Source organism: Lynx rufus, unplaced genomic scaffold, assembly GCF_022079265.1.
Source record: "Lynx rufus isolate CCGP_SWC_20201006 ecotype Redwood Valley unplaced genomic scaffold, mLynRuf1.p SCAF_1, whole genome shotgun sequence".
Lineage (NCBI taxonomy): Eukaryota > Metazoa > Chordata > Mammalia > Carnivora > Felidae > Lynx > Lynx rufus.
The window spans coordinates 12,565,990-12,854,347 of record NW_025814823.1 but is presented as its reverse complement, the minus strand read 5'-3'; the positions used below and the strand labels follow the sequence as shown (position 1 = coordinate 12,854,347).

Sequence of the window (288,358 nt, the reverse complement as noted above, 5' to 3'; positions counted from 1 at the left end):
CTAATCCAAAACTCAGACTATCTGTTCTATTTCTATGATCAAACTTTTATGGTCATTTTTGAGACTACTTACCTTTGTGGAGTCTGCTGACTGACAATAGCATTAGCAGTCTCTCTCAGATACACCTCCCAATCTGTTTCAGGGATTTCTTGATCTGCAGTAAAAGGATATCTACATGATAAAAAGAGAACACGATAAATTATATGGAAGCTTGTGCCCCAAAATGTTTCCTGTGGTAACTGCCCCTTTCACTCACTGTTGCACTCTGCAAGCTTCACACATAAGTAGGGCTTTTCGAAGATTCCTGCAGGACTTCTCTGCAAGTCTATGAGCCAGTTGTGAAGGAAGATTCAGACCTTCCTTCTTACACACAGTAGATAAAACGTGACAAATCTACAAAAAAGACAATTAACAAAAACGGGCAATCTATCAGCACACTGAAGCAATTTCTGTTGATAACACCTTTATAGACCCTTGTTATTTATTTTTGTCACTCCCAACCCTAACCCACAGGCTCCTTTAGCAGAAAGCCAGGGGTCAGTCAAGTTGTCAGGAAGAGGCAGCAACTGGTCCTGCCAACTACAGAAAGAGCTGGTTTGAGCTCCAAGTCCTGCCAGCCATCTTGGGGGGCTGGGTGTGTGTGTGGGGGGGGGGTGCTGTGAAAAAACACACAAGGCCTCAGGTCTTTGACAAGGACACCGATCAGAGGGCTGCCAAGCAGAGTCTCATAGGCTGAATTCTGCGTGACTCGGGGGGTGTTACTTGCATGCCCTAAGAAGCGAATAGTGCCCACAGGAGGGTGTAACCTGGTGGTCCCTTTTAACTATATTACTCTCAAAATTTTTATAAGTGAAACTTCTAATAAAGTTACTTCACCACTTTGCAACTAACACAAGGTGACATATTATCCCTACTTTGCATAAAATCACCCCAAATCTATTAATAGCAGGGAAGCTGCTTATTGTGAGAAATTTGCATTTTTACTTTATAAGTGTTAAGAAATCTATCTCAAGTCTCCTCCAAAGCCAATTAAATCAGCTTGAGGTAGAATAACTAAATAACTAGAATAACTAAATAACTAGCCCTTAACTAGTTTAGTGAAATTCATACCTACTTAAGGTAAAAAATGACTTAAAAGAACTTCTTAAATATTGATGGCATATATGCAATATTATTCTTAATAAGAGTTTATAATCATATTTTCTATGTATTGGTGATATCTGGTATTTAATACTATACATATTCATTTATATATCTACTACAGGTTAGTATCCAGGCCATAGCTGTTCCTGAATCACTAATACATTTCACTATGTTTTTACAAAACAAACATGACAAAGATATACACACAGTACTCAGAGAATCTGAAATGAATGACTTCTGAAAAGTTTCACTTGACTTACATCTTCAATGCTGGGAGCAGGCACACGAACCGCCAGGCACCTACTACGAATAGGTGGTATCACTTTAGATGTAGAATTGCAACACAAGATCAATCTGCAAGTGGACATATACTTTTCCATGGTTCTACGCAAAGCATGTTGAGCGTCTTTGGTGAGTTTGTCAACCTCTGTCAGTAATACCACTAGTCAAGGAAAAAGAAAACAAATTTTAACTTGAGAATCTATCTCCTTCTCTTCCTTCTCATTATTTGGAGTGAAATTCTAACTAAGAAGTCTGATATACTACTCTTCCCTTTGGCAAGGACATATAAAAGTCTCAGGTATGGTGAGAATAATTTATTTTATTTATTTATTTTTAAGTTTATTTTGAGAGAGAGGCAGACTTCATAAACGCAGAAGGGCATAGAGAGAGGGAAAGACTCCCAAGAAGGCTCTGCACTGACACAGGGCTCAATCCCACAAACTGTGAGATCATGACCTGAGCTGAAATCAAGAATCAGGCGCTAACAGCATGGAATCTACTTGGAATCCTCTCTCCCTCTCCCTCTGCTCCTCCCTTGCTTGTGTTCACTCTCTCCCAAAATAAAAAAATAAACATTTAAAGAAAAGATGTTAAAAGAAAATTCCAATCACACTTAAGAAACACTAGGCTAGGGGCGCCTGGGTGGCGCAGTCGGTTAAGCGTCCGACTTCAGCCAGGTCACGATCTCGCGGTCCGTGAGTTCGAGCCCCGCGTCGGACTCTGGGCTGATGGCTCAGAGCCTGGAGCCTGCTTCTGATTCTGTGTCTCCCTCTCTCTGCCCCTCCCCCGTTCATGCTCTGTCTCTCTCTGTCGCAAAAATAAATAAACGTTGAAAAAAAAAAAAATTAAAAAAAAAAAAAAAAAGAAACACTAGGCTAAAATGAAGTTAAAGATGTTACTTTTTTGTAGAATTCACTGCAGTCTTTATTATATTTATATGAACCAAAACTCACCAAGACAGAGAGGTACTAGGCTGTACTTCCCCAAAATATGTTATCTCAGAAGAACATTTCTGGGAACACTTTAAATCTTATCATGCCTAAGAATATACTTTGGAAAATACTGATGCAAGAAACAGAGCCAAAAAGAATAAAGACAGCTGGTCACATGTACTGTGAGATTCCACCGAGCCATAATAAAGGATTGACTTTAAAGCGTTTCAGGAATACTATGCAGCTAGACCTGAATGCAACTATTTATTGTATTTTTCATCATATTAAGTTATTTCTAGAAGATGGAAGTGGTAGCAGTGTAGATTTGAATCTCTCCCACAAAAGTAGAAAGATTCCAAGACCAAAGACTCATGGACAACATTTATATCAAAACAAAGTGATAGGTTTTACCTGAGAACTCCCCAATATGAGCAAATGAGAACAAGCAACTATGTGTGGGAGGGTGGCAAGAATGTACCATGTTTCTGACAGCCTTTGGTACAGAACCCAAATCCAGGTACCTGTAAGAACACACTGTGAAGTATAATGGGACAATTTGAGAACAGCACCCACAGGGTTCAATTTATGGGTTAAAGCAAAGGAACCTGGATGCAACAAGGTTTGACAAGAACAGAACACTGAAAACAAAATGAAGCTCCCTTCCAAGACAATCCTTCACAGTGAGGAGAAATTCTAGAGCTAGAATCCAAATGGAATAGAACAGGAAAAATAGAAACAAGGAGACTGATCCCAAAATCTAACAAATAGCACCTAACATAAAGTACTACAGACCAAATGATACAAAAATAAGTCCTTGGTAGGCAGAAAACAGCAGCATATTTTAAAAATTAACACATCATGACCAAGTGAGGTTTACTCTAGAAATAGAGAGCAATTTCACTAGAAGAGCCAATAATATAATCTACTTGACCAACAGAGCTAAAAAGAAAAATCTTAATACCACATTCACGGATGCAGAAACAGCATTTGAAAAAATTTAATACACATTCACATTAGGAACACTCAATAAAATACAAACTGATGCTTACTTTCTTATTTCTTACTATGATCAAATAGATACAGGGACGCCTGAGTGGCTCAGTACGGGTAAGTGTCCAATTCTTGATTTCGGCTCAAGTCATGATCTCATGGTTCGTGAGTTAGAGCCCTATGTTGGGCTCTGTGCTTACAGTGCGGAGCCGGCTTGGGATCCTTCCTCTTCTCTCTCTGCCCCTTCTCCACTCGAGTATGCGTGTGCACATGCATGAGTGTGCTCTCTCCCTTTCTCTCCCTCTCAAAAATAAATAAATAAGCTTAAAAAAAAAAAATAGATACACCTCAGGCCAAAATCTAGCAACTAAATGGGGAAACCCTAAGGCTCTCCTTCCAAAGTCATGACAAGGATGTCCACTATCTTTAGTACTATTAAACACTATACTGGAGGTATTGGTAAACATAATTAGATAAGAAAGAATGTTGAAAGCCATACAAATTGGAAAGGGAAAAAATTATCTCTATTCAGAGATGATATAAATATGTATCTGAAAACTCAAAAGAAACCATGGAAAGGCTATTACAAACAATACAACAATGAATATAGTAAAACATAAAATTAAGATATAAACATCATAGCTATCACACATAACAAAAGTTAGAAAATGTAAGACTCCATTTACAGTAGCAAAAAATAGATAAATGTAAATTTATTCTGAAATACAGTGAACTAAGGAAGATAAAAACCAGCTGAAATATGCATAGGCAATTCACAAAACAGTAAAATGAGCAACAAACAAAAGAAAAAAATTATCATACTAACTTAAAGAAAAAACAAACACAATTTATTTTCTCCATTCAAACTGATAAAGATTAAAAATAATTGACCACAATGGTGATAAATGTCAAGGAATGGCACTCCCAAACACTTCAGATGGTAGTATAAATCGACCTTTTGAATGAAGAATTTAGCAAAATTGTATCAAAGGCATTAAATTCTGGCATATTTATTATCACAAAATCTTCTATGAGAACGTACACATACATGTGCATACAGGTAATACCGGAAGGTAATGACAAAAATGTTAACAGTAATTGTCTCTGGATGGCAAAATTATACCTGATTTTGTTTAATATTTGATAATAAACATGTAATTTTGGTCCTAGGAACAGTTATGCTTTTTTTTTTAAATGTTTATTTTTGAGAAAGAGAAAGACAGTGTGAGCAGGGGAGGGGCAAAGAGAGAAGAAGACACAGAATCTGAAGCAGGCTCCAGGTCTGAACTGTCAGCACAGAGCCCGATGCGGGGCTCAAACTCATGAACCGCGAGATCATGACCTGAGCCGAAGTCAGACGCTTAACCAATTGAGCCACCCAGGTGCCCCAGAATAGTTCTGCTTAAATCATGTTATTTCTTATTTTAAATAAAGTGTTTTCATTACTCATCTAGTTCTAAAATAACAAATGAGTGGCATAAATTGTCCTCTTTCCACCAAAATTCAATTCCATTAGGCTACAATCTCCCACGAGCAGAGAGATCATGCCTGTCTTACTCACTTTTATGTCCAAAACTAAGAGAGCATTAATGCTCAGTATACAACAAGTTAATAAATATTCGCTACATAGATGGAATTTATGTTTCCCCACTACATTTTCCCTTATACTCACTATGTACCAGGTCAGTGTTCACCTTAAAAGAAATATGTTTATCACATACCTTTAAAATCTCTTTGAGAGTTTGTTTCAAGTTGCTGTGATTGTGCCACTGTTTTCAACATCTCTTGAATTACTACCCGGTCACTATTTCCAGCATCACTATATAATACAAAAATAATGGTAAATATAGACTTAGGTATTTAGAAAGTATTATCCCTTTAATCTGTTATTATAAGAAAAACATTGAAGATTTTAAGTGGTTAAAATATTAATCAAAATTATTCACACCTAATTACATTCACAAAACTTTCAAAGTGAAATAGTTCAGGGTCATTAAAATAACAATATTCCAATATTCAATTACAATATGATAGATAACACTGAAAACGGTAAACATGTTCTTATATTAAGTTTATTATTACTTAAAAAAAAGAGCAACAACTGGGGCACCTAGGTGGCTCAGTGGGTTGTGTGTCCAACTTCAGCTCAGGTCATGATCTCACGTTCACAAGTTCAAGCCCCGTGCTGACAGCTCAGAACCTAGAGCCTGCTGCAGATTGTCTCTTTCTCTCTCTCTCTCTCTCTGTCCCTCCGCCACTCGTGCTCTGTCTCCCTCTCAAAAATAAACATTAAAAAACAAAAAGCAATAACTAATACCTAAGTTTATCAAATACTTTAATACTTCTGTACTGACTATAGTTAGTATCTAGTTATAGCTAATTTCTCAATCATCTGTAGTCAACTCAAAATGTAAAAATAACTCTGAAACAAAAAAATTTTTTTTTAAATTTTTTTAAACGTTTATTTATTTTGGAGACAGGGAGAGACAGAGCATGAACAGGGGAGGGTCAGAGAGAGGGAGACACAGAATATGAAGCAGGCTCCAGGCTCTGAGCTGTGAGCACAGAGCCTGACGCAGGGCTAGAACTCACGGACCACAAGATCATGACCTGAGCCGAAGTCGGCCGCCTAACCGACTGAGCCACCCAGGCGCCCCTGAAACAAAAATTTAACCTCCATGCCTCTTCTCCACCCAAATAGTAAAGGTCTGAGAAAGAACAAGCTTAGACAAGTCTGCTCCCAGCACTAGCATGGAGCTGATTCAGGGTCTTGGCAAGATGATGAGACAAGCAAATGGAATTTAAGATAGTCAGAACTCTGTAAACTACTGACTTATGATAAGCATTATCTGTCATTTACACCTACATTATTGCTTTAGCACCTAAGTCCTGCACCTCACAAACCAACATAAAGTCACCTAGTTAATTTAGGCTGTCAATTTCAAACACGTGAAAAACAATCAGCTCAATCTCTAATGGACTACTCTTGCCACAGAAGAACTAACTCGAGATGAGAAACAGGGCAAAAAAATCAGCTTTAGTTTATTTTCCCAAACAGCCATCAAATCTTTCTTAATTCACTAATATTGTATCAATATGCCTCAAGTGTCTCTTATGATCATTTCCTAGTCAAGAATCAAAAACATTTCCCTCTGTCTATGAAATTACCATTTTTCCCTACTTTTCTAACCAGTCATATTTCTCTTAATTTTCTTGGACACATATAAGGAAAGTAATAATGCCTAAGCTGTTTTGAAAACTACATATAATTATCCATGTAAAGTAACAGTGCCTGTTACTGAATACGTATTAGCTTATAACTATATTCCTCCTGCTCCATTCAATCTTGATATAGATGTTCATCCTCATCTTTGTGCCACTGCCAAAAAGGTTGCCTTTGCCTGAAGATGTCCTTGATTTTCTTCTCCTTCAAGAACATACCAGGCCCCAGACAAAACTGAAGCTTTACTCAACTTTGCTCCCAAGACAATCACTTCTACACTATTAAGCAGTACTACACTGCCATGGCATGAGTTTTCAATGTGTCTCCCAACAGGAGCCTAATCTTTGATTAAGTCATGATAAATAATATAGACATTGGTTGGTGGACTATTATGACACACTTTAATCAAGAAACTGAAACAAAGGAGAGACAAAAAAAAAAAAAAAGATTTGGTAATCCAAAATATATCCTGAAATATTCACTCCAGACATTACAAACTTTTTAGCCATACTTTATTTTGCTATCAGTTCTGCTTGAGCCAACAGAACAAAAATTTAATGACTATGAAATGTACTTTGTATAAAACACTGAGTTCTATAGAGCAAGAAAACTTAATTATTAAACTTATTTGACTCAGAAGTCAGAGAAAAGGGGAAATGGGAAGATTCTAGTCTCCCTATTTCACAGTGGGCATCTTTACTTTTACCTATTGTACATACGGTGTTTCCACACATGATTCTATTTCAAGAATGGGTTTAATTCTTAAAAAAAAAAAAAAAAGAAGAAGAAAAGACTTGTTTCTATATAGTAGAAACCTACCTGGGATTAACTTCAAGGTGATAATTGCTCGCAATAGTGCTAATTTCAATTTTCTTTTTAGATGGAGTCTGTGGACAAAGAAAATAAATGTTCTGAATGTGTAATTACTGGCTATTTCTCCTCTTTTCTCTGTTTCACTGTTTGTTTTCAAAACAATTTATTCTTAATAAAAAAAACTTCAGATAACCACCAAGAATATTTTAACTTCATTAACCCCATTTTTTTCTCTATGTGCAGATGAACGTATTTCTATATAAATTGGGTCATATCACACATCCTGGTTTCTACTTTTCCCTCTATCTCCAGAAATCTACAAACCATCTCATTATGAGTGATCATCCCTGTAAACAGTCTGCATATGTCCTTGCATAGACTTTTCCATAACACACAAAAATAAACACATAGATATGTATCTATTTATATATATATTTAATATATTTCTATAGTGTGTTTCTTGTAAAAAAGTTATAAAAAAAAGAGTCAATCATACCCATTTCTCTGTGTTTTACTTTTCCTGGTTAACAATGCATCTACACAATTCCCCTCAGATACTGGTGTAGGTTAGTTGCATATGACCTATAACATGGATGTCCCAAAGCCAATCATACTGATGGGCATTTTTCTTCTTGCTTTTTGACATCCCAAACTATCCCATAATTATCATCATTCTCCATACATCTATCATGTACTGACTTCATTTCTATGCAATAGACTCCCAATAAAGGATTTGCTGGATTGAAGGGGACACATTTTCTAAATTTTTATATGTATGCATGTATGTATGTATGTATAATCAGCCTATCTCCCCCCAAAAAAATCTAACAATTCAGTTTTCCACTAGCAACAAATACTCTTGCCCAACATTCCCTTCTGGATATATCATGCCTTTAAGTTCTGCCAATTTGATAACAGACTCACTGCTTCTCTTTAACTATCAAAAATGACAAACATCTTTACAAAAATTTATTGGTCATTTATATTTCTCTCTTATGACTCTTTTATTCAGTTTTTTACCAAGTTGTCTTTCATTGTCAATTTGTAAAATCTTTTATCTAACACATTCCTTTCAACTATTTTTTGACAATCATTTGTTTTTCTACTGATTCTATGTACGTTATATTCTATAATAGGAACATAAATTTATATACATCCAAGTACATATTTCTTTTTTTCTATCACTTCCTTATTTAAAAACTTTTTTTGGGGCGCCTGAGTGGCTCTGTCAGTTAAGCATCTGACTTCATCTCGGGTCATGCTCTCAAGGTCCATGAGTTCGAGCCCCGCATCAGGCTCTGTGTTGACAGCTCGGAGCCTGGAGCCTGCTTCAGATTCTGTGTCTCCCTCTCTCTCAGCCCCTCCCCCGCTCCTGCTGTGTCTCAAAAATAAATAAAAAAATTTAAAAAAACAAACTTTTTTTAACGTCTATTTTTGAGAGAAAGAGACAGAGTGCAAGCAGGGGAAGGTCAGACAGAGAAGAAGACACAGAATCCGAAGCAGGCTCCAGGTTCCAAGCTGTCAGCATGGAGCCCGTTACGGCTCGAACTCACAAACCGTAGGATCATCACCCAAACCAAAGTCACTTAACCAACTGAGCCATCCAGGTGCCCCTGCCCCTTCCATGTTTTCTATTAAAAGGTATTCTCGACCTACAGGCTGCTCATATAGTCTAAGAAATTTAGTGCTTCATTTTAAGTTTTTAATTCGTCTGGAACTCATCTCTGTAAATTATGAATCATAGGGATTCAACTTTATTTTCTTCAGAGTAGATAACTAGTTATGCTAGCACATCTTGCTAACTCAGGTTTTTAATACTGATTTGAAATAGATTTTCCATCATATTTCTGGGCTCTCTAATAAGTTCCACTGATCAAATTCTCTATTCCCATGCCAATATACTATTGTTTTGGTTAAAACAGCCTTACAATATGATTTAATATCTCATAACACAAGTCCCACTTCAGAAATCTTTTTTGTATGGTCTCAGAAAGGTATTCTTTCATATGTACTTTCAGATCATTTCATGAAATTAAAAAAACAAGTTGGATTTTAATTCTAATTTCACTGAAATTTACACTGTAACTTGGGGAAAACAGATATTTTAAAATATTAAGCCTCCTACCTGAGAACTTGCTGGATCTTTCCATTTGATCAGCTTTTTTTTCCCTTTTATAAGGTATTACAGTTTTCTTCCTACAGATCCCACACCTTTCTTGTTAAATTTGTCCCTGAATATTTTATAAGAGTTCCCACCAGGATGTACCATAAGCCACCTTAAACTCAATGTGTCTAACATAAGCTCATCAATATTAGCTCAAAATCGATTTATCTTCCTAAAGATTCTATTAATAGCACTACTTACCATCCAGTCACTCAGCATTCATTTTTTCAGTGCCTAATATGTACAAGATGCTACACCATGGGCTATGAAGGATATAAAAATGAGTAGGACATGTTCCCTGCATAACTTCAAAACAAATACAATCTTCTCAAAAAAAAAAAAAATGTATGATAAACTATAATGAAGGCAAAACAAAGTAAGTACTAAAAAGTATAAGTTATGGGTAAAAAAAGGAAAAACTAGGGGTGCGTGGGTGGCTCAGTCAGTCAAGCATCAGACTCTTGATTTCGGCTCAGGTCATGATCTCATGATTCATGGCTTCAAGCCCCGTACTGGGCTCTGCGCTGACAGTGCAGAGCCTGCTTGGAATTCTCTCTCTCTTGCCACTCCCCTGATCGCGCTTTCTTTCTCTCTCAAAATAAATAAATAAGCTTAAAAAAAAAAAACTTAACAACAAAAAAAAGGAAAAACTAATTCTAATGGGGTTGGAGAGGGGCACACCAAGAGAAGGTAATTTCAACTAAATCTCAACCACCGTCTATAAGAAGAGTATGAAAATGCACTGCATGGTACAGGCTGGAAAGCTCAGCCAAGATTAATCATAGGAATTCTCTGAACATCCCAGAGCTTCATGCTTCCTTGTCTAATCAGTCAGCTGTCTAATCTTTACCAAGTTGCCTGATTCCACATTTAAAATTTTTCTCAAAATCATTGTTTTTCCAAATCCATTATTGCTCTCAGAATAATGAACTGTAGAGACTTGAGTTCCAGTTTCAGCTGAGGTACTGATTTGCTAGATAATCTAAAATAAATTCCATTGCCTACATTTTACCCCAAATCTCTGGTTGCTCATATTTCCTCTCAAACATAACTGACTTTGTTCTGGTTTTAACAGTTAGGTCTATAAATCAGTAGCTCTCAATCCTGTGCATCTGGGTTATCTGTGAAATTCTTACTTAAATCACATTGGGCAGCAATGGACAGGGCCATGGGAATATATATGATAGGACTGGAAATCCCTCCTATAAATATTTGCAGGCCTCAAAGCAAAATGCTTACTGTGATGGTCTGATGTTCAATTCTCAATTTTTCCACTCCAACACCATAAAGTTCACGTAGAATACACATAATCCTTGTCTTTTTTCCAGCACCTGATGGTCCATACACTAAGAGATGAGGAAAATCACCACATTGCACCTGGGGGGAGGAAAAAAAAGAGGCATTTTCCCTAGTCAAACAACTGCTCTAGAGAGAATTAAACTACTTTTTTAGGTATCAAATATTTTGTGTCTCCACTTATGAAACTTCAAAAATATGTATGTATGAGCCTATATAGAGACTTTTATATTTATTTTCATTTATTTCCTTTTTTCTGAGAGAGAGAGAGACAGAGCACAAGTGGGGGAGGGTCAGAGAGAGAGGGAGACACAGAATCTGAAGCAGGCTCCAGGCTTTCAAAAACTCCTAGAAAACTTTTTAAAATAAAAAACTGATTATTGGACCCCATCCATGAGATTAAGATTCAGTAACTAAGAAATGATGCCTGACTTAGTTTGGGCTATAGTCTCTTTTTTAAGAATTGAATGTATGTAGTTTATTTGAAAAATAAAGGAAAACTTTGTAGGGGAATAAGGAAGCAAAGCAAGGAAAGGAAGGCAGCCAATGAATGCACTATCTGCTTAACCACTGCGGGCATCTGCGGTTTAATCCTGCTGGGGATACTCTTGAAGCCAGTGTAAAAAAAAACACCACAATAGGGGCGCCTGGGTGGCTCAGTCAGTTAAGCGTCTGACTCAGGTCATGATGTCACCGCTCGTGGGTTTGAGCCCACATCAGGCTCTATGCTAACAGCTCAGAGCCTGGAGCCTGCTTAGGATTCTGTGTCTCCCTCTCTCTCAGCCCCTCCCTAGCTCTCTTTCTCTCAAAAATAAACAAACATTGAAAAAAAAAATTTTTTTAAAGAAAAAACACACCACAACCTTAACCCACCCAAGAGGTGGGGAAGCTGGAGTACAATACGCTCTCTCTCATCAATCCTTTGATGCAACTTGCTTGGGAAAGTGGTTCAGATTAAGGAAGAGCAGCAATTACCAGGCATTTCAAGTCTGCTTAGGAGTGTCAGCAAAAGAAAGCCTTCAAGAAGCACAGATCCTGGAAGCTGGAAGTCAATCTGTGTGCATTTATAAGTCAAGAGCAATGGGATGGAGTAGGGCACTGACAGTGCTGCAACAGAGTACGAGACTGTGCTTTTAAAAAACTTCCCAGGTGACCCTGGTGATCAGTCACGTTTGGGACTCAGTGCTATGAAGGCTAAAAAAACAAAAAACAAAACAAAAAAAAAAAAACACAACACTGAGAACACAGGTCTTAACCTCAGGGGCATAAAATCTTGTGACAGAAGTTTCTAAGTAAGCATTATAGAAAAAAATGAAGTAAGTATCTTAACAGAAAAGCTTATTGGGGTGAATTTTAGTACTTTGGAAACTCATCTATGTCTCGCACTGAAAAAAAAAGTATCAAGGAAAGGAACTATTCACCTGAAACAGTGCCTGGAAAATAGCAGGTGCTTCACAAATACCTGTTGCCTTTGCTTTTTAAACTCCATCTAGCCAAAAATTAAGGGTATGCTTTAAATGTTCCAGTTTTACTAAATTGTAGATTCAACAGTAAAACAGTTGAACAGTTTTTAAAAGCAAATCTATAAACATCTGAGAGCAGTATATTAAATTTTTGTCCAAAATATTTACTCCAAATTCTGTATAACAAAAAGACAGCCATAGAAAATAAAAGGTGTCGTTTGCCTAAGAAAATCAAAGTGAAAGCTATGGTGAGAAAATGCAATTTGTCTAGAAATGGAAGTATAGGGCTGTATACAGCTGTAATAGAGCTTAAACTACCATAGATGGAATACCAATAATTTAAAAAAGGAAAAAAAAAACCCTTCAATCTCACAACACTATCAACTTTTCCAATGACTCTTGAATAAGGATAGAGTTCTTTTTTTTTCATTATTTCTCATTTTTTTAAAGTACTTACCAAATAATACCTGTAACAGAAAAAAGGTGGGTACTGGAGAACCTGAGAGCTGAGCAAAACACTTCCATTAGCATATGGTACTACTTGGTTCTAAAAAGGAGTAAATAAATAGCTTACACAGACACTAGATTTTTCTCAAGACCCTTCTCCCCTCTCCATTTCCTAAAATATTCAGTTTGTTTCTCAGAAAACATTGCCATTCGACACTTATACCAACCACAACACGAAAATACACATCAGGATGGAGAAAAGAAAAAAAATCTTCTATTAGGAATTACACTCAAGGATAATACAACCTTTTAAAATTAGAAATGACCTCTGAAATTAATAAATCAAACACCCTCCTTTTTATAAATAAGGGAAATGACACCAAGAAATTTTAAGTTACCCTGTTAAAAAGTAAAGTCAGATGATGTCACTTCTCTGCCCTAAACCTTCCATGGCTTCCAATCTCACCCTATTAAGAACTTACTGGATCTGCACCTCCCCCCGCCCCTCCCTCTGCCCACTATTATCCAGCTACACTGGCCTTCTTGAGGTTCCTAGAATAGGCCGGACACACTCCTGCCTCAAGGAATTTGCATTTGCTGTTGCAAGTGCACTCTTCCCTCACTGTCCTCTATTTCAATGCTTTCTCACTTCAGGGCCTACCACTCCTTAGGGGCTTGAAACTCCCGAGATGGGGGCCTACCCTCTCCCCGCTCTCCCTGCCCCGTTACGCGGACTCACCAGGTTGCGCAGCTGGGCCGCCTGCTCCTTGTGATAGTCCAGCCGTCCCAAAGAGCAGGGACGGTACTTGTCCACCCAGAGGCTCATGCCAGCTCGAATTCCCGGGGTCGGCCGCTTGAAAATCCCGCGCGCGGGCGCTCTCTCGGTCCGCACGCAGAGAGAAGTTCTCCCGCGAACTCCAAATCTCGCGACGTCACTTCCGGCCCTGGTCGCTTACGCGACCAAAGAACTAACGACTACGGAAGCTGGGTCGGGACAGTACTAGCCGCAGTGTTGGTGCCGTCTGGTCAATGATGTTCATTGTCTTATTAATCATTTTTTTGTGTTGTTTTTACCCTCTATGATAGTCCAAAAATTACCAAACAAAATTGGAAATTCGGCTCCGGGCTTCAAATACAGATACTCAGAGGAGCCATGTTCCCTGATTAATTTCTTTCGTTCGTCCACTCATTCGTTTTACAGAAACCTGAAGAATAAATACTGCTTTGGGCCCTGTTCCCGGTACTAGAATATATAAGACCTTGGTCAGTTCTCACTGGGTAGGCTCTCAATAAAGCTGTTTAAGACAAATTGCTAAAATTAAAATCTAATCTTCACTACCTTTCCTTACTTCGATTCCTCAAGAGTCTTACTGGGTTGAAAGCAAGAGAATCAAAATGTCACAAAAAACTACAGAAGTGTGGCCTGTAGAAGAGACAATATGACATTAGTATGTTATTTTAAGTCCAGAATGTTTGTAGAACCTTCTGATTAAAATGAGAATAACGGGTGCCCAGGTGGCTCAGTAGGTTAAGCCAGTGGACTCCCCATCTGGTCATGATCTTGCAGTCTGTGGGTTCCAGCCCCACGTGGGACTCTGTGCTGACGGCTCCAGAGCCTGAAGCCTGCTTCTGATTCTGTGTCTCCCTCTCTCTCTGCCCCTCCCCTGCTTGCACTCTCTCTCCCTCTCTCTCTCTCTCTCTTAAAAACAAACATTTAAAAAAAATTTTTTTTAAATGAGAATAATGTGAAACCCTTGGGAAAATATTCTGCAGAGCAAGCCTATGTAAAACTTTCATTGTGCCTCTCAAACTGCACTCTCAAATGCACCCTTCTAGTTGTACATAAAATTCGTTGTTTAATTTATGCTTTTATTTTATATATTGTTATAAATATTTGCTGTCATTCGGTTGCAAGTTCTTACAAGACAGGTATTGATTTCCAAATATGTCTTATAACCTATCAAAGTACCCCCCTCATTCACTTATTAAACAAGAATTTATTGTGGTCTATGAGTCATCATATTTACTGAGTTATTTCTATGGGCAAGACATTATTGGGCACAATCAGTAGTACAACCAACTATAAGATATAGTCCCTATTCTAAAGAAACTTTCTGAAACAAGCTCCAGGGGGCTTCTACCTCAGGGCCTTTGAACTTACTATTTCCTCTTCGTGGACCACTTTTGTCTAAGTCTCAACAGAGATGGGTCTCTCACCTCTCTCAGGGTATTTGCTCAAAGTCATCTCTTCAGTGAGGCCTCCTTGGCCATTCTATTTAATACTATGAAACTTTCCATATTCCCTATGTTACTATGTTGAATCAGAATGGAGGGGGGAAAAATGTTTGAAATTAGAAAGTAAAAGAACTCGGAAGCAAAGATATTGAATTGTCATCTATGTGGGTAATATAATCCTCAAAAAATAATAATGGAAATAATTACTCAGAGGAAGAAGGTGAACCAGGTGGTGAAATGATCAGTAAACTGATAAGAATGACCCTGAGCATGACAGACAACTTCAAATACAAGGAAGGGTAATAGTGGAGTTTGAAGACATGTAGACACATGTTTCAAAGTTGCCAGAGGTTATAAGGAAGGAGAAATGGTGTGAAGAGAACAATACATAAGAAAGACACTTAGCTCACTTAGGATTGTCAGATTTCATAACTTAAAAATACACAAAGCCCAGTTAAATTTGAATTTCAGGTAATTGTCACTAAATATCACTGCAAATAATATTTAGTACTACTAAATATTACATAAATATTTCATAAGCATACGTATACAAAAAATATTCATTGTTTATCTGAAATTACAATCTAATTGTGTGTCCTGTATTTTATCTGGCAATCCTAGACTCTTGAATATATGGGAAGTGAGGGAGGGCTGGGAGGAAATAGGATCCTCAGGGGAGAGCCAGAAAATGAAAAATATGTTCAGAGAAGAGGTTATACATATTAATCAGTGGCCGGCAAACAATAGCTTCAACAGCTCAATGACTCAGCTTCCTCAGCCCTAAAATAGGGTTGATGAAACCTGCTTTATTTACATGGTTCATCTGAGGATTAAGTGAGGTAATGTAAGCAGCAACCACATCAAAGGTACTCAATAAATAGAGGTTATATTTTATTGAGAAAAGACATTTACGGTGATACAGGGTAAGGGGGCTTGAATACAGAGATGGTTAAGAACACACCAAGTTTAAATTTGCACTGAGCTCATCCAAATGAAAATGATAAAGCAGTCATCTTTTACCTGTAACTAAGGGCTAGGCAAAACCAAACTAAACTTGTAGAGATGCTCAAGATGAAGGAATGAGTTACCTGGGCTTTTCTGCCCCTAACCCTTGGCAGTTTATCCCAATGCACCTCTCTGGAGCAAACTTATACTTGGATGTTGCCAGAATCAGAAGTAAGGTATTTTTATAGGCTGGATCTAATTTTGTTTCTTTAAAAATAAGTAATGAAGCAGATATGTCATGATCTCAAGAGGTCTAGAGAGGAGTCAAGGAGTGTGTGTAATTTTACTTCCTCTAAAGATATCACTTTGACTTCACATGTTTGTGAGTTTTCTCTTTCATATATCTGAACAGATCTGGATCTTCCTTTGCAGAGGGCATACCCAGCAAATTTTGCTGGCAGCCTTGCCCCTATCTTAAAGTGAGAGTGTTCTGGTCCTTTATACTTATAATGTATTCTTTGAAATTGTCACCGATAGTGTCCAGTTATAATTCCATTTCAACATTTGAGGAAGGGCCAATGGGCAAATCCCTCTCTACACTTTAGAAATAACATGACAGGGGCGCCTGGGTGGCTCAGTTGGTTGAGCGTCCAACTTCGGCTCAGGTCATGATCTCACAGTCTGTGAGTTCGAGTCCCACATCGGACTCTGTGCTGATGGCTCGGAGCCTGGAGCCTGCTTCCGATTCTGTGTCTCCCTCTCTCTCTGCCCCTTCCCTGCTCATGCTCTGTCTCTGTCTCAAAAATAAATAAAAACATTAAGGAAAAAAAATAACATGACATAGTAAGGTGGAAAGAATTTTGAACAGAGGTTTCTCAGAGCAGCTTTACATAACGTCACGTTCTTTGATAGCAATAATATGAAATTTAACATTCTGAAATAAGTGAGCATAGATTTTGCTGCAAATAGCTTGGGAATAATTTAAAACTCCCAAAGAGAGAGGGGAGAGGTAAAATTCATTTTAAAATTGTGGCAGAGTCAATGCTCTGTGTTCACCGTAGCTCCTGATTTTCCTGGATACACAGGTGCTTTCCCCAGCTTTCTCTGTAATTAGTGGAATCACGTGACTGAATTCTGGCCAATGGCAAGTAGGCGGCATCGATGGGCACCATTTCCGCTCCTGTCCCATTAAAACTCCCGGGTGCTCCTCCACGCTTTCACCACTTTTGGTCAGTTTGTTGCAGAGAATCTAGTGGAGGGCTCTGAGGTTCTAGGAGACACCTGAAGCACTGGAGGGAGGGGACCTAGATGCCCGTGTCTTAGCCCCAGTTACTCTCCACACAGCTGCAAAGCAAAGCAGGTAATTTATTTGGGATGTGGTTACACATATCAGCAGAGATGGACTTAGGAAAGAGAAATAGGGGAGAAGTAAAGCCAAAGCAAGAATGAGTTATCAAGGTCACCTCTGTGGGAAACTGGGGCTAGATCACTATCTGAGAAGTGCGCAGATTTCTTTCAGTAGTCTTCTGAGAGGATTAGGGAGAAATGTTTATCCAGCAGCTCCCATACTCTATTGGTTGAAGGCATTCCTTGAAGATGCTAATCCCCAACAACCACACACACATTTCTGTGGCACTAGGCCTGCATGCTCAGCAGAATCCTGCTGGTGCCGTGCCATCAAAGTCCAACAATCCTACCATTTCTTTTTCTTACTCATTATCCATCTTTTTATCCACTTATTCTCCCAAGAAAACAGATAATAATGATTTTGTACTTTTCATATTAAATTGCCATACAGTACCAAAATATCCCAAGATAATAAAGACAATTTTTACAAAAATAATTACAATATAAATGATAGCTTTGATTTATCAGAGAGCAGACAAGTACTTTTCACATAAAAAGCAAAATGGCGCCTCATTAAAATGGCAGGGATTCTGCGGTTAAGTGGGGATGCAGACAGTTCCTTGACTGGGGCCCCTCTGCCCCTTTTCAGTTGGCACATGCAGTGTTTCAAAAAGTAAATCTAGGAATTCAAACTCTATAGGTCCATTGTATGTTCAAGGGCTGCTCCAGCCAATTGTCACCAGTCAAGAATATGTGCTTGCTGAATGCGCTCTATTACCAGAGTAAATTTTGTTCTAATTTTAGTTTGATTTTAATATGAAAATTGTTTCCCTTCTAAATGTATATTTTTTCTTATGATAAATCTAAAAATTACATAGTATTAAAAAGAGGAGGGTCTCTGAAATAATGTATTGCAAAAACGAAGACAAAGTACAATTGTGGGGCACTGCAACACAGGTTTTTTTGTCTGTTTTGTTGTTGAGGGGGATGGGGGGGTCCGTCATGTGAGGCACTTTGGCTCATGACCTAAGTATCTCAAGTAGACTTCTGTGTCTTTTGGGTGTGAACTGGCATTGCTGGTATCCCTGGCTCTTAGGGTCTTAGGATGACAGGTATTGGTTGTAGACAATGGAAATGTCAGTGCCATGAATCAAAGAGCATGAAGGGTCTTAATCCAATGTTGTCTGAGCCATAGGACCCTGTAACACCTCCCATCCAAACAAGAGTCAGAGCACAAGATTCAGATCTGTACTGGGTGAAAAGGACCTGAAGGTATAGGCAGCTGATACCATGTGGTGCTTTTATATTCAATCTGACAAGTATTGTTACTTATGCTTTTATATACGTTTATATCTGTGAATCCACAATCTATATCAAGATATAGAACATTTCCACCACCCTAGATGGCTTTCTCATGCGTCTCTCCATTCAATACATTCCCCAGGGCAGCCACAATTCTAAATTCTATCATCATGCATTATTTTCTCTGTTCTTAATCTTCCTGTAAACGACATCATATAGTATAGTTTCTCTTGTGCATGAGTTCTTTTGCTTATTGTATATCTGCAAAACTCATCCATTTGTTATATGCAGTGATAGGTTGTTCCTCTCTTACTGCTCTGTAGTATTCCATTGTATCACTATCAGGACAGGGGGAATCACGTGTGCAAAGCAACACAGGCTCCTGTTTGGTTTAATGCTCTGTTGTTGACATCTTGAAATTGTTAATAATTCCTTAACAAGGCACCTGTATTTTCATTTTGCACTGTAAAATTATCCTGTGTCAAAACTGTGTCACCAGACCTGACCAATATATAGCTCAATTTATTATTTATTGTACCATTGATGGACATTTGGGATATTTCCATGTTTTGTCTAGTATGCATAATTTTCTTGAATATTCTTATACATTTTTTGAGACATGTACTAATTTCTATTGGACATATGCATCTAGGAATGAGATTCCTGGGCAATGATGGTAGGCATGTATTTAGCCTTAGTAAATACTAACGAGAGCTTTCCAAAATACTTGTACCAGTTTACCTACCTGTCAGCAAAAACTCAAAGACATTTCACATCCTCCTCAACAAATTTCTTTTTTATTATGGTAAAATATTCATAACATGCCATTTATCATTTGAGCAATTTTTAAGTGTATAGCTCATTATCATTAGTACATTCATGCCGTCGTGCAACCATCACCACCATCCACTTCCAGAACTTTCCCATCATGCCAAACTAGGACTCTGTACCTATTAAACAGTAACTCCCCATGATGGTAACCCCCAGGCCCTAGAAACCATCATTCTACTTCCTCTTCTTTAGGAATTTGACAATTGTAGGTACCTTAACGAAGTGGAATCATATAATATTTGTCCTTTTGTGTCTGGTTTATTTCACTCACCATGTTGTCTTTAAGGTTCATCTACATTGTAGCACATAATATACTTTTATTCCTTTTTAAGGCTGAATAATATTCCAGTGTAAGTTTATACTTTGTTCATCCATATCTGTTGATAGATATTTGAGTTATTTCCATCTTTTGGCTTTTGTGAATAAAACTGCTAGGAACATTTTTGTACAAATATCTGTGTAAGCTCCTGGTTTCACTTCTTTGGGGCATATACCCAGAAGGGGAATTGTATCACATGGTGGTTCTATGTTTAATTTTTTGAGTAACAACCATACTGTTTTCTATGGCAGCTGCACAATTTTACATTCCCACCAACAATTCATAAGGGTTACAGTTTCTCCGCATCCTTACCAACCAGCAAGCCTTTTAATTTTAGCCATTCTGGTAGGTTTGTAGAGAAATCTCATCATGGTTTTAATTGCCCTAATCATTAATGATGTTAGGAATCTTATGTGTGTGTATCAGTGATCAGAATATTCTCTTGTAAAGTGCGTATTCAAATCTTTTTGCCACTTTTTTTATTTGTCTCTTATTGATTTTTCTTTTCTTTTTTTTTTAATTTTTTTAACGTTTATTTATTTTTGAGACAGGGAGAGACAGCATGAATGGGGCAGGATCAGAGAGAGAGGGAGACACAGAATTTGAAACAGGCTCCGGGCTCTGAGCTGTCAGGACAGAGCCCAATGCGGGGCTCGAACTCACTGACCGCGAGATCATGACCCGAGCCGAAGTCGGATGCTTAACCCACTGAGCCACCCAGGCGCCCCTCTTACTGATTTTTCAACCACATGTATTGTAAATATCTCTTTCCTATGTGTGGTTTTGGCTTTGAACTCTCTTAATGGTTTTTCTTTTCTTTTTTTTTTTTTGCTGATTTCTTTTTTATTTTATTTTATTTTTTTAATTTACATCCAAGTTAGTTAGCATATAGTGCAACAATGATTTCAGGAGTAGATTCCTTACTGCCCCTTACCCATTTAGCCCATCCCCCCTCCCAAAACCCCTACAGTAACCCTCTGTTTGTTCTCCATATTTAAGAGTCTCTTAGGTTTTGTCCCCCTCCCTGTTTTTATGTTTTTGCTTCCCTTCCCTGTGTTCATCTGTTCTGTGTCTTAAAGTCTCATATGAGTGAAGTCATATGATATTTGTCTTTTTCTGACTAATTTCGCTTAGCGTAATATTCTCTAGTTCCTTGATGAACAGAAATTCTTTTGATGAACAGAAATTCTTAATTTGAATGTGTAGACCATTTTTTAAAAAATTTTTGCCAACTCCAAAGTCATCAAAACGTTCTTGTGTTTTTTTTAAAGCTTTATTGTTTCATTCTCACATATAGATTTTAAATCCACTGAAAATTTTTTGTATGGTGTATGACATAAACATCAAGATATATTTTTTTCCCATGTGGATATTCAGTTACACCAGTATTATTTATTGAAGAGAACTTTCTCCACTCTACTGTAGGATCACCTTGTCATAAAACAGGTGACCATATATGTGTGGATTTGTTTCTGAACTCTGTATTCTGGTCCATTGGCCTATTTGTCTATCCAGGCACAGAAACACACTGTTTTGATTACTATAGTTTTGTAATAGGTCTTGGTTTCTGGTGGTTGGGCTCTTTTTGTTCTTTTTAATCAAGGTTGCCTTTGCCAGTTTTGTCCTCTGCATTTTCACATAAATTTTAGAGTCAGCTGTCAATTTTACAAAAATCTTGTTTAGTATTCCTTTGGGGATTGCTAGTTACAAGCATTTAAATCTATATTTGAACACTGTGGATTTCATCTTCTTGGTCTTGGAAATCGTAAAATGGATTTTTTTCCACCTCAGCACATTACAATCCTTTCACCCATTTTACTCAAGCCTTTATATACGCAAAAAATTTCAAAAGCAAAAAAAGCACTTTCTTCTGCATGATTTAACCGTGATATATATTTAACACCTCTTCAATTGCCCTTGCTACCTTTTTGAAAGGTAATATATTAAAACTGAAAATAGTTACTTGCAGATGTTAAAAGGAGACATTTATTTTACATGAAATGGCATAGAAAACCAATTAGAAATGTAAAAACACAAAATGTCGTTAAATGTCTGATATAAAAAGAAGAAAAGGCCTTTAGTCCTTTGAGGTTCTGTGGCTCTTGTCACTGATATTACTTCATCTCAATGTTTTAAAAATGATCAGTCTGTGGCCTCTGAGAGAGGGATCCTGAGAACAGGAGATCCCATAGTGGAGCAGAGCAAGAGGACATTCCAGGGCAGCAGTGCAGGAAAGGTCCAGGCAATAGTGATGGACAAAGCTTGGAAAACGACTACTTTAGGCTGAAGCAGGAGGAAAACTGTCTGCAGAAGATGAAATTAATATCTGACGTTCTCACACATACTCAAATGAGATTTACACCTATGCGAGAGAATCTGAGGGTAAGTTAGCAATAGGTACGTTAAAATCTAAGCCAAAGAGAAAACAAGACAATTAGTAATAGCAAGAAACCTAAAAATTATATAGAAGGGCATTTAGTATCTAAGAAACGAAATGTTATAACATTATAGCATGTGGCTGAGCTGTAAATAGTACATATATAATCAAAATTAACATAAATACCATATATTTACCTGACCAGAAACTATGATATCAATGCACTGGGAATTGCATCTTGGTAGGAGGGGGGACTGGTGTAAGACAGATAAGACCTCATTTTCCTTAGTAGGGAATCAATAGCTAATTTTTCAAAATCAAGAAAAAAGCAGGATACGTGTTATCCAGAAATATGGAGTTAATACTAATACACACACACACACACACACACACACACACACACACACACACTCCCCTATGCATACACACACACTAAAAGAGTTGAAAGTGTTTTCTCCAGGAAGCCTAAATCAAGTCGTGGGGCAGAGACCAGGGATGTGGGAATGCCATTTTTCATACCAACCTTTGTGGAATCTTTTGGCTTTTCTTACCATATCCTCCAATAAAAGTAAAAATTAAGTGAACAATACAATGATTAATACAAAGTGAACCCAAGAATATACTGGCCTCTATTGCCACACATATTAAATTTATTTATTTCAGTACTAGCTTTAATCAGGATTTCTAGGGGGACTCACCTAAACAGGTTGGTCAGGAAAGGTTTCTTTCGAAGAGTAACACTTAGAATGAAGTTACAGTTAGAATCAGCCAGAAAGGGAGGAAAGTGTATTTCAGGATACAGGACCCAAAATGGCATAGATCCTGAATGGGGAAGTGTCAGGGCTCCTGCTGAAAGACTTGTTGGCCTGAGAGGAGTAAACACAAAGGAGAAAGTCAGGAGATGTGGCAGGCTAGGCCAGTGAAGAGACTGTGCTAGGCTTTTAATAAGGATTTTTTTTAATTTTTAAAAATATTTATTTATTTTTGAGAGATAGAGCATGAGTAGGGGAGGGGCAGAGAGACAGGGAGAGACAGAATCTGAAGCAGGCTCCGGGCTCTGAGCTGTCAGCACAGAGCCCAATGCGGGGCTCAAACTCACAAGCTGTGAGATCACCACCTGAGCCGAAGTCGGATGCTTAACCGACTGAGCCACCCAGGCATCCCAATAAGGATTTTTTTTTATGTATCCTGAGTTTCCTCTAGTTACCTCACAGGTATGTAACAGGGTTAAGCTGGTCCTTCCCGATTGCAACATTCTGCAATTCTAAAACCCTGAGCTGTTTTCCCAGGGATTTTGCTCAGCGATGGACAACTTTCTGCTGGGGATCAGGGCACAGCTCAGCCTGGCCCTGCACTGGCCCTGGCTTCTTGTTTGACTTTGGGCAAGTCACTTTGTTTAGGCCTGAATGGACTTGTCCACAAAGTGAAAGGCTGCACCAGGTAACACCTCCGTGCCCTGCCACCCCTAACACTGTAGCTCCTTTCACTACTCTGTGCTTTTGCCAGAAGGAAGAATACCCAATTCTTACAAGTATTCACACTTTGGCGTGAAACTCCTTTTTTTTGACATGATATTCAGCAATTCTTTGACTTCGTAATTTTTGAGATGTTTCTACGAAGTGGAATAGAGATATCAGTGGATGTTGGTTTTAGCAAATGTGATGCAGAGATGATGACCTAGGATTGATGGCAGCATATTATTAGACCATTTCATTGCAATATTGTTTTCAAAACTACAGTTTGATTTTTTTCCTTAGAAATTAATCATTATTATATACATGTTTATTAACTAGATAACTTGAGTGACGTTCTAAGCTTTCCCTGTAATCGCAGCAGCTCACTACCCTGTTATTTGATGATTTTTTCGGTTCCCATCTATCTTCTGCAGCAGGAGCCTCTATGCACCACCTCCCCCCCAGCAACAAGACAATCCCCTCATCTGCCTGATCCACCTGACTCCCGCCCAGCAGCATTTTGTGGGGGGAAATGGAACGTCATGAGTGGGGAACAGCAGGGCAGAGCTTTCTCCTATTTAGTTTCTCACTTACACGACCACAATGATCAAAGGCTTGATGGTTACTTTCCTTTTGGCTTACTGTCTTAATGGAGAGCCCTAACACCTGACAGCTCAGATCCCACCAACTTGGCCCAGTCTTGGCAACACCCTGTCACCAACATGAGATACAGCACATTTCAAGCTCTAAAACAGCCAGGTGTATGGGATGTAGAAAAGGGACTCTGTGAAACATCGCAGTTCTTGGAGGCAAGACAGTGGCATCTGAGCAATGAGTGTATGTCATGAATGTATTAACATTAACAGGGTGATATTTGGTGTCCCAACTCTCACATTCCTCCTTTGAGGAAGACCCCGCAGGGCAATGCAGCTCAGTCCTAGAGAGAGAAAAGGCCTCATTTTGGATCCTCCAGAACATTGATGCACAAAAAACAAAGCTATGGCTTTATTCAGGCTGAAAAGGACCCTGCTCTGCACTCTAGAACAGCTAGGTTGAGCAGAATCAGTTTGCCTTTTAGTTGAAATGTCCATGTCTTGCCACCCAGGCTGCTGTCATGAACTGCTCCAGTCTAGTCAAGGTGCAGCTTGCTTTCAGTGTAGCAAGGCTTCTGCAGGGCAGAGGTAGGGAGAATAATGAACAGGTGGGAATAATACAGGGCCTCTTTTTAATACTTTGTTTCAACCTCCTTGAAATAGCAACATTTATTATTTAAAAAAGTTTTTTTTTTTTATTTTAGAAAGTGAGAGAGAGCAGTGTGTGGGCAAGTAAGAGTGGAAGCAGGGGAGGGGCAGAAGAAACGGGAGAGAGAATCTTAAGCCTCCCTAATGTGGGGCTCGATCCCATGACCCTGGGATCATGGCTGGAGCCGAAATGAAGAGTGGGAAGCTCAACCTACTGAGCCTCGCAGGTACGCTGAATGAGCAACATTTAAATCATGAAGGTATTGTTCCCTTTTCCACCTCTTGTCCTTCCTCTGTAGCAATAAACTGTGCAAGTGAGTTCTACAGCTGTCTGTGTCCCTCTCCCCTGATGGGTGATAGGGAGCAGTGAGCAGCCCACGTCTCACAGCTTTGGCATGCATGTTGTATACGCTCTCTGTTCTTAGATTCCTACCTTTGCTACCTCATTTTCACCGGTTTTAAGATTTATTTTGCTCACAGTTATGTGTCTAACCACCTTCGATCTTTTCGAATAGGACAGGGTGTGCATAAGTAAATACACAAATGATAGATACATTGGCAATTTAGAAAAACAGCAAACAACTGGACAGAACAATTGGAAAGGTCAAGCTGTGGCTAATTTACCATCTTGGTGATTCTCTTTGAAAAAATGGGAAGGAATCGCTACTTCTGCTAGGAGGGGCTGATAGGAGGGGGCTGATTCTGATGTGGAGTTTTCAAAGGCCGCAGTAGTCTGAAATTTCCGCGAATCAAACCAGATTTCAGGAACGCAGTCATGACCAGGCCCTGACTAGAGCCTCAAGAGTCTAGGGTTGGAAAGGCCACACTGAAGTCATGGTTGCTGTTTTGTATTGTTTGGGGTTTTGTTTTGTTTTTCTTTTGAAATACACTAATGGTAAGAGCAAGAGGAAAAACTTTTATGTAGAAAAAGCGAAGAAATTTATAAAAGTCTCATCCTCCTTTTTTATATTTAAAAGTGTGCCTTTTATATTTAAAAGGGCCAATCACATTTGTCCTACGATATCAAAATACGGGTTTTGCTTTTTTTAAGGTGTTGTGGTCCTGTTGATGCAAAATGAACAAACCTTTTAGAATTTCTAAAAAAAAAAAAGGAAGAGAGTTTTGTTTGAGCCCAAGTTAGGACAGCTGTCTGGGATATACAAGCTTCACCAGAATAGAGTGCTCGGGTAAGGGAACATTTGGTGTAAAGGTATACACATTTTTTACATAAAAAGTTACAAAGTATTAGACAAAGACCATTTCAGAAAGTTGCAGACCTTAAGTTTCTATTATATGCAGGGCTGTATGACTTTAATTTTATGGGAACCAGGGAAGTTTCTTACTTTTTCTTATCCTCTGTGTTCAGAACGCTCCTTTTTGGTTATTTTCTTTATCAAAGCAGATGTACAATGTGTGCTCCAGGCAGAAATAGAACCCATACTTTGAAGTTTTGCTGAGTCATTTTGACCTTGGGAAATGTTAGAGTACTGCTTCCCTGAGAGCCCAGGAGCAAAGCCCATAAACATGAAAAGTTGCAAATTTCCTTTTTGGGTTCCCAGTTGTTCTTAGATGGTCACAGTTTAAGGAAATAACATGAAATATGCAGTACCTATGTATTCTGCAACCATGCCTTAGCTTTCATTTGAAAGACTTTATTTTTTTATTCTGCTTGGGGCTGCCACACTATCATTTTAAGAAACACTAGATGCAGTGCCATTAACAAAAACCGAGAAATACGAAGAGGACAGAGTAAATGATGCCAAATATGTGAAATGTAAACCTAAATGCAGCTATTTTGACTTTAAGAATTACAAAGAGTTTAGAGAGGTCATAAGCCTTTTGGGTTACTTATTCTCTACGATTTCTACATTTTATTTAAAAACTTTGAAATTTGTCACGAAAACTTCAAATTCATTAATTCAACGATGGAGGTATACTTTTTCTGATCAAGACAGGAAGACCCCAACACATAATGTAGGTAGAAAGAAAAACAAATATATTTAACCTAAATTAACAGTTGTTATTTCTTTGTTTCAGTATCAGCTCATTGAAAGAGAACTAGAGGGCGCCTGGGTGGCTCAGTCTGTTAGGCTTCCAACTTTGGCTTAGGTAATTATCTCGGGGTTTGTGAGTTCGAGCCCCACTTAGGGCTCTGCGCTGACAGCTCAGAGCCTGGAGCCTGCTTCCGACTGATTCTTTGTCTCCTCTCTGTGCCCTTCCCCTGCTCGCGCTGTGTCTCCCTCTCTCTCAAGAATAAATAAGCATTAAAAAAAAAAAAAAGAAAACCAAAAAAAAGGCAGGTATTTGTCAAGGAAGTTTTTTTTTTAATATTTTTGTTCAGCTGCTGTGAAGGATCCAATCCATTATAATAAATACATTTGTGTTGAGGTGTTACTAGCACCAGCAATTCCCATTTTTTCTCCTGAATAAAGATTTAAGTTGTGGAGTTTTTAAACCTTTCTCTGTTTCTTCATATCATGGCCCCTCCACCCCCATTCCTCTACACAGAAGTTACAAATAGAAATGCCAACAGGGGCCAGACAAATACTTGGTCCAAGCTTTGGGAGAACAAGACAGGGGGAGAACACAGGAAGTTTGTCTTCAGCTTCACTTGATCCCCACCCCCCACCCCAAACAGGATGCCAGTCACTGGTGATAGAATTTCAAATGTTTTGAGAAAAGCCCTAATGCAGATTTCCCCCCTCAATCTCCTGAGACAAACAATGCCACTGTGCAGGCTTACAGAGCACATCTGCTGGCCAGATTCAGCCTGCACGCCTTGGCTTGCAAACTTTGCTTACACCTTGTAACATTTTGCTCAGATATTCGCAGAAAGAAACAAAACCAAAACACAAACCAAGCACTATTTGATTTATTTCCCCTTGAACTTAGTGATTTATTACCCGTTGTTTGATATACCCCAGCTAAATTTTCTAGTATAAGAGAAAAGGGGCTTAAAGAACACATAGCCTCTGCCTCACCAAGTATCTGTGGCTGCATAGATTGTATAATCCTTGTTTGATACTGGAGGGAAACCTTTGGGGCAAGCAAAAGCTGAAACAATGGACTGAACCGGGAAGTGAGGACTGCATTCTCACTGTCATTGATGCAAACCTTCCCTGCCCCCTACTATTGTGGATTGCCAGCAGCTGATATGTTATCTGAAGGCTATCATTTTGGTTTAATAAGCTCAAGGAGATCTGCCTGTTTTCATTCATAAATATGTTTAATATAAGAAAGTACATTTATTTATATTTTCTGCATTTGAAGACTAATCACATTTACCTACAAATAATAGCTTGCCCACAAATGATACTCAGAGAGGGACAGCAAAGCAAATCTGACCAGTTAGTAATTTCTTTACACAGTAATCTGTTACATGGAAATCAATTCTCTGTTTCATTCCTGGAATGAAAAGGCTCGGAAATTCCTTTAGTTTCATTTATTTTAAGTGATGGGCAATATATGTTACAGCCAATAGTTATCATCTTATGAAATATAAATAGCTTTTATTATAAACAACTGAAAAAAATGCAAGGATTAGTAATGACTTCTAATAGAACCCTGTTGATTTTCCTTATATTTCTTATACTTCTTTTATGTCTCTGATGCCTTCTGGCCAAATATTCTGTTAAATTCCTTATCCTCTTACCTTCCAATTTAGGAAAGATTTTATAGGAACTTCTTACCCGTAAAGGGAATTTTGAATTAATATGTCTTTCCTTTGGTATTCTTTAGCAATAGATTTTCAAAAAGCAGTTCTGTTTATTCATGTGGTGTGTGTGTGTGTGTGTGTGTGTGTGTGTGTGTGGTTTATTTATTTAAGAGAGAGAGTGCATGCATGCAGGGGAGGGACAGAGGGAAAGGGAGAGAGAGAGAATCCCAAGCAGGCTCCACATGCAGAGCAGAGCCTGACCTCAAGACCCTCAAGGCCCTCACAACTGGGAGGTCATGACCTGATCTGAAATCAAGGGTCTGACACTTAACTGACTGAGCCACCCAGGCACCCCATGTTTATTCACAGTTTTGAAGACATTTGTAGATTTAGATATTTTCCTAATTTATTTGATATCTTAAATTTATTTATACTTTTTTTTCTTAACTATTATAACAAAAAAATTTTCATGCAATTTCCGTGCTGCATTTCATTGGTGAAACCAGACACATTCTAAAGAATGTGATTTTTTAAAATTCTAAATAAAACAGCAACTATTCAAATTAGAACATGTTTTTATGGCATATAATCAGCCTCATTCATCCACCTGTGACTGTGGGTGTATATATATATATATATATATATATATATATATATATACACACACACACACACACACACACATATAAGTATATACATATAAAAAAACTTAGTTTAACAGTAATGTATATTTATAAACACCCCCCCCCACTGAAAACCTTAGCCAGTCCCAAAAATACCAATCCTGCACTAATATTGTGGTATGTTTTCACCAAATTACAAAATTACCACTGCTTTAAGTAGGGAGGAAATTTACTGTAAAAATAGACCCCCAAATGTAGAATTGCTCAAAAATTATACAACTTTATTTCTCACTATGTAAGCTCAAGACTGAGTAATCCTAGAATAGTAGGTGGCTCTTCCAAGAACCAACATGGGGTCACATGCTCCTTCCATCTTTTGTCTCTGCTACCTTCACCAGCTGGCTTTCAAGGTCACCATGCTTGTTTGAATCAAGCCAATGAAAAGGGAAAGACACGTAGGATCACATATGAAAGTGTGTCGGGGCCAGAACTGGGAGCAGGACATAGCACATCCCATTGGCTAGACTTAGTGACATGGCCATATGTAGCTTAAGTAGAAGCTGGGAAAAATATCCCACCTGTATGTTCCAGTATGAGACACAAGGGGCTTAAAGAACACACAGTCAACCTCTGCCTTGCCAAATATTTGTAACTGTGCATAGATTGCATAATCCAAAAAAATGAAGTAGAAGAGGACCATACCTGTATCAAGATAGGGGCATTTTCCTACAATACAGGTAGCTTAAGGCTTCACTCAGTCCTTGCCACTCAAAGGGTGGTACCTAAACCAGCAGCATCTGCAACATTTGGGAATTGTTAGAAATACAGACTCACAGGCCCCACCTTGCTGCTTCTGGTCTAGATGTTGATGAGATACCCAGAGAATTTTCATACACATTAAAGTCTGAGAAACACTGACATATATCTCAATTAAGACATCTTATGTTAGTTCAGAATTATTGTTCCATTTGTACAGAATTTATATTTTTGTGTGTGCAGAGTTACATATTTCATGCACTTACATAGACACATCACATATGCCATGTGTTCAGATGTGTGTATATTCATGTGCATTTACATATATATACATATATATATATGCTTGTTCTAACTTAACTGTATATACCATATTAATTTGTTTATATAAAAGTCCTATTTAAAAATATTATTTCTTTTTTTGACTTTATAAACTATGAGTTAAAAATTTTTTCAGACTTTGCTAAGGAAAGAGCACTTAAGTCAGGTGGACGCACTGACAATTTCAAGTAAGGTTTATATTCCAGACAGTGCTATGAGGGAAGCAGCATGTCTCAAAGAATGATGCCTGAATATTGCCTATTCATTTTAGGGTATGCCTCCAACAGGTAGGGAGACTGAGGTAGAATAGTAATTGGGATGCAAGTTGTGAAATGCATCTATGAGGTGGTACCACTTGAATTGGATCCTAAATGATAAATAGGAATTTTCCAGACCATGAGAGAAATCTACTAAGACATAGAGGCTTGATAGCAAAGATTTATTCAAAAAAGATGAATGATATGTTGTCAATGGCTATGTCTCTTAGGATTGCATTTGGTTATATGTCAAAGTGGCCTGAGTTAGTGGCATAACCAAATAGAGATTGATTTTTTTCACACACACCCACACCCATAGAAGAAGAAGAAGGAGGAGGACGAGGAGGAGGAGGAGGAGGAGGAGGAGGAGGAGGAGGGGAAGGAGGGGGAGAAGGAGAGGGAGAGGGAGGAGGAGGAGGGGGAGAAGAAAGAAAAAAGAAGGAGAAGAAGATGATGATCAGAGGCAGGCGACCCAGTACTGGTGCAGCAACTCCATGCTATCTTCCATATCCTAGGTTCATTCAATCTCTGCACCCCCTCCAATCTGTAGCTAGTAGCTGTTCTTATCTGCTGTTCTACTTCCAGGCTTCTGTCCACTTAGCCAGGCAAAAAGAAGAAGAAATAAAAGCAAACAAAAACGGGGGCACTATTTCAAGAAACCAGGGGCATCTGGGTGGCCCAGTCAGTTAATCGTGCTGTCAGTGCAGAGCCTGCTTGGTATTTTCTCTCTCCCTCCCTCTGCCCCTCCCCTGCTCTCTCTCTCTCAAAATAAATAAACTTAAAAAAAGAAACCAAACTCTTCCCATGGCTTTCCGACAGGCAATTGCTTACATCTCTCTGGCCAAAAGTGTGTCAGATGATGACTCCCGGCTGAAACGAAGATAAGAAATGTCGTGTGTGTGTGTGTGTGTGTGTGTGTGTGTGTGTGTGTGTGTTTTAAACTGGGCATATTGATGCCTTAAAAGAAACTGGAGTTCTAAGAATAGGGAAAAAGGAGAGATTAGATTTTCAGTAGGCAACTACCAGCATCTGCCAAAACACGCACAGTGCGAAGATCGGGGAATAGGGAGAAATGATGAGGAACTAGGCAAGTGCCAGATAAGGAAAGCTCTTTTGTATCATGCTGAAGAATTTGTATTCACGTGTGATTTAACTCATGTGATTTGTTTCAAATACATATGTAACTCTAGGAGCAGCGTAGATGGTGGATTAGAAAGCATAGACAATAGGACAGATTTTCATATGACACTTTAAAATCAAAATATCACAGAACAGCTGAGCACAGAACAGCTCTGCTAAGCAACCATTTCAAAGAAAATTTGCTTTTACTTTGGGAACTAGTTACTAAATCATTATTTTCCCCCAAGAGTGTTAAGTGTTATACAATGAAAAAGCAGAGTTTTCCATTGGCCCCAGGGTGGTTGAGATTCTTTTACCTGAGTCTTGAATTTGTCACTGTTGTTCCCCAAAGGAAACTCTCTGTTCCCACAGAGCCTACCAAAGCTTTAATTAAAGACCATTCAAAGTCGGCTTCCCAAAGACACAGATTATAGTGCCCCACAGTGGTCTGCAAAGGAACAAGACATTGTGTTTGGCATTTTTTTTTTAAGCAATCTTTTTTTTTTTTTTTAATTTAATTTTTGTGTAATCTCTACACCCAACATGGGGCTCAAACTCAACCTGAGATCAAGAGTCGCATGCTCTTGCAACTGAGCCAGCTGGGCTCCCATGTTTAGCAAACATCAAAACACAGTCATGGGTTTGGGGGGCACCTGGGTGGATCAGGTGGTTAAGCATCCCACTTTGGCTCAGGTCACCATCTCACGGCTTGTGAGTTCGAGCCCCACGTCGGGCTCTGTGCTGACAGCTCAGAGCCTGGAGCCTGTTTTGGATTCTGTGTCTCCCTCTCTCTCTGCCCCTCCCCTGCTCACTTTCTGTCTCTCTCTCTCTCAAAAATAAATAAACATTAAAAAAATTTTTAAATAAGTCATGGAGATGAAAAGTACAGCATAAGGAATATAGTCAATAATACTGTAATCATGGTGGGCATTTCATAATGTATATAATTGTTGAATCACTGTGTCATATACCTGAAACTAATTTAGTATTATATATCAACTATACATCAGTTAAAAATAAAAAAAATAAAAGCTATTTCAAACATTATACAACTATGTTTGTTTCCTGTTATTCCCTTAACAGATTACCACAAATTTGGTGGCTTAAAATGACAGAAATGTATTCTCTCATAGTTCTGGATGCCAGAGGTCTGAAATCTGGTTGTCCGCAGGATTGGTTATTTCTGGAGGCTCTGAGGGAGAATTCATTCTGGTGCACTCTCCCACCTACTCTTTTCCTACTTTGCCCATAATCCTTTGCATTCCTTGATTTATAGACACATCATTCCGGTCTCTGCCTCTGTCTCACATGTCTTCTCTTTGGTTCTTCTCTGTGTCTGGATGTCTCAAACCTGATGCATGTTGCTTATTAGAATACTAATCATTGTATTTGAGGCTCACCCCAAATCCAGTATCATCTCATTTTGAGATATTTAACTTAGTTTAATGTACAAACTAAGACCCTATTTAGGAAATAGGGAAAGAACCTATTTCCAAATAAGGTCACATTCACAGGTAATGGGGGTTAAGACGTGGATATAATTTGGAAGGACATAATTCTACCCACTAGAACTACCTCAGGTAGAACACCAAGATTTTGTGATGTCGGGGATGGGGGGCTGTGCACAGACAATGAGACCCAAACTTTAGTTGATTGATTGAACCCATGAACCTAAGAGGAGACTCTATTGAAAATAAATGATCTCATGGTACTCTATTCACACTTCTTTTTTAAGCTGATGGAGACAGAGAATCTTGTTTTTACATTTTTCTACATGCTGCATTTTTCTGCTATAAAAATGTGTTTTTTCATTAGTTTAAAATGACAAACGTTTTTGGAATTGTTGAGTCATTATAGCTTTTTCTTTCCCTTATGGTAATAAATCCAAGAAAGACAGAAGACTGCCTACCTTGCTTGTACACCTTTTTCTCTCTATACTGCAATTTTATTCACTAGATGACTTTACCCTGAATATCTTCATATTTCAGTTAACTTTTATTTACAGTTTTGAAATAGGAACCTCTGAACCATGAAAAGGGCAAAAAAAAATCAACTGAAGTTCTTTGATGCCTACATAAATATGTATATCTGCTTCATAGCTAAATAGTATTAAATACATCTATTGAGACTAAACTTTAGCTTTACTTTAAGAATTTAAAAGAACTCTTAAAGGGAATTAAAGTTTTGAAAAATGCAGTTTGCATTTCGGCGACTTTTGCTTACAGATCTCTCATCAGTAGGTGGCAAATAGCATGGAATATAATTTTATATTTAAACAAATTTTTTAATGTTTATTTATTTTTGAGAGAGAGACAGAGTACAAGAGGGGGAGGGGCAGAGAAAGAGGGAGACACAGAATCCCAAGCGGGCTCCAGGCACTGAGCTGTCAGCACAGAGCCCGACATGGGGCTCGAACTCACGGACCGGACCATGAGACCATGACCTGAGCTGAAGTCGGACACTCAACCGACTGAGCTAGCCAGGCGCCCCTACAATTTTATATTTTAAATGATTTTCCTCATCAACACTGTGAATAGAGGTGTTTGAAAGAATTTAAATGTAGATTCTACGTAACTTTTGTAAAATTTCTCTCTGAATTTCATAGTTAAGTTCACTCTGAAATATTCATTGACTGCCTGCTCTGAGCTGAGCACTGTTTTGTTGTCATTGTTTGTTTTTGTTTTTTTTAAAGTAAACTTTTTAAATGTTTATTTATTTATTTTGTGGTGGGGGGGGGGAAGGGCAGAGAGGAGAGAGAGAATCCCAAGCAGGCTCTGCACTGTCAGCACAGAGTCCGACTCAAGGGTTGTAACTGTGAAATCATGACCTGAGCTGAAAGCAAGAGTCAGTCACTTAACTGAGCCACCCGGGTGCACTGAGCTGAGCACGCTTTAAGGATCCCATGAACAGGTAGACTAAGTCCCTTTTTTCACTGGGATCATTCCAGTGGGAGGAGGCAGATAAAAAATAAGCACCAGGATAATTTCATATATTGATCAGTGTAATGAAGACGATAATGTAGGGTAACGTGATTGTATGTCACATGGTGGTATGGGATGAGGAGTGTCTGCTTTGGGTACCATACTCAGGGAAGCCCTCCCCAAAGAGATGATTCTGGAATCGAAGCTAAAGGATGAAAAGGTACTTTTAATACTGCAGACGTGGCTGACATTGTATTAGCAAGGCCACATCTATTCACGTTCACACTAAGCACAAGCAATCTGAAGAAAGAAGAAATGATGTCAAATAGCTTCAGGATAAGATTTGAAGCCAGAAAATTTATTTCCAAGCTGATGACTCATAATAGAGCTGGTGTATAGGGCCAGAAACCATCTTATACATATGGCCAGAAACTAACTGGGAGCATTCCAGACCTAGGCCTGTGGTCCTGTGCCCAGAAGCAATTTTATTCTATTGATTCTGGGTATGACAGCAGCAAGATCTCAGCAGCAAGTAGCTGCAGCTAAGGGCCTAAACTGAAATCCTGGGGAATCTTTCCTCCAACCTGCCAGAATTCCCTTTTCGTGACACACAGTCATCACATGGTTTCATGATACTACATTTGTGGGTTTTTTTTTTTAACGTTTTTATTTATTTTTGGGACAGAGAGAGACAGAGCATGAACGGGGGAGGGGCAGAGAGAGAGGGAGACACAGAACTGGAAGCAGGCTCCAGGCTCTGAGCCATCAGCCCAGAGCCCAACGCGGGGCTCGAACTCACGGACGGTGAGATCGTGACCTGAGCTGAAGTCGGACGCTTAACTGACTGAGCCACCCAGGCGCCCCTAAATTTGTGGTTTCTAAGGCTTGGAGGGGTCAATCTAGAAAAGCTTGGAGGGAGGAGGACTTAAGACAGAACCTAATTTTTGGTAAAGAAGCCAAAAAAAAAAAAGTTTATTATCTCAGTCTGTCAATGCTGCATAATGGTTGCCCGTATACAAGAATCCAGCAGAACACCTACCTTAAAGTTATGGTCATATTTTTATTTTGCAAGGAAACCAAAGTTTGGATTCCATTCACTATAAAACCAGTGGTCACCATTACTATTTTTGCTTTGGTCCCCATTTTTCTTTCTAAAAATTCAACTACATTGAGATAAGATTTATATATCATAAAATGTTTACAGGTCCATGTTGACATATGTAAACATCTGTGTAAATGTCCCACACGAAGAAATCAAGTACTGCCATCACCCCAAGGGTTTCCTTGTGATCCTTCCCATCCCATTCCCAACCCCTACTCTCAGTCCCAAGAACACTTGTCTACTTTCTATCACTATAGATTTGTGTTTCCTAGAGGTTTATATAAATGGAATCAGAGTATGTGGCCTTTTGTGTCTGGCTTTTTCCATTTAGCATAATACTTGGAGGTTCATCTCTGTTGCTCCATGTCTCAGTAGTTTCTAGTTTTTTATTTTTAGAGAGAGTGTGAGGGGGCGAGGGGCAGAGGGAGAGAGGGAATCTTAAGTAGGCTTCACACTCAGCACAGAGCCCAACATGGGGCTCGATCCCAGGACCCTGGGATCATGACCTGAGTCGAAATCAAGAGTCAGATGCTCAACTGACTGAGCCACGCAGGCACCCAGTAGTTTTTACTTTTAATAGCTGAGAAATAATCCATTGTATGGATGTAACACAATTTATCCATTCACCTGTTGATGGACATTTGGATTGTTTCCAGGTTTTTGCCAAAATGCATAAAGATGTTATTAACACTCAGGTACAAGACTTTTGTGGACATATGTTTTCATTTTTCTTGAGTAAATATCTGAGTCAAATTGCTGGGTTATAAGGTTAAGGGTATATTCAGCTTTTCAGAAAACTGCCAAATAGTTTTCCAGCGTGGTTGTAATATTTTACATTCCCACCAGCAATGTATATGTGTTCCAGGTGCTCCTAACTTTGCCAATATTTGACGTCTTGCTTCTTTGTGTGTTTGTTTTCAGTCATTAATTGATTGTATAAGTGGTAACTCGTTGTGGCTTTTTTGTTTTTCCTATAATTAATGATATTAAGTATGTTTTCATGTGCTTATTAACCATTCACATATCTTTGTGAAGTGTTTACTCAAATATTTTGCCCATTTTTAATTGAGTTGATCTATTTTATTGAACTATAAGAATTATTCACGTATTGTGGACATAGTCCTTTGTGAGATATGTGTGTTGTGCATTATTGCCTCCCAGTATGTGGCTTGCCTTTTCATTTTATTAATGGTAATTTTCAAAAAGTAGAATAGTCTCCTTTTATTTTTCCTATTAGGATGCTGATCTTTTGCTTGTTTTTCCTTCTTGTCATACCCCTGAATTATGTATGTTCAGAAACTAAGATTATAATTTGCAATAATATATATTGCTAAATATCAAATGGGTAGAAAATTATGCTGTTATAAAAGTGAAAAAATGATCTATAATTACAACTGCGTGTACTAGTTTTCTAGTGACCACAAATGGAGCAGCCTAAGAGACACCTATTTATTACCCCATAGTTCTGTATGTCCGAAATCTGGTCACATACAGCCCAGGTGGTTCTCCGCTTCCAGTTTCAGAAGGCTAAAATCAATCAGTTTCATTCAGGGTGTTGGCAGTATTCAGTTCCTTGTGCTTGTAGGACTCAGACCCCGGTTGCTTGCTGCCTGTCAGCAGGGGATTATTCTCAAGGCTGTCTTTGTGCCCTGGAGCATGACCCCTTCACAGCCCCCACGGGCAGTTGAGTCTTTCTCAAGGTCCCTGTGTCCTTTTGCCTCATTTCTCCTGTCTTCCTCTTCTGCATTTCTCTAGCTGACTTCTTGTGCCTTCCTATTCTACTTGCTAAGGGTTCACATGATTAGATGGGGCCCGCCAAGATAATCCTGAACAATCTCCTTATTTTAGCTTAGCTGATTAGTAACCTTAATCATATCTGTTAAAATGCCTTTACAGAAGTAGCTAGATTAGTCTTTGATTGGGTAACTAGGGGATGGGAATGTCAAGAGAACATCTTTAAAAATCTACCGAACACACTGCCAAACTAATGTCTATATTATGTGTGGGAAAAAACAAAACAAAACAAGTTAAAATTAGATTCAGCAAGAGGTTGCAACTAGGAATGCTAAGGAGATATTTTAATCGGAAATAGTCATGCAAATGTTAAATATTAGCTTAGAAATTAGAGATAGTAAAGTAAAATTCACAGCTATTCTGCATAAGCATTTTATTCAAATTGTCAGTTTTCACCTCTAATCACTATCACATTGAGTATGCAAAGAAAAGGAAAACTTTGTCATTTTGCTTTTCTTCTCTTTGCTTAGCAACTGATTTGACTGACACCTTTAAACAACTAATAATTTGTATCTGAAAATCTATAGGTCTAGTAAATACAAGATTTTTTGAGAAATTGTCAACAGTAGAAAAATGAAAAAAAAGAAATCATAACTGTAACACATTGTTAAAAGACTGCAACTTGTTCCTCCGCTTTTACCCTCTTTCCTTGCTCTGTCCTTTTTCAACTCGAACTGCTTCTTCAAGTTCGAAGAGGAAGGTAAGCTATGTGAAATGTATAAGAAAACAAACATGGTGTTTTCCTTGTTAAGTTTCCATACTGGTCTGCTAGAGCTGTCTTAACAAAACGCCACAAACCAGGCGCTTTAATTGTGGTAAAAAACACATAACATGAGATCTACCCTCTTGACAAATCTTTTAGATTTTCAGACAAATCTTTCAGTACTGTATAGAACAGTACTGTTAACTATAGGTACAATATTGTACAGTAGGTCTCTAGAAATTCTTCATCTTGCATGACTAAAACTTTATACCTACCGAACAGGAACGTCTAATTTTCCCCTCCTCCCAATCTCTGGCAACCACTGTTCTACCTTCTGCTTCAATGATTTTGCCTACTTTAGATACCTTATATCAATGGAAGCATGCAGTATTTGTCTTTCTGTGACACCCTTCCACTTGGCATAACATCCTCTAGATTCATCCATGTTATAGTATATGACAGGTGTGACGGTTAATTTATGTGTCACCTTGACTGTGTGTATCTGTGAGGGTGTTTCTGGATGCAATTAATATTTGAACCAATAGACTGAGTAAAGCAGAGCGTCCTCCCTAATACAGTGAGCCAATCAAGTCAGTTGAAGACTTGAACAGAAAGGCTGAATGAGAGGGAACTCTTCTGGCCTGGCTGCTTCATCTGGGAGATCAATCTTTTCGTGCCTTCAGACTCCAACTGAAAAATTTGCTCTTCTCGGATCTTGAGGCTTCCAGCTTTCTGACTGGAATTTACAACATCAGCTCTCCTGGTTCTCAGGCCTTAGGATTTGGACTGGAACTATATCATTGGCTCTTCTGGATGTCTAGCTTGCTGGATGCATATCTTAGGACTTCTTAGCCTACAACATTGTGTGAGCCAATTCCTTATAGTAAGTCTCTTTGGTTCTATTTCTCTGAAGAACTCTGACTAATACGACAAGATTTCATTCTTTTTGTGGATGAATAATATTTCACTCTGTGTATACACCACATTTTCTTTATCCATTCTTTCATCAATGGGTATTTAAATTGTTTCCGCATCTTGGCTATTGTGAATAGTGCTGTATTAAACACGAGAGTACTGACATCTGTTCAAGATCCTGATTTCAATTATATTTGATAAATTCCCAGATATAGGATTGCTGGATCATATGGTATTTCTGTTTTTCATTTTTTGAGAAAACTGATTTCCGCAGTGGTTTCACAATTTTGTATTCCACCAACAGTGCACAGATGTTCAAATTTCTCCATATCCTCATCAATACTTGCTAACTTCTGGGTGCTTTTGTTTTTGTTTTTCATAGTGGCCATCTTAACAGGTATGAGGTGATATCTCAATGTAATCTGGATTTTCATTTTACAGAGAAGCAAAAATGTCAAGCATCTTTTCATATGTCTATTGATGATCTGTATGTCTTCTTTGGAGAAATGCTTATTCAAGTCTTTTTTTTTTTTTTGAGATAACTTAGTGTTTTGCAATTGAATTGTAGCATATCTTACACATTTTGAGTATCAACCCCTATTGGATAATATGGTTTGCAAATATTGTCTCTTATTCCATGCCTTTTCACTCTGTTGTTACCTTTGCTGCACAGAAGCTATTTGTTTGATATAGTCCCAAATGTCTATTATTGCTTTTCAGATTGGGTATCCATTACCATATTTATAGTTATAGTTACTTTTATACTTTTGACTTTTACCTCCTAAAGTGATGTATACACTTCTGTTACAGTATTACAGTATTCTATTTTTGTCTGTATTATTATTGTCTTCGTTAGTTTTATAGTTTCATGTTGTTGTTTGGCATCTTTTGTTTCACTTTGAAGGACTTCTTTCAGTTTTTCTTTTAAGACAGGTCTAATGGTGAAAAAAATCCTTTAGCTTTTGTTTATTTGGGAAAGTCTTTATCTCTCCTTTGCTTTTGAAGAACAGTTTACCAGATATAATTCTTGGTTGACAGTTTGTTTGTTTGTTTGTTTGTTTGTTTGTTTGTTTTTCTTCCAGCACTCTAACTATATCATCATAGTCCCTCTGGCCTGCAAAATTTTGGCTGAGAAATGCACTTAGTCTTATAGGGGTTCCTTTGTATGTGATGAGTCACTTTTCTCTTGCTGATTTCCAAATTCTTTCTTCGTGACTTTTGATGATTTGAGTGTGTGAGGTTTCTTTTCTACCATCTTTCTGATGTCACTCCCTGGGTCTTTGCAGATTTGACCAAGTTGAGATCATTATGATAGTGGGTCCTAATCCAATATGATTTATAAAAAAGGTGTTCTTATAGAATGGGGAAATTTGGATCCAGACGTACACAAAGGGAAGACAATGTAAAGACACACAGGAAGATAGCCATGTGATTACAGTGATGCCAAGGAAGGCCAAGGATTGCTGGGCAACACCATAAGCTAGAAGAAGCTAGGAAAGATGTTCCCCTGGTGTTGCCAGAGAGAGCATCATTTGCTTGCTGACAGTTTGATTTCAGACTTCTGGCCTCTAGAACTGTGAGACAATAAATTCCTGTTATTAAAGCCACCCAATTGTTGGTTTGGTATTTTGTAACACAACAACCCTAGGAAACTAATACAAGAGCTTTATTAATAAAGCTTTAATAGACTTAGTTTCACTAAGGATTCCCTTCTACCAAGAGATATGCATAGACACAACCACTTTTGAGTGATTCTTATTCTCTCCAAGAGAACAACTAAGGGACTGGGGGAGGGGAATAAAAAAAATACATCAGGGTTTATTGAGCTAAAATGAATGGTTCTTTTGAGAAATTTGTTGAGGTATCCAAAGTTTAACTTCATAGTGTAATATCAAAAGCAAAATGTATTGCAGCAGACAGTTGCTTATTGCTTCTTTACACCCTCAATAAGTGTCACTAACGCATCTCTTTACCTAGGTGATCTACCCTCTGAGGAATTGTTTAAGCCCTTTTACCTTATGATTCTTTTTATTTAAATAAACATGCATGCAAGAAAAATAAAACAAGAATTAAACAAATTACAAAATTACGTAGAGTAGGGTCATGACATTTAAGCAAAATATGTTCAAAAAATCCAAATGTGTGAATACCACTATAGCATAAAATAGAGTGAAATACAACTGAAATATTGAAATGACCAATCAGCACTGAAGTTATTCATATAGCGTTTAAAATGTTTCTCCTTCTAAAATGAATATCATATTTATTTTCTGTTTTCTTTTATTGTACAGTGTACTAGTGGACACTAGTTTTTGTGACAGAACTAAGCCAATACGGAACTCAACACGTCACTTTTTACTTTATGCAAAACATAAATTGTAAATAAAACTTCTTTACTTTCTTTCTCCTTGCATGTCCAGGAGCAGCAGCAGTTGGCTTTCCTTTGGTGTCTCTTTATTTCACAAAGGAAAAAAGTTTGTCATTTCACAAGAGTGGAGAATAACAAACCAAAAATGTGGTTGCCAGGCCAATGCAAGGTGCACTCAAGAGCCAAGTGACATATTCCCATACATCAGCCTCAGGCATAATGTATGCAAATCTCTACATGTCATCAACCTTTGAGGTCAAAACCATAATGGCAAATGGTAAATCCACAAATGCCTACGGGCTACTGTAATTAAAGGTAAGCCCTGACTGACAGTAAACAGGGATGATGTGTCTCTGTCCAAATCATACCAAGTAACAGATATCAGGGGAATTTGTGAGATAGCCTTCCAAATTACTTCCATCAAATATTGATGGGCTCCTGCAGGATAAACACCACCCTGAACAATACTTGGAACATACCAACACTAAATATCATGCATTAATACTAATTTAAAATTTTTAAAAATGAAACTAAGAAAAATAAGAGTACTGAAGAAGAATACATTTATTACTAAGGAAATCTTTTAATTTATAGAGCAGTTGGAAAACATATTAGTTAAAAGTGCATTAGAACATAAAAGCAATAACTTCTGCCCCAGTCAGATCTCTTTAAGAAAAGCGTTATTTCTGTGTGTGTTCTTTATTAAGAACATTCATCTTCATGCCAATCAGTGCCACCGGTTGGTTTTAAACTCCATGGTAACAACATTAACTACCAGGAATACCAAGAGTAGCAATAAAAATAATAATTATAATAAATGCCTACTTGGGGGAAATTTTCAGCTCCTTCAGGAGTTTGATTTCTCCTTTGTCTCATGGAGGAAAATTATAATAATTGTTTTGTCAGTTGCCACTGGAGATCTTTTAACTTCATATCACATCAGTTCAGAGATCCCAAGTCTAACTGTCACTCAGAGAATGTTAAATAACTGTTTGGGACACTGCAGGAAGCCGCTGCTTTCTGATTCATCCCACTGAGTTGTAAGGAATAAAATAGCATTCCCTTGATGCAGCACTTCTCCAGTCCCACAATGCCTCGGGGTTATTTTCACTCAGATACATTGAAAGGATAACAGGTTTTACAACAACAATGTGCTGGGAAACTGCATATGTGAATTTAAGAGATTGGAGGAGTCTTCAGTAGTGATTTCCCATTCAACAATAACTGACAATTCTTATGTAATTGAGAATTAAATTTTATCAATAAACAGGATTCATGGGGAATAATGAATGAGTTGTTTTAGTAATTAAAAAAAACCCTGTTGTAATGTACCCTTTAGGCCAAAGAATAGCTGTGTAGAAGCATGAATAAATAATATATGGGGAGCCTGGGTGGCTCAGTTGGTTAAGCGTCCGACTCTGGATTTCAGCTCAGCTCATGATCTCACGGTTCAGTTAGTGAGATAGAGCCTGTGTTCAGGCTCTGGGCTTACAGCATGAGCCTGCTAGGGATTCTCTCTCTCTCTCTCTCTCTCTCTCTCTCTCTCTCTTTCCACCCCTTCCCCATTCTCACACACATGCATACTCTCTCTCTCTCTCTCCAAGAAAACCTTAAAAAATGTGTTGGTGTAAGTATGCTTCATGAAATATGTGGGACGTACATATATACTAAAACACTTATTTTTCTATTCCCTGCAAATGAGCACAGGGGATGTTTTGGGGGTGATGAAAATGTTCTAAAATTGGATTTTGGTGGTTTCACAACTGTAAATTTACTAAAAACCATTGAATTTCACACATAAAATGGGTGAATTGTACGGTGTGCAAATTATACCTTTAAAAAGCTGTTAGGAGATGTCCATGTTTTATTTTAGATGACTCAAGACTAACATATTTTTTATTTGATGGCTGAGCTCCTTATTTCTTGTGGCATTATTGTGATGAGCAGATGGGGTGATAATAAATGGAGGGATTTTGTAAATGCTAGAGTACTGTATAAGCACAAGGTAGCATACTAATATTTCTTTTGTTAATTGTAGTGTGTATATTTCATTATTTTATGTTGTTATTAAGATTACTTCTATCTATAATAAACTCTTGCTAGATGTTATTCTTGGATTTTGACTAGTTCAAAGTCACATCACGACAGAGGTAGGGTCATCCCACCAGAAGTCATCTGACCCCTGGCACAGTGTTGTTCTAAAACACCACGGGTAATTAATGGAGAAAAGAGTTATACTTACCCTTTTCTACCCATCTTTTCATTTTGGACTGTAATAAAAATGTACAGATGGAAAAAAAACACCAAGATAAAATTTGTCAAAGTAACTGCATATAGGTCTTTTATGATAGTCACCATGCCTTTCCTTCAACTTTCAACAGTTATTTATCGCATGCTGACTGCATGTTGAGTAATACGTTAAAGATGCAGTGGTCATGAACGGGGAGAACACTGCCCTTGTTCTGATAGAATTCCCAATGGGAGGGGGATCTCTAGAATTTCTGTTTTTTCCATTTTGACCTATATTATTTAGTCTTTTTTAAAAAGTCTATTTATTTATTTATTTTTGAGAGAGACAAAGAGAGCGAGAGAGACAAAGAGAGCGAGAGAGACAGAGAAAGAGTACAAGTGTGCCAGCAGGGTTGGGCGGGGAGGGCAAAGAGAGAGAGAGAGGGAGAGAGAGAATCCTAAGCAGGCTATACCAAAACATTTCTTACCATTTATTTGAAATTCATGTTTAACCAGAGACTATATTTTATCTGTTTACCCTACCAAAACAGGGACTTTTAAAACTTATTTTTTTAGTATTGTTGATGGATTTACACATGCTTATTCACAATCTCTTCATTAGTAACAAAATATGCTTTTGTAAGATGCCTGACCAAGGACTTATGTTTTACAATTCTTTATACATAAATTACTACTAGAATAACTAAGGAGTTCTAAGTGTTTCTTTTTTTTAACAATTTTTTAAATATTTATTTATTTTTGAGAGAGACAGAAACAGAGTGTGAGCAGGGAAGGGGTAGAGAGAGAGGGAGACACAGAATCCGAAGCAGGCTCCAGGCTCTGGGCTGGCAGCACAGAGCCTGATGTGGGGCTCAAACTCACAAACCAGGAGATCGTGACCTAAGCCAAAGTCAGACGCTTAGCCTACTGAGCCACCCAGGTGCCCCAGGAGTTCTAAGTATTTCTAAGGAAACCAATCCCCATGTCCCTTTCACACGTGAGTGCAGTCACCAGAGGACTTCAGGCAGAAGGCCAGGCTTGGCGCTGCTCTGGGATGTTGTGTTTATGATTCTATCTGATGTGTCCTGAGGCAGTACACTTGCACCTCTGGCATTCTTTAAGGCAGTTGTGCATTTTAAAATTAGCTACACTACGCAGTACACCTGCCATATGCAGTGAAGGCACAACCCACTACACACACCGCCTCTAGTACAGAATCTAGCAGAGAATGGAAAGCCAAGCAACGTGGAAACCACAAAGAAAAGATAGCCCCACTCTATTCATATTCTCATTGCATCGGAGACCAGAACCTCAAGGCTTGGACTGTTTAGTTGCCAGAGACTTTTTTTTTTTTAATCAAATAGAAGCTTCCACTGAAGCATGGATGGTAGGTTTTTCACAAGGTGAGGCTAAACAACTGTTAGGTAGAAAATATTCTAAATGACCTCCTCTGGTCTCTGTGGTACGGTTCCTATTTGTTTTCCTCATTCTGTAACCTTGATTTAGTCATTCAATCAATCTGTCAACAAATGCTTCCTGAGGGTATCCGTTTGAACACTAGATACCGTTGTGGGATCTAGAAGTTCAGGATAGGGTTTGGTTTTTGTTTGTCATTTTGGTCCTGGTGCCAAGCTCAGTGCCTCGGTGGGTCAGCACCCATATTCATGTGCCAAATGAGTGTGTTCAGCAGTGAATACGACAGAAACAGTTCTTGTCCACCACGAGTTTACAGCCTGTCTTCCTGACCTTTCTCAGAGAGGTTCTGAAGCTCAGCAGAGAAAATCAGGCTGCCACAGTCACTGCTGTTCTAGTTTTCCTCTACTTTAGCCTTTGCTTGAATCTTGAAAATCTTTTGATTTCCTATTTTAGCCCTCTGACCTGAAATGGGAAGCAAAAACACCACATGCTTTTTCCATGGCTCACTTCATGGGGTATCATCAGTCAACCTCACCCCCAGAACCTCTTGTCTGATTTTCCTTAGATTGAGGAAACCACCTGGAAATGGCAGTTTCCCTTATTTCCTTGGATTACAATTTTCCTTGGACTACATTAGATCAATTTGTGGTAGAGTTTGGATTGTTCTGACAATCCAAAACCCTGAATCAAAACAAAACAAAAACTAGGCAGCCCCAAAATGGCACATTACTAAATTTACTGCTTGAAACTAATGCAAACTACTGAAAGCTCAGTTATATGATAGTCCAGTAATCTTGTATTATTGGCATTTTATTAGTATTTAATAATTACTAATATCACTCAATATTTAGTTAATATCATCTGTCATAAAAAGGACAATAGTTTGGTGGAAATTTAAAATGGTATAACCCAAGCAAAGGAAACAATCAACAAAACTAAAAAGCAACTGACAGAATGAGGAACAATATTTGCAAACGACATATTGGATAAAGGATTAGTATCCAAAATCTATACAGAATTTACCAAACTCAACACCCAAAAAACAAATAATCCAGTAAAGAAATGGGCAGAAGACACGAATAGACACTTTTCCAAAGAAGACATCCAGATGGCCAACAGACACATGGAAAGATGCTCAACTTCACTCATCATCAGAGAAATACAAATTAAAGCCACACTGAGATACCACCTCACACCGGTCAGAGTGGCTAAAATTAGCAACTCAGGAAACAACAAATGTTGGCGAGGATGTGGAGAAACAGGAACCCTCTTGCACTGTTGGTGGGAATACAAACCGGTGCAGCCACTCTGGAAAACAGTGTGGAGGTTCCTCAAAAAAATTAAAACTAGAATTACCCTACGACCCAGCAAGAGCACTACCAGGAATTTATCCAAAGAATATAGGAGTGCTGATTCATAGGGGCACATGATAGCAGCGCTATCAACAATGGATTACTACATACAATGGATTACTACCGGGCAATGAGAAAGAATGAAATCTTGCCATCTGCAACAACATGAATGGAACTGGAGGGTATTACGCTAAGGGAAATAAGTCAGTCAGAGAAAGACAGATATCATATGTTTTCACTCATATGTGGAATTTGAGAAACTTAACAGAAGACCACGAGGGAAGGAAGGGAGGCAAACCATGAGACTCTTGAATACAGAGAACAAACTGAGGGTTGATGGCGGGTGGGGGAGAGGGGGAAAATGGGCGATGGGCATTGAGGAGGGTACTTGTTAGGATGAGCACTGGGTGTTGTATGTAAGTGATGAATCTACTCCTGAAGCCAAGAGCACACTGTATACAGTGTATGTTAGCTAACTTGACAATAAATTATATTTAAAAAAATGGTGCAGCCTCTATGGAAAACAGTATGGAGGTTCCCCCAAAAGTTAAAATAGAATTATCGTATGATTTAGCAATCCCACTTCTGGTTATATAGCCAAAGGAACTGAAAGTAGGATCTTGAAGACAGGCTTGCACATGCATGTTCATTACAGCACTACTCACAATAACCAAGAGATAGAAGCAACCCAAATGTCCATTGACATATGAATGAATAAATAAAATGGTATATATATACAGCATAATATTATTCAGCCTTAAGAGAAGAAAGAAATCCTGCCTTATGCTATCAACCCTCTCATGAATCTTGAGGACATTATGCTAAGTGAAAAAAGTCAGTCACAAAAAAAACAAATATTGTATAATTTCACTTATACGGTGTATCTAAAGTAGTCAAAATCAAAGAAACCAAAAGAAGAATGGTGATCTCCAGGGGCAGGGGAAGAGGAAAATGGGGACCTTTTGTTGAATGGATATAGAAATTCACTTTCATAAGATAAAAAAGTTATAGAGATCTGTTGCACAATAATGTGAAAACACCTAGCAGTAATAAGCCACACACTTAAAAGTGGTTAAGATAGTAAATTTTATGTTATGTGTTTTCTAATTTTTAAACACAATTTTCAAAAGAGGACAACACTAGTTATGCTGAGACCCGATATTTTCTTAGTTATAAGAAAAAGGATTGAAGGTTCAGCTTTTAAACCCTGTAATCTCCATATAAAACGAATTTTGTTGTAGACTGGACAGAGATTATTTCCAAATTTGCATTGGAGATTGATGCTAAACATGCATCACTGTGTGTGAATCTAAAAGGGAGAGTTATTTAAAATAGATTAAATGATGTGGAATAAAACTTCCAAAAGCTGTAATTGAAAGTGTCAGAAACATTAGCTTTGAAACAAGTAACATTTAATCACATAGATTATACACAAGCATAAATTTTTGTAGGTTGTTTTCTTCAATCAAATTTACATTTTAATCTGCTGAGACTATTCATCACTTTTGGCTGTCTGGTACCAAGCAACTTGTCAGAACTTATAAATGCAAACCGCCTACATTGGGAATAGGACTTTTCCTTTAAGCACAAAGATGATGAAAGTTTAATTAGAATACTTCAAGATAGCAGGTGTCTGAGAGTGGTGAGATTAAAATAAAGGGTATTTTGTTTATCTGTATTTCTTCAGCTACTAAATGGTAAAAATTATAATCATTCATGCCTATAAGACTGCTTTAAGGGCCAATAAAATTTAAACTTTTAAAAAATAGACACTTGCCATAGGACAGAATTTGACAAGATATATACTGCGGTTGGCAGAGGGAAGCCATGAGACAGACAGACCCTCTCTTCAAGGGTTGGGCTGGAAGAGGACAGTTATTGGTCATTTTGGAGGACTTGCTAAGATAGGAGGGTTCCAAGGATAAAGAACCTCCACATGGCTGCAGATTTTGGCAGTTTTCTTAGGTAAGTATTAAATTCCAACTGTTTTTCACTGTTGTCTAGGGGATTTGTTTTCCATATTATCAGGTTCTGGAGCAACTCTTCATTTTACTGGCATTACAGAGGACTGCTGCTGTACTCTCGATACAGCCCAACTATGTGTGGTTGCTGAGGTCACGGTAACAAACTGTAGTTTGTTGTGTGTATCTTTATTTGTATTCTTTTCCAGGACACAAGTGCCACCAGGTACAAATGTCATAAGGTAGAACAGTTGAAAAATGTGGGTGAATCTATACAAAGGCAGAACTTTCTCAGAACGTGCACCTTTGGCTAGCAATGACAGTAGGAAGGATTTAAATGTTACAGTGATTAAACATTTTACCAAACTATGGTAGTTATACATTTCCCCCCAAAAAAATTTATAATGGATTTGAGCCTGTTGAGGAGTCAAAGCCCAGAAGACCTGGCATAATTTGCTACCATTGCATTTAGTAGCAGTTCCTTGGGCATGGCCAATGAGGAGACCATAATATCACCAACAAGCATGTACTGCAAATTTACTTATGAAGCATTATGCTACTACCCAAGTGATCCAACCTGAAGGAAATCATCCCTGTTCTCCACAGATATAGATAGATATAGGTATAGATATAGATACAGGTATAGATATAGATATAGATACAGATATAGATATATAGATATATACCTAAAGAACTAGAGAATAAGCATCATGAAGACTCAAAGAAAGAATAAATTATTTCAGTTAGAAATTATTTATATAGAGTTCCTGTGTTATCCTCTTTTTCTTTCTTCCTTCCTCTTTCTTTCTTTCTTTCTTTCTTTCTTTCTTTCTTTCTTTCTTTCTTTCTACTGGGACTCTATCTGAAGAGGGTCAAAAATATGACACTTATATTTTATGAACATAAGAAAAGTAATTAATAGCGTCTTGGTTCCATGATACTAACAGTAAACTGCAAAATCTATTTACTTTAGCATCAGGATAGGATAAATGTTACCATAAGTCTAGTACTGAGTAGTAATTGTAAGGGAGATCTGGGAAGCACAATTAGAAAGTAGAATTCTTTGCTTATTATTCCTTCTTTATTAATATCGTTCCTCTATTCCCTGTACTCAAACAATTCCTTACAGCCCAGTGAGAATTATTTTACCAGACAGCTTCTCTCAGTAACAGTAGGAATCAGCATAGACAATGGCAGGCTGGGGGAAGGGTGTTGGAGTGGTTTAAGATGAGCTCAGTCTTGCCTTCCTTGAGTCTGAGATGTTCATGGACCATCCAAGTGGAAGTGTAAAGGAAAAGCTTGCACATTCACACCCAGAGTTCACAATGGATGTCCAGACAAAAGACAGACTTGTTGTACAGAGGGTGAGTGATGTTGGTACACTGGATGAGATCACCAAGGGAAACCTGCAGTGTGACAAGACAGGAGGTAAAGAATGGAGCCATGTATGCTAGACTTTGAGTTTCTCAGGGAGCAGCCTCTGACAGAGCTTTGTGTTCAGGGTGTTTATTGGAGTGCACTTGGAATCCACACCTACAGAAAGGGTGTGAAGGAAGCAGGATTAGGCAGAGGGAGAAGGTGAGCTGCAATGCCACCCCTAAGAGGCTCTCTCCAGATGGAATGACCTGTCAGAGTTGTCCTATATTTGTCCCAAATAATGAGGCCTTTATGCTCTGCCTTTATCAACTAGCCATTGGATATGTGTCCTTGGAACAGTGTGGACCTTCCACGAAAGCCCTCTTTGCAGCTGAAGTCACAACAGGCTGAGCTGGAGGCAGCCTTGTCTATACTCTAAGCAGTTATGGTAGGAAGTCCCTTCCTATAGAGGGACCTGGGAAGCATGTCCCCAGGTCACCCACACTGTGAAATGCATAAATGTCAGGGATGGGCAGAGAAAAAAAGCCTACAGTTCAGAATTTATGAACAGCAGGTAGAGTAGGACCATAAATAGATTTACTATGTTGGAAGTGCTGGAGGCCAGAGGAAGGAGGGAGTGGACAACAATGTCAAGTGCTACTTTTAAAACACAAGTAAAATAAGGACCATCAAGTATAGATAGATGTCAAGAGTTGACAGCTACCAGTAGAGGTACAGGCTTCAAGGAGTCACAGCTTTTACATGAAGATGAAGCACTCACGATCCAAAAATGGCATGGAGTATAAAAAGTTGCTGAGGTTAAATCTTAGCCCAAATCTATGTGTGGTTGGAATAATAAGCCAAATCCACTTAAAAGGGCCAGTTCATATCCAGTGTCTTCAAGGTTCATATCCAGTATCTGTCAGGTGTCAATCAAGGCAAGAGGTGCAAATGGTTTCCAATAAAGAAGCGAAGCATATGAAAGATTTGGTTTACCACATTAAATATTCCAAAGCACAATAGGAAAGCTTAGGAGGCAGAAAGGGGAAGGAAATGAAGAGAAAAAGAAGGGAGAGGTAGGGCAATGGGTAATATGATCTTGACCCAGGTGAAAGTGTTCACCCAGCAGTTTGGGGGGGAGTAAAATTATAGGAAAGGAGGGATGCTCAAAGGGGCTTCTAACACTTTGGATGGGAATGTGAATCATGGGAGGACTCTCTAGCCTCAAGATTGCTAAAATAACCTGTCCCAGAAGGCTCAGTCTAAGAAAGATACAGACGTCTAGGGAAGGAGTGAAAATTTTGCTTGATTAAAGATGTTTCAAGGGATTTCTCAGGTGAACTACAATAAGGCCGACTTTGTTTTCAGGAATCCTTAAATTCAGCAGAAGCCATCAGTGGATGGGAGAGTTCTTGGAAGCCATCAAAGAGTGTATTAAAGGACTATCACAATGGCAGTGTTCCTTTTCCCCTTTTTTCCTCCTCTGTTTTGTTATATGTATTAAACAACAAATATTTGTTGAGAATTTATAGTTACAAGTAGCTGTCCTAGAGCTTGGAGATACCGAGATAAATAAAGCACACCATCATCCTCCAGATACTCAGAGCACAATAATTCTAGCATAGTTATAACTGTCAAGAAAAATGCTGTGTGACAGTCATGCAAACAAGCACTCACAACCTGGAATAAATCAGAGCCAGTCAGATATCAAGCTGTTGATAATTAAAGATTGTAATAAAAGTTGAGACATATCCCTTGGCGCCATTCTCCACACATTCCTACTTCTGCACACTGCTGTCAGGTGCAACATTGTAAAGACATTACACGAGGAAAGGACAGTGAAAGTAGAGTTGGTGACAGATTTTTAGAGAAAATACATGCGTAATTATTATTCCACTCATTGAAACATCAGTCTGGAAGAACAGGTCAACTGTCTTAGCCACCTACCTTCTGGTCAAGCGTCCCCGCTCACTAGGCAAGGAGGGATCCCTTGTCTTTCAGAGAGGCCATATCCTTCTCTGCCTGTCATGGATCATGACTCATCTTCTTGTTCCATCCTCCACTTCCTCTCTTCTTGTCAGCTTGCAAGTGTTGGTAGAACAGTCTGCACTAAGGGCTGATGTGGGACCAACCCCAAGAGCTCAGCCTTCCCCTCTCCCCATGACCCCGGTCATCTGTCACCAAAACTAGGTTCTCACTAGTGTATAATTATTCTGGCCTCACATCTTAACAAGGAGTTTTAGCCCTCATTACCAAAGCAAATATTAAATTGTGATAATTTATCCATGAGACATTTGTTGAGTGCTCGCTAGGGCCTCAGAAGTCAAGACAAATAAGACATGGTCCCTTCACTAAAGAGTCAAGGAGGAGAAAACAACAAAATATTCTCAGAGAGAAACATGGATTGCTTAGGGAGCAACTTACTTCTTCCATGGAATAATAAAAGCCTGTAAATTGGTAACACTAACAATAAGGAATAGGTTTATTCCTTATCATCACTGACAGGATCCTGGTGCTAAAAATCAAACCTTATTTGCATGATCATACAGGTATTTAACATATGTGAACATATATCATTCATTCATATAGTAATCATACACATAAAGATGTTCAATTCTGAAAATTAAGTGTGTCATGTCTACATTTCACCTATTAATATTTTTTAGGCCTCAATTCTGTGCAAAGGTCTATTAGACGCTAAGAGTGATACAAAGATGAATCAGACACAAAGTCTCTTTTAAAAATATTTCATTTAAAAAATCAATATTAGCTTTCTTATGGATAGTTTTCACCAAATTTGGAAAGCATATTTGGGATTTACTGAGTTAAAATATATACTATGTGGCATACTGGAAATTCACTCAGGGGAACCTTAGAGAACCCCTCAACCAGATGGGCTATCTTCCCAGATATTAGGTATTTGGAGCCACGCAGCATCTAACAGTACCTTGTTTTTTGAGAGAGGCATTACTTTTCTTTGCATGCAATCTTAGCAAGATGGTAAATCAATGTGTCTAGCCCTCTCGCAACAGATGCTGAAGGGCCTCCTATGAGTGCCCCCCATCTCTGAGAATAGCCAGAGGCAGACAGGTGAACTAAGACTGACCAGACAGCCTCTCTCCCAAGACTTAGAATCCTGAACAGAATAATACAAAAAAGAAATAAATTACTGGAGTTGACTCACCCTGTGGTGGATTCTGAGTGAGACTGTCTTCCCCTGGCAATGAAATCTGTAGCAGTTTCGGGTCTCTGTTTTATGCCTGGTTCTTCAGTCTTCCATGGGATTCTGTAAGTTTTCTTACGGTCTTTTAATAAATTACCTTTTTAAAAAATCCATCCAGGGGCGCCTGGGTGACTCAGTCAGTTGAGTGTCCGACTCTTGATTTCTGCTCAGGTCGTTATCCCAGGGTTGTGGGATCCAGCCCCATGTCAGGCTTTGTGCTGAGCATGAAGCCTGCTCAAGATTCTCTGTCTCTCCCTCTGCCCACATGGATGCTAATGGGAAGAGAAATACAAAAATCACTCACACGCAGAGATTTCAAATTTGAGCCCCACAGTGTAATTTGTCAGACGTTCCAAACTGCCAGCACGGGTTTGTGACAGAGCCACTTCTCACTTGGACTCGTTGAGGTAGAAACAAGGACTTATTTAATTAATGATGGCTAACATCCTGAAAATGTGGGACTTAGATACAACATGATTAAAATTCAAAAGGAAACAAGGTCATTGTTATAGGAGGACAGGTAAAGTGTTATAGAATGCCAAATAAAGAAACTGTGAAGAGGCCAAGGAGACATCTCAAAGGAGACAACATTGAGCTAGGTGATCAAAGGAATAAGGTGGGGAATAAGATTAGCAAGTAAATCATAGAGGCATGAAATTATGGACGTTCAGTAGTTAAGCTTTGCTAAAGCTTAGGGTCAGTGATGAGGAGCAGTGGAACGTCAAGGTTGGAATAGCAGTTTGTTGATACAACTAGGTGACACATTAAGTTTCATATCTATATCTATTCTAATCAGCAGTGTGTGTGTGTGTGTGTGTGTGTGTGTGTGTTACATGAAAGCAAGCATTGAACTTCATGTACCATTCTATGTGTTGAATTGTCCAGTTTTCAGTTGCATCTACTGAGTTTAGGTATCTAGCTTTAACAAATTGTGGAGAGGTTCTTTTTCTCATGACTTGCTATGAGCCTTTGAGCAGTTTTAAGGAAACCTGGCAAGGTTAATATTGTGCTTGTGTTGTGCTTGTATATACCCCAGTCATAAATTCAGGATGCAAAAGATGTAATCTTTTATTTTCTAAAATTCACCTTAAGTTTTAACCCTCATTCCATCAGTCCCTGGCATGTGGTAAATACCCAACATCTGTTTGTGGAATTAATCAATCAATAAATGAATAAATGAATTTGTTAGAACAAAACTTGAGTCAGCAAGTCTGATTCCCTACCTGTTGCATTAATTCTTTCTGACAATGAGGCATACAGTTTTTCAAATCATTCTAGTTTTTGCTACTATCTTTAAAAAATATACTGACATTTTACAATAATTGTAACCAATAAGAAAACCATGTGTGCTAGTCTTCTAAGCTAGTTTGGATTTTAAATATTCTATCCTCATGTCAGATCACAAATACAATTTTTGTTTCAGGAAATATGATCCCTGTATACGATTTTTATTTTTACTTTCATACTTAGCTAATTCTCATCACGTTTGGTTTTCTTCCTTCCTTTTTTATTCTCTAAAGCATTCAAAGAGAGTCAGGAGAGATGACCAGCTGCCATGAATGAATGGAGCAGAGGGCGGGACAAAGAGATGCTCTAAAGCTACCATGAAAGGCAGTTTGACAAAAAGCCTGAACACATCCTGGCTGTGCAAGGTGGGGGGGGGCTGGCAGGGAGCAGAATGGGGCCAACCACCTGGGTAGCTGTGGGTCAGAAGGGGGGAGTGGTCCAACAACAAGAGTCAGAGTCAGCACAGGCCACTGAGCTGTTACTGACCTAAGTAATAAATGCTGTGCCTTCAAGTCATGGGCCCTTAGTGGGCAATTGTAAATTGATGGCTACATGCTGTGACATCCCATGACTTAAGTGTGTGGCCTTTGGCAGCCTTTCATTTGGAGATATCCAGTAATAGGGGTAATCAAGGCCTCACTTAAGCTGAAAGTATTGAACCAAAGAAAACCACCTATGGGGCGCCTGGGTGGCGCAGTCGCTTAAGCCTCCGACTTCAGCCAGGTCACGATCTCGCGGTCCGTGAGTTTGAGCCCCGTGTCAGGCTCTGGGCTGATGGCTCGGAGCCTGGAGCCTGTTTCCAATTCTGTGTCTCCCTCTCTCTCTGCCCCTCCCCCGTTCATGCTCTGTCTCTCTGTCCCAAAAATAAATAAAAAACGTTGAAAAAAAATTAAAAAAAAAAAAGAAAACCACCTAACTTGGGGTATAGTTTTAAATAGACTCCTTTTTACTTTTTATTATATTTTTAATTAATTAATTAATTTATTTTTATTTTTTTCCAATATATGAAGTTTATTGTCAAATTGGTTTCCATACAACACCCAGTGCTCATCTCAAAAGGTGCCCTCCTCAATACCCATCACCCACCCTCCCCTCCCTCCCACCCCCCATCAACCCTCAGTTTGTTCTCAGTTTTTAACAGTCTCTTATGCTTTGGCTCTCTCCCACTCTACCCTCTTTTATTTTTTTTTTCCTTCCCCTCCCCCATGGGTTCTGTTAAGTTTCTCAGGATTCACATAAGAGTGAAAACATATGGTATCTGTCTTTCTCTATATGGCTTATTTCACTTAGCATCACACACTCCACTTCCATCCACGTTGCTACAAAGGGCCATATTTCATTCTTTCTCATTGCCACATAGTACTCCATTGTGTATATAAACCACAATTTCTTTATCCATTCATCAGTTGGTGGACATTTATGCTCTTTCCATAATTTGGCTATTGTTGAGAGTGCTGCTATAAACATTGGGGTACAAGTGCCCCTATGCATCAGTACTCCTGTATCTCTTGGGTAAATTCCTAGCAGTGCTATTGCTGGGTCATAGGGTAGGTCTATTTTTAATTTTTTGAGGAACCTCCACACTGTTTTCCAGAGCGGCTGCACCAATTTGCATTCCCCCAACAGTGCAAGAGGGTTCCCGTTTCTCCACATCCTCTCCAGCATCTATAGTCTCCTGATTTGTTCATTTTGGCCACTCTGACTGGCGTGAGATGATATCTGAGTGTGGTTTTGATTTGCATTTCCCCGATAAGGAGTGATGTTGACCATCTTTTCATGTGGCTGTTGGCCATCCGGATGTCTTCTTTAGAGAAGTGTCTATTCATGTGTTCTGCCCATTTCTTCACTGGGTTATTTGTTTTTCGGGTGTGGAGTTTGGGGAGCTCTTTATAGATTCTGGATACTAGCCCTTTGTCCAATATGTCATTTGCAAATATCTTTTCCCATTCCGTTGGCTGCCTTTTAGTTTTGTTGGTTGTTTCCTTTGCTGTGCAGAAGCTTTTTATCTTCATAAGGTCCCAGTATTTCATTTTTGCTTTTAATTCCCTTGCCTTTGGGGATGTGTCAAGTAAGAGATTGCTACGGCTGAGGTCTTTTCCTGTTTTCTCCTCTAGGGTTTTGATGGTTTCCTGCCTCACATTCAGGTCCTTTATCCATTTTGAGTTTATTTTTGTGAATGGTGTGAGAAAGTGGTCTAGTTTCAACCTTCTGCATGTTGCTGTCCAGTTCTCCCAGCACCATTTGTTAAAGAGACTGTCTTTCTTCCATTGGATATTCTTTCCTGCTTTGTCAAAGATTAGTTGGCCATACGTCTGTGGGTCTAGTTCTGGGGTTTCTATTCTATTCCATTGGTCTATGTGTCTTTTTGTGCCAATACCATGCTGTCTTGATGATTACAGCTTTGTAGTAGAGGCTACAGTCTGGAATTGTGATGCCTCCTGCTTTGGTCTTCTTCTTCAAAATTACTTTGGCTATTCAGGGCCTTTTGTAGATCCATTCACAATTGCACCAAGAAGCATAAAATACCTAGGAATAAATCTAACCAAAGATGTAAAAGATCTGTATGCTGAAAACTATAGAAAGCTTATGAAGGAAATTGAAGAAGATATAAAGAAATGGAAAAACATTCCGTGCTCATGGGTTGGAAGAATAAATATTGTCAAAATGTCAATACTACCCAAAGCTATCTACACATTCAATGCAATCCCAATCAAAATTGCACCAGCATTCTTCTCGAAGCTAGAACAAGCAATCCTAAAATTTGTATGGAATCAATTCTTTTTTAATATAATCACTCTGCCTTGTGTTTCAGTTCCATGCTTTTTAAATACGTGTGAATTGCAAATGGGTTTGCATAGACCTCTTCACTTTGACTCAGGGGGAGATAAGCATTCTTCTCAGGCTCTTCTGGTTCATTCCGAAGAGTCTGGGAGCAAAGGTCTCAGATCTCAAGTGTCAAAAGTTAAATTTGCAACCTGCTTAGGACCTCAAGGTCACACTCCTCAGAAACTCATTTTTCATTGAGATATAATCAGGACACATATTAGCCCCAAATTACAACTGTGGACAGAGATTCCAAGAAGTGATGGTAATTGCCCAATGTCACTGAGGGCGGTAAAGTGCACAAACTCTACCAACACTTGCTGGCAATGTTAGCAGTTCTCCCTACATTTCTGAACTCAAACTTGTTTTCTGTGACTCCTGTCGTCTCTAAAAAAAGGGTTGCAAAGATAAGGGCAAATAGGGAAAGAATATAATTCAGAATTTCTCATTTACAGGCAAGAATTTCCTCAAATTTGGAAGTATCTAGCCCCTGTCTTGCACTAAATATCCAAATTCTGGAATTCCAAATTCTGTGAACTTTCTCTTCAAGACAATCTGCAAAGTAGGTAGTCGAGGATTTACAAACATCAGAGGGCTCTGAGCAGATTCTGCCAAGGTATTATTCTTTTTAAACCACCTATTTCCTGGTTTGTAGCACAGTGTTAAAATGATTGATGAACAAATAAGTTCATAGTAGTTGAAGCAAACAGTGTTTACCCAGCTGAACCACTACAAATCATACATCATCTTGCAGCATTAAATCCTTTGCGTGTTGCAAAAAAATAAAAAATAAAAAGCCACACACCCACAATTCTTAACGACAACACATAGGGAAACGGGTGATTTTTGCATCAATCAAATGCTGCTGTTATTCTTAGAAACAGTTCCCAACCCGAAGGCCTCTGTAATGGTGAGCTGTGGGCTAGATATCTTATTCCTTCTTTCTGGGCTACTTCCAGAAACATGTGCAGTAGTACAAGCACATCTTTCATCTTTAATACACTTACAACTGAAGATGAACAAAGCACAATGCACTGCTATCAAGATACTAACCTCATTCATCTTGCAATGCTATTGAAGTAGCTCATGGCTTTAGTATAGAACAGTTTTCAAGTCAACTCTATACACATTTGTGAAGCACCTGTATTTTCAGATTGTGCAGCAGAGATAGAAAGAGGAATAAAACTTGACACGGCCCCTGTGCATTTTGGTTAGGGATATATGAGAGATAAAGAAGGAAGAGGTGACCACACGGTGTGATAAATGCAATGACAAGTGTGCATAAGAGAGACGAAAAGAGTCCTGGAGGGGGCACTTGTCACCCGCTCGGAGTGGTCAGTGGAGACTGCCCAGAGGAGATGAGGTCGGAACTAGACTCCAAAGAATCCGCAGTAACTCTCATTGTCAAGAACATGGGTGTGCACTCTGGGGACAGAGGGTAACAAGTGCAGAGCTATGACCAGCAGCATCTGGAGGCTGCTGAAATACAAAGAAAGGGGGTGCGGAGATCTGTCAGAATACTGTGGAAGGGGAGACAGGAGGCAGCATTTCTGGCCTGAGGACCAAGAGACCTTTGCTTATTCAAATCTTCCCCTCTCTCTTTTAAAAACTCTTTTGGGCTGTGCCTGCTGGATAGAAAAGTGTACTGAATATTAAAAGCAGAATTATTTTTTCCAAATAAATAGATTTCTTCCTCTCAAACAAGGCTTTCTAACAAAACTCAATGTCACAACTGTCTAGTGGTTGGAGCACTGGCTTTTGAGTTAGGCGGGTCTGAGCATGATTCTGTGTCTACCATATATATCCTGAAAAGTTATTTAAACCTTTAAACTTATGTTTCCCTACCTGTATTATGGCTGCTATGAGAATTAAATAATATGTACTTACCACAGTGTCTAGAGTATAATAAGTATCAGAACACAATACCTGCTGCCATTATCATTATTTTTTTTACTGGCAGTTTCCTAGCATAACATTGCTTTAGTGTCAGGTGGATAAATAAAATGTCTCACTATAAATCCCTCTAACTAAGCTCAATGGCAAATAGACTGGATATCCAGGAGCAAAGCTCCACCCCTGGGGGCTTTAAAATGTGCTAAGGAAAGAAACCACAAGGGTCCTAAAGACAGGACACCATTCCCAACTTACCCTGTCACTTGCCTCCAGTGGGAACTCTCTCAGGTCTCTGAATGATGAAGTGAAAATGCCCAGAATTTAGACAGATGTTTTCATAAAATCCTGATTGTACATGTAAGGAAATCATGGCACCTCCCATCCCAGTGGTATGCTTGCGATGGGAACCTGGAGCCAGGTTTTTATGCTACTCCCTCATTCTATACTCTGCAGAGGCATTTGGTAAAGCCATACAACGAAAATAGCTTTATTAGCAAGCTCTGAGAATATTTATTCCCTCCACAAACAGTTTCTTAAACAACCTAAACTAGTCATGCAATCTTGAACATCAGAAGAAAATCAGGAGTTGGGGTGAAAGTAGTGGGACAATCACAGCTGATCAACAAAGAGTGAAGAATTCCTTCAGAGTAGAGAAAAGGAAGTGGGTCAGGCCCTGTTCCAATAGGAGAATCACATGTTCGTTTGTGGATGAAAATCTGTTATGTAGGAGATTACTCTGGAGTTTTTCAGTGGTTAACTTCCATAATTTCTATTTTCAAACACATGCCAGTCTTATTAACAAGATGATATCTGTCACAGAAATGAAACTGCCTTATGATTTCTGAAGTATATTCTGCATTGCCAAAATGCCTATCTGGTGCCACCCCCGCCAGCCCTCCCTCACCACGTTCTAGGGCAGGCCTTTGTTTCCCATGCATTCCCTGGGGGCATGAGGTCACTGGAAAAGCTGAGCTCCAACACCAAACTTCATGAGAGTCAATTTATGAATTAAACTTCACTGCCTAGCCACCAGATCTCTACCATCCTGGCCATAAACAATCAACAAATGTGTGTGTCTGTAGGGGGGAGGTGGTGTGTAGTTTTATGTACAAAACTGTGCTGAGCACCATGCAGAAATGCCAAAGTATAAATCATGCTCTTTGAGATTAGGAATTTGTAATGTCGTGAGGGGAAGAAGGTCACAGAAATTAGTATGCAAACCCAAGGGCAAACAACAGAAGCAAAGCAATGTAGTGTTATTGAAAAAGCTGAATATTGGGGCGCCTGGGTGGCTCGGTCGGTTAAGCGTCCGACTTCGGCTCAGGTCATGATCTCGCAGTCCGTGAGTTCGAGCCCCGCGTCGGGCTCTGTGCTGACCGCTCAGAGCCTGGAGCCTGTTTCAGATTCTGTGTCTCCCTCTCCCTCTGCCCCTCCCCTGTTCACGCTCTGTCTCTCTCTGTCTCAAAAATAAATAAACGTTAAAAAAAATAAAAAAAAAGAAAAAGCTGAATATTTAAAACAGAGTAGGTTTGAAATCTTGTTATGTAACTTTGTACTTGTGAAATCACAGCATTAATTTTATTTTGCTAAGTTTCAGTTTTCTCAACTCTAAAATGGGGGTTAGATTTATGGGAGTGTTGGAGGATCAAGCACAATAATCTATGTAAAAAAGTGATTTTGTAAGCTTCAAAGTCCCATACAACCATTGGATATTATTGTAAGTACCAAATCCTATGGTATATACTTTACATTCTCTTTATTTTATTTTATTTTATTTTAATTTAATTTTATTTTATTTCTTAATGTTTTTATTATTGAGAGCGACAGAAAATGAGCAGAGAAGGGGCAGAGAGAGACAGGGAGACACAAAATCCAAAGCAGGCTCCAGGCTCTGAACTGTCAGCACAGAGCCTGACATGGGGCCCAAACTCACAAACCACGAGATGGTGACCTGGGCCGAAGTCAGGTGCTTAACCCAACTGAGCCACCAGGAGCCCCCTTTAACATTCTCTCTTAAGTTTTCCTAACAGCGACCACTGAGTGATTTGTAATAGCTAGCTTAACAAGTTAGCATACTACAACAACAGCAAAGTTCTAAGAAATCTAGAAAATGCAAATTGGATTTCTCACTGCATTCAATGATTTTCTTTTATTTATTTATTTATTTATTTATTTTTTTCCAACGTTTATTTATTTTTGGGACAGAGAGAGACAGAGCATGAACGGGGGAGGGGCAGAGAGAGAGGGAGACACAGAATCGGAAACAGGCTCCAGGCTCTGAGCCATCAGCCCAGAGCCTGACGCGGGGCTCGAACTCACGGACCGCGAGATCGTGACCTGAGCTGAAGTCGGACGCTCAACCGACTGAGCCACCCAGGCGCCCCTGGAAACAGGCATGATTTTAACATGATCTTGCCCATATAGATTTTACTTTTTGTTTCTGGAACTATTTTTGAAAACCTGATTTTTCAAGCATGGAAAAATTAAGGATCATGACGAAGTTTCAAAAGACGCCCTAGTACCACTCATGCAGATTTGCACCTGCGTGCATTTACACGCAAACGATTTCATTTGCATGTACAAATTGACTAATTAGGCCGCTAACTATAAGATCAGCAAATGTAAATGCTTATTAGCCCATCAACAAATTTGTGCTCATAAAAAATTTCCAATCATAGCTTATAGTCCAATTTCTTTTCACCTTTTCAATATTGGCAATATTCTTGTATGTTCTTTAAATTTCCAAGTATTGGGGGATATTTTCCAAATAAACTTACTCTCTGAAGTGTTAATCCTCCATAAACTTTTCAGTTTCAAACAAAGATAGAAAGATGCTCTATTATTAGCAAAAATGATACATTTCCCACAAAATCCAATGTTGTATATGTGTGTATGTGTAGGTATATATGTATGCATATATATATATGTATATATATATTTATATATGTACAAATACACACACACACACACACACATATATATACTCCTTATTTACAGATACATTTTTTAAATTGAATTTTATTACTGAAATGAATCTTACTACTTTGTTTTTCAGACCATAAAACTAAGAAGTAGAATAAACAAATACCTCTAGTTAGTTGCACAGCTGGGGATTTGATTCTAGGTCTCCTGATTTATCCTAACATATTAGCACATTCCCTCAGCGTCCTCTTAGGAAAGACAGAATATCCAAATAAGGCAGAAAGTTAAAATAAACGTATGCAAAACTTCTGATATTATTCAAATGAACTTTTTCTTCTTATCTTTTAACAAGATAACTTGGAAAATGTGACATAATTTGACAGTTGGAGCAGAGTTTGACAGAAAAACTGGAATTCTTAGGCTTTATGAAAGTTTGGGCCTATGAAACTTCACATTATGTGTTTTATGTTGCCAAGGACACTGAAAACAACGACTACAATTCGGTCACAGTGTAATTCATAAAAGGGAGAAGATTCTAGTACCAGAGAAATTGAAAAGATATCATCATAGAATAAAGGAGTATCTTATGTATCAAATGAATTTAGTTTTATGTAAAACTATGTAAACGAAATTTATTTAAACACATTTTTCTCAGTCTGTTGCAGGCAAGTTAGGAAGTTCTTCCATATGTTGGGTCGAAATTGACCTCCTCATACTTTCACTCATGACTTTCACTCATACAACCAGTATGGGTACTAGTGCTCCTTCCAGAACACACAAACAAGTTCAATGTCAGATCGCTGGATACTTAGGCAAGCACTGCATATGGGGCAGAGACAACCGATGTTAAAATAAAGAACCCACGTCTTAAAGGGCAGACAGAATGATCTAATCTTAAGGGCAGACAAAAAGATCTAGAAGACGTTACTTAGGATTTCAGGAAATATCTAACAAAATTCCATGCCAAAGACCATTTGAATAATTGTGTCACTATCATTTTTACAGCAATGACCAAACCAGAACTACTTGAGCACCGTGTCACTTGAAGGTAATTTTACATCTGTTATTTTATATTTGCATTACTATAATGGTTACATATATATTTGATAACTATTCTGTGTTTGAAGGCATATCAGAACTTTTTTTTTTAATTTTTTTTAACGTTTATTTATTTTTGAGACAGAGAGAGACAGAGCATGAACGGGGGAGGATCAGAGAGAGGGAGACACATAATGTAAAACAGGCTCCAGGCTCTGAGCTGTCAGCACAGAGCCTGACGTGGGGCTCGAACTCATGGACCGTGAGATCACGACCTGAGCTGAAGTCAGACGCTTAACCGACTGAGCCACCCAGGCACCCCAGAACTTTTTTTTTCTAATGAAAAATTATAGGATACAATGAGTAAAAGTGAGCACACCTTGGGATAAAGTGAAAGGCATGAGTGTCTGATATCATAGATTTTAACCTGGGTACCTTTGTTCTTGTTGCTTTTTCTACCTAAAATGACCTTGATCTTATGATCTTGGGAAAGATTCATTATCTTGATTTATTACAAGGCTTTCCACCCGATCAGGTCTCATTGCTTTTCCATACTCTTCTCATTTGTACTTTATACCTAAAAGCATTATTGCATCTACTGTTGGGTTTGGCTTGCATCCTTTTCCTTGGTGTACCAGAATAGCCTCAAGGACAAAAACTGAATCTTACTATTTTTTATCTTTTTATCATATCTCAGGTTAAATGTCACCTTCTTCAAAAAATCTGTCTGCATGATAGGGTAAATTTTGGCTCATGGTTGGGTGTTAGGTCAGCACTAGCACTGTGCTCATTAGAACCCTTGCCAAACTATGAAACTGCATCGCCTCTTGCCCATCTCACCCACTAGAGAACATCCACCACAGTGCATGGCACATAGGGAAACCTCTGAAATATTTTTGCCTAGCAAAGCGACCCACACAATAGTCATTACTCAATGAACTTTTTATGTGGAATATAGTTGATAGAAGTTCAATATTTTCAATATTATTATTAAAATATTATTCAACATTTTATTAATTTCCTGCAATTTTCTAGATTTCCTGGAGGGTAGCTAAATAGGGACAATTCAATGGTTACCCCAAGTATAACACTGAATTGCAAAACGCATCATCACCTTCCAAAACAATTTTCTCTACATCTGTAAGGAAGGTGATCCTTCTCCATGCCACTCGAGTTTCCTTAAAGGAAGAGAAGTGTACTGATGCATCTCCAAAGACTAGTAGGAAGATCTGCAAATAACAGGCATTCAAAAAGTAATTGTTGAATAAAGAAAAGTTTTAAAACTTTGGGGAATTATTCAAAGGCTACAATTGTATTGGTAACATTTACATTTCTGGATGAAGAGTACCCAATGTTTGCAATGTAATTTTAATTTATTTTTTGTAAGTCTGAACTATTTCAGACTATAGTTATTTTTATTGTGTGAAAAAACACATAACATAAAATTTACCATCTTAACCCTTTTTTTTAGTAAAAGGTGAAAGATATATTTGATCTTATCCTAAACATTTTCAAGGATACAGTACAGTAGTGTTTACTGTATGAACCTTATTGTACAAAAGATCTCGAGAACTTTTTCATCTCATAAAACTGAGATTCTATACCCAGTGGACAACTCCCCTTTTCCCCCCTCTCCCAGCTCCTGGCAACCACAATTCTACTTTTTTCCCTAAGCATTTGACTACTCTAGGTAATTCATGTAAGTAGAATCATGGGGTATTCGTCCTTTTGTGACTGGCTCATTTCACTTAGTAATGTACTCAAGGTCCATCCGCTTTGTAGCCTGGGTCAGAATCTCCCTCCTTTTTAAGGCTGGGTAATATCCCATTGTATGTATATACCACATTTGGTTTATCCATCCCTCCATTAATGGATATTCAGGTTGCTTCTATCTCTTAGCTATTGTGAATAATGCTGCAATAAACAGGAGTGTGTCAGAAGAAGGTTTTTAAAAACTTGGGATCATCTCTGACTCACATGTTACCAAGTTCTTAACGCTTTTCTCAATCTCTCTTCTGTCTCCGCCTTCCTCTCTAATTGATGTTTCTTTCAATCTTGTTCAGGCACTCACCAATTCATACCTGGAGTGCCAGAACAGTGCCTTAATTTTTCTTCCACTCTTCAATTTCTTCCTACTTAGCTATTTTATACAATGTCATCCATCCGTCAACTTTCCTAAAACTACCACATTAATCATTTTCACATAGTGTGAAAAACCTTTACTGAATTTTCACTGTCTGTAGTAAGTGGGGCCTGACTTAAGAGATCCTCTTTCCCTTCCGACTTTATCACCTTTCCCCCTAGTCTAGGTTTTGCCAGTTGCCAGCCTGCTTCCAGGCACAGTGGTAGCAGAAAGGTGGCAGAGGGAAGGCCCTGGAGAAAGGACCAGGTGAACCATGTCCCCAAGGAAGATGCCATAAGACTTAGGGGCCCCAGGACAAAGCCAGTTAGACACATTTGGGGGCAAAAGTTAAGCCAAACAGGAGGAGGAGACAGAGGAGTCACATGCATGCACAGACACATACACAGACACACTGCAGCTACACCATAGACTCACCGAGACACAGATATCGGCATACACATGACACATACATATGCAATGACAAAGCTGTGAGTCACTAGACAGGGATTTGAGCATGAAGCCACATCTATCTTAGTGAGTCAGTCCTCCCACAAGACCAGGGCAGCTGACCCAGCTGTCAGGAACAAGGAGTTCAGATAACTCAGAGAGGAGAGCAGTGGGTGGCTAGTTGACTTGTTCCACCTTCCCATGCCCATCTGATTTTACTTAGTTTTAAGTGATATTTAAAGTTTAAATTGTATTATATGTTCATGTGGACAATTTTGCAAAGATAAACAGGAAAATAAATAATGTACATGTATATAGGCACATATACATGTATATACAACACCCCTACATTATTTTTTAACGTTTATTTTTGAGAGACAGAGAGAGACAGAGAACGAGCAGGGAAAGAACAGAGAGGGAGACACAGAATCTGAAGCAGGCTCCAGGCTCTGAGCTGTCAGCACAGAGCCCGACGTGGGGCTCAAACTCACGAACCATGAGATCATGACCTGAGCTGAAGTCAGTTGCTTAACCAACTGAGTCACCCAGGTGCCCCCAATCCTACATTATTTTTTTAATGTTTATTTGTTATTTATTGTGTGTGAGAGAGTGTGTATGCATGTGACGGGGAGAGAGAGAGAGAGAGAAAGAGAGAGAGATTCCCAAGCAGGCCCTGCACTGTCAGCACAGAGCCCCATGTGAGACTTGATCCTACGAACTGTGAGATCATGACCTGAGCCAAAATCAAGAGTCGGACTCTTAATCAACTAAGCCACCCAGGTGCCTTTAACATTCTTATATTATTAAGAATTTATCCTATGCATCAACTTTAAAACTGCATAATATTCCACAGATGTATTTATTTATTTATTTATTTTTTTTTTAATTTTTTTCAACGTTTATTTATTTTTGGGACAGAGAGAGACAGAGCATGAACGGGGGAGGGGCAGAGAGAGAGGGAGACACAGAATCGGAAACAGGCTCCAGGCTCCGAGCCATCAGCCCAGAGCCCGACGCGGGGCTCGAACTCACGGACCGCGAGATCATGACCTGGCCGAAGTCGGACGCTCAACCGACTGCGCCACCCAGGCGCCCCTCCACAGATGTATTTAATCAGTCTTCTATTCATTTACATTTCTGTGAATATATTTTGCAGGATCTGGCCATTTCTGAAAGGTGGATTCCTAGAAGTTTGAATATGTTAATGGGTATAAGCAACTTTAAGATTGCTGATAGATATTGTTCAACTTCCCTCAGTAAGTCCATACCAGTGTATGAGAACTCTGCCTTACTACTTTTCCCAACACTAAATATTTTAAGCCACTGCTATATAAACCAGGCTGCCCTTCATTCACAAATAACATCAGACAAAAAAAGAATCAGCAGATATTTGAGAGAGTTTATTTGCACAAATGGAAAGAACCAAGATGAGTAAGTAGAACATCCAACTCCAGTGAAAACATATAATTCAAGAGATATAAGGGAGTTTAAAATTTCTTTTTTCATATCCTCAGAGAAATATGAGAAGATATTGAAACCATAAAACAAATGACAGTATAGGATGCTATGAAAAGGAACAATCACAGAAAAAAGATATTTCTTGGTAATTAAAAAAAATAGGATTCCCAAAATGAAAAAAAAAAAATCAATAGAAGTGCTATGAGATGACCTTGCAGAAACCTCCCAAAATACAGAGCAAGATAAAGAAGGTAAAAAACCTGAGTGACTAGTTGTCTGGACTGGCCGGTCTTCCCACAGAAAATAAAAACATAGAAGTAACAAGAGGGTGGGGAGAAGTACAAGGATTAGAAATATCCACATTTTAATTTATTTTAATGTTTATTTTTAAGAGAGTGAGAAACAGACAGACAGACGAACACGAGCAGGGGAGGGGCAGAAAGAGAGGGAGACAGGATCTGAAGCAGGCTCCAGGCTCCGAGCTGTCAGCACAGAGCCTGATGTGGGGCTCGAACCCATGAACCATGAGTTCATGACCTGAGCCAAAGTTGGAAGCTAAACTGACTGAGCCACCTAGGCGTCCCAAAATACCCACATTAAAAAAAAAATTTTTTTTTAATGTTTATTATTTTTGAGACAGAGCCAGAGAGAGAGCTCAAGCTGGGGCAGGGGCAGAGAGAGAGGGAGACACAGAATCTGAAGCAGGCTCCAGGCTCTGAGCTGTCGGCACAGAGCCCCACTCGATGCTCGAACCCACAGGCAGTGAGATCATGACCTGAGCCGAAGTTGGATGCTCAACCTACTGAGCCACCCAGGCGCCCCATAAAATACCCACATTTTAAATCAGCAAGTTAGAGTTTGGCAAATCAAGAAAGAGAGGTTTACATGTACTGCTCCAGAGTCAGACAAGTAACCACCAGAAGAATCGAAACTTCCAGAGTCCATCAGAACTAAGGGGTGCCAGAGTTAATTCTCCTTTCATATCAGTGAGACAAGAGATGCTGCTGATAACTTTTTAATCAAAAATTAAAGAAGTCTCCATATTATTCGGTGTCACAGAGGTAATTGCCAAAATTGCTGCAAGCTAAAATGATTAATTTTAATTTAAAATTATTACTTGTTAATTTGTACTTTTCCATGTTATAGTCTTCTTTGCTGTTGGAATTTTTTTCACTAGGTGCATATAATTATTTTTTTACTAGGTGCATATAAAAAATTACATTTCACCAAGATGGGATGATTCACCAAGCTTTTTCAAACACGCAAATGTACGTTTACACAGTGCAGAAGCGATGCATTGGGTGTAGTTTATTTACGAGGCAGCATGTGGGGAGGACGTTGGGGGCTAGCCCTGGAAACCTTTCCTCTCTAATTACTCGCAAGAGACCATTCAGGGAGCTTGGGAGGGCATGACTCGGTTCTGAGTATGAGGTTCTTCCATGGTGTATTCCACTGCTATACAGGTAGGACTTGCAGTTAGGAAACATATATTTGGAGAAGGGGACAGAGAATCCTTTACATTCGGGGGAGTTAGTTGCAAGGGACAAGAGGAAAGAAGAACAGATAATAGAGCAGCAGATTAGGCTAGAGCTGGTAGGTAAAGGATCTTGAAGATGACAAGAAGGTAAAGATTTCAGTGGCAGGCTCACTTGTCAAAAATTATTGAAAAGAACTAGTAGCCAAATTCAACAGATAAACCACTTTCAGAAAGTTTTCTGGTTTTCTCCTAGCACTTTATGTATTCATCATAGCCTTGTGATGATGACCAAAAAAATAAAAAAATAAAACATCATTCTTTTTTCTAAGGTATAATGGCCCATAAAATTACTCCATCCCTACAGCACTGAGATACACACATATACCCTGTGAATTACTCTTCTTCAGGAAGAATAATCTTTGCCTGAAGCAAACATCTGTTGCCTGCCCCTGCAAACACTATTCTACCTGTAGTTCAATTTACTGGGATCACACACATAGGAACCCTTTTTTTTTTTTTTTAATTTTTTTTTTCAACGTTTATTTATTTTTGGGACAGAGAGAGACAGAGCATGAACGGGGGAGGGGCAGAGAGAGAGGGAGACACAGAATCGGAAACAGGCTCCAGGCTCTGAGCCATCAGCCCAGAGCCCGACACGGGGCTCGAACTCACGGACCGCGAGATCGTGACCTGGCTGAAGTCGGACGCTTAACCGACTGCGCCACCCAGGCGCCCCAGGAACCCTTTTTGTTATGCATTTCTTATGGTTATCCAGATTAGAAGTAATGAGCCAGAGCCTCAACGTCCAAAGTAACTAAGGAGGAAACTACATTGTGACTGCCATTGTGTTCAAAGTTACACATATGTTGTGTAAACTCTGGAAGAGTATAATCTTACTCCTTGACCAGAACTTCCTTCTTTGGTTTGACTATCTTACTGCTTAAGCAATATGGCTAAGTTTTAAAAACATCTGGTATCTGTTAAAAAGAAAGTATAGAAGCTCCTGAGTGGCTCAGTCAGTTAAGTGGCCAACTTCGGCTCAGATCATGATCTCATGGTTTGTGAGTTTGAGCCCCACATCGGGATCTGTACTGACAGTGTGGAGTCTGCTTGCGATTCACTCTCTCTCCCTCTCTGCACCTCCCTCACTTGTGCTCTCTTTCTCTCTATCAAACTAAATAAATAAACTTAAAAAAAAAAGAAAGTGGGGTGCCTGGGTGGCTCAGCTGGTTAAGTGAACAACTTCGGCTCGGGTCATGATCTTGCAGTTCATGAGTTCAAGCCCAGTGTCAGGCTCTATGTGACAGCTTAGAGCCTGGAGCCTGCTTGGGATTCTGTGTCTCCCTCTCTCTCTGCCCCTCCCCCACTTGCATTCTGTCTCTCTCCCTCTCGAAAATAAATGAACATTAAAAAACTCTTTAAAAAAAAAAGAAAGAGGGAAGTACAAGGCTTCTGGTACTTCTGGTAGAAGAGAAAAATGTAAGTAGCATTATCTCTAATAGTAATAGTAATAGTAATAGTAATAGTAATAGTAATAGTAATAGTAATAGTAAAAATAGTCTTCTGCTATTTCAAACAGGTACTCAGAGGCAACTAGTGAGTTTTTCCTAGGAACTACTGTTAGTGAAAGGAAAGTTCTCTCTCACCTCAGAATTTCTAATGCCTTACCTCAAAGAGGCATCTTTTAAATAAGGCATCCATTCTAGGTTTACTCTTACGCTGGATCAAAAATAATAAGCTAGATTTATAGAATTATTTAAGGAAACAGGGGCACCTGGGTGGCTCACTCAGTTAAGCCTCTGACTTCGGCTCAGGTTATGATCTCACGGTTTGTAGGTTTGAGCCCCAGGTCGGGCTCTGTGCTGACAGCTCAGAGCCTAGAGCCTGCTTCAGATTCTGTGAGTTTGAGCTCTCTATCTGCCAATCCCCCATTTGTGCTCTCTCTCTCTCTCAAAGGATTATCTCAGCTAAGCAGGAGTGCAGTAGAGTGCTGCATCATTCTCAAAAAAATGAACATTAAAAAAAATAATAAAGAAACAGTGTCACACATAAGGAATCCAAGAAGTAACAAATTCTAATGAACTTGAATCTTTACTAAACCATTCTTTGGTTTAAAGATGCAGAAGGGCTCAGTTAGGGAGTGTCATTTTAAAGCAATGGCAAGAAGCTTTGTGTCACTCCTCCCTTTTGTCATCTAGTTGACTAAATGTGCTGGCTGTCATTCTTAATCTGGTAGCTGGTGATAGCTAATTTGTTACATAATCTGGAAGATTCTAAATATCTTCGTTTAGGTATAGGTAGAGGGTAGTGTTTAAAGTGATTTCTTGGACTTTAGTTTCTCTACTTTTTTAATAGGCATCTGGAACACAGTGGTGCCTGCAGTCAGACACTATGAAGAATCAAATTTCCAGAAAGATATTAATTAATAAGGACTCTCTGAGAAAAATGAAATTTGCAATATGAGTATTTCCATTAAAATTGACACTTAGTGTGTCAAAGTGGGTAAATATTTTTCTGTTGCCTCACCATCCCTTCCCAGGCCTTTCTCCAAGATCTTAATAAACAACACTTTTACCACTGTTGTATTCTAGGGACAACTTGTCTCACCATGAATGCATTGCTCTGTAGGTGTTCACCATGATCGAACAGAATGTCGGCAAACCATCTCCTACTGGTAGGCTTGAAAAATAAAAACAAAACTCCAGAATCCATGGGCTCTTTGGCTTCCAGTCATGATAAATACTTTGAAAGAATACTGGCCAAAAATGTGTGATAAGATCAGGTGTGATTAAAGGTGCCATCAAGATGGCAGCAGTATCAGCGTCCTTTTCTTGGAAATTTGATTGGAACCACAAACTTGGACAAGAGTGGTGGCTGCAGACTTCTTACCAATTTCAGGTCTGAAATGTAAGGGAGATCAGCACTTTCATCTTTCCAGGAGGAGATGAGTTTTTGTTTTTGTTTTTAAGCCATTCCATTAAAGAATGGAGGGTTTTATTTACAAATTCTGGGGAAATTGTCTTGAATCCTCAAGAAATATTAAGGGCTAATTTTAGGATCACAGCATTTGCCTTTTGATAATTTTCCCTTCCCACTACCACCACTAGCGATAACTTGCAATAGAGACTTTAGGTTCACACTCCAGGAGTTTCTAATTGCCAGGCAAGGTAGAAAAATGTATATATTTAACCTTTTCTTTTCCAGGCAAAATAGGAGACAGATTATTTAAGAATACAGGCTCTAGAGTTAGATTCACCTACTTTAGGCTTACTGGTTTCTTGGCTTACTAGCTGTGTGACCTTGAACCTGTAACCTAGTATCTTTTTTCCTCAGTTTCCTCATGTTCAAAGTGAGGATGACACTAACACCTACAGCACAGGGAGACTGGGAGCCAAACTATGTAATATCTGAGAAATACATAGCTAGGGTCCTGATTCCCACTGTTATTTAACTCTTTTAAGCCTCCATTTTTCATCTGTAAAAAGAGATAATTATTTTTGCCTATCTTATTATGTTGATGTGAACATAACATTTGCTGAGTCTCTTGGTACATAATAAGACACTGATAAATATCAGACATTATTTATTGCTCTGACTTTTCAGTAAAACAGCAGTTAAACACCAAATATGGCCTCTTCAGAATGAACTTCAGAAACACTGCCATCTAGCGACCCATCTAAACTTCCAATGCCCTCCCTTTCTCAGAAGCTCTAGCTCTTTTATTATTTCCAGCTCCTTGACGAAACATGCACTGCTCAAACCTTTAAAGGTGTGCTTTGAAAATGTCAGTCACTGCCAGCCTCTGCTGCCTGCCCCAGACATCAGGGAGCTAGGTACAAAAGAAAGGAAAACACGCTGGCCACATTAGCCTGGGTGTATCCAGGTTCTAACAATCCATTTGCTTCTCTCCTAACTGTGTGTGTTGACCCAAGCATGGACGGACACAGTGTTTCCTTAAGCAAACACATCCTGCATAATACTGAAAAATCAATAAAACAGCAAAGCACGAAGAATTAGCTATGGCATTACTCCACCACCCCATACTACTATCAGATCACCTTGGGGTGGAGGGTGGTTACAAAGGCTATGGAAGAGCCATGGCAGTTAAGCAGCAGGTCATGTGTGACCAGAGGCCAGTGGGCTAAGGATTATCTCAGCTAAGCAGGAGTGCAGTAGAGCGCTGCAGAGATCACTGGCTCCCAGTGGCATTTGTGTGTTCAAGGACTAGAACAGAAAATGCCCTAAAACAAACTGAGCAGGCTGAACCTCATCTAAAGAGCAAACACAGAAATGCAATAACTAATGGTGACCTCTGTGCCATACGCTTCAATGTCATCCATTGTATTTTCATCATCTTGCTGCTTTTTGTAGGCAAACAAATTTGGGTAACAACTGCTCAGGCTCTAACATATTGAAGATAGTTCTCAACTTAATAGTGACTCTTCAGACTCTTTTGCTTCAATTACCCAGATAATAAAAGTAAAATTTCTGAGGGGCGCCTGAGTGGCTTAGTCAGTTAAGCGTCCCGCTTCGGCTCAGGTCATGATCTCATAGTTCGTGGGTTTGAGCCCTGCGTTGGGCTCTGTGCAGCTCAGAGCCTGGAGCCTGCTTCGGATTTTGTGTCTCCTTCTCTCTCTCTGCCCCTCCCCTGCTCGTACTCTGTCTCTTTCTCTCTCTCAAAAATGAATAAACATTAAAAAAATTTTTTTTTAAAAAGTAAAATTTCTGAGAGTAGAGATAAAGAAGGAGGTCAGGCCCTAATTGCCTAGAATTCTACTTCTGCTTTCTGCTCGATCTTTTAGTTCAGGGCCCTGCTCTCCAAATCTTGACCCCATCCTCACTTTAAGAAACCTCGGCTGGCCTCAGTGGGGTGAAATTTTCCAGTGATGTTCTCGTTGAACCAAGTTCCCACTTCTTTTCACACTTAGCACATTGCGTTACATTTATGTGTGTGATTGTTTGATTAATGTGTCTTTTCCCCATTTGACTATAAACTCCACGAGAGCAGGGACCCTAACTGCTTTTGCCTAGCATCAAATGCCCGCAGTTAGTATAGACCTGGTACAACCCACACACCAAATAAATGATGAAAGGAGGGATCATTCCTTGCTGGCTTAGCCAAAGCTGTCACTGAACAGAAGTGGACACGGCCTGTGCTAGAAGACCTTTGGACCTATTCACTGTCTACCCTGCAAGTTAAAAATGACTGTTACAGGGAGGTCAGAGCACTCAGGGAGACAAACTGGGCCTACAATAGCAGAAGAGGGACAAAATCCATTTGCTCAGACATAGGGAAGTAATACCTCACTCTGCTCTGTAAACCCAGGACTCAGTTTAAGATTTATATTAGGGGTCAATTCTTCTCCAAAAGCAAACTTTGAATTGGGTTTAACGATTAAAATTCAATTTTATATTGGTGGTATGCAATCAGTTGATATAACAATTTTCCCCCTAAAAGCAATTCAATACGGCTTTATGGGTCTGATCCCAAAATAATGGTTCGTGCAGAACACTGCTTACAGGTTAGGACCCAAACCGACGTGCAAGTCAGGGCTCACTGCACTGATAAAGGGAAGATGGGAAAATGAGACACAAAAAAACATAAAAAGCCATGGATAATCTCAAAAAATAAACCTCAAGTCAACAAATATCTGTTTTAAGATTAAACACTACAGAATTCCAATTATAGCCTTAGCCTTCAGATTGACAACAATAGCACTGGGCCTCTGCTGTTCTTATCAATGATGCCAAATTTCACCAAATATTTTTAATACGATAACACATGGGGTTGAGGAATAAAAGAAATAGCCCATTTCCTCAAGGAAACTATATCTCATTTCCATGAGGAACATGTTACATTTGTTATTGTAAAAAAAAGGGAGGGGCGCCTGGGTGGCGCAGTCGGTTAAGCGTCCGACTTCAGCCAGGTCACGATCTCGCGGTCCGTGAGTTCGAGCCCCGCGTCGGGCTCTGGGCTGATGGCTCAGAGCCTGGAGCCTGTTTCCGATTCTGTGTCTCCCTCTCTCTCTGCCCCTCCCCCGTTCATGCTCTGTCTCTCTCTGTCCCAAAAATAAACGTTGAAAAAAAAAAAATTAAAAAAAAAAAAAAAAAAAGGAAACTGACTTCTTACCCAATAAAAGAACATTTTATTTTTGGAATACTGTTAGTTGAGAGAAATTATATATATATATAGATAGATACACACACACACACACACACGTATATATGTATGTATATATATGTATATATATGTGTATATATACATTGTATGTGTGTGTATATAATGTTATATAAATATATATATACATATATATATATATATATATAGATATATTCTTTTTAACATTCAGTATCACAGACAGAATTAGTGGTGTATCACAGTGTGTTCTTTAGGACTACTGGGGTTATGGAATATGAAGAACTCTGCTGCCTTCAGCCTAATAAAATACTCATAATGGGGTCAAATAGAATTAAAGGGGCAATTAAACATCCGACAGCAACAGTTTTATAGATTTTGTTTGATTTAAGGAGTATGATGATAGCCTGACAGTCATCATCCAGTAGTTAGAAATTCTCTTTAAACTCTCTGGAAGGCTTATCTAATGAGTAATGTCCCAAATAGCTCCAAATAGGCTCCAGAAAACATGAGCTGTATAGGTTTAGGGATTTTATAAAAGGAATCTAGTTCTGGTAATCAAGGTAGGACCATATATTACACGGAGCCCCATTATATGCTGGTTTCCAAAAGATTGAATTCATGTAATCACTTACACTCTTCAGCACATTCTCCTGTGAACAAATAAAGAAATGAGAGTTCAAAAAATCCCAATGCATTCCTAGGTTCCAGCATTCTGTGAGTCTCACATCTTACATCCCTCTGACTGATATAATGTTCTTTTTTTTTTAATTATTAAATTTTTAGTTTTATGATGTGATGACTTTTTAAATAGAGCTAGGATCTAGGACTCTCATAAAAAAAGTGTTTGCTAAGCTGCATGTGTCTCTAACATGCCCTTTGAGATTTATGGTATAAGGACACAACTGACCCACCCTACAGATTAAATGAAATCACCTCCGTGTAATGACCTCAGCTCATTCATATCTGGCATGTTCTGAGTAATGCAGGTGTTGTCATTTATATTGTAGTATATGTATTACATTATCGCCCATCAATCACTGGTACTGTTTCAGGGAAATAAAAGGAAATGTGCTAAGACGCAGAGCTGATAAAGGAAGTTAGTCTAAATTAGAGGTCTTATAAATTTAATGGTAGACTGATTCCTGTTTCAGAAAGTTGGATTGACTAAAAGAAGTGAAGGGAGAAGATAGAATTCACATCAAAGACATAAAATTTTAAGTGTTCTCTCACCCTACATTGGTGATACCAGTTAAATCTGAGTTCTTGCCAATTCCCTAAGGGAACCAAGCTTTCTCTTGGTTACAATATGCATGAATATATTCCTGAAAGACTATATATAATCTAAATTTGTACAAGACTAAATGTATCATATATATACAAGGAAGTGGTTCCTCCTCCCTACAAAATAGTATGATACACTTTTATGTAGCAATTAGTTCTAAAATATGTCACAAAGAATTTGTTACTATGATTGCTAAATTATTGAGGTTTGTGAATTATTTACTTAAAAAAAACCTTGCTTCTGATGTATTGAAACTCAAACTCTTGAGTATATGCAAGGTTATTCCTATAATACTACCCATCCCTTTAATTAATTTGTATTTGACCATACTTTCTTAAGTAAAACAGAAAGGGGTAAAATTTTAGCTGTTATACTAGGAATGTCTCTAGGATAAGATTAATTGATCCTGGAGGTAAGTCTGTGCTAACCTCTGTCATAGCATTTGATCATTCTTAAATTGTAACTTTGTGACTTGTCTGTTTCTCACTGAGCTCCTTAAGGACCGCAGCAGTGTCATAGCAAATAGAATGAACTCAACAAATATTTGTTCAATTCATAAGTTGGGTTTATGCAAAAACAAAATAGGGAGTCAACTGACTTTAAAAATTCCTTGGTAGTACATGTGTCAGATGTACTTAAAATTATATCACAAAAATTTGATTTGAGGAGTTTTCCTGTTGCATTGCACTTTTTTAAAATTTTTTTTTGAGAGAGAGAGAGAGAGAGAGTGCAAGAGCATGCATGCACACATGAGCAGAAGAGGTGCAGAGGAAGAGGATGAGAGAGAATCTTAAGCAGGCTCCATGGCCCAGTGCAGAGCCCAATGCGGGGGTTGATCTCATGGTCGTGACCCGAACTGAAATCAAGAGTCAGACGCTTTACCCACTGAACCACCCAGGCTCCCCGCATTTTTTCTTAAAGCCAAGTATATTTGTACTGATTTTCAAGGAATCCTAAACCCTTTATTAACATTAACGTAATTTAATTCAATGAGCTTTATTGAATTCCTACTCTGTGCTATGTGCTAAGAAAATGATGAATTAGACACAGTTTCTACCCTCACATATTAGAGGTGCAAAGAAACAATTATAACATAGAATAAGAATAGTCATAATGTGTGTGTAACACACACACTTAGCATAGAAGAGGGAGGATTAAATCTGCTGAGACAAGTCCAAAAGACTTCCTGATAGAGGTGACAGCTGAGGTTTCAAGGATGTGTAGTAAATGACTAATGAGCAATTAGTTGGGAAAGAGGAGGAGAGAAGCATCCTGGGCAGAACAATATATGCACAAGCGGAAACATGGAACCTCATGGATGGAGACAAATACAGAAGGTGGGGATGTGCTGGAGAACGTGGCCATAGAGGCAGGCAACGTGATATTATGTAGGGTCTTGTCTGATATTCTAGGGAGCTAGCACTCAATTTATAAGCAAGAGTTTTAGCACGAAGTACATACACTCATACTTGTCTTTCAGAAAGACGACATTTGTTGCAGGAGGAGGATCAGAGAAAGAGAAGATAATAAGGCACAAAGTTAAAAAAAAAATGCTGAACAATGCCAAAGGGAATACAGGGGAGAGGGTAGACTCAGATTTAACAGGCACATGAGCAGAACTTGGAAAAAAGTTATCTGGGGGTAGTGGTGAGAACTACACTAGGCTAAAAGCATCTATTAGCATTTCTGAAATTTGCCAGACAACTTCTTCTGTACTTCACCTTCTCAAAAGAATCACTTAAGGAGCTGTTTAAAACTCCAAAGCCCAGACCCATGAAATTAGATTTTCTGGAGGTGGAAGCCCATATTAGTGCAGTTCCAAAGTGTAGTCTAGGCTGAGAACCACTGGTGTAGATGGACTCTTCCTTCAAGTTATTTGTGGAGAAAATGAGAGCTTAAGCAAAAGCATTGAAAGTCACAGAAAATGGGAAATAGAACCCAAGCCTCCCGATTTCTAGCCCAGGGGCCTGACCACCAGATCGAATTACACCTAGGAATATCAGCAGATCACTGACAGCGCTGATAAGTCAGGTCTGTGGCATTCATTCATTTATATTTCTGCGTGCTCAAAGCTAGCCGAGACTGACTACAGTAAGAAATAGAAGACATTTTTCCTTCATCTGAGATGATGACACTTAAGAAGATGACAAACTAATTAGAAAGACCTAATACTTCTAAACATAAAGCCAGAGGACCTATATTACCAGATATAGTTAATGGTAGAGGCACTTACTGAAAGAGTCATAGAAATTCAGAGAAGTGAGAGTTCACTCTGGAAAAGATCACTCAAGAAAGAGACAAGAGGGGCGCCTGGGTGGCTCAGTCGGTTGAGCGTCCGACTTCAGCTCAGGTCACGATCTCACGGCTCGTGAGTTCGAGCCCCGCGTCAGGCTCTGGGCTGATGGCTCAGAGCCTGGAGCCTGCTTCCGATTCTGTGTCTCCCTCTCTCTCTGCCCCTCCCCCATTCATGCTCTGTCTCTCTCTGTCTCAAAAATAAATAAACATTAAAAAAAGAAAGAGACAAGACACATCGAAATGTAAACTTGAAATTATGAGCATTTTAAGAGGCAATGAATGGTATTTCATGAATGCTCATGTAACAATCCAATTAATTCTGACAGGTATGCACATAAGTCATTGAGTATTACTTTTACTAGGTAAGATTCAGTAGATTCAAAAGCAGTTTACAGCCTTTGGATAATTTTTAATTCTAAATCAAACTGTGATGCAGTCATTTTACTCATGGAAAGATTAGGTCAATTGGAGAAAGAAATACAATTATCATTGAAGCAAAATGAGCTATTGAGCTCATGTGGCTCTGAAGAATAGTCTTTCAAAGTGTCTCTACAGACAGAGAGTAGATAATAATCTATTTTTCACTGGCATAGCGATAACATTCACTGTGTCTACATGTAAATATCATCACCTACAAATTTAGTGAATACTCAAGAGTTATTTGGAGAGTAAGAAAGACCACTTTTCCATAATATCACAATCCTTAGTCTTCCCATAACCATCATCCCATCCTCCCTCCTTCCTTTGCACATAGTTGCAACTGGGAGCTTGTCTCTCCTATGACATTGTCCACATTTAGGCTGGAGTTTTGGCTATCTAGGCACACTGTGCTGTACTGTACGCCCCCAGAAACACCCCCTGTGACTGGGAGAGGGCAGAATGAGTGACTAAGAGCATGGATTCTGGCCTCAGACTACCTAGGTTCAAATCCTGGCTCTGTAATTCACCAGCACAATCATCATAAAATAAGTGAGTAAAAATATAAAATAGTAAGTTACTCAGCACCTGTGTTTCAGTTTCTTCATCCCTAAAATTAGAATAATGATAGTATCTACCCTAGAAGATTATGGTGAAGCTATTTCAATCAGTTATAGTAGTTATAGTAGTGTCCTGCATATAGGACAAACTCAGTAAATATTGGTTATGGTGCTGTTGTGATTTATAATAAAATATATGTATTTGGTCTTTGTTCTGGTCCCTGGCACAGAGTTCCTAAAACGCTTGGAATTTCCTGTGGAGTGGTCAAAGTGTTGTTTGTTATGTTAATGAGACAACTTTTGGAAAGCAGTGAAGGATGGGGGCTGGTTGCTGGTGGAGCCAACCATGTGATTACAGAGTTGGAACTTTCAGTTCCACTTAGAACTTCAGGGAGTGGAAGAGGGGCTGGAGATTGAATTCAGTTGCCAATGGTCGAAAGTTTAATCAATCACACCTATGTAAAGAAGCCTCCATAAAAAACCAAAAAGATCAGGGTCGAGGGAATTTCGGGTTGGGTGAACACAGGATGCTTGGAGAGGGCCTGGAAGCTCTGTGCCCTTTTTCCAAACCTTGCCTTACACATCTCTGCCAGCTGCCTGTTCCCAAGTTATATCTTTTTATAATAGATTGGTGATCGGGCAAGTAAAATGTTCCTTTGAGTTGTGTGAGCTGCTGTAGCAAAATCAATCAAGCCTGAGAAGGAGGTCATGAGAACCTTTGATCTGTAGCTGGACTTGGGATTGGCATCTGAAGAGGGTGGTGTGGGGTAGTCTTCTAGGACTTAGCTCTTAACCTGTGACATCTGATGCTGATTGTAGTCATTACAAAAACACACACTGGAATTGGGTGCAGAATCATAGTTATTACAGTGTCTTATATTAGTAAGTGTTAAATAGATACTGGATGGAAAGGTTGATGAATGGACAAGTGACATAGAAAAAAAACATCTGATAGAAGAATAACAATATCCACTACAATCACAAGACTTGGTCTTTTTCCTGATCTATTTCAATTCAGCAAATTGCTAGACAAGTTTTATAACCTCTCTTTGACCTTTATAAAATAATGACATCAATACATTCTTCCCCTCTCAAACTGACATGGAGATTAATTCTACAATATTTTTTCACAGTAACATTTGAAGATGATGTCTTACAAGCATAAGAATATTATTTTAAAATATCTTAGTTTTATTCCACTGTTTTCCAGAAGGAATGGGGAAGCTACTTTTGAAGGAATCCTCGAAGAGCTTAATATTATGCTCTTTGTTCAAGTTAACAGATTTGGAGCATTACCTGTGGTAATTCGCTAATAATATAATGAGAGATCTCTTACTTGAGTTTGCCATTTGCTAAAGCACACAGAGTGAAGACAGCTGTCCCTATCTAGGGACTGTGATAAACAGAACACAACTATGACAGTGCCTTTTAAAGAAAATAACAATGAGGTGCATGGGGGGCTCAGTCAGTTAAGTGTCCAACTTCGGCTCAGGTCATGATCTCGCATCAGGTCATGAACTCATGGTTTGGTGTGAGAGTTCCAGACCCACATCGGGTGCTCTGCTCTCAGTGCAGAGCTCGCTTCAGATCCTCTGCCTCCCTCTCTCTATGCCTCTTCTCTGCTCATGCTCTCCCTTTCTCTCTCTCTCAAAAATAAATAAAAACATTAAATAAATAAATACATACATTTATATTAAAAAAGAAAATAACTTTGTCCTGCTGCATATTGTAAAACTCTAAATAAAACAGGCATAGTTTTTCTCACCTATGTAAAAACATCAAATTGCTACCTATTTGAATTAAAAGTAATCCTTTCTCTAAGATCAGTGTCTTTTAAGATAAACCTAAGGGTTGTAGAGGATGCTTAGTGCACAGCCCAGAGGAAGAAAAGTGTATGTCAAGCAGTGATTTATCCGTTTCTGCAAAAGTTGCATCTAGGAGATACATCACAGGGGCTGAGTCACTGGAGATCTTCCCAGGCTGAACACAAGCAGCACAGGCAGACTTGAATTTACAACTTGAGGAAAGAAATAAGGAGAAAAACACTGCCAGGAGAAAACCTACCATTCCATTTAGGTGGTTTGATCAATTGTGATTTGTGGAAAGTGCCCGTTTCAAAGCCCGTGTGTTTTAGTTTATGGATTTATGCATTTAGCCACATGTTCTGCTGAGGAAGCTGCATTAGTTCTGTGTCTGCCTCCGGGAGGCAGAACAGAGTGCATTTTACACCAACTGACTTTTCCTCCGTCAGAAGATTGCTGTCACGCTAAGCTTTGATCTATACCCCAAATCTTTGAAAAGTAGTGATAAATTATTCCAAATGACAGTTTCTGTATAATTTCACTGCAGGACTTTTAAAGCTGAAAGGAGCTTTAGAGATCATCTAGTGACAACTGTCTTACAAGTAAGGAAATGGAGACTCAGAAAATCTATGAGCCTTGGCCAGGATCATACCGCCAGGCACTACTAAAGACAAAATTAGATTCCACAGCCTTAGACACAGAAAGTCTTCTTCAGTTAAGTTGGATTATGCTTTATATTACTTCACATGCTAGAGAAGCTAATTTATTACCTGAAAACAATTCAAGACAATAAGAAGTCTATAAATCAATAATGCAATGATGTGGAATGTATTGTTACTTATAATCAAGATATAGGCAAAAGTCTAAAATGGCAGGCTTCTCGTAAATACGTAGAGAATAATATGCTTAAATGCTTTGACAAAAAATGTTCATTCTCCACTAGATAACATAGGGCATTCTATTTAAATTTTTTTAATATTTATTTATTTTTGAGACAGAGAGAGACAGAGCATGAGCAGGGGAGGGGCAGAAAGAGAGGGAGACACAATCGGAAGCAGGCTCCAGGCTCTGAGCTGTCAGCACAGAGCCCGACGCAGGGCTCGAACTCGTCAACTGCAAGATCACGACCTGAGCCGAAGTCAGACACTCAACTGACTGAGCCACCCCGGTGCCCCAACATAGGGCATTCTAGAGTGAGCAGGGGTATTAGTAAAAAAAAGCTATTTTCAAAGACTTGAAACTCATTTGGCCTCATCTAAAATATTTACAATCTATTTCAAAATCTCATTTTTTTAATCACTGACTTCCTTATAATTCAATCAGACACACATGCTCAGTCGACTACAAGTATTTCTTTCATGCCTACTATGTATCCTTTAATCCTATTCTCAGGATAAGCAGAAGAATACTCTAAAGATGTTTAAATTTGCAAAGAAAAATTAGCTAAAGAAAAAAAGAAATATTTTATAATACCCACCAAAGAGTAGATTTATGTGTTTAATACAAGATGCTTATTACCAGAGAGCACCAACTTTCTCTCTTCTCAATATTTGTAGATATATAGATATACAGGTGTATAAACACAGATATAGCCATAGATATACTTCTGTGTGTGTGTGTGTGTGTGTGTGTGTGTGTGTGTGTGTGTGTGTAGCATCTCCCTTGACCTTTGCTTTGTTCCTGGAGCACAAAGTAGACAAGGTATCAAAAAGTAAACTTTTCTTTGACTTGGGAATCTTCATACATCAAGGCTATTTAGAAGCTTAGAAATTCTTGAATAGGACAATCTCCCAACAAATAGTGAATGAAAATATATAATTTCATGGTATTGCTGTATAACACACTACAAACATAAACCTTGAGTCAGATCAACTTTTACTCAAGTTTACACCTTTCAGCAGTAAGGTACAATTTTTCCTAATCATTTGCCTTCTGATACTTATAAGAAGCTAGGAGATCAGGTTATTCTGCAGGGTGATGTATCTCAGAGAATCAAAACAGTGCCCTTTGAGCCATTAGAGAAGGCAGTGCCTATCTGGACAGACTTCAGAGACCTAAATGCTTGTCTGGACCAATGTTAGTGTCTGAGAGTTTACCAGTAGTGAAGCATAAATGCAGGTCCTCATAAAACAAACAAAGCGAAAAACCAACCCCCCCCCAAAAACCCCACCCCCAAAACGTGTTTTTCCTTATTGCATAAGTAACATATATTAATTTTAGAGTAATCATAAGGTAATGAAAGATAGTGACAAACAAAAAGGAAAAAGACTCCTTATATTCTTATCACTCACAAATAAGTACTCTTAGGTATTATCTCCACAATCATATATATATATATATATATATATATATATATATATATACATATAATTTTTTCCAGAAAGGAAACTTGGGTGCTTGGGTGGCTCAATCAGTTAAGCGTCTGACTCATGAGTTTGGCCTAGGTCATGATCTCATGGCTTGTGAGTTTGAGCCCCATGTCAGGCTCTGCTCTGACAGCACAGAGCCTGCTTGGGATTCTCTCTCTCCCTCTCCCTGCCCCTGCCCACTCGTGCTTGCACCCTTTTTCTCTCTCAAAAACAAATAAGCATTTAAAAAAATAAATAAAAAGGAAACTTGGGACATTTTATGTTTTATAATTTGCTTTTCATATTTCTCTCCATATACAGAAATATTCTCCCTTTGCATCATTTTAAATATCCGTATAGTATTCCTTTGCAAAGACAAATGCTTTTAGTTTACAAATCTCCTAACGTTGGACACTTTTAGTTTCAATTTTCCAATAAGATGAGCAATACTGCATTGAATTTCTTTGTGACTAAGTCTTAAGAACAAATCCATGACTTACCTTATTCCTTAGGATAAGTTTTAGAGTTCCTAGTTTAAGAATATGTTAATGTTTATCCTTGTGGTGACCTCCTAGTCTCCAGGGGTGGGCCTAAGCCAAGCCAGAGGAGGGACTGACAGTCATGGAAATGGGGTTTCTGGTCTCTCTGACCCTCGACGGTGTGTGGAGAGTCCCGGATGGGGGGAGGGGCCGCACCGGGACCTGACGTGACCCCGCCCTCCTGCCCTGCGTCTCCGGCCCGGGCGGGGTCCTGCGCTCCTGCAGGGCTAGCCCGCCTCTTGACTTGTTGCCAGGAGCGCACCCTCAAGCGGGGAGGGCCGCAGCGCCCTGGGCTGCGCACCCCTGGCTCTCTGGGGGGCTCCAGGTCCTTCCGCAGGTGCCCCAGATAGAGCAGTTGTGGCGTTTCCTGTTCCCAGTGAACCCCTCTGGTTAGGGCTGCCGGGGGAGTGCCTGAGGAGCCCAGTCCAGTAGGTAAGGGAGGCCTAGCGGTCCCCTCTGGGGCAGGTGCCGCGTCGTCCCACAGGCGCTGGCTTGGCGCGGATGCGGTGCACAGGGAGGTGTGAGCCATCACGACCCAGAGCTAGCCACGGGGGTGGTGGCCACCCAGGGCTGTCATTTCCCCCTGTGTGCATGCTTTGGTTCTCTTGCTTTTGTTGTTGTTGTTATTTTCGTGTTTGAAAAAAAAAAAAAAGGAATGCTAATTTTAAAGCTTTTAATATTATTTCTCAACTGCTTTGTGGACAGGCAATACTAGAGTAAAATCCCTCCAATACCGCCAACGCTGGTTATTCTCATTTCCTTTAGTCTTTGGCAGTTTGACACCAAGAACTCAGCATGGGACATGCTGTTGTATTCTAGGGCCTCTTACTAAATGGCAGCATTTAGTAAGAACTTGTGTCTGGGAAAGAGCATCCAGCACACGTGTAAGGACACCGCGCGCCGTGCTGGAATGTGAAGGCAGTTGTGCAGTGGTCCCTGCCCTTGAGAACCTGAAGTCAAGAGAGGACGGCTAAAAAGGGTTAAGCCTCCAAAGCGGGAAGAAGTGGGGGTTTGAGGAGAAGAGGGTTTGCTTTAAAAAGAGTGGGGTTAGTGCAAAATGTGTGGTGAGCAGGTTTGCGGAGATTAGCCACGGGACTGGGTTTATACAAATGCACGCCTTGGGCTCTGAAGCTCATTCGTCCTTGGTTCTGCTGAGCGGGGCTGGCAGTGGGCTGGTTACATTTGTAATAAATGGTTCGTGTCCACATAAAGGAACAATGGAGCAGTAATTTTTCTTTTCTAATGGTCCATTACCACTGTCCTTTATGTGAAATGATAACAGTAGGCTCTCTCCCATCCACATCTTTGAAATGCTCTCCTCCTGTGGAGGCCGCTGACCTGTGGTTATGCAAGAGTACCTCATTTCTGTCATGTTGGGTCACCATGTTCCCTGCAGTGTGTGGCTCATCGTAATTCTTTCTACTTGTGCTTATGCCTATTTTTTTATAAGATTAAAATGCATGTGTAGCTCATATCATCAATCCCCAATGTCACTTAACTATGTGTGTTTATACAGCTGCTGACTCCTGAGATACCCTCTTGGGAAGTGGACAGAAGTTCTGAATGTAACTTTTTGTAAATCAGTAAATAGTACAGAGTCTGGATTTAAAAAAAAAAAACAATTAAAGGTTTTTAATCCAACATCCCTGCCAACAGGGACAGTGGCTATGCAGATACTGGCCCATGGAAAGATCTCTGTTTCAGGCATCTCCTTGAAAGCAACACCAGTATTTGGAATGTAGGGGGTAATTAAAGAAAACTGGAGTTTTGCAGGATTGCAATACTTTTCCCTCATTGTCTGTTTGATTTGATTTATGAGTAGCAAAATCTGGAAAGAATCCAGTTTTTAGTGGATCTTTCCAATTGGAAGTTGTAGGGTCTCCCTTGGCCTGGGGGACTTCTCTGTTCTATGCAGCTGTGCTGATCCTCACCCAGCTCCTGCCTCCAGGCCTCCTGGGGATGCTTCAGGCTTCCCCCCGCCCCCCCCCCCCACTTCCTCCACCTCTTGTTAAACAACTCAGTTACCTCAGTTTACAATGTGTCCATTGACTGGCCCAATAATACTTTGAGGTAGACACAGATGAGAAAGCTGTATCTGCAAGAATACAGCTTGTTAGAGGTCTCCATCTTTTCGGAGGGACCACAGGTCATTCTGCATGCTCCTCTAGGTTATCAGTCCAAAGCAGGTTGTACGATGACCTTCAGCAATAAACCCTGCTGCAGAATGGAAACTTCCGCCTTGGTGGTTGGGTGTGAGGCTGAGTTGGTGGCCTCCACCGAGCTATCTCCAAGTATGTCAGCACAGCTGTCTTTTTCTCTTGCAGTTCTTTCAAAAGTCTTACAGTTACAGGTAGTTTCTTTGCATTGTTTATGAAATTTGAGGACTGACAGGAAGTCTGCTGATGGTGAATGATCAAGAAGTCCATTGTCATTCAAAACACACATGTGCTGGTGTAGGTGTGGGGAGCAGTCCACACATGTCTCTCCTCTCTCAAACTCTGTCCTGTTTCACAATGTATGGCTGTTTTTGACCCCAAATCCATTCCATCATGTCTTAATTTACCCATTCATCAAACACTCATGAAGCTGCCACTTTCCTGGACACTGAGTTTACAATGAGGTCACAATTCCCTACCTATGCCTTTTGCCTCCCCTTCCCACCACCTGAGAACTCACAACAAAACAGATTTTCAGGGTTTCTTCTTCCCGTTCTAGCGGTGCTCATTATCACCAATACCCAGTACAAGTCCCAAGCATCCCGGGGCCTTACCTGGGCAGGTGTGGTCCCACACACAGACTGATGAGATGATGCAGACCTAGTTTACCAGGGGTGTGGGTGTGGAGACTGTTTTACTGGGCTCTGGGGCATGTGGGGGAGAAGGAACAGGGATGTGATGAGTGAGTTACTGAGCTGAGCCATTTGAAAAGGCCGGAGGCTGTGGAGGGGATAACGTCCGGCAGCCCAGTGTCTATAGCATTTTTGGGGCGAAGCTTGGGTGATGCAGAAGAGCAGAGTTTGGATTAGCCCTTGGGTTTCTGATTGGCAGCCTGCAATAAGATTGACAGCTGCTATCACCTCTTACGTATTTACCAGCAAGAGACTTTGATCAGTTGGCTTGCCTCCTTCCACTCTTCCGCCCTGCCAGTCTCTGCCACCAAAATAACCTAAAAACATAGTGATTCCTTCTCAATAATTCCACTGGCTTCCTGTTACATTTAGAATAAAACTTAGCAGGCATTAACCTGGACCCCAAGGTCCGATTAGTTGGCCCTCAGCTTGCATGATGTCTTCTACCGCTTCCCTCTCTTCTGCCCAGACACACTGGATCCTTGCTGCTTTAAGCATTCCTGCCTCACACCCCCTCTTTGTCTATTTCTTCTCCTCATTAAGTATTCCTTGGTTAGATTTAGGATTCTATTAAGATTTCACCTCTTAAGACAGGCACTCTCTGCCCAATGCTATCTAAAATAACACCCACTGGGCCTCTTTATTTAGCCTCTTCCCCTGCTTCCTTCTATATTTTATAGTACGTACCACTGTTTGACATTCTATTCTATTCCCATTTGTTGTTTGTCCTACTCAGTAGAATGTAAGCTCTCTGAGGGCTGGCATCCATCCTTCCTGATCACTGTTCTATTTTTAATGCTTAGGACAGTATTTCCATATATCTAGGGATCAATAAATAGATGATGAATGATGGCATTAACTAATTAATTAACTTATTAATGCTGTCAGCCCATATTAAAAAACTATTTTATTGATAGGTTTGGATTCATATATGCAATCAAGTATAGAACAGATTAATCGGTGTATATACCGTGCTAATCTTGATGCTGATTTCACTTAACTTCTTCACTAACAAGACAATTTAGTGATGACCCATTTTGTGACTGAAAGGAAATATATTAGGTATTTAATGTAAAAATAGTAGTTCATTGAGGTGAAAGGTAGAGCAGTAATAGGCCATTTAAAATACATAATGGGAAAGAAAATGCCTTCATTCATCTATTCATTTATCCACTAATTTAACAACTATTTATTGATTCCTTCTCCATACCAAGCTGAATGGTAAGCAGTGAGAATGCAGTGGTAAAAAACAGCAGACTCATTACTTGCCCTCAGGGAGCTTAGAATCTAATGGGAGAGTGTCTTAGTTTATTTGGACTCCTATAACAAAACTACCACGGACCAGGTAGTTTATAAACAATGGAAATTTATTTCTCATATTTCTGGAGGCTGAGAAGTCCAGGCTCAAGGTGCCGGCAGATTTAGTGTCTGGGGAAAGCTTGATTCCTGGTTCATAGATGGCCACCTTCTCACTGTGTCCTCATTTGGTGGAAGAGGCAAGGGGTTCTTCTGGGCCTCTTTTGTGAGGGCACTGATCCCATTCATGAGGACCCTACCCTCATGACCTAATCACCCTAATGGCCCCACCTCCAAAACCCATCACTTTAGGGGTTAGGTTTCAACATATGAACTTGGAGGTACAGAAGCATTTAACCTATGGCAAGAGATTAACTAAACAAATACTAGGAAATGAATTAAAATTTTGGCAAGTACTGAAATGGTGGCCCACAATATACTGTGAAATTAAATAATGGCAACTAAACCTGTTGTGGAGAGTAGAAAATCCTTCTCAAAGGAAGTCAAATCAAAGCTAAAACTGGAAGGGAAAGAAGGAGTTACCCAAATCAGGAAGAGGAGATGAGCATCTCAGGCAGAGGAACTGCTTGTGCCAGGGCCTTGAGGATGTTGGAGTTTAGTTTATTGCAAAAACTGCAAGAAGATCCAGCATGACTGGAAGACACACAATGAACAGGTACAGGATAGGAAATGAAGCTGGTGAAGCTGATGGCAGCTGACTTGTAGGACCATGCAAATCCCTCAAGAGATTTTTTTTTTTTTTGAGAGAGAGAGACAGCATGCACAAGTAGGGGAGAGGGGAAGAGGGAGAGAGACACAGGCTCCACCCTCAGTGCTGAGCCTGACATGGGTCTCAATCCCATGACTCTGGGATCATGACCTGAGCCGAAATCAAGAGCCAGACACTCGACTAAGCCACCCAGACGCCCCCATCAAGAGACTTAACAGATGAATGACATGATCAGATTTGTCTTTTTAAAATATCACTTTGTATAGAGCATGAACAGTAGATTAGAACTAGCAAAATTGGAAGTGGGGAGGTAAACTAGGGGCTATTGAAGTAACCAAGACAAGATATGATATACTGGACTAGAGAAGTGACACCACAGATGGATAAAAGTAAGTGGATCCTAAAAATGATTAGGGGGACTGTTTTGGTGATTGGACATGGAAGAGAAAGGAGATATCAAGAATGATTCTTTATATGTTATGAGTTTAATTATGCCCCCCAATTTGTATGTTGAAGTACCTCAGAATGTGATCGTATTTGGAAATAAGGTTGCACGTGTATTAGTTGATCTATGTTAGATTATACTGCAGTATAGGGTAGGCTTCTAATCTAATATGACTGGCATCTTTATAAACGGGAAATTTGGGCACAGACATGCACACAAGAAGAATGTCATGTGATGATAAAGATAGAGATTGAGGCAATGTATCCACAGGCCAAGGAATGTCAAAAGATTGCCAGCAAACCATAAGAAGCTAGGTGGGAAGCATGGAACAGATTCTCACAGCACTCAGCAACCCTGACCACACCTTGATCTTGCACTTTTAGCCTCCAGAAGTATGAGACAATAAATTTCTATTATTTAAGCCACCCATTTGTGACTCTGTTAGAACAGCCCTAGCAATCTAATGTACGATTATTGTTTCAAATCATGTCCCTCATCAGGATCCCTGCTGAAGGACAATGGGCAGGCATGGAGGTGCCCTGTCTCACCAACATTACCACAGAAAAACCTGTCCCTACCAAGGACCGTCAGAAAGCAGATTGAGGAATCTAAGTCATAGACTAGAGAATAACTCATCTATTCATCCATCCATTCATCTAGAAACATTAATTTGACCAAAATTCATTGGAACCTATACTTTCCAAGTGCGAGATGAATCTTGAAATATTATCCACATGTATTGAAAGAAAGCACTTGTTTGGGGGTGGTCAGGAAAATTATAGCCAAAATCTTGGATTCAGTTGAACAATGAGAAAATTTGGCTGACCTTCAAAAAGGCATTCTTAATAATGAAGGCTATTATTCTGCAAAGAGTTTCCCAGAGGAAGTGGTAATAATCCCATAGTTTGAGTCATAGGAAATTTTGCTGGACAGAACATTCAATAACACACTTTGGGGAACAATCTTAAATTATAACGGGGAGTAGGCAGGATTACTTCATTGTTTTCCATCTTTATTTTCTATAAAAGCTCCTTGTGGAGACTTTCACGACATGGGTGGCCGAATTATAACCACCGAATGATACGGTGGAGGATGAATCAAAATGTCATGATTGTTCTTTTCACTTCTATTTCTGACTTTTATTTGCTAGCCTTATCCTCTGGATTCTTTCTCCTTAGCATTTTCAGTAATACCCTCTGTTTTCCAATATTTTCTATTATTGTCTTTGTACTTTGTAATTTCAGGGTTTAATTAAGATATGGAGGCTACAGACAGTCTGGGTTTGCAAATCTTTTGGTGTAACTGTGAAAATAATCTTCAGGTGCAAACCAACTGTCAAGAGAATTTGCCCAGTTCTGTGCTTTTAATGGTGTTTTAGTATCACCTCACATTGTGAATAGGAAATTAGCAACAAGATAATCCTCACATATTTTCTTTTGAAATGCTTATGTTTTATGTTTAAAGAACTTAGTTTTAGCTCCCTGGCAACTTTTAAATTGCTTCCTAATCTATTTCTGCATTTCCAGGTGTCTTACTTGGGAGAAGAGGAAAGCAATCTTAGGGCTACTAATTAGCCCAAAGCAAAATATAAGGAAGCTTTGAAAATGTTATCCCCTTCCAGCCAAATTGACTTATCACTTAAGACTCATCAATGTCTGACCAAGGAAAGCAACCTGAACCACAGGAAGTGTAGAGACTGGTCCACATCAGAGGGAATCAGATGTTTGTAGAGCATAAGAACGACTTTGCTTTTTTGACGTCAGTAAAAGATGCACGGGGCTCATATGACACGTGTCTGGTGAGATACCTCCCCAAAGGCCATATCCTATGGTTTTCAGATTAAATGGTCATTTCTGTCTAGGATGCCACCAGGGCTTGGTTTAAGAGTCTCAGATTGGGTAGCATAGTATGAAGAACAGTTTAGGGAAGAAATAGTTTCTTAGGTAACCTTCATTTCTGGGAAACCTTTCCACAATCCATTGGCCTTCCCATGAAATGCTAGCTCTTCTCTTCTGTAAAACTCTGAGACTCTCAGGCAAATCTCCAGCAAAGAAAGTCCTTTGCATCCTTTCTCTGCCCCTGAATATAATGATCCATCAGATAGATGTAAAGGAGCACAATCCTTAGCAAGCAATTTGAAGTAGGAAGGAGAAACTTTTGAGTACAAAAGTTTTGTTTATTTGCTTAGTTTTAAGAACTCAAGAGGAAGCAGCCAATCATTTTTAAATAGGAGAAACATAAAGCATTGTCTTCACTGTGTACTCTGTGGGTGTTGAGGCATATCGAATCATCCATCCCCATTTCACCTCTCCCAGACACATCCAGTACAAGGGATCATATACTTGTCTCTGGACTCTCATCAGCTATGGGGAAGAAGAGGGTCAGTGATACTGGAAGCATTTGGCCAGTGACACTGAGGTGAAGGTGTGCATTAATTTCTTATTGTTGTTATAGCAAATTATCACACACTTAGAGGCTTAAACATTTATTATCTCATACTTCTGTGGGTTAGAAATCAGGGCTGTCTGGGCTTGATTCTCTGCTTAAAGTCTCATAAGGTTAAAATCAAAGTGTCACCCAGCTTGGCTTCTATTAGACGGCTCTGGGGGATATCTGCTTGCAGTCCCATTCAGGTTGTTGGCAAAACTCAGTTCCATGTGGTTGTGGGACTGAGGTCCCTATTTTCTCACTGACTGATGGCTGGGAGTCATTCTCAAGCTTCTAGAGGCTGCCCTCATTCCTTGGCTCAAGGCTCTTCGCCTCCAACTTCAAAATCAGCAATGGTGGGTGAAGTCCTTCTTATGCTTTGAATCTCTCTGACCTCCCTTTTTACCACATGTCTCTTGCTCTCTTCTTCTTTTCCATCTCTTTAACTATTCCACCTTCCTCTTCTGGTTTTAAGGGTTAATTTGATTACAATGTGTCTACCAGGATAATTTCCCTGTTTGAAGGTCATCCGATTAGTGACCTTACTTACATCTGCAATGTGCCTTCACAGCAGCACCTAGATTTGTGTTTGATTGAATATTCAGAGCATGGGGATCTTGTGGCAACATCTTTAGAATTCTGCTACCGTAGGGAGCATGACAGGGGCATGGCTTCGGACCCTCTGTGTAAAACATGACGTGAAACCAGCATTTCTGTTGTCTTGGAGTTTCAACAGAGGCCCTAAAGATGGAGAACAAAAATGTAAATGCCAAATTATCCCACATCCTCCTGAGTTCTTGGCCACATGCTAAGCAATTACAAAATCTGTTCAGCCAACATTAGCCCCCCGCCCACTCCTGCTTTATAGGAGAAGGATTCACTGGCAGTGGGGACTGTTTGAGAGAGTTTTCCCAGTGTGTTATGCATTCTGAGCTCACCCACACTCTTGAAGAGGGAGAAAGGCATGCTTCCTTCCCCTTCCAGCTGAGGAAATGATGTTTCAAGAACAACCACTCAGAAAGCTTCATACTCATCCCCTAGAACTCGAGGAATACAGAAACAAGTATCCAACTCAGGCCTAGAAGTTAAAATGAGAGACTACACTTCCAGAGTTTGATGGGGAAAGTAAAGACAGTCTGAATTTCCCAAGGGCCAGGGGTGCACCTGTGGGAGACAGCCAGTCTTGGGTACATTCAAGAAGGTCTCTGCCCAAGAACTTTTTTTTTTTTAAATGAATGAGATGGCCCAGAAGAGAAAGAAGGTAACAGAGAGAAAAGGTATTAAGAGGCAGCCACAGGAGAGGGCTGGAGGAGGGAGAGCCCCAGTCATGGGGGAGAGGGTCTCCAAAGACCCCAACAGGCAGTCCACAAAGGAATAATTAGGATTTGGAATTTTCCATATTTGGAAAGTACCAACACCAGATCACAACCATATCAACCAAGCTAGACCATTCTATGCCTTATCTACCTCATTCCCCACCTCCTGGAAAGATGGAGAAAGAAGAGAAGAAGTGGCTTGGGCCAACGTGAGCTGGAGGAGAGGGAATATTTTACACTGGAAGAGTGCAATTTTATGATTATTATATTGGACTGGCCTGGATTGGAAGAACTATGGTAATTTCTGGTAGCTTCATTTTTTTTTAACGTTTATTTATTTTTGAGACAGAGAGAGACAGAGCATGAACGGGAGAGGGCCAGAGAGAGAGGGAGACACAGAATCTGAAGTAGGCTCCAGTCTCTGAGCAGTCAGCACAGAGCCTGATGCGGGGCTGGAACTCACAGAGCGCGAGATCATGACCTGAGCCAAAGCCGGACGCTTAACCGACTGAGCCACCCAGGCACCCCAATTTCTGGTAGTTTCATCAAATAAAGAACTATTTGACACAAGATATTGAAAGGAGAATGGTGATAAAGAATAAAATTGGCTTGTGTCCCCTTAAATCAAGCTTGTTCAGTAAGATAGTTATGTATTACATGTGTCATTAATTGATGACATCACTTACATATTGGAATCATTTTAATTGAAATGAGATCATTGCTCAGCTTTCTTTTTACCTATTTAAATAATATCAGTTCCTTCAACTGAGAATTTTAGTCATCTTTGAGCATCTCCTAAAAAAACCATCTCTCTATGGCTTCCATCAAGAGCCAAGATAATTTCATATACCTTGGCTCCAGTTTTTATATGCTCTATATTCTAAGGGAGACTGAACAAAATGACCTCCACAGATATTTCCAACTCAGTAGTTATAAAATGAATGTTGTTTTCTCCAAGGTCTCTTTGCCTTAGTTAACGGATTAGTGGTCCAGTTAGGGTTGAATCTGATAAACTCGCCAGCAGCTCTCTACCCTTCACAGAACACTTGGTTCCATGAAGAGACAACTCAGGGAATCATCTCCGTACTTCATTTCCCATGATCATCTTCAGTCACCTCCTCCTGGGACCCATTTCACTTCATTTTACCATGCTCCAGCCCTCCTGTTCTCAAATATGCCAAGAAGTACAGTTCTCATTTTGGAACCCCATCATTCCCATTCACTTCATCTCCAATATGCCAGTGTTAGAGAGGATGTCAGTGAAGTTTTGACAGAAACACTCTAACATTGCTGGATATCCCAGAAGAATAAACTCTGGGGGAAAGAACACTGGCATCAAAGCAAATCTCAACTTACACACCATAGCAAGTTTTGATAGCTATAAACCTGACATACAAATAGGACATTATATCACTACATTTAGATTAAAGTGCTTTTTAATAGAATATGTAATTTACAAATATTCAAGTAAATTTTAATTGCCCACAAATGACTTTTTAAAGAACTTAGGAGTATCAGTAACGTAAAATGCAAATGATTAGATGAGGTAGGCTGCTAAAACTAATAATTTAAATAGCAATAACTGCACGAGGAGTAACTATGTAGTATTAAGACAAAATTTTACCAACTGTGTATGGACCCTGTTTTATTACTTTAAAGTTGTATCTTGTATAGGCACATTTTGATGTTTAAAAGGTATCCTTAAGTAGGCACCTGGGTGGCTCAGTTGGTTGAGGTTAGGTCTCTTAATTTTGGCTCAGGTCATGGTCCCAGGGTCGTGGGATCAAGCTCCACATTGGGCTCTGCACTGAGTATGGAGCCTGCTTAGGATTCTCTCTCTCTCTCTCTCTCTCTCTCTCTCTTTCTCTCTTTCTCTCTCTCCCTCTCTCTCTTTCTTACTCTCTCCCTATCCCTCTGCCCCTCCTCTCCCCCACTCACACTCTCTTTCTCTCTAAAAATACTACTAATAAAAAAGGTATCTTTAAGCATGGTACAAAATCATGTTGTGTGTGACAAAGACCATTTGATATCTATAGCCACCTTTTTCACTTCTTCATACCTCCATCATCCACTATTGTACAAAGTATTGCCATTTACTCCTCCACTTTACTCAGTGTGAGCCATGCTTTTCTGTTTTCTTCATTGTCTTATCAGCACCCTGTGTTTATCTACTTCTGTTTCATCTGACCAGACAGAAAGCTTGGGATTGGAATTTAGGGAGTCTCACAGCATTTTTCTCTTGCTCTCGCACCACGTCAGATCATCAGACTGCCCCACTGCAAGTCATTGTCTCATACATGAAGTTCAAAATAAGTGAACGAGTGAAATTACAAGATCATGCACTTCTGGTCCAGCCTATTAATAGGCTGGTTATTAATAGGATATTAATAGGAAATTAATAACAGCTGTTGAGTGATGCTCTGAAACCTGCTCAAAACCATTAGAATAATATCACTATCTAATAAAGGTATGCTGTGCTACAAGGCAAGACTGGGACAATAGTGTTCATAAAAGCCTCAAGATAAAATTACAGGTAGTTATGGTAATGTTCGGTAGGGAAACTCAACCTAGCCAGTGGTTTTAAAAAAGTTTCTCTAAAAAAAAAAACAAGAAAGCTTCTCTGGGGAAAGGACATCCAGTGTGAGATCCAGGGGATGAAGAAGTTATCCAGTGTGCAGAAAAGAACATTCTAAGCCCCTAAAACAAGAAGGAACATGGAGTGTTTAAGGATCCAATAGATTAGTAAAGCAAGAGAGAGGGAAGGAAAGAGGGCTGATTTAAGCAAAAGTGGTTCAGATGTTGCAGGATGATAATTAGAGAGAGGCAGTAGTGCATGAGAGAGAGAGAGTCTAGAAGCCATTATTATAATTGGGTACAGAAATGATGTTGGTTTGGACTAGGATGGTGTAGAAGAGATGAAGAGAGGTGGATATTTAGAAGGTACACTTAACACTAGTGATCAATTGTATATTGTGAGTGAGGAAGAGGAGGGTGTTTCTGTCTTACACACTTAGATAGATGGCAGTGCCATTCACTGGGCTAGTGGTCATTAGGGGAAAATTGAGTTGCTGGGGATGGAAAGAAGAGGTGCGTTTTGGGCTTACTGATGTTGAGGTGCCTGTTAAATATCCAAATAGCAATGTTGACTAAACCATTGGCCTGGGGCTTGGAAGAAAGTCTGGACTGGGAGTATAAATTTGATGGTATTTAAAGATGTTATATGAAGCCATCAGGGTAGATGAGGTTCCCTAGGGAGAGCATATAGAAAGAAATTAGATTTAAGGAAAGGAAACAGAAGACGGCCTCTGACCAAAGCTTAGGGCACTCTGGTACTTTACGAGCTGGGGAGAAAATAACATGTTGGAAAAGCTGGACATATGAGAAGGTAACTAGTAGGGTGTTGTACCTCAGAAGCTAATGGGATTCGAGTTTACTAGAAAGGAGGAAACCACGACTAGAAAAAAGTGTAAAGTGTAATGAGATGTCAAGTGAAATGAGAACTAAAAGAAGAAAAAAAGTCTTTGTGATTTAGGGATAGAGAGGTCTCTGGTGATCTTGCCAAGAGCCATTTAGAGAGTGAAGAGCATGAATAGGAAAAGAATAGCGTGAGTTCTTAGTGCTTGAGAGCTGAGGAAGTGAGGGTATAGACACTCTTTGGAGTTGGTGTCACCAAATGTCCAGTCTTACCCAAGATAGTTCCAGTTTGGCCTGTTGTCCTGGACAAACTATTAACAGCTCCCTCCTTCATTCTCAAATGTGTTCTATTTTGAGTGATAAATTATGCATCACCCTATGTGAAGGGCAGGGGCAGAATGACAGCTAGAGTGTGACTTGGCAAGAGTAGTAATCCTTAGCTTTCTGGTGCAAGAGAGAGGCCGCACAGGGCTGTAAATGAACCCACATTTGAAGGCAGACAGCCCTGAGTATCATTTTCATTTCTACCACTTACTGACTATGGGAACTTGGGCAAGTTTACTTAAGCTCTCCAAGGCTAACAGGACTTACATCTCAGGATGGAATAAGGGTTCGGTATAAAGTGCTAATGTATAGTGCTCAGTATATATGAGTTCCCTTCTCTTTGTTCCCTGTGACTTGTTCTTCAGCCCTTGTTACAATGGTTTGGCTTGATTTCCTTCCCTCTCTTTTCTGTCCACACCCCCCCCACCGCCATCTGTTTAACGCAACTCAAAGATTTAGTGAAAGTGAAAGTTCTTGTTTCTACAATCTCTAATAAAACACTCTATGTAACATGCTTCATTCTTCAGAATGGTTGGTGACATAGCCTTCTGTCCTGTTATTCTAACCAGGCAAATATACTGATACCCAACTCATTCATGACAGCACATTTCAACTGCTACTTACTGACTGTCGCTGGTATCCCATGCTCGAAATGCGAAGAGATACCATAGAAGTGTATGATGTGATCCTTTTTCTCAAGAACAGCCTTTTGCAGGGGAGACAACATACTGTGCATAAAATTCGTGCTGCTGCAATTCCTGTATTGCTGATGGTGGTTACCATTTATTGAGTGCCTTAGGTGTACTGTGCTAGGCAACCAGCCTCTTCCTGCATCAGATCTTTACATTACACAAGGCATCATTGTAATCGCTCACTTTTACAAACAAGGGAAGCTGAAGTCCAAAGACATTAAGTGCACTGCTCAGAATCACACAGCTCATATGTGTCCCAACTGCGATCTGAATCCTGACCCACCTGACAGCACAGCCCGTGATCTTTCCATTCCTCACTGACATAGAAAACAAAATATCATCTTAATATTTCACAGTTAAATTAATGTGCTATTTATATATATTGTTTAAAAATTTTAATTAGAAAGTAAAATCAGTTTCTGAAAGGATAAAATTGATTCTAATTACATGTCAAACTAAATGGGACATTATAAATAGAAGTCAAACTGTGTACTCCCTGAGCAGACATGTAGGTACTAGGGGTGCTCAGGGAAGAGAGGGGGCATCTACCCTAAACCAAAGGCTCTGGTGAAGGCTATAAGCAGGGGTGAGACCTGAATGGCCTGAAAGCATAGTTTATGCAAGTAATTGTTTAACATAGACAACATGGTTTACAACTTGTGAGGCTAGAAATGTTTCCCAAGGGATTAGATGTATAGATTTCCAAGGTCTTCTGTCCTCAGCCTTGACCATTTAAAGCAAATTTTCAATTAAATGCCCCTGAAGTCAAATTGGATAGAATCAGCCCTGCTACAGTATTCCAATAGCTCCAAGCCTCCCTGATGTGGACTCTCACTTTATAAGCACAGAAAGCTGTTCAGGGTTCAAAATTACAGAGTTCACTGCAGTTTACCAATAGCATATTATTTGTTTTTAGTCCTTGCCTCTAGCACTGAAATAGTACAGACTTTAGCATGATTGAAAGTGTGCACTTAGAAGCTAGCTGAATAGTGCTTGACTTTCATCACTGCTGAAAGGGTACTTAAAGCACAAACCCCGCAACTGTGTCATCTTCTGCAAATCAAGGTTGATTAATAATGAGATTGCCTCACCCTGGCATCATGCCTTTCATCTGAGCAAGACTGAAGCTATTCCTGGAAAAGATCCAGTTTTCTTTTGCAGCAGTAGTGGGGTATACTGACTTCAGGGACAGAAATGAAGGTCAAAGTTAGCATTTGGGTTAGGGCTGGGGGGAAGGAAGTGAGGGGATTGAAATCCAACCTGTAAGTGGGATTAAGGTTCTGTGTGCTCATGGCACAGGGTCGACATCAGGGGTGGACATGGGATTATGCTTCCTCTGTGCAGCCAACCAGGCACCATTTTATGGGCAAGCTTTCTGGAAAATGTTGATATCATTAGGGGGTGTGGTTCGAGGCACTTGTCCTGCCTTTCTTCTGAAAACAAGCAGGCTATTCTTCTACAGAAGAATTTTCAATTCGTATTCCATGGAAATTTGCCATGGATCTGTGGCCTGTTTCAAAAGCAGAACTCAGGCTATGGAAATTTTTGTAAAGGACTCCCCCCCGCCCCAACACACAATTTTCGCTGAGAGTAAGGACAGTCTGTCAATATTTTCTCCTGAGTTGCACTTCACCATGTCCTGGATGCCTAGCTCAGAGCACTCCAGGACTATACTCTACATAGTAAAATCCAGGGAAAGAAGCTGTCTTGTGTTGTACCTGGTTTATATAGGAGTTACCTGTATTGCAGTGCCTTTAATGAGTGCTTACCTTTAGGTGTGAAGAAAAGTAGGTCTAGCCTTCTGGGTCAAAAGAGGGGAGGTTGTTTTTTCTCTAGCAAATTTGCCAATGATCTTGATGTTATTTAGAAGCTGTCTCAGCATTCCAAAGAATGTTGTGGATGCTTGTTCAGTAGTCAAACTATAGTGAATTTTAGGTTCTGCTATCATTTCTTTGATTTGCATGGATTTGTTTTTAGAGTTTTGGCCATTGGTTAAATCGGACATCCATATAATAGTTAATCACCAGCTCACTACAGAGTGGGTGACACATTCTTCATCAAAAGTAGAGGTCAACAAGCTGACCTGAACTCTTTACCAAGATCTACATTGAACTACTTAAACGTAAGTACAGGTCTATTAGTTTAGAGAATTAGAGATTTTAGAGAAAAGGAAATGATGTTCTTCTATAAAACTTAGTAAGGTAGAGTGAAAAGTGGTATTAGGAATCTGCTATATTCTAGAAACTGTCCAAATGCTGCATCACCACTCCGGTGGGCCTACAGGAAGAGTGTTGAGCCAATGAGGATTATTCTCAAGCCCTATTAAAAGAATTGGTCTTGCTAGGTTTTGGACTTGCTTGGGACCCATCACCCCTTTCCTGTTTCTGATTTCTCCCTTTTGGAATAGGAATACCCATCCTGCGCCTCTCCTACCATTATATTTTGGAAGTACATAACTTACCTGGTTCCACAGTTCATAGCTGGAGAGAAATTTTGCCTTGAGTTTCCTTGATACCTGATTTAGATGCTATTTAGACGAGACTTTGGACTTGGAATTGATGCTGGAATGTAACAAGACTTTTGGGGTTGTTGGCAGGAGGTGAATGTGTTTTGTATACAAAAAGGACACAAATTTTGGGGAGGCCAGACAAGGGAATGTTATGGACTGAGTTGTGCCTCCCTAAAATTTGTATGTTGAAGCCCTAATACAGTGGGACTGGTGGTCTTATGAAAAGGGGAGGAGATACCAGAGGGCACAGATAAAAAGCTTTCCATGTGCACACAGATAAAAAGCTCTGTGAGGACACAGTGAGAAGGTGGTCATCTGCAAGCCAGGAAGAGAGGCTTTGCAAGAAACCAACCCTGCCAGGACCTTGATCTTGCACTTCTAACCTCTAGAACTGTGAGGAAATAACCTTTTGTTGTGTGAGTGATGCTGTGTGTGGTATTTTGTTATGGCAGCCTGAGCAAACTAATACACCATCCAATTAAACACCAACAGTTTCTAAAATTAGTCTACCAGCCTAGGAAATTATTATTATTCCATTATGAACAGTAATTTCTTGTCCCCTGAGTGGGAAGCCATGTAGCTGGCAGTATACAATTAAGAGATCCTAGAAATTAAGTCAGCAATCTCCTTGGGACCACCCCCCCCCAACATTTTTCAACATGTATCTGGATAAGAATAAACCATCTGATGGCTATGATAAAGGCAAAATTAATATAATTCAAGTAACAACTAAATAAAGAAAAATTTCTCTTTAGAATACATTATAGGGTTTCAAGAAAATTTCCTTTCCTATTAGTGTTTTGCTTGAATTGATTTAAAATCTGGGCACCTGGGTGGCTTGGTCAGTTAAGCGTCCGACTTCAGCTCGGGTCATGATCCCACAGTTTGTGGGTTTGAGCTTCATGTCAGGCTCTGTGCTGACAGCTTGGAGCATGGAGCCTGCTTCGAACTCTGTATCTCCCTCTCTCTCTCTCTGCCCCTCCCCGACATATGCTCTGTCTCTCAAAAATAAACAAATGTTAAAAAAAAAAATCTAGGGGCGCCTGGGTGGCGCAGTCGGTTAAGCGTCCGACTTCAGCCAGGTCACGATCTCGCAGTCCGTGAGTTCGAGCCCCGCGTCAGGCTCTGGGCTGATGGCTCAGAGCCTGGAGCCTGTTTCCCATTCTGTGTCTCCCTCTCTCTCTGGCCCTCCCCGGTTCATGCTCTGTCTCTCTCTCTGTCCCAAAAATAAATAAACGTTGAAAAAAAAAAAATCTAAAATGTGAGCTCACTGAGCCTCACTGACTGCGTAATGGAGACATAAGCCTGCTTTCTGCAGGTAATGGACAAGATGAAGCATTTACTTGTGAATATTGAGAGCTGACTGTAAATGTATTCTGTAGGGCATAGGAAGTAGTTCCCAGCTAAGAAAGGAAGGCATTTACATGAGATAAAACTTCAGTGAAAGTCTAGTGGAAGGGAGTTTGAAGTCCTCATTCTGTGTTAGGTGTGGGGAGTCACACTGAATGAAAGGCTGGGGTGAAATGAAAGTCTCTTTTTTGCAGAGAACTAGCAGGACTAGGAAGACAACTCAAGAGATTGTGTTTAGTAGACCAAGGAATAGCCCTTGGGGGTTTCTGACAGTGGTTTTGCTTAAGGGAAGACGAGCATTTTCTTCACATTCATAACATTTCCAGATGCCCACCAAGTTAATGATTGACACTCCAACACTACGTGTGTCTTTACATATGTCTTGTGCCCTTTATAACCACAAATTTGCTATTTTTATAAATCAGATTATGATTTAATTGGTGTATGCAGTGTAAACGAATTTTATCCAAAAATCAGAAATATAGCCCAACAAAAGATGCCACTTGTATGATCTTTTCACCAGGAAGAACATGGCTAATTAAGGGAGATTCCTTTCCTTCTTCTTTGTGGGGTCTTTATTCAAAGTTATCTCAGCGCAGCAAACGTACACTCTAAGGAGTGGATCAACGATGGCAAACATACGTAAAAGACAGAACCCTCCTCTTACAACCTAAAAGCGACAGGGCTTTCTGGGTTGAGGGTTTCTGCATGGCCAGCCCCAGAAAGGCCCTGAGGTTGCTCCCTTCTCATCTTCTAACTTCGCATCCTGCAATCATGTGTATGTTGTGAGACCTCAGACTCAATTTTCCAGATGACTTCATGGGCAGAGAATTGCTAATTTGTTATACTGGTCTTGACATTTCCAACTGCAATTGAAAACAGTTTTCCTTAATTAACTAGGTTGTTCCTGGTTTAAAACACACACACACACACACACACACACACACACACACACACAGACAAAGCTGGCGTTTTTGGGTGGGCAGTGTTTCCATTTTGGTGTCTTTTAAGTATAGTCCTTCAGTCTCAAGTTGATATCCATACATTAATTTCTCAACTTGCCCCATAGAGAAAATTAAATATAAATAAAACTCTACAATGCTACTTGGGAAACAGAGATGTTACCTACACTAGAACTATTTTATCTATATTATCCATCACAGAATTATTGTGAGAGAGATTTTGTGAAAAATCCTTTTCTCAATATAATAGGCAAATATATTACTTAAAAGCGACCTCTCCAAATACGGAAAAATCTTTAGAAAGTGTGAAATCATCATAGCATTACCTTCAAGTACTTTGAAATTAAGATTGACTAAATTTCTGTCTAAAATACTTACTACAGCATTGTGCTTGCCTAGGCTTTTATTTATATATATTAAAAAATATACAATAAACATATAATATATTTATACATAAAATAATTGTATATTAGATTATATATGTAGATTTAGTATATATAATAATACATGTAATTTGACAGGAAAAAATTGTAGGCTGGTAGTGAACAGAGGTTTTCAAGGGGAAAGGAGCCAGTGTTGCTTTTAGTAGTGAAAACAGAGGCCTGCCTCTGTGCCATGGGCCACCCCACCCCACCCAGGCTTTTGTCCTGCTAGAGGTAAATTCTCCCAGGAACGCAACACAAGGTGGTGCTGTTGTATTTATGCTAAACGAGCAGCAAGCCCATGCAATTTAGGCTATCTGTAGATTTGATCTGAAAGTGTTAAGTGCCAGAGGCAGGGAGGGCTAGGGTTTGCATATGTAAGTGTTTACACTGTAGCCATCCTTTTAGATAAGCAAAGCTAAGTAGAAAGGAGGAGGTGGAAAGCGAGTTTTTTCTATTCGCGGAAGCTTCTGGGAAAAGCATTTTAAGGGTAGAAAGTGAAAGTGCAAATGGGTTCCTTTTGTGACTAAATTACAGCAGCACAGAATGTTAAGGGCTTGAAGAGATACCGTTAAGATGTTTTCTAACCCATTCCCCTGTTTTTAGATGGGATTTCATTTATTATCAGCCGATTAAACTTTTCTGTTGGTTTTAAGGGTTCCCAGGGAAGGAAGTGGGGCAAATTAACAATCCCCAGTGCTGCCATTCTCCCCTCCACGTGTGCGGCAAGGGCTCAGCACCTGCCCACTCCCCTCTCACTCTTGAATTCACATTCACAGGGAATGGGAGGGATTTCACCAGCAGCCCTGCTTGGCAAGGAGCATGACTAGGAAGGAGTTAGGGGGCTTGGATTCCCCTCCTTCCTCTGACTCAGGACAAGCCAGCCCTCACACTGGGCATCTGCAAAGAGATGAGGTTAGACTAGCATTGGTGGTTTCCACAAATAGTTGGATCACAGAATCACCTGGAATGCTCTTTAAAAAAATACACAGGGTCACACCCACAAAACTGCTCCATCAGAATATCTAGGACAGGATCTAGAAATTGCACTTAAAAAAAAAGAAAGAAAGAAAGAAAAAAAACTGAAGGCTTTTCCCTCCTGGAAAACTTTTTTCCTGTCTGAAGTTCGGGAAATTACCTATCAATTCATAGGCAGGCAGCCCAGCAAAGGACTCATGGCTGGTGAGTAGATACCACTAGATTAAATAACTCTTAAATGCCATCTGGCTTTAAATTTTTCAGGCATCCCACACTCAGAAGCCCTTGAAAAATAAAAGTAAATTTTCCCAGGTCCAAAGTAATGTCCTCTTGAGTGATATTCCCAGCCCTTTGAGCAATCTGTCGTGTAATGATCTAAAACCAAATGTTTTCTAATTTTTTTTTCAACGTTTATTTATTTTTTGGGGGACAGAGAGAGACAGAGCATGAACGGGGGAGGGGCAGAGAGAGAGGGAGACACAGAATCGGAAACAGGCTCCAGGCTCTGAGCCATCAGCCCAGAGCCTGACGTGGGGCTCGAACTCACGGACCGCGAGATCGTGACCTGGCTGAAGTCGGACGCTTAACCGACTGCGCCACCCAGGCGCCCCTCTAAATTTTTTATATCCATGAAATTGGGAGGTCCAGAACTATTGCTGTGATTGAAAAAAAATCTAGGGGCGCCTGGGTGGCTCCGTCAATTGAGCGTCCAACTTCAGCTCAGGTCATGATCCCACAGTTCGTGGTTCAAGCCCCGGGTCGGGCTCAGTGCTGACAGCTCAGAGCCTGGAGCCTGCTTCGGATTCTGTCTGTCTGTCTGTCTCTCTCTGCTCTTCCCCCACTCATGCTCTGTCTCTCTCTCTCAAAAATAAAAAAATAAACATAAAAAAATCTAATAATAGTACACATGTTCAGCACACTTCCTACATGATATTTTATTTTTCTATAATTGTAACTATGAATTGGTTGACAGTTATGAAAATAATATTTGATCATTTCGGTTTTTATTCTTATAAAACGGTAAAGTTAAGAAGCTGGTCAAGTATCTGGCCAGTATCTAAAAGACCTATCTTGGCCAATTCAGCTGTGTAGGAGTTACTAAACAAAAAGTCATCTAGGAGGATTTGGCTTTCTTACTCCTCTTTCAGACTTTGTGTAACTCAGCAACGTGAAATTCAGTAACAATGGCAATTCAGATAATTTACACCCCAAATGTCTCATCTGAAAGAATCAGATAATTGAAGCAACATTTGTTTACTCTAGTTTATAGTACCAAGGCAATTAATGCTGCTTTCCATTTTCCCTTGGTAATATAATGTGACCTCAATGTTATTTTCTAAGTAAATCAATTAGGAGGTTTCACTTGCATGTGCAACTCTCACAAATGGATCATTATCCTAGCAAACAGAACCCTATATACTTTTTGCAAACCCTAGCCTCGGTGTCACTTGCAAATGTTTGGTTCTCATTATTTGTAGTTTAAAAGCCATTTACAGGTCTAATTAATTTGTTCCACAACAATCTAAAGATCAATATTTCCAGCCCCATGGATTGAATATATAAAATGATGAATGGGGCCAAAATTAGCATTTAGTTAAGTATGAAAGTAAGTCAGTGTCAGAGCTAAACTCCACTAAATGCCTTTTAGGTACTCTGTCCATTAGACCTTTTAAACCACCTCTCTAAATTTGGGCAAGCTACTGCTGTTTATCAGTTACAAATTTCCATATTCCTCCACTGCTCAGTCATGCTGTTCCAAATTATCTCTAAGTCCATGTCTTGTGATTCGCTGCGTAATTACATCTGCATTTCCCTGATTTTCCATTAGCTTGTGTCATCCTTTCAAGATTGCTCACAAATGCATTTGTTCCCTTTATCAGAAGGATACCAGCGCACAGCTCTTTCTCTGTTTTGACTCCCAAGCCCCATTGAATAAAAATAGCCTTGTGTCCTCTGGAGTTCTCTGAACCATTTAGTAAAAAAGAATGCCTGTCATGGAATCACTATCATTTGTAATATCCTCTCCAAAAGAAAGCCACAAGGGGGAAAAAAATCCTAGAACTATTTGTGACCTCATGAAACACAAAAGAAAAGAAAATGTACCCTGAACAATACAGCTTTTCTTTATTGTACAGTCCTGACTTCTTTGAGCTCCAGTGACTTTTGTTTCTGAACTTGGTCCTGGTCATGTAGAGGGCCTGAGCAGGAGGAAATCAGTTGCTGTCTCAGCAGCCAGAGTGAAATTACCCTGCATTTTGAACCAGGCTATCTGTTTTCATTGACATTACTGTTGCTGGCTTCCAAAGACCCAGGATGCTCTCTCCCTGGATACCGAAAACCTTGTTCCTCCTTCACCCAGAACTCTTTCTCCCTGTTGTGAAGGAACCGGGAGCTGCCATTAACATTGCGGTTCTTCAGTCAGCACATTTTTAGCTCTGCCCTTCATGGAGTTCCTGAACTTCTGTGGCTGGAGAAACCTCAAGCATAAAATGGAAACTGTATCTATCTCACAGCACTGTTTGCATTGAATTAACAGTTCCTTGAAATGAAACACTATGACAACAGCCTGTAGTTGTGCCTTGACGCACAGATGTGAGGAGTTGTTGAATCCTAGTTGTGGAGAGCAGCGGCCTCCAACTGGGGGCCCCCAGCCTCAGGAGTGCAAGGCAGTCAAGTGAGGCATGGGAAGAGAACGTTAGAACTTCCATCTGTAACTGTTTGAACTAAAAAAAACCTAAAAGGGTGTTACGTTTTCATGCTATTTAATACAGGAATTCAAGCCGATGCCTTCTCTTGGCGTCCCTGTGCAATGCTCATGGGACTTGGAACATGGCACATCCTGTGGAGAGTGCCGATGCCACAACAAAGGAGTGACAGCAGAATCCTCACACACCTGTACACGCCTTGCACGTTGCAATAGGCTGCAGTTTGTGTATGTCCTGTGTGGCAGGCAGAATAATGGCCCCCAAAGATGTCCGTGTTTTAACCTCGAGAACCTGTTTAACCAAAAGGAACTTTGCAGATGTGATTAAGTAAAGGATCTTGAGGTGGGGAGGTTATCCTGGATTACCTGGGTGGGCCCATTGTAATCACCAGAGTCCTTACAATAAATGAACCAGGGAGACAAGAGAGTCACAGTGAAAGATGCGGTAACTGAAGCAGAGGTCGGACTGACATGATCGTCGGAGGGGTGACAGGCCAAGCAATGCAGGCAGCCTCTCAGGCTGAAGAGTCAGGGAAGCAGAATTGTCCCAAGAGCCTCCATAAAGAACAGAGAGCTGCTCAGACCCAGTGAGACCCGTCTTGGGTTTCCCACCTCCAGAATGGTAAAATATTAAATTCGTGTTGTTTTAAGGCACTAAATCTGTGGTAATTGGTTACAGTGGCAATAGGAAACTAAGTTTTTAAGTGGATTTGTGAGTACCATTATCTGGTTTTAAGGGAACTGATTGCCACCAAATAGACAAATGTCCTCTAAAGAGATTTCTGCAGGAAAAAAATGTTGCTGAAAGACGGCCTTACTAATGTAAGCTCAAGTGAACAGCAAATTTCATTTGAAGTCAAAGCAGTGATGATCTAATATGCTTAATCTTTCTGCTTTCGCTATAACAATTAAGTGAAGACAATGGTTTTTATATCATGAATACATAAAATAAAAATAATCAAATATTACTTTTAACATATGCATTTTATAGCCATTAATTCCTTTTAAAATTAACCTTTTTAATTTTTTTTAATGTTTTTATTTATTTTTGCGACAGAGAGAGACAGAACATGAGCAGGGGAGGGCCAGAGAGAGAGGGAGACACAGAATCGGAAGCAGGCTCCAGGCTCTGAGCTGTCAGCACAGAGCCTGATGCGGGGCTCGAACCCACAGACTGTGAGATCATGACCTGAGCCGAAGTCGGACGCTTAACCGACGAGCCACCCAGGCGCCCCTAACCTTTTTAATTTTGAGATAATTGTAGATAAACATGTAGCTGTAAGAAGTAATACAGAGTGATCCTGTGTGTCCTTAATCCAGTTTCTGCCAGTGGTGGTATCTTAGCTTAGCTATAGATTGCAATACCACAACCAGGATATTGACATTGATTGACATTGATACAATCCACTGACCCTATTCAGATTTCATCAGTTTCACATGCACTTGTGTGTGTGTGTGTGTGTGTGTGTGTGTTTAGTTGCATGCGGTTTTATCACATGTGTAAATTCGTGTAACCCACACTACAGTCAAGTTGCAGAATAATTTCATCACCACAAGGATCCATTTGGGCTATCCATTTAGTCATATCCAGCTACCCCCCCAAGTCTTTAGCAACCAGTAATGTTTTCCATTTCTATCATTAGTCATTTGAAAAATATTATATAAATGGAGCAATTCAATATGTAACCTTCTGAGAATGGATTTTTTTCATTCAATATACTCCCTTGGGAGTCATCCAAGTTATTACATATATTACTCGTTTATTGTTGCTGTGCCGAATTACCATAAATTTAGTCACTTAAAGCAACACATATATATTATCTTATAGTTCTGAAGGTCAGAAGTCCAGCAACAGCATGGCTCAATTGCTTAGAATCTCGCAAGGCCTAAGTCAAGGCCTATGTTCCTTTCTAGAGGCTCCGGGGATTGAGCAGTTCCAAGTTCCTTCAGGTTGCTGGCCAAGTTCAGTTCCTTGCAGTTGTAGGACAGAGGTTCCCATTATTGTGCTGGCTGCCAGCTGGGCCCCAGTCTGTGCTCTGAGAGGCTGCCTGCGTCCTTCTCATGCTTTCCATGTGGCCTGCCCTCAGCAACACAGACGAATGCCAATCACAGTCAGAATCTGGTCTTTATTTTTACTATCTGTAAGTTGGGGGGAAAATCTGGAGGTCTGCATAGATTTCTAATGTGACATAAGCTAGTATTCCACAAAATTCATTAAGAATTCTCAGACCACAGCTCCCTATATGAAGACCTTTTTCCTATTGTTAAGCACTGCACATATGTTTACAGTCTGGGTTATGACTTGAAAGCTTAGATAGACACAGAGGAGAGAGAATTCAGAATGTTCCATGGTCCACCCAAGCCAAGTAACATCAGAAGGAGTTTTTTTTTAATTTTTAAAAAATGTTTATTTATTTTTGAGAGGGAGAGAGAGAGCGACAGGGAGATAGAGGGAGAAAGAGGAGCACAAGCAGAGGAGGCACAGAGAGAGAGAGGGAGACACAGAATCCTAAGCAGGCTCTGGGCTCTGAGCTGTCAGCACAGAGCCCAACACAGGGCTCAAACCCACAAACCATGAGATCATGACCTGAGCTGAAGTCAGATGCTCAACCGACTGAGCCACCCAGGCACCCCAAGGTGCCCCTATTTTTAAAAGAATAATTTGTTTATTCAACAAACATTTATTTTCTTACATATACAATGCACTGTGCCACATGTTGTGACCCTGATACGTATAGTCTTTGTCCTAATAGGAGGCAAAGCTCACTGAAAAATGCAGGTCAATAAATAAGCAAATGCAAAGAAGTGGTAAGTGCAATGCTAGAAAAATGACAGAGTGCTGTAAACACACAGGAGGAGTGTTTAAGTCAGGAACCATTTGGATGCAAGTGACAGAAACCCACTAAGGGTAGCAAAAATTGATAATTTAATGTATGGGTAGAGGTAATTCCTAGGAAACCAAATGGAGGAAATAAACCTGTTAAAAGGAAGACAGCTGGTGTCTTCTTCATGTTCCTGAGGCCATGTGATCTTGCACGCTTGTTTCTTTCTGGGCATCTCTTTCACTCTCTGGAGGCTGACTTTTATTTACCATTATTGTTATTATTTCTTTATGCACATGGCAGAATAAAATGGATGCCCCACACTGGCAACCCAACTGAGTTTACCTCTCTTCTTATTTCTAATATGAACTAAAATGCATTATTATGCTCGGTTCCAAACCAAATTCCCAGGAGAGAATCTGGCTGGTCTAATGTGGCTCATGTACCCACATGAGCTGAGAAACACCTTAAATTAAGTCTACTTCAGGGAATATCGATATGTATGCTGATTAGCGGATTCAGGGAGCATGTCACAGAGGAAACAGCAACTAATCGAGTTGGCAGAGATGATGTTATCAGAAGCCTAGGGACAGCACGGCACATCTGGAGCCCTGAAGGAAGCTTGGAACAGTTGGAAGTTAATACAGTTTGTGTGAAGTAAGGGACAGCAAATGAGGAGTTGAGTCTGGCTCAGAGGGAAGAAGGGGCCAGATTAGAAAGGATCTTGAAAGCCATGCAGACGAGCTGAGTTTTGGCGAGGTGGTCTTCCTTGATGTAAACTTTGGTATGAAGAATGTTGTCCCCTACTCACCAAAGCACCATTTATGACTGTATTGACTCCAACCACATCCTTCATAAGACTAAATTATAGAAGGGTTTGTTTTCGTTTACGGCCACGTGGCTTTCTCCCCTGTGGTCTTCCTATAGCCGTCCTTGTCTTGGGTTTCTGTGAGTCTTACCTGAGGTGCAGGTGCAGGTATCATCATGGTTTTGCACAAAGGTGGAAACGTTTAATCCATATTACTTTTCTAGTAATGTGCAAAGAGTCTTTGACCTCTTTGACATACGGGAGGAAAAAACCAAGTCCCTTGATCGAACCAGCTACTTTTATTCCCAAAAGAGACTATAAATAGTATAAAAGACAACCCAAAGCATTAGAATAATTCATTTATTTCAAGTTTTCCTTTCTTTGAGGTTTGTCCCCAAGCATGACTTGGAGTCATAATACAACAATTTGGAAAATTCCTAAAATAGTAAAAGAAAATAAACACTAAGGAAAAAAAGAAAAGGAAGACAACAAGCACTAAAATAAGAGAACCTAACAGCAGAGATGCCAGTTTAGTTACTTAAACGTGGTTTGTATAATGTGTTTCATATAGGACATGCCTGTATTTTGAAACATTTTATGACAGTCCCCACTCCCACCTCATCTGTTGAACTATAGAAGTTTTTCCAGAGTGTTTCTTCATGTCTGTCAATCATGATTTCAAGTTGAAAACCTGGAACTGACTTTTTCCCATTAGTGCCCTTTCTTTCATCTGCTTAAATTTTCCTTTTAGTGTTTCTGGTTGCACTTCCTCATTTCCACCAGCCCATAACCCTTGTTCAGAACTGGCTAGTGAATTCCACTCTTCATGGTTTCTGATTGTTTTAATCCTGGACTGCTTAAGATATTCACTGGAGGCAGACCAATGAGATTCAACTTAGCTTTAAGAAATCACTTGCAAGGGAATAAACAGTTCACATGACTTTTAGTGGTGGCTCTTTTGCTTTCGGGGCCTTGGGCCAAGGACAAAGTAAGGTTATATAGGATATTTGCTACTTTGAGACAAATGTGAGTATATCAAATGGAAGGCATCCTCTGGAGGAGTTTATGAATGGCTGTCACCAATTTGTTCCTTGGAACCACAGGAATATACCCACTGTGACACTGATTATTCCCTTCCTTTGTTTCTGGGAGTAGGGCTAAATGCACCTTGGGAGGCTGAGTTGGTGTTCGCCCTGGGATTTCTGTCTGTCTCCCTGCTTGAGACATGGAAAATAAAAGTGAACTAATTCTCGGGCAAAATGCCATTCTTCTTTCTTGGTAGATCCCTACGGGCTACCACCTTTAATAATTCAATACTAAGGTTCACTTCCAGTTTAGAAAATAATTGATTCATACTGAAATTTTAACTTAACCAACCTGCAGAATTTGAATTCAAGAGTAAAGGAGTAGAGACGCTTTTTAACTGCATGACTAAGAGCTGAGGTTCTACTATATAGCAGTTTCCTTAGTAAATTTTCTGGTGCTGGCTCAAATCTATCATTGAGCTGACTTTTACCCAAACTGGCACTTCATGAATAATTCACACTTATGAAAGTACAAAGTCCATGAAAAAATTATTATTTTTGCTACTGACTTGAATAGCCCAGATACTTGTCATCTTTCAACATTAATTTTTGATGGCTTGCTCCTTGGATAACAGAAAATGAAGCCAGAGAGGGCTGAAAGAACAAGAAATACTCCTCCTTTCGTGCTTGGAGATATACAACTCCACTTTCCTCTGACACATGAAAGAGCATCTGAGAGAAATGGAACTATGGCACCAAAGGGTGGCAGACCCCAAAAAGGGGAGACTAAAAACCAAAATGCGGTGGATACTTGACCTTTAAACAATATAAGTACTAACTAGAGTAAATGTTTATTAAACTAAATTAAACTTGGTATTTGAAAATCATCAAAAGATTTAAAAGTTAAATCCCAGTAATATTTCTTATCAGTTAGAACCAAAAATAAATTCAGATCACCAGAATTACCTGTAAGAGTTGTACTTTTCAAAACAAGCCCCCTCATTTTTAGGGATGGGGCATAGATCAGACTTCACAAATGTCTGTATTTTCCACATGTATTTCACATTAAGCAATCTTCCTGAACTACATGAAACTTACTTGTTAGAATATTTTTCTTCTTTTGTTCTTTTTATAGAACTTATGATTATACGGTATACCTGAAGTCAGGAAAAAAAATCGGTTTTGTATTGTTCACCGCAACTTCACCCCAAAGAAATTCAAGGGACTTTCCATATCTAAAATATATAACCCACCAAACTTTCTTTGTATATTATGAAGTGATGTAGTACGTAAAACTCATAAGTACTTCCTCACTCATGCACCCAGCCATATTTTCGTTTTTTGTTTTTTTTTTTTTTGTTTTTTGTTTTGGTTCACGAGATATAATCTCTCTGCTATTATCGTTTCAACTGCTGGAAAATAGGAAAGCAATATAAAAACACAACAATGAAAATATGAAAATATAGAATTTTCCAGTCTTGCAGTTTCTCTATTTAATTAAATCAGATCTAAAATGGATCACCTCACCATATTAGCTCTTTGTTTAAAGATGTAAATAAATAGGGGTACCTGGGTGGCTCAGTCAGTTCAGCATCTGATTTCAGTTCAGGTCATGATCTCGCGGTTCATAGGTTCTGGCCCCACATCAGGCTCTGTGCTGACAGCTCAGAGCCTGGAGCCTGCTTTGACTTCTATGTCTCCCTCTCTCTCTGCCCCTCCCCTGCTCATGCTCTGTCTCTCACTCTCTTTCTGCCCCTCCCTGGTCATGCTCTATCTTACTCTCTCTAAAAAATAAATAAAAACATTTAAAAATTAAAAAATATAAATAAGTATGTAATTATCTATAATACATAGAGATATATGTATGTATATATGTGTGTGCATATGTATGTATGTATGTATATATAATGTATGTAATTATCTACATATAATACATATAGATAATATGTATTGCATCTATAGGATATATGTATATTATTTTTTCCTATCCTACAGTAAATTATAGACCTTGAATTGCTGTGGTATGCATTCATCATCAAGAGTACGGCCAAGGAGTTCTTCCTTTAAAGATGACTTTTTGAATCAGCGCTAAGAGCATTTCTTTAGGAGCAGAGCAGAGAGGCATCATAGCATGGAACAATGATTTGCCAATTTGCAGAATTCACACAAAAGGTAAGATTTTATGACGGTTATTTAGTTCCAATGAATACTTAGTTCCAAGTGGATTCTGTATTGACTGGTAAGGTAGAGAAGTTGATTAACACCCTTCTCCGTGGCATAGTGTTCTCAGATATTGTTGTTGCACTGGAAAAATGAGTCCGCTGTTTATTGTCAAAACATGTGCCACACACACTGTGGAGATTCTTCCCTGCACTAGTGACACTTTAGGCTTTCCATGTTGTCCCTTTCTAGAGGTTCTGATACATGCTTATGCTTCTCAAACACTGTGTTAGTCCCCTGAGATGAAGAAGAAATAAATATCAGTGTCTTTATTTTCAAAAGGGAAACTAGGACAGGAAAAAGTAATTTATTAGCATGATCTCTGGCAAAGCAAAAAATAAAAAAAGGAAAAAGACGATTTTCCAGCTAATCGGTGTGAAACTAGGTGATGTTTTGAATACCCTGAGTATATTCCAGTACTTTGTATTTGCAGTTCCTGTTTTAGCTTTAGGGATACAGAAGGATTAAAATATTGCACACCCCAGTTTTTCAACCCCATGATCCTCTATCCCTATTGTAGGAAAGAAATATAATTAGTAGTGGTGTTGTAAATCATATATAAATTTCACTGTTTTCAAAATCGAGGAGAGAAAGAAGAGTAGTTCTTTCTTTAAAAGAATGTTTTGTGAAAAGAAAAAAATCATGTATTTGGGGATTTGCACTTCTGGTTTGCCTTCCTTCGTGGAACTGACAGGCCACGGGCCAATCTAGAAGTAGAACTAAATTGGTAGTGACTCGAACTACATGGCATCATTAAACAGGTGTGCTTGACCATCCTAATCAGCAGAGTCTAACTTGGATAATGAGAAATGTGGAAACAATAGGTGTAGTTTGCTAAGTGATAAGAATGAACAAGGGATGGATCATGGAATTGAATGTAAGAGCTAAAACTGTAAGACTCTTAGAAGAAAACATAGGAGCAAATCTTTATGTTCTTGAGTGAGGCAATTGTTTCTTAGATAGGACACCAACCGCAGAAGTGACAAAAGAAAAAAAGAGACACATTGATTGGACTTCGTCTAAATTGAAATCTTTTGTGCCCCAAAGGAAACCATGAAGAAAGTGAACAGATAACCCATAGAATAGAAGAAAATATTTGCAAATTACATATATGACAAAGAACTTGTATTTAGGCACTATAAAGAACTCTTAAATTCAACAGTAAAACTACAAATAACATAATTTACAAGTGAGCAAAGGATTTGAACAGACACTTCTCCAGAGAGAAGAGACACAAATGGCCAATAAGCCCATGAAAGGAAGCATAACATCATTAGTCATTACAGAAATGCAAATCAAAACCATATTGAAATACCGCCTCGCACCCACTAGGATGGCTAAAATAAAAAAAGATAGACAATAACGAGTGTTGGCGAGGATGTGGAGAAATTGAAACCCTCACACATTAGTGGGAAAGTAAGAGGATGCAGCTATTTTGGAAAAATGGTTTTGCAGTACCTTAAAATGTTAAACATCAAATTACCATATGACCCAGCAGTTCTATTCCTCAGTAAATACGCAAGAGAATTTAAAACATGTATCCACACAGAAGCTTGCATTTGAATGTTCATAGCATCATTATTCATAATGTCAGACTGGAAATGACCCAAATAATCATCAGCTGATGACTGGAAAAACAGAATAGGCGTACAATGAAATTGTATTCGGCCATAAAAATAACGTGAAATACTGAATACATGCTACTACATGCTACTGCATGGATAAAGCTTGAAAACATTATGCTAAGTCAAAGAAACAAACAGAAAAGGCAACATATTGTATGATTCCCCTTATATGTAATGTCCAGAATAGGCAAGTTCATAGAAATGGAAAGTATATTAACCATTGCCAGTAGCTGAGGAGAGGAAAGTATAGGGGGTAACTCCTAATTGCTATAATGAAACCATTCTAAAATTCATGATGATGGACATATAACTGTTATTATGCTAAAACCCACTAAATTGTGCACCTTAAAGTAGTGAGTTTTGTTATGTGAATTATAATGAAGCCATTACTATTTTTTTTTAGTTGCGACTGAGAGTCCACTTTGGGTGACTGAGACGTGGGACAGAGGGAGGTACAAAATAGATGTGGTCTGGTTCCTTACAGGTTGCAGAATCTTTATGATGATTTTTTTTTAATTTTAAGAATGCTATGTTTTCGGGGGAGCCTGGGTGGCTCAGTCAGTTAAGGATCCGACTTCAGTTCGGGTCGTGATCTTGCGGTCTGTGAGTTCAAGCCCCGCATCCGGCTCTGTGCTGACAGCTCAGAGCCTGGAGCCTGCTTCGGATTCTGTGTCTCCCTCTCTCTCTACCCCTCCCCCGTTCATGCTCTGTCTCTCTCTGTCTCTAAAATAAGTAAACATTAAAAAAAATTAAAGAATGCTCTCTTTTCGTATTCTGTGTTCCTCAGTTGGACTTAACCTGATGCATGCAAAGTATGAGAAGAAAGAGTCATTCTTAATTACCAGGGACATTGGGCAATGCTTTCCAAAGATAGGAAAAAATCTGTAGCAGGTCACTCCATGCTGTTTGCATAAGGTAATGCTTCAAATCAAGTTAAATTCCAAAAACCAAGGAAGTCAGTTAGCTCAAGGCAAAATAGTCAAGCAGGGAGCAAATAAAGTCGGTTTCTGCTGTGATTTGATTTTTTTCCCCATAAAAATCACATTCATTTCAAATAAAAGACTGAATTAGTTGCATATAGAGTCATGAATATTTTTTTAAAAAATATAGAATCTTTATTTCTTTATAGAAACTCCCTTCAGCTCAGGTCATGATCTCACGGTTTGTGAGTTTGATCCCCACATTGGGCTCTCTGCTCTCAGCGCAGAGCCTGCTTTGGATCTTCTGTACCCCCCTTCTATCTGTCCCTGCCCTGCTCTCTCTCAAAAATAAATAAACTTAAAAAAATGTTTAAAAATATATAATGCCAACTGTTACATATACAGACAACTATTTGTATGTATGTGTGTGTGAGTATATATATGTCGTGTGGCATGTAGTTACATGTGATACACATATAAAGTATATAACATATAGTTATAAGTGCACACATATGTATAAAATCTTGGTAAATCTAAGTGAGTTACCTGGAGTTGCCTCAGATAAAAAATAATTTTGGTTAAACTGGGGCTAAAAAAGGTTTGTCGAGTTTTTCCTTTGGAAAAGCATAATCATTGTTACTTAACCAGAAAAAAAAAGTTATTAATACAACTGTTGAGAATAAATTATCACAAGGATGTTTTAGTTTGTTCTTGTCCTTGTTATAAAATTCTACAAGTCTATGCAAGCATCTTACCTTTTTAGTTTTGTTCCAGAGGAGGGGAAAAAAAAAGATCGAAGTTTTTAGTCCTGAAGTGATGTTGGCAAGGATTTCGTAAATTTGGGCAACAGATGGTGTGTGGTATTTATGAGCCCAGCTGTTGAATGCTTACAGAGTGACTCATGAACTGATAGCTGTTTATTGAAGGGGAAGAAAGGGCATTATCTTGTTTGAAATGTTACCACGTTGCAGAGAATAGAAACTTCACTCCACTTTGAGCCTGTCTCCTTCCTAGAAAATAGGCATTTTCTTTTGTTCCTAGAAAATAGGCATTTTCTTTTGTTCAAGTCATTTATCACATTTAATTCTTTTAATATAGCTTTTAGACACTGGGTCCAGTTTTACTGCAAATGAAAGACAACTGCAATGTGTTTGCATAAAGATGTTTTAGCCTACTGCTTTCCATATGTAAGAAAGCGTGTCTACATCCATGGAAAAATTCATTCAGTTGGCTTATACATCATATTTGGAATTGAGTAAACCAGTGTTTTGGCTTCCTTTAATAAAAAAATGAAATTAGAGGGAAAACGAAGAAGCATAATGCTATGAATGGATTTTGAATGTGATGAGGTGTGTGGTGATGGGGTGGGGAAAGAATTAGCAACTCTTGATCATTGCATCTTGATCATGTTTGTAGGCCAAACATTGTACATGTGATGTTAATGTGATTCGAATCGTGACTATAGCTGGTGACGACTGAAGACTGCCCAGTGGCTTGAGATACTGGTAATATCAGAATTCCCATTTTATCTGCAGTAACGTTAGAAAACCAGATCCATATGTTGGTTGTATCTCTCCATTCTGGTTTGCTTCTAGTATAGAAAGAGAGAAAAGTATTTAGTTCTGAGTGCTCAGGGATTGAGCTCTGCCCAAAATAGCAACTGAAAAAGAAGTTCTACACAAGGACTCTTGGAGAAAGAGAATGTTTATCCTTCACCCAATAAGCTCTGATTCTCAGGCATGGATGCAAAGCAAACATAACAGTTTTCTATTCCTTAAAAAGGAGATAATGGAGGATGTAGAAGATTAACTGAGCTGATGTATCTAAGTCCTCAGCATAGTACATCACTAAAAGCAAATGCTCAATGAGTGGCAACTGCATTTATTTTGTTTTTGTCACTAAAATTAATAAAACAGAGACAGAGCAACCACTCATCGTCATGGAAAAAGCATTAGGAATAAAGAGACAAAGTACATATAATCCTTTACACTACCAATTGGCATTTTATTGACTTTAGAATTAGATGAGTCATTTGATAGATTCCAGAATTACAAAATTTGAGAGCTGAAAGGCACCTTATTCATGCATTTGTTCCATGAACATCTATTGAGTACCTACTATGTGTTTTAGCTGGACATGGAAAGATGACTTAGACACTGTCCCTGCACTATGGGAGCTTACACCGTGTGAAGAATGACTTACAAACGATGATGCAACAAAGAAGAAATGCAGCGAGAGAGATGTGAAAACTGTGTTATGGAAACTTTTGGTGATGGAGACTTAACTTCTCGTCTCTGAAGATCTGAAGTCCTGGTGGTTAGGGAAAGCTCCCTGGAGTTTATAAACCAAACATTGTGTAAGTGATGGTGGTGTGATTAGAATTTTTATCTACAGCTGGTTAGAGAGGTATGTAACTCACCCAGTATCATAAAAGGACAGACTCAGACCTATGGCGGACAGGCAGGGACCAAAGGCCAATGGAAGGTCTAGTGAGCTGACATCAGGAAAGGCCCTGCTCACTAAAGTTAGGTGCACGCACTGGGAGAATAAACACACCTGCATTTGTTGACCTCTGTACGACAGAGTTGAAGCTCAGGACAAGATAATATCCAAAGAGTAGATATTATTTCAGGAAGTATTAACACTAGGAATTCTAATTTAGCACATAAAGCACAGAGACTGTGGACAATAAAATAAATATTAGGTTGTGGTTCTGGGATACAAGTGCATTCACAGCCAGACTCTAGCCAGTGATTGAGAGAATGAAATATGGAATCCATCCCCTGGAAAGGTCTGAAAAACCTGGATATGGATAGATGGATATCACAGCCCTGGATAAGCAAGCTGTGGTTTAGCTAAGCCTTAGAGGGTCAGTAGGGTAGATGACATAGGACCTATAGGCTGTGGAATAGGGAGCAGGTTGAAGCCCATTGCTAAGTACTGGGTCTAGACTGTGAGATATGGTCTAGACTGCTCACACTCCTCATCTGGTTCTGTAAGGTGATGCTCATGGTGCAGCTAATCCCAGCTCTGGCTGGTAGTATGGATTGATCTACTAATTTGTTGACTTATATCTCCATCCCATTCTCAATAAGACTTAAGGTGACAGACAGCATGACTTATCCCCCCATAAGACACTCAGATACTGGTGCTTAACCAGAATTGCTATTTGAGTTTAGAATGCATCTCCAGCTAGTTGGACGGCCAGTGTTAATATCTAGGAGCAATTTGTTTGGGTGCCTTATGCATGATAGAGAAGTAGGTGATGGGAAATTGAAAGCATTTGTCAAGTGCTTGGGCATATAAAGTCAATCACTTGTAGGAGGTAATGAAGGAATCTCTCTTGAGAAATCACATGGTTAAGAAGGTGATTTTGGATCTGAATTCTTGGAGGCCTCGGTTAAGACTACCAGGGACCAAATCAGCAGGTACCTCAACTGGTTTCTGCTTTTCGTAAGCACGCTACCACTTGCCAGTGCAGTGCATGGCACAACTGTGGTGGGACCAATCTCTCTTTCTATGGCGGGCACACCTCCTCCTGTACCTCAAGGACACAGACGGTCAGAGTTTGGGTAAGCTGCTCACGAGCTGTGGCCTTCACAGTGTCACGCACGTACAAGCATATTTTTATGCACCAGAACTGCATACTCACTCTTGCAATACTCATGCTGAGCTCCTGTGATCATCAATATAGGGTCGAACTATTCTTTCAGTGAGCCCACAAGTAGCAGCCACTATGGTGGGTATTTTGGCCATATTACTTCCAGTTTTTGTAAGTATCCCACAATATAGGTAGAGTTATTCGCTATAGTTTATAAGTAAACTGAGGCTTATAGAAGTTAAACCAATTACCCCTAGACCAGAACTAGAAGGGGGCTAAGGTTCTGTTCAAATCTACTTCTGTTTGTTGCCAAACACGGTACTTTTCCCACCACACCCCGTGTCTACATACTTTTGTCACAGGAACTGACACATTGGGCAGTTCCTGTTGTGTACCAAGTTTCCTTTTAATGCATTTACAGACATCTTTCATTTTCTGGATACCTGAAAAAAGAAAAGAAATAAATAAGTAAGTAAATAAATAAATAATAGGTTAGAAAGAAAAAAGACCATGTTCAAGTAGAATATAACAACCCTCTGTGTATTACGTATATAATATATACATAAGTACCAATTGTATGTACACATATTCCATATCTATTCACTGTCAAAATTATAAAACTTAAAAATCACTGGGTAAGAAAGAGTTGAAGTCCCAGTCACATTCTTTGACTCTCTGAAAGCAAAGCAAATGCAATTTTTCGCCAGAATAGTCTCAGATGTGAATCTCCAGGGCTAGGAATCCTGTCCTACCTTATTCCTTAAATACCATTAGGCAGACTATAGAGCTGCTTATGTGGAAATGCAGCCCTGGTCTCTTGAACCACTTGCTTTGAGAAGAATTCTAAAACCCAGAGCAAACTCACATATAAAAACACATATAAAGTGTATCTTTCACTTTTCAAATATTCATTATTGTATGCCTTTTACTCTTTGTTTTTTTTTGAAATGTTCTCTTTTTAAAATATTACTCTTTGTTTTTTTTTGAAATGTTCTCTTTTTGATGAAAATGTTCAAAGCCAGGACAGAGTGTTCTTACTTGAGATAATTTGGGAAAATAGCTTAGAGGGTGGGCATTGAGAAGGGGCTTGGAAAACTGCAGAAAAAGAAAAAAAACACAAAAATGCAATTTTAGTATAATTTTCTTGGCTTTTGAACATCTCTTTGTTGTGTGGTCAAGGCAGCTTTATGGGTTCTTTACGAGAACTAAGGGGAAAGTCTGAATTAATGTTTCCTTGGGAAAAGCCAGAGCTGAGTGTGGGTGATATCTGTTATCACTCATGGACCCAGGTGGACAGAATACTCCATTACATGCCAGAAGCGGCGAGGGATTTAACAGTTTCTAGTGTCAGAGGTGAAAACCTTCAATTTAAGGGAGACTTTTTTGCTGTCAGATTTGCTACAGGGAATTTGTGATGCTTTTGATATGTATATTTCAAAGTATGTAAGACCCAGAAATGGAAAAGCCCCCATTGGGAAAACCTCTCTGCTCATAATCCACCCAGCAGAGCTAGTAACCTGCATTGAATTCCTCTCCCCTCCACTCTCCCTCTCACACTCACCTCCCACGTACATCAAATACACTTATTTGGAACATACAGAAAACGTGTGTTCCAAATATATGGAAGGTCTGTTCTTCCAGTAGGACTTGGCTGGGTAGGCTTCTGTGCCCTCTCCATTATTCTGTGAAAGCTCCCGCCCACCCCTCTCTTATTTCTATCTTGTACACAATAAATGAGACTTGGTGTCCAGCTTTTCAGAAGAGATAGACTATAGCCATTTCAAAGCAGAGATACACCCAGTACTTCCAGAGCCACAGAGGAGAGGAACTGTCCCCCCCCACCCCCACCCACTGCCCCCTAGGAAACAAACAGATTTAAGTGTGCATGTGACTAAAATTTTCGTTGTTCTTTTTGTGGCTGGGAGATGTCACATGGTTTACATGTGGCCATGCCCCTTTTTCATACTGCAAATCCACATTTTTCATGCCTGCCTCTGAACGTCTCCGTGGAAAAGGTAATATGGTAGAAAATACTAGGATGGCAATAATTTTTCACATCGAAGATGAGTTTCTTCATCTTATGAAATGATGTGAATTTGCTCTCTCTGAAGGTGAGACCATAGAAATACAGAGGAAATAAAAGAGATACCATAAAGCCTGGTGAATTTTTAATAGTCTCCTAAATCCTTCTGAATAGAGAACAAAGTTACTTTTCATCCTCAAGAAAAGCAACTATAGTCTTTCCAGGATGAAAATGTCATGGTCGAAATCATTCTTGGCCAGAGGCTTTTGCAAAACTTACAGAACCAAAACCAAATATAATAACAATAAAAAAAACCCTCTAGAGTAAGTTGTAAAGTACACTTCGGAACACAGACTGAGTTTCTGAGCATGGAAACAAACAATATTGCATAGTTGACTGCAATTTGTAGAATCATCAGATTAAATGTTATCATAGCAATTGACTGCTAAATCTAAAACATCTTACTCAGATTTTTGAAACAACCAGTGCAAAAAAGGAAAACTCTATATATCACGAATCTGTCTGTGTCAGGCTTTAACAAAACGTTCCTCAAATTGTTCTCAAATATATGTGGTTCAGAATAACACAAGAAACTTGGCTTTCTAGACATGGCTCTAGAAATGCTATAAAAAAAAAAATACCAAGAGGGCGTCTCTTTGACCTAAGGACTCTATAATTAGAAGTTCTTGAACTGCAAAGATTTTTAGTAACTGTTGTCAAACATTGCATCAGGCAGAGTTTAATTGGAGAAAGCCTTAAGGGCATATCTAGGTTTATAAAAGTTGGAAGTGAGCCAACAAACTGATCTAAAATGGCTACTTCATCCTCTGGTTCCTGGGTCTCCAATGTCATGAATTGGTTACTACACACTGGGCTTCTCTTTTCTGTGGGACATGGGCCACTGCAGAGGCATCTTTTGTCTGAGAAGCATAGCCTGAGATGGAGTCACTCACGTAGAGAGAACCCTTTGTGACAAGAATTAAGTACTGATTTTATTGACATACTTATTTAGGGCCGGGTATCTTCCTGAGAAAGGGGACAGAGAAGCTGATTGCTAATATCCTAGCACAAGAACCAGCTGAAGCCATAGCTAATAGCCATACTTTCTTTCTCTGCTGTCTGTTGGACCCCATGTTCTTTGGACAAGGACTTTTTCAGTGCCTAAAATGTGCCTTGCACTAGGCATTGGCATGCAGGGGTGAAAATGAGAGACAGCTAGCTCTGGCCTTTTGGAGCTCATCTGTACTTGGGGGAGGACGGGCATCAAGCAAATAGTCTGAAAAGTATCTTACTGTGTTCATGTTAAGTGTTATGAAGGAGTATAGGACACAGTGAGTGTATGACTTGGGTGTTAATCTACATGGGGATCAAGAGGTTTCCCTTAGGAATTTATGTTTATATTGAGATCTGATAAACGAGTCAAAGTTAGATAAAGAGGAGATTAAGGTTCAACTCAGCAAACATAAAATGTGTCTCACATGACAGACAAGGAAACTCCTATCCTAAGAGACCTTTCCCCCCATGTTACTTCTTTGCCTTTATTGTCTAGGAGGCTTCTTCTATTTCCTCCATTCTAGTCACCACATTGGTCACCTGGCGTGTGTGTATGTGTGTGTGTGTGTGTGTGTGTAAGACTTTATTTTTTTTAGAGCAATTTAAAATTCCCAGTATAGGGGCGCCTGGGTGGCGCAGTCGGTTAAGCGTCCGACTTCAGCCAGGTCACGATCTCGCGGTCCGTGAGTTCGAGCCCCGCGTCGGGCTCTGGGCTGATGGCTCAGAGCCTGGAGCCTGTTTCCGATTCTGTGTCTCCCTCTCTCTCTGGCCCTCCCCCGTTCATGCTCTGTCTCTCTCTGTCCCAAAAATAAATAAATGTTGAAAAAAAAAAATTAAAAAAAAAAAATAAAATAAAATTCCCAGTATAATTGCAGGGAAACTAGAGAGATTTCCTATCTCTCTTCCACATGGGAGCCTTTTAAAATGGGATAGAACCTTATCTTTTTGGGGTTGGTATACTTGTGTCCAACCACTTAGAAACAGAAGACCATGGGGGAAGGGAAGGGGAAAAAATAGTTTCAAACTGAGAGGGAAGCAAACCATAAGAGACTCTTAAATGCAGAGAACAAACTGAGGGTTGATGGGGGGTGGGGAGAAGGGAAAATAGGTGATCAGCATTGAGGAGGGCACTTGGGATGAACACTGGGTATTGTATGTAAGTGATGAATCATGGGAATCTCCCCCCAAAACCAAGAGCACACTGTATACACTGTATGTTAGCTAACTTGACAATAACTTATCTTAAAAAAAAAAGAAAGAAACAGAGGTTAGGTTAAATAATCAGGATTATATGGGGCTCCAACAGCACAGTGATTCTAGAATTTTAATTCCATGATTATATGGTTTTCTTTTCTTACCAAATGGACTGAAAATAGGGCAGGAGCTGGATTTAAAAGCCTGGAAAGGTTGTTTTGCTTGAGCAGTAACACAAGTTCCTCTTCAAGTGTCACGGTCTGGTCTTGCTCACGCAGAATGCCCAGCAGTGCTCACTTCACTGAAGTGCTTGTGGCTGGCAAATGGAACCAAGGCAATTTGCTCATAGATTAGGCAAGGGTGAGTGAGAGCAGGGAGTGCCTGGGTTCAGAGCTGGCATACAAAGTGCGGAAGAAATACAGCTCAGCAGAAAAAGTGACTTGGGGTTGGACGCAGGACACGTATAGAGAAATCACCTAAAACTTTGCTCTTGGCAAGAACACACATGCTCAGTGGGTGAGCCCATAGTGTTTGAGGGGTGCTGAGTTTGATCCCCCATGGGCCTGTTGCCTTGGCTCCCTTTCTGCACCCTTGGTCAAGCTGAATATCTTGCAAATGCTTACTTTTGGTCATCAGATGATATTGTGAAATGGGTCAGCACGGCTCAAAGTTCATACTTCTTCAACCTGAATGCATGATACCCTCGCACATGATGAGCATCTTTTTGTGGGAATGAATTATATTATATTAAAAGGGTCTGCTGTCAGTTACATTTCAGACAAAGATATCAAAAAAATCATTTCCCCCCCTGTGTTAAATCTCAAGTACAATGAACTGAATAAGAGAAAGACATGTCTTTGAGGAAGTTAGTCCTACCTGAAAATTATAAGCCAAAAAAAGAACTTGAACAGAAAAATCAATGCATTGATATGTCTGAGGCTGATTATACCAGTGCCTGATAGGTTTAGATAAAATGGAATTTACCTAGACAGCAAACTCTGTAGAACATGTGGAACGTATAATGCTTAGAATAAAAAAGACACATTTTTAACTGACTCGGCTATAACGTTGAAAGTGAGATCTAGTATCAGATATCATAACACCAGATTTCAGAAATTGCCGGGTGGGGTTGTGACCATCCCAACGGAAGAATCAAAGGTACCCATAGTTTTCTAATTTTCTTAATTCAAAACTGTGGGAAGTAGACTTTGGATTTTCAGACACATGTTCCTAATCACCACTCCCTATGATAGAAAAAGAACAAGAGTGTTAAAGTCACCTTAGGAGAGACCAAATTGTTTAAAGACCTCCAATGGGTTTTCAGAGTTCTATATATCTGGGAGCTGCTGCTTCCCCATGTGGGTTCCTACCAGGGCTAGGCCAGTGCACCTATTCTTGATTCATTAGGCAAACGAAAAAGTAATGTTAGCAACCTGCCTCTTGGCTTCTGTGCCTTCATGGCCAGCCACATGAAGACGCACTGATGAGCCACATGTAAAACCCACTATAGCTTCCCCAGTGTCAGCTGGGTTTGCTTGGTGAACCTGAATCCATGAAGGCAAATATGGAGAGAAAGGTCCCCAAATCCACTTAGCTCTGTAGTCAGAAGACAGGTAGGGGTTATTAGGGCTGCTTCAATAGCAGAGGGACTGTGTATCACAGAAATGGGACACCCGTGAGGGAATCCCTTCAGGTCTAGAGCTAGGGGTCACATTAATTCACAAAATCTCTCCACCTCTTCTGCCTGGGACTGAGTTAAGCTGGCGTCACTGTAGGAGTGTCATGAGAAGGGCTGCTTCAAGTTCCCAATTTTACTCTCTCAGAGAGCTTCTCCCACTTACCCACACAAAGCTCATTTGTTTGGAGGAAGAATGAGAAGGAATCTGTCCTTTGATGTCAGGAAGAAAGAGATAAGAGAGAGGAAGGTTGAGAAAGGAAGAGAGAGATGAGAATGGACAAGGCAGATAATAGGAATTTAGGAATTGCTACAATTGATTGAGTGCCTTCTCTTTGCCAGGCACTGTGCTGGACTGTTGGTTTCCATTATTACGTGAAATCCTTACAAAGGCCTTGTGAGGTCAATGCTACCATCTTGTTTTGTTAATGAGTAAATCCAGGCCTGGGGCAGTGAAAGAACTGGCCCACACAAGGGTAAAAACTCAAGTTGCTGAACACTACAACACCCTCAACCATACCCCCCAACACAGGATCTTGAAAACACTTGAGAGCAGCCCCCATACAGGTCATTGAATGTAAGAGAGTGAAAGCAACAACTCTCAGAGCAAATTTGAGCTTATGCCTTGAAAAGAGATCTAAGTATTTCTTTTGCCCTGGCAGCCTGTGGACAAAAATCTACCTTCCTGTGATAACAAATGAGCTGTTCAGGGAGACAGAAAAGCCTGGAGTTTAAGGATTTGGGGGAGGAGACTGCCTGAGAAGAAAGGACAATCCCGGGGGGGGGGAATGTTGGAGACCATAGGGGTGTCAGGTCACTGACCCTGAAAAGCGTGTTTAAACTGAATGATCATTCTGCTAGATGGCAATATTTAAACAGGAAACATAAAAGCAATGAGAAGGTTTAGCCTGCTTTCATTTAAAAATACATTTTGTGTTTTAAAATTATATCTTGCCCACGTCTAACCTCTGGCAGTCCCCAACCCAGAAATCTCACCCCGAACTGATAAACCGCCTGCCATGTACAGGGTCGCAAGTTCTGTTCTCCTGTCCCCAGCCAAAATTCTGCTCAGAACCTCATCCCCCATTTATAGCTCATCATCACTGAATTCTCTCCCTTTTATAGATGAAGGAATCAGGTCACAGACACAATCCTTAATAATATACATAAAAAGAGAATACCATTTTTTTTTTTTATTTCCAACCACATGACCCAGTTTGGGCGACTAATTCTGGAGGTAGTCTGCGTGTGAATAAGCAAAGTGGAGGCTCAGCATGGTAAACTTGTCAGTGTAGCTCATGGTGTGTTAGAGAGAGCTTTTCTAGGGTCATCACTCTGGAGGGATCAAGAGGTAAGCAAATTGGCTTTTCTGTGTCTGGCATGTCTTGGGCTTTAAGCAGGAAGATTACACTTTTTAGAAACAATTAGATCCCTCCTTGCTGCAAATAAACTTTGAGAGCTCTCCTGGGAGAATGGGTCTTAGCCCTTAATGAGAAGAAGAGACGTTAATTGGATACGTCAGCAGAGTTTCATGTTTTAGCTGTGTGCTTAGTTATAGTTATGCTCAGTTCTATGCTATTAACATCCAAGTCAAACTCCTGGGTGGGGTAATTGTACTTTTCCCTGCCCCTGAAGACTGGGCCCCATAGGAGAAGGATGGATATATTTCCAAATTCCTTTCCAATGCTGCTCCCTCCCTGGACTCCTGCCATCATCCCTTCCCCTCATGGAGCAACTCTCCCTCTGTCTTCTCAGCCCTTTCCTTCACTAGTGGGATTTCTCAGGGCCCACACTTACCTCTCTTATCTTCTCACTCTATACCCACTCCTGAGAAAATTTACTCCCAAGGCTTGTGGTCCATGGCTCTCATTCATCAGTTCCAGCTCAGCTCACTCTTTTCTTAGGACAGCATGGCTAAAAGCAGGGGCCCTGCAATCAAACTGCCTGGTTTTGAAATGCAGTCCATCAACTTGCTGGCTGCGTAAATGGTATGAGAGACCTCTCTGTGGCACTCAGTGTCCTCCTTGGTAAAATGGCAACACTAATCGTACTTTCCTTGTGGAATTATTTTGAGGACTGTATGAGTTAAATGTATGTAAAGCACTTAGAACAGTACTGAGTACAGATGTGCTCACAAATGCTCATGGGTATCGCTACCACTAATACTGTTACAGTTCAACACATCTGTGTAGATGTCCCTCATGTACCTTGAAACCAATATTAATTCAATGCAATTGTGTGTCAGGTAGTTTTGTATATATATATATACACATACATACACACACACACACACACACACACACACACACACACACATAGTGTCAGTCCTTTCACAACTGCTCGGCAATGTAGTGTTCTGGTGTTCTATTGTTTCATTACCAATATGATGCCCAAATAGGGGCATCAAACAGCAACCATTTTATTATGTGCATGAACTCTTAACTGGGAGTTCCAACTGGCATAACATGGGTCGGTGTTTTTCACAAAGCCTGAGGCCTCAGCTAGGCATGACTTCAATAGCTGGGAACTGAAATCAGCTAAATGTTTCTTCACCCACATGTCTGGCACCTGACCTAGGACGACATAAAACCTAAGTTCAGCTGAGATGTGACTGAGGCACCCATACGTAGCTCCTGATGTGATGTGTGCTTCTCAGAACATGGCAGCTAAGGTTCCGAGAGGTAGCATCCCAAAAGGAGGAACAACTATTCCAAGAGCACCAGACAGAAGCTGCAAGACCTTTTATAACTTAGCTTCAGGGATCACAAAGCACTGATTCTGCCATACTCCACTGGAGGAAGTAGTCATAGGCTTCCTACTCAGTCATAGGCTTCCTACTCAGATTCAAGAGTAGGGACATAGACCCCACCTTTTCTTGTCAAAGAATTTGTAATCCTTTAAAAAAGTTGCCAAAGGCAGGTCCCATCACTACTTTAATAAAGAAATAGGCACTTAGGGAAATCAAGTAACTTGAAATATGACATATCTAGTAGGAGAGAGAGTCCAGATTTTAACCCAAGATTTTATGTCAGGTGTGGATTTATTTTTACTTATCCTCCTGGGAACCTTATATAACTTGAATATAAGAACTAATGTCTCTGGAAAATTCTCAGCTGTTTTCCTTTTAAAGATTGTTTAACTGCCAATTCTATTCTCTTTTTAAGAATTTCACTAATTCTCTCTTTGACTAGATGGATCTTTTTCATATATATCTGCTTATTTTTTACTCTGCTTATTTTTATTTTACAATTTCTTGGTTTTTTTAAATGAATTTTATTTTTTGACCTCTTGCAGGATTCTAAGTTCAATTGAAGAACATGTCAGCATCATATCTAGAGAGCAAGAGAGCCCTTGTCAAAATGCATCCCTTCATTTTCCTTATTGCCATCCCCCACCAAACATATTTAGCCAGTTAAAGATGGTACCCTGACATGTTTACTTTAGAAATGCTTCTGAGCTAGTAATTCTGACTGCCTGTTTACCTCTCCCACCCTATTCCTGCTATCTCTGTCCCCCAATGGTCACACTCTACCCCCAGGTTGGGAATAATTATTTTAAAATACAGATCTAAAAGTACATGGAGAGGAACCAACATGGCAATATAAGAGGCCCCCGAACCTCCCTCCTCCCATGGAGGCACTGAATGTGTAACTACACAAGGAGCAATGCCCTTGGAGATAAATCCAGAAACAAGTTGAGTAACTCCTACACATTGGGTGAATGAGGAAATAACCACACTGAAATGAGTAGGAAGGCTGAGACACACCTTCACTATATACCCCACCCCTGATACAGTATCATTCAGTTGGGAGGGAACCTCCAATTCCCAACTTCTTGAGGAGCAAAGTGTTTGGATCACACATATAGCACCCCAACTTTTAAGGCTCTCTCTGAGGGATGGGGACCCCAAACAGTTAGCTCTGAAAGCCAACAGGGCTTTTGTTCACAAGTATTACAAAACTACAGCAAAGAAGTGATTTCCCCTCACCACCAGTTTTATTAAGATACAATTGACATATAACATCGTATTACTTTTAGATGTACAACAAGATGATTTGATATATGTATATATTATGAAATGATTACCACAATAAGGTTAGTTAACATCTACCACCTCACATACATTTAAATTTTCTTATAATGAGAACTGTGTTTTGTTTTGTTTTAAGTTTATTTACTTATTTGAGAGAGAGAGAGAGAGAGAGGGAGAGATCATGAGCGGGGTAGGGGCAGAGAGAGAGGGAGAGAGAATCTCAAGCAGGCCTCATGCTCTCAGCATGGAGCCCAATACAACTTTAGTCACCATGCTGTACATTACATTCCCAGGCTTATTTATCTTACAACTGGAAATTTATACATTTTGACCACTTTCACCCATTTTGCCTGCCTTCACTTTTCCTACCTTCATTTTCCCCACCCCAACCCCAGCTCTAGCAACCACAAAGCTGTTTTCTGTATCTGTGAGTTTGGGTGTCTCTAGGTTCTACATATAAGTGAGATCATCTGGTATTTGTCTTTCTCTGTCTGACTTATTTCACTTAGCATAATATTCTTAAGGTCCATCCATGTTGTTGCAAATGGCAGGATTTCCTTCTTTTATGCCTGATATATATGTATGTGTGTGTATATACACACACATATCAGATAATATAGCAGATAATTATGTCAGATATATACCACACATATATTAGATATAGTATATTATAATTATATATTTTTATATCAATATTTATATATAAAATTTCTGCATCCATTCATCTTCATCAATGTCTTCACTATTGTAAATAATGCTGTAGTGAACATGGAGGAACAGATTTCTTTTTCCGAGGTAGTAATTTTGTTTCCTTCAAATATATACCCAGAAAGAGAATTGCTTAATCATATGGTAGTTCTATTTTTAATTTCTTGATGCACCTCCCCATGTTTTCCAGAGTGGCTGCACCAATTTGCAGTCCTGTCAACAATACATAAGAGTTCTGTTTTCTCCACATCCTTGCCAACAGTTGTTATCTCTTATCTTGTTCATAAGCAGACACCCTGACAGGTATGAAGTAATAGCTCATTGTGATTTGATTTATATTTCTCTGGTGATTAGTGCACCTTTTCACATACCTGTTGGCCAGTTGTATGTCTTCTTTGGAAAGACATGTCTATTCACTTCCTCTGCCCATTTTTTTAAATGAGATTCTTTGTGTTTTTTGCCATTGAGTTGTATGGGTTCTTTGTATATTTTGCCTATGAACCTCTGTTATAGACATGATTTACATCAAAGAAGCAGTTTTTAATGGGTGTGCAAGCTCTCACTGTGGTTCTCCTTCTTGGGTCCAATGCAGAGAGAGCAGGCAAAAATGTCCATCTCTTAGTCTTCCCTAGGGAGGATTTTGACTTCCTATGTTACAAGCTACTGCTTGAGTGTCTGGTCTCTAATTAGCATGCATTTAGGTGCTCACTGTGATCCTCCCCAAAGCACCAAAGAGCTGATGGACACTTCCCCACCTTATCTCTCCAATAGTAACACCAAGTTGTCAGTATCCCTTTGGAAGGAGAATATCACAGGTACTTTCCTGGAAGGAGAATGACCACACATCTAGTGCCCAAACCTTTATGTCTACCACCTGAGGGATGGGTCCCTAAATCACCTAGCTCTGATAGCCAACAGGGCTTGTATTCTTGAATCTCACGGGTCTGCAGAAAACAAAGAAGCAGTTTTTAAACAGGTGTAGGAGCAACTCCCATAGCAATACACCTGGCCTTAGCACAGAGGGACAGAAAAAAATCACTGGTATCCTGGTTTCTCCCTGGAAGGGGTTCAACTGCATATTTTTTTGAGCAGTTGCCTAAGGGTCCAGCTTCTAAACAACCTATATCTAGATGGTGACCGTGATCCTCATCTTTGAGATACTGATGGGTCTTATTACACCCTCAACTACTGGGAAACACTAAGAACAAAGACAGTGGAATGTACAATCACAAAGGTTTGAGAGGCAACCAGAAGCTCATGTTAGGCAGATTGATGAGGATCAACTCCTACATGAGACCAGTCTATCAAGACTGAGAGAGGTGACTGTTTTATACACAGAAACCAACACATGGAGTCAAGGAAAATGAATAAATGGGAATATGTTTTTAAAAAGAGCAAGATAGGCACACTTGGGTGGTCAGTTGGTTAAGCATCCGATTTTAGCTCAGGATTTTTAGCTCTCACGGTTTGTGAGTTTGAGTCCCACGTTGGGCTCTGCACTGTAAGTGCATAGAATTCTATCCCTCTCCCTCTCTCTCTCTCAAAATAAATAAACCTAAAATTATTTTTAAAAAGAATAAGATAAATCTCCAGAAACAGATCTTAATGAAATGGAGATAAGTGGTTTATCTGATAGCAAGTTTAAAATAACAGTCATAAAGATGCTCAGCAAGGTCAGGAGAGCAATAAATGTGCAAAGAAAGAATTTCAGCAAAGAGAAAGTACTAAAAAGTCCTAACAGATATGGAACTAAAGAAAAATAACTGGACCGAAAAATTCAGTAGAGAAGTTCAGGAGTAAACTAGATCAAGCAGAAGAAAGGATCAATGAACTCAAAGTCAGGGCAGTGGAATCCATTCAATCAGAGAAGCCAAAAGAAAACAGAATGAGGAAGAGTGAAGACAGCTTGAAGGTCTTATGGAACAACATCAAACAGAATAATATACACATTATAGGAGTCCCAGAAGGAGAGGAGAAAGAGAAAGGAGATATTTATTCTTTGAAAAAAGGAGTTTTTCAAAGAATAAAATAAAATAAATATAAAATAAAAATATATAAACAAAAAATAAAATAAATTAAAAACTTCTCTAATATAAAGAATGAAACAGACATCCAGATTAAGAAGCCCAAAGAGTACCTAAAAAGATGAATCTAAAGAGACTCACACTGAAACAGATTATAACTAAATTGTCAAAAGTGGAAGACAATGAGAAAATCTTAAAAGCATCAAGATTATTATTATTTAAACAGCATTTTATTATGTATAAGGGGAACCTCCATAAGAATATCAGCAGTTTTTTCAGCAGAAACTTTACAGGCCAAAAGGGAGAGGGATGACATATTCAAAGTTCTGAAAGAAAGAAAACTGCCTGGAAAAGTCATCCTTCAGAATTGAAGAAGAGATAAAGACTTTTCCAAAGAAAAGCTGAAAGAGGTCATCAGCACTGGACCATCCTTATGAGAAACTGTTAAAGGGAATTCCTCAAGTTGAAATGAAAGGGGACTAATTAGTAATGTGAAAACATGAAAATACACAGAACACTGGTGAAGGTAAATATATATGTTAGGTTACCAAACAAATCTTAACAAACTTAAGGAGGCTAAAATCATACCATGTATCTTTTCCAACCATAGTCATGTAAAACTATTATAAGAAGAATCAACTATTCTTGTAATCTTGAACTATTACAAGAAATAAATTACAAGAAGAAAACTGGAAAATACACAGATACACTCTCGAACAACCAATGGGTCAAGGAATAATTCCAAAGAGAAGTTAAAAAAAAAATCTTGAGAGAAATGAAAATGCAAACACAACATACAAAGACTTAGGGATGTGGCAAAAGCAGTTCTAAGAGGGAAATTTATACTGATAAATGCCTACCTACATTAAGAAAAAAGAAAGATCTCAAACAACCTAACTACCTCAAGGTACTAGAAAAAGAACACACTAAGCCCAAAGTTAGCAGAAGGAAGGAAATGAAGATCAGAGCATATATAAATTAAATAGATACCCCCCCCAAAAACCAATAGAAAATATCAGTAAAACTCAGAGCTGATTTTTGAAAAGATAAAAATGACAAATCTTTAAGCTAGATGAACTATTGTGACTTAAAACTAACATTTACTAAATAGAGCCCTTGGATGCTGGATGCTGAACCTGGGTCAACAAAAGACCACAAAGGAGTTCAAATAGAGAAGTTCCTTGCTCAGAGCTTCTGAAGGAAGTACAGGGCATGCCTCTGGGGGCCCACAGGGAGGTCAAGGCAGTTGCATGCAGAGGGAGTGGCACTACTTGGACACGTGCCTTAATGAGAGTCTGAGGGTGGGTGGAGTGCTTCGGGATTCTTGATATGAGGCCATATTGCCCAATTCATACAAAAAACAAGTGGGGTTTTGGCAAACTTTGTAGGGGATCTTATCTCAAGGATAATCACAAGATAATAAATGCATAATTTAAGGGGCATGATAGGGGAAGGGCTTGTGAGGTAGGGGAATTCTGTATCCCAAGGGCCATTGGGGGAGTCATATCAGAACCCCCCCTCTATTTGTGACTCTGTGAACTGTTATCTGGGCAAAACAAACAGCCCCAGCTTCACTTTTAAGAGGCTAATGTCAGTTTAAGACCGCTGCAGTCCACCTGGCCAAAACAACAACAACAACAACAACAACAACAACAACAACAACATGCCAGTGCAGCAATACCATGGTGTAGCTTATCTAAACTTTTAACGCTAACTTAGAAAAAGGAAGACTTAGAAACATAAAATCAGAAATGAAAGAGGAAACATTGATAACTCAGAAGTACTAAGTATTATAAGAAACTACTATGAACAATTATATACTCTTTATAACAAATTAGATAACCTATAAGAAATGAATAGATTCCTGGAAGCATACAACTTACCAAGACTGAATCATGAAGAAATAGAACATCTGAACAGTCCAATAATGAATAAGAGATTGAATTAGTAATCAAAAACTTCTCAACAAAGAAAAGTCCAGGACGAGATGTCTTCAATGGTGAATTTCGCCAAACATTTAAAGGGTTAATACAAATCCTTTTCAAACTCGTCTAAAAATTAGGAGAGGAAGTAATACTTCCAAACTCATTTTACAAGGCTAGCATTATCTCATCCCAAAGCTGGTCACAGACACTACATGAAAAGAAAATTAGGGACCAATATCTTTGATGAACATAGAAGCAAAACTCCTCCACCAAATATTAGCAAACTAAACTCAACAGTATGTGAAAAGGATCATACACCATGATCAAATGGGATTTATCCCTGGGATGCAAGGATGTTACAACACATGCAAAATAATAAATATCCTTCATTGACAAAATGAAGGATAAAAATCATATGATCATCTCAATAGATGCATAAAAGTTATTTGGAAAAATTCAACATCTTTTTTGTAATAAAAACTCTCGACTAACTGGGTACAGATGGAACATACTTCAACACAATTAAGTCCGTGTATGACAAGCCCACAGCTTAACATCATACTCTGCAGTGGAAAGCTGCAAGGTTCTCTTCAAAGATCAGGAGCAAGACAAAATGCCCACTCTAACCACTTTTATTCAACATATTACTGGAGGTTCTAGCCAGAGCAATCAGACAAGAAAAAATAAAAAAGTAAAAAGGCATCTAAATTGGAAAGCAAAAAGTAATGTTTACAAATGACATGATCTTATATATAGAAAATTCTAAACACTCTCCCAAAAACAAATAAAAACTGTTAGAACTAATAAACAAATTCAGTAAAGTTGCAGGATACAAAATCAATATACAAAAATCAGTTACATTTCTATATTCTAACAATGGACTATCAGAAAGAGAAATTAAGGGGCATCTGGGTGGCACAGTCAGTTAGACCTCTGACTTTGGCTCAGGTCATGATCTTACAGTTTGGTTCATGAGTTTGAGCCCCACATCGGGCTCTCTGCTGTTAGAGCAGAGCCCGCTTGGGATCCTCTGTCCCCCTCTCTTTTTGCCCCTCCCCTACTTGTTTTCTCTCTCTCTCAAAAAACATTTAAAGAATAGAGAAATTAAGAAAACAATCCCATTTACAATAGCTTTAAAAAGAACAAAATACTGAGTTAAAAAAAAAAAAAGGGGGCGCCTGGGTGGCTCAGTCGGTTAAGTGTCCAACTTCAGCCCAGGTCACGATCTCACGGTCCGTGAGTTCGAGCCCTGCGTCGGGCTCTGGGCTGATGGCTCAGAGCCTGGAGCCTGCTTCGGATTCTGTGTCTCCTTCTCTCTCTGCCCCTCCCCCGTTCATGCTCTGTCTCTCTCTGTCTCAAAAATAAATAAACATTAAAAAAAATTTTAAGAACAAAATACTGAGGAATAAATTTAAACAGGGAGATGAAAGATCTGGACACTAAAAACTATGAAACATTGGTGAAAGAAATTAAAGAAGACACAAATAAATGAAAAGATTGCTCGTGTTTATGGATTGGAAAAATTAATATTGTCAAAATGTCCATAGTACCCAAAGCAATTTACAGATTTAGTACAATCTCTATCAAAATTTCAATGGCAGTTTTCACAGAAATAGAAAAAAATAATTCCAAAATTGTATAGAACCACAAAAGATCTCAAATAGCCAAAAGTGATCTTAAGAAAGAACAAAGGCATCACATTTCTTGATTAAACTACATGATAAAGCTAAAGTAATCAAAACAGTATGGTGTTAGCATAAACACAGACACATAGATCAATGAAACAGATAGATAAACTCATATGTGTATGGTCAATTAATTTTAATAAAGGATCTATGGTACCTGGGTGGCTCAGTTGGTTGAGCATCTGACTTCAGCTCAGGTCATGATCTCACGGTTTGTGAGTTTGAGCCCCTTATCAGGCTGGCTGCTGTCAGCGTGGAGCCTACTTCAGATCCTCTGTCCCCTTCTCTCTCTGCCCCTCCCTTGCTTTCCTGCACTCTCTCTCACAAAAATAGTGAAAGAGATATTTTTTTTTAAAATTTAACAAAGGAACTAACTACATATAGTGGGGAAAGGAAGGTCCCTTCAGTAAATGGTGTTGGGAAAATGATACAGTTTTCCCCTGATATCCAAAAGTAGAGCATTCCTATGACCTTTCCATAAGCCAAATGGCATAAATCAAAGAAGCAATTACCATTAATTTATATGAAAAAATTTTTTAAGTGTTTCCAGACCCCAAAAATACCTTTCTTAAGCTTTTCTGATACCTTAGGATACATCTTGCTAATGCATTCACAAAAGAAATCAAGATAAAACACAGATGCTCATAGACCAAATTCAAAGCTATGGCAGCTTGATGCTGAGATGCTACGTGTAGTTCTAGGGAAGGAGCTTGGGGGTGCCACTTTTGCTGCTCGGGGTGTGAGCTGCCTCTACAAATGGCTCACTGCAAAACAAACACTGAACACTATTTTTGCTTTTCACCTTTTTTTTCATAAAGGCAAAAATCCTCTTTGGATTTTTTTTGGTTAGTGAAAACAAGTACTAATGTAGGTCTTTTTGTAAAAATGAAGTGGCATAATGTGAACTTTTGAAAAGCAGGAGACATCTGTATATCCATGCTAAAGAATAAAACTGGACACTTGTCTTACACTCTACACAATAAAACCACTCTACACAATGAAACCATAAAACTCCTAGAAGAAACCAGGGGGTAACTCCTTAGCATCAGTCTTTGGCAATGAGTTATTGGATTTGACACCAAAAGCAAAAATAAACTAAACAAGTGGGACTTCATCGAACTAAAATGTTTCTATACGACAAAGGAAATCATAAAATTAAAAAGTAACCTGTGGAAAGGGAGAGAATATTTGCAAACCATGAATCTGGTAATGGGTTAGTATTCAAAATATACAAAGAGCACATAAAACTCAATAGCAAAAAAAAAATAAAATAAAAAATGAAAATGAGCAAAGAACCTGAATAGACTTATTTCAGTGAAGACATACAAATAGCAAACAGATACATGAAGACACAATCAACATCACTAATCATCAGGGAAGTGCAAATAAAAATCACAGTGAGATATTACCTTACACCTGTTAGGTTGTCTATTATCAAAATAGGAAAGAGGAAACAAATTATCTGTCCTCAGATCATTCAGTGTAGGTAATATTATATGGATCAGGAGATTCACCCAGTGGGGCCCAGTAGGTTTGCAGAACCATGGAGATGATAAAAGAGATGTTTTAAGCTACTGTGTTTAGGGTGGTTTGCTATTGTAGTCATGAATGACAAATACTTATGTTGCTTTTCCTTTGTTCCTGTATTTCTTTGTATTCATCAATTTCTCAAATGGTCATATAATCTTGTGGTCAAAACAAATTTAATTCAGTTGAAATCTTGTTTATTTTTTTATTCTTTTTTTTTTAATTTTTTTTTCAACGTTTATTTATTTTTGGGACAGAGAGAGACAGAGCATGAATGGGGGAGGGGCAGAGAGAGAGGGAGACACAGAATCGGAAACAGGCTCCAGGCTCTGAGCCATCAGCCCAGAGCCTGACGCGGGGCTCGAACTCCCGGACCACGAGATCGTGACCTGGCTGAAGTCGGACGCTTAACCGACTCCGCCACCCAGGCGCCCCTATTTTTTTATTCTTAAATTTTATTTTGAAATTTAGAGTGAAGCCTCTGTCCAGTTAGTACCAAAGCTGTATGTAAAAGAATGATTGCCATCCATTCTAATCCTTGGTCCCTCGAGCCCTCTGGGCAGTGTGTTGCTGCTGTCACTTATTACCTTGTAACTGCTCAGAGCTATGTAATTACCTTCACTCCCTCTGTTGTATTTGTGAAAGCAACATGAGATTTGAAGGTGGCCAAATTATCTTAACTCTCAGCTGTATACTCACTATTTCCATAGATGGTTCCAAAACATTCCCATAGATGGTCATAGAAAACGTAAATGTTTAGAAAGTTTGGATTATGGCAAAGGGCAGTAACTACTGTAATAAGGAATATTATATTCAACAAATGCAAGCTGAAAATCCATAATAGGATGAAACTGAAAAAAAATTAACTATACATTGGAGAAAATATAATCCTCATGCAAAAATGTATATCTAAACCTAATCTTCTTCCAAAGATTTGCCTTACCACTTTAATTTCAGTGCATTTATAATGCACATTACTTCTCCTAGTTATTAGCTTTTTGTCTATTTACTAATGCATTCAACTCATATTTACTAAGTTCCTTACCTGTGCCAAGCATGGACGATGCTAGTTCTAGAAATAAAAATGTGAGTGAGAGAGATTTATTAGTTTAATGAGGTAGACAGATAGGTATACAAGAAGTTAAATCAATTTAAGTACTAACCTAAGAGCAAAATAAAAGATACTCTGTAATAAAGGCAGACTGAGAGACTAAGGGAAATTCCCTGGGATGAAATGACTCAGATTGCAGCCAAGTCTTGAAAGATCAAAGGCTTTGTCTACCATCTCTGTCTTTGGTCCACAGTCTCCTTGCCGGGGTTCATCAGGCAGGGCAAATATTTATTGAGTATGTTTTCAGGGCTCTGGCCTTGGTCCCCGATGATTCAGCACTCTTCTGTCTTAACAAGGATGAGTCCCCACTCACGAAGGGGGATTCTTCACCCAGTCAGAGCTCATCCAGTAGCTCAGGAAGGATTGTACTGGTCAGACCATGAGGACTGAGTATTCCTAACTTTACTTCTGTCTATCGACCTAGAAGAGAATTATTTGGTGAACTTCATTTTGCACACATCTCCAACTTACCACACCCCAACATCTCTCTTTTATTGAGCAAGTCAATAAACCTTTGCTTCCCTTACATAATAAGTCCCATTGGACCTTTTGCTTTTGCTTTCAGTATTTCAGTCTTAAGATAACACTAGCAGCATTGGATCCAGTTGGTTTTTATATTGCTGGAACAATATTTTCTTCTCTCCCCTGTGTGGGTTCTCCTGCCTTTTTTTCACTCATCAGATTCTTAGAATGCTAATGATCTCAGGGGTTCCACACCAGCCCTATCCAAAGAAAGTCAGTCATGTAAGGTCATCACCCGTGTGGTCACCACCATGAAGTAGGGGAGTGAGGATCTCCAGTGTCACCACAGGAGTACTGGGCAGCCTCTTCTTTAAGTCCTATCTTGACTGCTAAGTGGCTGAAAGTTTCTTTTAGAGACCAGTTTCCCTGGGTTTTTTATTTTCTAGCAGGATAAGACTCAAGATCATCTAGTCTGTAAGTCTCAAACTGGTAACCTACAGGGCAAATTTAACCAGCAGATAGATTTTTCTCGGCATTCATGGCATTCATTAAACATTTTGAGTATGTGTCTCCACATATAAAACTCAGGAGATTTCACATAAAAATCTGAACTTCTAGCTTCTTTTTAAAAAATCAGAAGATTTGGAAATACCTGGGTGGTTCAGTCAGTTAAGCGTACGATTCTTGGTTTCAGCTCAGGTCATGAGCTCAGGGTTCGTGGGTTCGAGCCTTGCATCGGCAGCGTGAAGCCTGCTTGGGATTCTCTTCCTCTCCCTCTCTCTCTGCCCCTCCCCCACTTGTGCTGTCTGTGTCTCTTTCCAAGTAAATAAAATAAACTTTAAAATAAAAAAAAAATCATAAGATCACAATTCATCCCATAACCAATTAGGATCCATTATTGTAGAATAATAGCTATGTCTGAAGTACAGACCTGTGTTTTCCATCTCACCTTAGCCCACCCGCTGACCTGCACTTTGAGTCTTTGCATTTACTTTTCTATTCCTGAACTGGTGCAACTGCCTCATTGGACAAAAACAAACCTGAGATCCAGAGAGACCTCAAGATTTTCCTGACCTTAGAGCTGATTGTATAACCAGAACCAGAACTTGAATATGGGTCTCTTTGCCCCACTTTCTACTTCAAGGTGCTGCCTTTCTCTCTTAGTTACACCCAGAGCCAACTGCTCACCATGATTAATTGCTTCAGGCTAGAGTCCTAGTAAGGGCTGCAGAAAGACCCAACAGTGTCAAACGCTAAGCCTAGAGTAATCATGGCTCAAGTCTTAATGTAGGGAGTTTGAAGAGGCTTGATTATTTTGACTTGTTATTTATTTATTTATTTATTTTTTTGCCACCCAATACCTCTTTTCTTTTCTGTGGCATGTTGTAGCAGATGGACATGAAAGTAAAAGTAAATGTTTTTCTGGTCGCTGTATATCCATGTCCCATGAGAAGACATGTACTTCCTTTTCACAATGGCTTCTAGTTAGCTTGATGGGGAAAGTCCACTTGAAATATTATGTCACAGATTGATTTTATTGCACAGAGCAGTAGATTTTCATTTTATCTTTGGGCTTGGTGGGGCCTGGTTAGCACACATTATTGTACACTCATAATTGTGAACTTCCTTCCAATAAAACATCCTGGCAGTTCTTGCAGACTAGACACTTTTCTAAGAAGTGAGATGGAGTTTTAACTGTAGAGCCCTTCTTCACACCAGCCAGGAGCATAGCAGAATTCCAAGAGATAAGCTTTTCCTCTTATCTCTGTGTATTGGTGGGTTGTTACAAGTCTTACTTGCTCCCTAGGAAGCTAACAGAAAAATAATTCTCTATATTTTTAATGAATGGGAGGCCCATCCCAACAAAAGCATGAAAACTACAGATTGGCTAGAGCCCCCCTCCCTTTTCTTAATAACTCTTTCCTTCCCCCAAGACTTAACCAGGACCTCACAATGAAGTGCTTTGTGAGCCTCATGCCAAGGTTGATTTGGCACCTCCGTCACAAAGAGCATGGGCAGACTGTGACAGGCTTTCAGGGAAGCCACTTCCCACATGTGCTCCTCTGGTTTCCTCATTGGTGTTCGGGAAGAGGAGGTCGGTTCCTCCCAGTGAGCTGGGTGCTATGACACATTAGACTTTTACGCGAGAAAATAAATCCTGCACATTTGATGTACTGCTTTAGACTTAAAGACCTCTTGGGACCTGAAATTGTAAGGTAAGCAGTGCTCTGCCACAATTCTTGAACTTTGAAACCGTGAATGTAATTTGAGGATGTTCCTTGAAACTCTTTGTTGTTTAATGTGAAACTTTAACATGCCGCCTTTCCTGCTGCCTTTTAGAATAACAGCTCACTGTCAAACATGCACACACAGCTCTGGTTTAAAAAGACCAAAAGGAAAAAAAGAAGCCACTGCTTAAAAAAGAAAAATCCTTCCATAATGAAATAGTCACATAGACTTGTTGTGCTTTTCCACTTGTATGGAAGTGCCCAAGATGGGCTGAGTTTTTTCTGTCTGTTCTCAGAGTAATCAGTGTCCTTTAATAAGGGATCAAATTATCTTTGCCACTTGAAAATGGGTGTGTGTAAACAGGATTAATTCCGTAGAGAAAAGAAGCTCAGCAGAATTGAAACCAAATGTCAGTCCAGGTCTGTGGGTCTTTACCCCAAGGGTCGCTTGGTGCTTGCTAAGGCCTGGGAGGGGATTGGAGAAACCCGCTGCCAAATTGTGTTGGCACTGCTCTGCACGACCTGGAAGATCTGCTGGGGTCAGGTGCTGCTGGAGCAGACCCGTTCCTTGTGATTGTGGCAAGTTACCGTGGGAAGCTGGAAGTTATTACAATGCAGACTAAGAGCCCGTGGTTTGTCAGACATAAAATGATGTAGAACAAGTTCAACAATATATAAGGCAGTTATGTGTCTCATGTTAACGGCGTCCAGTCTTTTTTGTAGAAATTTACAGGAGCTCTTAATGTTTTTGTTCAAGTTTAACAAGACTCCAAGGGTGAAATACTCATGCTTTTAGCTATGTAAATAATCTGTTTCTAAGAGGGCATCACTGTAGAATATTTCTCTGTTGTACGGAAAAGTGTTGTTAAATCTTTCTGTGCTCTGGAGACCATAAAGGAGAAGACCTACGCTCTATTCATGCAGTTTCTTTTCTCTTAAATCTTTGCCCAGATGTTTCTCCCACTCTCCTACTTTACCTTTGTCTCTTCCCTGGGAAATGTTACTGTGGGCACCTCAAACTTCCCCTGAGACCCCAAGCCCCTTTCTGTGCCCTTCTCGCCAACAGCACCAGTGTGCATCCACACAAAGTATCCAGGTTCTTGCTTATCATTGTCTTTCTCACTCTGAATAGTGGTTCGCATCGATCTATCAGCCCCCAGTGCACAGTCCTGTGATACAGGTTCCCTCCAGTTTATAAGCTGCGAAGGTGAGGCCCAGAGGGGCTAGGGCACCCCAGCTAAAGTCCAAAGGAACAGCAGTGGTAGGGCCTGGCTTAGACGCCATCTCCCCTTCTCCAGCCTTTCGCCCTTCCAGGACTAAGTGGCCTCACCTGGCTCCAGGTATTTCCATGAACCTACCCTTTGAACCACATTATTGATTAGCTGCACTCTGTTTAGGCAAGGTCCTCATTGACTCTAAGGATCAGAATGGCGAAGCTACCTTTGGTCTGGAGGGAAGGAAATTTACCCACCAGGAGTTCAGTAGAGAATGCGGGGGGTCTCTGGAAACAAGCGGCTATCTGAAGATTTTTCTCTTCCTCTTGCTGCTGTTTCTTGCTAGTCTCGGCACACATTTTTAAAAGAGCTCAAGCAAAAAGGTGAAGATTCCTAAGGAAATGAGGCTGGGGTTGTTGACTTTGGGCAGCCAGGACACCCAGGATGCTAGTCTCAGAAGGATAAGCAGTGGCTTGGATTAGCATTCCAATGTGCCATTGCCTTGCAGAAAGAGTTATTTTTAACTTGACAACATTTCTACACATATGCAATCTAAATACCCTGTACGTGAGAATAAATATTTAGGCAGTGTGTTAGCTTCATTAACCAGACACTACATCAGAGCCATTCTTGGTAATTCCTTGTCTCGTTCTAATAAAATTAAAAGAAAAAAAAAAAAGGTTGGGGAGAAAAAAAGGGCAGAAACAAAGGTGAACTATATTGCCTAGGTCAGTTCAGGAAAAATTACCTAATCAGGGACCAGAAAAGCTTTTTTCAAGATTTCTCTATTTCTTTGATCAAAGATGACACCTCTCCGCTGAGAGGTTCACTCAGGTTGTTCTGTTTTTCATCTTTGACAGACCTGGGTCTTTTCCTCAAAGTTGTGCTCAGACTCTGATAGGAATACTTGGAGGGCAGTTGCCAAAAGGTAGACAGAGACACTGGAATTATAAACGCTCAAGTAATTATTCTCTGTCATTCTAACAACCAAACCCTGATGGAATCACCACCATTCTAGAACTCATATTTAAACAGTGTCTCATTTGTCTCTAGATAGAGCTAATAGTTTCCTTTATTTTTGTTATTCTTACTTTTCGTTTATTGAATGAATGAAAGCCTGAAGGAATAGGAAATTAACTACTATGATTTCACATCCTATTTAAAGTACATTCCTTCAATCATTCAAGTTTTCAGAGATTACACAGGCAAGCAAATATTTGTGAACAAACACTGAGAGATGCGATTATTTTATTTTTTTAAGTTTATTTATTTATTTATTTATTTATTTATTTATTTAGAGACAGAGACAGAGCAAGCGCAGGCACGGGAGGGCAGAGAGAAAGGGAAAGAGAGAGCATCCTAAGCAGGCTCCTCACTGTCAGCATGGAGCTCAATGTGGGGCTCAAATGCACAAACTGTGAGATCATGACCTGAGTGAAACCAAGAGTCAGATGCTTAACTGACTGAGTCATCCAGGTGCCCCGATTATTGTATTTTAAACAAACCCTAGGAAGGTGAGGACAACTTAAAGTTAATCCTGACCAGATCCTTTTACAAAGAAGATGGAAAATAATTTAAATATTTTGTCATATCTAATATGGTATATTACTTAAAATCATAAAGTGCAACCTATCACCTATTTGCCTGAAGGCAGCACTTAGAAGGCTCAAGAAGACTTGGCTGGCAACTCACAGGAGCTTGTGGTGACTCCTCTACACCTTCCTTCTCAGACAGCCATAAATATAGACCAAGAGCAGGGCCAAGCAGCAATTACTGCCCCTGGAACCACACTGATTTTTAAAATAACAGTGATAACAGTAAGGTGGGTCAAGGGAAAATAGCAGGGGAGAACTATGGGGTGGGAGAATATTAAAGGTATGTCATATTCTTGAATTCATTCTGTAGAGACAGTACAGGGTGGAGAAATTGAGCAATTTCCTTGAGAACAGTGTAAAATACTTGGAATGGAGTGCTCAGACAGCGGAGTTTATCAGCATTTATTTTCAAGTAGGGGGTTATCCCCCATTGGTGTCTTCAGACAGTTTCGAAAGGAACTTACACATAGTGCTAAATTTTCTCAAACTGGCTAGATTCTAAAATGGATTTTTTTTTTTAATTTTTTTTTCAACGTTTATTTATTTTTGGGACAGAGAGAGACAGAGCATGAACGGGGGAGGGGCAGAGAGAGAAGGAGACACAGAATCGGAAACAGGCTCCAGGCTCCGAGCCATCAGCCCAGAGCCTGACGCGGGGCTCGAACTCACAGACCGCGAGATCGTGACCTGGCTGAAGTCGGACGCTTAACCGACTGCGCCACCCAGGCGCCCCTAAAATGGATTGTTAAAGGAATGGTTTATAGAGTGTCCAAAGGAGATGCCAGTGGATCCCTAGGATCCAGCATAGATTCACTTAAAAGGAAATCATGGGGATAGTCACATTTATTTTCTCTAATATATTACTAGCCTGGTAGATGGTAGTATGTTTTTAGCCAAAAGTGATTTGGTCAAAAGCAAATTGGTCAACACAATACATTAGTTAAAAATGAATCTTGGGGCGCCTGGGTGGCTCAGTCGGTTAAGCGGCCGACTTCGGCTCAGGTCACGATCTCGCGGTCCTTGAGTTCGAGCCCCGCGTCGGGCTCTGTGCTGACAGCTCAGAGCCTGGAGCCTGTTTCGGATTCTTTGTCTCCCTCTCTCTGACCCTCCCCCGTTCATGCTTTGTCTCTCTGTATCTCAAAAATAAATAAAACATTAAAAAAAATTAAAAAAAGAAGAATCTTTTCCACGGGCGCCTGGGTGGCTCAGTCAGTTGAGCATCTGACTCTTGATTTGGGTTCAGGTCATGAACTCATGGTTCGTGGGTTCGAGCCTCCTGTCGGGCTCTGTGCTGGCAGTGCACAGCCTGCTTGGGATTCTGTCCCTCTCTTTCTCTGCCCCTCCCTCACTCACTTGCACGCTTTCTCTCTCAAAAACAAGTAAACTTAAAAACAATGAATATCTTCCATCATTATATGTTCAGGTATGAGTGATAAAACATGGGACAGCTTTTAACACTATAAGTATCTTCAAACACTATGTTAGTTTCCAGAGTTCATCTTCAAACAATTGCTCTGTTTACACTGCAAAGTTTGAACAATTAAGGAATTGCTTAGGGAACAAGAATCCAACAAAAGCAGGTACATACTTGAAACTAATGGAGTGATTGAACAATTGACTACAATTATGATTTATGTATTATTTTAGACTTTTTAAGAAACACATGCTTATTATGGAAAATTATAAATACAAACCAAAACAAATCTTTAAAGATAATCCCACTCAAGAGTGCCAACCATGATTGAACATTAGTGTATGACATCCCTATATGCATTTCCTATGAGTACATATTATATTTTACCTACCATATGGTATCTGGAACCTAGCATATTTTTTTAAAAAACAATACATCAGTTGTTGGACATTTGCTTTCTTCTAATTAACTGCTGAACAGTTATATTATTTCAGTTAGTCTGCATTATAAGCAATGTTTGAATGTTCAAGCCAGCTTGAACAACTGGCTAGAGATGAATTAGTAATTTTAAAAATCAAACTATTGAGAAAAAACAGAATATTGACAAATATATATAAGGTACAAAATGGGTCATAGCTCTATCAAGTAGCACACAAAAATTATCAACTTTGAAAACACTGATTGGCATTATTCTTCTGTGTCCAGATCGCTGTTTTGACAAAATCGTCTTCTTGACCAAATTGCTTTTAGTCAAATTGCTTTTAGCCAAATTAAATCTGGCCAAATTAGTGGGAAACAAGAGTGCAAGGAAATGCAACAGACAAAATGTTCATGAACTTCAGTGGGTCATTGTGTAATTTCTTCATGATATAATTGGAGATAAGATTAAGAAATACGAGCTGAGCTAATGCAATTAAGCAGATTAATAACTGGTTGAATGAACATACTTAGAGGGAGCTTCTTAGCAACCAGGGGTCGGGGGTTGGCAGTCTGGTGGCTTATAAAAAACTCTGTTCATGGTCCTATCCTAGTAAGTATTTTTGTCAGTGTCTTGGATAGATGTATATTATACAGATTTCTGGATATAAAGCCAAGAAGCATTACTATAGTGCTTACTTCAGCAGCACACATACAAAAAGAATTAGTTCATTAGTCTGTTGACATTATCAAAATCCAAGCAGATCTGATCTGAATCTACCTAGACTATGTAACAGTGGTAAATATAAGATTATTTACTTTGACCCGTAAGTATAAATGCACAAGTACTCGTTGGAAGAACTTGCACTTGTGAAATAAGACTTTAGGACTTTGGTTGATGGTAAATTCCATATGGTGTAGGCAAAGAAGGTGATGTGTTTTTTGGTGACATTATTAGAAGCGTAGGGGAAGAGTACAAATGGAATATGCTATATGCCAAGCCCTGTGCTAGTTCCAGTACAAGCGTCTCATCCTAGTCCCACCCCCAGTGTGACTTCCATTGCTTCTGAGTATACATGTCATCCCTGAATTACCCCCAGACCCTGCATTCCAAATGATGGGCTAATCCAGTTGATGACCTCAAGATTTTCCACTACAAAAGATCTATTTATTTCATTGTTACTTAGGTATTTGTGAATTGGAGAGGAGGGTAGTACTTAGCCTAGCAGGGCAGGAGAGATCTTGAGTCTCTATAAGATTAAGAGTGATGATTAGATTTTGAAACAAATTGTGGTTGGACAGTTAGGGCCCTGGAGGGACAGAGTCATAAAAGAAAATATTCTTCATATCATGACAGTTAATGAGCATTAAGTTTCTTGATGGAGTGAGACAAGCTTTGGAAGTCTAGAAGGACCATGTGAGTTCCAGTGGATGATGTGTAACACACCAGCTAAGTGCACACATGAGAAGCTTGACAAAGCAGGAGCACACTCTGAAATGATTTAAAGACTCAGGAGAAAATGGAAATCATCCATGAGCTGGCCTCTTCTGCCTGTCCCGCTGCTAGTACTATGTTTATCTACTTGGTAGAGTTTCTGCATTCCTTTTGATTTGTTTCTACAAGAGTTGCTTTCCAGCATCTGTGCTATTTTTCACCCATCTACATCTGCTGATTATTGGCTTGAGGCTGTCTTTAGTTCTGGTCTGCAAGTGATTCTCAGCAGGCTGTGATTTCCATTGCTCTTAATCCAGTGTCACTGGGAAAGAAGGCAATACCTAGTGTGGTTTCGAGCACAGGCTCAGGTTTAGACCCAGACCCTGCCACTTGCCAGCTTTGGGGAATGCCCTTAAAGTTTCTCAGTCTGTTTCCTCATGGGTAAAAATAAAATCATAATAGTATTGACAAGTTAGGGTTGTCAAGAGAATTAAATAAACTTGTGCGTGGTAAGCCACTTAGCATAGTTAAGGGAACATTCAATTCAATTTTAAACTGCTATTGTTGCTGCTTTTAATTATTCTTTACACCAGCCTTGTGTACCCTCTGAGGATGACCAAGTACTGTAAAGTAGCACAGCGACCTGTGGGTCTAGAAGTAATTTCAAGGACTAGCCAGCTATCACTGTAGTAAAAGGTAGGACCCAGGCAACGTCAGCAAAATAAGGTATTCAGAAGGAAGATGAAGGACTAGTGGTAAGCATACCTTCCACTTACCTCATCACTCACAGTCCCAGGAAATATTCTTTTCAGTCTCTGTCTGGAACCTGCCACCATGAGCATAGAACAAACCTCCCCCATTTAAGAAAAGCCAATCCTATTTGTGGGAGGTTCTACTACTAATGCTTTACGGACGGAAATTTTTTTCTGAAATATTAAGAGAATAATAAATATACTAAGCTCCCATCATATCTTGCAATCCAACTTGAACAATTATCAACCCATAGCCAATCTTGTTTGATCTATATGTTCCCGTAATTTTTGTGATGTGAATCCAAAACATCATCATTTCATCTATGCATTATTTCAGTTTATGCTCTAATAAAAGACCCAGGACTTGGTTTTAGCACTTTACTTTTTTTCCCCTCAGATGCCGTTTTTGATGGATATTTGAAACAAGTCCAAAGGGTTTTCATGCAATAATTATTCAGCATCCATTAAAAAGAATAATTTTGTAATGGGTTATATGAAACTCCCCCCCCCCTTTTTTTTTTTTTTACTAATGAAGAATTATCAAGCTCTTTTCATGTTTTTGCATCTCTGAAATCGGGATGAAATTTACAGTTGATGGCAAGTGATCGTTTAATTGAGTATTATTTTTCTTTCTTCACACAAAATCTAATGGTCTATCTCAGAGAATCATGTCTTAGAAATGAAGAAATGCAATGGTTGGGAAGATAAAAGGCCACACACACATACCCCTAAAACTACATGCTTAACTGCCTATTTAAACACTTTCCTATACATGTCTATATAAACAAGAGAATGAAAACAAATTTAAGTTGATTCCCTAAGTTCTAAGAGAGTGAAGTAGGTATTTCTGAACAGGTTAGGGTACAACTTGGGAAGTCTGGAAAAGAGACGCAAAGCACATAAACATTTTATCCCAACAGGTACAGAAGCATTCCTAATATGCAGTATGAAGCTTGAAATTCTCAAGATGAAGTTGTCTCTCCTTCTATAACATTTCCATACTGAAAATCTTTATTGCTTTATTGTCACTATTGTCCTCACTTATCACTTCAGTTTTCAGATGTTTTTTAAATGGAAGTATCAGAAAGGTCATAGTGTGGTGAACGTGACAAGAGAGGCAAAGGGGGACATGTGGTAGCCCCAAGGAGATGGGAAAGCACACGACTGAGTCACATGTGGAACAGCCAGTGCATTTATGTGACCACACTTTTTCTGTATTAGCTAGCTTGACAGGCAAATGCCTCTTCCAGACATTTTTAAAGTTGCATGGTAAACAAGGTTTTTTAAAAGTCTGATGTGATAAGGGATCACAAGATCTGGGACTAGCTGTGTGATTTTGGGCAGTCAGCTGAAGATTCTCTGAACCTCAGATTAAAAAAAATGGACTTGGGGTGCCTGGGTGGCTCAGTCGGTTGAGCGTCTGACTTCAGCTCAGGTCATGATCTCACAGTTTGTGAATTTGAGCCCTGCATCGGGCTCTGTGCTGACAGCTCAGAGCCTGAAGCCTGCTTCAGATTCTGTGTCTCCCTCTCTCTCTGCCCCTCCGCTACTCATATTCTGTCTCTCTCTGTCTCTCAAAAATAGGTAAATGTTAAAAAAAAATGGACTAAAGGATTTACTCATTACATTAGACTATAACCTTCATGAGAGCAGGGACTTTGACTCTGTTCAGTGCTGTATTTCTGGTACCTAGAGCAGTATCTGGCACATAGTAGGTGCTCAATAGATGTTGAATGGATAGATGAATTTTAGTTCCCAAATTCTGGGACAAAGGCTGTGGGGACAGAATTTATTTCTAGTAACTGCAACTGGTCCAAGAATGTTCACTGAACACTGTGTAAACTGAATAAATCATCTTTCCCATATATATGATTTACCATTTTTCAAACATACAAATGTTCTTTTGTGGTTAATACAAATTTTAAACCATATAATTAATATTATGCAAAATTATTCAATAATATGAGCAAACATTACATAGCACTTAATTTGGCCGATACTCTAGGCATTTTACTCTTCACAACACTCTGTGAATCTCATACTTTAATTATCCCTATTTTGCATATGAGGTCACCGAGGGAGAGAGGTGAAGTGACAGAACCAGCATTGAAATCCAAGCAACCTAGATACAGACTCCCTGCGCTTAACCACAGTGCTCTATTAAGATTGCCCAGGAATCTTCTTTCTAGCTCACTATAGTAACTCCTACACTAACATGTTGTCTGAGATCATGTCCAGTCCATAAATGGTGTGATTCTATGTGGTTAAGTCCTCATTCACATATTAGTAACATTAAAACAGCAGACGGGGTGCCTGGGTGGCTCAGTCGGTTAAGCATCCGACTTCGGCCCAGGTCATAATCTCACGGTTCTTGAGTTTGAGCCCTGCGTCAGGCTCTGTGCTGACAGCTGGGAGCCTGGAGCCTGCTTTGGATTCTGTATCTCCCTCTCTCTCTGCCCCTCCCCCACTCATGCTTACACTCTATCTCTGTCAAAAATAAATAAACTTAAAAAAAAACCAGCAGCACAAAGTGTATTCACAGAAGCATTGGCCATTTCTCCTGAGATCCATGGAGATGTATAAATTCTCCTCCATTTACAGATTAGGAAGGATTTCCTCCATTTAGAAATCACGAAAATGTGTCATGCCATTCCGAGAAATTCTGCCCCAAATCCTGAGGTCAAAGGAATGTTTTGACCTTACCACATGGCTTAGTCTCATTTTAGCAGCAGGGTCTCTTCGTTCAGGGGCAAGTCAGGTTATTTTATGCCTTGGTTTATTCCAGATCCCTGTGGTCAAGGGCAAAATATACTGACACATTTAGCTCTATGGCTTGCACTGAACCGGCAGAGTGACATTGACTTACGACCTTCCCCCTTGGGGCCCTCATTAACCATAAGTTATGACACTCTAGAGAACCCTGGAGAGAGTAAAAGCTTGGAATTCATTTTATTTTTAGTCTAATGGCTCCCTCTTCTCTCATTTCAGATCAGTCCTTTCTCAATGGCTGCCTCTGAATGCCAGCAAGCTTCTAGCTGGCTAAACGTTACTTAGCCTCATTATTAGAAGAAAAATAGGAAAGCCAAAATAAAGAAGCACTTTCTTCTGTAAGATAAAAAATATTCAAGGTAGTAATTACTCCATTGTCTGAAATGATTCTGTTAGGCATTGTCTTTCCATCAAATTTAACCAGTACAAAGAAACTGGCAAGAGGAGGGAGCTGGTAGAAAAAAATAGTGTTTTCATTTAGCAGCTGGTTAAAAGATCATTTGAATGTGCCTATTACTTACTTAGAGGTACATAAGTAACCATTAATTCTTGACCATAAGTCAAGATTAAGTATCTATAAGATTTAGTATCTATATATTGTTTTCCTTCTTTTTGTCCTTTACTTGATAGCCAAATGAATGCTTTGTAGGAATACATCAGGAGTCCTCAACTTTTTTTTTTTTGATCATATACTCCTTGAAAAATGCCACAGCATTGCTCCTTTGAAGATTTTTCATAAATTTCATAAAATGTCCAGGAGTCAGGTATTGTCTTGCTCCAAACCCCACCCAATGAAGAGTAATAGGTAAAACACAATCAAGAACTTAAACAAGAAACAGGAACTTGCCTTTGAGGAGCCTGGGCTGTGTTGTTGGATGATTCACTGACTGGTGCTTGACCCAGTAAGGAGACCCCCCCTCTGGCCCTCCTTTATTCTAATCATTCTGACATTCATTACACAGTTTATAAATAGTCTTTTGGGGGCTCCTGGGTGGCTCAGTCAGTTAAGCGTCTGACTTCAGCTCAGGTCATGATCTCATGGTTAGTGAGTTTGAGCCCCGTGTCCGGCTCTGTGCTGACAGCTCGGAGCCTGGAGCCTGCTTTGGGTTCTGTCTCTCTCTCTCTCTCTCTGCTCCTCCCTTGCTCATGCTCTCTCTCTCTCTCTCTCTCAAAATTAAATAACCATTAAAAAAATTATAAACAGTGTTTCACACAGTCTCATTTTATCGTTTTGGCCAAGAGGAGTAACGTGAGTTTAAGTTTGGTAACTGAGGTTCAAAGTGGGCAACAGACTTGCTCCAAACGGCAGCAAGAACAAGAGATAATGCCAGCACTGAAATCAGGTCTGTCAGATTTCTTTGAGGTGAGAGACAGCATTGTTAAGTCCATCAGATGCAGCAAGCTGTGAATACCTTAAAGGGAATTTTCACCCAATGCAAAATCACCAGTTCCATAATTTTCAGAAGGAAAACCTCAAATGAACTGTGCCATTTATATGGAAACCTTGGTCTTTTGTTCTTTCTCACCATGACCCCCAAAACTCAACACTTGTAAAAACTCATTGCATGTGCCTGCTACTAAATCCTTACTTAGTGTAGTGTTACATGCGACAGTGGGCCATAAAGAGGAAATAGGTAGAATGCACAAAGCCTCCATGGGTAGTGGAAAGGCAGTGAAATGAAGGTATGGTGTTGAAAAATTAGTGCCTTCTCAGCACTTTTCCTCTCAGGTCCTGTGTGTTGACTGGAAAGGACTTGTGATTTCTTGGGCCATAGAAACTTCTATATTTTATCTCTGAAGGGACTGGAACAGAAGAGAAACCAGTAGCCACTGCTGTTTGTCCAACCCAGCTCCCCTTTCTCCTATAGAGGCAGCACTAGTGTTCCCTTCCTGTTATAAGCTGTCCAGCTCCCATCAGAGTGGTGAGATCAGAGCTGATCTCCTCCTTCAAGGGAGTTTGGAATCATGGGCCTCTCATTTTCCTTCTGGTGAAGCTATATACTAGATCCTATCTGAGACAGCCAATCTGTCTTCCTCTTTCCTGTTCTCCTTCCTCCCTCTTCCATCCCCACTTCTCTCTCTCTCTCTCTCTCTCTCTCTCTCTCTCTCTCTCTCTTTTTCTCCTTGTTTGGAAATTATGGGCAGGGAAATGTGTTTGTAGACAGTTAAGAGTCTGTTGGACTTCCTCTCTGTACATTGACAAGCTATATCTTCTTGAAGACCAGAATCTCACCACCTTGTAATATACAAGTTTCATTTTACAGATTCAGGAGATGGGTGTTCAAAAGGTTAAGAGATGGTCCAAGGACAGAGGCAGCTTGGGTGATTCCAAGTGATTCCTAGTGATGCCTTCTCTCGATTACACCAAATTGCCTCCCTAGGTATTACTAGTGGGAAGAATGGCTGAGCTGAAGGCTGATATGTGAGTATGGAAATAAATGAGGACCACCCAAGTGAGAACAAATGGAGGTAATTTATTCAACGTTTACTATAGCAGGAGAGTCAGCCACCATCACATGCATTTGGCAGAGATTCAAAGGCAGGCAGAAGAGTAGAAAAGCTTTACAGTGGAAAAAAGAGAAGGCTCGGGGTATGACCCAGTTGGAGGTTGTCGGTGTGCAGAGGCTGGAGGAGGGCTAGCTAGATAGAAGTGGGGCTTCCTATATGATTGCTTAGAGAAGCATTTTTGGCTGAGAAGTCCTGAGCTGGAAGCAGGGATTAAAATTCGGGCAGCTGACAGTCACTGGCTAAGTCCCAACTACTCTGGGCTCTTGCTGTGGTTGGCTTCCTGGGCTGGTTGCTGCAGAGGTGGTGCGTCAGACCTCTGTCGTCACACATGGCCTGGCCATTGTCAGCTTGTAATACATCATGTCCTCTCTCAGGAACTGCCAAATTCTGACCCAGCTAGACTCCTACCTCCACTCACCTGACCCTTCAGTTCAGCCAGCAAACTGGCCACTCAGGCTCATGTCCCCAAACTGGCTGCCTTTTGTGACACTGAGGCCCAAAACAAATGAAACAACACTTAACATATCTCTATCCTAATCAGTCCAGGTCAAATTGGTAAAACCTTCTGCCTGACTTTCGAAGTCCCTTCATGGTCTTGCCCACATTGCCAACCCCTCTTTATTTCCCCTATCCTGTAAGACTACTGCCTCCCTACCTCTTCAGCACTGTGGGCAGGAACTGATGCAAAGAAAGGCCCTGGAATAGGCTCCTAGTGAATTCTGAGTTTGATCCTCAGTTAAGCCGTGTGGTTTGTTTATGTTGCATGGTCACAAATTGTCCCCTCACACCCAGTAGTCGCCACATAGAAATATGTCAGAAGACCAACTCCAACTCATCTTTTAGATTTTTAAGGTATTTTGTGACTTAGAAAAGCATCGTTAATGCTCACCCTCTCAAGTAATTATTGTAACAAACCTGGGGGAAAATTTAGTGCAATATTGCCCCCATTTTAGAGGTGAGAAAATCCAGGCATTCATAAATTAAGTGATTTACCCCAACATTACACTGATAGTAGATGTCAAGAATAAATGAGTACAGAATATTTTCATGGTTTCCATTCTTAGAACCATGCTCTGAGTATCCGTCTGACCACTTGTATACATATTTTATCTGACAGCTGTTGAACATTTGGACAATAGAGAAAATGGTAAAAATTAAAGAAAAAAAATCACCTACACTCATACTCCCCTCAGGATAACCACTGTTAACATTTTGTATATTTCTTTGCAATTCTTTTTTTTTTTTTTTACTAGTTTGAAATAATTGATCCCAAAGCCTATATAATTCGCATTACTCTTTGTTTTATTTTATTTTTTTTAATGTTTATTTATCTTTGAGAGAAAGACAGAGTGAGAGTGGGGGAGGGGCAGAGACACAGAATCCAGAGCAGGCTCCAGGCTCTGAGCTGTCAGCACAGAGCCCAGAATGGGGCTTGAACCCACAAACTGCAAGATCATGACCTGAGCTGAAGTCAGATGCTTAACTGACTGAGCCACCCAGGCGCCCCATGCATTACTCCTTGTTAATTAAATATATGACAGAAGCATTTCCCCATGTTTTTAAAATTCACGATAAATAAATTCATAACAAACAGTTGATGCATAATATTTCCTCTTTTGCACATACAAGATGTAATAAACTATCTTCAGCAACTAAACATTTACTTTGCTTACAGTATTTCTGTTTTTTAAAATGCTGCTTCAATTTTTTGTTCATATAGTATCCTGGATCTTTTACTAAGAATAGTGTCTAAGATTTCTATCATTGAAAGCAATATTGTTGGATATTAGAAACTTATTTTCTAGAAAAAGTGCTTTAATTCAAGCTACTCTTGGCAGGGGAAGGTAATAAACACCTCATCTTGCTCTCACGAACCCTGAATTCAGTATGTTCTCAAAACCTTGCTAAGTTTATGGAGAAAACAGTATCTCATTTCAGTATTGTTTACTGCTATTGAGACCAATTTTTTTTTCATACATTCATTAGCTTTTTATATTTCCTCTTTGGGAAAACTTTATGTCTCCTTGCCTGCTTGGGTGATGGGGTTGTGGCAGTTTTCAAATTAATGGGCATGAGCTTTAGAACTTATTTTTAGCCCTTTGTGATTTCTTCTGAGGCAACTTTGGAGGAAGGATAGAGCATGGCATACCCTTACTTCCACAGATACCAATTTGTTGTTTCCTTAAAAAGCAGCTATAAGCATAGGAGCTACATCTGGTACAGAGGGTGAAGGTTTTCTCAATAAAACTGGATTGAAAGGTCCTCAAGAACAAGTGTTCTATCCTCCTTTTTTTATTTCCTCAATCCTGGGCCACACTAATATACTGTACTTCAGTACATCAACAAACACTTGGTTTATCAGCTTAGGAAAATGTGGAGAAATGTAAAAGTCAAGCAAAGGTCCTTGATTTGCCACAGGGCAAATCAGGGGTAACCTACACCCTTGACCAGCCGCATACTAATTGGACTTCCAAACCCTCTGGTCAAGTCTGTTTAGGAAGAGAGTATTAATGCTTTCTAACAGTATTTTGCCAACATCTCTGGTAGTCTTTCAATTACAAAATGTTCAAAACAAAACAAAATTTTACTTCATTTCATACATGCAATAGAGTATCTACATATAATCAAGTTAACAAGTGTGATAGGTTTACATTGATTGGGGATCTCTGGTAAATGGCTTTGAGGCTGAGCAAGAAATAAATCACTTTAATGATGATATATTTGTGAGCCTATATGTATATTAGAACATAATCAGATTTGCTTTTCTTTGTGGGAAGTCATATTGCTATTCTCTTTTCCTCTCCTCCTCCCTCGCCCTTTCCTACACACATACATGTACTCCCTAGTACAGTCTCTATCTACCCCAAAGTTTTCAGAACTAACAAAATTCTGTATGTGTCAGAGCCTGACTTACCCTCTTCATTCCTCTTCCCTTGACTAACTTTACAAACCTTGCTTTTCAGATTGGTCACTTGGGAAGGTAAACTTTATCAGTATCCATTTCCAAAAGAGAACCAGCCGTTAAGAGGCAAATCCTCCTTATCTCTTTTTCTTGTAACCCCAGTATTGTGGTTTGGTATCATATTTAGGTGACCAAATTACTAGGCTCAGTCTGCATTACATTTACTGGCATTTGAATTCGCTTTCTGGATTCAAGAGAAATTGATTCTGTTTTTATTAGTTAGTGATGCTACAAGCTCCAGCTCGTTGAGTAGTCTTCCTTGCAGAAATCTAAGGAATAGGGTTGTCAGATAAAATATAAGGCACCCCGTTAAATTTTAATTGCAGGTAAACATCAAATAAATTTTAGTATAAGTATGTCCCAAATATGGCATGGAACATACTTATAATAAGTTATTTGTTTTTTATCTGGAATTCAGCTTTAATCAGGTATGTTTATTTGCTAAATTTTGCAACCCTACCAAGGAAGCAACACCATCGAGGAACTAAAAGTACCAATCAAATACTTATGTTGTGTCCTGCCTCCCTGACAGACCAACCAATCCCCAAGTGTCACCATAATGAAAGCAACTGCACATCGCAAGGGTCTAGGACTAGTCAGGACCAGCAATTGAAGGAGAGAGCAGACATCCAGGAAAACCATGGGACTCAGGATCATTCCCACTGATATGAAATTATTCTAATTGGAGAGATTTTAACAGTGGAGAGTTTTCACAATGAGAAGTTTTAACTGTCAGAAATATCTTTAGGGGCGCCTGGGTGGCTCAGTCGGTTAAGTGTCTGACTTCAGCTCAGGTCACGATCTCGCGGTCTGTGGGTTTGAGCCCCGCGTCGGGTTCTGGGCTGATGGCTCAGAGCCTGGAGCCTGCTTCCGATTCTGTGTCTTCCTCTCTCTCTGCCCCTCCCCCGTTCATGCTCTGTCTCTCTCTGTCTCAAAAATAAATAAACGTTAAAAAAAATTTAAAAAAAGAAATATCTTTAAATTTTTAAAATTTATTTATTTTGAGAGAGACAGAGAGAGACAGAGAGAGAGAGAGAGAGCAATCTGAGGAGGGGCAGAGATAGAGGGAGAGAGAGAATCCCAAGCAGGCACAGAGCCCAAGGTGGGCTTGAACTCACAAACCATAAGATCATGACCTGAGCTGAAACCAAGAGTCAGACGCTTAACCAACTAAGCCACCCAGGCTCTCCAGAAATATCTTTCTAAGCAGTGGGAAACTATGCTAGTACCACAGCTGGTAGTGCTATTTCAAAAATCAAAATCTTGTTTAATGTTATTGATGTAAAGAAACACGTGAAATTAGTGAAGAAAAAAACTGTACAAGTATAAATCAGCTACAGGAAAAATCCGGGTTCTACTTGGGCCAGAGCCTCCTCGGGAAGAGCTTCGTTGGGCACACACCATCGCTGACCCTGCTCCGCCTATGTACCTGGCCTCTACTCCTCTCTCTCAAAGGTCCTCAAAGGACCTCTCAACTTTTCAAAGGCTCTGTTCAAACAGAGCATTGGCATCTCTGGAATGTAATGAAGATTGTTATCCAAGAACAGAATGTGAAATCATATCAGGTATGATTTAAGCCTGTGAATAATCAAGATTTAAATATTTTGTTTGGGCCACAGACATAGTTTCCCAGCTTATAGGATGTGCAGTTTGAATTTTATCAGCAATGGTGTAGTCGGAGTGGGGGCAGAGGGTAAGGGAGACACTAAGTCTGGATTAGTTAACCCAGAATGTTATTTTGCTAGAGAAGCAACAGCTGCAACTGATGCCTGAAAGATAAATTTTAAAAATTGATTTTCCCCCAAATTTGGGGACTACCGATTTCGTTTAGCATGCCCAAGTAAAATAAGACTTTTGATCTGTCCTCCAATTGCATCTCAGTGAGGATATTTTTGCCTTTGCTTCTCTGGTGTCTTCAGCTGGTGAAGAATCATTGGCATGAAGAATAAAAACTATGTTGAGAAAAAGATACTTCAGGCTAAGAGGCAGAAACTGTCCCTGAGTTCACAAGTGACTTGAATAATTTGGATTTCGTATTTGCCAGAAGGGGAGAATACTATCTACTCTATTTCCCATAGGGTTTATAAATTACAGACATAAGCATACTTTGCAAAGTTAAAAGCACTACAGAAGCATAATAATTCTGTTTGTACACTTTTGTTCATAGCATCATAACTCACAATCCCAAAAGGGGGAAACAACTCAAATGTCCATCAACTGATGAATGGACACACAAAACACGGTGTATGTACAACTGAATATGATTCGGCCTTAAAAAGGAATGAAATCCTGCAATATGCTACAATACAGATGAAACTTGAAGACATTATGCTAAGTAGAATAAGACACTTGACAAAAGGACAAACATTGTGTGATTCTACTTATAGAAGTTACTAGAGTAGTCAAATTCATAGAGACAGCAGAACGGTGGTTGCTGCGGGCTAGGGAGGAGGAAATGGGGAGTTAGTGTTTAGAGGGGACAGAGTTTCAGTTTGGGAAGATGAAAAAGCTCTGTGGATGGATGGTGGTGATGGTCACGCAACAATGTGAATGTATTTAGTGTCACTGAACTATATGCTTAAAAATGGCTAAAATGGTAAATGTTATGTTTTATATATTTTACCACATAAAAATATATACATATATATTTTTTACAGAAAAAATACAGTGATTAGAAACGATAGGGGACTTGCTGACATAAGTAGGTTGGAGAAATCCTTCACATGATATTGGACTTCTCTAAGAGGCTGGCTCAACTATTTACATCAAAATATTATGGAACGTTTGCATATATAAAGTGAGGAGGCAAGGTGACCTTTAGACAGTCACATCTAAAACTTTCAAAGCAAATTAAGGATTCTAAAGGAAGTTTCTATGCCTGTGTTGTAAGAATAAGTTAAATAACCCGTAATCTTCCCCAGAATATCCCCCCAAGTGGGTCAGGGAAAAGTTTTGAATATCTGCATATTCTCTACACATTATTAGTTGAACTTTAAATCTGCAGTTTTAGAGTCTCTGCTGTATGTTTTGATATCTTCTTGTGCTTCCAGTATTTTAACACATGTCTTACTACTTACTGGTCTTCTTTTCCTAGTAATCCTGTGAGGTGTGTGGCTACTTCTTCAGCATTGAATACATAGCTCCTACACAGGGCTGGGCACTTAGCAGGCACTGAATAAATATTTGTGGAATGAATGAACAGATGTGCAAGGGTGATGGACTCATATGTTAAGCATATTTTTGAGCTAAATAGACCTTGTAATTTCTATCACTCCAGGGGGTGAACATGTTGTAACATGTTTACACCCAAGACCTTCACCGGAGAGCAGCAGGGTTGAGTGCTCTAGGGAAAGTTCTTGGGAGAGTGGGACCAGTACATAGGCATAAGTAGGTGAAATAAAATGTGTCAGGTGCTTAAACACACACACACACACACACACACACACACACACACACACACACAGGAAGATTACTCCCACCTGGGGAGATTAGGGCTGGAATGGGCTAGGGAAGGGAGAGACTAAGGATGTTTTCATTTGAGAGCATAGCAGTGATTTGCAAAGTCTCCATTTATTATAGACTTTCATGTCATTAAATGATGACTGTAATATGTTAGCTTCCTGGATTGATATAGTAAATTTGGTATGGAAAAATACCATCAAATCTTGCCAATAAATACATTTCTTCTCTGAAGGAACTATCCATTGTTGCAAGCCTGATTTCAGTTGCATAATACTTAGCCAGAATTTTAGTTCATGCAATCAAAAGGAAAGTTTATTATTGTTGTTTATCTACTATAAAATAACATTTAAATTCAAGTTAACCTCTTGCTAACAATCACATCTGAATTTAGAAAGACATTAGAGATTAGGTCTGCTTGCCCTGTTAAAGTCAATTATAAGAAATTTTCCATTTTCTATTCCTATTATAAATTTCTATCTCTAAAGCACACAGAATTATAAAATGCCATGCAGTTATTTTGTGTACCCTCATTCTCAGCATTGCTTTAGGGGGCTAGAGACAGGGCAAAAAGTCCCTTTTACAAAGAGTCTCTTTTATAAATGAGTCTTGCCATGACTTGTCAAGGACCACAGGGTGGGTATGCAAGGTAGAACAAGAAGCCACAAAGTCTGACTCCGTAGTAGTATTCTCTCCATCAAAGCCTCCTTCCCTTCAATCAGCTGCAGCAAACTTAGTGATATGGAAAATTCAGGCAGAAGTGCTTCCAAAACTTTCACTTTTGACTAACAAAGGTAAAATCATGAATTACCTTAACAGCTTTTGCACCATGGGCAGAATTCTTCACACAAATTTACCTGTTTTAATGTTCAGTAAATTTTATTTTATTTTAACTTTCTATCTTATTCTATTGCATTTTTGAGATATAATTCACATATTATCAAATTCACCCCTTTTAAAGTGTATAATTCTGTGGTTTTAGAATTCCTGCGATATTGTTAAGTCATCACTGCTAATTCTAGAACATTTTCTTTACCCCAAGAAGAAACCCCATACTCATTAGGAGGCACTCTCCATTCTCACCTTCCCCAGCCCCTGGCAACTACCCATCTATTCTCTGTGTCTATGGATTTGCCTCTTCTGGACATTTCATATAAATGGAATCATACAGTATGTAGGCTTTTGTATCTGGCTTCTTTAACACAACATAATGTCTTCAGGGTTCATCCATGTGGTAGCATTTATCAGTGCTTCATTCCTTTGTAACCATTGAACAATAATTCTGTTATATGAATATATATCACATTTTCTTTATCAATTCATCAGGTAATGAATATTTGGATTATTTCTACTTTTTGACAATAATGAACATTCATGTGCACATTTTTGTATGGACATATGTTTTCATTTCTCTTGTTTGTATATATAAGAATGGAATTACTGGGTCATATGAGAACTCTGCCAAACTGTTTTTCCAGAGCGGCTACACCATTTTACTAACCTACCAGCAATGTATGTGAGTTCCAATTTCTCCACATCCTGCCAACACTTGTTTATCTGTCTTTTTTACTATAGTCATCTTAATGAATGGGGAGTGGTATCTTACTGGGAAAAGCTTTGATTTACATTTCCCTAATGACTAATGAGGTTGAGCATCTTTTCATGTGCATGTTGGACAGTTACATATCTTCCTTTGTAAAAAAGCCTATTCAAATACTTTGCCCATTTTAAAATTCGGTTGTCTCCCTTTTATTGTTGAGCTTTAAGTGTTTTTTCATGTATTCTGAATTCCAATCCCTTATCAGATTGTGATTTACAAATATTTCCCCCAATGTTGTGATTTATCTTTTTGCTTTCTTGAGAGTACCCTTGGCAGAACAAAAGTTCTTAATTTAGATGAAGTCCAATTTATCTCTTTTTTTTTTTTTTTTTTTTTTTTTTTTTTTTTTTTTTTGCTGCCTGTGCTTCAGATACCTAAGGATCTGTTACTTAATCTGAGGACATAATTTTCCCCTTTGTTTTTTTCCTAGAGTTTTATAATGTTACCTCTTGCATCTAGGTGTTTGGCCCATTTTGAGTTAATTTTTGCATATGATAAAAGGTAAGTTATAACTTCATTCTTTTCATGTGGATATCCAGTTGTCTCACCTACGTTTATTGAAAATACTATTCTTTCCTCACTGAATAGTCTTAGCACCTCCATCAAAAAGCAGTTGATCATAGATGTATGGGTTTATATTTGTACTTACTTCTATTCTATTGGTCTATACGTCTATTACTATTCCAGTAGCACATTTTTTTGATTACTGTAGGTTTGTAATAAGTTTTAAAATCAATAAGTCCTGTGAGTTTGTTCTTCTTCCTGAAGATTGTTTTGACTTATTCAGGGTCATTTGCATTTTCTTATGAATTTTAAAATCAGCCTGACAATTTCTGCAGAGTAGGCAGCTTGGGTTTTGTTAAGGATTACACTGAGTCTGTGGATTAATTTTGAGAAGTATTGCGATCTTAATGACATTAGGTCTTCCAGTCCATGAACAAGAGATGGCTATTGGCTTTAACTTCTTTCAGTGAGGTGTTCTGTTTGCAGTGTAGATGTCATACACAACTTTTGTTAAATTTACTTCTAAGCATTTTTTTTCTTTTTGATGACATAAATTAAGGACACAACTAGTACTATCTTTAAAAAAATAGTTACTATTGCAACTAGATACCAGATATTGGACAAATCTTTTGTCTCTTTAAACCCGCCCTACAACTCTTGGAGATGCTATTACTATTCCCAATCCACAGATGAAGGAACCAAAGCTCAAAGAAATGTAGTAACTTGCCCAACATCATCCAAATAAGTGATTTTCTGGGATTAGAAATCAAGTGTAACTGACTCTAAATTGGGTGCTACTAATGCAAAATTTTTTGTGCCCCATTAATTAAATTGATGTTGAAGATAAGAATAATTTGGGAATACGTGTGTTTTTACATCCAATGAACCATGAAACTGTTATGAGTGTTACTTTTAGTACCTATGTGAGGAGAAAATTGTTAACTGAGTGTTATAAATGACTACAGAATAACTTTTATTGACAATTATTGTTTAGAAACCTGGAAATTGTGGTTTATCATTGTCCATAATACAAATGTGATTTTATCACATATGCAATTATTAAATTGTTACTTAAATTAGTCTTCACCAAAATATTAACTTGACCCAAAAACATTAAGCTAAATTATAGACATCATTGTCTTTCATTTTTATCTTGTATGCAGATCTTTTATCTAATTATGTGGAGCTGGAGCTGAGGAGAGATAATATCAATAGCATAGCCCCAGATGTCCAAATGTTGGGGCATTTTGCTTAATTCAGCTCTAGAAATATTTATTGAGGGTCATTGTTTTGATTTTTCATTGTTGTAAAACAAATCTATGGTGGCTTAAAACAATAACAATTTTATTCTATCTCACAATTTTGTGGGTCAGGAATTTAAGGCTCAGCTGAGTATTATATTCAACATGGTGACACTGAGTCCCTCATTTGTATCAGCTGCTAGCTGATCTGCTCTGGAAGGTCCAAGATGGCTTCACCCACATGCCTGATGCCTTGGCGGGTGAAGTAAGTAGAAGGTGGTTCAGCAGGGCCCCTTTCCCATTCTCTGTCCACATACTTTGTTCAGCAGAGTTGAAGGATTTCTTAAGACTGTTTCAGAAATCCAGAAAGAAGGTGAAAGCTGGGCTTGAAATGGACATTGAATCACTTCCAACATACTGTAGTGGCCAAGGTAGTCAGAGACTGGCCAAGATTCAAGAAAAAGGGAACTAGAGCCCACCTCTAATTGAGAGCAATATCAAGAATTTGTATCCATCTTAAACCTATACCAGACATGATGTTAGACTTTGGGGAAAGAGATTAGAAAGACACTGCTTCTTTACCAAAATATCTCAAAGTTGAATGACTATTTTTAGGGTGATCATATCATATAATTTGTTGTCTAAGCCAGATACTTCTGAGTGAAAGGAGGGGCTAGTAATCATTATGCTTGGATTAGAGGCATGGCATGGAATTAGCCCATCCAAACTGGAATATTAGTGCTCATTTTGATACATTGAATCTTAGTATATCTAAAGAGTTGTACCAAGCTTAAATTTTATTTTCTAGATATTTCACTTTTAGTGAAATATCTTTTACTGCATGCACTTTTGTTCTTGAAAGAAAGTGTGTTGGGGAATGGTTTGAAACAGTAGCAATTATGAGACTCCTGTGTGTACCCAAAGTAGTCAGTGATAAAGATCACATTATGTTATTATGAAAAAAAGATCTATATCCTCTCTCTAAAACTCTGTTTCCTGCTATATACCTGACTTCTTAAAAAAACACAAGAAAGTTGTTCAGTAAACTTGTGACAAAAGCCAATATTTATGAAGATGAACGAGTTCAAAATTATCCTTGGTATAATCCACTCCATCTGTCACATTCTTCTATCTTATTTCTGCAGTGCCCATTACTGAATTTTATTTTTACCTACATTCTTCTTTAGAATAACGTTTACTCTAAGAATTCAATCCTCAGAGTTCTCTAGGGTAAAGAGGGAAAAACAAATGCCCAAAAGCTTACAACATTAAAAGGATTTTTTTTTAATTGGACTCATTTCATATTCAGGTGTAGAGCCAAATAAGAAACACCTACTGGGGAAATGGAAGAGAGGTGGTGTTATTCTTCATCCCCATAAAGGCAGTTGAGGCTGCAAGTCACTTAATGTGAGTCTCCAGATTTGGCACTCAAGTGGCAGGGAGTAATTTCTGTGACTAGGAGAAAAAGGAACATGAAACTTTCCTGGCAGAATGTTTCTAAGGAATTAAAAACTTCTGTGCTAAAAATAAAACTTCAGGCAAGCTGTATTTCATGACTATTCCTTCTTGTATTAATTACCAAGGTTTTAAAAATTCGTATTGGTTCTGATTAAGTATTTTAAAGTCAGTCATTCATGGTAGTTGAATGTGCTGGCTTCCCTTTCTATTTGAATGAGACAGGGGTTTCATTTGTGACCTCTTTACCCTCACCACCCAGGCCAATTATATATTTATTTGTTCATTTGAAACCTAAATTATCAAGCCATCATCTGTATTTTGAAGTGTTTTAGATCTTTTGAGGAAAAGTGATGGATGGGTGGATTGATGTATGAGTGGGAGGTGGATGGTTAGGTGAGCAGAGATGTTCATTCACCCAGCAGTTCTTTGAGCCTATGAGGTGTCAGGTTCGGACTTAGGGCTGGGGATACCAAAATGAAACAAATGCTGAAGAGCTCCTTTTCATGGTATTTATGTTCTGGTGTAGCCAGAGGAACAGTAAACAGGTCAATTGTAAACACGATAATTACAGATTGCGTTAATTGCCTCTCAGGAAATACACAAGATGACATGATGGAAAGTGATTGGCTGAGGTGGGAAGGGAGGCGTGATTAAGACTCCCAGCAAACGCTGCTCGAGGAGGTCGCATTTGAGCTTAGACCTGAAAGATGAGGAGCCAGGAAAAGTCGGGAGAAGTGCATTTCAGACTGAGAGCACAACAATGAATGCCCTTTTATACAGTAGCATATATGCAGTAAATGCATTAGGTAGCCTGGACCAAAATCCAAAAACAAACAAAATACAAATAAATAGAATTTTGCTAATTACCTAGAATCTAGGTTATCTGGATTCTAGATGGTTTGATCAAACTACATCTGAATCTCATTCCAGCAACAAAATAAAAATGACTACTATGAGAAAACAAACTACTCACTAACCAGCTGTAATTTGAGGTAGGTCCCTTTTTCTCTCGGTCTTAGTTTTCTTACCTATAAATTGAAACTGCACCAGTGGCTTTCCGAAGTCTCTATAGCTCTAAGGCCTTCCTTAATGGACAGAGGGGGAAACTGAGGCCCAGGCAAGGAGGAAAGTGAAGGAACTAACCTTTACTTAAGGACTCCTCGTGGGAAACCCTTTCCATATTATGTCCAATTTAATCTTCCCAGTATTCTGGACTAAATAGTATCCTTCCTATATTACAAGCAGAAAATGAGAGCACACAGAAGTTAAGTAACTTCCAAGTCTACCCAGTTGATTAGTGGCAGAGCTGAGGTTTGACCCCAGAACTGCTGACACTACATCTCACTGAAGCAGGTAAGAGCATGAGCTCTGGAGTCTGAAAGACATGGATTCAAATCCTGCCTCTGTTCATCAGCTGATGAGCCTGGGCAAGTCACTTACCGAGAGACTTGGTTTCTGCATTTGGAAATAGAGATAATACTGCCTATTGGGACTGTTGAAAAGATTAAAATAAAACTTGGCTTAAAAGTACTCTGTAAGCTCCTTTCACAGAATGAGCCTTTAATAAATGTCAGCTTGGTTTTATTTCCCTAAGATCGCATAGCAGAGGAACCAATCTTGTCTTTTACATCTTAGAAGAGTCCTCTTATCATTCCCCATATGAGATGACACTATATTAAAGAAATAAATATGTTCACTGTATACCTGACTAAATATACAATACAATGAAAATAAGAATGAAAATAATGAAGATGTCCACGTGTCAGGAAAAGCTTTTGGATACTATTTTGCCAGATGCTAAGACTGAATTCTGTAGGATCAAAACCTTTGCTAGATCTTTCCCTTTTACATCATCCTGAGTACACAATCACATCATGATTCTAGATATATCAGGCTTGTTGGTCAAGGTCCTTGATGATAGTTTCCTGGTAATAGGACTGTCATTATCACTATAAAAACAAATTGAGTTTGGGTAAGTATTTGAATTGTTTGATCCATTCTTAGAGACAAACTACATGATTTAGACCAAATAATTTCTTAGGCTAGGGAAGAACAGGGGGCTTCTGAATGACCTAGGATCTGAGCTACTAGATTCTCATCCTGGACTGGTTATAATTGAGTCAAGGGTACTATGGGAGCTGCTTGTTAACTGTAAATATTGAATATACTTCACTATATAATTATTTTGCCCATGAAATTATTGCTCTTTCAAAGTTTTGTTTAAAAGTCAACAAATAAATAAATCATTGTATTGGATGACACTTTTTTTGTTTTGAAAGCACTTGTAACATTTCACTGTTTAGAGTTCTGTGAGAATGTAGTATCTCAGCATCTCTCCCTCCCCGCCCTTCGGCTAGAATTTTAGGAACACTTAACAGTTGATCTAAAATTAATTTTTTTTAAATCAAACTTGAGTATGATTTCAAAAGGTGCAAAATCATGGCCCTGGTGCCTGTGTCTCATCCCCTGTTGCAAAAGCAAAATCGTTTGTATGCCAATACAAGCTAAGCACTAACATTTTTATCCCCAGAGATGCTGTGCCTAACTTTTCCCATTACAGAAGTCCCCTAAAGCCAAGACAGGTGCTGAGAAACTCATAGCCAAGATATGTGGGAGTTTGAAGTATTTTTAGGCAGAACTTCCTGGAGTTCTTGGATTCCTTTATGTGGAATCCATGAGTGCTTAATGTACTCTTCTCCAAACATCTGCTGGACATGAGGCAGAATGTTTTCTCCTACAAGGGGGACCGAGAGAGAGAGAGAGAGAGAGAGAGAGAGAGAGAGAGGCAACAAGAGCAACAGGGTGTTTATTTTTCCATGTTGCATTTTATGATTTTTTTGAATAGCATGGAGATTATTCTTCTTATCCAGGGATGAAAATTAGTCGGGTCAGGACCAGTGGCATTCCAGTGTAGGTATTCAGTGAAGAAGAACAGGACCATGAGCCTGGAACATGCTCTCTTTGTGTATGCAAAGTCATCACATGGGGGGGTTTATTCTTGCAATTGGATTTAACCCCCATTACATTTGCTTTGATAAGCTTTTTGTCAATTTGAAAAATCACTACCATCTCTCTGACAGCAGCTGGTGTCAGTCATTTCTCAGATGTGTGTGCTCTGTGTAATATCTTCCAACTGAAACAGTCACAGAATTCTCAATTAGTTGCAATCGTTGGCAGAAGGGAAAGAAAAGTGAAAACCCCTGTGTGATGTCACTGCTGATACATGCAAATAAGATCCATTTTAGGTGATATCCTGGCTTTAAAAAGTCTGCCTTCACTCCCCAGGCATGCCTGTAGGCAAACTTTTTCACGTATGAAACAACCCAAAAAGCAAGTACTGCCACCCCACTGAAATGCCACTTCCCTGTAGCGTTAGGGAGAACTCCTGCTCATTACATTGCTTAACAATAAAATGTTCTCTCAAAACAACAAGCTCCTAATGAGATAACCCTGTGAGATGAGCCTTTTCAATTCTACTGTGGGCTAGTTGCGTCAATGGCCACCCTGGTTCCTACTGGACAGTGGCAAAAGACTACCTGCTCATGATAAGGAAAGTGGTATGCCCTTGTGTGAATTTTCATCTATTTCTTTGTAACAAAACCCCCGCAATTTAGCAGTTGAAACACACTCTTTTTTGGTTAGCAATTCTGTGGGCCAGCAATTTGGGCTGAGCTCAGTGGGGTGGTTCTTTTGGTGCTTGGTCTTGACCAATACACTCAGTCATCTAGCAGCTTGGTTGGATGAGGGGATTGCCCAAGACATTCTCACTGCCTGGAAGCTGGTACTGGCTGTGAGCCAGGCCTCTCTCCCGCTATGCTCTTTCATCCTCAAGGAGGATAACCATTCTTGGGGCCACAAGGGGGAGGAAGCTTCAAGACCTCTCGAAGCAGAGGATTGCAAATCATATGACACCACTTTTGCCACATTCTGTTGTTCAACACGAGTCCCAGTGCCTCCCAAGAGTTAAGGGGAAGGGAACCAGACTTCAGCTCTTGAAGGAAGAAATGGCAAGGTCACATTGCAAAAGATTGTTGCATCTATCTTTGCAAGCAGTCTACCACAAAGAGCTAGATGCCGGGTATTGGTAATAAAGCCATGGCATGATTATCTGCAGAAAGAAAATCTCCATGTGCTTCAATTTACTATTTCTGATCTGAGGGTTTTGTTCTTGAATGATGCAAATGCATATCTATCACATGCATATTGTTCTATGGGAGTCATTTCTGAACATTTGAGTGTCATTATTCCAAGAAAAGCCCATATTTAAGTTGTGCACAGCATAGAGAATATTGTACATCCTCTGAAATAATTTGATGGTCAATCACTCAGCCGGTTTTACAGATACTGTCAGGGAGCACCTTAAAATACCTTTTGCCAGAAAATAACTCTTTGTTCCTTCTATTTCGTCAGCAGCTTTTTTTTTAAGTCTGACCTCAGGTGCAGTTCACATAACCAAATGGGGAGGTCTCCAGAGTTCTGGGTGCTTCTTTTAGCTCTCAGTATGGGAGAGAATGGCTGCCCTCAGATGTGTCCAGAGAAATTCCTTGAGAAGAAGTGGGGTATTCCAGGAGGCACTCTCATTGTTTTCGTTTTATGCCTTTGGAACAGCGATTCACCAAAGTTGCCTCAAGTAAATTGCTAGTGTAATTTTGTTTTGTTTAGTCATTTAAACCAGGGGATGGGAGGGCAGCTGTAACTGCAAAGCTTATAGCTGTCGACTTTAGGAACCAACTTCTCTCCCCCTTTTATGGCCTGATACTCTCTCTCATTTTCCATCTTTGTCTCTTTCTCTAGCTGTTCTTGCTCTCACTCATATTATCTGTTCTACATTTGTCTGCTCTCTACCAATGGGCTCCTCTGTTGATTAATTTCCTTTTTAGAATTTTAGCTAAGACCTCAAAATTGAACCTAGCAGGTACAGAATCCCTGATTTTCAGACAGAATGTGGAAGAACAGCCAGATGTCTCCTCCCTCCAGCCCTTAGTAAGAGGTGACCAAAGATGGCAGAGCAGTATGGAGACCCTGAGCTTGTCTCAACCCTGAAATGCAGCTAGATCAGCACCAAACCATTTTTCAACCTAGGAAATTGATCTGAGGAGTAACAAAACAATATGCATAACTTGAGCCACAGAACTCAGCAGGTATGTGGTATGGAGAGGTGAACTGGGGTAGAGAAAAGCTGCAGAGGGCAGGGAGCTGTTTTTGCAGAGAGAAGACAGAGAAAGGGGGAGAGTGTGGTGCATCGGGAGAGTGCAGGAAAAACTCTCCCCCAAAAGTAGCTGGAGAGAAAGAGAGAGAAAGACTGAACAAGAAATCTGTTTCCCAAAACCACTGACTGGAAGAGAGGGTTTCAATACCATTAGGATTCTATAAACAGTGGAGTGCAGAGTCGGAAATTCTGGAGCACAGTGCCTAGTGGTGCTCTGGTGAGGAAAGTGGGTGAATCCCCAGGAGCAGATAGCAGAATCTGAGGGGTCCGTATGCCACACAGGGAGAAGTGGTTCCCCTGCTTGGAGAACATTTGGTGGAGGCCATATGGCCTTCCCACAGGCACAAGTCCCAGTGGAACCCAGAGAGCAGCCACATTTGCTGGTTTTGAGACAAAGACTCCAGAGTACGGTGAAATCTGGCACTGGCTGTGTGTTGTGATTTGCCATAATTTCTGAACATCTGCCTCTGCATGAACGCAGGAACATTTTCTGGGGCAAGCGAGCACCTGGCCATTGTTCATCAAGACCCTCCCCCAGAGAGTCCGCATGGATCCAGGCTGCAGAGTCTCTGAAGTGTGGGGTTTTGAAACACAGCCCCATCTGAGATAAAACTCTGGAAGGAGGTGCCACTGGGTAGGCTGATGGCTTGGACACGGACAGGGTGGAGGCAGGGAGCAGATGGAGGCCTTGGACAAAGGAGTGGTGCTTGATCACAAGCCTGTGAGAACGCAAAGTTCCTGTGCCAGAGACTAGGGATCTGGGTGAAGCCATTTCTACCTCTCCCATGCAAGTACATGTGTGCACGCACACACTGATCCACTCCAGTAAGCTAAGCAACACCAGCTAGTGGAGAATGGAGCCACTAAACCAAGCTTCACCCAAATGTGCCCTCCAAGCACATCCCTTAGAAGACCAACACAAGTCCCTCCACCTGCTTAGTATATGGACTGTAGAGGGCTTCATACTTTCAATTCTAGGGGAAACTGGATGTAACTTCATTAAGGTTTCATTCTGTTTGTGGGTTCATTTATTAGTTTGTCTTTTTTTGTTTTACTTCTGTTTATGTTTAATTTTTTTTCCTTTCTTTTTCTTGGGTACAGAAAGAGAAAATTTTTATTTTTCTATTCTTTTTTTTTTTTTTTTTTTAGATTTTTAATTTTTTTTTTTAACGTTTATTTATTTTTGAGACAGAGAGGGACAGAGCATGAACGGGGGAGGGGCAGAGAGAGAGGGAGACACAGAATCGGAAACTGGCTCCAGGCTCTGAGCCATCAGCCCAGAGCCCGACGCGGGGCTCGAACTCATGGACCGCGAGATCGTGACCTGAGCTGAAGTCGGACGCTTAACCGACTGCGCCACCCAGGCGCCCCATCTATTCTTTTTTTTAATTTAAAAAAATTTTAAAGTTTTTTTACTTTATTCTTTATTTTTAAAATTTTTTATTCTATTTCATTTTCTTTATTTCATTTTATTCTATTTCATTATGTAATTTTTTTAATTTTTAAATTTCTTCTTATCTTTTTTCCTTTCTTTTCTTTCCTTTTTTTCTCTATTCTATCAAGCTTCTTTCAGCAAGCAGACCAAAGCACCCCAACGATCTAGCTTCCTTTATTTGATTTTTCATGTTGTTTTTAATTTTTTAATTTTTATTTTATTAATTTTTTTCTTCCTCCAAAATGACAAAATGAAAGAATTCACCTCAAAAGAAAGAACAGGAAGAAATGACAATCAGGGGCTTAATCAACACAGATATAAGTGAGTTGTCTGAACTAGATTTTAGAACAGTGATAATAAGAATATTAGCTCGGGTTGAAAAAACATAGAACCCCTTTTTGTGGAGATGAAAGAAGTAAAATCTAGTCAGGACAAAATTAAAAATGCTATAACCAAGATACAATCTCAAATAGATGATAGACATCTCAAATAGACAATCTCAAATAGAGATAAATACAATCTCAAATAGGGTGGATGAAGCAGAGCTGCGAATCAGCAGTATAGAAGACAAAATTATGGAGTATACTGAAGCAGAAAAAAAAGAGGGAAGAAAGGGCAAAAGAGCATGATGAAAGACTTAGAGAACTCAGTGACTTATTAAAAAGGAAAAATATCTAAATTGTAGGAGTCCCAGAAGATGAAGAGAGAGAAAAAGGAGCAAAAGTTCATGTGAGAAAATTATAGCATAAAACTTTCCTAATCTGGGGAAGGACACAGACTTCAAAACCCAAGAAGCACATAGAACTCCCATTAGATTCAACAAAAACCTGGGGTACCTGGGTGGCTAAATCAGTTGAGCATCTGACTTCAGCTTAGGTCATGATCTCATGGCTTGTGAGTTCAAGCCCCACACCAGGCTCTGTGCTGACAGCTCGGAGCCTGGAGCCTGCTTTGGAATCTGTGTCTCCCTCTTTCTCTGCCCCTTCCCCAGCTCACACTCAGTCTCTCTCTCTCTCAAAAATAAATAAATGTTAAAAAAAATTTAGATTCAACAAAAACCATCACCAAGGCATATCATAGTCAAATTCACAAAATGCTAACAAGGAGATGTAACAACTGTAAGTATTTATGCCCCCAACATAGAGGCACCCAAATATATAAATCAGTTAATCAAAAACATAAGGAAAATCATTGATAATAATACCATAATAATAGGGGACTTCTGCACCCCACTTACAGCAATGGCAGAAAATCAACAAGGAAACTATGGCTTTGAATGACACACTGGACTGGATGGACTTAACAGATATATTCAGAACATTTCATCCTAAAGGAGCAGAATACACATTTTCTGGAGTGCTCATGGAACATTCTCTAAAATAGATCACATGCTGGGTCACAAATCAGCCCTCAACAAGTACAAAAAGATTACAATCATACCTTGCATATTTTCAGAAGACGATGCTATAAAACTCGAAATCAACCACAAGAAAAAATTTGGAAAGACCACTAATACTTGGATATTAAAGAATGCCCTGCTAAGAATGAATGGGTTAACCAAGAAACTAGAGAGGAAATTAAAAAGTAAATGGAAGCCAATGAAAATTAAAACACGACAGCCCAAGACCTCTGAGATACAGCAAAGGTCATCATAAGAGGGAAGTATATAGGACTCCAGGCCTTCCTAAAGAAGGAAGTAAGGTCTCAAGTACACAACCTAACCTTACACTTAAAACAGCTGGAAAAATAACAGCAAATAAAGCCCAAAACCAGCAGAAGAAGGGAAATAATAAAGATAAGAGCAGAAATCAATAATATCAAAACAAAAAAAAACCATAGTAGAACAGATCAATGAAAGCAGGAGCTGGTTCTTTGGAAGAATTAACAGAATTGATAAACTCCTAGCCTGAAGGATCAAAAAGATAAAAAATGATCAAGAAGAAAAAGGAAAGGACCCAATAAATAAAATCATGAATGAAAGAGGAGAGATCACAACAAAGACTGCAGAAATACAAACAATAATAAGAATATTATGAGAATTATATGCCAACAAATTGGGAAATCTGGAAGAAATGGACAAATTCCTAGAAACATATAAACTATCAAAAGTGAAACAGAAAGTAATAGAAATTTGAACAAACCCATAACCAGTAAAGAAATTGAATCAGTAATCAAAATTCTCCCAACAAACAAGAGTCCAGGGCTTCATGGCTTTCCAGGGGAATTCTACCAAACATTTAAAGAAGAGTTAACACTTATTCTTTTGAAGCTGTTCCAAAAATTAGAAATGGAAGGAAAACTTCCAATCTCATTCCACAAGGCCAACATTACTTTGATTCCAAAACCAGATGAAGACTTCACTAAAAAGGAGAACTACAGACTAGTTTCCTTGATGAATATGCAAAAATTCTCAAGATATTAGCCAACCAGATCCAACTATACATTAAAATAATTATTCACCAAGATCAAGTGGGATTTCTTCCTGGGATGCAGGGCTGGTTCAATATCCACAAATTAATCAATGTGATATATCACATTAATAAAGTAAAGGATAAGAACCACATAATCTTTTCAATAGATATAGAGAAAACATTTGACAAAATACAGCATCCTTTCTTGATAAAAACTCTCAATAAAGTATGGATAGAAGGATCGTACCTCAAGATCCTAAAAGCCATATGTGAAAGACCCACCTCTAATATTCTCAATGGAGAAAAACAGAGTTTTCCCCCTAATGTCAGGAACAGGATGAAGGATGTCCTCTCTCACCACTGTTATTAAACATAGTGTTATAAATCCTAGTCTCAGCAATCAGACAACACAAAGAAATAAAAGGCATCCAAATTGGCAAAAGGAAGCCAAACTTTCACTCTTCGCAGAGGACATGATAATCTATGTGGAAAACCCAAAGATCCACCAAAAAGCTGCTAGACCTGATCCATGAATTCAGCAAAATCACAGGATATAAAATCATTGTACATAAATTGGTTGCATTTCTATACACCAATAATGAAGCAGCAGAAAGAGAAATCAAGGAATCAATCCCATTTACAATTGCACCAAAACCGACAAAATACCCAGGAATAAACCTAACCAAAGGGGTGAAAACTCTATACATTGAAAACTATAGAAAGCTTATGGAAGAAATTGAAGAAGATACAAAAAATATGGAAAAACTTTCCACGCTCATGGATCAGAAGAGCAAGTGTTGTTAAAATGTCAATACTACCCAAAGCAATCTACATATTCAATGCAATCCATATCAAAATAACACCAGCATTCTTCACATAGCTAGAACAAACAATCCTAAAATTTTTATGGAACCAGAAAAGACCCCAAATAGCCAAACTAATCTTGATAAAGAAAACTAAAGCTGGAGGTATCACAATTCTGGACTTCAAGATGTATTATAAAGCTGTAATCATCAAGACAGTATGGTACTGGCACAAAACAGACACATAGATCAATGGAACAGAACAGAGAACCCAGAAATGGACCCACTAACATGTGCCACCTGATCTTTGACAAAGCAGGAAAGAATATCCAATGGAAAAAAGATGGTCTTTGCAGCAAATGGTGCTGGGAAAACTGTACAGCAACATGCAGAAGAATGAACCTGGAACACTTTGTTACACCATATACAAAAATAAACTCAAAATAGATTAAAGACCTAAATGTAAGGCAGGAACCATCAAAATCCTAGAGGAGAATACAGGCAACCACCTCTTTGACCTTGGCTGCATCAGCTTCTTACTTGACGTGTCTCCGGATGCAAGGGAAACCAGAAGCAAAAATGAACTATTGGGACCTCATCAAGATAAAAAGCTTCTGTACAGTGAAGGAAACAATCAGCAAAATTCAAAGGCAACTGACAGAATGGGAGAAGATATTTTCAAAGGACATATCAGGTCAAGGGTTAGTATCAACTTATCAAACTCCATACCCAAAAAACAAATAATCCAGTGAAGAAATGGGCAAAAGACATGTGTAGACACTTTTCTAAAGAAGACATCTAGATAGTTAACAGACACATGAAAAAAATGCTCAAAATCACTCATCATCAGAGAAATACAGATCAAAACCAAAATGAGACACCACCTCCCACCTGTCAGAATGGCTAAAATTAACAACTCAGGCAACAAAGATTGTTGTTGAGGATGTGGAGGAAGAAGATCTCTTTTGCACTGCTGGTGGGAATACAAACTGGTATAGCCACTCTGGAAAATATTGTGGAGTTTCCTCAAAAAATTAAAAAAGGAACTATGCTACAATCCACCAATTGCACTATTAGGTATTTATCCAAAGGATACAGGAGTGCTGTTTCTAAGGGGCACGTGCACACCATGTTTATAGCAGCACTATCACCAATAGCCAAAATATGGAAAGAGCCCAAATGTCCATCGACAGATGAATGGATAAAGAAGATGTGGTATATATACATACATACACACACACACACACACACACACACACACACACACAATGGAATATTACTTGATGATCAAAAAGAATGAAATCTTTGGGAATGCAAGCTGGTGCAGATACTCTGGAAAACAGTATGGAGGTTCCTCAAAAAACTAAAAATAGAACTACCCTATGACCCAGCAATTGCACTGCTAGGTATTTATCCAAGGGATACAGGTTTGCTGTTTCAAAGGGACACATGCACCCCAATGTTTATAGCAGCACTATCAACAATAGCCAAAGTATGGAAAGAGCCCAAATGTCCATCGATGGGTGAATGCATAAAGAAGATGTGGTATATATATACGATGGAGTATTACTCATCAATCAAAAAGAATGAAATCTTGCCATCTATGTGGATGGAACTGGAGGGTATTATGCTAAGTGAAATTAGTCAGTCAGAGAAAGACAAATATCGTATGACTTCACTCATATGAGGAGTTTAAGAAACAAAACAGATGAACATAAGGGAAGGGAAGCAAAAATAATAGAAAACCAGGGAGGGGGACAAAACATAAGAGACTCTTAAATATGGAGAACAAACACAGGGTTGCTGGAGGGGTTGTGGGAAGGGGGATGGGCTAAATGGGTAAGGGGCATTAAGGAATCTACTCTTGAAATCATTGTTGCACTATATGCTAATGTGGTTGTAAATTTAAAAAAATAAAATTAAAAAAAAAAAGAATGAAATCCTGCCATTCACAACAACGTGGATGGAACTGGAGTGTACTGTGCTAAGTGAAATAAGTCAGTCAGAGAAAGACAAATATCATATGACTTCACTCATATGTGGTAATTAAGATATAAGACTGATGAACATGAGGGAAGGGAAGCAAAAATAATATGAAAATAGAGAGGAAGACAAACCGTAAAAGAGTCTTAAATGCAGGGATCAAACAGGGTTGCTGGAAGGGTGTTGGACGGGGGACCCTCTATGGGCAAGGGGCATTAAGGAGGACACTTGTTGGGATGAGCACTAGGTGTTACATGTAAGTGATGAATCACTAAATTCTGTTCTTGAAATCATTGCACTATATGTTAACTAGGATTTAAGGTTTAAAAAAAGAAGAAAAAATAAACAACAGCCTCCAGGCATAACAAAATAATAAAAAATAAGAGGTGACCAAAGTAGTCATTTGACCTTTATTCCCACCTCTACATCATGTAGCCTCTCTCAGCAGAAGACAAGAATTTATTCAGGGGAGGAGGAAAGTGTAGAGAGTTCACTGATGTAAGACATTAGTTTGAATTAGGAAATTGTTGAAGGAGTGTAGGAAGGTGTGTAGGGTGAGCTGCTCACACAGGCCTCAGACCAAATTCAAGAAGCTCCAAGAGACACTGACATGGTCCTCCCCAGCTAGAAATCACTGACCTCCAGAGTCAAAGTACCAACCAGAGTACTGGGCAGCAGAAGAGGCCTTGAGAAAGCTTGGGCATACACGCACGTAGGGCCTGGCTGTTGCTTCTGGCCTTGAGATTGCTAAGGTGAAGGCTGACTACAAAAGCTGGGGTGCACAAGTGAGCGGCGAGGACCAGCGGACCAGCAGACCCCAGCTTTGGGGATGGGGCAGGGACCTGAGACTTGCCCACCTTCAAGTATGCACCGTAACGGGTAGCTACACTGCATCTGTCTGAAAGTTCTCCTTCCCTCAATTCCTTCTTGCCTGTGGGGAGACCAAGAAGAGAGGAGCTGTGGGATTGACAGCCAAAAGTCAGGGCTGAGAAGTGTTTCAAGAGATCAGAAAGTGCATTGCCTAGAATAAGGGATGGGTGGTATGAAAAACCCACGGGTATGCCCTGCCGGGGAAGAAGCGTAATGATGATACCAGTAACCAAAATACAGTAGCACCGACCACATACAAAATATCTGTCCTTGCTCTGAGACCGTATTACTCCAAGATGGAAGACAGAGGAGCTATAAAGCGCAACAGCGAGTGAAAACACAGACTAGGCTTCCCTTCCCCAGCATAGGGCCCCCACCTTCAGTTAGTCCTCAGCTAGGAGTCTAGGGGGTAGGTGACAGCTTTGAGTCAGATGTGAAGTCGAAATTTCTTTTTTTTTTTTAATTTTTTTTAACGTTTATTTACTTTTGAGACAGAGACAGAGCATGAATGGGGGAGGGTCAGAGAGAGAGAGAGGGAGACACAGAATCTGAAACAGGCTCCAGGCTCTGAGCTGTCAGCACAGAGCCCGACGCGGGGCTCAAACTCACGGACCGTGAGATCATGACCTGAGCCGAAGTCGGCTGCCTAACCGACTGAGCCACCCAGGCGCCCCTGAAGTCGAAATTTCTGAAGTGGCCTGTGCTACACTTCTTGAGCTCTCACTAAGAGAAACACAAAAGGGAAATGCAAAGGAGGCATTGGTTGGAGAAAAAAATAATAAAGCCATTTCCTTTCTTGCACCTCACGAATAAACTGATTTCAAGTATGTTCTCTCAATTCACAGTCCCAAGAAAGTCTTATTGCCTTAGCCCACCTTTATTTGGAGCCACACTGTAAATCTGTAGCCAGTCTGTGGACTGGCTGCCTGTGCTGGGGCCACCTCTGGTCCAGTCTGCTCTGTGGCCAGGGCACCATCAGATGGAAGCCAGGACAAGGCCTCTGGCTCTTCCTTTTAGCCGGCACAGCAGGCAGGAAACTTCCCCTGTGGAGGTTCTGGGCAAAGTAAGCAGATACTCAGCATTCTCTTCTCCTCAAGGGACCTGCTTAGGGGCTTCTGAAACAGGACTCATCTTCCTTGATGCTCAAGCCTTCCCTAAACATTCGTGTGTGTGTGTGTGTGTGCGCACTATTTAAAGTACCCAAGTTAGTAACTTGCATTCAAAAGAATCTCAAGGTATAAGTAATACACATTGTATAGACAGATGTATACATATGTACTAAGAAAACCGGTCTCTCTTTCCAAGCCAGTATAAAGCAGTGATCATCTTCTAGGCTTAGGGCTCAAGGTAATTGCTTAATCAATGTTTACTCTTTGCAATAACTCTGTCCCTGTGCGTGAGTTCACTCTGACCTCTTGCCTGAGTCCAAATCTGATCTTCCTTTATCTCAGCTTTATTTGCTCTTAAGCAAGTAGAGACTTCATGTTTGTTTGTTTGTTCTCAGAGTTCCCGGCCCTTTGGCAGTATCTGGGGGAATCCCGCAGCCCCCTCTGTCATACAGCCTCTGAGAAATGCAGAACAGTGGACAGATCAGGGACTCTGGTGTCAGCCAGATGTAACTAAATCTGTGCCACCGAATAGCTGTGTGACTCAGGGTGGGTCACTTAAGGTCTCTGAGCTTCCTTTCGTAACTTGTAAATGGAGATCTCAGTAGTCACCCCAGAGAACTGTTTGGAAGGCTTACACAAAAAAAGTAGTTTCTGTGGGTGCCTGAAGCACAGGAAACACGCAGTTCTTAAAAAATTTTTTTGATGTTTATTTTTGAGGAATGGGGAGAGAGAGCAAGAGAGAGAGTGAGCGCAGGGGAGTGGCAGAGAGAGAGAGAGAGAGAGAGAGAGTCACAGAATCCGAAGCAGGCTCCGGGCTCTCAGCTGTCAACACAGAGGCCGACTCAGGGCTTGAACTTGTGAACCGTGATATCATGACCTGAGTCCAAGTTAGAAGCTTAAGCGACCGAGCCCCCAGGCGCCCCAGGAAGCACACGGTAGTTCTTAGTAACCTACCCAGCAGCCCCCCTGCCCGCTTTGCCCACAGACTTGCTCTCCTGGATAGGGGCTCCTCTCCTGGCTCCCAGACTTTTGCTTAGATCCTCTCTATTTTTCTTAAAATGTCTCTATTATTTTCTCACTTTGGCCGCTGTATGCAGCCTTCTGCCTGCATTGTTAGTCATACCTTACTGCTGTCAATATTTTCTGAATTCAGGTGTTTATTTTTTAAACTTTAACTTTATTCACAACTCTTAATTCCTCCAGACTGCTGTCCTTCTCTCCTGCATAACCATAACAAAATAAGACCCTCTCAGGAACTCTCACTGATTTGTTAACTCAGTCATTCCTTCAATTACCCTCTGGAATATTCTGTATGGAGACCAACTTTCTCAGTGGGATCATGGAAAAGGAAAGAAGGAAAGGCACCAAAAAGGAAAACGATAAATTACTATTTTCTAGGAGCCTACGGTCTAGTATGACCACTTCATTGCTAGTATCTGTCGTTGCAATGTGATAGTTGTATCTTGAAATTAAGTCCTAAAGTCAGTATTTCTTTTTCCTTTTTACATTAGTGTAACAAAAATACTACCATTATGTTCATTTCTGTTCCAGTAGCTTTCTCGGACAGTCTTCATTTTTTTTTTAAATGTTTATTTATTTTTGAGACAGAGAGAGACAGAGCATGAACGGGGGAGGAGCAGAGAGAGAGAGGGAGACACAGAATCCGAAGCAGACTCCAGGCTCTGAGCTGTCAGCACAGAGCCCGACGCGGGGCTCAAACTCACGGACCATGAGATGGTGACCTGAGCGGAAGTCGGACGCTTAACCGGCTGAGCCACCCAGGCGCCCCTTGTCTTCATTTTTTGGTACAGAAAGTTACAAGGTCAAACGACTCAAATTTTTTGAAATTCACTTTTCTCTTCTCTATCTGTGGGAATAATAGTATCTCACAGGCTTTTTCTGAACATCAACAGAGAGAAAACAAGCATCCAGCTTTGTTCCAGAAATACACTAGGCACTCAATAAAGTTTGTGACTCTCCCTGCTTTACTTAATTGGCATAGGGGAAAAGAAAAAAAAAAAAAAACAACTTCTTTTCTCCATTCACTGTGAGGAAGGATATGTTTCCCACTCCTCTCTTCTTGCTCAAAGATTGGGATCAATCCCATTCGGGGTACTGATGTACTCACTTCCTCCTGTTGCCCTAAGGGCCTCCCTCAAATCATATTGCTGAGCAGGATGTTTACAAACTTGCATCGGACCTAAGGATCTGCTGTCTATCAGATCTCACAATTAACTGACAAAATGACATTTATTTGACCAGTAAGAAAGCCATCTGCCAAATCCATCATTAAATGGCAAAGTCCCCAGGTCTCTTGTGCTTAGTTAGAGAAGGAAGGACCGTCTGTTTTCAGTAAAACATTGACTGGAACTGCCAGGCTGGAAGGTGAATGAAGGAAAAGACACTATCATTGGTTCTGTTTCCCTTCCCTGATGCATAATACACTGACACCCTCCTTTGCATGGGCTATTAGGAGGTTATTTATATTCTGATCACAAGCCATTAAAATATTGCATTTATATTCTAATTACAGGGTTTTTTGAAAGCTCATTTGTTTTCCAGGGGGGACTGAGGTTTAAGGAGAAAAAAAATAGTCAGTGGTCTGGAGCTTTGGTCGCAACGGGACCCAGTGTGCAGAAATTAAAATGAGAAAAGGTGCCTAAGAAACAGAAACTGCTGACCCCTGTGGGTGTGTTAGGGGAACACTAGGCAGAAGCACAAAGAAAAAGGCATATTTTCACTGTAATTGAAAACAGCAGCTCATGGTGGATTGGACAACAGCTTCAAGAAACCAGCAATACAACCCACCAAGAATCCACCCTTAACGCCCTTTCCCTGGGCAAGACCTCCAGATGATGTGTTGTACTACAGATACTCAGATGGGAAAAAAATTAAACACATGTACAAATTAGTGTTTTAGGAAAAAGGATTTTTGGATCAATGACTAGAATGAGTAAATACACGTTTGTAGAATGCGTTGATCTTCTGTATACAGAGGCCCTGGAATTGACGTTGGAAGTTGCTACGAAGTTCAGCATAGAAGTACTACGCTCAAAAAATTTAAATTGTGCCACCTCTAACATCATCTACGTGCTTCCCTGGCTTTACTAGGGATTTTTCTCCTTGCCCTCTCATTTTTTCCGTGCGTGTGTGTGTGTGTGTGTGTGCGCGCGCGCACGCGTGTGCGTGCGTGTCCGTGCGCCTCCGCGCTCCACTGGGAATATAATGAAAAATAATAAAAAACACTGGATAAGGAGTTGAGAAACCTATGTTAGAGATTTGGCTTTGCCACTGATGAACTAGGTGGCCCTGGGCAAATTCCTTGGGGAGATATCTTCTGACCTGTTGCTCTGCCCGTGGAGATTGGATTATTCCTTTCCTTCCATTGCCATGATGGTCAGGTTTGTCCATCATGTCCATTTTCCCTACCATTCATGAGTTCCTTGAAGGCAGGAACCTTATTTTCCTATGAGACAGTGAACTTCATGAGAGCAAAGACCATGGGGATTCTTGCATAGCTTTGAATCCCCATCTCCAGCACAGCCCTGGAAAATAGCAGAGTTCAAGGCCTTGGACTTGCTCCCCCCACATCCCAACATCATCTTTGCCCAAGTGGTTCCAGGACTGATCTCCACTGTAATGCCTCTTCAAGCGAGGTGTCCCTGAGCACCTGCCTAAAGTAGCCTCCTGGTTACTCTCCGATGCTTCTCCACACCACCCTTTGCACCCCTGCGTAGCATCTGTCATCACATGTCATTGTCTTATCTGTTCACTTGTGTCTTGTTCATTTTTTTCCCCCTCCGATTCGAAACTATATGAGGTGAGGGAGCATCTCAGCTGTGTTCATTATTTACCTCCAGAATTTTGAAAAATGCCCGGTTTACAAATATTTGCAGAATGAATGAATCTGTTAACTGAGAAGCTGACTAAAGGCTCAGGTGGTTCTGATTCAAACACATTAAGTCTATAGCCTCTGGCTTTAGGAAGAGGAGAACCGGTTCCTTTCACAGAATATCTGATATCCACAAATATCTGAAGGCAAATGTCTTTGGAAGGGTGGTGATGATTTGTTGTGGTGCTTTACCCTGCTAGAAATACCGGGTCGTGTGCCCTTACCTCCGGTGTCTTTATTGCTCAGCTGACCATATGGCACTGTGGTATTGCAGTACTACATTTTAGAAACATATAACAAATACTATTATATAAAATAGTATGTGCACATCAGAATTTTATATTATTATTGTTGTCATTGTTATTATTTGATCATTATCCCTTCTGTTCTACCCCTGCCTGATTTGTTTTAAGTTTATTTATTTATTTTGAGAGAGGGAGCATTAGAGAGTGCAAGTGGAGAAGAGGCAGAGAGAGGGAGGGAGAGAAAGAGAATCCCAGGCAGGTTCTGTACCACCAGTGCAGAGCCCAGTGTGGGGCTCAAGCTCACAAACTACGAGATCATAACCTGAGCCAAAGTCAGAGCTTAACTGACTGTGCCACCTAGGCACCCTTACCCCTGCCTGATTTTTTGAGAGAGTGAGGTTATAAGAGGATACTTAGATATAAAGTCAGTGACAACAATACAATCAGGTTGGAGAGAATATGTGATTTCAACTATTATGGGAATGTCAGCCTAATATAATTTCTGCAGATCAGAATCATTTCTTAACCTAAGTATTTCAAATAAATGAGTTGCCACTGTATTTCAGGAAGTAAAGCTCTGTATACAGTATTTCCAAATTTATAGTTATAAAAGCCTTGGAGGAGGATGTATCTCACACAAGGTTTCCAAATCCAGCATTCAAATCAGGGTAAAATATAACAAATATGAAGTAACACAGATTTATTCAAGAACCTGAGAACTTGGTAAAAGAACACAAGAGGAAATATGGAAACAAGCCATTAGATGCTCCAAAAATGAAGAAATGAGTGAATGAATAAATTGATGAAAATATAATAAAAATTTAGTTGAAAGTTGAAAGTCAATAACTTTGAATCTAAAAAAATAAAAGTAAAGAGTACTAGCACCGTGATTGAAGCAAATCAAATTCCTATTTAAAGGAGTCTGCAAAACTGAGTTCAATATGTGGTTTCATGAATATATTTTTTTACCTGTTAATAAAATTGACCCTGCAAGAATCAAAATTCAAAACTCAGACCCATCTTCTTTAGATTTCATGTGAATCTTATGTAGCTATATAATTCAAATCAATTTAACTCATGTTTTTAAATTACTTCCTGGAAGCAAATTATCTGAGTTAGTGTAAATTGTAGCTTCTTTGAATTTCTTTCTATATGATAAAATGTGTGAGTCTATTAGAAACTGTCTTTTGGTCTTTGGCAAAATCATTATCTAAGCCCTTGAATGTGCTGCAAAATAATAAGTGTTAACTGCTAAGAAGCTTGGTAGAAAATGTCATGAAAGTTTAAAGTTTCGTCGCATGTTGGTGTTCAGTGCACATTTGTGAGAATTTGAAATGAGTTTCCAATGAGCAAAAGAGCAATCAGAATGATATATTCCAGGACTTTCAAGTTACAATATGAAAACTGAGCATTTTCCAGATGGCTATGTGTTAAAATGTACCTTGTCGATATTTATCCAATTGAGGACAACTTTGCTCTCATTTACACCCTAGGCCAGAGGATAGCAATTGGAGGGCATGAGCCATGGAAATGACTCCTTCACTCTCTAAATTCTAAATAAATTCTGTTTCTTGTAATCCAGTGTTGGAAATTTGGAGCCTCTTCTCTTCTGCCTCTCCTCTGCACTAATGGCACGGGGGTTAAGAACACAGACTCTGAAGTCCCACTCTCTCCATTCCAAGCCACACTGCAGCTTACTAGTTGCAAGACTTTGACTAATTACCTCTCTGTATCTCAGATTCCCTTCTTACCAAGTGATGACGGTGCCTACCACAGAGATTTGCCGTGGGGCTTAAATGAAACAACGGTGTTTGGCACATAAAACATTCCCAATAAAGATAAATGAGTATTATTCATTCCCTCATGGTGCTTACAGGCGGTGTGTGTTGCTCACAACTTGAATTGAATGCTACTTTCAGAAGGATGCAAAATCTGAATTTTGAAAAGATAGTGTATACACCGTAGTACTTCAGGTCTCCAGAAGATTATAAACAGAATTCTACACTGTTGGAGAGCTCAGAGGTCTCTGGTCCAATTTTCTGATTGTACAAGTGGCATGACTTGGACCCCAACTGTGATAACACAGCCAATTAGCTGTCAAGAAGGGCAATGAACCCAGGAGTCCTGATGACCCAACCAGCATTTTTGACATAGACATATTAAAGCAGTAATAATGCCTTGTTGTCATGACTCATTATTATTTTAATTATTTTTTCAAGTTTACTTGTTTTGAGAGAGAGAGACAGAGCAAGTGAACAGGGGAGGGGCAGAGAGAGAGGAAGAGAGAGAGAATCCCAAGCAGGCTTCACTCTGTCAGCACAGAGCCTGACACTGGGCTTGAACCCACACACCGTGAGATCATGACCTGAGCTGAAGTCAAGAGCTGGACGCTTAAGTGACTTGAGCCACCTGGCTAATTATTTTTTAATGGAGTGTCTGAATGGAGAGCAAGAGCACTCATTTCCTATTCTTCTTCAAATAGAAGAATAGGTTTTTGAGAAAATTAGCACCTTTCCCTCCAGGTTTAGGCTTTGCAACAGGAAGAAGGTTTAGGATCTCAGGTTGCTGAGTAGTACAGTAATTAGAGTGGCAAACTCCCAGTTTTCTAGGGAGAGCCCAGTTTATTCCCGTTGCCCTAGTGCCCCATTGGATTAGCACCCCATTTCACTCTCAAAAATATCCTAGTTTGGACAATGAATCTTACGATCTCCCTATCAACAAAAGTAATGGCAAGTAAAGTTACTGAACCTCTAAGTCCTCCTTTCCAGGAGAATGGGAAGAAATGCTATTTCCCATATCCTTTAAAATAGAGGGTTAAGAAGAAAGCATGTGTCAGTAATCATTACAGTAATCACCATAGTTTTGTTTACTACTATGTATTGAGGTATTGAGCATTTACCATGAGCAATGATCTGAGCTTAGTGTGTTACATCCATTTTCCTACAACTCTATGAGGTAGGTATTTAATTTTCACTTATCAAGTAAGAACACTAAACAAAGGATATAGAACAGGATATGGTAGGAGCCAGGATTTAAACTTAGGACAGTCTGGCTCCATGGTCTGTTCTCTGCTCTGTTGTACTATTTATTCTTCAGTACATTTTGTACATGGACTGAAGAGTTCATAAAGTGGGCACTGTAAAAGGTTTCTCTGAGCTTAGGAAGCATTTTCTAAAGAAAAGGGAAGAACTGGGTTTAAGTCTTGAGATAATTCATCTTCTTTGTTTTATTCTATAATTTATGGTGAAATAAAAAATGTTCCTCAAATGTCTCTTTATGGTAGTATCTCCAAGGGAGAGCTGGCACATAGCTGCCTTTCCCCTCCCTCCATTGTACATCTTGCACCCACCAGGCACTAGCAAGGAGAAATCATGAGAAAAGATGAGGCCAACTCAGATCACACCCAGTGTTTCACCACCTCGCTCCACCCTTCATTTGCAGCTACATCACTTTCCCTGGGGCTCAATGAACATTGTTTTTCTCTCTGTTAGAGGGGCAATCCAATCATGTGAAAGAGAAATAGGAGAATGGGAGTGAATGAATGAATGTGTGTGTGTATGTGTGCATGTGCGTTAAGTTTTTTTAAAAAGGCAACAGTAATTTAGATCATTTAGCTTCTGTCCAAGGTAGAAGCAGTGTGTTGAATTAATATACCCCTCATGGCTCCTTTCAGGATTTAGAACTAGAGAAAGAATTTGGTGACCCCAAATAACTTTAAGGTATCTATTCCAATCCAACATTTGAAAAAAAAAATTAAAAAAGGAAAGAAAACAAGAAAGAAAGGTAGGGGAGGGAGGGAGAAAGAGAAGACTGGAATAGAAGCTCTTTTTAGGTGTCTATTTCTTTGGTAAATCAAATTTTGTAAACACCATGGGGTTGTGGATTTAGAAACAGTTCAAAAGTTCTAGGAAACGCCCACTGATAACAATGAGAACTATTCCATGTATTTACTGAACAGTTTCTACCATTGGATCATTAAGGCATACTTTAACTGTGAGGTCACTGATGTTGAGTAAGTCTAGAATTCATGGAGTGATCTGTTCCTTAAAGGAGTTCTGACATGTCTTGGCAAAAACTTTCACATGCTATGGGTTGATGCCACGCTGCGTTCTTAGCTCGCGGATATAAATCAAGTTGTAGCAAGAATAAGGTATATTAGATGCTTAATTTTCTGGTATAAGGTAAGAGGGGAATGAGATTATTTAAATAATCATGTTTATCTGATGGCCATCTTTTAATGAAAATTCTTTTCAATCTATTAAAAACTATTACTAAATTATCAAATGTAGTTTTGTCCTTTGAAAGACAAAAGAGTAGTGTTTAGACTATCTGAAGAATCCATTTGAATGATGCAAACAAATATGGTCTTGTTGTCATCTCTGAGTCCTTCTGAAAACTCTGTGTACAGAGTTCAGATTGGGAGCCCCAAGAGGGCGGTCAACAGTGAAAATGCTCCCCACTGGGTCAGCTCATTTCCCAACACCACCCTGAGAGGTAGGGCCACAGGTCCTGCTACCAGATTACATCACCCTCTCCTCCTGACCTTAGACGCCAGGCTAAATCCTTCCATTCTGCAATTTGGTTTTTACATAATATGGTTGAATAATGAAACTTAGAACCAGCCTGAGAGGAAAGTATATCGTATCACCTGACTTCTTTCCTTTTTAACATTATTCTGAAGATGCAATCAAACACAACCTAACTGTTCTGTGCAGTGATTACATTTTAAAAATTGTGCCAATCATTCATGTAGAGCTTGATACAGAATAGGAGGCCGCAGATGCAATCTATGAAGGACATTAAGCAAAGAATGTGCTTTTTTTCCCTGTATTTTACACAATTTAACATCCACTAAGCTGGATAATGACTAAATAACACATATGAAATGTGAATTTCGAGGCCAATATTTTTTTGTTTCTTTGCATTAGCTACATTCTTTGTGTTAAGAACCTTAAGTTCATCTTATGGATAAGGCAGATGGGATATGATCTATGGTACTATTTAAAAGAATCTGCTATAAAGCCCTAGCATTCATTTAGAACTTCCATTTATGTGCCATAAAAAAAAGGTTATCATATGATTAAAGGTAACCATCAAATTCTTTGGTAAATAGCATTAGACGGCATTTGGATGACAAAAGGAAATTAGAAGGTAAGGTCTTTCTAAATGCCCGGAAGGGTTAAATGCCATGAATGACATTGCTGAATAATATAGCTGGCATTATCAAGCACTATTTATCATCAATGTCATTTACAATTCACCACACACTTCTTAATAGGAATTAAATGAGTCTTTTGGAGAATTTCAGGGTAAGTTCATTGTACGAAATAAAAAATGCTAGCTTGGGTCCAGTGACATTTTTGCCCTTTTGAAGCAGTAGGGTTGACATTTTCTAGCACTAATGCCATGTTTATTCAGGTCTTAGGTTATCATTTCATTGATTGTTATTCAGTTCTGTGAATGATCACTATGCTTTTGAAAGACATTATGCCTTGCTCATTGCCTCTTAAATAGAAATGAAAACAATTAGAATATAGGACATTGTGACATAATGATTGATATGTAGAAAACAATGAGAATTTATCCTTGTAGAAAAGTAAGTAGCTGATAGATTTCTTTCTTTCTGAAATTCATTTTTCTAGCAGAATAAAACTGTAAATAATAAGATTGGAAAATAAAATATATATCAGTAAGGAGAAGTAATAAAATTTGGTGATTATTTTGCCAAAATATTTTTTTCTACAGAAAGAAACAAAAGTTTTGGCTCCCACTTTGATCTCAGTCCATTTTCTGGACTTAAGGAATAAAATACTTCTACACTGGAGCAAAATTTCTTCTTAACTACATCCGAGTTGGTTTCAAGATAGGTAGGTAGAATACAGAGACAGTGAAATGGAACTAGCCTACTGATCTTCTGAATATGAATTTATATAAAAATAGTATTCTTTAAAAATTTTGTTAAATGTTTATTTATTTATTTTGATGGAGAGAGAGAGTTAGCACAAGCAGGAGAGGGGCAGATAGAAAGGAAGAGAGAAAGAATCCCAGGCAGTCTCCACGCTGCTGGCACAGAGCCTGACACAGGGCTCGAACTCACAAACCGTTAGATCATGACCTGAGCCAAAATCATGCTTAACCGACTGAGCCACGCAGGCGCCCCTGAAAACCTATAATTCTAATAGGATGCCATAGACTAACTCACAAGGTTCTAAATAATATATCTGGTCAAAGTAGTGCTGAATATTGCTGATTAACTGGCTCACTAATGCCAGAATTGCTGGAAAGCATATTTCAGAGAAAGTAAGCAATTGGATTAGATCAGAAATGACTGTACAAGGGCTCAAAAGTTGACACCTCAGGCCTAGCCTCAATAACTCATATGTTCTTCTGATTTAAGTAAATTACCTATAATGTACTGATTGTATGTATTAGCTGTACATGGACAATATCACAATCAACCTGTATCAATTAGTGCCATTTGGTAAATTAAGCTAGTAAATGCAAATAGTGACAATGTCGTTATAATGAGAACTGGTTTCTTGCAGCAACAGTATAATCAGAAATTTTGCTGTGACTTGACAAACTCTATTTAGACTCTTGTGATGGATGATTTTCTTTTTACTTCAGATCTAGCGGAAATGTGTTACCATGACAGAATTCTTTCTTTCCATTATCGTAACCATAATTTTTACTCCAAATTACTTTTATCGGCTCACCAGCTATCATGATAAGATTTTCACCTGATCTTTGAGTATGGCAGTTTGAATACTGGAAGTGTTCATATTTCTATAAACATTTGAAGAAATAAAAGTAAAAATGAGCAGCCTACAGCATCTTAATTGTCACTCTACCCTAGAAATCTGAAACTCCAACTGATTAAAATGCAACAAATAGGACTGCCGTGGAGATTTGATTAAAATAACAAGCAAACACAAATAGCCCTGTTTATTTCCTGGCTTTGGCATGTTTTAGTCCAAAGCTCATAGCTGTATCTACGTGTCTTGTACAATGAGGTGTGGGAGTCAGCATTATGACATGGAATGCTAAGACTTCTTCAGTCATCAACCAGACAAAGTCATATCTTTTATACACTATCTATCAACATAAGAACACAAAGAGGATATTCTAAATGCTTTAAGGAAAGAAAGCTAAAAACACACTTATTAATATCTGCCAATTTTAGGAATAGTCCAGATAATTTTGATTTTAACTTAGCATAATACGTGGCTATTCTGAGAACTAGATAAATGGTTTTGTATAGAAAGATGTCACCTGGTATTCCCATAAAAGGAGGGTAATATATTTTGGATGGTCACTTAAATTACATGTGGTGTTATAAATCCCTATTGCTTATACTAGCCAGGGATTATTGTTTAAGAAAGAGAATACCAAGTAAGTGCCACTCCAAGCTCATAAAAGCAGTGATTTAGCACTGCCCTGGACTGGACCTACTCCTTATACACCCTGCGATATCAGCAGGGACTTTGCATCTAATTCACAACGACCAGAGCATCTTTTTTAAAATGCAGTTTTATATATCAAAAGGCTTCATAACAAATGCCAATTGAGTTCATTTTTAACTAAGAAGATCTGAATCTTTCTAACTCGGGAGTCTAGGATCGTACTGTCTACACAGTAAGACAAGGATGGGGAGGTGTTAGAAAAGAGAGAAATTCCTTTCTTGCATTTACCATATCACAGCCATTAGAGTGATGAGAGAAGGTGAAGAAAGATTAGGACAGTAGGATTCACAGGTTCTCAGGACAGAATATGTACAAGAAAATTTATGTCTGAGCAGGTAGGTAGTGATATGGACTGGAGCATATCTAATACCATGAAGAACAAGATAAAATTCCACAGACTTGGGCGTGTACAAAAATTCTTCCCCTTTGTTTAATTTTTCCCACACTTTACCTTTGGATAAGATTCTATTAGCAAGTCAAAGGGAGTGAAGGTCGTGAGGGACTAGTAGAACTCAATACTGCACCTCAGAGGAGAGTGGATACTGTGAGTTTCTGCAGGAAAGGCACACAATCAGCACCTCTGAAGGGAAAAGTGATACGCAGTGGCCACAGCAGGCCAATTAGAAATACGTATCGGCAAATTAACTTTTCCGTAGGCTTTGGAGTAAATCTTTCCTAGAGGCTAGGAAAGTGGTGGAGTGAAAGGAAAAGGGCCTGAAAACCAGCCAAAAGGAGGTCTCACGGGCTTCATTAAAATAAGCTGAGGGTAAGAAGCTTTTGGGGTGTGAAGAGATGAGAGGAACTGGGACTTGGTGGCTAATGAGTGAGGGACTAAGGGACAGGGAATTTGTGCCATCTGGATCAGCGACTGCTTTGCTGGGGCGCTCTGGGAAACTAGCTTCATTTCTCCATTCCTCTGGCACCTCGCCTTTAAAGCAAGCTACTCTCACTTAGCTCACGGGGTGGCTGTGACAAACAGATAATAAAAGTGAGCTGGAAGTCATTAGCAAATATGCAAAAATTATATAAATGCGAAAGAGAAGCAAGGACTGCTGGAACATGTTATATAAGTTATATTTGATTCAATAAAAGGCTCTCATTTGCCATTGACGCGCATTTTATTCCTTTTATATTCATAAACCCAACGATCCTGGGCTTGTATGAGTTATCTGAACGACTGAAAACCTTCTGAGATTGTTGCTACATTAGAAGCAAATTAAAGATTTACAACACATGATAGTGTTTCTGATAGAATAGGGCCAGGGAGAGAGGCAATGAGACTGTATTGATTTTTTGTCCAGTGATTCCTTGGCTCTGGAGAGTTCAAAAAATGATGTTAAACCCCAGCAGTTTTTCTTTTCCATCTGTTCTGTATTCTTGCCCATATAAATGTACTTGTATATAGGGTATATGCTTATAAAAAGAAGAATGCCATATAATATCATCCATAATTCTCCTATATGTCACTTACCTAATTCAAAGTAGATTTAACTCAGGAACTGTAGTGTTTCCCTAGCACACATGCATATTATTTTCCAGACTTTGACAGAGTGAAAGCCCAATAAAAAAATCACCATGAATCATTTGAATATTTATCTGTGGCCAAGCCACAAATTTGGCTCGTTCTAGAAATCTCTAACAAACAATATGGAACATACAAAAACTCTGACTGGTAACATTGTTTTCTCTTCTGAGATTAGACGAGATCGGGCGCGTTCAGGGTGGTATGGCCTTAGACGATTGTTTTCTCTTCTAAATAAGACAGCATGTGAGAACAGTGCTTGGCAATTTTGTTATTAGTTTAGTTGTGGAGGTTCAGGGTGGCTGTTGTGATAAAAAGGGTACATTCTTCTTAACCTTCCTACGTCAGTCCTTCAAAGAGTCTTGATTTCTCTAAGGTGCCCCTTCTGCATAAAGAATGGGTTGAATTTTGCCAAATTTGACTCTGATTATGTGAGGTTCCTGCTGAATGAAGCCGAAGTTAATTACCTGAATGCCTATTAGAATAGTTTTGTTTTAATATAATCCTGAGAAAAAGAGAAAGGACTCATTCTGACTCATATTTGATCCTTCAACTTGAACTTGGAAGTTGCTCAGAAGCAACTTTCTGGTCTGTAGGGAAAAATGTCTGGGGGAAAAGTGACTAGGCTGTTCATTAAGGAATAAATTTATTAGTGCCATGTACAAAGTAGAAAGAATAAAGACATCCCTGGTTTAATTTCTGGAATAAATAAGAGGAAAACATTGTAAATGTGTGTATATGTGCATGTGTGTGTGTCCAGAACAAGAAAAAATGTATTAATCCCAACTCATTACCCTGTTAAATGGAAAAACTACTGACTTAGAAGTAGCCTAAAATTATGCAAAGTAAATCTAGGATGACTTACACTATAGTATATTCTTTATAGCCATTCAAAAATTAATAATTACACATGGAAAAGTAAATACCAAATTGATACTGTCTAGATCTAAGCAGAAAAATACACTGACATCGAAAAGTGAAATAAAATGGTTTAATGATTCTAAAAATAAAGGAGGGAAGAATACTGATGAAGGCAGCAGTGGGCTTATTCTGTTTTCCTTTATAAGAATCAATTTTGTAATTATATTATTTAAGGTTTATTGATCTTTTGATCTTGGTGACCATGTTTATTTGTTTGTTTGTTTTTGACTTAAGGCACAGTCAGTGTAGTACTTTACAGATAAAAAACCATGTACCAAAAATAGTGACTTCTCAACATGGACTCAAATACAAGTGAGTCTCTAACATTCCAGACTTGCCATTCTTTTTTTTTTTTTTTAACAAATTTCTTTTAATGTTTCTTTATTTTTTGAGAAGGACACAGAGTGTGAGTGGGGAGGGACAGAGAGAGAGAGAGAGAGAGAGAGAGAGAGAGAGGATCTGAAGCAGGCTCCAGGCTTCGAGCTGTCTGTAAGCTGTGTGTTAGCCGCTTAACTGACTGAGCCACCCAGGCTCCAAGACTTGCCATTCTTGAGTTGGGATATATATTGGGCTAATCCATACTCTTCCTTCTGGTGATGACAATCCTCAGGCTGGTGGCATATAGTACTACTTGCAAAGATAAGAAAGGGGAGTGGGTGACATGTTTCTTAAGACGGCTTGGTAGAGTAGGTCAGAAAATTATGTGATTCTCCTAACAGAAAATACTTCCCTACTGTTTCCAAAATTTGAGAGTCAGTTGGTGCAAAAGTTTCTCTTTAGAAATAGAAGTGGTAACGGCTTTATTTTGTTTTAGATTTCACCAAGTGCTTTCTCATATTCTGGAGGTTAAGTGTATTCATTGGTTATCCATGCTTTATTTTCTTTTCTTTAATCAGATTCATGTGTAGCTAAAGTTCATCTAGAGAGAATAGAATAGTTGATTGGGAGATGAGGGTGAAGTGAAGGGTACTGAAGGAAGAAGAGACCTGTTTAGTTAAGACAATGAAAATATTCGTTTGACTTTTACCCTTATACAAATCTTCCTTTTCTCCCTCTCTCCTCCTCCTTTGTATCTGGTGTTGTCACATCTGATTTCTGATGTTCCCAGAAGCAGTTACAGCCTATCCATAAAAAATGCCAAGAGCCTTCTATATAAACATTTTCCTGTTTAAATTCTATAAGAAGCATTATATAAAGCCAAATCAGAACAGAATTATGTTTTTAAATGTTTATTTATTTATTTTGAGAGAGAGAGAATGTGTGTGTGTGAGTGGGGGAGGAGCAGAGAGAGAGAGAGAGAGAGAGAAAATCTCAACAAGGCTCCACATGGTCAGTGCAGAGCCCAATGCGGCACTTGAACCCACAAACCGTGAGATTATGACCGGAGCTGAAATCAAGAGTCAGATGCTTAACCGACTGAACCACCCAGGTGCCCCAGAACAGAATAATTTTAAATGGAATTTAAGATGACTATGAGTGGAATGAATATACATTTAAGAGTTCTTCTGATACCATTAGGTAAATAAAGTTGCCTTCTAACCAACAGAATTTGCAAAATTTCTACATATGTTGTCAGACACTATTATCAATTTTCTAGGCTCAAGTTTAGAATATATTTTTCAATTTTTGCCAAGGTTATACCGGCAGTTAAGGACAGAATTAGTTTCTACCCACGCCCTTATCCCAGGGAAGATGATTCCTAATCGCCTTCTCAAGCATGAAGAGGCTAAAATGTCTCACTCCCCTTTTGTCCTCCACTCACTTCTGTACCCAGGCTTGCTCCTGCTCAGATCTCAGCAAAAGAGCTCTGCTCTGCCCCCTCAGCCAGGAAGTAACAAAATAGCAACTGTTGTCGTCAGGATGGCACTGCCCACCTCACCTCCCACCGCTGCCATTGCGCTCCAGCCAAACAGGATGGCATCCCCCTTTCAGGGATTCTGATAGGCTGCGCCGTTAGTAAGCCAGATCCCAACTAATCTGCACAAGCATTTGGTAATAAAAACAAACATTGAAGGAGAGACCTATATCAGAAGTCCAGTTCTTACATACAGGGAATGAGATTCACTTGTTACCTAACAGACACTAAATAACAGGAGTAACTATTCCTGGCCCTAGAAAACTCAAAGGAGATAAAACGTACCTCCCAGGGTTCTTTAATCTTTCTCAAATATCTATTGAGTTTAAACACTATGTTCAGTGCTGGGTGGATGTTGGTGATTCATAAATGAGCAAGACCATCACTGACTTCCAGGAGCTCTTGGTCTGGTGAGAGAGGTGAAAAAGAAACCATATATATCCCCAATGCTCTGTTTTAAGAACAACTGAATGACACCAGAGGCAGCATCTTACTGTGTCTGTAGTGAGGCCAGTGGAGGTCAAAATCTCTCTGAGGGTTGCAGACACTGGAGCTGAGTCTAAAGAGAAGTAGGTTGTTTTCACAAACATTTATAGAGTATCTTCGCAGTACATGCCTCAATAGTCCATCATTTTTTATTGCTAATTAGTACTCCATTGTATGAATATACCATGATTTGTTCATACATTCTGTTGAAGGACATTGGGTTATTTCTAGTTTGGGTTGCTTGGAGTGTTTCTAGTTTGGGACTATTATGAATACAGCAACAGCAAACATTCTTGAATAAGCCTTTTGTAGGCATACATTTTTATTTCTAAAATGGATTTACAGATGGTATCGTATATTTATTTTTATTTAGCTCATAAAAAATCTGCCAAACTTTGCCAAAATTGTTGTGATTTACTTCATCAGCAGTGTGTGAGAGCTCCATTCACTCTACATCGTCTCCAACAGTTGGTGTATGTCTTTAGAAATTTTAGCCATTCTAGTCAGTGTGAAATGCTATTTGGTATCTTTGATTGCATTTCCGTGGTAATGAATGATGTTGGACATCTTTTCACGAGCTCATTAACAATATATTCTATTGTGAAGTGCCTTTTTCAAGGCTTTTGCTCATTTTTTACTGATTTGTCTTCTTATAAATATGTGTGTCTGTGTTCTTCAAGCAAATATTTTCTCCCAGTCTGTGGCTTGCCTTTTTATGTTAATAATGTCTTTCCATTAGCAGACTTTTATAACTTTTAATGAAGTCCAATTTATCATCGTTTCATGTCTAGGGCTTTTTGTGGGCTTTCTAAGCAAATTGCACCTACTTCAAAGTAGCAGAAGTATTCTGTATTCTTTTCTGTAAGATTTATGGTGTTAACTTTATGTTTAGGTTTCAAAATAATGTTTGTAAATGGTATGACATATTGGAAATGGCATTTTAAAATTCATTTAAAATTTTATTTCATGCTGGTTTGCTGCTAGAATATAGAAGCTGATTTTTGTATAGTGACCTTGTATTCTGGAATCATGCTAAATTAGCTTGTTAGTTTTAGTAGCCTTTTATAGATTGATTAGAATTTTCTACATAAATAATCATACCATCTGCAAGTAGGACAGTTTTACTTATAGATTTTCAATGTTTATGGCTCTATTTCTTTTTCTTGCTCTATTGCAATGTTTATGAACCTTACTACATTGCTGAATAAAGTGATGAGAACATAAATCTTCCTGAACCCAAAATTAGGGAGAAAACATTAAGTATTTTACCATTAAATATGATGTTAGCTGTAGGGTTTTCACAAATAGCCTTTATCAGAATGAGGAAGTGAATTTCTATTCTTAGCTTGCTGAATTTATAATGAACAGGTATGAATGTTGTCAAAAGCTTTTTTTTTTTTTTTTGCAAATATTGAGATGGTTAATATGAGCCCCCCCACCTCTTTTATTCATTTAATGTGGTAAATTGCTCTGATTAATTTCACTGATTGCATTCCTGGTATAAAAACCCATGTGGTCAATTTACTTTTACTTTTGTATAGTATTGGATCGATCTGTTATGTTAAGAATGTGGATTTACTGTGTATATTCATAAGGGATATTGATCTTTATTTTTAATATCTTTGTCAGATTTTAGTAGTAAGGTTATTCTGGACCCATAAAATGAGTTGAGAAATATTCCCTCATTCACTGTTTTCTAACAAAGTCTGTGTAGATTGTTTTTTTTCCCTTTAAATATTTTATAGAAATATTGGTGAAATCATCTGGGCTTGGAGTTTTGTTTGTTGAAAGATTTGAGTTCTAAATTCCATTTATTTAACATATATAGACTTTTCAGATTTTCAATTACCTTTTTAATCTGTTTTGGTAAGATGAGTTTTTCAAAGATTTGGTTGATTCTATATGTTATCATATTTATTGGCAGAAAGTTGTTTATAATATCATTTTTATTATCTTTGAATATGTAGCAATATCATTGTGTTACTGTTGATGTGTTTTCTCTTTTGCTAATTTAAAAATTTTATTATTTTTTTTTTTTAATTTTTTTTTTCAACGTTTTTTATTTATTTTGGGGACAGAGAGAGACAGAGCATGAACGGGGGAGGGGCAGAGAGAGAGGGAGACACAGAATCGGAAACAGGCTCCAGGCTCCTAGCCATCAGCCCAGAGCCTGACGCGGGGCTCGAACTCACGGACCGCGAGATCGTGACCTGGCTGAAGTCGGACGCTTAACCGACTGCGCCACCCAGGCGCCCCAAAAATTTTATTATTTTATAAAAATGTTTGACTTTGTTAGTTTTCTTTATTGTTTACACACTTTCTAATTCATTTTGCGTATTCTTTATTATTATTATTACTTCCTTTCTTCTACTTACATTGGGTATAGTTTGCTCTTCTTTTTCTAACTTAAAAATTCTTTTTATTTCACTTAACAGTGAAAGAAACAAAAAGCACTTCCATCCTTGTCCTACAAGTATAAATTCTAAAATTAATTAAGCTTCTTCCAGTGCTGGTTTTATTTCTTCTTCCAGTACTCATGATGAAAATGCTCAAATGAAATCTATTTTCTAATTTTTTAAGACGGAAGCTCAGCCTGATGGTTTTACATCGTTTTATTTTCTAATATAAACATTTAATGTTATAATTCTCCTTATACCACTTCTTTAACAGACTCTCACAAATTTTGGCATGTTGTGTTTCATTTTCATTTTGTTTCTAACATGTCCAGTATTTCCCCTTAGACGTATTCTTTGATCCATAGGCCACTTAATGTACTCTTTAATTTCCAACTATTTGGAAGCATTTCTAGATATTTTATTATTATTTTTTATCTTATTGTTACTGATTTTTAGTTTAATCTTATGTTGTAAGATTTCAGTCATTTGAAATGTATTAAAACACAGTCTATCTTAATGAATAGTGCAGTGCACTTGAAAGAATGTGTATTTTAAAGTGTTGGGTGTAGTGTTCTAAAATGTCAACTAAGTGGGGCGCCTGGGTGGCTCAGTCGGTTAAGCATCGACTTCGGCTCAGGTCATGATCTCGCGGTCCGTGAGTTTGAGCCCCGCATCAGGCTCTGTGCTGACAGCTCAGAGCCTGGAGCCTGCTTCACATTCTGTGTCTCCCTCTCTCTCTGACCCTCCCCCATTCATGCTGTCTCTCCCTGTCTCAAAAATAAACGTTAAAAAAATTAAAAAAATAAAATAAAATAAATAAAATAAAATAAAATAAAATAAAATAAAATGTCAACTAAGTTATGTGGATTGATAACATCTTCCCAATTGCTATACTTAACTAACTTTGCATATATGTGTTTGTTTGTTCTATAAATTACAAGGAGAGGGTTTTATTCTAAAATCTCTAGTCATTATGGATTTGTATTAGTTTTGTCAATCATTGGCTCATTTATTATGAAAGTCTGTTAATAAGTGAAAGTATATTGGGACACTTGGGTGGCTCAGTTGATTAAGTGTCGACTTCGGCTCAGGTGATCTCACAGTTCTTGAGTTCAAGCCCTGCATCGGGCTCTGTGCCTGGAGACAAGCTCAGAGCCTGGAGCCTGCTTCAAATTCTGTGTCTCCTCTGTCTCTGTCTGCTGCTCCCCGACTCACACTCTGTCTATCTCTCTCTCTCTCTCTCTCTCTCAAAAGTAAACATTTAAAAAATTTTCCAAGAAAATAAAAAAATAAGTGAATGCATATTTAAGTTTGTTTTATCTTTGTGATCAATTTATTCTTTTATTATTATGAAGTTCCTTCTTTATCTCTGTTAATATCCTTAGTCTTAAAGTCTAATTTAGATGATATTAATATAGCCACACCAACTTCATTATGTGTATTATTTATACAGTATACATTTTCCATCCCTTTACCTTACCCTGTCTTTAATGTGTGATTCTTATTGACAGTATATAATTGAGCCTACTTTTTTATCTGTTTTATTATAGCTTTTAATTGGAATGGTTAGCAAATTTACATTTAATGTGGTTCTTGATATGGCAGGGTTCAAACCTATCTCATTATTTATTTTATATTTGTACCTTTTTTTCATTTCATTTTGTTTATTTTTGTTTTGGTTTGGTTTTTGCTCTTCAATTCTTGCTGGGGTTTTTTTGGAAGATAATTTTTTATTATTTCCTTTTAATCTCTATTGGCTTTTTATCTATACCTATCATCTTAACTAGATATTTTTAAATATTCTAAAATTATTATAATGTAGCCTAATTTTTCAAAAAGTAATGAGACTTATCTCTGAAATTAATTAAAATCAAATCAATATTATACTACTTTACTTAAAGCACTATATTTGCATTTATCTACTCTATCCCTTGAGTTATATGAGTAATATCTATATATATGATAATCCAATTTGAAATGTTACCATTTTTGTTTTCAACAGTCATTTTTAGAAGATATTAAGAGATAATAAAAGAGAGCCTTTTATATTTACCTGTATATTTGTCATTTTCAATTCTCCTTATTCCACCCTCTAGATCCAAGTTTCAACCTGGCATCATTTTTCTGTATGCTGGAGAACTTCTGTTAGTATTTCTTGTAGGCAGATTTTTTTGGCAACATACACTCAGCTTTTATTTATCTGAATATCTTTATTTTACTTTCATTTATATTTTTTAATTTTTTTTAATGTTTATTTATTTTTGAGAGGGAGAGAGAGACAGAGCATGAGCAGAGAAGGGGCAGAGAGAGAGGGAGACACAGAATCAGAAGCAGGCTCCAGGCTCTGGCTGTCAGCACAGAGCTGGACGTGGGCCTTGAACTCACCAACCACGAGATCATGACTTGAGCCAAAGTTGGATGCTTAACCGACTGAGCCACCCAGGCACCTCTACCTTCGTTTAAAATTTTTTTTAATGTTTTAATTTATTTTTGAGACAGAGAGAGACAGAGCATGAGCAGGGGAGGGGAAGAGAGAGAGGGAGACACAGCATCCGAAGCAGGCTCCAGGCTATGAGCTCTCAGAACAGAGCCTGATGTGGGGCTCAAACTCACAGACTGTGAGATCATGACCTGAGCTGATGTCAGACGCTTAACCGACTGAGCCACCCAGGCGCCCCCACCACTTTTTAAAACAATTTTTTTAAATGTTTGCCCCTACCCTCGTTTTAAAGAGTATCTTTACTAGGTATAGAATTCTAGATTGACATTTATTTTTATTTTTGCACTTAGATGTCATTTCATTATCTTCTGGCCTGATTGTTTCTGACAAGAAGCCAGCCATCAATTCCCATCATTGTTTCCTTTTAGGTAAATGTATATATATGTATGTAATGGCTGCTTTTAAGATTTTCTCTCTATATGTGATTTTCAGTGGTTTACTGTGCTGTATCTTTATGTCATTTTCTTTATTCTCTTTACATGTCATTGAGTTTTTGAATCTGTAGGTTGATATTCTTCACTAAATTTGGAAACATTTTTTTCTATTCTTCCTTTTTTTTCCCTGCTCCATTTTCCCTCTCTTCCTTTCTCTTTGAGAAATTCTATTACAGATATGTTAGAAAGCTTGATGTTTTCTCATAGGCCCCTGAGGTTCTGCTCATTTTTTTTTAATATTCTTTTTCAGAATGGGTAATTTCTATGGATTTGTCTTCATAGACCCTTTCTTCTGGATTCTGTAATCTATTTTGAAGCCCATCCAGCAGATTTTTCATTTCAAATGTTACACTTTTCTGTTTTAGTATTTCCGTTTTTAACAGCTTTTATTTATCTGCTGATATTCCTCATGTAACTTGTAAGTTCCACCTTTTCCATTAAATTCTTGAGTGTATTTATACTCTCTTGCTTAATACTCTTGCTTTATACTCTCTTGCTTAATCCTAATTCCAACAGCTGAGTAATCTGAGTCTGTCTTGGTTGTCTTTTTTCTTGGTTTTTATGCCACGTTTTCTTTTTTTTTAAATCATGAATAGTAATTAATGGATTGTACATTCAACATTGACATTGTGGATAATACATTGTAGAAAATCTGGTTTACAGTGTCATTCATTAGAGGGAGTCATATTTTGTCTGGCAAACAGTTAAATTACTTGGAATCTTCTCTGTCCTGTGAAATGTGTTTTGGTTCTTTGTCAGGGCTTGTATGGGCCAGATTTGTCTTTAGTCCTAGGGTATATAGCTCTTATCTGGGGTATGGTCTTTGCTCACAGGGTGTGGTGCTTTTGGAGTCTTAACTAAATACCCACGATTCTCAGGAATATCTGCCATTCTAACTGAGTCAGAACTCCGTGTTCTAGCATTATATAGTTTCTATCTCCTATTCTGCTTTCAGCCCTAAAGCAATAATTCTCTTTCAGGACTCACAACATTTTCCTTCTGAATGCATAGGCTGGCTTGCAGCCAAGGATTCACCAAAAATGTGTACACAGATTCTTAGGGTGGTTCTCTCCTCAGATCTCCCCTTTCCAGGATCCTGCCCTGAATGTTCCAATGTTTTAGCAGTCCTGCTCACACCTATTAGTCTCCACAGCTCAGCAAAATCACTGTGGTCTGGTTGGGCTCCATCTTCCTGCACTGCAGTCCAGGACATGCCCCCAGTAGGAAGCTAGGACAAACAGGGGGCTTACCTCATGTTTTCTTTTCTTAAGGATTGACTGCTGTTCCACGGTGGAAACCTTTATATATATATATTTTCTAGTTTTCTAGTATGTCAAGTGAACAAATTTGATAGCAGTAACTCTTTCATAGCTGAAAGAGGAAGTCTTATCATTGATTAAATTTGTATCCTCGATGTGTGACCTACAATCCATCAATGTAGGATGGATGGATGTGTATATGAATGGATGTATGAATAGTGGAATTAGTGGAGAGAGGGTAGAAAAGACTTGCTGAGCTTTTTCTTAAGGTTATTCTTTCTCCTTAACGCTTCTTACAGTCTAATATTTTGTTTTGTTTCTTGTGTCACTCCCACTAGAATGTAAGTGGCACAATGTAATTGTCAAAATGACATTTGCTTGTTTTGCTCACTGATTTATTCGTAGAACTGGAGTAATGACTGGCATATACAAAGTGCTCAATAAATATGTGTTGTTAGGGTTAACTGATAGATTTTTAAGGATGATCTGTCTTACTTTTATAGAAATATGCTTAATAATGAAGCAAATTCAAGCAGGTATAAAATCTGTCAATGGATGGTTAATGCTTTTGGGGGAGGGTCATTTTAGAATATGCTGACAACTGGAAAGTTCAATCCAGCTATATCAACCCTTTTTATGTTCCTCATTACATATGCAAACCTTCTTCCTGCCTTAGAAATGTTGTTGTCCTGGGGTGCCTGGTGGCTCAGTCGGTTGAGCATCCGACTTCAGCTCGGGTCATGATCTCCTGGCTCATGAGTTCAAGCCTTGCGTTGGGCTCTGTGCTGACAGCTCAGAGCCTGGAGCCTGCTTCAGATTCTGTGTCTCCCTCTCTCTCTGCCTCTAACCCACTCACATTCTGTCTCTGTCTCTCTCAAAAATAAATAAACGTTAAAAAAAAAAAAAAGAAATGTCGTTGTCCCAACTCCCTGGAAACCATCTCCTTGCTTTTCCCATGAACAATAGTTCCTTACATCATTCAAAGGTCAACTTGAATGCTGCCATTTTAGAGAGGCCTTCCCTGACCTCAAATAGAAGCACTCACACCCCCAGTTTTTCTCTATTATAACACCATGCTTGATTTTCTTAAGAGAACGTATCCCTGTCTGAATTACCTTATTTTATTTTTACATATTCATTGTCTTATCTATTTCCCCAGAAAACAAATTCTGTAAGAGCTGTACGCTTATAGAGCTTCTTCAAGGTAATGCCTAGAAGGTAACATAGTGCTTGGCTCTCTGTAAGCACTCAAAAAGGTTTTCTGGTGATAGGTAAGATTCTAAGATGGCTCCCATGATCTCCATCCCTTGGTATTACTCCTGTGATTTTGTTATGCAACATGATAAAGGGATTTTGCGGATGTAATCAAGGTTATGAATCAGTTACCTAATCAACTGAGCCCTTTCAAAGAGAGTTTTCTCTGGCTGGCAGCAGAGGAGGAAGTCAGAGAGATTCCAAGTGCAAGAAGATTTGATGAGCCACTGCTGACTTTGAAGATGGAGGGGAGCACATACAAAGGCCAGAGGCCTCTCTGGCAGCCAACAAAGAAATGGGAAACTCAGCCCTACAGCTGCAAAGAACTGAATGCTTCCAATAGTCAAGTAAACTTAGAAGCAGTTATTTCCTAGAGCTTCAAGGTAAGAACCCATCCTGGCTGACATCTTGATTTGGCCTTGTGAAAACCTAAGCTGAGAGTCCAGTTGAGCCTGTCCAGACTTTTGACCTTCAGAACAGTAAGATAAGAATGGACACCATATTAAGCTGTGAAATTTGTAGTAACTTATTATGCAACAATAGGAAACTAATACAAGCTCGGAACAAATAGTTGTGCCTTTTCTTCTGCCCCAGCATAACCTCTCAGTCTCACAGATGAGTTGTCTTCTCCTCTACAGAGGTGACAATAGCCTACAGGTTTGTAACCCATTGATTTAACTTCATCATGAGTCAGAAATGTCCCTTGACCATCCCTCATCTGCAAAGTATCTCTTTATCTTTGCTCACCTGCCTTTTCCTTCTTGCTCATCTGTGAGGAAGAAAGGCTTCTTTTGGAGTTTTATCATTTCACTGGTGATTTTAAACAGAGTGTGACCCGCTTTGTTGGAATATTGCTTCTTCTGCTATCACCTCTTTTGCCTTTTATGTGCCATTTCCCCATCAGATGCTTCTTCTTTGTCTACAAATACAAATTAGCAAATATATCCTCTCACTATACTTGATTGAATTGTCAAGCTTTTTGAAAGCAGAGTCAGCACTTACTTCTTCATTTTCCCCATCATCAACCAATTTCTGAAAGTATAATTTTATCTCTTTTTACTAGAATTAAGGTATATACACTTTGTACAAAATCCAAAAAACACAAGGGTATTAAATAAAAAAAAAAAAGAGTAAGCCTTCTTCCCATCCTTGTCGCATTGATATCTAGTTCCCCTTCTTAGATAAAACTATTTGTACGTATGTGTATCTTTCCAGGGATAAGTTGTGTGTGTGTGTATGTGTGTGTGTGTGTGTGTGTACATGTGGACATGCACCACACACACACGCACACACACATGTGCACATACATATATATTTGTTTAATGCCTAACCTCACATTCTAGCTCCCACTGATCCTATTTTCATGGAAGGCACCAATACTTCTACGTTTTGTTTTCCTTATTTCATTGCTCTTTGTTAACTTCTCACTTTTCTTTATTTCCAGGGAACATTTGACATTCTCAAAACAGTACCATCATCATGCCATCTCAAACTCTTTTTTTTAAGTTTTTTATTTATTTTGAGGTGGGGGGAAGAATGAGAGAGAGAGAGAGGGAGAACACGAGTGGGGAAGGAGCAGAGAGAGAGAGGGAGAGGGAGAGGGAGAGGGAGAGGGAGAGAGAGAGAGAGAGAGAGAGAGAGAGAGAGAGAATCTCAAGCAGACTCCTTGCTATCAGTGTGGAGCTTGACTTGGGACTCAGTCTCATGAACCATGAGATCATGACCTAAGCCAAAATCAAGAGTCAGGTGCTCAACTGACTGAGCCACCCAAACACCCAACCTCAAACTCTTTTTAAAAAATACTCATTGCTTTCATAACAGTGCAGTCTTTAGATGGTCTCCTAATTCCCAGGTTACTTCTTGTCCATTTTATGGCTGCCTCCTTTTTTGTCTCCTATCCTCTCAGTGTTAGCACCTAAGGCTCTGATCTCAAGAATTTCTATAGTTTTCACCATTAACCTATGTGGATGATTGCCAAACTCATCTTTTTGGATAGCCTAAATGGATTAGCCAAATTCCAACTCTTTATTTCAGCAGGCTGTGAGCTTTTTCTTACCGACATTCCCTATGTCTTTAGGATAAGATTTCTAAAGCTGAGTCGTACTGCAGCTCTTTCTGGGGAGTTGGGAAATGGGAAACCCTAAAAGCAGCAGCTCTTGCTGACATCCCCACTAGCATTAACTGTTCCACTTAGGCTCTACCCTTAGATTTATAGATAATTCTTTCCTCTCTCTCTCAGCTCTCACATAACCCCCACACAGTCTCACATAACCAGACACAGTCAGCTCTTGGTTTATAATCTCGTTCCACCTGTTCCTTCTTGCTACACTCACCCCAAGTCACGCCTAGATAAAGTCTGCTAAATATTCTCCATGCTTCTACACTTTCTCCCCCAACCATTCTGCACCATTACGTTGTCTAATTCAATTCTTTCCCCTTATCCAAAGACTTAAATGACTCCCTATTGCTTATAAGATAAAATAAACATCCTTTAGCTTATCATTCAGAGTTGAAAATAATCTGGCTCCAACATACTTATGCAGTTCATTCCTCACCCAACCCTCCATTTATCTTGTATTGTGGCCTAACTGGAATTTTCCCTGTCCATACCATCCTGTTCCTGAACCTTTCATCATAACATAATGGCTCGCCACACCTCCTTTCCTTTCAATTTCCTGCATCACTGACACTTTTTGAAAACCTGTCGTCAATTCAAGGCTAAGTAAAATGCCTCTTCATCTACTAAGTATTCTCTGATGTCATCCCTCTTCTATGTAGTTAATAGGCATTGCATATGCACTGATGGCTTATGTGCAAAGAGAAGAGAATCAAACCTACCGAACACCTAAAATGCATTGGTCACTGTGCTAGGCACTATCATCTCATTGAATCCTTACAACTGTGTAGTGCTCTTGCATCAACCCAAGGTCACACAACGAGGTTATGGAGCAAGGAGCTCATTCTGGCTTGCCTCAATTGAAAAAAATAAAAGCAAAACAAAAAATAAAATAAAAACCTAGGAATGAAGTAGAGTAAACAAAGAACAAAAGGACTTTGTGTCTGTTGTTCCATTTGGAACTATGCTCATGGCACTGATAAGGTCAGGTCATATTGCAGTACTTAACAGATGTGTCCTATTTCCACACGTAGATCCACAGTTCTTTAGGATCCACAGTTCTGTTTCCTCTTACCCCTTTTCCTGGTTCACTTGTACTCATCATTCGGGTCTCAAATGGAACATCATTTCTTCAAAAAACCTTTCCTGACTTGCCTCTTGTCCCCACCCAGGCATGGTGTTTTGTTAAGTACTCTCACTGTACTTTGTACTTTCCCTGGGTAGCATCACTACAATTCAATTAAAGAATTCCTGTAGTTACATATTTTATTACTTATTAGTATCCAGGAAATTGCTTATTAAATTACTAAAGCATGAACTAATTTAAGGATGGATACCATATCTCTTTCCGTGACAAGTGTGTCACTGAAAACATTCTCCACCATCATTGAAAATATTCCTTTTGTGGTGAATTAATGAATGGATGGATTGGTAGATAAATTAACAATTCTCAAAACTCTCCTAGTCTAGACTTCTGAGATTGGCACCCCAAGAATGATAAATATGTGGGAGAAAAAGCAGAAAGTTGTAATTGTTTAATATCTTTTCTTGCTGACTATTAAAATCATCTGTGTACCTCCTGTCCCTATAGATTTTGCCTTAGAGATTTTCTTTCTTCCTTTTTTCCTTCCTTTGTTCTCTTTCTTTCTTCTTTCTTTCTTTCTTTCTTTCTTCTTTCTTTCTTTCTTCTTTCTTTCTTTTCTCTCTGTCCCTCTCCCTGTTTTCCTCCTTCTTCCTTTTCTTTCTTTCTTTCTTTCTTTCTTTCTTTCTTTCTTTCTCTAATTCTAGCAAGAAATGTGTCTTTACTATGCTTGGGATAGCTGCCTCTGCAGAGTGAGAAAATATTAAATAATACAGCACAACATAAATAATACAAATAATGACAGTACTACATTGTTAACATTAAGCTGATTCATTTAAGGACTGGCAGCATCAAGAGTTGTTTCAAAGAAATTTAACACTTGAAGATACTGTAGATACACAGTAAGTATTAACTGGTCTGAATAGTACTTACAACCCATGAGAAATTTGTTTTCCCACATAGCTATTTTCATCTGAGGCTAAACACAAACACAATGAAAGGCATCTTTGTTTGGATGCAGTGTGATGCTATTGAACCAGTACCTAGATGTCAAGATAGTGTCTCTAACACGGTGGATTTACACAGCACCATGCTTCACAGAAGCTTAATTGTGTTGTTGTTTTAAAGACAAACTCGTGCCAAAGATCTGGCATTCTGCAGAAGACGCCAGATGGTTACCCTGGAAAGTCTCTTCTCAGAAACAGGTGGGTGTTCCATCTCACTGTCCTGCCCACAGGCAAAGCCTTAGCTCTGTACTGTTCGGAGGTCTCAGGGCGAAGCACTTTGCTGACAATGGAAAATATTTTTCTTTCAGTGGTTCCCAGTACACAGTAAGCCCTCAAAGATACTATTGATTGATCACTGAAGTTTAAAAATCAGTGTTTCCTACCCAATTTTACTCTGAACCTCAGCTTCCAACTGCCCACTCTGCGTGTGTCTCTTCTTGAATCTCTGCCCCTTGAAAGTCAAAGCAGAACTGTTGATTCTTATCCACCCTCTCAACCCATGCCTGAGGCCAAATCAACTCCAATCCAGGGCTTTTCCTCCTCTGTAAATGGTACCACTGTCCACCAAACTGTTTACAATGAAAATAGAGGGGTTCTTGTGGATTACTCTTGCTCTGGAACATCCCACTCAAATCTACTTCCGAGTTCTGTTGACTCGACCTCTAAAACATCTCTAACTCGGTCAAAGCCTACTCTCTAATTGATTCAGGTGTAGCCCAACAGCATCCTCTCTTGCCTAATTGGCCTCTCTCCTTCCACTCTTGTTCTTTTATTCTTTTTCACTCTTGTCCCTTTAAAGTTCATTTTCCACATAGTAGCCTGGGTGAGCCTTGTAACAGCGCAAACCAGACCATTTTACGCCCCTGACAGCTTCCAAAAATAGAATGAAGTCACCTGACATAAGGCCTATTGATCTCCCCTTGCCAAAGGAGAACCCCATCTGCTGTACTTTTCCCACTCACTCCCCACCCACACGGGCCTTGTCTTTGACCCTCCAACATACTGAGTGGTTCCAGGTTCATTGGCTTGGTGCTTGCTGGTCCTGCTTTTTAAAATGTATACCTCCCAGATCTACATGGGACTTAACTCCTTCTTGTCTTTCAGGCCACAGTTCAGACAAGAGACCGCCTTGTGTCTTTTGCTCTTTCAATCATGTTACGTTTCTCATACCACTTGATTATATCTAATAGTATTATTTGCTAACATGCATTTGTTGTGAGCCTCCCCACTAGTTTATAAGGTCGATGAGCTCAGAGACTGACTCTGTTGGTCACTGCTTCATCCCCAACATGTAAAAGTGTGACTGGCTGGCTGGCTAAAAATGCACATAATGCCAGCTTGTCTCAGTGGGACCAGGCATCTTCCTGAGTCCCGATTTTGAAATTTTTTTTTTATTAAAAAAAATTTTTTTTAACGTTTATTTATTTTTGAGACAGAGACGGAGCATGAACGGGGGAGGGTCAGAGAGAGAGGGAGACACAGAATCCGAAACAGGCTCCAGGCTCTGAGCGGTCAGCACAGAGCCTGACGCGGGGCTCGAACTCATGGACCGCGAGATCATGACCTGAGCTGAAGTCGGACGCTTAGCCGACTGAGCCACCCAGGCGCCCCCCCGATTTTGAAATGTTTATGGAGCAATATTTGGCTAGGGTCAGTCACAGACAGTATAAAAGAATCTAAGTTCAATATGACACAAAATAAAACAAAAACAGAGACCGTGTACCCACAGAGATAATGTGCATTTAGGGGGTATTTGAGTACCACCTGAGATTTTATTGTCAAGCTAAGCCTGAGTGCACCTTTGGAAGCTGGACCTCCAGGCACCCAAAAAGCTCTCTTTTGTCAGAGCATCTCTGCTTCATCTGCTTAATTTTTTTTAAATACAATTGGCTCCCACAAAGGGGATTCTGACAAATAGGATTCCACTAGTGCAAACGAATGTGACTGCTTCATGCGTATATTTGTGAGCATTTAAAAGTCCTCTTCTGAATCTCCAAAAGTAGAGAGAAGGTGAATTTCTTGCCATCCACACTTCTCCCTGCTTTCTGGTCCCACTGTCACTACCCTGTCGAGACCCCCACCTCTTCCTTTGGCCTGGATAGTATCTGAGAATGTCTCTGCCTCCTTTTCTGTCCCTTCTGCTAATTCCTTCTTCACCCTGCTGTTAAATGAATGTCAGTCTTCCCAACCCCAGTGGCTCCTGTGCCTACTGCACTCATCGACACTAAGCAGCCTGGACAGGGACCACTTCCCTTCCCTTACTCTTGCTTCAAAGTCTCTGTGCCCTGCATACCCTAGCCACACTTGACTATTTCCTAAGGGGCCTCCAGTTCTCCCTTCTCCTATATGGCTGTGCTCTGGCCACTCCTCACCCCATTCGCCTTCCCAGTAGGACTTGCCAGTTGAAACCCCACCCATGCTCCCTTAGGCTTCCCTACCTCCTACCCCACCCACCTCACCTCACCCTGAGGGCATCATCTCCCTCTTCCTCTGGGCCCACGACTCTGTTTGCACTGCTGTTGTGACAGTAAGGATGCTTTTGTCCTCTCTGAACTATGGAGGATGCCTGCACCTGTAGGGAAGGATATGATTTAGAGCAGAAGATTCAGTTGCTGGTCCCACTTCAACTTGTGCTATTTGTGTAATCTTGGACTGATCCTCTCTGAGCTTTATCTGCTTTACCTATAAAAAGTACATAATACCATCTACCTCTCAAAGCTGTTGTGAGTGTTGATATATGTGAAAATAATTTGGAAGCTTTAAATGTGAAGCATCCTTATTCCTATTTGCTATTTGAGGGCAGGGACCATTTCCATTCATCTTTGCACCTAACCTCCAGCCCCAGTGCATGCCAGTATCTAGCAGAGTCCATTCTCTTCAACACAGTTCTGAGAAAAGCAGAAGGGACCCATTCAGACTCATTCTTAAATCCCTCAACTTGAACTTTCAAGCTGCTCAGAAGAGTTCTTTCTGATCTGGAGGAGAAAATGAACAGAAGAAAAGTTTTAGGCTATTTATTAACTGCTCTACTTGAATAACAGGTTATTTGGGGGGTAGGTCCATGTGAACCTCTGAAGTTAGGACTCTTCTGGATGTTTCATGTGCTCTCAAAAGTCTAGCCCCCGGTTTTGGGACATCCCAGCCCAGGAGCTTTTTGAGACAGAATTTGAAAGGGACAGTTTAATTAAGGCAGTGCAGATTTGTCTGATGGCCAGGGTGTATGGTATACTTCCAGAAGAGGGGCTAGACAGGAGGAAAAGAAAACGGGATGCCTAAACTCACACTCTGTGAAAAAGTCTTAAAGAATGGTACGGCCTCTTGCAGCCAGACTTGGATGATGCAGAGAGTAGATGTTTTAGGGGAAGCTATGCTTGGATTTCCTCTCGCCCAACTCCTTTGCAGTCTTGTTGTGTTGGATCACCACGACTGGTCATTCAGGTTGTGCACTGAACAAGAATGCACATAGGAAGATGTTATTTACATAGTATATTTGCACATGCTATTTTTTTTTTTAATTTTTGCAAATTTCTGCCAAAGGAAAGCCAAGTGTCTTAAGGAAGGGATGACTTTTTGTTTGGAGTAGGGGAAGCCCTGGCAGGGCACCCTACATGGGGAGGTCTATTAAGAGTAGAAAGAACTGTGCCATTAACAGCCTGATAGTTCCATGTTAACATTCCTTCAAAAAAGTTGGTTTCATGAAGGAAGTGGAATGAGTGTCCCTCCTTGTCATGGTGGAGAAGAGTGCCAGAACCCAGTGGTCCAGAAGTGATTGACAGAGGCCTGTAAGTAGTAAGCAGAACAGAGCAGATGTGGTGTCTGTAGGGAGTGGGCAGTTTCCCAGTCCTGGTTAAACCCACTGCTATGAGAGCACATACACAATTAGATCCTCACTATGTGTCTCTTCCAATCTAGCCTGCCTTCCCCAAACTCTTTAAAGGGAAGACATATGTCTCATTCATATTTATCCCCTGAGAACCTAACACAGGACCTGATGCATAGTATTTACTCAGCTGGTTGTTTGATGCATGCTCATGGGTTTATAAGTTTTATCCAGGAGACTTCAGATATCCCATTTTCTCTTCATTTCTTCTGTGTTTTTTTCCCTCAGACTTGGGGTGTCATCACAGGAGATAATATTTTCAATAAACCATATAAACCTTCACTCAATACACAAGTTAGAAAATATCATGGCAGGAACCCCTGGCCGGGGGTGGGGGTGGGGGGCGGCTTTCTTTCCAGGCACAGTTTTTCCACCTTTCCTCCATTTCCAAGTTACCAGAAGGACTTTCCTACACCCTGAAGTCCGGGATACTGATCAAGTCAGTTAAGAAGCTTTTATTCTAAGCCTTCTGGGTATAAAGGACTGCATTTTACCCTGGGAAGGTATTCAAAGTCTTTCCAAATAAATGACCTGCTTGTCTAGCTGTCAAAATGTGAACTTCATTGGCACTCTTAGCATAGTCCTAATTCAAGGTAACGTGCCAGAAATGGAACTTGTGCCTTTCAGATTCAACAAGGTCTTCAGACCATGGCCTTCTTGCACAATATGGAGCTGCTATTAGAGCAACTAAGGGTATTTACAGTGTGTTTAAATAATGTAGTGCAAAGAATAGGAGGTTTGAAAGTCTGGCTGGGAGCTGGAGCATTGACTCCCATAAATCTAAGACCCGAAAAATACCTTTTTTGTTCAAATGTTGGAGAGAATTTTGTCGACCTTTTTGCTTCATTGGGAGTTCTTTAAGTTTTCCCGGTAACCAGAAACAAATTTCACAATTTGTGTCACACTTGGCTCGTGTTCCACGACTGAGGGAAAGCTGGTTGTTATTTCAGTAACCCCTGCACAGTGGAGTATGGAGAATTCAGCACCGAGGACGTCTGCCAGCAGCTCACCCTGCCAAACCAAACAGGAATCAGTGTGGACAATAGGAAGATTATGTGGTGGAAAACGGATACCCCGAATTGAGGCAGGAAAGCCATGTCAATTATGTTCAGAGGCAGCAACTCTCCCCCAGGTTACAAAGCCATCCGTGCAAACATTCGGAAGATTTGATTTGCTGTTTCACCAAACGCCCACCCACAAAGGGTCAGTGGGGGAAGCTGAAGGAGAATGTTTTTCTCTTATAACTCCCTGTGTGCCTTGATACCTGGACACCAATCTTTTTGTGACCACTCTGTCCTTTCGTTTGCACTAGATCAGGCCTTCCAGTGCTCCCGAGAGAGGAGATAGACAGAGCCCCCGCTGCCAGGAGCAAATGCAGAGGGCTTAGCAGCACCCTCCAGAAGGTGCTGCCCGTGCCAGGCTCGGTGAAGGACATGCTGGGCATCTTCCTCCCTGCTTTTATCTTGACCTGCAGGAGAAGAGAAGCAAAAACAAAACAAAAATCAAGCAAACAAAACACCTGGGTTTTCTTTTTTCTTTTTTTAGTTTATTTATTTTGAGAGAGACAGAGACCGAGCAAGTGGGGGAGAGGCAGAGAGAAAGAGAGAGAGAGAGAGAGACAGAGAGAGAGAGAGAGAGAGAGAGAATCCCAAGCAGACTCCACACTGTCAGTGCAGAATGTGATGTGGGGCTCAAACTCACGAAACCGTGAGATCATGACCTGAGCTGAAACCAAGAGCTGGACGCTTAACTGACTGAGCCATCTAGGCGCCCCAACACTTGGGTTTTCTAAGCCACAAAAGCCCCAGTGAGTACTGGGATGACTAAGGATGACTCCTAGTGGCCCAGGCTGGTCTGTGTCAGTCACTGTTGTAAGTCGAAGGCAGAGCAACCCATTGCCAACCTATGGCCAGGCTTGGCCACGTCTCCTGGCAAAAGATAGTTTCAGCAATGTGCTTCAATGTGCTTCAGGGGGTGCGTGCTGTGTTCTGGAGCGTGAATGATTCTTTGATCCTTGTCTCTTCTTTTTAAAAAAACAAAATCAAATGAGTGATTTTTCATTTTAACAGTGAAACAATCCCAAAGTACAACATATGACACTCATGTATTCATCACCAAGACGTGTAGGTGTTATTGTTATTACAAACCCACCTTGTTTGTTCATTGTTCTTGTTTTTAAAGAAATGAAACTTTAAAGATACAGTAAAGCCTGCCTTCATCACCCCCTTCCTCAGAGGGTACCTTCTAAAGTTGGCACGGATCATTCCCATGTGACTGCTAGGACTTTTACTATGTGTTCTTATTCATAAATATATATATGATCTTGCATAGTTTTTTAAATCTACATAAATGATATGTTTTACATGTATTTTTTCAGTTTACCTTTTTGTACTCAAACCAATGTTTTTGAAGTATGTCAGTGTGAATATTACTAAATCTAGCTTTAAGATCTTTTTAATACAATTTATTGTCAAATTGGCTTTCATACAACACCCAGTGCTCATCCCAATAAGTGCCCTCCTCAATGCCCATCATCCATTTTCCCCTCTCCCCCAACCGCCATCAACCCTCAGTTTGTTCTCTGTATTTAAGAGTCTCTTATGGTTTGCCTCCCTCCCTCTCTCTGTGTAACTGCCCCCCCCACCATAGTCTTCTGTTAAGTTTCTCAGGATCCACATATGAGTGAAAATATACGGTATCTGTCTTTCTCTGACAGACTTATTTCACTTCGCATAATACCCTCCAGTTCCATCCATGTTGCTGCAAATGGCAAGATTTCATTCTTTCTCATTGCCAAGTAGTATTCCATTGTGTATATAAACCACAATTTCTTTATCCATTCATCAGTTGATGGACATTTAGGTTCTTTCCATAATTTAGCTATTGTTAAAGCGCTGCTATAAACATTGGGGTACACGTGCCCCTATGCATCAGCACTCCTGTATTCCTTGGGTAAATTCCTAGCAGTGCTATTGCTAGGTCATAGGGTAGATCTATTTTTAATTTTTTGAGGAACCTCCACACTGTTTTCCAGAGCGGCTGCACCAGTTTGCATTCCCACCAACAGTGCAAGAGGGTTCCCGTTTCTCCACATCCTCTCCAGCATCTGTAGTCTCCTGATTTGTTCATTTTAGCCACTCTGGCCGGTGTGAGGTGGTATCTCAGTGTGGTTTTGATTTGTATTTCCCTAATGATGAGTGACGTTGAGCATGATTTCATGTGTCTGTTGGCCATCTGGATGTCTTCTTTGGAAAGGTGTCTATTCGTGTCTTCTGCCCATTTCCTCACTGGATTATTTGTTTTTTGGGTGTTGAGTTTGATGAGTTCTTAATAGATTTTGGATACTAGCCCTTGATCTGATATGTCATTTGCAAATATCTTTTCCATTCTGTTGGTTGCCTTTTAGTTTTGTTGATTGTTTTCTTTGCAGTGCAGAAACTTTTTATCTTGATGAGGTTCCAATAGTTCATTTTTGCTTTTAATTCCCTTGCCTTTGGAGATGTGTCAAGTAAGAAATTGCTGCAGCTGAGGTCAAAGAGGTTGTTGCCTGCTTTCTCCTCTAGGGTTTTGATGGTTTCCTGTCTCATATTCAGGTCTTTCATCCATTTTGAGTTTATTTTTGTGTATGATGTAATAAAGTGGTCTGGTTTCATTCTTCTGCATATTGCTGTCCAGTTCTCCCAGTACCATTTGTTAAAGAGACTGTCTTTTTTCCATTGGATACTCTTTCCTCCTTTGTCAAAGATTAGTTGGCCATATATTTGTGCGTCCAATTCTGGGTTCTCTATTCTATTCCATTGGTCTATGTGTCTGTTTTTGTGCCACTACCATACTGTCATGATGATTACAGCTTTGTAGTAGAAGCTAAAGTCTGGGATTATGATGCTTCCAGCTTTGGTTTTCTTCTTCAATATTACTTTGGCTATTCAGGGTCTTTTGTGGTTCCATACAAATTTTAGGAATGTTTGTTCTAGCTTTGAGAAGAATGCCAGTGCAATTTTGATTGGGATTGCACTGAATGTGTAGATTGCTTTGGGTAGTATTGACATTTTAACAATATTTATTCTTCCAATCCATGAGCAGGAAATGTTTTTCCATTTCTTTGTGTCTTCTTCAATTTCTTTCATAAGTTTTCTATAGTTTTCAGCATACAGATCTTTTACATCTTTGGTTAGGTTTATTCCTGGGTATTTGGTGGTTCTTGGTGCAATTGTAAATGGGATCAGTTTCTTTATTTCTCTTTCTATTGCTTCATTATTGGTGTATAAAAATGCAACTGATTTCTGTACATTGATTTTGTACCCTGCGACTTTGCTGAATTCATATATCAGTTCTAGCAGACTTTTTTGGTGGAGTCTGTTGGGTTTTCCATGTAGAGTATCATGTTGTCTGCGAAAAGTGAAAGTTTAACTTCTTCTTTGCCAATTTGGATGCCTTTTATTTCATTTTGTTGTCTGATTGCTGAGGCTAGGGCTTCCAATACTATGTTAAACAACAGTGGTGAGAGTAGACATCCCTGTCATGTTCCTGATCTCAGGGGGAAAGCTCTCCTAATGAGGATTAGCTTTCAGATTATTTAATAGTCCTTTAAATAAAACAAATTATTTTGGGTGCCTGGGTGGCACCCAGTTGATTATGTGTCTGACTCTTGATTTTGGCTCAGGTCATGATCGGGAGATGGAGCCCCATGTCAGATGGAGCCTCCTTAACAGTCTCTCCCTCCTGGGGCACCTGGTGGCTCTGTCGGTTGGGCTTCCGACTGTGACTCAGGTCATAATCTCATGGTTTGTGTGTTTGAGCCATGTGTCGGGCTCTGTGCTGACAACTCAGAGCCTGGAGCCCGCTTTCGACTCTATGTCTCCCTCTCTCTCTGTCCCTCCCCCACTCATATTCTATCCGTTTTTCAAAAATGAGTAAATGTTTAAAAAAAAACTTAAAAAAAAAGAAAGATTCTCTCTCTCCCTCTCCCTCTGCCCCTCCCCCACTTACACTCCAGCTCATTCTCTCAAAGAAGAGTCCTTTAAAAATCTAATCTATTCAAGGGCAGGCATTTCCCCCCACTATTTTGTAAAACAAAGAACATAATCAATATGCTTATACATTCATCTCAGCACTCCTGTCTAGTGTTTACAGATACTATTACAGATACTATTGCTGAACCATATTTCAATGTAAACTTTGCCAAATATTGGCAAATTGCTCTCCAGGAAGGTTGCACTAATCCCACGTAATGTTTAATGTTACACCAAAACTTGGTGTCAACAGATTATGTTTTGCTGATCTGATGGTTTCAAATGGTACTTCACTGTTTTATTTTTCAATTCCCAGATACCAAATGAAGTTGAGCATATTTTCATATGCCATTATCTATTTGTGCTTCTTGCTTTTTTTTAAGTTTATGTATTTGTTTTGAGAGAGACAGAGTATAAACAGGGGAGGGCAAGAGAGTGAGGGAGACAGAGGATCTGAAGTGGGCTCTGTGCTGAGAGCAGAGAGCCCAATGTAGGCTTGAACTCCTGAAGTGCCAGATCATGACCTGAGCTGAAGTCAGACATTTAACCAACTGAGCCACCCAGGCTCCCCTGTGCTTCTTGCTTTTTCAATTGCCTGTTCAAGTGCTTTGCCTATATTTCTACTCTGTTATTGTAAAGATTCTTTGTGGAGTTTTGGATTTATATGTGGGTCTCATGGATTTTCCCAGTCTGTGACTTCCTTTTTTACTTGGCTTATAGTAAATTTTAATTTTTAATGTAATTAAAATATACTTTCTAATGTAGTCAAATTTTATTAACATTTTTTCTGTACTTTACTAGTATTTTACAACATTTTTTAAAGAAAATGCTTCTTTAGTTCTATATTCTGAAGATCCCTCCATGCTGCATTCTAAATTTTGTGTGTGTGTGTGTGTGTGTGTGTGTGTGTGTGTGTTTAAATTTCAGACTTCACACCATCTGGGAATGTGAATTTATAAATAAAATGAAGTAAGGGCTTAATTTTATTTTTCCATATGGATAATCAGTTATCCCACATGATTCATTGAAAAGTATACCCTTTCCCCCCTACTGTATAATATCACTTATCATATTACAAATTTCCTTGTATTTGTGGGTCTGTTTCTAGATGTTTTCATTGATCAATTTTCTATAGTTTTATAATTGCAATAGTTTAATCAAAAGTCTTATTATAAATGAATTATTTATCTCTTTTTCCTCCACTCCTTCCTCCTCTTCCTTTTCTTTCTTCTAGATTTTATTGGCTTTTGTTCGCCTTTTACTTTTCCATAAGATTTCAGAATCAGCTTGTCCAGATCCTCAAAAAATCATGGTGAGAAGAGAACTGCAATTATATTGAATTTATGAATTAATTTGGGGAGAATTGACACCTGTATAATATGGAGTGTTTCCATTCATGAAAACAATGTAGCTCTCTAAAAGTGAGGTCTTCTTTGATGTCCTCCAGTGAACTTTGATACATTTTTTTGGAAATATCATCCATTTTTATTAGATTTATTTCTAGACAACTTACCAATTTAGTTACTAATATGTTACAACTTCTAAAATTGTATTTTTTGATTATTTGTTGCTTTTTATACTAATCAAAGAATATTTTATATTATATGCAATATCTTAATAAAATCCAAAATTCCTTATTTGTTCTATTAATTTGCATAAGTTCTAGGCTTTTCTATGTGGAGAGTAATGCCAATGATGAAAGTTTAGTCCTGCCTTTCTAATAAGTATAACTGTCCCCTCCTCCACTTCCAATCTGCACCGTCAGAAAAGAAACAATGATAACTGGAAAACTTTCTCATTCCTGATTTTAAAGAGTATGCTTTTGTTTTATTTTTATTAACATTTATGACAGATTTAAAAGATACCTTTTAAAAATGTTCCTTTTTTTCTAGCGGGCTAGTAATTTTTCTCTTTTCATGAATTTTGGCTTATTTGCTTTTCCTTACTTGGTTTTCTTCAGCTATTAATGATTTGTTACTCCTCCCTCTAAACTGTCAATATTGTGACATATTAATAGAATATCCAAATTTAATACTTAACCATAATATATGCATGGTTTGATTTTATATTTTTCTAGAATTTTTGTACTTAAGGTCATGAGAAAGATAGGATTTTAGGATTTTTGTTTGTTTGTTTTTCCTGTACTGTCTTTGTCTAGTTTAGGTATGAGATTATACTGGCCTCATTAAATGAGTTGGATTACTTTTCCTGTTGTCTGAATATCTGAGAGAGTATATATAAAATAGAAATGATCCATTCAGTGGAAGCTTGGGAGAATTTGCATATAAACCATTTTGGACTGGAGGATTGTTAGAGGGATAGGTGTTGATCCATTAATCCATTTTTTGAAAATGGCTGTAAATTTTAACTTTGTTTAAAATTTTATTTTTCTGTTAAAATTTTCTATTTCTTCTTAAGTCAGTTTTTATAAGTTGCAGTTTTCTAAGACAGACTTTCTTAATTCACTGCAAACCAATATTTTGTAAAATATGAAATTATGTGCTTGGATGTTGCAGCAGTATAAAAAATGCTTTCCCTGGTTCTAAGTACTTACTCTCAATTTCTGTACTTACTTCATGTCAGACTGGTAACAAATTGTTTTCAGACAAGTCAGCTGACTACACACTGAGGAGCACTGTTCAGAAAATCATCCATTTGTCAAACTTTTCAAATCCATTAGCATAGAGCATTGTTCATGAAACTCTGATATTATCTTTAAATATTGCTATTGTATGTGTAGTTATGTTGGTTGCTCAATCCTAGGAACAGGAAGTGTGGTGTAATGGAAAGATTTAAAATCAGAGGAACGAGCTTAATCCACAGCTTTGGTGTTTATGAGCTGCATAACTTTGGGCAAGTTAATTCTCTGAGTTTTTGGTATATGTTTTGTGGTAGATTAGGTCAGGGCTCCTCAAAGATTTTTTTTTTTAATTCCTTCCTATGTCCCAATGAAATATTATCTTCAAATAGAGCTTAACGTTAAAGCAGATCAAAATGGAATTGTCTTTCCTGAGGAGGGAGTGGGTATTTCCCCCCTTGTCCTCCTGCCCTCTCCCACCTTCAAGAAGCCCTGAGGCACTTCACAAAGCTCCTAGGGCTAGTGTTGAAAAGGAAAAATTTTCCTCTATCCTTCAAGATTCTTCTGGCTGGTCTAAGAGAAAAAGTGACAAGAGACAGATTAACAGGAGAAAATCAAATTTAATTTGGACATACTATGGGACCTAAGAGTGACCAAGGTGGGCAGGTTTTATACTTTTTAGACAAAGAAGCATAAATCTGTGAGGAATTGACAAAGAAAACTTATGTTTGGGAGCTTCAATTAGTAAGGAATTCTAAACAAAATTTGGGCTAGGGTAATAGATTAGTAAAAGTAACAAGGTTTACTTATATAGGTTTTTCCACCCTAAATTCCCTATCCTGGATGATAAAGATATCTGTCTACCTCCTGGTGCAGAGAAAGTGCCTTTCACATGGAGGATTTATTTCCTCCATCTGAGACAAAGGAGAATCAGAATATTCTTGCGCTAGCTATTTAAGCAACTTAAACTCAAAATAATCCGTATGCTATTTTGGCATATTTGGGGGCAGCCTGCCCTAGGCCCCTATACTAGCACAGTTTGCCACTCCTAGTTTACGTTGCAAAGGTTTGAAGTGAACCTTCCTTGAGTTGGCATCAAGCCAAACAGCCAGTAAATAAGCAACCAAAGTGATTGCATTAAGTGTGGTTTCCATGAGGACTAAAAGAGCCTTCCAGGTTTCCTAGCAACAGAAATCAAGGTCTGCTGGCCACGGCAGAATAAAAAAAACATTCTTTGGAACATGGGGAAAATGGTTAATTGAGTTTAACCCTTATTCTCTATTGTGATACAACAATAGAAATGATCATAAGGTGACAATTTTCTAGTTTTTACACCTAAAATCTTCCAGCGTCTCCTGAGCTGCACATGGCAATCATCAACTATAAGAAGAGGGTAGTGGAATTCTCATTGTATTAAAAACTGAAAGGTAGCTAGTCACATTTTCCTTTGATGCACATTTTACTTGAGAAAGGAAAGGGAGGGAGGAGAGGAGAGTGAAAATAATTTCAGCATTTCCCCTTTCATACCATAGTACTTAAAAGAAGATATTAAAACACAAGTTTTGGGATACCCTTGGTTTCTTTGTCCTTTTTTTATGAGCATCATCTCCTTACTTTATACGTTAAAAAAAATTTATTTCTGGGGCACCTGGGTGGATCAGTCGGTTAAGTGTCCGACTTCGGCTCAGGTCATGATCTTGCAGTTTGTGAGTTCAAGCCCCGCGTTGGGCCCTGTGCTGACAGCTTGGAGCCTGGAGCCTGCTTTGGATTCTGTGTCTCCCTCTCTCTGCCCCTCCTCCACTCACACTCTGTCTCTCTCTCAACAAATAAACATTAAAAAAATTAAAAAAAAATTATTTCTAAGCCAAGTGACCTAAGATCACACACCTATTAAATGGCAGAGCCAGGAGAAACCAGGCTTTTTTTTAAGGTCAATTTATAATTTTTATTACAGTTTTAATTGATTATAATGCTTTTGGTCAAAAGTTGATATCTTGTATGTTTTTCCCCCTACTTTTTACTTTGAGAAATTAAACTTACACAAAAGTTGAAAAAATAGAATATGAATACTGTATTCCCTTCACCTAGATTCACAAGTTTACATTTTACATTTTTCTTTTTCTTCTTTGTATGGGGATATATGTATATGTATGTATATATGTGTCTACATACACATGTGTAAAACATAAATATACATTTTATGCTGAACTACTTAGTTACTTAAGAACTTGCAACTCATGGATAAAGACTTTTTAATTTTATATTATATATATTTTATATATAAATATTATGTATATTTATATATTATATATTTTGTATTATATTATATATAATTTTATATTAAATATATATATTTATATTCTAACCAAAATGCCATCAACTACCCATGAGAATTAAATAGATTATCATCTAGTATAGTCTATTATTAAATATTTTCAATTGTCTTACTATTATCTTTCATAGATTTTTAGAATCTTGGATCCAATCGAGGTTTACACTATACATTTGCCTTTGACCTTTCTTTCTTTCTCTCTCTCTCTGTCTCTGTCTGTCTCCCTTTCTTTATTTTGTCACACTGACATTTTTGAGTTCAGATAAGTATCTTCTAGAATGTTCCATTCAAATTAACTGAATTTGTATAACTGTTTCTTCATAATTTGATATAGACTGAATGTTTTTAGCAAGAAAACTGCATAGGTAATATTGTATATTTATTGTACCACATCAGGCAGCAAATAAAGTCAGGAGGTTTCCCTGTTGGTGAGGCTGTCTGGTCATCTAGTTAAGATGATGATTACCAGATGTAAAGGTACATTTTCCATTTGTAATTTGTAAATAATCTGCATTGTGAAACTTTGAGATCATGTAGGCATTCAGTTTCATGATAGTCTTTCAGCCACAGGGTTTTAGCATCCATGTTGACCCTGATCTTGCCAGAATCACTTATTAAAATGAAGAGTTGCAAAATGGTGATTGTTTAGTTATCCATTCCTTCCACATTTATTAGTGTGCATTCTAATTATAAAGAAGAGAGGTGCCTGGGTGGCTCAGTCAGTTAAACATCCAACTTTGGCTTGGGTCATGATCTTGCAGTTCGTGAGTTCGAGCCCCACATCAGGCTCTGCACTGTTAGCAGAGCTTGTTAGCAGAGCCTGCTTCGGATCCTCTTTCTCCCTCTCTCTCTGCCTCTCTCTCTCTCTCTCTCTCTCAAAAATAAATAAACATTAAAAAAATTAAGAAGGGACGCCTGGGTGGTTTAGTCAGTTAGCATTCGACTTAGGCTCAGGTCATAATCTCTCAATTCATGAGTTAGAGCCCTGCATCAGGCTCTGTGCTGACAGCTCAGAGCCTGGAGCCTGCTTCGGATTCTGTGTCTCACTTACTCTCTGCCCCTCCCCTACATGCATGCATGTGCACGTGTTCTCTCTCTGTCTCTCAAAAATAAATGAATAACATTAAAAAAGTTTAAAGAAGGGGCGCCTGGGTGGCGCAGTCGGTTAAGCGTCCGACTTCAGCCAGGTCACGATCTCGCGGTCCGTGAGTTCAAGCCCCGCGTCGGGCTCTGGGCTGATGGCTCGGAGCCTGGAGTCTGTTTCCGATTCTGTGTCTCCCTCTCTCTCTGCCCCTCCCCCGTTCATGCTCTGTCTCTCTCTGTCCCAAAAATAAATAAAAAACGTTGAAAAAAAAATTAAAAAAAAAAGTTTAAAGAAGAGTCTTCTCTTTCTCTCAGTCTCTTTCTCTCTGTGTGTCTATGTCGCATTTCTAGTTCAATGATCAGTGTGCAATGCCTCCTTACACTTTGTTGCTTTTGGCTAAATTTCTACATAAAAAGGCCTTATGGAAAATGTGGTTGTCAAGGCACAGAAATTTAGGATTCTGTGTTCATGGTGCCTTCCAGAAACTTAATGAGGAGGATAGAGCCAATTAACTTTACCTGAGCTTCTAGGATAGAGCCAATTAACTTTACCTGAGCTTCTAGGAATGAAGTTCTTAATTATTAATAAGGAAATTGGTGAACAATATTATTAAGTAGCTAATAATAATAGAGAAGTGTCCATAAAAGATAAAAAAGAGTAGGAATCTTTTTTAAAGAATGTTGCTGAAATCCTAAAATGTCATTTGATTTTAGCTAAAGGAAAGAATTTGAGATGTGTTTCTTTGGAAGCTTCTGGGCTGCCCAAGGAAAATGGTCTAGTCCCAGTGTTGTGAGTATTATCAGTGCAGAGGGCGTTCACAGAACATGTAAAAACTTTTAAGGCTGGCATGCAGTATTTCCTTAATCGCTGCTTTTCAAATAAATCGATGAAGGCAAAAATAAATATAGTTGGGTCAGGATGCTTGAAATAAAACCAAGCACAATATGAAAAGGAAGGAGCTGTTTCTCAAGGTAAGTTGAAGGAGAAACTACTGGATGGTTTTTTAATTGAAGTTCCCGCAATTGAAATTCCCGCCTTGTAGATATTACTCCCAGAAACTTTCTTAAATTATGGCAAATCATGACTATTCCCTTAGTTTGTGGTAAAGGAAAGAACGCTCTTGAGAACCAGATGTCTTATGATTATGAATTATTCAGGAAACATTTAAGGAGGGCTCTTGCTTTCTTGGCATAGATTTACAAGTTAATAATCCCGAGGAGGAAAAGACTTAGCTTCTGTATGGTGGTACCTCCAGAATTTCTATCTAGAAGTTTAGATATGACAATTTAGGAGCTAAGAAACTTGTCAGTAAACTATGTTTCCATTTCAAGTGAAGTTTCTAAACTCAGATTATTTGTTACAAGTCAGTCTAAAAATTAGCAAAGTGAGGAGCACCTGTGTGGCTCAGTCCTTTAAGCATATGACTCTTGATATTAGCTCAGGTCATTATCTCCCAGTCATGATATCAAGCCCCTTGTCAGGCTCTGTGCTGAGCATGGGACCTGCTTGGGATTCTCTGTCTCCACCCCCTCTCTCTGCCTCTCCCCTGCTTGTGATTTCTCTCTCTCTCTCTCTCTCTCTCTCTCTCTCTCTCAAAAAAAAATCAACTTAAAAAAAATAAAATAAAAATCAGAAAAATGTTTTTGGAAATGTCTGTTCATTATTTGTGTAAGACTGAGAAAATATCAATTATGTTCCTATCCAGGTGGGGGAGAAATTACTGATGGAAATTATGAAAAAGCTAAAGCTTTTTCTCTCATGTCCTATGATACCACCACTATTTCTAGATTTGAAGACCTTGGTTTTAATAGGGATAATAGATGCATAAGCAAAAAATTATAATAAAATATACTATTAGAGGGACAAATGAATGAACAAAAAGATATTAATGAGTTAAATGGGCAAAAATCATTCATTTGAGGTGGAGCCTCACCAAGGGCACAACAATGAGATTTTCCTTCAGAGACATTCGGAGACAGTTTGAATCAGAATTTGGTCCTCTATACCTTAGCCTTTTGTTTCTATCATCAAACCAAATGTTCCTGGGTAAACTTGACACTCATCAAGCCAGGTGTTTTCTCTTACTGTGCAATAGTTCTAGGGAACACAAAATTCAAAGGGGGCCGTGTGAATTGGGTTATAGGGCACAGAATATCTCAGGGTTGAAGTCAAGAAACTGTGAGTACTCACAAGAAACTGTGAAGTCAAGAAACTGTGAGTACTTTTCTCTTAGCAGAAAAGGACACTGATGTCAGCCAGGGTAGAAAAAATCATGGGCCACCTGATGGCCATGTCAAAAGTGCCCTAGAGGCTGAGGTTCGCTGGAAAGATGGCATGAATAAAAGTCAGGTTGTTGAAGAAAAAGTGTAGAACAATGGCTTTATTCAGACACTCATTTATTCTTCTGTCAATAAGATATGCCACAGTTCAAATCTATCAACTAATAAGCATTAACATTCATTCAAATTTGACCTGACTAGGTTTTGAGCTTCTTGAGGGCAGGAAGAAAATCTTATTTCCCTATATTTTATCAATGCCTACTACCCTACTCACCACAGTGAGAATAAAGGTTGTATGACTAAATGGGAAGACTCTTGAAAACTCTCTAAACCAAAAATGTAGAAGCACATTAGATGATATAATAATATATAATAATATTATATATTATTTTACATATAATATAACAATATAAGACAGTATAATAATATGTAGATTACAGACATTCCATTTATATCTTTGGGTTCATGACCTAAATCATTGACGTAATGACTCTAATAGAATAAGGCACTTTTTAATAGGATATAAATAAAAATATAATTTGATGATTTAACCCTTTTACTTGGAGATTTTTGCCCATAATTGGAATGATAACGCCAACAATTAGCATTTGAAATAGGATTATTAAAACAAATATAACATCACTTTCTATGGTGAATACATGCTGTTTCCATGTACGAGCAATCTCTGATGATAACAACAGCTACCAGCTTAATACATCACAGTTTAGTAACGACTATTAATTCACGCATTGTATAGTGACTTGCTGATAGTCTTTGGACTTTAGTCTGTTGAGTAACACCTGGAAGAGCCTCAAACTCAGGCTACACATCTCAGAAATACAATTCATGACCAGTACATAAATAAAGGATTAGTTCTTCTAATGGTAGTGTAAGCACAACTTGTAGAAACCCAGTTAGGAGCTGTGTTTGTTTGTTTCTTTACTTTAACAGAGCTGTCTTGCAGGAATTTGTAGGAGATTATTTTAGGGTATGATTAAATCTCTGGGAATTAAAATCTAGCCATTTCATAATTGCTGAAATCCATGCCATGCTGACACCACAAGGCTTTTCCAAATGGCTGGTTTATTATTCTGCAATAAACTGTAACTAGGTATTTAGTTCCCCTGAATAAATCTGTTCTTTCAGGTACACATCAAGTCATCTGTTTAAAGTAGATTTCATCTATATATGCACATCTCATTTATCTTAGATTGAAGATCTTCGCTGTTTTTAGAAAGACTTAGATATCATTGAAATTAAGGATAACTTTTTATATATTAATAATTTATTTCATAACTTTATAGTATTTCAAACTCTGCTTTTATTATCATTTAAATTGTCTATTAAAAAAACCATTTAAACCTAGTGATCCATTTTATTTTCAACCCATGGTATCTTTCTCTAAAATATTATGCCAGGGAGAGGTTATTAAAATCAGTTAGTGGACTTCCATAGTTGACATGTTCTCTAGATAATCCACATCTTCGGGTCTTACTGGATAGGGATTTTCTACTTTTCAGTTGACTCTAATGCACTTTTATTTGCCCCAACTTTGGCACACTTAAGCTCTTTTTCATAGACGATGAAATAATTCTCCTGAAACCATGCAATTACATGCATTCATGTATCTAACATGCATTCAAATTCATTTTAGTTTATCTCTGAAGATGTACTTCATATGTATGTATGAAGAGATGAGGGTGGCAAGATGCTATTGGTCAACATCAGGTTCAAAAAGTAATTTTAGGGGCGCCTGGGTGGTTCAGTCGGTTGAGCATCCAACTTTGGTTGAGGTCATGATCTCGTGGTTCATGAATTTGAGCCCTGTGTCAGGCTCTGTGCTGATAGCTCAGAGCCTGGAGCCTGCTTCAGATTGTGTCTCCCTCTCTCTCTGCCCCTCCCCTGCTCACACTTTGTCTCTCTCTCTCTCTCCAAAATAAGTATTTTAAAAATTTGAAAACGTAATTTTAAAACAGTATGGCGGTTCTTCAAAAAATTAAACAGAATTATCATATGATCCAGCAATTCCACTTCTGGGTATATGCCCGAAAGAATGGAAAGCAGGGACTCAAAGACATATTTGTACATGCATGTTCTTAGCAGCATTATTCACAATAGCCAAAAAGTGGCAGTGGGCAAAGTGTCCACTGACAGATGAATAGATACACAAAATGTGGTGGATACATACAATGAAATATTATTCAGCTTCGAAACGGAATGAAATTGTGGAAAGACTCTTGAAGACAATATGTTAAATGAAGTCTGTCACAAAAGGACAAATACTCTATGATTCCACTCTTATGAGATACTTAGACTAGTCAAGTTCATAGAGACAGTAGAATGGCAGTTGCCAGGGGCTATGGGGAAAGGTGAATGGGGAGTTAGTGTTTAATGGGTATGGTGTTTCAGTTTGGGAAGTTAATAAAGTTCTGGAGATGGACGGTAATGATGGCTGTCCAACAATCTGAAAGTACTTAGTGCCACTGAACTATATACTTAAAAATGGTTAAAATGGTAAATTTTATGTTATGCATATATTACTACAATGTAAAAACTAATTTAAAACAATCTTAATATTTTAGTAATGTCTGGAGAAAAGCAAACTCTAACTTTTACTGTTTTAGCAAATCATAGTCCTAGATGTTATTTTAGCTTTTGTGCAACCAGAAATGAGACGATTAAGGTAGACAGAGCCTTGGCAGAGGTAGGACTTCAGACGATACCTCCAGTGGTGCTTGGTAGGCAGGTCTTGCTGAATCAAAAGCCCATGATTTTTCTATGAGTCTCAGAACGTAATGGGTATCTTGGTGTTTATGTGGGAGAACATTACAGGAATTAGAAGCAGGTGCTTCGTGAAGCACTCAGGCAGCTGCCACTGGGGATTCTGTCAACCTTGGGTATGGGAGGTGGCCCTCCCATGTCTCCCATGAGACATTCTGGGTGGGTGATTCCTGACATAGGAATCTTATCCAGAGACTGGGGCTCTGGATAAGTCTCTGGGACTCTTGGGAGGGGGTAGTTTAAATAAGTTCATCGCAGGACCTGGGAGAAACTGTTATTGGTATTTGGAGCTCAAGTTAAGAAAACGTAGTCACTTATGCTGTGACTCCTTAGAATTGAGCATGGCTTCTTAAATCCTTTTTTATTAGGCGAGACTGGCATGGGGCTCAATCTGTAGATGGATATCAGCTGGGTCTAATTATTACAGAAGAGAGAATGTGGAGGTTGTGGGTGCAGCCTGGATGGAAAGGCTCAGGTTAGGTCCTGAGAGTTTAAAGTTCAAAGAATCACTCTCAATCTAGTTGAAAGTCATTGGCCATAGTTTCTAGAGACACACATATCAGAGCCCCAGCCCTAACATGCTGAACCCTTGTACCACTGAGCATCCCTAAACCTCTTCCCATTCCTCTGTTAGCTCCCCATCACCATTCCTCTGTCCCACTGGCCTTCCACCCTCTCCCCAAGATGTTTGGAGCTCCGACACCCCCAATTCAGCCTTCCTCTTTCTGATCCACTCCAGTCTGCACATGGGAAGAACTCTTTGAAAGGGCTGGTGCTTTAGGGCTGCATTAGAGTACTCAATAAGCATTTATTGAATTATGTTAAGACTTTCTGTTGCCAAATAAAACTATTTCAGTGCATTAAGTTTCTTAAGTTTGCAATGTATTCTGGTGCCAGAAAATTGGCCTGGGGAGGAACCAGGAGCTGCATATTAACAATTCCTATATTCTTAGGCAAGTATTTAATTTCTTTGTTCTCCTTATAAAATTAAAAAAAAAATGTTAGGCCCTCAAAAAAACATTCTGGCTCCAAAATGTTAGATTCTCTGGACCCACAACTGCATCTTTGAGGTCTAGAATCTCCCATTCTCCTATAAACAATTGATCCCTGACCCAAGGGCATGAGGCCATAGAATTCTCTTTCATTGCCAATCTCCTAAGCAGTATAGGGTCTCTTTCTGATCATGATCCCAACCCCTCCAGATTTCAGGTCTGAAATAATCTTTTGAGGTTTTGGAATAAATGATGGCAAAAACAAGTGGTTAAACATAACACATAACACAATGACTTAAATGATGATGCAAATTTATTTTTTGAGTACCATTTCTTGATTTTTATTTTTTGAATGCCAAAGGAAAATTGATCTGTATGCAAAATAACTAAAAATTCATCTTTTAATGCCAAATTTTAAAATCTATCCACTGGTCTTAAAGCTAATGAAAAACATCAAACCATTTGGCTTTGCTGATGTTTAACTACAATACAGTGAACTAATGCTGATTAAGTTTTGGGGAGAAAAAAAAATCAGCATGAATGACAAATTATATGCCAGATATTGGCTTCCTATGATTCAAGACCATGTTGCTGAAGAGCAGGCTACTGACGGATCTTTAATTACTAATATTAGTAATATAGACATATAAGCCTAATGTGTAATATGAATATAAAGTACACAATTAATAGGAAATGCATACTTTCAGACTTTTAATTAATGAATGAGCATCACTATTGCATTAGCTCTCTTAAGTAGGTCAGAGCTTAAAGCTGTCCAAATAATAGATTTTATGTTTCCTTTTTTTTCCTCCATCTATCTAAGGGCAAGGAATTAATTTTTTCCTGTTCCAATGTCATCACTAGATTAATGACTGTCATATGTGGAGCCTAGCTACAGGGAGCTCCTCATACACACAGCCGTGTGTGGCTTCTGAAAAATGAACGGAATCATTTTTCTCACAGAATGTGATTACAGTGGGGTATCAAGTAGATTATTTTTTTTTCTCAGAGAGAAAGACTGTTAAATTTGTTCTGATGACAGTGGTGAATGAGATTTAGAAATACAAATGCCTCTCCCTTCTGTCATGCCTCACTTATGTTGTCATAGATACCATTTCAATTTAGAAAGCCTTATTGAGGACAGTGTGGAAAAAGATAAGATCCCTGCCCCCCCCCCCCGCAAAACTTATATTCTAGTAGGGGATATATGATCCCACCACCATCCACTGATATATGCATATAGCACATGCAAATGAACATTTTTATTGAAAATGCGTTTCCAAATTGGCATTCTATCCCTTGTTTTAAACATAAATAAGGTCAAGTTTATATATATATATACATATATATATATGTATATATATATATTTAAGTTTTAATTTATTTATTTTGAGAGAGAGAGCGTACACACATGCAAGTGGGGGAGGGGCAAAGAAAGAGGGAGAGAGAATCCCAAGCAGGCTCCACGCCGTCAGCATGGAGCCCCATGCAGGGCTCGAATCCACAAACTGTGAGACCATGACCTGAGCCGAAATCAGGAGTCAGGCAGCACTCAACTGACTGAGCCACGTAGGTGCCCCATGGTGAAGTTTGAACAGAGAGAGTTTTTTTAAGTAAAAAGTCTACAGTGTTACTCCAGACACTAACCATTAGCTGGACCTTCACATTTGGAAGTCAAGGTGAATGGATGCATGTGATGACAATGCAGAGTTCTGGAGACATGGCTTTTGCCCGAATACATCTGCAGGGAAGCTCTGTAGCCCTAGGACTGCAGTGAGAACATGTAAGAAACTTCTTGAAGGATGATGTTACTGATAGGAGCTAGACAGGTCTTAAAAATGAAATGAACACAAAATTCCAAACTTAATTAGATTATAAAAGTCACAGATGTTAAATTTTAAGGGACTCTTTTCCATAATATTGCTCCCTTACGTAAGTGCCAAGGACCTTTTTTTCCCTTTTTTTTAATTGCATTGTGGGAAAAAATAATTTTAAGCCCTAAAAGCATCTTCAGAACTAGATATGTTTAATTCCCTTTCAAAATGCATTGAGGACTTAAAAGTATTTTTTGCCAACTACATAATGACCCTGATGAATGAATGGTCAGAAAAGTACAACAAATTACCAAATTTAGTTCAGAAAACAGTAGGACGAGAGAATGTTCTGGAAATTGTCTTTTATTTAAGAAGTTGTATGTGTCTGAGTCTTGCATTGGACTGTGTTATGAATCCTGGGGTCACCAGGACCTGGCTTGTTATAGGTGTTCAGCAAGTCTCTTATTGAAGGAGTGTCCCTGTGGGTTAAGTGAACAATCGAGTGAAGAATGAATTAGTGCATGAATGCATGAATACATGAATGAATGAATGAATGAATGAGTGAATGAATGAAGATTTACTGGTCATTACACTTAATACTAGGGGTCAGTGATCCTGGAATCTCAAGTTGAAGATGAGTAAATGCTTCTTAAATCCTGTTTGACATAGCATTTGGAATTTGCCCCTTACTTCTAACCAACAGCTTTCTCAAGTTCCTCATGGTACTGAAAGAGAAGCAGTCACCTTCTTTGTTTTTAAGCAATTCTCTTTCAATCAACTTTTAATTATCCTGAAGGTGGAAACCAGTGGTGCGGATAATCCCAAATCTCTTGTTGGAATGCATTATAGGATGGCTTTTTACAGTAGTTTGCCTTCCTAATTATGTTTTGATTAGGTTTCTATTACAGTTACTGGAATTCCCTTAGCAGAGAGGACAGAAGGTAGGACAGCCCAAGAACACAGTGATCAATACATTAAGGTTGGCTGGGATTGACCCATACCTTACTGTGGGCCCTCCTTTTTAAAATGCAGTGTGCTAAGCACGTTGAGGCATGCAAAGTCATAGCAGACCTTTCAGGTTCATAATTTATTCAGTGGTCATCATCAAGAATCTATTAGAAGGTAAGTCCTTCTCCAGAGGCTGTCAATATAAGGAGGAATAAGATATAATCTTATACAGTGAAGAATGCTATATAAGCTTGGAATTTCAGGAACTCACTGCTTAGTCAGCACAATGTAGGTATGTGACCTTTAGCAACACAAGACCATATGTGCTAAAGGATAAATAGGCCACCTATTCAGAGGTTGTCTGAAGCGAGAATACAAGGAAGACACTAGAGAAGGTTGACTTGAATTAGCTCTTGAAGGTAAATAACATTTGAACAAGTGGAAAAGATTTAAGAGGATTCTCCAAAGCAGCACTGTCCAACGGAAATACAATGTGAGTCACATATGCAAGTTAAAATTTTCTAATAGTCAATTTAAAAAACTAAAAAAGAAATGGGTAAGATTTATTTTAATAATACATTGTATTTAACTCAATATATCCAAAATATTATTTTCAGGTGTAACCAGTATAAAAATTACAAGATATTTTACACTTTGCTTTTTAGACTAAGTCTTCAAAATCTGGTGTGTATTTTACACTCACAGCACATCTCAATCCAGACTACTGTATTTCAAGTGCTTAATAGCCATATGTAGCTAATGGCCCCCATATTGGAAAGCATGGTTCTAGAAACCTTCTTCCTAAGCTATCGTCTGGGGATCAGGTGCATTTGGCAGCATCTGGAAAAATGTTAGAAATGCAGAATCTCAGCCTCCAACCCAGACCTGCTGAGTCAAATCTGCGTTTTTAATAAGATACTCTGGTAATTCCCATGTGCATTAAAATTTGAGAAGCACTGGTCTAGACAGGGAAAAGTTTGAAGAACAATTCAGAGTCAAGAGTGCTGAAGAAATGTTTAAGGTCCAGCCACTATTAGAACACGTGAGACGTAGAACCTAAAAGTATATGGGTAGTTGTTTATAAGGGATTTGATAAAAACATTTTAATCTAAGTGTCTGTTTCTCAGTCTTCAAAATGAAACTAATCCTGCTTATCTTGCAGGACTGATGTTAAAATTAGAGGCAGCGATACAGCAATTCACATGAGGCCTGGCTTCCAGACATGGAGGTCTTATGTAATTCCATTAATGATGGGTAATAGTTGCAGATGCAGACTTTAGTGCTACAAGATTTTAACTGCAGTGAAAGTGTCTGAAACTATAAGGAAATTGACAAATAGGGAGAATTGCAGACCACCACTGCTATCACATGCCAGGATTCTGTGTGCTTGGCAAGAATCTCAAATGAGAACTAACGTCAGAGCAGGTTCACTCAAGGTAGGATGGGAGAGAGGGCAGTCCCACAGGAGCAACGCAGGTGTAGGATTCACACATCATGTTCACGAGCCTACTGTGGTCATCCTTCATCCAAATATGTTGCACAACTCTGGACATCTGGTTTACCAACAAATTAGCGGGACCAAAAGGATCAGATAACTGGTTCCTGTGCTCATTTAACATCTGGCCCTTTCACTACGTCGGCATGTTGGATCAAGACACCTTATTCCAGCTGTCGAACTCTGTCAGCATGTCTGGGAATGTTCTCCAGCTGTAAGTAGTGCAGTACTGAGAACTGGAAACCCTCTAATGTTGTTAGAAGGTTAACAATGCCCCTTTTCTTCTAATGACAGTGTATCAAAAATGTCAACTGTCCCCAAACAAAGGGGGGTGGGTGGGTGGGTAACTCTGGGACAATAGAAAATTCTGGTCTGAGAGTCAGAGTTACTTTGGTAGGATAGTTATCCCTTTGAGCTTGGCATAAAATTTCAACCCTTATACATATGAGTTCATCAGAGTTCAAAGGTTCACACCATTAATAGTGTTTGTTTCCATGTGCCCCTTTTCTCACTATGATAAATCTGTGATTATCAATGGGTTAATGAATTAGTGAAGCTGACTGACAATGACAATTTCTGTAAAGTAAAACTATTGACTTCTGCAGATCATGCCAATTCCAAGTAGCAAAAGAAAACACAAAGCAATTGAAACCATTTTCCTGGTTTCCATTATGTCATTATGAAATGAATTTGTTTTGAACAGTGTCCCAAAAAGACCACTCACAGAAAATCTTCAGGGCAGGAGGGAGAGGGTTAGAGGAGGCTGGGTTGAAAAAAGCACCTCTCTGTTCATCCCCACTATCCTGACCTTTCAAGAAAAGTTGGAAGAATTGGTAGAAACTGAAATTGGTTAGGGGATATAAGAAATAGGATCCCTCTTCTTTCAAAATTTCACCTCTGTTCTATGTCAGTTAGAAACAAATGTAGGTTTACAAGTTTCTCTGTGAAAATGAAAATATTTCTCATGGCTTAATCAGGAACTTTTGTGAGAAAGAGTTTAGGTTTGGGGTACATGTCAGGGCACTCTGGACATTTTGTAGTATATCTGCTGTGTTGTACCGTGGGAAATTCAGAGCCCTCTGCAATATTTTAAGAACTGTTGGCATGCTCTTAATTCTACCTTCTTCTTTTGGGCAAAATGTCAAGAAGAGAGGATGTTTGAGGATGTCATGATTTCAGATGTTCAGATCTCCAGTCTTCATCTCTCAGAGGCAATGTTTGGTAAATAAAAGCATGAGAATAGGAGTCAAAAACATTCAAGATATGTATCCCAGCTTTTCCCCTTAATAGCTGTGTAACCTTGGACAAATTACTTAGCCCTTCTCAGACTCAGTTTTCTCATCGGCAATTGTTTAAGTAATGATAGTTGGCTGTGTTGTTAAATGATAAGGTACAAAGAGTTCCTGGTACACAGTAGATGTTGGGTAAATGTTAGTAAGTTTCCCTTATTGTTTTGTTAAATTTAGGAGTATGTATTTATTCATTCATTCAGCCCCTCATTCTACAAGCATCCATTAATATGTATGTGCCTATTACTGTTGAAATAAATACAACTCTTTATCAAATCATTCATTTTCAGTATGTGTTATCTTCTCCATGAAATGCATTAGCTTTAAAAATATTAATTCCTCCTGAGTTGTGTAAAATAAATTAGTTACTTTGTATTATTAAATATTTATAGTTTGATTTTATGTACAGTATATATAAATAGGATGAATAGTAAATTGAAATGCCAGTTTGACAATGCAACAGACAACAAATCTCTTTGAGGCCTAACAAATTTAAGGGGATATTGTCGGTAAACCCTTGTTATTATTTTTTTTAGTTTATTTATTTATTTTTGAAAGAGGGCAAGAGCATGTGCACACAAGTGGGGATGGGGGGGGTGCAGAGCAAGAGGGGGAGAGTGGGAATTCCAAGCAAGGTCCACACTGTCAGTGCAGAGCCTGATGTGGACCTCGAACCCATAAACTGTGAGATCATGACCTAAGTTGAGACCAAGAGTTGAACACTTAACCCAGTGAGCCACCTAGGCACCCTGACCCTTATTTTTTAATAGGAATAGGGTTATTTTATTATAATAACTACTGAAAGAAATTATAGAATTGATCTTGTGCCCACTGAGTTCATAGCACTCTAAAAAAACACTTTGAGAACTTTTCAAAGGTTTTTATTTAGAGTTTCATAGATCTCCTCCAGGCTTATGATGGGAAAAGCTTTGGGTGACCGTCTAAGGGAAATTCTTCTATGACTGTCATGTTTTAAGACCAGAATTCTAGTAATGGGTTGATAAATACTGAATACTAAAATAGTCTGACAATCATCATTCTGTTCTCAAAAGCTAAATTATGGTGAAAATGGGCATGATGAAAAGGCTAATTGTCCAAAAAATTGTCCATTAATTGTCCAGAAAATTTTCTCATGTTTATGATGTATTTAAAAAAATCAAATTCTACTTATTTGAATTTGGTTAGCAAGTATTAAATTAAACAGAAGAAGGTAAATAATGTCCTTAAGGCCACTGAACTATAATATTTGGGAATATGTGGGAATATTTTTTAATGTTTTTGTTTATTTTGAGAGAGAAACAGAGAAAGAGTGCAAGTGGGGGAGGGGCAGAAAGAGACGGAAAGAGAGAATCCTAAGCAGGGATTCTCAAGCCCATTGCGGGGCTTGAACTCACGAACCATAAGGTCATGACCTGAGCCAAAATCAAGATTCAGACGCCCAACCAACTGAGCCACCCAAGCATCCCAATTTTTGTGAGAATATTAAAGCTGGGCTTCTTAAGAAGTATCCATTTAATTATTATCATTTTGATACCTTTTTTGTGTTTCCCTGGGATAGTTGGAGAAGTGTATAGGTATGTGTATTTTCTAATCTTGAAGTCCTGATACTGTAAGTCTAGCTTGCTTATAGGTAAAGATAAAAATTTGAGCCAAGCTGGCTTTGAATCAAGGTGATTTCCTTCCTTTGATTCTTCTTTACCTCCTTCACACCCTTTGTGTTTTGTTGTTTTAGGCTCACAGAAAAACTGTGCAGAAAGTACAGAATTCCCATATATCTCATCACCCTCCTTCCCTGCCCCCAACACTGTCTATTTCCCTTACTAGCATCTTGGATTAGTGCGGTACGTTTGTTACAATTGATGAGTCAATATTAAAACAGTATTAACTGAAGTCGACAGCTTACATTAGGGTTCCCATTTCTATTATACATAATGTGCATTTGACAAATGAGTAATGATATATATCTACCATTACTGTATCATAAGGAATAGTTTCACTGCCCTAAAAATCCCGTGTCTTCCACCAATTCATCCATCTATCCCTCTCTCTGAATCTCTGGCAACCACTGATCTTTCAATAGTCTCCATACTTTTGTCTTTTCCAGGATATCATATGGGTGGGATTATACAGTATGTGGACTTCTTAGGTTGCCTTACTTCATTTAACAACATGTATGTAAGTTTTCTGTGTCTTTTTATAGCTTGATAGACCATTTATTTTCATCACTGAGTAATATTCCATGTCTAGATGTGCCACAGCTTATTTATCCATTCACCTACCAAAGGATTTCTTGTTTGCTTCCAAGTTTTGATAATTATGAATAAAACTAAAATAAACATGTGCATACACGTATTTGTGTGGACTTAAGTTTTCAACTCATTTAGGCAAACACCAAGGAGCACTATTGTAGGCTCATATGGTAAGAGTAAGTTTTGGGGTGCCTGAGTGGCTCAGTTGGTTAAACATCTGACTCTTGATTTCAGCTCAAGTCATGATCTTACAGTTTTTGAGTTCAAGCCCCACATCGGGCTCTGTACTGACAGTGTGGAGCCTGCTTGGGATTTTCTGTCTCCCTCTCTCTCTGCCCCTCCTCTGCTTATGCTCTCTCTCTCATAAATAAATAAATAAACTTCAAAAAAAAAGTATATTTCATTTTGTAAGAAACCTCCACACTGTCTTCCAAAGTGACTGCGCCATTTTGCATTCTCATCAGCAATGCATGTGAATTCCTCTTACTCCACACCCTCACCAGCACTGGGTTGTCAGTGCTTTAGATTTTAGCCATTCTAATAGATGTGTATTGGTAACCTGTTGTTTTCATTGCAATCCCTGATGACAGATATTGAACATCTTTTTATGGATTTATAAAAATTTGCCATTTGTGTGTCTTCTTTGGTAAGGATTCTGCCCAGATTCTTTGCCAATTTTCAATTGGATTGTTTGTGTTCTTATTGTTGAATTTTAAGAGTTCTTTGTAGATGTGAGATACCAGTCCTATATCAAATACATGTTTTGCAAAGATTCCTTTTTTTTAAACCTGCCTTTCATTCTTTTAACACTGTCTTTCACAGAGCAGAAGTTTTGAACTTTTAACGAAGTCCAACTTACCAATATTTTCTTTCATGAATTATGCTTTTAATGTTTCATCTAAAAAGTCATTGTCAAAATGAAGGTTGCATAGATTTTCTCATCTGTTATATTCTAGGAGTCTTATAGTTTTGCATTTTAAATTTAGGTCTATGAGGGGTGCCTGGGTGGCTCAGTCTGTTGAGCATCTGACTTCTGCTCAGGTCATGATCTCACGGTTTGTGGGTTCGAGCCCCGCATCGGGCTATGTGCTGACAGCTCAGAGCCTGGAGCCTGCTTTGGATTCTGTGTCTCCCTCTCTCTTTCCTCCTCTCCTGCTTGTGCTCTCTCTCTGTCTCTCTCTGTCTCTCTCAAAAATAAATTAACATAAAAATTTTTTAAAAAATAAATTTAGGTCTATGATTGTTCTTGAGTTAATATTTGTGAAAGGTGTAAAGTCTCTGTCTAGATTCATTTTTTTTTTTTTTTTTTGCGCATGGATGTCCTGTTGTTCCAGCACCATTTGTTAAAAAGACTATCTGCTCTCCATTGAATTGCCTTTGTTCCTTTGTCAAAGACCAATTGATTACATTTGTGTCGGTCTCTTTGTGGGCTCTCTATTCAGGAGCTCATATTATTATCAAGAACTCTGATTATTTACCATCTTTTGCTTTATGGCATTACAGGGTATTAATAATTTCCTTCATGTTTTTGAAGGTAAAATTTGCAAATAGGAAAATGCACAGATCTCTTCCCTTTTTAGTACCTGATGAACTTCTTTGTTTTTGTAATGCAACAGCGTGAAACAATTTATATTTTATAGTGTAATATTTATAATGAGGTTAAAACACTTTAAAGAGTGAAAGTCCATCTTTCTGTGAGCTTACTGTTTTGTAGACTAGAGGCTGTCACCATCACAATCACCTCTGTCATGATCAAAACAAACATCGGTGGATCTGGTTTAGATTAGTTTGAATCCAGGGTCTGTGCTGCACACGCTTGTAGTACTTTATGCAAATTATTTAATCAAGAATCTGCTTCTGTGGTTAAAGAAATGGAAATAATTATGCATAGCTGTCAGTACTGTGATAAAGATTATATAAGAAAATATATTTGAAAGGGCTTTTGTAAAATAGGAAATTCTGAACAAATGCTGGCTATTGTTTTCATTGAATAATAGCATTTTAAGGGACTGTTTTAAAGATAAGTACTTCCAGCTGCCATCAGACAGGTGATGGTTTTAAACCAGCAATTAAAGCATTAAAATACTAAAATCACTAAGAATGCTTTTATAAGTGCCTTCCAAAGAAGAAGATTCCACTGAATCCCATCAAACTATGTTGAAGACTGTAACTCTAAGCCATATTATTGTATGTCTAATTGAAATCTCTCACACTGTATTGCTTTTTATCCTATCTTTGGTGAAAAAGATTCTAAATTCCCTTCAACTTTGTTACTGTGAAGAAAAACATTTGAGGAATAGGCCATCAATAATGTGGATAACTGATATGTAGTTTTTATTTTTCTTAATGAGAAAATTAGCCAGTTGAAAGCAGATTTATTACAGTTATCAACCATCAAAAGAGTGGCACCAACAATAATTCAAAATATTTGAAGAAAAAATAGCCAATTGGTGTAGAAACAATGTGTTATCTTAACTGATCTAATAATATTAATCTACTAACTGGGTGGCTCAGTCGGTTAAGCGTCCGACTTCCGCTCAGGTCATGATCTCACGGTCCTTGGGTTCGAGCCCCACATCAGGCTCTGTACTGACAGCTCAGAGCCTGGAGCCTGCTTCAGATTCTGTGTCTCCCTCTCTTTCTGACCTTTAGCCGTTCATGCTCTGTCTCTCTCTGTCTGAAAAATAAATAAACGTTGAAAAATTAAAAAAAAAAAAAGGAAATAGACCTGCAATCTCAAGCCACTGAAGATATCAGTCCCATGTTGATTTTTTTTTTTTTTTGGCACTATTAGCTGTGTCCACATCATTCTGCTTGAGCATTAGATGCTGTGGCTACCAAGGAAGGAGAGGGGCATCCTAGGTAGAAAGAATGGCATGTGCAAAAGCATAGCAGTTCAGAATGGGGTGCTGTGGCCTTCTTTCTATCTGTTTCCCTATCCCCCAAAATATAGAATTTTGGTCAATGGGGGAGGAAGTCCAGTTGTCTCTTCCAGATTCTGAGTTCAATGCTGGTGTCGCTGGCACAGGGATAAAGAAATAAGTATATAAATTCCTTTGTTCCAGAGCTCACTGGGTTGGTCAACTATTTGCTCAGCTGTAGTAAAGAAAGGATTGGTAAATATGTAAATCTCATACTAGTAAGAAATCATAATAACTCAGTGAATAAAATTAGCTAGCTTTTGGGGCACCTGGGTGGCTCAGTCGGTCAAGAGACTGACTTTGGCTTAGGTCATGATCTTATGGTTTGTGGATTCGAGTCCCATGTCAGGCTCTGTGCTGACAGCTCAGCGCCTGGAGCCTGCTTTGGATTCTGTGTCTCCGTCTCTCTGCCCCTCCCCTGCTCGTGCTCAGTCTCTGTCTCTCTCAAAAATAAATAAACGTTAAAAAATAATTTTAAAAAAGGGGCGCCTGGGTGGCTCAGTCAGTAGAACATCTGACTTCAGCTCAGGTCATGATCTCACAGCATGTGAGTTCAAGCCCCGCATCGGGCTGTGTGCTGACAGCTTGGAGCCTGGAGCCTGCTTTAGAATCTGTGTCTCCCTCTCTCTATGTCCCTTCTCTGCTTGTACTCTCTCTCTCTCTCTGTCTCTCTCTCTCTCAAAAATAAATAAACATTAAAAAAAATAAAAAAAAATAGCTTTTTTGGGAACTTTTCAAATGTAAGCTTTTCCTACATTTTTCTTAACCCATAGATACATCTTTTTTTTTCTTAAAAAAAATAGACACATAGTAGATAATGAAAATGTTATAGCACTTTGCAAGCCATAAAGTGCTAAGTTAATTAAAATAGTTGATATTCCTTATTCATTTTCATTTAAAATCTAAATCTCTTATTTTCTAAATGTTTCAACCACATAGTTTTATTAATCACCCAGTAAGTTTTTTTTTTATTTGGATCCTAAGAATGAGCTGTATTTTAAAGCAATGATCAGCTCCATCTAAGGTTTTTCCTGTACAAGATTCTATACTCCTTCTTCCTATGATGAAAAGCAGCAGGGAGAAGGTGGCAGTGGGATTAGTTTAAAAACTCTTGGTACCTACCTGAAATGAACTTGCTGGTTGTACAGATTAGATGAGCAAGTTTGACAGCTAAACTCAAATATATCCAACATGTTGAAATTTCGTTTGACACTTGATTTTTAAAGAATTTATCAAAATATACACATTAGTCACCTCTTTAAAAAACTGAGAGCAACTAAATCCTTGATATGATCGATGTGGAATGAATGTTAGTTACTTCAGAAAGAAAAACAAGACAAACTGCTAGTGTCAACCCACTACCCATATTCTGCAAACATTTAAAAAAAATTTTTAATGTTTATTTATTTTTGAGAGAGAAGGACAGAGTGCAAGTAGGGGAGGGGCAGAGAGAGAGGGAGACACAGAATATGAAGCAGGCTCCAGGCTCTGAGCTGTCAGCACAGAACCCAACACAGGGCTTGAACCCACGAACCGTGAGATCATGAAGTTGGACGTTTAACCAACTGTGCCACTCAGGCGCCCCTATGAACATTTTTGATAGTATATCCCTATTAGTAAAACATTTAAAAATATATCTCCAGCATATATTAATGTGTTTATTTACATATTATACCATTTATTACTAGTTATTATATACAATATAAAATATGCATAAAATAGAAGTTTTTAAAAGAATGGAATTAAGGAGGAACTAAATAATATTTTAAATGATCGGCTAATTGTTTTAGACCTTTTTGTTTTTAAAGTTTATTTATTTATTTTCAGACAGACACTGTGAGTGGGGGAGGGGCAGAGAGAGAGAGAGAGAGAGAGAGAGAGAGAGAGAATCCCAAGCAGGCTCCGCACTGTCAGCCCAGAGCCCAACACCGGGCTCAAACTCATGAAACCAAGAGTTGGATGCTTAACCAGCTGAGCCACCCAGGTGCCCCTAAGTGATTGGCTAATTTTGATGGTTTATGCTGTCATTAGCTAAGTGAATGTAAGAGTGAAGTCCTTTGTCAATGGTAATAGATAAAAAGGCATATTTAAGACGGTCTTCTTGAAAATTTCAAAAAGTGGCTGGACTAGTTCTTGTAAGAACTAATGAGATGACTTTTGTCTCTTAATGGAGTTGACACAGAGCTCATAGTAGAACAAGGAGCAGGGCCATTCAGACATACTCTTCTCCACTTGTGCTTATATTCTCAGTGTTGTCTGCATTTGCTGGTTTCTTTACAGCATCCTTTTGCTTCACGTCTCCCTTATGTGAAGGTTAGTTAAGTTAAAGCTAGGTAACATAATGCACAAAGCCACTGAACCAAGCACATATAAGCTGTAATGGGCTGAAATGGCCTGGACACGGGGTGGGGGCAAAAGTGAAGGGGTGGTTGTGAGCACGTTGTGTAGGCTAGTTCATTCTTGCTCTAATTAATATTTATGATTGAAGCTTTCATTTGTCATAGTAGCACTAAACAAGAGAAGGCAGTCATCAAAGGTTATATTGGAAGTCCGTATTTTTACAAACTACAATGTAGAATTCCTATTTAGTATTTAATATATAAGACAATAACCAGACAATAATCTCACTAAAAAGTCATGTAAACATTCAACATGGCAATATATGCAAAGAGTAAACCTGAAATTAATGGTGATTTTTCATTTTAAAATAATTTATCTAATAAATTATACTTTAGACATACCGTATTAGGGCTTTGGGTTGTTTTTTTTGTGTTATGGCAAATATTTATGTACACAAAATAGGGAGGTATATGTACCATCACTGTGAAAACAGTGGTTTTAGATAGAAAATGTAACAACTTGTGCTATTTGGGTGGGTCTGCATCCCTACGTAAATAACTCCGTCAAGTTTAGAAATATGTCTCAACTATATTTTATTGATTTTTCATTCATTATTTTTCCATATCTCTAAGTAAAGTTGAAATAATCTTTTTGGTCTGGTACAATTTAAAGGAACCTGTAATCTTATAAATATTAGAAGTGGTTCATTGATGTCAAAATCTTCTGGATAAAGATGAGACCAAAGTCCTTCCTCTGGGATGATCTGTGCTTTCATCTATTATGTTCTGTCACAGATTAAAAACTTTGCCTTTTGGGGTGCCTGGGTGGCTCAGTCGGCTAAGTGTCTGACTTCAGCTCAGGTCATGATCTCATGGTTCTTGAGTTTGAGCCCCATGTTGGGCTCTGTGCTGACAGCTCAGAGCCTGGAACCTGCTTCAGATTCTGTGTCTTCTTCTCTCTCTGCCCCTCCCCTGCTCGTGTGCTCTCTCTCTCTCTCAAAAATAAATTAAAACATTTAAAAAAATAAAGAAAAATTGTCTTTAAAAATATTAAATAAATAATATTATAGGAGGTACAGGGATGTGACAAAAACCATGAGTGTTGCCTAACCAATGGGAAAAGACTGGGGAGCCCTGGATGAGAGGCATGTGGGGGGCTGGTGCATGAAGGGATGTGGTGCCATGTCTCATTTCACTGAGTGCGCTGCAGAAAACCATAATTAGTGAACACACCATTAAAAGCAAGTGCTGCTCTGGGTGGCTGGGTGGCTCAGTTGGTTGAGCATCAGGACATGATCCCCCAGATCATGGGTTTGAGCCTTGCGTTGGGCTCTGTGCCGACAGCCCGGACCTGCTTCAGGTTCTGTGTCTCCCTCTCTCTGCCCCTCCCCTGCTCATGCTCTGTCTCTCAAAAATGAATAAACATTAATAAGAACTCGTTTAAATAAAAAAATAAATAAATAAAATAAAAAGCAAATGCTTCCCCAGTAACATGTTTTCTTTCCAAAATGCCATCAAGTTTGTAACATTGATATGAAATATGGAAAAAGGCAAAGTTTTTTTTTAATATTTATTAATATTAAATACCAGAGCACTGTGGTAAGGTAAAAAGGTACAGCCAGGCCAAGAGGGTGCCCTAAATCTAGGTATTTTCTGAATCTGGTCTCACCAACTAAACTAATAAAGGAACAATGTATCAGTTAAAATATTTGGTGTTCTTCTGAGGTATAGTTCATAGATTATCTACCTTTGCTCCATAGAACATATCCCAGAATACCTATTTACTTTAAAACATGACCAACAAAACTTTAATACCTGTCACCATAATACAATCTAATTGTCACTGGAGATGTTCAGTAACCTGAGGAAAATCAAGGCTTTTGTATATAATAAGTACACCCAGACTTTCAGCCATTTAAGATTTCTAATCTTATAGAGATTTCAATAATGATTTACATATTTTATAATGGGATCAATACTAATGTATTTTCCCTTTAAGAGCTCTGGGAAAAATTGAGCTTAACCTGCTTTTGGTGAAATAAAATTGTTATTCCTAAGTAACATTAGCTCCTATATGTGCTGTTTTGTTTGTTTATTTGCCTCAGGATGAACTAAATATAGGATGCATGATTATAATATAATATGACATATTTCCATTTGCCACACATAAAAATGAATCTCATTACTTGATACCTTTGCCTTTTATAAAATGAGGTCCCTCCTTTCAAAGGCATTACAAAACGATGGGGAAGCAAAACTAATACACATGAACCAATAAATGAAAAATTAAGTGTAATGTATTTAATTGTGTAAATTGTGTATAATTCCATGAAACTAAATTTATTTCACATTGGTTCAAAAGTCAGTATTAGGATTCTTTTATCCTGTTAGTTTTCTTTTTCATATAAAACTTCTACAAAGGGTTATAGTTTACATTTTTTTGTAGCTGTTTGATAAATGTTACATAAAATCATTATAGGCTCAGATCCCCTCAGATTTTTTTTTCTGTTATACCTATGCAGGGCATTCTGCCCAGGAAGCAATCAAGTAGGAAATAGATCAAGAGGCAAAATTTTTTATTTAATTTATTTTTGAAAAAGAGCCTGAAATTGCTAATCTGCATAGATATATTGTGCATATGGTTTTTATTTTAGAGTAATAACAAGTTAGGAAAATACATAAGAAAATTGTCAAGAGTAAAGATAATGGTATTTCAGTTTTTTTTTTTTGCAACTCCTTAAATATAAATTATTTATTCAATAGAAATTGACCAGTAAGCCCTCTTTAGAGTGTAGTGTATATATAAAGCATTGATTCAATGTTGTATTGACCTCATAGACATTTATTTAAGAAATAAATAAGTTGGCATATACAATGTCAGATACTTAACTAGAGCACACATTTGTCAGGGACTTCTAACCTTTATGTGACTCCAAATTATAACACTTTTTTTTTCTACATAGATATAGATTGTACTTTATATTTTTAATGTTTACAGTTTATAAGCTGAGATGTTTTCTTATGTAAATGCATTTATCCAGGCTTCTCAGAAGTTGCCTGGGGCCCCTGTAGTCTAGAGTATTTTTGCAACTAGGCAGGATCCCCAAATCCCCCACTTTTCACTATAGGAACCTAAAGGAATACAGTATAACTTGGGAAAGAGAGCAGAGGCCACAGAGCCATGATTCTTTGTTATAATAATGTAGAAATGGGATGTATGTCCTGGGCCATTGAGCATATTAAAGTTTATATTTATAAAACAGTATAGAGGATATTTTGAAAAGCAGTTTGTAACCCAGAGCCATTTGAAAAAGTTGTATCATATGAAAGAATATCTGGTACCCAGAAAGAGAAACCCTAGACAATTAAAGATTAAAGATTAGGATGTTACTCTGCAGGCAAGGCAGGAGGGAGGGAGGGAGAGACAGAGAGAAAAAGAGAGAGGGAGAGAGAGAGGGAGAGAGAGGGAGAGAGAGATCCAGCACCTTGCTTGCTTATTTGAGCAAGTATACAGTTCCTTATATCTGTTTTGTTGTGCAATTCAATTATTATTTACTAGGCTTTGATGTTTCCCAGCACGCTGTAACTTCGGGTGCTCAGAAGATTCAGAACATTGGTCTAAAATCCCCCCTTGTTATTTTCTCTCTTAACCATGCTTGCACTGGCACCAAGTTTTTCTCAGTATTTCCCTGGTTCTCAGAATCCCATGTGGTCTTATACCCGGAAGAGGAATATTTCCGGGTCCACTCAAATCTTTTTCTCACCGCGTCCAGTCCTATTGCAGAAGGGGAGTGTGCTGTTTCTGTGTCTGGCAGGCACCTGCTATAGGGCAGGCCACACCTCCTTTCAGAACGCCTGCATAGCATCCTCATCCCGCGGAAGAAGGGAAAAAGGTGGAAGGGCCCACTGCCCACGTTAGAACCCATTCGTTTCTGTTGGCGATCTGGTGAACTTGAACGTGGAATAACTTCTGGCCACAATGGGGCAAGAATGTGGCCCTGCTGGCAGAGCAGGGAAGGAAGCACCATCCAAGTCCCTCTGAGTCCTAGCATTGGGTATTTGAGCCATGTAACTAATACATAAGATAAGGTATGCAGAAAAATACAAGCAGTAAAACAACCGTCACACTAAATTTTTAACTCTCTACATTAGCTATTTCTCACATATTCTCAAAAGGAAAATAGCCTTAAAATAAATTGAGTTTGTGGTTTGTTTTGTGAGGAGTTGCTCACATGGGTGTCACGTGAATTATAATTGCCGAACGAACCAAAAATGAAGCTAATTCTACTTGTCCTCCTCTAATGCGTAAAATTCATCAGCATGGAATATCAACTCTTCAGAGAGAAGCAGATGTCTTCTCCTGATGTATCCGCTAAATGCCCAAAACCTCCAAGTGTGTCCAGATGGAGCTACAAGACTCCACCCTGGGAATTCCTGCCAGTCCACGGGAGCCAGAATCTCTACCAAAGCATTCCTCCTCAGGGAGGGAAGCTCTTGCAGCCAGGTGCCACACAATGGCCCCAACTCTCAGGATGTCTGGCAGCTTGAGCATCGTGAGGGATGTAAAAGAGGCGAGTCATGGGAGCACATCCTTTCCCGCCATAGGGGCAGAAGATAACATTTCTATTTCCTCTCTTGAGAGCCGTGTCTCTTTACACGTCAAGCAGTCAGAGCTTCAGAGAAAAATCCAAAACAAACCCTGAATAAAACCCAGCACAATGTGTTTTGCCAACCATCACCGTACAACCCTTGCTGCTGACAGAGAACTCAGGATATGTGAGGGGACAGCTGCCTCATTGATGCGTTGGCAGAAAAAAAGAAGGGGGCTAGGGGTTATTTTCCCACAACTGCCCCCTGGGAAACACCTGTAAAGGAACCCCTGTCAGGAGCTTTCCCCCAAAGTAAGCACAAAAGATTTGCATCGTGAAGAGAGTTTCAGCCCAAGTTTTGGAAACAAACTAGGTAAGGACAAAAGTGAACAAAAGAGCAATCCATCTGGTGATGAGTTGTTACCTAATGGCGAGGACTGATTCCTACAAGTGTTTGAAGGGTAGCCCCTCCACCTTCTCAGTTTAAATACGTTATAATACTCTGGTCAAGAAAAGTGAAGGGCAAAAAGATCACTAGTAAGGCTTTATATGGGGGTAAAATTGGTAACAAATTATAAAATTTAAATTATCTGTTCATTTTTCAAGCATCAGTGGCATTACCATCCAACTGACAGAAAAGTCAAATCCCCAAATGATCCAGCATGCAGTTGAGAACCAGTAGCTGGGATTTTAGGGACTGTGACTTCCTGTGTCAGCTCTTTCACAGATCCCTTTGCTGATGCACAGTGCCAACGGGGGGCCTAGCTTCAAAAGAGACACTGAGACAGAATATTCATTACTCTAAACTTGTGCTTAGCAAGAACCACGTGCTGGGGGCGCCTGGGTGGCTCAGTGTCTGACTTCAGCTCAGTTGTGACCTCATGGTTGGTGAGTTCAAGCCCCATGTTGGGCTCTGTGCTGACAGTTCAGAGCCTGGAGTCTGCTTTGGATGCTGTCTTCCTCTCTCTCTCTCTCTCTGCCCCTCCCCTGCCTGTGCTCTCTCTCTCTCTCAAAAACAAATAAGTAAACTTAAAAAAAGAGAGAGAAATAGCCACGTGCTGACTTCTTCTTTGGACAGCAATTTTTCTTCAATTTTCATTTTTTATTAAGTTTTTATTTTAATTCCAGTATAATTCAAAGATAGTGTTATATTAGTTTCAGGTGTACAAAATAGTGATTCAACACTTTGATACATCACCTGGTGCTCATCACAAATGCACTCTTTAATACCCATCACCTATTTCACCCACCCCCCACCCCCTTTCCCTCTGGTAACCATCACTTTGTTCTCTATAGTCAAGAATCTGTTTCTTGGTTTCTGTCTCTCTCTCTTTCTGTCTCTCTCTCTCTCTTTTTTTCCCTTTGTGAATAGCAATTTTATTGCACAAACAAGCATCAGTCTCTTTATTTGTTTTATCTGTGTCTTAACCTGTTAACTAAAAGGAAAGTTAATATTTGTCTGAAAGTTTAGCTAATGATTCACTCTGTTGCCATTTCATCACAACCCAAATAAATACAGTACAGTATAACTTATACTATATATTATAGTTTGAAAGTCAGATAATGTAAATAAATTACAATTTAAATTCCTAATGAATTACTTGTGTAATTATCATTTCCTTACTGGTGCAGGTTTTTTTTTAACCTTTCTTCCAATTGAGATGTCACCTTTACATGCTGAAGCTTTCTATTCACTTTTTCCTCATTTAATGCCCTTTTACCTTTACTTCATGCCTAATTATTATATAAAATTATTAAATCCTTAAAATTTCTTTAAAACCACTCCCATAATTAAGCACAGACTCTCCTTTAATTATACATAATTTATCTATTTGGAAAATTTAGCCCAGGCAGGGGGCTTAGGGAAAGCTCTCCAGAGATTTTTTTTTCTTATTAATTTGCATAAGCTCTTCATGTCATGACATTTACCTATATTTACAACTCATATTTAATATTGCCAAACTTCTCTTCAAAGTATTCTACCATTTTACACTTTTAACAGGAATGTAAATGGAAAGTAGCACTGAGGTTTACATTTTCTAGACCAAATGCTAAATAAACTTGGCCTTTGTGCTATTTGCAGTCAATTAAATCAGAATGAGTAATCTTCCCAAAGAGACAGTCTCATATTTGTTGTCTCCTAAACTATTATATTTTTTATTTCTTTTAGGAGAGTAATGGTTATTGGTCATTAAAAAAAAAAACGATAAGGCAGACCTACAGGAAAACTCAATTATTTAGCTTAATAAATCACTAGAATAATTCTGCCCCAAAATAAAACTCAAGTGTATTTCTTATTCTTACTCTGAGTCTTGTGCGTGTAAGCAATCCTACTGCAATTAGGTAACAACTCATCATTAAATGGATTGTGTATGTGTATATCTATACATCTATAATCGAATAAGTCTTTCTGAAATGTGGGCTGAAAAATCTCCCTTGGGTAAATATAACATGTAAATTCTGTAATTTATGCTGAGCAACATGTAAATTCTGTAATTTATGCTGAGGCCTTATAAATACAGTAAATAGACAACGTTACACATTGATTGCATTCACTTTAATCCAGTCATTCATATCTGGACTTTCTGATAAATCCCACAAGCCAAGAAGCTAATTCTTACTCAATTATTTAGTGCCTGGTGGCAGAGAGCAGCTCTGTGCAGACCGGGGACACCACAATACCAAAGTTGGGTTGGATCACAAATGAAATTAAATTGATAACTTGCCTCTGGGACTATACTACATCTGTTAAATGTTTGATATCTCTATGACAGAAATATTCAAGGAAAGTTTCAGAGCTCTTCTTTCCAGCATTTTATTAACAAATAATTGCCATAGGGGTGTGCTAATTGCCTTACAGAACATTACAGAAGTCATTAGGCCCTGGTGAGCTAGGTAATGTTTTACCTGCCTTGCTACCACAGGTAGTCTGTACCTGTTTGCTACCCTTTCCACAAGCCAGAACTTCCCTCTCTTTGTTTTTATCTACATTCACTGGAAGTACCAAAGCAAACAGCAGGAGTCCCCAGGGAGATACCCACCCTGCTAAGCCTTAGTTCACAGTACAGATGATTAGGAGTGACTGCTCAGGACTAATGCTTGGAAGTTAATAATGCTCATTCAGCAAAGCAAATCTAGTGTTCCCCGTTGTTTTCTCCTTGCCACCTCATCCTTTAAAATATATTAACTATTCATTTAAATGGCGCTACCCCCAAAATCCCTAAATGCCAGTATCTGTAAACAAAACAAAAACCTGTCTCCTCTCTTCATTTCCTAAAGAAGAAATGCAAACCCATAAATACATTTTAACATAGTGACGTCTGGCCCTGTTTACATACAGATGTCTAAGAGGAGCATCTGTGATTTTAAGGGGTGGGGGGGGGCATCAGTCACAAGATGCACATGGGGCACTTTGACACTGGGGATGTTCTGACCCTGCGTTTTTATAATTACAAGTGTTTCAAGAAAGTATAAGTATGCTGACAGTAAGGAAAACAATATTCCATAGCAAATTTCATTAAATTTAACCAATAGCTCCATTCTCTACACAATGCGGTTGAAGCATGTTCATTTTTTGTCACTTTGCTTTTTATTTTTCTGAAATGGTCTGTTACTATCACTTTCCTATATAAATTACATGAAGATTTGATTCCCAGAATAGTTTTGTCCATATTAAGTTTTCTCAGTTATAGCTTCACCATTGTAAATTTGCTCTTTTGGCCACTATTTCTATGAAATTCCATTTTCTATGAACTAAATATCACCCAACTTTGATTTTTCTGTTGATGTATAGTCTGCAACAGATTCTGCCTTGTGCAGTTTCAGCTGCCATCAGTTATATTTTGTTTATTATTTGTACTGAGATTCAATTTTCCCTGGGTCACTAATAGCTGTTTTCACAAATATGCCATCATTCTTTAACTGTGCTCTCCAGTTAAAATCCAGCCATCATCAGTTTTATTTTGTGTTTGTTATTCTTATCAGAATACTTGCTAGGAATTTTATAAAAAGTATTTTCTCTTGAAGCAAACAGTATAGTGGTGGGTTATAGATACCAGGCAAGGTGGAAACATTCTGCTTCAGCAATATAAAGTGACCAAGCGAAGCTTAAAGAAAGTTTGCAAGAAAAGCCAATGAGTGCAGTAAAGTGTAAGAATTGCGCCGTGAGAATACTGAAAGGGCATGCAGTGGCTTGCTTAAGATGTAGAGGAATAAGAAGTTAGTCATCCATTAGAGTAGACAGTTGAGAAGCTGAAAACACCTAAGGCCAAAAAGCAAAATTATTTAGTGTACATGCTAGAACCTATCAATATGGTAGGTGATAACGGGCCTGGTGCAAGCTAGATAAAATAAGAAATAGACCATGGAAGGATGGAATTCGGACACAGCAAGGACTGCCTCATAATAGGTGGTACCTGAGGACAGTGGCCGCTCTTACTGCCTAATCCGATGAAAAACCTCCAGTGGGAATCAGGGTGTGTCTGACTCACTTCTCACTTCTCCCAAGTTACTTGGTCTAATAATTTTCAGGAGCAGGGGGAAAAGGCTTTATTCACCATGTCCTTGATCATGTGATCTTTTGTGCCTCTTATTTGTAGGTTCTGTAGAAATGAAAGTGAGAGCAACTTTAAAAATGATAAAACACGATGTCTATCCTAAGACGAAGTGCTCTGGTCATAATGAAAGGGGAATTTCTTTGCTTGTCCAATATCTTCACAAGTGCCAGAAACTTCTCGTGGTTGGACTTGCACAGAAAATCAGACATAGTCTCTTGAGTCCAGGCAGTTAGAAAAGATGAGGAGGCATAAATATTGTGGAACGTTCCATAACAAATATAAGTCCAAGTGCTTTAAAATCACAAAAGGAGAAAGTAATTCATTTAGCTTGGGAAAGCATTCCAAAGCAGGTGGCATTGGTTTGGGCTTTGAAGGATGAAGAAACGGGAAGGAGTTTATTAGGTGGAGAAGAAAAGAGAAGAGCTGTTGGCTGATGTCAGTGACAATAATGATGCACATCTATGACATATTTATGACATATTCTTTTGCTCCTTTTTTTTTACATTGATTTATTTTTGAGAAACAGAGTGAGACAAAGTGTGAGCAGGGGAGGGGCAGAGAGAGAATGAGACACAGAATCTGAAGCAGGCTCCAGGCTTTGAGCAAGAGGTCAGCACAGAGCCTGATGCAGGGCTTGAACTCACAAACTGTGAGATCGTGACCTGAGCCAAAGTCAGGCGCTCAACCAAATGAGCCACCCAGGCGCCCCATCTTTTGACCCTTTTAAAGACAGAGTACTAGGCAGAGAAATTTGCCTGAGCCTATGGGCAATTGATGTGCTCATGCCCTCTCCATTCCTGGGGTAGGAGGCCCAAGCATTCTGTTTAGAGTCACCAAGTAGAGGGGTGCCTGGTTGGCTCAGTCGGTTAAGCATCCGACTTCAGCTCAGGTCCTGTGCTGACAACTCAGAGCCTGGATCCTGCTTTGGATTCTGTGTCTCCCTCTCTCTCTGCCCCTCGCTCGTGCTGTCTCTGTCTCTCAAAGATAAATACAAATGTTAAAAAAAATTTAAGTCACCAAGTAGATTATATATTTTCTCAAAATGCACCTTTAAAAAATATTTTTAAAATGTTTGACCAAAAGCAACAAGGGTAGTTAAAATTTTTATTTTATTTTATTTTGGTAAACCACAGTGAAAAACCCTTAGTAGTATCTTACCACATTCTTAACAGCTCCTGCAACAGCTGATGCTCAATATAATTTTGCCTTGATGACAAGGGTTTCCATGGCTTTTATTTTCTTCTCAACTCCCAGCTCTCACTCTAGGAAATACTCTAAAATTTATATAATTTTACTTAGACTTATTAATTGGTATTTTAATAATATTACATAGCATATTTGTAAAACATGGTTTCATTTTTTTTAAATGAACAAATTCAGGTAAATTTTTTCTTTTACCTACAAAATTCACATTGTTTTGCTATCTGCATAGTTCATTTATTCAACAAACAAATGACTGATAATTTGGTTCTCCTGGATAGATTAGATGAGATCCTCGGGCCTTGGAGAATTAAATGGTGTGCATTTAAAAAGTGTTGCTAATTAATAAGCATGTGATATTGAAAGTCTATATAAAGTACTATATAATTTCAGACTAAAAAGAGCCATTATTTTTTGTGGAAAATTCAGGAAGACTTCATGGAGGCAGTACCATTTGATCTGGGCCTAAATGTTGGCTAGACAACGGACTCATGGGAATGGAAGAAGGTTGTTCTAGGCAAAGAGAAAAATGGATGAAGAGGTATAGGCAGTCACATTGAAGGATAAATAGAAGTCAGCGTCACTTGAGGGCATAGTCATAAAAAAAAAAAGATGGATGATAGAGTTTTCTCAGTTAAAAAAAAAAGCAGTCAGGAAATAACTAAAATTAATGTGAAGATTTGAGTCTCTATATTTGAATATTTTATCTTCAAAAATTACCACTCATATGCATTAAGTCCCAAATTTACACCGGCTCTTGGTATCATAGAAGAAAACATTGAAATTAAGTCCAGAAGCAAATAGCATTCAAGAATATAAATCTATTATCCTCAGATAACAATGGAAATGTTACCTCAGCTCTGGAATATTTTGAAAACTTTGAAGTGAGATATTAAGCTGCTAAAGTTGAAAAGGATGACCATTTCTTTGAAGTGGACTGAGAAAACTGAAGGCCAAATGTGTTACCTTTCGATTTGTGGTTGTGGTCTAAACAGAAAAGACTGAGCATTAGTCACATCATGTGGTACAATAATGTCCTCAGTGTGTGGTAATTATTAAATGATGACACCTTTGGAATTGTTAGACTAATGCCATAAATCATCTCTGTCCTGTACAAGAAAGCATTACAGTATGATATTTTGATGCTTTGGGATTGCCAGGGATAAGCAAGTAGCTCCAAGAAGCAACTAATTTAGGAAGATTTAAACTAAAGAGCGGTCTGAAGTTTTGTGGCTGTTCATGGCATTAAACTTGATACACTGTTTCAGAAGTGTATCAAGGTAGAAGACAGTGTTTCAGTCAGGTACAGGGGCACAGATCACTGAAATCCAATTTGTAACACCCATCTAATGTCACTTACAAAAAAGACATTTTAAAAAGACAAATGTAATGAAGGAAGAGAAACATGTCTAAGCAATGCAATTTAAAAATAACAAGATAGAGTATTTCTAACAATCACAGGGATTACACATATCAGGGGGAAAATATCTGCAATTTGGAAGTAAACAGAACTTGTAAAATGAACAGAATAAAAGAACTCAAGTAAATAATTTTTATCAGTGTGACAAAACATGTTCAGGTTTTCTGCAAAGGTTTTGAACTCTAGAATAAGTTGCACAGACCATTTTTTCTTTTTCTTTTTTTTCAACTTTTGAACTAAATTCACAACCCTGAGGGTTTCAGCTTCATGCATAGCTCACACCTATCTTTTAGGAATATAGACCAAAAAGGAAAAATCTTTTTAAGTTAATTGGATTAATACCTTACAAACTTATGACCTTCATAGCAAACTAAAAGAAGAAGAAAAAGGTTAAGGAGGTAACATGGAAAGACAAGATTCTTAAACATGTTTTAAGACAGTGGTGACAACAGGAATCTCCAAGGGGAGTAACACTTTCTAAAAGCTTATTAATACTTAATGCTCAAGGCATTAAGAACAATATGCTATTGGTACAAAGGATGTAAGTCTTCTGAGCTGTTGTCAACAGTTTGAGAACAAGATATGGAAAGAACTCAACCCAAACACAAGATTGCATTTAATCGTGTGGGGCTTCATTTGAAGGGCCCTGATTTTGTGTCTCCAAATCCTTTTCGTCTAAACAAAACAGAACAGTAAAAAGCTAACACTTAGCTGATAATGTTGCTGATTCTGAAACATGAATATATTTAACCTAAAGATGAGCAATAAGGTGTTTTAAGAATTTGTAAGTGGTTTGGGGCACTTCGGTGGCTCAGTCGGTTGAGCGACTTCAGCTCAGGTCATGATCTCGCGGCTTCTGGGTTCAAGCCCAGGGTCAGACTCTGTGCTTGACACCTCAGAGCCTGGAGTCTGCTTCAGATTCTGTCTTCCTCTCTCTTTGCCCCTCCCTCACTCACTGTCTGTTTCTCTCTGTCTCTCTCAAAAATAAATAAACATTAAAAAATTTAAAAGGAAAGCATTTTTAAACGGTGGATAGTTTGTGTGCTTACAAATGGATTATTCAGTTACATATGCACAAGGGTGGTTGGTTCTCTCTGGGATGCTACTGCCACGACCTGTCCAATTTCATTTGCCAACAATTTTTGCGATGCCTGAAGGGCCCCTTCATTGGATTGCAAGACTGTTATGCTCAGTCCATGCACGTTTGGAGGTGGCATTTTCCATCCATGTTTTTTGCCACCTAGATTTTGTGGGAAGGGAAAAAGAAACAAATAAACCCAGGCCTTTCTTCTTCTGAAGCCTAATCTTTTTCCCTTTATAATAATTTCCTCAAGATACTATACTTTGAAAGCCTATAGAGGGTCTGTTTTGGCCATTAAAAAAAAAAAGTCTAAACTAAGACTTATGAATTTGAATTGGTTCCACACTATGTTAAAGTTCTGTTAGAGAAAAAAATATTTGTTGAAAGTTATATGGTGTAGCTGTGTGGACAGATAGGACTTAAGATATTATCTACAACGCCAGTAACTTTCTTATTTTACATTGAGCTTCCAGGACCTGAAAAGAATATCTACATGTGTTAGTCAGCTCAATCTGATATAACAAAATACTATATAGACTGGGTGGTTTAACAACAGTCATTAATTTCTCACAGCTCAAGAGGCTGTAAAGTCCTAAGACCAAGGCTTCTTCAGGTTTAGTTTTGGGTGAGGGCTCTCTACCTGGCTCACAGATGGCCATTTTCTCCCTGGATTCTTATAGAACAGAGAGAAGTTCTGGTGTCTCTTTACATTCTAATGAGGGCACTGATCCCATCATGGGGGCTCCACTCTCATGATCTCATCTAACACTTAGTTACCTCCTAAAGGCATCACCTCTGAATGCTCACATTGGAGGGTAGAGCTTCAACATATGGTTTTTTGGGAGGATGCAAATATCAGTCCCTAACACCAAATGTACGATATTTTGAAGCACCTTAGCTTCTCTGGTCTCTAGCTTTACTATACTGCAATTGTATTCAAATTCTTTCAAAGCTACGGTGTATCTGAATTTCACATTTTGTGCTTAAATGGAACTTCTTTTAGTTAAAAAAAGAAAAAAACATGTGGAGCTTTTGGAATAAAACAACATCATAAAGAAATATAAGTAAATGTAGTAGGTTAATATAATTATCTAAGAGTATTAGACTTCAAAATAATTTTCAGACCTCTTCTGTAATTTGTGAACATAGAGGAAATGAAGAAACTCAGTAGCCTTTGCAATCACCCCAAAAGATTTTTTCTGGGAAACAGAAAAATTTAAATGACAATCTATTAAATTTGTAACATAGTCATGCCTGTCAGATGCCTAGAAACATAAAGAGCCAACTATTATAACATTTAACATTTTATTGGCTTTTTAAAAATATTTTTTATTTATTTTGAGAGAGAGAGAGACAGCGTGAGTGGTGAAGGGGCAGAGAGAGAGAGAGGGAGAGAGAGAATCCCAAGCAGGCTCTGTCCTGTCAGCATGGAGCCCAGTGTGGGCTTGAACTCACAAAACTGTGAGATCATGACCTGAGCCAAAACCAATGGTTGGATGCTTAACTGACTGAGCCACTCAGGTGCCCCAGCATTTTTTGTTTTTAATCCTTAGGATATGTGCTAATTTCCACACAAATGACTTGGTGAGTGAGAATTCCTTTGTTGATATCAGCACTGGGTCTATATTAGTGTACAGACTATTACAATAACCACCTTATATTATTCAACAGACTAAGTATTAAGAATTACATGAGAGAGGGGTACCTGGGTTGCTTGGTCAGTTAGGTGTCCGACTTCAGCTCAGGTCATGAACTCTGGGTTCATGGGTTCGAGCCCCACATCAGGCTCTGTGCTAACAGCTCAGAGCCCACTTCGGATCTTCTGTCTCCCTCTCTGTCTGCCTCTCCCCCACTTGCTTGCATGTGCACTCTCTCTCTCTCTCTCTCAAAAAATAAACATTAAAAAAAATTACATGAGAGATACTTTTTATTTCACTTACCTTCATTTTCAGACCCTAACAGGTCATATAGTCCAACAGAAGTCAGAAAGTGAGAAAAATGATTGTACTATGATCTTATGAGCACAGTCAAAATTTTTAATCTTTTTCTCCAAACAAAACAAAACAAAACAAAACGACTTAGTATTCCTTTTTATTTTCTTCCTTCCTTTCCTTCTTTATATCCTTCCTCCCTCCCTTTTTTCTCTCTACCATAAAGATAGGCTAGTATTTTTTTTAATTTTAAGAAATAAACAAATAGTTAAAGGCAAGCTGAGAAATATGTATCTTAGCAATAATGCCACATTTTCAAAGAAAATATATAAATACAGATTAGTAGGGATATTACTTTTTTATTCAAGTTCTCTTTTTTTAAGTGTATTTATTTTTGAAGGAGAGAAAGAGTGAGAGAGGGAATCCCACAGGAAGAGAGAGAATCCCAAACAGGTTCCGCCTTGTCAGCACAGAGCCCGCCACAGGGCTCACCCTCATGAGCAGTGAGATGAGGACCTGAGCCGAAATCAACAGACACTAACTGACTGAGCCACCCAGGTGCCCCTGAATGATTTAATCTTAACAATCCTGTGAGGCAGGTACCATAACTGTCATCCTCAATTTACAAATAAAAAACCTAAGGCATAGAGGAGTACCCTTCCCAAAGTCACAGAGCAGGCAAGTGATGTATAGAAAGATTATGAGTGAAAAAGTGTTAGAATTTGGAAACCGTGTCCTTTTTCCTCTTAAAGTTCTACTTTGTTTCTGTACTACAAATGAAATTGTGTTTTAATCTTTACTGCAAAGTTTTTAGTGTAGTTGCCTTTTAAAATCTTGAACTTTTTATTCTTTTAAAATGCTTATTAGTTTAAATCACACAGTGGCTCACTCCCTTGTGCTCCCCTGATACCCACACTTGAGAATGTTCTGACCCAAAGACAACGAGACTCTTGTGACTCTACAGTTTCCTTTAGTTTAGAGCCCGTGGTCATGTCATTGTCTCATTCTCCCCAAACTCTTTATAGCCTCTGAAGAAACCCTCCATAGGTGTACCTACTTTCCTCTGAAGCAGGCCTTGTACCCTGGCTTACTTCAGTTCCTCCAGAGAACTAAAATGGTTGAGAGGAGAAAGAGTTAAATCATTTTTACAAAACTAATAACCTTCCCAAAGCTTCTTGTTTTGAATCTGCAGCAAAGAACCAAAAACAGCAGTTCCCAAAACACTTTTGCAGCACCTACTATGTAGCACCGGACACAATGCTAGTCCTGAGATCATGAAGATAAATGACACACAATTACCATGCTGAAGGAGCTACAATAAATGATACAATACTAAGCTTATGAGGAACTTGAATTCTTCATATGGTTCAAAAAAGCAAGCAAGAATTTCCCTGAATAAGATCACTGCAAAACTAATGGCTACAAGACTCAAAATATTTTTTTTTCTTGTAGAATACCATATGCAAGTTCATTTCTTGGAAATGATCACAAACCATTAAAACGTCTCAGTGAAGTTTGAATTTTTAAAAATAATCTTCAGTTTACTTAAGTTTCTTAAAGAACAATATATTATGCTAATTGCTATATATCTATATCTATGTCATATATATATACATATGTATATATGGCATAGATATAGATATATCTATGTATATAGATATATATGACATAGATATAGATAGATATATACATATATATGACATATATATATCTATATATGTATATAGATATATATATGACATATATATCTATATATGTATATAGATATATATATTACATAGATATAGATAGATATATACATATATATGACATATATATATCTATATATGTATATAGATATATATATGACATAGATATAGATAGATATATACATATATATATGACATAGATATAGATATATCTATGTATATAGATATATATGACATAGATATAGATAGCAATTAGCATAATATGCTATTATATTATATATATAATATATTATATATATAATATAATATATAATATATATATAACATATATATATATATATATCCTAAGTGTTACATAAATATCAAAGTATAGTATTAAGGAAACAGGAGAAATTATTATAAAGGAAAATTATTATAAAGGCCTGTTGTTCCCTACAGACCAGCACGAGAGGTAGGAGAATTTTATCTGGTTGGGTGTTGCTCTGGTAAATCTGTTTATCTTTTCCTATGATGAATGACCCAATGTCTATTTAAAGAAATCATATTCTTTCTTAACCTGAGTCTCTGGCTCATTATCAGGAAGATAATTTAAGCATGTAGAAGTTCACAGCCCTACCGTAAACCCAGAATGCTTACAGTTCCTTTTATAAAACTGTTATTTCTAGAATGGAAATAAGTAAGTGAGAAATAAGAGCGAGGAAGCAAAAAGGAAAGGAGGGAAGCAGGAAGAGGGTGAACAAGCATGGGCAGCATTCTTCACAAATATCTAAACATCAAGGATTTCATGTCTGCGTGGGTTCCCCGTATGTACACCTATTAAATTTAATTTTCTCTTGTTAAAAAAAAAAACCAAATATCTAAACATCATTATTCCAAAAGAACAATTAAATATCACTTTGATTTTATAACTTCCATTTCCTCATGAATTTCTTCATACGAAGTGTGATATACTGAAAGTCCACTCTGTTGTGCCGAATGCCAGTCTTAACAGAAAACAGGACAGCATTAGCTTTCATTTGCTACTACTTTTGCCAGTCCTTGCTTCCCCAGTGAAGAAGCCCTGTGTCTGTGGAAGCCACACATCCGTTGTCCCGTCATGTATGTTTCTGAGGACAAGAAATGATTATCTCCAGGTCTGGGGCTTCAGGAACAAATAATACAGCAGCACCAGACTACAAAAATGGACCTGATATTAACTAAAGACTGAATGGAAGCAGAAGGCTGAGGTAGCAATACTAATGTCAGGTGAAATAGGCTTTAAAATAAAGACTGTAACAAAAGACAAAGGCATTACTGTACATAATGATCAAGAAGTCAACACCTTAAATAATAATTAAATAAATAAATAAAATAATGAATACCACAGACTAATGAGCAAAGATGTTTTACCTGAACTCTGTAATGAGTCTCATGACTCTGATGGAAGAACTTCTATTTTGCTCTCTCAATTTTCTAGGTAAAGAAATGAAAGTTCAGAGGTGATCAGGAATTTGTCCAGGTTCACTAAGCTAGAAAATAGCAGGGAAAGACGCAGCTGGTGTTTTGTGACGCCAGAGTTCTGCTCTTTCCGTTAGTTCTGCAGTCTTGAGAAACATCTGTCTGTGGGTGTGCGGGCACTGAGGAGAAGTTGTTTGGGATGGTCGGCAACTGAGAGTAGAGACTAGCACTAGAGCTGAGAAGTTAACCAGGGCACTGAAATTTATAGCAAAAACAAACCCTCCAATTACAACAAAATTTCAGGGGGAAAAAAGTTTATATCTAACAACTCTTTTCTTTTCCAGAACTTTAATGCAAATTTTGTGCAGACAGAGCCGTCCGGTTTCTCTGCTGGTCTGGCCTCTGCCTAAAAATTGACAAGTCTTCTTCCCTGCTGAAGGTTGGCTGGGGCCCAGCTGATTGGATGCTGGGCTGGGAAAACCCAGTTCTGAGGTCCTGGTGCGTTAAAGAGCAATGGGTTAAGAGTCACGGCACTTAGATCCTAATTTCAATTCAGATACTAGCTCACTGCACATGACCTTAAGCCCATTTTGAAGCCTTTTGTGATTACTTTACTACATCCTTCATAGATACCTCAGAACACTAGCTAGTCTCTCAAATTGTGGTCCTCAAATCACCAGCCTCATTCCTAGGAAGGGTTGGGGGGGTGGTGCTGGTTCTTGTTGTGAATGCAGATTCCTGGGCTCCATCACAGACCTACCACATCAGAATATCCTGAGATGAATCCAGAAAAACCCAGGTGCACTTTTAAAGTTTGCACACTAAAATTTGCAAGCCATTGGGAGGGTCTTTGTAATAAGTCACATGTATTTTGATCCTAATCCTAATGTTTATTGGCAAGTTATTTAATTTTCTGTCTGGGGAATTTGCAACCAAGGTCTTTCTTGTGTTATTTTTTTTTCTTCTTTGAAAGACAGAGAGAGACAGAGAGAGAGAGAAGCAGAGAGAGGGAGAAAGAAGAGAATCCAAAGCAGGCTCTGCACTGCCAGCCCAGAGCCCAACGCAGGGCTCAAACTCATGAACAATGAGATCATGACCTTAACCAACTGAGCTGCCCAGCCACCCCCACAATTTTTTTCTTAGTCACATCCAGCCAGCTCAACCTTTCTGGCCTTCACTTTTCCCATCTCTAAAACGGGTATGACTACTTCTAACTTACTGAGTGAATATGAAAGACAAATATGATATTACATTTATAGCTTTAATGTGCCCAGTAGAATTCCTAATATGACAGACTTTCGTAAGTGTATGTTATCTTTCCTTCATGATAACAGACCATTAGCATAGTGATAACAGATATTTATTCAGTACTAACTATATATAGTACCAGGCACATTACATGTACTCACTCACATAATTATCATAATAACCCTATGAAGAAGGCAGTGTTATTATCCTCAGTTCCTCTCCACAGGGGGATCCTGAGACATAGAGAATTAGATAACTTATCTAAAATCACATAGACAGTAAGTGATGGAATTATAGGCTCTCTGTGGTTCTGATACAAGATAAAGTTTGAAAATTGCTGCCTTGGAATCACTACCATGATCATTGCGTTCAAGAAACACATGGCAGAACAGCATCTCACCCAGAATCTATGGGGCTGGAGCCCCATGATTTTGATACACACAATCTTGAAATTTCATTGCCAAAATCAGAGGCTAACAGAGTTATATTTCCTGAGTATTTTGTTTAATTAATCCCTATATCAGTATTACTGTTACCCCAATTTAATTCTTACATGTCTAAAATACAATTAAATGTCTATTAGTATTCTTTAATACTAATCATGTAGAGACGATATAATTGAAACACATAAAATAATGAAAAGAATAAGCACTTGGCATGTTCACCAAACCTGCAATATTATACAACTCAGATCTTAGTAATAGAAATCTTTTTTTAAAAAAATGTGCTATGAATTTTGAAAAATAAATTAGCTATGAATTTTTAAATTTTGATATAATTATTTAAAACTTTTAATTAATAAAATGTTTGCTTATTTTCATAATTGCAAATTATAAATGAATCTAAAAAATTCTACTCAGACTACAATCAGACACAAAATTACAATCTGTGTCCAATTACATATTGGTGTGTGTATTTCTTATTATTCACTTTACGCAGTTATTTTTGTTACATTTATGTAGTTATAATCATACCATTTATATACTTTTACTAACATAACATAAAATTTAACAAGCAGTATCTCATAATGACATGCTATTTATAATCATTTTAATAATATTCCTACCTGTGAGTTGTAAGTTAACTAAAGTTATCTTAACTCATCCCTTACTCAGGTTTAGGTTCTTTCAAATTTTGAAACAATTATGAATAAAGCTACAATTAATATTTTCTCCTCGCCTTTTTTAGGATTATTTCCATAAAAGGGATTCCCAGGAGTATAATGGCCAGGTCTAATTCAACTCTTTATATCGACAAAAATTATTGAATTATTCATTTCCATTTGTGTTGTGATGTCTTTTAATATGCACTGCAACATATAAAAGGTAATATTTCTTTGATATTTTGTTCAATTAACATTCTTTTCCTCCATCAGTGTTACAATATTTATATTATCATGGCTGAAAACTATGGTTCAATGTCCAGTGTCACTTGTGTAACTCATTTCTCTTCCTTTCAAACTATTCTAAGCATTTTCATGTGTTTAACCTTTCAGATGAACTTGAGAATGATTTTGTCAAATGAAGCAAACAAAACAAACCAAAATTTTTTTCGAAAAACAAAATAATTTTGAAAAAAAATCAAACCCAAATTTCCTTATGATTTTAACTGGAATGGCATTAAATCTATAAGGTAATTTTGACATAAGTGAATCCTTGAAATGTGTGTTTTTGACATACAGAAGTGTTGTTTATCTAATTTGTTTCTACTGTTTTCTCAAAACTCCATCACTTTTTATTCATGTTAGGCCACAAATATTTGTCATTAAAGTTATTCTGAAAGTTTATACTGTTGCTGCTGTGGCAAATATTGACTCTTTCACTCATTTTTAACAGGTTTATTGAGGTATAATTTACACACAGAATTTAATTTTAAGTGCACAATTCAATGATTTTTTAACAAGTTATAGAGTTGTTCAAACAGCACCACAATCTAGTCTTAGAACATTCCCAACACCGCAAAAAGATTTTCCTTCTTGTTGCTGACTTCTAATTTATTTTTGTTACAATTGGAGAACATACTTTATATGATTCCACGCCTTTTAAGTACCTTGGGATGTGTTTTATGGCCTAGCATGTGCTGTATTTTTGAGAATGTTTCATGTGCGCTTGGGAAGAATGTCCATTCGTTTTTGTTGGGTGGAATATTCTGTGGGGGTCAGTTTGTCAAGTTGGCTGTTGGTGTTAAGTGTTAAGGGATATAAAAGATATCCTTGCTGATTTCCTATCTAGTTGTGCTATCAATTCTTGAGATTGGAGTGTTGAAGTCTCCATTTACGATTGTATTGCGCTTCAATTCTGTCATTTGTTGCTTTATGTACCTGGAGGATATATGTTAGGTATGTATACATTTATAATTATTTTATTTTCCTGTTGAGTTGACCCTTTTATCATTATGAAATATCCCTTTTTATCTCACTTTTTTTTTGTCTTCAAGTATATTTTGTCTGATATCAGTATATTCACTCTAGTGCTTTTACGGTTCCTATTTGTGTGGTATATCTTTTAAATTCTCTTAACTTTCAGTCTGTATGTGTCTTTTTAATTTAAAACTTGTCTCTTGTAGGCAGCATATAGTTGGATTTTTTTTAAAAATACAGCCTGACAGTCTCTGCTTTTTGGTTGGAGTATTTAATCTATTTACATGTAATGAAAATATTGATAGAGTTGGACTTCTGCTATTTTGGTTTTTTTTCCCATATGTCTCAAATCATCTTGGCTTCTGTTCCTCTTTAACTGTGTTCATTTGTGTTAAATAGATATGTCCTAGTCTATTACTGTAATTCATTTTTAAAGACTTTTTCAGTTTTTACTTGGTAGCTGCTCTTGGCATTAAAATAACCAATCTACTAGATTAATTACAACCTACTAGAATTAATCGCAATCTACTTCAGATGACTAATAACTTAATGCCAATAAAATATAGAAATTTTGCTGCAACATAGGTATATTTCTTTTCCCTTAATGTTATCATTGTCATATATCATATCATTATATAAGCTCAATAACAGTTTTGTAATTATTGTTTTATGCAATTGTCTTTTAAATCCATTAAAAGACAAAAGTAACTATTTATACAGTCCTTATATTTACTTATGCAATGACCTTTTCCCCCCACATTAGGACTTTATCCTTTAGAGAAGTTAGAGGTTTACAAATTAAATTTGAGAGGGAGGTACAGAGATTTACCATATACCCCATGCCCCTCCCCCCCCACCAGGCTAGCCTCCCTTATTACCAACATCCTCCACCAGAGTGGTACATTTATTACCAAGGATGAACCTACACTGACACATCATAATCACCCAAAGCCCATAGTTTACCTTAGGGTCCCCTCTTGGTGTTGCACATTCTATGGGTTTGGACCAATGTATGACATAAGTGCATGATTATAATATTATACAGAGTATTTTCACTGCCCTAAAAATCTCTGTGTTCTGCCTATTCATCTCCACCTTGCCTGAACCACTGATCTTTCTAGTCTTCATATTTTGCCTCTTACAGAATATCATATACTTGGAATCATACAGTATATACCCTTTTCCGATTGGCTTCTTCCATTTAGTAATATGCATTTAAGTTTCCTCTGCGTCTTTCCATGTAATTACATTTTCCAGTGTTCTTTATTTTTTCATGTGGATTCAGTTACCATCTGTTGTCATTTTCATTCAGCCTGAAGGATTTTCCTTATTATTTCTTTTGTATTCTGTCTTTGTTTCTCTGAGAATGTCTTTATTCTCCCTTCAGTTTTTTTGAAGGGTAGTTTTGCTAAATATAGAATTTTTGGTCGACAGTTTTTTTTTTCTTTAAATATGTCATTCTGCTGCCTTCTGGCCTCAATTTTTGATGAGAAGTCAGCTTTTAATCTTATTGTGGTCCCACTGTTAATGTGATGAGTCATTTGTCTTCTGCTGCATTCAAGATGCTCTCTTTGTCTTTCAACAGTTTGACTATAACGTATCTTGATGTAAATTTCTTTGGGTTAATACTTTTTGGAGTTTATTGAGCTTTTTGGATATGTATATTAATGTTTGTCGTCAAATTTGGAAAGTACTTATCATCTTCACACATTTTCTAACCCACACATTCTTCTATCTCTGTCCTCTCCTTCTAGGGCTCCCAGTGTGTGCATTTTTGTATATTCATGTGTCCTCCAGGTCTCTGAGACTCTGTTCATTTTTCTTTCTGTTCTTCAGGTTGCATACCACTAAGAGAGAAAAGCCATATAGTAATTTGAACAAATTTAATATGAAGAAGTATCAGCTAGAGGTGGGTATTCAAGTAATGGGGTATTGACTCATAAAAAGTAAATAGAACTCTTAAAAAATGCAGGACTAGGGAACTAAGAAGAAACCATTATACATATAGAGCTGATATTAGAGCATCTAAGAAAGACTCCCCTCCTCCCCCGCATCCAACAGGTGAGATCTAGATCTGGTTGGAGTAGGCATGACAGTGGCTCACTGAATGGCAGAGAAGTCACTGTGGAGCTGCATGGGCAGAACCTGCTGGAAACCTCCCTCTAGCATGCTGGCAAAACCTCTTCATAAGGAGGCATCTTCCTAAAGGCACTCCTACAAAACTGCCCAATGACAATTTCTGGGGGGCATGGCTGGCCAAGGGATGCTGCTCATTGCCATGCAGTGCAGGAGATGGATGCTGGAAAAAGCTGCCTGCACTGCAGGAGCTGGGAGCAGGAGAAGCCACACAGGCAGCATGAGGATCCATTGGGTCCTACCTAAGAAGGAAAACCCCTTCTTCCTGCACTGTTCCTCCCAGCACCCTCTCCTGACAAAGCTTATTGCCAGTTGGCAAAGAAAATAAAATTAAGGGCTCCAAATGCATTTTCATAGAACAGGAAAGGAAGAGAATTTGGAACTGAGAAGCAATATATTGATAACTGGCACATTGCTTTCCTTTGGCCATTCACTTCCATATGCAACCTTCTACACACATTTGAATTTCTCTATAGCTACAAAATATATGTCCGACTAACAAAATACAGTTATCCATGTTGCAAGCAAAGAAGCCATCCCCCTTTCCCAAAAACTGGGAGGTACATAGTCCCAAGTCCCAACAGGTATTGTGTCCAACACAGGCTACAATAAAAGCTCCTTAAAGTTGGTGACAGTTTCACTGAATATTTTGTTACCTAAAGACAATAATAGTGTTAGCTTCTAAAAGCTTGTATATAAAATAAAGAACAGAAGGAGAAAATGGTATATAAGTAAACATGTGCATATAGCAAGAAGAGAGAAAACATACACAGCTAATATAGTCGTTTCTGTAATTGTCTCAAGGTTGTAGATGATATCTATGGATTCCATCTTTAACTACCCATTCTGTTTTTCCCTTACTCTCTTCCAAAACCTTGACTGCTCTGAGTTCTTTTCCTGAATGACCAAAACCTTCATTCCTGAAGGCTGTGCATCCTCAATTGTTCTGCCTTTCCTTGGTTGTTACAGTTTTACATTAACTTTTACTATTGGACTTGAAAGTAATAAGATGTGCCCCTGAGAATCCCCTAGGTTGCAAATGTGGTCTTTTTTTTTTTGTCTCTAATCAATTTCTAGTTGGGAATATAGATTAATTGCTGCATCTCTCTCTATATATATTGGTTTGATGATACAGGAGTCCCAAATTGCCAGTTGGAAGTATCATCTTCCAATTCAATGGAATAATTTTTTCTGTCCCTGATGGAAGCATTCCATGCTTGGGGACTAAGGCTGCAAAACTAGAAGAACTCAAGGTTATGGGTATGGAAAGCAAAAATTGTGCAAGTGGTGTATCACATGTTCACATGTATCACATGCTTATACTGTCTAGAATTTGTAGGACATTTCAGCATAAAATTGGTGAAAACAGAATCCCTATTTTATCTGGATGTAAAAAGAATGACTTAGTATTTTATATTTAAATAAAGTAAAAACGGCTACTGGCTTGAGAGAGACGTCTTAACATATGAAGGAGTTAACCTTCTAAGTCACACTTTTGAAAAAAGATTTAAAAATAAGTATGGAATTTCACTAAATGACTTTTGGAAATCTAATGGAAATAATTGTAAAGATTTTTCTTATTTTATCTATTAATACAATGTGATATCAATACATTTCTCCATACTGAACCATCTTTATTGTATTAGCTTTTGCTGCAGTAACAAATAGCCCCCAAATCTTTTTGGCTTACAGTGTAAGACAAACATGTTACATTAAGGCTGTAGATTGCCTCTGTTACTGCTTGCAGAATGATTATAGATCTCCCCCATTGTCTTCTTCCTGTGTCCAGGATGCACAGGCAACAATAATCATAGTAGAGGGATAAGGCACAGAGATTGAAATGAATCATTCACTTGCTTTTAAAGCTTCTGCTTGAAAATGGCAAACCTGACAACCATTCAGATTCCATTGGCCAAAGCAAGCCACATGGTCAAGCCCAATGCCAATGAGGTGGGGAACATATTCCTTCAACAGTCTGGTGAAGGGAGAATGGGTATTTGTGAAAAGTAATGCAAACTATCATAATTACATTCAAAGAATAGATACTTCCTGGTCATGGTAAATTACTCTTTTAATATATTATTAAGTCTATTTCATAATATTATATTATGCATAATCACAAGTGACATCTATAATTTTTCATGCTTTAAGAGTTTGGTAGGATGGTTATGTTTGCTTAGTAAAATGAAATGGGTAACTTTCCATATTCTTCTCTATGTTCTACATATGGAGCTATCTATTCCTCATAAGGATAAGAAATTTCATCAGCACCATTTAGAACTAAAGGCCTTTGGGGGAAGTAATTAATTTGATAACTTGCAACAATTTTTTTTTTGCTATGGGTAGAATATCGCTAAACTTTTAAGTAGTTTTGTTTTTTTTTATAATTATCCACTTCATAATTTTAAAAACTGACAGTGATAAATATGTATATATTTAACAAATGTTTTCTACATGTTATAACTTCTCTATGATTTCTAATTTTTTACTGGGATTTTCCAAATTTACTATTTTGTGATTTGTTCACTTTTTTCCTATTTTCTAATGCATTTTCTATTATTGCTTTTATTTTTACTAGTCCTCCTGTTTTTTTTAATTTTATAAGTATTTAATAAAATGATTAGTCTTGCTCACAGAATAAATTTAAAAAATTAGCTATGAATTTAAGTTTAGCAGCATTACATAGTTCCATTAAAATGAAAACTCAGTGAGGGCTGTATTTCTATTCCTTTGTTCACTAATATCCCCAAGGTTCTAGCACTGTGCCTCTGCACAGAGCTTCATAGGTAGCATTCATAGGAATCTGTTTTTGCATTATCTGTTTCCTTTTTGAAATTATGATTATTTCTTAATTTCAACAATCTTGGATTTTTGTTTAAATTTTCATTACTTTATCTAGTTTGGTGGTTCTCAGACTTTAGCAGGGCTCACTTGGAGAACTTGTTAAAACACTGATTTTTAAATTTTAAAACATAGGTGCTACTCTCAGAGTTTCTAATTCAATAGGCTTGAGGCAGGGATCTAGAATTTGTATTTTTAACAAGTTCCCAGATGATGTGAAGTCTCACTGGGGTCCACACTATAAGACTCATTGTCCTGGTTTATTCCATTTTATGAGAATGTTAATTACTTGCTTCTGCTTTAGAGAATTTAATGAGGTATCTTGGTGACTAATAGATCAATTAGGTATGCTGCCTTTGCTATAGATATTCTACCATCTTATGTTTTAAAAGTTCTAAGTGTCATCATTTGTTTTTGTGTAATTGAGAATAGACGAATAGTTGTATAATAAGATGTATATTAAAGTGGAAGACTGATGAATTCTCTAAACTAGTTTATAGTTTAGTTGTTTACCTATCTTTGCTATTCTCTGAAAGACTTGATTTTCCAAAACTTTACCTACAAGCAAATCACTCACCTGAGCCATTACTTTGTGATTTGGGCACCACATTTTCCTTAGTCCACCACTAAAGAAATGACTTTAGTCCTTTTCATGGATGTCGTGATACGCCTTGTACATTTGGATTTTCTTCAACCAATGGTTCCATGTTAAGAAGTGCTTCCCAACTCATTAATCAGTTTTTCTGGAGCCTGCTGTGTCCTCTTTTTCTCAATTCTATTTTCTACTTCCAAAAGTCTCACTTCTCCTGACTTTAACTCATTTTTTTTTTAAACATCCGCACTTTTTTTTTTTTTTAATGTTTGTTTTATCTTGAGAGAGAGAGAGAGAGTGTGAGCAGGGGAGGGGAAGAGAGAGAGAGGAATGGAAGATCTGAAGGGGGCTCTGACCTGACAGCAGCAGCAAGCCCTATTCAGGGCTTGAATTCAGGAACCATCAGAGCATGACCTGAGCCGAAGTTGGAACGCTCAACTGACTGAGCTACCCAGGTGCCCCGTATTATTTTAAAATTACCCTATGCACTGATTTCTGCCACAAATTCTACCTAATCTGACATTAGTATTAATACTGATGCATTCTTTAGTAGGATTTAAAGATGCTCACTGCTTCATTGGTAAATTTTCTGAATAATTCTTACATGCATCTCTATGAGTAGTAAACCACTGGATTTTATTTCATTATACTCCAAGAGACTTTTTAGTGAGTGGATTTAAGCAATTTACAATTTTTTATAACTTACACAAGTCATTTCATTATAGAGAAATCATAAAGTACTAGTACTACAAAAAGAAAAATAATTAGCCAATATGTTAAATCATTTTAAAATGATTTGACAGACTAAGGACATTTTTTTCTAGTTTACTTTATAAATTTTAATACACAGACTTTAACATTTTTATGTAGCAAGAATTATCAGTTGTCTTTTCCTTTGATTTCTGATCACTTTTGTGATTAAAAAAGGTCCTTTCTTTTCTAGAGATTAGATACTCATCTTCATCTTCTGATTTTTAGTTTTGCTTTCTTTACATAGATTACTTTGTTATCCCTAGAATTTATTTGATACACGTATATTTTACTTCAAACAAAAATATAATTATTTTATACACAATATTTTTAGGCATACTTTATTTATGGCATTGTCATAAACATTCAATATTTATAATTATTATCAAGTACTAGAATTGTTTTAACTTTATCCCTTCACTTAGCATTAGTTATCAACATGGTAAGTTACACTCCCAAATACCGTAATTGTAAGAGAAAATAGGAATGAAGTATTTAAGACATGCAGGTAAAGCAGGGTTAGGGGACTGTAGTAAAAATGAACCTAAAAGAAATCAACTCCTGAAATTTTTGGTATTTTTAAAACAGTAATAATCTACATTGTTCAATTTTCAAAATGCCTTATGAATGTATTTTTGCTTTGTTGTAAATATACTGTAAGAAGTACTTTTCTTTGGATCTCTACCAAATGATCAGTGTTGTTTTCGGAGTTTTTTTTTTTTTTTTTATTCAATTACCGTATTTAGTTAGGACATTGGAAGAAAATGCCAGTATACTAGAAGACATTCTTCAAATCTTTTCTAATGCATTGTTTTATGTTTAAGATAATTTAATACTGGTGCAGAAATGACCATGGCAGAACATTGCTCTATCTCTAAAGCTTTGACATGTTTCAATTCCTTTCCTTTAGTTTACTTTGCCTCAGTTCCCTATATTTCTCCCAAGGTTACATTACAAAGATATCTACATACACTTGCTTTTCTATTTATTTTATCTCCTTTTTCTCTTCCCAATATCCCATGCTTTTATTGTAATTAAAAAAAAAAAATTATCCCCTGGGTGCCTGGGTAGCTCAGCTGGTTAAGCTTTGGACTCTTGATTTTGGCTTAGGTCATGATCTCACGGTTTGTGAGATCTCACGGTTTGAGATTAAGCCCAGCATCAGGCTCCATGCTGGTGGTGGAGCCTGCTTGTGATTCTCTCCCTCTCTGTCTGCTTCTCCCCTGCTCATGCTCTCGCTCTCTCTCAAAATAAATAAACATTATATATATATAATATATATACATTATATATATACATTATATATATACATTATATATATGTGCCTTAAAAAGATTATCCTCGGGGCGCCTGGGTGGCGCAGTCGGTTAAGCGTCCGACTTCAGCCAAGTCACGATCTCGCGGTCCGGGAGTTCGAGCCCCGCGTCGGGCTCTGGGCTGATGGCTCGGAGCCTGGAGCCTGTTTCCGATTCTGTGTCTCCCTCTCTCTCTGCCCCTCCCCCGTTCATGCTCTGTCTCTCTCTGTCCCAAAAATAAATAAACGTTGAAAAAAAAAAATTAAAAAAAAAAAAAAAGATTATCCTCAAGAAAAATTACTGTTTGCAAATATAGTATCCTAAATTCTCACATTAATGGAAAAAGTACACGTATGCAAATCCAAATCTGTAGATATTTGTACAACAGGAATTATTGTTGGGGAGAGATTATTATAGTCAATACAAAGTGTTTAGTAACAAGAAATTTGCCTAATGGGACTGCATTTCATCTGGTATAGAAACACATTTAAGATAGTAGAGTTGATACAATGACTATATATAACTAAAGCACCAAAGCTACTGAGGAAGAGCTACATACAGTTAATTCAGTAGTGTAAATGACTAATTCTAATCAATACATGGCTGAAATATTAATAATAAAACAGTTTACCACAGCAGTTAAAAAAGATCTACTGGAAAATGGCTGTTGTGGTAGTATTTAAAAGCCATATAAAAATACCTTTATATTTTTGCTTTTTCCAAAGTATTATAATAATTGGCATTGCTCAAATTAGTATAGTAAACTTAGATATTAAAATATTTTATCCATATCAAATGTCAAGGGCTTTAAATGTGCTATTATAATAAATGTATGATCTGCATCAGTACTCACGACTTTAAAAGAGTATTTTATCCTTATATCAAATTATATCAATTATCATCAAAACATGTCCAGTATATGAGGCTTCTATTTAAGTTGATTGAAAACCAAAAATTTTATTATTTTAACAATGCAATAACAAACGTAGCTCACCATCAGGGAGGACAGCCATTAAAATGAATACAGCAGAACAATTAATTCAAATTTATTTCCAAAGAATAACTTAACAGAAATGATAGACAGTTTGAGTGAGATTTAAAATACAACAAGCCAAAAGATTAGAAAGCCTAAAAACTGCAACTCAAATACCATGAAAAGGCAGTAATAAGGCTTCCCAGATTCAACTACTAGTGACTGACAAAAGTATTATATATTGCCAGTGTACAAAGAACTAAAAACAGGTTTCAATATGAAGTAAAAATGTGAATATCAGTACCATTAGGCTAAAATCCAAAGTATTAACAAGGCTAATGATTGTAGCAAAAATATTGATAAAAGGATATCTAAAATAGTTAAGACACTGGAAGAGTTGAATCAACTTATTTCAAAATTTCTCCTTGGAGAAATGCTTCTTTCCACAGATGTTCCTTATACATCCATTTATGTATTATAGTGTTTTTTTAAGAAATTTAAAAAATTTTATTTATTTATTTTGAGAGAGAGAGAGCATGAAGAGGGTTGGGGAGGGGCAGAGAGGGAGAAAGAGAATCCCAAGCTGATAGCGCAGAGCCAGGCGTGCAGGGCTCAACCTCAGGAACTGTGAGATCATGACCAGAGCCGAAATCAAGAGTGGGACAATTAACCTACTGAAGCACCCAGGTGGCCCTATGTTTTTAGGAAGTAGGAGGAAAGATAAAAAAACAGAAAATGGAACCGGAAAGTAATTAATAGAAAATATTTTTGAGAGCGAATCTGGCACTGGAGTCTTAATTACTATGTCAAACTCCACCAGTCCTTGATTAAAAGTAAACTACATCATCTCACATGATGCTTAATGACAAAATTAGCCAAGATAAATGGTGATGTTAATAGCCATAATAAATAAATGTCACAAATTACTAATTACATTTAGTCAACAAAGTAGCGTTGTTAATAATGCTCCCCAAATACAACAGGTAGCATTTCTAATGAATAGTTGGGGTTTACATCACACCTCTCTTTATCATGAGTGAATTCATAACAAGCTTCATTTAAAATGAGTCACAGAACATGTGCCTTTCCTTTCCTGGTTTAAATGGTTAATCAATAATGACTCAGATACAAAAGTACTAGGACTGTTAGGGCAATACCATTGTTTTAGGCAGGTTTTCTCAACCTTTTTTTTTTTTCCCCCTTTCTTTCTTCCTTTTTCTGGTGGAGGCTAAAAGGGGAAAGAAAAGGACTGGAGTCCAGTGAACAAAATGATAATGATTTTTAAAAATTGAGGGGTAGACAATAGCCAAATGAACGCACCTGGCAATTACAAAAGTACAGGAACAACTCACAAATATAAAACCTCACGTAATTCTAAAAAGGTAGTTAGTGGGATAGTAGCAATAATTAAGAACAGTTAACACATCTCAATATAGCACTGATGATACCCTGGCAGGAAAGCAACCTTCTTGAACATTATGGAAATTCCAACTGCCTGCATGTGTGCATATAAAGTAAGAGTCTGTAAAGTTGCCAGGAGTTGGTTGCACCACACAACTGAGTGGAGTGCTGAATTAGAATCCTCAGTTATTTGTGGTAATGCAATAATCTTAGTCTGTGAATACCAAATTTGGTAAGCCTTAATAACTCATTCAGCAGGTTACAACTAAGAAGCACTTAGTTGTCAGTAAAGATGAATGTATGAAATTGGCTCATTCATATGTAAGTATCAAAAATGAGCCTTACATTTTTCCATGTGGAGGGCCCTCAAAACCCATGAATTTGCTTTAGAGCAAGACTGACTTGGGGGCACCTGGGTGACTCAGTCAGTTAAGCTTCCGACTTCGGCTTAGGTCACGATCTCAGAGTTTGTGGGTTCGAGCCTCATGTCCGGCTCTGTGCTGACAGCTTGGAGCCTGGAGCCTGCTTCAGAATCTGTCTCCCTCTCTCTCTCCCCCTCCCCCACTTGTGCTTGGTCTGTCAAAAATAAATGTTAAAAACATAAAAAAACAAAGACAAAACTGATTTAAGGAACCCAATGTCTGACACAGACTTCAAAATAAACAATCTGGACCTAAAATACACAGAAAGAAAACGTGTGATTAATATCTGATTTTATAAAAACACATAAAGACCAACCTCACTGATCTAATTTTGTGATAATTTACTTATATTTTAGACAGTATGGATTCCTGAGTTTACAATAAATTTATTCCTTTAATCACTTCAGCGATGTTGTTTTTGATTCATAAAAACCTTACTACATTATTGCAAAAGCAACATTTGAATTATCTTTGTTCATCTTTAGATATACTAATTTACAAATCAAGGTTATATCAGTAATTTCTATAGTAAAGGCAGTCACACTACAGTATTCCAAACTTTTTACTGATTTTAGGAATAATTTCAGCTATGACCGTAACAAGCCTGTCTAACGATTTGTATTTCACTTAGGAGCAAGAACAAAAGTGTGTCGTGTACTATCCTGTGTGAGGGTCAATAAACACAATGGCAGAGTTGGGATGTGACAGAATTAAGAGGAAAAGGCCTGCAGAGAAGATGAGATAAAGCCATTCTTACTAATGAGAGGGCCATTTTTACAAATGAAAGCATTGTGTCCGTTTGTAAATGGCACGGTGTGGGTGAAGTGAAGTGGGGTTGGTAAAGGATTAGGAGAAATAAGGGAACTTGGAGAGATTCAAAAGGCCGCTGAAAGACCCTGGCATCTTCCAATGGGTACAATTAGAATGGTTGTTGGAACAATTTTGTCCTTAATTTTAGTAATTTCTGACTGACTTTTAACAGCTAATGTGAAGGACAGAAATTACTGCAAAATAACTGAAACATTTAGTATACCTGGTGCTAGAGCACCCTCTATCACATGATCATAAAGTGAACATATATATGTATTAGTCGCTTTCATGGAATATTCATTTACATCTAACTTTCCCGGTTCTAAGGCTTAATTTATTACTTTCCAACAAAGGGGTCAAAGGCCTACACATCTCTCCAGTTCTAATATCATCATTATCTCTTATCTCTCCTGCAATAGCAAAGAGCATTAATGACAAAGCAGTCCTGAACTCCAAATTATTCCAGGTGTGGTCCTTGTACCAATAGCTTAAATCTCACCGGAGAACTTATCAAGCCTATGATTATCCAGCTCTGGCCCTAGCTGTTCCCAGTTAGAAACTCAGAAGTTACAACCAATGTTTTAATATGCCTTCCAGGGACTTCTGATGCATGCCCAAGTTTAAGAACCACGGCTATAGACGGAAACAGAGGAGCAGCCAAGTTAGCAGGCGCTAATATACGAATTCTAAAGGAAACTTACTTCACTTTCATTATATAGTTTGATACTCCGTTAAAACACCATTCCAGTAAAACACTGAAAACAATCTCATGCTAGCTACCTAATATCGCCAGGCCTACACGCTTCCAGGGAAATCTAGGTTTTCAAGTAAGAATTCATTATCAGGGACGACTTTATCACCATTTTGCTGACTTTAGGGAAATTATTTTTCCTCTCTGGTTATCAAAAAGTAGTACGCCATGCAAACAAATCTACACGTAGCCTGAGTGTTTCTGAAACTAAGTTCCCAAAATTTCCTTATCCTGTTTTGTTTTTAAAGTTTTATTTAAATTCTAGTTAGTTAACATATAGTGTAATATTAGTTTCAGGAGAAGTGGGTGAAATCTAGCCTATTTTTTTTAATTTTTTTTTAATGTGTATTTATTTTTGAGACAGAGCATGAATGGGGGAGGGGCAGAGAGCGAGGGAGACACAGAATCAGAAGCAGGCTCCAGGCTCTGAGCCATCAGCCCAGAGCCCGACGCGGGGCTCGAACTCACAGACCGCGAGATCGTGACCTGGGCTGAAGTCGGACGTCTAACCGACTGAGCCACCCAGGCGCCCCGAATCTAGCCTATTTTTAATAAAAATTACCCACTAACTTCCACACTTCTGGACGGGCTCCAAGCAGACACACTCCACGCTTTTACAACACTGCCTTAATACGTGAAAGGAAACAAAAGCTTTTACATCAGAGGCCAACGGAAGCCACAAAGCCTGAGCCATCTTCCCACCAAGTGTGAAATGGAGGACCCCATTCCCGACACACTAAGAAATTCACGCTGCTCAGAAACAAGGCATGTGGAAGCGTAAAAAGAAAAACGCTTTTTCTGGGCTTAAAACTAGAGAAAGAAATCTGTTGGCTCTCCATCTTGTAAATACACAAACACTCCTACGAGCGGCAGCCGCTTCAAAGTCCTGCGAAGTCCCTCCTGCGCGGGAACTCCGCAGGGCGGAGACTCGGGCCCCTCCCTTCCGGGGGACGGGAGAGAGAAACGCTGGGGTCGCGATTTCTCTGGAAGGTTCGGAGAGAAAGGTGCGCGCTCCCCCTCCGCAGGCGGTGGGAGACACGGCACCAGATGGCGCTGCCGCACCGAGAGCCGGAGTCGGGGTGGCTAGGGGGACGGGAAGACGCGTCACCGGATCCTTTTCTTCGTGTCTGTCGCCGGAAATGCGCGCTGGCGCCAGCTTCTGGTCCCGGATATTAAGACTTCTGGAGAGTTCCCGCGTGAGGGCGGGGCTAGAACCGGAACCGAACGGCGACCGTCGGGCCGCGGGGCGGAAGCCCGGGGCGGTGCCAGCGGGGGCGGCCTTGTGGTGCGCGCGCCTCTCTAGGCGGGTACGCGAGGCGGAGAGCGCGGAGGGGCGGGGTCTCGCCGTGTGCATGCGCACTTTGGGGACGTAGTCGTCACTGGCGTGAACGTCTTTCTCTATCTTAGCACGTTTGCGGCCCGGCGAGAGGCGGAAGTGGTGACGTAGTAGGGTTTTTTTGTTGTTTTTTTTTTTTTTTCCCTCTTCCCCTCCCGCCTACAGGGTTTGGGTTTCTAGCTGTGAGTCAGGTTTCTGGAACTCTCTGTGGAAAGTTAATGGGGTATGAGGTAAAAACTCGAGCTGTATTTTCCTCTGGACTCTAAAGTGAGCTAGATGTTTGCTGGGCGCGGTCCCAGTGCTGGTATAGACCCAGCTTTTCCCTCTAAATCAGAGTTTTCCTCTAAATGTCTGATCCGGCGTGATCCACCCACTGTTTCTTTAAGCATCAATCATGAGGCGGTCCCAAGGAAAGGAACGCAGGCAAATAGACTATTCCTGCGGAACCCAAAACAGTTACTTAAGGAAGCGTGCTTTTGCTTTTTAACAGTACTTCGCAAGAATTGAAGTTCATCCGGTTTTATTTTTCTGTTTTTGTTAGTGTAAACAATTTAATTATTGTGCATCTTGTGGTGTAGTCTTAGTGTTTATCACACTTCGTTAACTAAAGTAAGGCTGCTTGTACAAATCGTTACAAAGGAAAATTCTGCCCTTTTTTCATTTTTGCAAAGCAGAGGTAAACCACTTTTACGGATGAACCATAGTACCTAGTGAAGAGTGTACTAGTTTCATTTTGTTTTTAGATGCAGCATGGAAACAACTAAGTACGTTGCAAAAATAAATGTGTCCATCCTGTTTTAATTTTAGATTGGAGAAGTGTCAGCTGCAAAATGACAGATTTATTCAGTTTTAGTAAACTTTTATCTACGTTTTTCAGAGCTCTTTTTGTGGCCTACATAAGACGGAGTACTTGTGAAAGCCAGAGCAAAAGGAATAGAGACTTAAGTGGATATACGGGGAGAAACAGGTGGACCGAGGAATACTAGAAAGTTAGATTGTCTCTAGTAGCCATATGAGGACACTCTACTGTTTTTCGATAAACCCTCTTGGGGGGTCTTGGTAGTAGGTGTAAAGAAAGCTGAGGGTTGAGGAGAGCCATGACATGTTTTTATGAAAAACCAAGAAAAAAAATGAGGGCAATATTGCAGTAGCACCAGAAGGACCAGAAATAGGACAAGCAGGAACCAAGACGTCCAGGAAAATTAAAAACAAACATAGTGGAAGATATTAGAAAACATTGAAGGGGAAAGAGCAAAGATGTGATGGATGTGGAAAGAGACTGATTTAGACAGTGAGGGAAAATCATTTTTAGACCTCAACCTGAATGTGTAGAGTAAGGAATAAATTCTTATTGTTAGATGTTTCAGCTTTGGGTAGTTGAAACATGTAGTTGCAAGAGTGCTTCATTTTGCCGCCATTAGTAATTTACACTAACCTAGTTCTTCCTAGTTAAAAAAAAAATCAATTTATTTAATTTATTTATAGTCACAAATGGTGACATTTACATCACTTGTCTGCAAATACCTCACTCAACTCTTGTCCCTCACTACTACTTGCCTGCAAAACCCTGCTCATGTAGGAACTCATGCATTTATGTTTTATGCACTTACACTCAACGCATAACAATCGGATGGACTAACAGTGATCTCACACCTAAATGGGCTCTCCACTGTGTTTAGTCCTCCAGCTCCTTTTCTCTCGTTATCTTGCTTTCTTCCGGAAACCAGATAGTCCATTCTTCCTCCTCCTTTCTCAAGTTACCATCTGCCTCCTCAACCAATGACTTTGACTCATACTTGATTAAAAACTAAAATTGTGAGTCTAAGCTAAGAATTCTGGCCTCCTAGCATCTACTCTACCTGCACGTGTACTCTTTAAACATCTTCCGTCTCATTTAAAAGGATTTAATCTCATTTAATCTTAATTAATCTCATTTAATCTCATTTAAAAGGTCTCTCTCAAATGCCAACACCTGATGCTGTTAACCTTTGGTTTTAGCCATTTGAGTGGGTATAGGTGTTAATTTTTTTTTTTTTTTTTTTACGTTTTTATTTATTTTTGGGACAGAGAGAGACAGAGCATGAACGGGGGAGGGGCAGAGAGAGAGGGAGACACAGAATCGGAAACAGGCTCCAGGCTCTGAGCCATCAGCCCAGAGCCCGACGCGGGGCTCGAACTCACGGACCGCGAGATCGTGACCTGGCTGAAGTCGGACGCTTAACCGACTCCGCCACCCAGGCGCCCCAGGTGTTAATTTTTGTGAAGTGTGTTTAAAACTTTTGCCCATTTTTAAAATGGAGTATTTCTTATAATTGAGTTGTAAGAGTTGTTTATATATTATGTTTGCTGTTTTCTTTATTGAGTTATGAACGACATACAAAAAGCTGTACATATTCAATGTGTACAATTTGATCAGTTTGGAGAGAAGTATACATCCACAAAACTATCACCACAGTGTCTATTGTAAATACATTGATCACTTGCCAAAGTTTCCTCCCACACATTTTATTTATTATTTTGTGATAAAATCACTTCACATAAGATCTACCCTCTTAGCAAATCTTTATGTATGTTATACATTATTGTTAACTGTTAGCTCTATGCTGTACAGTAAATCTCTAGAACTTACTCATCTTGTATAACCAACATTGTAGCCTCTAATACCTCTCCATTTCCCCTTCTGCTTATACACATTTGTTGCCAAAGTGTGTGTTGTGAATATTTTTCTACCAGTTTGTGGCCTATCTTCTCATTTTCTTAATAATGTATTTTGAAGAGCAGTGTTTGTGAGTTGTATTTTTCTAAGAATTTGTAGATATTATCCAAATATTAAAGTTCATTAGCATAAAGTTGTAAATAAAATCCTATTATATTTTCAATATTCACAATTAACACATTTAAGCCTATTACCTGTCGAAGGTTAATTCGTCTGTATGGTATAACAGTAGGAGTTGATATTTATATTTTTCAAAGTGAAAATCCAGTTATTCCAGCAGCATTCGTTGAAAGGATTATCCTTTCCCCCATTGAATTACTTTGGCATCTTTGTCTGATTTTCTGAATATCTACTTAGTTCCATTGAAAAGTATTTGTCCTTATGCCAACTTATTCAACATCCTTTTTTTTCAGAATTGTTTTAATCATTCTGAGTCCTTTGCATTTTAACATAAATTTTAGTATTGGTGTTTCTGTTTCTAAAAAAACCTGGTGGGATTTTGATTGGGATTCTGTTGAATCTGTTGATCAGCTTGGGGAGAATTGACATCTTAACAATATTCAGTTTTCCAATCTACAATCATGGCATATCTTTCTATTTATCTTGGTCTTTAATTTCTGTATGTAATTTTCAGCATACAAGTCTTGCACATATATTGTTAAATTTTCTCCCATTTCTTGTTTTGTATTTATTATAAATGTATTGTTTGAATTTAGATTTTCAGTTTTAAGTCATTATACTTTTTAGTTCTAGAATTTTCGTTTGATTCTCTATTTTTCGTGTTTATTTATTTATTTTGAGCATGAGAGAGAGAGAGGAGAGAATTCCAAGCCTGCTTTTTATTGTTATTTTGGAATTATCTCCTCTTGAATCCAGGAACTGTGAGATCATGACCTGAGCTGAAATTAAGAGTCAGATGCTTAACCAACTGAGCCACCCAGAAGCCCCTAGAATTTTTACTTGATTCTTAAAGATTCTACTTTTTAGGTGAAATCTTGAAGTCTGTGCCTCATAACTACAATATTTAAATCATCTGTGGATATTGTTTCTAGTGACTTTTTCTTATTCCTGTTTCTTCATATGTCCAGAAATTCTTAATGGAATGCTGTCTTTGTTTATGAAAAAATTAGACTCTAAACAATGGTTTTACTTCCATAAGGGATTTTACTTTTGTTTCTGTTAAAAAGGTAGGCCAAGGGTAGAGTACCTTAATCTGTATGGTTTTCAGTCTTTTAGGTCTGGTCTATTTCAGGTCCCTTCTTACTCCTAGGATGGCCCTTTTCTGTGTCCCAACCAAAATCCAAAGGTTTTTTTTTTTTTTAAGTTTTTATTTTTGAGAGAGAGGGACAGAGCGAGAGTGGGGGAGGAAGAGAGAGAGAGGAAGACACAGAATCCGAGGCAGGCTCCAGGCTCTGAGCTGTCAGCACAGAGCCCTAGGTGGGGCTCAAATTAGGAACTGTGAGATCATGACCTGAGCTGAAGTTGGATACTTAACTGACTGGAACCCCAAGCCTGAGGTATTTTTAAAGGCTGTTCCTCATTGGTTGTCCTTGAACTCCAATTTTTATTTTCTCAGAAACACGGGATTCCTGAAAGCTAGTCTTGGCTTCTCTACTTCTTAACTACCACTTTCTAAGTGACTTCCCAGCTTCAGGAACAGCTTCTAAATTGGCAAATAAGTAAAAGGGAAGAACAGTTGAATATGGACAGACTTCTCCACACCTTCTCCTGTCCTCTTTAAGAAACCATCAAAAAGATCCCTTTTGTATTTTTACACAGCTTTTCGAGTTATTCACAGTTGAGAGGATGGGTCTGATTAAAAAGAAGGAGAAGAAAAGTGAAGAAAAGAAGTCCATCATTGGCAGAAGTGGAAGTCCCTTTTAATTTGAGAGTCTCAGTGATGCTAATAAAGAGTATTCTTTTTCTTTATCAGTCACTGTTTCTTGTCCCCAAATACCAGAAACAATCCAGGAGACACACCAGTGGCTTTCTGTCTTGCTTCTGGATGGGTCTCTAGGGCCTCCTGGAAGTGATATCCCCTTGCCACAGATGGGTTCCTGGAAACTACCCTATTCTTTAGAGTTTGCCTACCTATGTCTTCTGTCCTTTGCTCCTCCTGCGGGGGGCCCAGGTCATTCTGTTTTCACACAAACCAAACACTACTGTGCTGTCGCTGTAAATTCACTCTGTTGCTTTCGGTATTCTTATAATACAAGCATATATTGCAGTCAGGCAAGAAGAAATACATCCCTTTATTTTTATAGATAGCAATAAAGAAATATATGCTCCCCAGACAGCAAATGGATTTAATTTCTTATTGTAATTTCAAGCAATAATTCTACAAAACTTTGTCCAACAGCTCATAGGTGTGCTCATAGGTATGAGTGCATAGGTATGAGCAGGACATTGTCCCAGACTCCCCACTTCTTGCAAGGAGGAATTGAGTAAGTTATTTAAGTTTTCTAAGCCTCAGTTTCTCTAATTTGAAAAACAAGATGTCTACTTTCCAGGGTGATTGTTGGGTTCAAAAAAAAAAAAAAAGATACTATTTGCAAAGTGTCTGATACATGATAGGTTCTATTTTTATGTATAAAATTATTTCTATAGATTTCAGGGAGGAACTGGTCAGCCATAACTTGTCCACATGGCAGCAGTATTTCAGAGCCCCATAATATTTTAAGATTTCTGTTAATCACGTGATCGACCTTTTATTAAATACTGAACACTACACCAATACACTAAGATGCAGAAACTATGAAACAACTTGCCTCACAGATATGTAGAAATAGCTTGTCCATTTTATTAGAAGCCTTGGTCAGAACTGTTCCGAAACAGTCTCATCACCCTTAGGGTTCAAGTATAAGACATTGTGATTTTGTTCTCTTGCTGCTATTTAATGAATCCTGAAATAGTTTTTGTTACCTAAAATAAAATTTGATAGAGTTTAACTTAGAATAAAATTTAATATAAAGCAGCTCTAATATGGGTCATTTCCAAGGGAATTTTATTACTAACAAACCAATAGAACATTATAGTGAGGCAGTTTCACTTAGAAAACTGTATGACACAATGGAAAGGGAGCTTGGCTTTAGCATATTAATAATTAGCTTGACTCATCCAGAGGTTGGAGGAATAGGCTGTTATCAAAAGTCTTGGGAAGTTCTGTTTGGTGTGCTGGCAGAGAGCTTTCTTCTTTCTTTAGAGAAGAAAACCAGTTTATTTTATAGTAGAATGTTTGTAAAAAACTATCTGCTGACTTTTCTCTTTTAACCTTGTTCTTCAGATTATTCTAGCCTTGACACAGCTGTAAACCCCTTGAATACAAACACTTTGCCCAGGTTTTATCATGTCAACTCTCATACCCATTTCTAAGGTCTACCTACTGAATTTCTGGTTTATCAAGGGGGCATTAATAGTTATGCAATAAATATGGACTGGGTAATAATATAAGATTCTCAGATCCAATAGATTCTCCTGTCATAAGAAAATACCACTCAAAATAAAATATTCTATTTTCTGATTTTGATTTCCTTTATTATATGGTGGTTTGTTTTTATTCTACCAATCTATAAATAAATGTAGCTTGGAACAGATAAAATAAAAAAGCATTCTTACATATGGACTATAGAATTACTCAAATTATGTTCCACTGATTAAATTTCCCAATTTCCTTGCTTTAGAAATACATGTGCATAGAAGTAATGGCAATACAATTTAGTACTCTAATTCATCATTTGTCTTGCCTCACCATTTTTTTTCCACATTTGAGTTCCCAGTTCTTTAACTGTATTAATCGGGTTTCACATTTAATTGTATCTATTCTGTAATTGGGTAAACTAGAATTATTTGTAATTCTTTTGGAACAGTCACATATTAAATTTATTTATATGCACACACAGAAAATTAAATGTCAAGTCTAGAGTGGCTTTCCCATAACCCTGCCCTATTAATGTCTTAAAAATCACCAAATGCTCTTATTCCAGATCATGATGAGGTCAAGCTGGAGTGTTAAATCTGACCTCTATGTGTTCTATAAGGGATTGCTCAGTCCTATTACAATCTAGTAGTTTAAGTATAGATTTTCTGACAGTCATCTTGCCTTTTATAATGTGCTTAGATGGAACAGTAAAACAAATGTGCCTTTTACTGCTCTGAATGGGATTATTGTAGAGCTATAAGAAGAAGCCATAAACAAGGGTGCAGCATTTCCTTTATTCCCAAAACACAAATAGTCACATTGAGGACTGGAAAATATTTACTTCAGCTTTCGTAATAAGAGAAAGAATATAAACTTTCTTATGTTCTAAATAAAGTTGATGTTAGAACCTAACAACTGATATAGTCTAAGAAGTACCTCTCTACCCTGCCTTCCTTTGGAGCAGCCCTTTTTCATATCCCTTTAATTCATGTAATTGAATTATTTTTAAAATTAAAACAGTAAATTGATAATTGATAATCTCCCAATTATCTGCTTCTTGAAGTTTTATTTTTAAATTACTAAAAATCAATTATATCCTTAGTTGATTGCCTTTGGTTTTCTTTGGTAGAACTTAAAATACAAAACGTGTTTTACTTAAGTGTATTAATTTGAAATTATTTTAGTTCAAATATAATTCCATGTAACTCTTCCTCAACTGCTTTTAAATCATAAATAATCATTATCATGATTAAATATTTAGTTATCTATGCTAAATTGCTTTTAAGTCATCAATATGAATGTTCACATGGTGCTAAAATTTCCAGTTAGTGCATTTTTTACTTTGGTTTTTATTTTTGGTTAGTCATATTCAGATTTATTTGATAATAATGACCCATTTCACTTCTTGTATTTTATCCAGAATTTGAAAAAGTTATTAGATTAAAAAAGAATGATGTCTTCTTTCATCAAAAAAACAAAGCATTTTAATTTTCCCTATTATCTGTTTTGGGGGTTACTGTTTCATTTGTAATGAATAGTTTGGATAGTAGATGATCATAGTTTACAGATTAATGAAAGAAAATTAAGTTTTTATAAAGTAATATTGAAACAGACACAATCCCTACCCTCGTGGTATTTACAGTAGGCACTTAGTAATTAGATTCAGGGGGTAAATATCTCCAAAGACCATTGAAATGTTCTATAGCCATTTTTAATAGTGTTACAACAGTGGATTGTATGTATAAAAGAAATATATTAGAAAAGGAAATGTTCAGGACCAAGGAAGATGGCGGCGTAGGAGGACGCTGGGCTCACCGCGCGTCCTGCTGATCACTTAGATTCCACCTACACCTGCCTAAATAACCCAGAAAACCGCCAGAGGATTAGCAGAACAGAGTCACCGGACCCAAGTGCAGACGAGAGGCCCACGGAAGAGGGTAGGAAGGGCGGCGAGGCGGTGCGCGCTCCACGGACTGGCGGGAGGGAGCCGGGGCGGAGGGGCGGCTCGCCGGCCAAGCAGAGCCCCCGAGTCCGGCTTGCAAAAGCGGAGGGGCCTGACGGACTGTGTTCCGACAGCAAGCGCGACTTAGCGTCTGGGAGGTCATAAGTTAACAGCTCTGCTCAGAAAGCGGGAAGGCTGGAGGACAAAGGGAGGGGGAGCTGCGGAGCCCCCGGACGACAGAGCTCAGTTTGGCGGGGAACAAAGGCGCTCTCCAGCGCCATCTCCCCCGCCCATCCCCCAGCCAAAATCCCAAAGGGAACCGGCTCCGGCCAGGGAAATTGCTCGCTCCGCGCGAACACCCAACTCTGTGCTTCTGCGGAGCCAAACCTCCGGCAGCGATCTGACTCCCTCCGGCTGCACAGGGCCCCTCCTGAAGTGGATCACCTAAGGAGAAGCGAGCTAAGCCTGCCCCCCCTGCCGCCGTGCACCTTGCCTTCCCACCCCAGCTAATACGCCAGATCCCCAGCATCACAAGCCTGGCAGTGTGCAAGTAGCCCAGACGGGCCACGCCACCCCACAGTGAATCCCGCCCCTAGGAGAGGGGAAGAGAAGGCACACACCAGTCTGACTGTGGCCCCAGCGGTGGGCTGGGGGCAGACATCAGGTCGGACTGCGGCCCCGCCCACCAACTCCAGTTATACACCACAGCACAGGGGAAGTGCCCTGCAGGCCCTCACCACACCAGGGACTATCCAAAATGACCAAGCGGAAGAATTCCCCCCAGAAGAATCTCCAGGAAATAACAACAGCTAATGAGCTGATCAAAAAGGATTTAAATAATATAACAGAAAGTGAATTTAGAATAATAGTCATAAAATTAATCGCTGGGCTGGAAAACAGCATACAGGACAGCAGAGAATCTCTTGCTACAGACATCAGGGGACTAATGAACAGTCACGAGGAGCTGAAAAACGCTTTAAAGGAAATGGAAAACAAAATGCAAACCGCCACAGCTCGGTTGGAAGAGGCAGAGGAGAGAATAGGTGAACTAGAAGATAAAGTTATGGAAAAAGAGGAAGCTGAGAAAAAGAGAGATAAAAAAATCCAGGAGTATGAGGGGAAAATTAGAGAACTAAGTGATACACTAAAAAGAAATAATTTACGCATAATCGGTATCCCAGAGGAGGAAGAGAGAGGGAAAGGTGCTGAAGGGGTACTTGAAGAAATCATAGCTGAGAACTTCCCTGAACTGGGGAAGGAAAAAGGCATTGAAATCCAAGAGGCACAGAGAACTCCCTTCAGACGTAACTTGAATCGATCTTCTGCACGACATATCATAGTGAAACTGGCAAAATACAAGGATAAAGAGAAAATTCTGAAAGCAGCAAGGGGTAAACGTGCCCTCACATATAAAGGGAGACCTATAAGACTCGTGACTGATCTCTCTTTTGAAACTTGGCAGGCCAGAAAGAATTGGCACGAGATTTTCAGGGTGCTAGACAGCAAAAATATGCAGCCGAGAATCCTTTATCCAGCAAGTCTGTCATTTAGAATAGAAGGAGAGATAAAGGTCTTCCCAAACAAACAAAAACTGAAGGAATTTGTCACCACTAAACCAGCCCTACAAGAGATCCTAAGGGGGACCCTGTGAGACAAAGTACCAGAGACATCACTACAAGCATAAAACATACAGACATCACAATGACTCTAAACCCGTATCTTTCTATAATAACACTGAATGTAAATGGATTAAATGCGCCAACCAAAAGACATAGGGTATCAGAATGGATAAAAAAACAAGACCCATCTATTTGCTGTCTACAAGAGACTCATTTTAGACCTGAGGACACCTTTAGATTCAGAGTGAGGGGATGGAGAACTATTTATCATGCTACTGGAAGCCAGAAGAAAGCTGGAGTAGCCATACTTATATCAGACAAACTAGACTTTAAATTAAAGGCTGTAACAAGAGATGAAGAAGGACATTATATAATAGTTACAGGGTCTATCCATCAGGAAGAGCTAACAATTATAAATGTCTATGCGCCGAATACCGGAGCCCCCAAATATATAAAACAATTACTCATAAACATAAGCAACCTTATTGATAAGAATGTGGTAATTGCTGGGGACTTTAACACCCCACTTACAGAAATGGATAGATCATCTAGACACACGGTCAATAAAGAAACAAGGGCCCTGAATGAGACTCTGGATCAGATGGACTTGACAGATATATTTAGAACTCTGCATCCCAAAGCAACAGAATATACTTTCTTCTCGAGTGCACATGGAACATTCTCCAAGATAGATCATATACTGGGTCACAAATCAGCCCTTCATAAGTTTACAAGAATTGAAATTATACCATGCATACTTTCAGACCACAATGCTATGAAGCTTGAAGTCAACCACAGGAAAAAGTCTGGAAAACCTCCAAAAGCATGGAGGTTAAAGAACACCCTACTCACGAATGAGTGGGTCAACCAGGCAATTAGAGAAGAAATCAAAAAATATATGGAAACAAACGAAAATGAAAATACAACAATCCAAACGCTTTGGGACGCAGCGAAGGCAGTCCTGAGAGGAAAATACATCGCAATCCAGGCCTATCTCAAGAAACAAGAAAAATCCCAAATACAAAATCTAACAGCACACCTAAAGGAAATAGAAGCAGAACAGCAAAGGCAGCCTAAACCCAGCAGAAGAAGAGAAATAATAAAGATCAGAGCAGAAATAAACAATATAGAATCTAAAAAAACTGTAGAGCAGATCAACGAAACCAAGAGTTGGTTTTTTGAAAAAATAAACAAAATTGACAAACCTCTAGCCAGGCTTCTCAAAAAGAAAAGGGAGATGACCCAAATAGATAAAATCATGAATGAAAATGGAATGATTACAACCAATCCCTCAGAGATACAAACAATTATCAGGGAATACTATGAAAAATTATATGCCAACAAATTGGACAACCTGGAAGAAATGGACAAATTCCTGAACACCCACACTCTTCCAAAACTCAATCAGGAGGAAATAGAAAGCTTGAACAGACCCATAACCAGCGAAGAAATTGAATCGGTTATCAAAAATCTCCCAACAAATAAGAGTCCAGGACCAGATGGCTTCCCAGGGGAGTTCTACCAGACGTTTAAAGCAGAGATAATACCTATCCTTCTCAAGCTATTCCAAGAAATAGAAAGGGAAGGAAAACTTCCAGACTCATTCTATGAAGCCAGTATTACTTTGATTCCTAAACCAGACAGAGACCCAGTAAAAAAAGAGAACTACAGGCCAATATCCCTGATGAATATGGATGCCAAAATTCTCAATAAGATACTAGCAAATCGAATTCAACAGCATATAAAAAGAATTATTCACCATGATCAAGTGGGATTCATTCCTGGGATGCAGGGCTGGTTCAACATTCGCAAATCAATCAACGTGATACATCACATTAACAAAAAAAAAGAGAAGAACCATATGATCCTGTCAATCGATGCAGAAAAGGCCTTTGATAAAATCCAGCACCCTTTCTTAATAAAAACCCTTGAGAAAGTCGGGATAGAAGGAACATACTTAAAGATCATAAAAGCCATTTATGAAAAGCCCACAGCTAACATCATCCTCAACGGGGAAAAACTGAGAGCTTTTTCCCTGAGATCAGGAACACGACAGGGATGCCCACTCTCACCGTTGTTATTTAACATAGTGCTGGAAGTTCTAGCATCAGCAATCAGACAACAAAAGGAAATCAAAGGCATCAAAATTGGCAAAGATGAAGTCAAGCTTTCGCTTTTTGCAGATGACATGATATTATACATGGAAAATCCGATAGACTCCACCAAAAGTCTGCTAGAACTGATACATGAATTCAGCAAAGTTGCAGGATACAAAATCAATGTACAGAAATCAGTTGCATTCTTATACACTAACAATGAAGCAACAGAAAGACAAATAAAGAAACTGATCCCATTCACAATTGCACCAAAAAGCATAAAATACCTAGGAATAAATCTAACCAAAGATGTAAAGGATCTGTATGCTGAAAATTATAGAAAGCTTATGAAGGTAATTGAAGAAGATTTAAAGAAATGGAAAGACATTCCCTGCTCATGGATTGGAAAAATAAATATTGTCAAAATGTCAATACTACCCAAAGCTATCTACACATTCAATGCAATCCCAATCAAAATTGCACCAGCATTCTTCTCGAAACTAGAACAAGCAATCCTAAAATTCATATGGAACCACAAAAGGCCCCGAATAGCCAAAGGAATTTTGAAGAAGAAGACCAAAGCAGGAGGCATCACAATCCCAGACTTCAGCCTCTACTACAAAGCTGTCATCATCAAGACAGCATGGTATTGGCACAAAAACAGACACACAGACCAATGGAATAGAATAGAAACCCCAGAACTAGACCCACAAACATATGGCCAACTCATCTTTGACAAAGCAGGAAAGAACATCCAATGGAAAAAAGACAGCCTCTTTAACAAATGGTGCTGGGAGAACTGGACAGCAACATGCAGAAGGTTGAAACTAGACCACTTTCTCACACCATTTACAAAAATAAACTCAAAATGGATAAAGGACCTAAATGTGAGACAGGAAACCATCAGAACCTTAGAGGAGAAAGCAGGAAAAGACCTCTCTGACCTCAGCCGTAGCAATCTCTTACTCGACACATCCCCAAAGGCAAGGGAATTAAAAGCAAAAGTGAATTACTGGGACCTTATGAAGATAAAAAGCTTCTGCACAGCAAAGGAAACAACCAACAAAACTAAAAGACAACCAACGGAATGGGAAAAGATATTTGCAAATGACATATCGGACAAAGGGCTAGTATCTAAAATCTATAAAGAGCTCACCAAACTCCACACCCGAAAAACAAATAACCCAGTGAAGAAATGGGCAGAAAACATGAATAGACACTTCTCTAAAGAAGACATCCAGATGGCCAACAGGCACATGAAAAGATGTTCAGCGTCGCTCCTTATCAGGGAAATACAAATCAAAACCACACTCAGGTATCACCTCACGCCAGTCAGAGTGGCCAAAATGAACAAATCAGGAGACTATAG

At 38.8% G+C, this 288,358-nt stretch overlaps 1 protein-coding gene across 1 annotated transcript in view; it reads right to left on the bottom strand.

The window, feature by feature from the left end:
- The window catches only part of RFC3 (replication factor C subunit 3), a 25,774-nt gene extending 12,107 nt beyond the window's left edge, over window positions 1–13,667 (bottom strand). The window contains exons 1-7 of the mRNA XM_047078774.1: window positions 13,493–13,667; window positions 10,787–10,924; window positions 7,390–7,457; window positions 5,069–5,166; window positions 1,404–1,585; window positions 257–393; window positions 73–171 (exon numbers count right to left, since the gene is read on the bottom strand). Of these exons, the coding sequence (XP_046934730.1) occupies window positions 73–171; window positions 257–393; window positions 1,404–1,585; window positions 5,069–5,166; window positions 7,390–7,457; window positions 10,787–10,924; window positions 13,493–13,579 (809 nt within the window). The 5' untranslated portion in view covers window positions 13,580–13,667. The remainder of the gene's footprint in view (window positions 1–72; window positions 172–256; window positions 394–1,403; window positions 1,586–5,068; window positions 5,167–7,389; window positions 7,458–10,786; window positions 10,925–13,492) is intronic.
- Between the last annotated feature and the right edge of the window lie 274,691 nt (window positions 13,668–288,358).